This window comes from Erythrolamprus reginae, chromosome 5, assembly GCF_031021105.1.
Source record: "Erythrolamprus reginae isolate rEryReg1 chromosome 5, rEryReg1.hap1, whole genome shotgun sequence".
Classification (NCBI taxonomy): domain Eukaryota; kingdom Metazoa; phylum Chordata; class Lepidosauria; order Squamata; family Dipsadidae; genus Erythrolamprus; species Erythrolamprus reginae.
The window spans coordinates 85146918-85390737 of record NC_091954.1 but is presented as its reverse complement, the minus strand read 5'-3'; the positions used below and the strand labels follow the sequence as shown (position 1 = coordinate 85390737).

General features: G+C 38.1%; 4 protein-coding genes across 8 annotated transcripts; 2 read left to right on the top strand and 2 right to left on the bottom strand.

Annotated features, from left to right (window-relative positions):
• Nucleotides 1-5836: 5836 nt before the first annotated feature.
• Nucleotides 5837-23129, bottom strand: TRPC1 (transient receptor potential cation channel subfamily C member 1). The gene is made up of 13 exons (XM_070754094.1): nt 22764-23129; nt 21991-22145; nt 21748-21849; nt 19780-19982; nt 18237-18368; nt 17377-17572; nt 15256-15592; nt 12652-12791; nt 11842-11985; nt 11011-11186; nt 9954-10155; nt 9409-9603; nt 5837-7345 (listed from the first exon to the last, which is right to left on the bottom strand). Exons 1-13 carry the CDS (start codon nt 22897-22899, stop codon nt 7118-7120), a joined length of 2346 nt encoding a protein of 781 aa, XP_070610195.1. The 5' UTR covers nt 22900-23129; the 3' UTR covers nt 5837-7117.
• An 8307-nt stretch (nt 23130-31436) lies between these two features.
• Nucleotides 31437-89905, bottom strand: PLS1 (plastin 1). 2 transcript variants are annotated; one of them, XM_070753359.1, is made up of 18 exons: nt 89768-89896; nt 85054-85114; nt 84589-84929; nt 60965-61057; nt 56832-56995; nt 52959-53088; nt 52589-52721; nt 50886-50967; nt 50113-50278; nt 49858-50000; nt 48905-49000; nt 47469-47664; nt 42447-42525; nt 41036-41150; nt 39050-39183; nt 37590-37713; nt 33538-33662; nt 31437-31993 (listed from the first exon to the last, which is right to left on the bottom strand). In XM_070753359.1, the coding sequence occupies exons 4-18, from the start codon at nt 61032-61034 to the stop codon at nt 31858-31860; spliced, it is 1893 nt and encodes a 630-aa protein (XP_070609460.1). In that variant the 5' UTR covers nt 61035-61057; nt 84589-84929; nt 85054-85114; nt 89768-89896; the 3' UTR covers nt 31437-31857. The 2 variants fall into 2 exon arrangements, with proteins under 2 accessions (XP_070609460.1, XP_070609459.1); XM_070753358.1 differs by lacking the exons at nt 84589-84929; nt 85054-85114 and having other exon boundaries at nt 89768-89905.
• A 397-nt stretch (nt 89906-90302) lies between these two features.
• ATR (ATR serine/threonine kinase) lies at nt 90303-165541 on the top strand. Of its 2 annotated transcripts, none has more exons than XM_070753355.1 (47): nt 90303-90422; nt 92825-92916; nt 94430-94579; nt 95052-95926; nt 96738-96931; nt 99184-99372; nt 99804-100027; nt 100912-101064; nt 103574-103772; nt 105025-105281; nt 108676-108866; nt 108951-109051; nt 110072-110243; nt 114046-114216; nt 116747-116941; nt 117790-117975; nt 119199-119291; nt 120732-120862; nt 121021-121164; nt 122139-122232; nt 124003-124128; nt 126738-126944; nt 127433-127546; nt 128265-128380; nt 130950-131070; nt 131205-131342; nt 133141-133348; nt 134424-134602; nt 135072-135236; nt 137353-137444; nt 138939-139030; nt 139808-139985; nt 142683-142859; nt 145360-145519; nt 147012-147191; nt 148555-148697; nt 149281-149378; nt 149968-150200; nt 151529-151663; nt 153268-153468; nt 154374-154517; nt 156833-156983; nt 157546-157702; nt 159897-160050; nt 161273-161424; nt 162106-162211; nt 164287-165541. In XM_070753355.1, the coding sequence occupies exons 1-47, from the start codon at nt 90364-90366 to the stop codon at nt 164458-164460; spliced, it is 7971 nt and encodes a 2656-aa protein (XP_070609456.1). In that variant the 5' UTR covers nt 90303-90363; the 3' UTR covers nt 164461-165541. The 2 variants fall into 2 exon arrangements, with proteins under 2 accessions (XP_070609456.1, XP_070609457.1); XM_070753356.1 differs by having other exon boundaries at nt 90318-90422; nt 95517-95926.
• Nucleotides 165542-168633: 3092 nt separating this feature from the next.
• On the top strand, nt 168634-235415 carry XRN1 (5'-3' exoribonuclease 1). Of its 3 annotated transcripts, none has more exons than XM_070753353.1 (43): nt 168634-168918; nt 172391-172623; nt 174043-174140; nt 174796-174905; nt 174988-175098; nt 175389-175471; nt 175628-175715; nt 175803-175971; nt 177143-177210; nt 179320-179448; nt 180465-180534; nt 181479-181581; nt 181722-181811; nt 182071-182227; nt 183977-184096; nt 184575-184744; nt 185072-185192; nt 188150-188248; nt 189506-189609; nt 192553-192684; nt 195113-195275; nt 197309-197422; nt 198201-198299; nt 200675-200790; nt 204838-204984; nt 206607-206696; nt 207284-207419; nt 209674-209730; nt 210199-210331; nt 214874-214943; nt 215300-215525; nt 216921-217019; nt 218412-218510; nt 219292-219409; nt 219832-219893; nt 220747-220857; nt 224559-224678; nt 224854-224995; nt 225914-226092; nt 228876-228989; nt 229093-229228; nt 230725-230882; nt 230966-235415. In XM_070753353.1, exons 1-43 carry the CDS (start codon nt 168844-168846, stop codon nt 231266-231268), a joined length of 5322 nt encoding a protein of 1773 aa, XP_070609454.1. In that variant the 5' UTR covers nt 168634-168843; the 3' UTR covers nt 231269-235415. The 3 variants fall into 3 exon arrangements, with proteins under 3 accessions (XP_070609454.1, XP_070609455.1, XP_070609453.1); XM_070753354.1 differs by having other exon boundaries at nt 181476-181581; nt 224950-224995; XM_070753352.1 differs by having other exon boundaries at nt 181476-181581.
• The last annotated feature ends 8405 nt before the right edge of the window (nt 235416-243820 follow it).

Genomic DNA, 243820 nt, shown 5'->3' with positions numbered 1-243820 from the left:
TCTCCACCCCATGTCCAGTCAACGAAGCAGTGGAAGTGATGTGCCGGTGCCTGGAGGCTGTTGGGGCCTGGATGGGTGTCAACAAACTCAGACTCAACCCAGACAAGACGGAGTGGCTGTGGGTTTTGCCTCCCAAGGACAATTCTATCTGTCCGTCCATTACCCTGGGGGGGGAATTATTGACCCCCTCAGAGAGGGTCCGCAACTTGGGCGTCCTCCTCGATCCACAGCTCACATTAGAAAAATACCTTTCAGCTGTGGCGAGGGGGGCGTTTGCCCAGGTTCGCCTGGTGCGCCAGTTGCGGCCCTATTTGGACCGGGAGTCATTGCTCACAGTCACTCATGCCCTCATCACCTCGAGGCTCGACTACTGTAACGCTCTCTACATGGGGCTACCTTTGAAAAGTGTTCGGAAACTTCAGATCGTGCAGAATGCAGCTGCGAGAGCAATTATGGGCTTCTCCAAGTATGCCCATATCACTCCAACACTCCGCAGTCTGCATTGGCTGCCGATCAGTTTCCGGTCACAATTCAAAGTGTTGGTTATGACCTATAAAGCCCTTCATGGCACCGGACCAGAATATCTTCGGGACCGCCTCCTGCCGCACGAATCCCAGCGACCGGTTAGGTCCCACAGAGTTGGCCTTCTCCGGGTCCCGTCGACTAAACAATGTCGTCTGGCGGGACCCAGGGGAAGAGCCTTCTCTGTGGGGGGGCCGACCCTCTGGAACCAGCTCCCCCCTGAGATTAGGATTGCCCCCACCCTCCCTGCCTTTCGTAAACTCCTTAAGACCCACCTTTGCCGTCAGGCATGGGGGAACTAAAACACCTCCCCCTTGCCCATGTTGTTTTGTTGATTGATTGACTGTGTGCCTGTTTTTTATATACAGTATACTGTTTTTTATGAGATTATTAATTTAAATTGGAACTGGATGGGTGGGCATTGGATTTGGTATTGTGTACTGTACTGTTTTTTATTATTGTTGTGAGCCGCCCCGAGTTTGCGGAGAGGGGCGGCATATAAATCCAATAAACCTAAACCTAAACCTAAACCCATTTTTACTATACTGAAACTCTTAACTACACTAGATTATTGATGCTAAAAGTGCAAAATGTATAATTCATTTTAAATTTAGATTTTCAGTTTCATTATATTATTGATCATGAAAACATTTTTATTAATTGAAAAACGAACTCTGTGCTTTTCAAGCTTATTGCTAATGTTTCCTACAGTAGGATTTTTATTAAGAGCCTGCAATAAGGGAAGAAAATCATATTTGTATCCATTGCATTTACAATTGGGAAGAATGAAAGACTAAAAATCCTAAGACATTACCCAATTATGAGGCAGAAGAACTATATTGTTTTTTATGAATAGAAATGTTCCAAACAATGGAAAGGCTACTTTCATATTTATACACTGTATCCATATTTTGAACCTGATTTTTATCATGTTGTTTTAAATGTTAAATGTGCAGATTAAAAAAAATATAAGTCTACTCTGGCTTTCCATGGCTCTAAACTAATTGTAGAATTATCAGAAGATTCCGATTCAAATATACTTTGGACCCTAAACCTCAGTAAACTCTCTAGTAGGATCAGTACAATTCTGCAGGACACTATTTCTTACAGTTTCTAATCTCAGGTGGAGTTTTTGCTATTTAATATCTATATTCCTCCACTCAATAAGAATAATTTGATCAATAAAATTTGGGATGACATAGAAAATTTTATCCTTGGCTGCTTGGACAAATACATCACAGCAGCAATAATTATTGGGGGGGGGGGACTTAAACGCTAGTATGGGCCCAAACAACCAAGCCCTATTTAATTAATTTAAGATGCATTATGATGAGAATTTACCAGCAGAACCTCTTCATTCCAGACAATTTAAAGACTTTAAAGCAGAGTTTGTGTGTAAGCCAGATGACTATACATTTGGACCTTTGTATCCTTAATTGTTCCACATGGGGCAACTACTCATCAGAATATACGTATCAGAGAGCAGGAAGAAAATCTAAAGTTGATTACTGGATAATATATGACCTCCTGAAGTTCTTGCAGAAGATGGAGGTAGACTCACAACTGGAAAGTGATCGTGATTCAGTAATCTTTACTCTCACATTACACTAGAAATCTCTTAAGGGCTGGCTCAATCTATCTACCCAGGTTAGAGAGCCAAAATACCCAGGTCAAAATTAAATGGAACGAGAAAAATGCAAAGGAAGTTACTAAATGGATGTTAGTTCCAGAAACCATAGACTATGTGGTGTATAGAATTTAACCTCTGGTATGGCAAACTCTAATAGTGGCCTGACAAAAATGGCCACCCCAGTCTCATGGTCCTTGAAGCCTCTGTGATTGCCTCTATTCCCAAACAAGCAAGGGAACAATTACAAGCAGGGGGCTGCAGAAAGCACTGGGCCCACCTGAGCAAGTTTCTAGGGCATTGTAAGGGGTCCAGATGAGAACAGTGGTACCAAGCGGACCTGCGGTTGTGCGATGGGGCTAACAGAGCTAGCGCTGTAGAAAGGGAGCGTATAGGAATGAAACTAGTGCTGTGCTGCTGATAATAAGTAGCGTTGCAAGGGAAGAAGGTCAATTAGCTTCCTGGGATCTTTCTAGATAGAAACCTTGCCCCCAAAAGGAAATGTGGCCAGCAAGATTGCTCGGGCTGCAGGAAACGCAATTTGAGCTACCACCTTTTTATCTCTTCCCCCCCACCCATTTGCTGCCCACAGCAATGCCTTCGGAAAGAATGAAGGGTGGATGGGGGAGGGAGGATCGAAGGGTCAAAACTTACTGTTTGTTGCTGAGGCTGCAGAGACAAAGCTGTTCTTCCGAATTGGCAACAAAAGACTAACGGAACCACTTGGTGATGATTTTCTGATTTAATTTAGTGTTAAGCCAATTGAATAGAATTAAAACAGAAATATAGGCAGAAATTTAGTTCTAGTTATTGGCCTTCTAAGGGAGTCATTGCCAAAAACGTCCTTATAGTTGAAGGACTGAGTAAAATTTGGGTGGGGCAAGGCGGATCTGGCTTTCTGCAAAAAAAAAAAAAAACTGACTCAGTCCTTCTTCTGATTGGTCGAGGAACCCATGTGAATGCTAGCTCTGCTTCAGGATGGAGAACCCTGGTCTATATCCTCCTACTAGCACAGCATAAAATTCCAATTCTCCTATATGCTGACGATGCTGCTATTACATCACAAATTCCCAGAGGATTGAGGGGAGCAATTGGGACAACCCTTAGCTATTGTAGACAGAACAAGTTGGTCTTTAACTTTGATAAATCAATTTTTTTAGTTTTTGCTAAAAGACCTAGCCAATACTCTTGGAAAATAGAAGGTCAGGACATTTACATACCTTGGGGTGGTCTTCCACTCACAAGGGATATGGAAGGCACATCTCGAGCATACATTTCAAGCAGCCAATAGGTCCTCAAATGCAATTAAACATTTCTTTTATACAGGTGGAGGTCAATTAGTACCTGCTGCATTAAAACTTTTTGAGGCCAAAACTTTGGCACAAATTCTATATAGGGTACAAACAGGAATCTTGGCAAAGAAAAGACTCACTAGAAAACATACAAACCAAATTCCTGTAAATCATCTTAGCTGTACCAAAGGTACTTCAAATGGCCAGTTAAGAATTGAGACAGGCATGCCTCAAACTCAGATAAGAGTCTAGAAGATGATGATCATTCATTGGCTAAAAATGTATTTCCTTCCAGAGGGACTGTCCCCACTAATACTGACTAACAACTTCCCCTCCCCCTGGAAACAGGCGATAGACCACAAGCTGGGATCTTATGGGCTCTCTCTGATATTCTTAATGTACCTAGGCCTTGACCAAGCAAAGCAAGTAGTAATCAATAGAATGAAGGACAGTTCCAAGTAGAATTAAATAGGTTGCCTCTCCAAAGTAAAGGCAGAATCAAAAAGGTGTGTGAGAATCGACAATTTATCTAAATGATCTGATTTTCCCAAAACAAATAATACCTTTTTTTAGAGGCAGCACTCCTCCACGGCAGGTATAAGAGAACAGCAATAGCAGAATGGGTATTTATATATGGTAAAGAAGTCGAAGATATCTCACATGTTTTACTGTATTATGAGTTGTACAGAGTTCATAAGTCAGTATATATTCTCCCCTTACTAGAGAGATTGCCAGGGAAGGCAGAAAACCATTATGTAATTTTTTTCCCTCTAGGACTCAAACCCGACTACCACGCATGCGGTGGCAAAATTCTGTGTCGCTGCAATGTCCACAAGAACAAAATTGGTTACAGAATTATAGCTATCAACTTGGGCCAAATTTTGGAGGTATCTCTAACAATTTTTGGGAAAATGTATTTATTCACATACTTATTGGTTCTCCATTCACGTAAACTAGGGAGTGAACCTAATGGTCTGAGAATAGGTATTTTCTTAACAGTAATTATAGACAATGTCAGTACTATTTCTTAATATATTGTAAACAGTGGTGTCTATTGCTGGTCTATGACTGTAATAAAATTATATGCTATAAATAATAATAAACTTATATGCATGGCTCAAGCTTATAGAATGGTTCTAAACTATATGTAGAATTATCAGAAGATTCTGATTCAAATATACTTTGGACCTGAACTTCATTAAAATCTCTAATAGGATTAGTATGATATTGCAGGACACTTTTTCTTACAGTTTCTAATACATAAGACTAAAAAGAGCCAGCTTGATCAATGGTAATTTTACTGAGGTTTGGCAAGTGATTGACCTATTCATTTTGGATGCTAGTTTTATTGTGTTAAATTTATAGCTCAAAAAGATAACATTAAATGTTATCTTTACAAAAAGCTCATTACTTTTGGATCTTAATATTTCAAATTCCAGGATGCTTAAACATGAACCATATTATGTTGTACTAGGCAAGATCTTTCTTAGTGTATCATGTTTTTATATTTTGCTATTATTTTTAAATGCTATTCTTGAATATCTTCCTCACATAATACATTCAAATAAAATACGTCAATGCCAAAAGCTTTGTATTAAGGCAGATTACAATCAATCCCAATGACGTTGGCTCCATAATCCAAAATTATCAAATGAAGTTGTGCAATACTGTATTGTAAAGTATGATTGACTTCCTTTTATTTTGCTTTTTGAGTGATTTATTCCAGTATTGTACTTTTTAAGAAGAATTTTGATAAATAATTTTTATTTATCAGGTGTTGTTTTACTTTATTGTTACTTTACTTTCTGCGAGTAGAAAACAAAATATATTCAGATTATTAGGTCCTGAACAAATTGTTCGTAAATTCTCTTTTAAAAGTAATACCAAATAGGAAAAGAAAACTATGTACCAAGTTAAATTCATTTATGTGATGTTTAAATATATTTATTGCCATTATTTTTCTGCTAATTGATGAAATCTTATTATTTGTGGACTAAATGGAAGAAAATGAAAGAAAAAATAGGAAACAATATCAAAAAACAACTTTTGTTTTTCTATAATTACACTGTTTCTAAGATATATACCTTTTATGATATTCATAACAATAAAATGAATTATTTTTCTGAGAATAAAATTGGGTCAGACATTAAGAATACTATTACTTTTTAAATAAATTTTTAATGGCAATTTTTATAAATTTTTCATAAATTTATCACTCAACTGACAAGATAAATGATTCAGTACAAAATAATGTATATCTTAAGTAAAAATGTTCAAGTTCTAATCCAAAAATTCACCTCCTTTTGGAGGATAATAAGTTCAGGTTATTATTCAAATGGAACATAGATTCAAAAGAATAATCAACTTTATAATCATATCACTTTCAATAATTATGTGGTGCAAAAATAGATTTGTTTATTATGATATGGTTGGGGGTATATACTTAAAAAGCCTCAGGAGAAATATTTATTTAAATTTTGTTGTATTTATTTCCAATATTTTTAGCAATTATGTAGATGACCAGCACCTGTTATCCATAGTTTAGAGAATTTAATGGAAATAATCAATTTATATATTTACAAAATAAATAAACATAAACTGGGCATCCATATATACATTAAGACACTGCAACATAAAATGTATTTTAAAAATAAGTATGAGAGTTAAACAAATGATGACTTCAAAAAGTATTTTTGCAAAATGGAGAAAGTAATCTGGCTAAATGTGGCATGCATTCAATGAAAATACATTTGTTGCACTTTACTTGACCCACAATACTACTATAAATATTTTAAGAGAATAAAATATTTCAAACATTTCAATATTACTTTTATAATGAAGATTAATTTTTATAGTAACTAATACAGTCAACAGAAATACCATGCTTCCATCTAATTCTGCTGAATTATCTAAAGGAGTAAGAATGTTGGAATTATTTCAATCATTATTTCAAGACTCACATCTTGGAAAAAATGCGATATAAGTAGGTGCTAAAGATATAGATAAAAATGGCAGCTTCAAATTATCACTATGAAATTTTAGTCAGCCATCATCTTACAAAAAAATGAAACAATAAAATCAATTCCAAAGTATTAAATTCTTTGGTATCATTAATCAGTCTTTGAGGACCAAAATGTCATAGGGATGGCAATACTGTATGGCCTTTCAATATTATTCCTTCCAAAATAATTCTTTTAAAATGGTACTATATTAACCTAATTTGACAGTTTTCAGAAGTATAGTTTTTAAAACTATGTTCATAACTGGTTGATGCTTAATATTAATTTAGAAGGATACAGTTGTACCTTTTAATATGTCAAAAATAATTTGTGCCTTCATTTTATAGTTGAAAGAGGAAAAAATTAAACAAATTCTCAAAAGTGCAACATTGTAGACATGAATTAGTCAATGCCCATATGCTAATAGAATATCAAATCTGACATATAACAAAATATTTCCATTTAGCTGACTATACAGTTTAGAAATTATATACATCAAAAGCTTCATATTAATTCAGAATAATCAGTTATTGTTTCATCACAGAATCTGGCAACAGTTCTTCCATTGCATTTTAAAAATATATGAATAAAATTACTGCTTTTGAACCAGATTCTTTCCCCATCCAACACACTGCAAATGTAAATGCCTGAGTAGAATCATTAGAAAAGTTTGAAAATTAGTTTCTTTGATAAAATATGGCATATTTTGATGTCCGAAAACCAAGCAAGTCTCTCATTTCATTTCGGAATTTTGATAAATCTTGTCTGAGTTCATTCAGGTTTTCTATTGTTGCCTGATCAGTACTTTGCATTCTCTGTCTCATGGAAGTCAAGTAACGATGGACTAAACAACACATCACCTTTTGGTAATTTTCATCTCTCTTCTGCTTCAAATTTCTCCACTCCTTTAAAAAAATAATGACAAATTAGATAATTTGATTTAGCAAATCATTTTTGAACTGAATATTAATTCTTGAAATACTCAAAATATCACAAAGAAATCAAACTCCATAATTAAAGGTTTATCATCCAAATAACACTTCTCCAAAATGTCACAAATTCCATGAATAAACTGCAAGGCACAAATGATGCCCTGTAAGACTTATCAGCAGTTTCATCAAAAAAATAACTTGCAACTTTTGATTTATCATTTAACCATTTCCTCTGGATTAATGACAACGTTTTGACCAATTTGGCTGGTTTTTAATGCATATAGTAAACATACTATGAACTTTATGTCTCACAAATCATTTTATCCCTATTTATTTATATTTGCAATTAATGCCAGCTTACTGAACTTAGGCAATATACAGATAGAACATGCATATTGTACAATAATGACCAAAATTGTATAGAGCTACCAAACCTCTATTGGTCTGTCTATTTCACCTGCCTGCATAGCATTTGAACAAAGACCCTGCCCAAAATATGGATTTATATAATTTCTAAAAGTTTGCCCAGGAATATCTGCCACCAGCCATAACAATTCAGTGTTGAAGTCCCAATTTAAAACTGCCCTGATATGCGTGTGGCATGCACATTTTTATGCCACAACAACATATGGCCTTGAATTTGTAAGTTTGCTCTGTTTATAAGAAATCTGACTATTTTAGGATGTCAGTTGGATTGTGACCTGGGGAATCCTAGTCCAGAACAGTTTGCTTTATCATGGTTGTTCAACAAATGTTTTTGAATAAACCAAAATTGGTTTGGTTTTCATAACAAAACAAAAGCATACTGCCTTTATGACCACATCTGCATGGGTAAATACTTTTACAATATCCTTATAACTGAAACATAAGAATCAGACAATTATCTATGTGTCAATGTATGCATCTACTTACTTATACTAGTAAGTACATATACTAAAAACTAAGTACTGTATAAGGAAGTTACTTTACAATCTATGGTAATAACTGATTAGTAATCTGGCTAGAACTGATGTTTTCTAGTACTGTACTTGTTAAAAATATACTTGCCTTAAAAACAAAAATACAGTACCTCTCTTTTGAGATACAAAACAATGATTCTTCCTTGCCAAAAGTACTATAAACAATTACTGTAACTATCACAAATCATTCTGTCCCAAAGACAGAACAGCCAAATCTTAAATAAGTATTCAGTATCATAAGAATGAGAATCATATAAATCTCTGGGAAATATTCGCAGAGAAGACACAATTTGTCAGATGACATTCTTTAATTAACATTATCCAGAGCATGCCCACCCTGCTTAAATGTTGGACACAGGCAATCCCTCAGATTTTTATTTAATTATTTAGATACAGGCTAGTATGTTTTACAAACGGAACATAATTTGCTAGCAGAAAAAACAAATGCAGTTTAACATGAAATTCATTTATTTTGTTTGTTTTATTTAATTCGACTTCTATGCCATCCAATCCCTTGGGACTAGTGATGAGTGGTGATGGGTGAACCCAACAGTGTTCGGGTTCGGCAAGTTCAGACGAACTTTATGCAAAATTCGGCCGAACCCAAACCCGAACGGGGAATCCCACCAAGAGATTCCGGGGGCGGAGCTTTGATGTCATGTATACTGGCAGGTTGCTAAGGACGCCAAGGTGATCACTTCCTGGATTCCATGTAATCCAGGAAGTAATCACCTTGGCGTCCTTACCAACCTGCCAGTGATGTCAAGGCTCTGCCCCCGGAATCTCTTCGTGGGAGGGATTCCCCAGCTCCTTCAAAAGGAGGTCTTCACGTAATAATAAACATTGTTATTTTTACGAAAAAGGGCGGCACTGCAAGCAAAGGGTGGTCCTTTCACATAAAAATAAACATTGTTATTTTTACGAAAAAGGATGCTTTTTGTTCCGTGACCTTAAATGAAAGAGGTCATTTAATATAAATTGCACAGAACTATGATTGTTACAAGTTATATAAATCTTCCAAAGTAATGAAGGAACAATAAAAAAGAAATGTGCATGATTATATAAACCATTCTTTACCTTTAAACTGTTCTGCCGCTTAACTTTGCCCGATGATGTGAGAGAAGAAATCCATTTACTGAGACTGTTAAATATGTAGCAGATCGTTTTGGGAGAAGGAATAATATTCAAAGGTGGAGGTTGTGTGCATTTATCATCGAAATAGCTAAGCCACAGCTTCGCACGAGCAAACTTCCATTCCTTATCTTCATGATTCTAAATTATATAATGTATAAAGATGTCAGATATTTTACTAAACTATGATTAAACAGAGTTTTGTATCAAAATATTGTGTGCTACCTCTATGTTATGTGCTTTTAAATGTGGGTCACACAAAAATAAAAGGACTTCAATTACACAGTCATGACCTTGACTTTTTTTTCTCTCCCACCCAGGTAAGATTTAGCTTATTAATGAAGGCAGGTGAATCCCATTAGTGTTTTCTAGGCATTATAATGCATTCACCAAAAATAGAAAATTCCATATCCTAAGCCAGATGACACTATTATTCAGGCTTCAAATGATGTTATAAAGGCATTAAAACAATAAACACTAAAAGTACTTACTGCTATTAACTGAAAACTTTTATGAAGCATCGCCACTAAAAGTTTGGTAAGAACAATCACAACTACTACATTATATGTTCCAACAATAACAGCACCCACAAAAGACTGCAATTCTTCACCATAATTAAATCTGGTGACAAATATAGCTACATGTGCAAGGGAGAATATATACCAAAACAGAGCAAAGCAGGTGCCAATAAACCTAAGGACAGAAAAAAAAAGCTTTGATTAGATAACACTTAAAACTCATAAGAAAAGAATACATTTGTTGTATTGCCCATGATGTTTAAAATCCAGATTAAAATAAGAATGTTACTCTATTTGACTTGAATGTTTAGATCTAAAATAGTATAGGAGCCCAGTGTGAGAGAGGAAGCACATGATATGTACAGTATATATCAGGGTGAAACGTAGTGTGAAAATAGAATTAAATATTCTATTATACATTCTATATTATGTGTTTTGATTAATAATTCAGGATAAAAATGAACTTTATATATGTGGCTCTGAAATAACTTCATTGCAACTTCATGGTCTAATGTGAATTAGATTTTAATCTGCATTGGCTTACATATATCAAATTTTATCTCACAATATATGTATATACTGTATTTGTAAATATATAGTGAAAAACAAATGTTAAAAGGTAGAAATAAATACAAATACATTAATATAAATCCATGCAAAATTGTAAAGTTCTAAGATTAACACAAAAATAAGATGGAACAGATTTATGGCTAAATTATATATAAACTGGCATGGACACTCAGTATTTAAGAGACAGCTAATCATATTTGTTTCAAAAATGAATGACTAATCTTTAAATGTATTGCACAGTATAGGTACAACTGAAAGAGGAGGTTGTAGAGATTTAGTATTATTTTTCCAATTGTATTAGAAAAAAGACAATTTATATATACTGTGGAATCAACTAAAAATTTAAAGTAAGCGGATTAATAATTTTATTATCAAGACAGCTTCTAATAATTAGCATGTATCGCACAACGTTCAAGCAAAGTATCAGAATTATGCCGACTCAGAGTTCACTGAAACTTACGAGTGAAATGTGTCATTGCTTTGCTGCTCACAAAAAATTCCAGCACAGTCCTTCTCTTCATGGACAGTAAATCCTTTATCATAAAGTTGCGTCAACCCAATCGTGAATGAGAACAATACCAAAAGGAACATACCAAGAAATTTCCCAAAATCTTGCAACATCTGCCCCATTGAAATCTGTAAAATACATTTTATTTGAGATTACTTAAATTAATATAAAGTGATAGCAATTTTTTTTAAAAGACAAACAGAAAATTCCATGAAATTACAAAACAGCATGTTTCTTTAAGAGAGAATGAAATATTTAATTTCATTTTCTTTTGATGAAAAAGTAAAAAAGTATCCTAAGTAAATAATTAATTTAAAATAGCAAATATTTATAATGTAATATACTATTCTCTAAAATTGTTATTGAAAAAGTTTGAGACTAGATATGCGGAAGTTATTTTTTTTTAAAGTATACATTTATATTATTGTTTACTTAAAAGTTAATCTAGCTATTTATTGATCTTTCTTCTTGCTAAAAGGTATATACATCTTAATTTTAAGGTAATTTATCTAAAATAGAGATACAGTACAAGAACACTAGACCTATGAACTACAGTATATAACTTTAATTCTCAATCCTCCATCCTCTTCCCCTTGAAATCCTGGAAATAATAGGCATAAAACATTTATATTGTTTCACAAATAACTTAGTATCACATGTTTGATGGAGATCATAGCTTTAACAAACTGTTAATAGCAATTGCACTAGAGACCTACAATAAACATAACAATGGTGGTCATATGCTACTATTGCATCAATGTTGATAGCCATGCAACAAGATACCTGAAGTGGACCCAGGATAGAGCTTGTTGTATACATGAAGAACAGTCGGAGATAACTGAGAACATTAGCAAAAGCAAAGAGTCCTTCAGCAACAAGTGTCGGGTGGAAAGCATCCCAATCCTTCCTCTCAGCAAAATCATGGAACTGGAATTTTTAAACAAAACTTATCATTCCTTTAGATATAACTGATGAATAGTTCAACAGTATCTCTCATAAAACATTTCATTTTTAATAGGTTACTATACAACAAAGTGCTTGCTGAAGTACGTATACACGTATGTATACACATGCATAATGCATAAGGCATAATCCATCCTATTACTAGGAAATTTGGTGTGCTTTATATTTAAGTAACGAAAGCCAAACTATTGGCATGTAGTAAGTATTTGGAAGGTTATTTCTAATTAATTTTGATAATACAGTATATGCACAACACCCATGACTTACGAAAGCTAATATAATAATTCCACATATATCTTTGAACAATATTGTATTGTTCCTGTTATTTCAAAAATAATTTTAGCAAATAACAAAAACAAACAAGAAATACTGAAAGTTATTTACATTAATTTAACATGTTAATTGTTTTTATGTCTCTTTCAGTTTTGTGCTTTGCCCAGATTCAATAGAAATGAGCAGCCAATAAAATTAAATAATAAACACATAAATATATAAGTAAAATGTCCACTTTCTGTAGCAGCATTAACTATATACAGACAGAACTCACTCAAGAATGAATGTCCTTAAGACTTCAATTGTTGAAAAATACAACAACTTAATGCTCATGTTAACATAAGAATGACTATTTACCTTATTATGGGCAACTACTTTGAGAGCAAAAGTTGCCAAATACAAAGAATTCATGACAAAACTAAGTTGATTTCTTGATTCTTCTAAAAAGTCTTCCAAGCCATCATACCAAAGTCTTTTAACATCTGACCATACCATCCCTTAGAACAGAAAAAGAAAAAGGGTGTTCAATCTCAGTATTGTCTAGGTATACTTTTCAATAACTTAAAGGTCACTCTAATAAACAACTATTCATTCTAAGGAGTTTTTAGTGAAAAAACAGATTATAGCACTACAAAATATGATAAAGTATCAAACCTGAACTATTTAACATTCGGTATACAGTAATCCCTCGTTACTTCGTGGTTCATCTTTCGCGGATTCGCTACTTCGCGGGTTTTCAAAGGGGGCTTAAATCCATTAAATCCATTAAAAATTATAAATCCATTAAACATTCATAAAATTCTTCTACTGTACTCTATTAAACAAACTGGTAGGATATCACATGTAGTTCCAACTGAGAAATATTATAGAATGACTGTTTAATTCGAAGGGTGGGTTTTAAAAGTCCAAATACTCATTAAATACATACAAAAAATCTTTCCTCTACTTCATGGAAATTCATTTTTAATGGGTGGTCTTGGAACGCATCCCCCGAGAAAAACGAGGGATCACTATTACAAATAAAAGAATCAGTTACCTTATAAAAATTAGTTTTCCACTATAAATATATTATTATATTTAATAATAAATATTCTACAACATTGTTTTAGGAAAAAACAAAATTGTTGAGAATATGAGCGGTGTCTCCCCCTCTTGTTATTTTCCAACTTTTAAGGCAGTTAATTTTTTTTGCAATACTGTATATCTATATAGGAGGTAAAACTCAGAAGTTGAGAGCAATGTGTTTGTAAAACATGCTAACATAAATCTGGTACAAACAACTGACAACAAACTATTTAGCCACTGGCAAATAGTAGGTGGCACAACAACTTGACAAAAAATTCACACCAGCTTGTAATAAGCTTCATTAGCACAGCAGCATTTGTTCACTGGCCTGTTTTTAAAATGCATAATATTTCTACAGACCAGAATGTTAAATGTGACAATAAGCTGAACCATTATATGTGGCCCATTATAAAGAGCTCCATGGGTCATGCTGTAATGGGTCTAGGACAACTTGCTATGGGCAACTTGCTTTGATCAACTTAGTGCAGCCAACTCACCCCGGAACAACTCGTCACAGACAACTCACCATAGGACAATTCAATTTTATATTAATTGTCTCATTCAGATACTCTTATTATTGGTGATCAGGCTTTCATAACAAATATTAAAACTCTTGTATATCTGGATTGATTTTATTTTATTATTAATCACAGTTTCAAAGAAATTAATTTAACTTTTGTATTTGTTGAATTGTCCTACAGTGAGTTGTCTTGTAGTGAATCGGCCATGAGCTGGCTGCAGTAAGTTGTCCCATTCCATGCTGTAGTACTTTAGTTTTGTGGTTTTATTTATTTCTTGGTACATTTATATTTTTTTCAAAGTCATAGCATGATTAAAAAGAAGTAATGTTTAAGGATTACAGTTCTCTTCATATTTTACCATGAAAAATAGCATTTCTGTAATTGACATCACTTCCTAGTATTTCTCTTTCAATATTTCAATAGTAAATGTCTGAAGATATTTTTCATCTTAACAGATAACCACAAAACATTTTTTTACTTCTTTAAGTTTTTTTTTACTTCTTTAAGGTTACCAGGTTATAAGGTTGTAAAAACAGCAACACAGAGAAAATAAGTATACCAATGCATCAAGCAATTATTATTTCATAGAATTATATCAGTTTTAGGGGACTAAACTATGATTTGCAATTTTATTGATATAAAGAAAATGACACCAAAGGTTAGCACATTTATTTTAAAAAGCAATGAGTGGTGCAAAGTATTAGTAAAAAGCATTTTACAAAGCAGATTAATGCAAAGAAAATAATTTATCTTTTCATGTGACATATGAAACCATGCACATCCTTTGGAATATTTGCATGGCTATTTCAGACTGCACATACTATTTATGCATGTATAGCTACTTTGCTGGCAGTTTCAGCAGAAGCAGTCTCCAGGTATACAAAAGTACCCATTTAGAACATTGTTCCATAGCTGCTTTAATGCTTGGAGGAGAGTGTTAATATACTTTTCAAGTATATTAAATTGATAATATACTTTTCAAAATTCTGCATAATTTACACAGACGTAAAATGCAGTGATACTGAGAAATACAGTAGTTTCTGCTCCACTGCTGGTTCTATTATTTTATCAGATTGCTGGTTCTTGAAGGATTAATTAATGCATTTACAAACATAGATGAGATACAAGAATAAAGATACTCCATCTGCATCTATCTAGATTCTGCCTTCTTTCTATTTTAACTATGTGACTGAAAATACAGATTTTTCTAACTTTGCCATCATGCAAACAGAAAGTTCAATTCAGTTCACTGATCTTCAACCTAGAATTGTTCTTATAAAATTGTATATTATATTAAATTATATATCACATAGGGTGGCCATCCAAAATGTATTCATTGACAGAATTTTAACAGATTCATATTCTTTATACTTACCAATGAGCCACAGTATTAGAAGATAGTCTATTCTCTCTAATGCTGGTCCCATTGTGTTTTTCTTATCTTCATTGTAGACAAGTGAGTACAAATTAAGTAATAACAGAAATGTAAAATAAGACGCTCCATGAATGATAAATTTCATAAAAGGAGTATGAATTATTCTGCCTATTTGAGATCTCGGTGCCAATAAATAACAAAAAGATAGTAGAGGCCAAAGGATGCCAACTGTCAAGACTGTCAAAATCTTCTTAAATGTATGCTTACGGCGATAACCAGCCATTTGTCCAAACCAGACAGTATTGAGAAACTGCTGGCAATTAGATTGAGAAACAAACTGTAACAGAAAAGTATTTTACATTAATAAGCACTTTCTAAAGAAGCGAATGATTTACATTCTTGGCTTAAAATAACAAAAGTAGGCAGAAATAATTAGCTACATAAAGGCACGGGAGGGTAAATTCATTTTAAACATGTAAATTCTATATAATTAAATATAATCAGTTAATTAAACTTCATTGTATGTTTAAAGTAGATACTCAATCTTTCTCATTGTATGTTTTCTAATACTAGAACAACTAAAAAATATTTCTGTGGCATCCTCAGCCCCAACTGCTGAACTGATGATGAAGGCAAGTCCTGCAATGTAATAATACAATTATTATTATTATTATTATTATTATTATTATTATTATTATTATTATTATTATTTATTAGATTTGTATGCCAGCCCTTTCCGTAGACTCAGGGCGGCTCACAACAACAATAAAACAATATACAACAAATCTAATAATTTAAAAGTCACTAAAAAAAACCCTTATTAAAAGCAAAAACATACACACAAACATAACCATGCATAAACTGTATAGACCCAGGGGAGATGTCTCAATTCCCCCATGCCTGACGGCAGAGGTGGGTTTTAAGGAGTTTACAAAAGGCAAGGAGGGTGGGGGCAATTCTAATCTCCGGGGGGAGCTGATTCCAGCTGTTTGTTGTCTCACAAGACCGACACACACAAAAATCTTAATTATTATAACAATCATATCTCATAATATTCATTACTTTGGGCTGTGCTTTCTCAGAATCATATGTGTGAAACAGAATTCCCATTTTACAGAGCAATGCTCTTTAAAAACGCACACAAAGTGCTAGAACCTTGCCAAGTTTATAAACTGGCAACATATGGCTTTTAATCCAACAGAAGAAACAGCAGGATTGTAAAAATAGTTATTCACTTTCAGCAAGGAATAATAATAATAATAATAATAATAATAATAATAATAATAATAATAATAATATCTTCTTCATCATCATCAGATTGCTGAACAAGAAATTAACTTCAAAAATGATCACATGAGAAAGAACAATATGAAAGTGTTGCTTACGTTAGTGCCAGTCATCTCCAGCACAATACCTTACAGAGGCAATTAACTTCAGCAGCTGAAGTACCATTACATTATATAATGCCACCCAACAGAAATTGGATGGAGTAAAATTCAAAACTCTGTGCCATATCAGATATATGAGTAAGAACCATAGCAGTGAATCTATTGAGCTGTGAAAAGGAACTCGTACTAATATGGCACTAATTCTCTCTTGCCCTTCAGAATCCTGCTCCACAAATAAATTGACTATTCTCTTATAGAGAAAAAAAATGTGTTAGGCTGCTTATTCCTATCCGATATTTATATCATAATCATTGACTGCCAACCATAATTAAGACCAGAAATTACATTGCTAAGCAAGACAATTGTTGAGTGGTGCCCAATTTGAAGGGTTTTTGGCCATTGTTAAGTGAATCATGCAGTTATTAAGCGAATGTGGGTTCCGCCATTGATTTTGCTTGTTGGAAGCAGGTTGGGAATGTCACAAATGGTGAACACATAATCCACCATTACAAACACAGGCCGGTGTCAAGAGCCCATTTTGCTCATGAGAGCACAGGGATGTTGCAGTGGTCCTAAGTGCGAGGACTGTGATCCTACATTACTTTTTTCAGTACTTTTTCATAAGGTCACTAAACAAATTATTATTAAACGTTGGAAACTTACTAAGACACATCTATTTTATCCCATCTATTTGTAACAAGATTCAATATTTCATAAATCAAAACTGACATACTTCCTTTTGGTTATACTTAATGGCAAGCTTTAGGCGACTCAAATTCATTCTCTCTTCTAGTAATCCTCGTTTATCCACATGTTCATCACTTGCAGTATGATTCAATATAACTTCAAGTTCCCGGGAATTCCGTGCCTGAGCAAGCAAATCTTTAGCAAAGGTTTTGCACTGCTGAGCCAGTTCTTCATAATCATTTCTAAGAAATACCCAAAGTAACAAAACTTACTTCTAATGCTAATTTAATGTAATCCAATACTAATTAGATCTAATCAAATGCTAATACGAACAAAGAAGAAGAAAGGTCCTTCCTGAACAAAATTAGATACCAAATTGAAATCAGATAAAATCAAAATGGTTCAAATAAATTATTTTAGTCACTAAAAAAGGACAAACTTTTTTTAAAATAAAGATGGTACAGTAGTTAATTAGCTGGACTAGGACCAGGGGAGTCAGGTTCAAACGCCTCAGATATGGATGACTTGCACATATACGGTATTATTAGTCAAGTTCACTTATGATAGAACAGAACAGAATAGAATTCTTTATTGGCCAAGTGTGATTGGACATGCAAGGAATTTGTCTTGGTGCATATGCTCTCAGTGTACATAAAATAAAATATAGATTTGTCAAGAATCATTTGGTACATCACTTAATATTGTCATAGGGGTCAAAGAAGCAATGAAGAAAAGATCAATATTAATAAAAAATCTTAGGATACAAACCACAAGTTACAGTCATACAGTCCTAAGTGGGAGGAAAAGTGTGATAGGAATGATGAGGAAAAAAATAGGTGCAATGATATGCCTGCACCTAACAATGTCATGTTGCTGAAATTACAATAGTAATACATATTATCATACCTGAATTCAACTTCTACAAGGCTTAATTCTCTTAAGTCTGCACTAAGTTCAAAAGCTCTAAGAATTGGATCCTCTTCTGTCAACATTATTAAGGCAGGACTAGCCAAACATCGATAAATATCAAGACGAAATCTGTGGTGGCAATGTTAAAGAACACATCTTGAGACAGTTTTTATTTGATTAAACATAACAACTCATCATTTATATGAAACCTATTTTAGTAATCTGACATATATCATTATCAGTAAGCAAAAGAATATCCTCCAAAGCCCATGCTGTAAAGAATGTTTTTTGATTGTTTTAATTTAAATCCTGATAACAAATTTAATTAAAGACTTTATTATGATGTACTACTATCCATTATTGTTCAAAGGACAATTCCTTTAGATTAAGATTCTCCAAACATTCAAATCCATTAATCCTACTCAAAACAACTTTATCAAGTTGCGATATTATTATAATTTCATGACGATAACAAAAATGTTGTTGGTATCTACATTGGAGGTTCTGAGCAACTAGATGTGCCAAAATATTCCTTGCACAACAGAGATATTTTTCCTGTCTTGACAATCTGATTTAATTTCAGCTCATATTTGAATCTGGGTATAATGTCAGTCTCCCTGAAAAAGCAGGTCAATAAAATATGCTGAGGTTTTGGCCAAAGGGATTCCCAGCTTCTGTTTCTGTGCCAATTATTGCCTTTTGGGGAGAAAGAAGCTTTTGCAATAGTGACCTACTGTATGCTGTTTATCATTTATGAAGTAGAATACTGCAATGTTTTCCATTTTGGGCTGCCTTTTGAGACCACCCACAAGCTACAGTTGGTACAAAATGTAATACTGTACTCTGCTGCTTGGTGAAAACCACTATAGTTAAGAAACATTAATGCTGCACTAGTTGCCAATAAATTACCAAGCACAATTTAAAATGCTGGTTTTGACCTATACTGTAAAACCTTACATGGTTAAGCTTCCAATTATCTAGCTTCAGAATTGCCTCCTCCAAACAGAATCTCCTGCAATCTATTTGGGAATAGGATATGCACACATATGGTACAGTTTGCACCTAATATCATATTGATATCTGAGTTTTGTATTTTAGGAAGGCAGTGAAAGCAAGTATTGGTCTGATGTTTTAATCCACATTAATGAATTCTGTTTTATCTGTCTGTAAAACAGTTTGTTTTAAATTGCCTACACATTAGCAATTTATACTAACGTGAAAGAAAAAAAATAGTTCCTTGTTCACAAAAGTCTCTTTTCAGGATTAGTAGTGATATAGTAGGAAACTGATTTACCAGCAGTAAGATCGCTACACCATTATGTTCATTACATAAGCAATCATCCAAATATTTTCCCAATTCTACTCAGATGGTAGGGATTAAATTTAACATTTTTTCATGCAAAGGTGTATATACTCTATGAAATATATCCTTGTCATGATCATTCATTTTATTCTAAAAGATAAACTAAACTCCTTTATGATTAATATTTAAAAATGCTAGAAAAACTGCAGATACAAATGAAGATGTAATTATTGTAACCTGGAGTGACGTAAACTATCTTTTTTGTTCTTGGCTGTGCACAATGTACATTCACACCCCACAGCATGAGGTTTGGGTAATGACACATCCTGTTTTAAGAGCATTGTAAGAATTTCATAGTTGTTACGGTGAGCAGCTAAAATGACAGGTGCCACATCCATAGTTGTTGAATATTCTGGATTCTGAATACGTTCCATTAATTTCTGCAACAGATAGACAAAAGTCTGAGAAAATAAATTAAGCTTGATGAATTAGTAATGCAAAAATGAAATCTAAGAGACGTCTAATTTGAAACCAAAAACTTACATTTTAAGGACTTAAATATTTTTAATTTCAAAATTACTACACTGGATGAAATGACTAATAAACGTTAACTAAGTTCATTATTTTCTATGAAGAATTATTTCCTGAAATGAAAAATGCATACATGGTTCTAAAGTACATGTGCTATTTCTTTTATTTCTAGGAGTAGAATACTAAGTAATAGACTTAAGAAACTCAATTATGTTTCTTAGATACTGCTCAAAAAAATAATAAAGGGAACACTCAAATAACACAGCCTAGATCTGAATGAATGAAATATTCTCATTGAATGTTTTGTTCTGTACAAAGTTGAATGTGCACAACAGCATGTGAAATTGATTGTCAATCATTGTTGCTTCTTAAGAGGACAGTTTGATTTCACTAAAGTTTGATTTACTTGGAGTTATATAATAATAATAATAATAATAATAATAATAATAATAATTATTATTATTATTATTATTATTATTATTATTATTATTATTATTATTATTTAGATTTGTATGCCGCCCCTCTCCGAAGACTTGGGGCAGCTCATAACAATATATTGTGTTGTTTAAGTGTTCCTTTTATCTTTTTGAGCAATGTATGTTCCTTCTCCTTCTTAAGCAGCCAGTTATAGAAACACATTTGTACAATAGAACCTAAAATTAAAAAATATGTATGTGATAATTTCAACAGTAACATCTAGTGATTCTCCCAATTTAAAAAAAATTGTAATAGTAAAGGCCTTGTGGAATGTATTGAAGATTACAATTACATTATTAATGTAATACTGTAACAGTTCTTATCTTTTTGGTAATGTTTATAAAAACTAGAATTAGAAATATTCCCTTTTAGAGTGTATATGGGGTAGTCCTTAACTTACAACCACAACAATTGGGCTCCATATTTCTGTGACTGTGAGACATTTGTGAATATTGCCCCATTTTACAAACTTTCTCACCCCAGTTGTTGAATGAATCACTACAGTTGTTAAGTAAATTTGGTAACATGATTGTTAAGTAAATTTGATTTCCCCTTGTCTTTGCTTGTTGGAAGGTTACAAAACATGATCACGTGATTCCAGAAAACTACAACTGTCAAATAAATTTGATTCACTTGCCAAGTGTCTAAATTTTGATCACATGACCATGGGGATGCTGCAATGGTCGTGTGAAAAACGGTCATAAATCACTCTATTCAGTGCTTTTGTAACTTTGAACAGTTACTAAATATATTATTGTAAATCAAGGACTACCTGTATATACAAGTCAATGTTTATTTGAAAATTTAAGACAACCTTCAATTTTATTACTTATAATTCAAGCAGCAGAATGCACAATGGTTAAACTAATACTTTTTAAAAATGTTATGCTTTATAAATAATCAGTAAAATAGCTTCAAGTCCACCCTCAACAATGGAAGCTCATTGCCTAATACAACATATAAATAATATGTTGTTGTAGAGAGAAGTGTGTAGTAGAGTGCTATGTATGCCCATGAGTTCCTGTATATAAAGCTAATAAATGACCAGAAATTATGAACATATCTGCCCATTTTCAGATATATAATCGAAAACTTTTCAATTGCTCTCTAAAGTTTTCAAAATAAAACTTTTCCCATTATTGAAGATTTGACATTATGAGATGTGCTCTTAAACACAAAATTAAAAGCAATACTAACAACAATTGTTGGTCTACTGGATCTCTTTGGTCGGTGGTTAAGTAATATATCAACAGCTCCCACAACTTCTGAATCAATGGCCACCAATAAAGCATCTGTAGACTGAAGAAAATTAAAGCACAAATAATATCATGGCAGAAAATATACCATGCAGAAAATATACATTGGTAAATTACAAAATGACAGTGTTCTAAGGACAAACAAAAAGAAGAGAAATTTCAAATGTTTACTGATTAGTAGTACCTGACAGCCATAATCCAACAGAAGCTGTAGAATGTCAAGATTCTCATTTTCAATACTTATGGTAATAGCATTTCTCCCAAGTACATCCACACAATTTATGTTCATCTCACCAGAATTATTCTCTTCTAAAAGTTTCTTCACCATGTAATAATCACCTAAACCAATAACACACAAAATTCTATTTTAGCAACTTAGGTTTTAATTTGTAATGACTTTTAAAAAATATTTATTAATTTCTTCAGCAAGTCGGTCGTATGTAAATTTTTGATTTTTAAAAACAAGCATTCCCCCAAAACTACCTTCTACCCCCTTTTATATATAGGAATAGAGAAGAAGGAGCAAAAGCTGAAATTAAAGCCAATAAAATGGCACATTATACTTGTACTAGGGTTGCCTTGACAATCTAATTAACTTTGGGCTTTTTAGCCAAGCCCCCTTCATCACAAAGCTAGCAAACACACATTCCCATAAAAGGGAAGTGAAGAAAAGATGGGAACTTTTGATGCCTTTTGCTATTGGTCTTGCTCATTACACTGAATGTACGTTACTCAGTGGGCCAGAATCCAAGCGCTACCCCCTTTTTACTGGATCATATTCTGTTTATTCAGATTGGGTATCTCATCCTAGGTACTTTCAAGGACCAGATCTCCGGCCTTTTCAGGCGCTGCCCGTTTGGATGCTAGGCGGATTCACTGACGAAGGCCCGCTCCTGGTGGATTGTGCGGGTCGAAAGGAAACGGGAATGAAAGGAAAAGCGAGAAGCAGAGGTCCACCTTTGTCACAAGCCAGCAGGAACAGCTTCTCGTCAAGAGTGGTCTCCTCCTTCACCTGACGGACATCCTTCAACGCCAACAGCTTGTTCGGGGAAGCCGAGGCCGATGGGTCTGCACTCTGGTATAGAGCAGCCATAGCGCCGGGGACGCAGTAAACGGAGGGTCATCGGAGAGGCCGCTCTAGAAAGCCACCTTTTTCCTCCTCCTCCCCCACCTCTTCTTCCCTGCCCCCTCAGACCAGCAACCCAGCTGGGATACCCGTGAACGAAGCGGGCCTCACGCGCCACCCGAAAGGGAGAGCGAACGACGCGCAGCTGTCAAAACCGGAGCGCGAGCGGCCGAGAGCTCCGCGCGCGCACGCGCAAATGGCTCCCCCCCCCCTCTCTCGTTCTCTTCTGATGCCTTCCGCCGCCGAAGACCGTTAACGGTCACCCGTTCCGTTGGAGACGTAAGCGGGCGATATCTATTGCCGCTATTTGTCGGGGAGGCAAAGAGGGAGAGCAGCAAGGAAGCGCGTCAGTCGTTTGCGGTCCGTTTAATCAAATTGTGAGGGGAGGAAATATAACCTTGAACCTAAAAGCAGGTCATCCCCAAACCCCCAACACTTTACCCTTAGATTATCTACGGTTGACCTATCCAGATTCCTAAGAGGTCAGTAAGGGGCGAGTACAAGTGCACTAGAGTGCCTTCCTTCCCCTGTCCTATTGCTCTCCTATATCTCCTATACCTTTCTTCTATTCCTATATCTCTTCTTCTATTCTTTCATTGATATGTTCTATTACTATACCTTTTCTGTTATTTCTTAGATATATTTTACTACGAGTATCTCCTCTATAGCCTTCATCATGTATTTTACTATGTGTATATAGATATATACCCACTAAAACCCTCATTGTGTATTGGACTAAATAAATAAATAAATAAAATAAATAAATTTGCTTAGAATTTCCCCCTAAGAGGACCGGCGCCCATAACTCAAGTTGGTCATTAACCAGTTCTCTATTTCAATGTTTCCCAACCTTTTTTGAGCCGCGGCACATTATTCACATTTACAAAATCCTGGGGAATATTGAAGGGGGGGGGGGGGATTTGGACAAAAAAAATCTCTCTCTTCCTTTCGCTCTATTTCTCTCTCTCTCCCTCTTTCTCTCTCTCCCTTCCTTCCTCTTTCTTTCCCGCTCTCTCTCCATCTCTCTTTGTTTCTCCCTTCCTTCCTCTTTTTGCCCTCCTTCTCTCTCCCTCCTTCCCTCCATGTCTTTCCCTCACCCTCCTTCCCCCTCTTTCTCTCTCTCTTGCTTTCTCTCTCTCTCTTGCTGTCTTTCTTTCTCTCTCCCCCTCTCTCTCCCTCTCTTTCTTGCTATCTGTCTCTTTCTCTCTTTTGCTTTCTCTTTCTCTCTCCCCCTCTCTTGCTATCTCTTTCTCTCTCCCCCCTCTCTCCCTCTCTTGCTATCTCTTTCTCTCCCCCTCCCTCTCTTTCTCTCTCTCCCTCTCTCCCTCTCTTGCTATCTCTTTCTCTCCCCGTCTCTCTTTCTCTCCCTCTCTTGCTATCTCTTTCTCTCCCCCCTCTCTCCCTCCCTCTTTCTCTCTCTCCCTCTCTTGCTATCTCTTTCTCCCCCCCTCTTCCTCTCGCTTTCTCTCTCTCCCTCTCTCTCCCTCTCTTGCTATCTCTTTCCTCCCCTCTCCCTCTCTCTTTCTCTCTCCCTCTCTTGCTATCTCTTTCTCTCCCCCCTCTTCCTCTCGCTTTCTCTCTCTCCCTCTCTTGCTATCTTTCTCTCATCCCCTCTCTCCCTCCCTCCCTCTTTCTCTCCCCCTCTCTCCTCTCTCTCTCTCCCCCTCTCTTGCTGTTTCTCTCCCCCCCTCTCTTTGTCTCTCTCCCCCTCTTGCTGTTTCTCTCCCCCCTCTCTCTTTCTCTCTCTCCCTCTCTTGCTATCTCTTTCTCTCCCCCCTCTCTCCCTCTCGCTTTCTCTCCCTCCCTCTCTTGCTATCTTTCTCTCCCCTCTCTCTTTCTCTCTCTCCCTCTCTTGCTATCTCTTTCTCTCCCCCCTCTCTCCCTCTCGCTTTCTCTCCCTCTCTTGCTATCTCTTTCTCTCCCCTCTCTCCCTCTCTCTTTCTCTCTCCCTCTCTTGCTATCTCTTTCTCTCTTTCTCTCCCCCTCTCTCCCTCTCTTTTTCTCTCTCTCCCTCTCTTGCTATCTCTTTCTCTCTTTCTCTCCCCCTCTCTCCATCTTTTTCTCTCTCCCTCTTCCTATCTTTCTCTCTCTTTCTCTCCCCCTCTCTCCCTCTCTTGCTATCTCTTTCTCTTTCTCTCCCCCTCTCCCTCTCTCTTTCTCTCTCTCCCTCTCTTGCTATCTTTCTCTCTTTCTCTCCCCCCCTCCCTCTCTCTCCCTCTCTTGCTATCTGTTTCTCTCCCCCCTCTCTCCCTCTCTCTTTCTCTCGCTCTCTCTCTTGCTATCTCTTTCTCTCTCTTTTTCTCCCCCCTCTCTCTCCCTCTCTCTCTCTCAGCAGCGGCATTGGGCAGTAGCCATGAGGTGGCGGAATGGTGGTCAGCTGTGAGGCGGAGCGGAGCTCCAGAACGGAGGCACCGACGGCGGCGGCTAGATGTGCTGCTAGACGCCGTACATGCTGGCGTTGCGCTGGGCATGGATGTGGGGCTGGAGCCTCCGTCCCGGCCCAGCCAGCAGGCAAGTGCCAGCCACGCAATTCCAGCATGTCCAGCCGCCGCCGTCGGTGCCTCCGTTCCGGAGCTCCGCCTCACAGCTGACCACCCTGACGCCGCCCCACGGCTACTGCCCACTGCTGCTGCTGGCGCCATCACCCTCCTGCTGCACGCTGCACTCCCGCGGACGCCGCCCTCCCACCAGGCTCCAAAGCTTACCTGCTGCCGCCGCCAGGGAAGCTCCAGCTGGGCGGGGCGCTGCAGCTGCCGGAAAAACTTGGAAGGCGCAAAGAAGGAAGCTCAGCTTCCGGTCTCACAACTTTTTGCTCTTTGCAAAAAGTTGCGAGACCAGAAGCTGAGCTTCTTTCTTCGCGGCACACCTGACCATGACTCGCGGCACACCAGTGTGCCATGGCACACTGGTTGGGAAACACTGCTCTATTCGACCTTCAACCGTTTCTTAATTCCTACACCGTATATGATTTTCAGCAGAGCATTAATGCGAGATTGAATATAGTGGGATTTATTTTTTCCGTCTATCTGATGCACCACAAAAATATGTCAAAGAAAAATTATACATTTACTCATTTATTTATTTATTTTTATTGGATTTGTATGCCGTCCGAGGACATTAAAAAACAATCTTTAAAATTCTAATTAAAAAGAAGGAAAGCATTAATATCATTCATTCAACAATCAAACTAAAGCATTCATTGGTCAGGGGGGGAAGATCTAAGGAACCCCAGGCCTGGCGGCAAAGATGAGTTTTTTAAACTCTTCCAGAAGGCGAGGAGGGGCAGTGCGAATCTCCCGGGGAGTTGATTCCAGAGGGGCGGGGCCCCCCACAGAGAAGGCTCTTCTCCTGGATCCTGCCAGCCGACATTGTTTGATTGACGGGACTCTAAGGAGACCAGCTCTGTGGGACCTCACCGGTTGCTTGGATTTGTGCGGCAGAAGGCGGTCTCGGAGATAGTCTGGTCCTATGCCATGTAAGGCTTTATAGGTCATAACCAACACTTTACATATAAAAATCGGTAAAAAGTTCTAACCAAGCTGTGCTGAAAAATCTGGAAAAGGACACACATTTGGTAAACAGATCAGAAGAGGCCAATCTACATTCCCATGCCAAAGAAAAGGAGACTTAACAATATATAAACTCATTCAATATCTTTGATTTCTAATAAAGATCATCCAATGCTGATTAAAGTCTTGTATGATAAGAGATGCCAGATGCTCAAGCTGGCTTTAGAAAAGTATGAAGAATGTGAGACATTATTGCTGGTGCACACCAGATAATTGAGAAAACCAAGCCAAGCCAAACCCCAAAAATATGTGGTTAATTTATTGAAAGGCCTTCAACTGTAATCATGTAAAGTTTAAAAAATGAGTAATTCTATAACATTTTTCAGGGAAATCTATTCAGATCAGAAAACCACAATATGGACAGAATATGGCAAAACAGATTGCCTCCAGCTTGGCCAAGGCATGACTATATTCTCCCCTTATTTATTCAATTTATATGCTGAATAGACATTAAAAGAAAGTTGGATAGATAAGCATTGTTGTAAAACTGGAGGAAGAAACATTCCTGATCTGCACTATGGGGATGATAGATGACAATGAAAAGATCTGCAAGCTCTAATAATGAAATTCAAGGAGTGCAGGTGAGAGCTCTATTGCTTTCTTTTCTAAGCAAAGTGTGGCAAGAACAAGAGAGAATGGTTTGGGAAGAAACAAAAGCCAACCAGCATCTTGAGGGTAAGTGCTACACACCCTGTTAAAATGCCAGAGATGTAAAAAATCTTACATCTCAAAAAAAAATTGAGATGTAAAAAATCTAACCACTGGTAACACAGTAATTAGAATGCAGTATTGCAGGCAGGAGTTCAATCCTGACCAATTCAAGGTTTACTCATTCTGAGTACTATTCTGAGATCGGTAAAATGAAAAGCCAGATTGTTGGGGGAAATATGCTGACTCTAAACTGGCCAGAGAATGTTGTAAAGCACTATGGGGCTGTAGATAAGTCTAAGTGATATAGCTATTGATAAAAATCAGACCAAGATAAATCATTTCAGATTTCTCCCCCATCTTTAACATGTAAGCTGTAAATTGAAAAACAAACTGAAATCTTTTAAGGGGAAGAAATAACAATAAAATTGTACAATAACATGGATTCCTAAGTGTGCACACCTTGAACTAATGCTTTGTTGTTTTTTCCTTCTTTCTTTTTTCCTTCTCTCTCATTTCCATCACTCCCAAAAGACCAAGATAATTGGTCTTTTCCACAAAGTCATCCAGAATGCCAGTCTGGGCTTCAATTCCTTCACTAATTGGTTTGATGATTGGTTAGAATAAACAGAAAATTTCTGCCTAAAAACTCTTGCTTTTCAGTGGCATTTCCCTACCTTGCTGCTTGTTTCTTTACTTTATAACCACTGTTTCTGCTCCTTCTGCAACACGATTTTTATTTATTTATTTATTTATTTTGTCCAATACACAATGAGAGTTTTAGTGGGGGTATATGTATGTATGTATGTATGTATGTATGTATGTATGTATGTATGTATGTATCAAATGTTTTTAGCTGAAATTTTAAAATTAAGGGATGGTAGTCCCCCTTAATTTTAAAATTTCAGCTAAAAACATTTGATACATACAGAATATAGTTGTCGGCTATGAATAAATTAACTGCCTTGAAATGGTCCAGGGTTGGGCCTAGAGGCAAAAAGGAGCTGTGACGTTCCTTCAATATACCAGGGTGATCCGACATAAAAAACATATATATACACACATAGTAAAATACGTGATGAAGGTTATAGAGGAGATAGTAAAATATATCTATGAAAGAATAGAAAAGAAGATATAGTAATAGAACATATCAATGAAAGAATAGAATAAAAGATATAGGAATAGAAGAAAGGTATAGGAGATATAGGAGAGCAATAGGACAGGGGACGGAAGGCACGCTAGTGCACTTGTACTTGCCCCTTACTGACCTCTTAGGAATCTGGATAGGTCAACCATAGATAATCTAAGAGTAAAGTGTTGGGGATTTGAGGATGACACTATGGAGTCCGGTAATGAGTTCCACGCTTCGACAACTCAGTTACTGAAGTCATATTTTTTACAGTCAAGTTTGGAGCGGTTAATATTAAGTTTAAATCTGTTGTGTGCTCTTGTGTTGTTGTGGTTGAAGCTGAAGTAGTTGCCGACAGGCAGGACATTTCAGCATATGATCTTGTGGGCAATACTTAGATCTTGTTTAAGGCGTCTTAGTTGTGCAAGATTGGCCATTCACAAAGAAATAGTGGAAGAAATCAGGAAATGGGGCAATTGTATTAGAAAAAAATTAAATAATAGTTAAAAATCATCAAACTCTCAACCTTTTTCTTTGCACCCATTTCTATCCACCCCATCTCTCTGTTGCAAATTCTTTCCCCATTTCTCTCTCCTGTCATTGCCCCACCTCAATTTTATACATAAACCAGATCAGCCCAGTATCATACACAACTCAAAAATGGCTATCTTTCTGCTACCAATATAGCATTTTAATCATATCATCTAGGAAGCCACAGATACTCAATCTCAATCAAATGTGAAGCTTGTCTCAATATTCCATCATATTAACAATCATGCTTAGCAGCTTTGCTTTATAAGAGAAAAATACATTTTTATTTGTTTAAACATCTCATTTGCTCAAAATGACTCATCTCATTTATATTTTTGCTCTTCAATCCCCAAATGTATAAGCATCTGTCTTTCTAATGTCCAGGGTCTCCATTTCTTGCAAAGCAGACACCAGTGATCATTGAAAATTTTTTATCGATTTCTCTCCCACTCTGTGCTCCCTTTTTTGGTGAAAATTCCAAAACTACATTTAAGATGATTAAATTCTTTGGAAAAATATAATTCTGGGAGTTGAAGTCCACATATCTTCAAGTTCCCAAAGCTGAGAAATACAGGTGAATGGACCTAGAGAAGGGCCCCATTAGGAACATGTAGGAGAGGATGTTCTTCCTGATCACCAGGTCCTAGATGACTGAGAACTTTCTAAAACCAGAACTTTAAATTAGGTCCAGATATTTGTTTGTATTGGCCAGTGTGATGATAAGTGTATTCCTCTGAGTTTAAAACAGCGGTGAAATCTACTTACTTTCTATACCAATTCAGAAGTGTGCGCTTTTTAAACCCTCTGCACATGCGCAGAAGCCTTTGCGCATGCACAGAATGTTAAAAATAAAATGGCGACGTTCGGGCAGGTGGGCAGAACTTTGTGCTGCTGCCGCTACCAATTGTCTGAATCACCGGCTGCAGCAGCTATCAGTACACCTGGACCAGGTTGAACTGGTAGCATTTCACACTTGGTTTAGAACAACTTGCAGATGCTGATGATGGTTTTCCCTCTGTGAATTAGGCTGACAACTTTCGCGGCAATATATGTGAGCTTATATATCTTTAGATTTTATAATAGCTATTGGCCAATAATAGGCATATAAATCCTTCAAACATCTTCCTCTAGTATCAAAGATAACTACCCTTGAAGAATCCTAATAAAGAAAACTGATTGTAGGGGCCTCCTTCTGCTTAATACAGGTAGTCCTCAACTTATGACCAGATGATTAACGTTTGAAATTATAAGAGAACAATACTTTAGAGTTCATTAAACAGTTCTAGCCATTGTAAGATGTTTGGGCACCGTACCCATGGTCACACTGTATTTTGGGTTCTTGTCAATTGACTTGCATTTATAACTTGTTCAAAAATAGACTTATTTCTTTTATTGATTTTTAATTTAGTATTCTATTAAAAATGTGTGCTTGTATTCACTCAAACATACACACTGCAAGTGATACAATAGACATACCATTTATTTCTTGCTATCATTAACATGTATTTGCTATCATTAACATGTAACTTACTAACATGTTTTAATTATTTTGATTCTAAAAGTTTGATTTTTATAATATTTTTGTTTTTTTAATAAAATGTACATTGTAATACAGAAGAAGCACAAGTAATAAATTTTAGTTATCAGTATAATGAATTTTTTTAAAAAAATTCCCAATACTTAATTAGTTGATTAACAGTACAATCCTGCATCTAATGTATAATAGAGGCATATAAGCACAGCTATGAGAATGCACCAAAATTCTTTTGCTATATCAAAATATCTTCACTTTGTCACATCCCTGACTGCTTCATAAAGATAACTAACATACTGTCTGTCATACTCTCTATAGATTCTTTTTTTCTGAGAAATTGAAATATAAAACAGTGTATAATTTAATTAACAAAAGTTACTACACTGGACCCATTATAAATGTCTTCTTGCATGACCTTGTTAACGGAATTTGATCCACACCCAGGTGACCAGCGAATAACACCAAGATTAATGGTAGACCAACAATCAAGAAGTCAACTCAGACAGGTAAGGTAATAGTAAACAACAGCCCAATCAAGGAATCATTGATAATCTTCTCACCAACAAGGCAAGATGCTGGTGTATAAAATGAGAGCAATGCTACCTTTCTACCAGTGATTAATATTCTTTACTACTGATTCTGTGGGCATGGCTTGACGGGTGTGGTAGGGGAAAGATACTGCAAAATCCCCATTCCCTCCCCACTCTTGGGGGAAGACTATGCAAAATCTCCATTATCTCCCACTGCAGAAGAAGGATAGAAACATAGAAGACTGATGGCAGAAAAAGACCTCCTGGTCCATCTTGACTGCCCTTATACTATTTCCTGTATTTTATCTTAGTGTGGATATATATTTATCACAGGCATGTTTAAATTCAGTGACTGTTATTATTTCTCTGTTGATAAGGATATCCAGGAACTACTAAGGAGAAAACACACTTCCCCTGACATTGGCAGGATATATAAACGGTATATATAAACAGTGAATAAAGTCTATACTTAATAGTGCTAATGATGTTACCTAGTCAGGTAATGAAATGTCTACAAAGAACCAAAGAAAAGAGCACCAATGACTCTACAATTCAACCCTGAGTTTCATATATTCTCTTTTATTGAAAACATTGTCTTCTTATTTTATAACCATAGCAAGAGAAATTTGCTAGCAACAATTGAAATGTATCTCATCAATCAATTTTTTTTACTTCACAGTATTTCCTAAAATAGCACTTTATAATCTTGGTAATCTTTGTGCTGAGAAAAAAATCATATACAGCTTTAAAAAGATGTTGAACATAATAATGTTAATTACAATTATTGCATCATGGTAGCAGAGTTAGCTCGCATACTGATGTAATACACATTTCAAGTGATAACTAAAAAAGAAATCATTTTAAATAATCTATATTTACTTCCCACATTTATATATATATATAAACTATCTGCTTTATATTAGTCTGTAAACAATGAGGCATTCAATGCGTTTATCATGGCAGAAAAAGAAAAGAAACTGTTCTTTATTTTGTTTTGTTTAATCCTCTTGCCATTAAACATGCAAACACTGTCATGACCATTTTTGGCTTCACTTCTACCAAGTCATCTGGTAAGGCATATATACAAGCCCCAATTTTTCGAGCAATAGAAATAGCATACCTTGGAAAGAAAAAGGGGAAAAATATTCATTTAGCATTATTTGCATTGGAAGTATACCCAATGATGATTCCTTAGTAACTTTTGTCTTTGCTAATTGAACAATTATTCTTCACTCTTTTCTCCAGTCATAATCTCTTGCAATCTACAAACTATATCCCATTCCAGATGGTTCCCTGTCTCTCAGGACTAACTTTTCAAAAGAGCTACGAACAATATAGCTGTATTTTTAAAAAAGATGTATTTGTAACAAAATTTGACTGCAGTGCATTCTTTCCACCAAACTACAAATAATTTACAGTCATAAATATGCATTAATGTTTTAAACTATTTTTGTCTGTTTTCTTTTCAACAGTTATGCAATATCTAAAGCATAATGTAAAATATCAAATATAAATTTCCCAAAACATAGCACAGTTTAAAATGCAAAAGAGAAATAAAATGCTGTAAAAGTATGTATTCCTGTAGTTTACTAGAAAGTCAATACAGTATTTTGTATTGAATTCCACCTGGTCCTTTTTGTCTGTCTTGGATGTAACAGAGATTTTAACTGTTTTAATAAAATTTAATTAACATACTAACTATAAGTAATAAACCTAGGCCACCTCAATTTTTATATTTTAAATTTTGTGTTTATATTTTAATATCATATAGTATGCTTTAGTTTAATTGTGATGCTTCTAACACAAATAAACAAACTCAATTAGCATTGTATTGTAGATTATGGGTGTAGACATTTCAAAATGATTTTTAAAATGTGTTTCAGTCCTCTTGTGAAGACTCCTAAAGCATGCATATTTATTTTTTCAGGCTTCCACATAAATCTGCAAAAACATGTTATCGCTTTAGTGGACTGAGATCAGTGTAGAACATCTTCAGTGTAACTCATTGTAATTACATTCATACTAAAATGTGATTAATTCTAAATCTACCCATTAAATACTATTTGATTTATGGCAAAATCTAATGTCATGCTGCATGTAGTCCATTGATGGGGTTCTATTCTTTGCAGAAGTAAAGAATATTGCATCATTGTGTTTAATGCAAATCTTTTTCCAAAGAGGGTTATTCAGTGAAGAAGTAGGATGATATATGTTTCCCAGCTTTAATATACTTTGTTAGATGCATGAAATATCCCCAACCTTAGCTTTAATTTTTTTGCGGAGCCTCTCAACAAAACACCTGGCTGTTTTTTGACTGGGACATATTGTGTTGTTGTCATGTGTTTAATTATTTTATTATTAATATATTTTGTTAATATGTTTTAACATATATTAATATGTTGTAAACAGCCTAGATCCTTTTAGACTGGACAAGCATAATAAATTTAATTACTATCACTACTGTAACATCAATAATCATAACAGTTGAAAGATTTAGAATGATTTGTATATTTCTCCCATTTGAAACTTAACAAAGGCAGCTTTAGCCCAAACTAAAACACTATTCTTTAAAATGTCATACTTCTATAAACTATGGCACTTTAAAGGATTGTTTGTTGTTTTCATTCCACAGGATAGTCTTCTGAAATATGCGCAAGGACTTACTTAGCATTATTTAGCTTGTCTGCTGGTGTTAGATCTTCTCTCTTGACCATTTCTGAGCGGACTGCTTTTGGTGCAATAGCATCTATTAAATCTAATATTGGCAAACTAGTGCTTATAGATTGGTCCTGAAATAAAATACATTAAAGTATTATTAGTTATAAATAATCAATTATTTTCAGTCATCATAGCTTGTGATCTTTAATTTGGTTTGCCATATCCTTTTCCCTTTTATCAAGTTATTGTCCATGATACATCAAACAAAAGCTCCTGACATGTTTCATTGGACCTCAGAGATTTTGTTTCCTGAACAAAAGTGTACCTTATAGATTTTTGGCTCCTAATTAACTTACCATGTACCGTTTTATAGAAATCTTTTTTTTACACAATGAAAACGTACACCCTTCAGTTCCTGTTGGCTATGCTGCATACATGAAACCAGCGATGGGTTGTTCCCTGTTCAGACTGGCTCTGCCCACCCACCCAGGATGCTTTTGCACATACACAGAAGCATCGCACCAGCATACACGCAAACTGGTAGTAAAGGGTTTTAGAACCCCCTACTGCATGAAACATATAAAAATATGAAAGTGTTAAATCCAGTATTCCACAATATCTGTGCAGATCTAAAAGTAGTGGCTCTGATGCTCAGAATGCAATTTGGTTAAACCAAGAATATTCATGGTATAGGACCGTGATGGTGAACCCATAAATGGCACAAAGAGCAATGTCGCCTGACATGCGTGGCATTAGCCATTCCTGTTCCAGGTTTCCAGCACACACATGAGCATCGGCCAGCTAGACTTCTAGTTACTGGCATGCATGCGTGATGATCAGCTGGCCTTTGTGCATGTGACAGTGCCAGAAACTGGAAGATCAGCCAGCCAACTGATCTTCGTGCATGCACACGCGCCAGTAATCAGAAGACTGGCTGGCACACACATGTGCAATGGAAACCGGAAGTTCGTTCATTCATTCATTCATTCATTCATTTGATTTTTATGCCACCCTTCTCCTTAGACTCAGGGCGGCTTACAACATGTTAGCAATTGCACTTTTTAACAGAGCTAGGCTATTGCCCCCACAATCCGGGTCCTCATTTTACCCAGCTCGGAAGGATGGAAGGCTGAGTCAACCTTCAGCTGGTGATGAGATTTGAACCGCTGACCTTCAGATCTACAGTCAGCTTCAGTGGCCTGCAGTACAGCACTCTACCTGCTGCGCCATCCCGTTGTTGTTGTTATTGTTATTACTGTTGTTGTTTGTTGTTGTTGTTATTATTATTATTTAGATTTGTATGCTGCCGCTCTCCGAAGACCCGGAGTTCTCCGAAGACCCGAAGTTGCTCAGAGAAGGGCGGCATACAAATCAAATCAAATCAAATCAAACCAATGAATGAATGAATGAATAAATAAATAAATTTCCAAGCGTGCGTGCCAAATGGGCAGCTCCTCTTAGTGCGCATGCACACCAGCCATGCCATCGACACCCACATGCAGCCCCAGGATATCCATCCCCTTGCCAGCCAGGAGCACTGCTGTCAGTTGCTCCCCTGCACCTGCCTATCTGCCACATTGCCGTCAGGAAAGGCCCCGAAGCTGTGCTGCCCAGGATCCATATTGGAGGCCATTTGTGCTGGCAAAGCCTCCTACTCCTCCTGACAGCCTCGCTGTCAAACATTGGGGTTTACCTTACCAGGGCGGAGAAATGTCCTGGTGGTGGTGGGAATGTCCATGTCGCCAGCAACTGCAGCCACATTCCATAGAAGCTCCATTGGAATGCCAATCAATTGTGTGCATGATGGCAGCCAGCAGAAGAAAACGGGATGCCCGACACTCAATTGTGCACATGGGATGTTGTGCAGCCCCACAGAGCAGGTCGGACAATTTCCAGCATGGCCTGTGCCAGCGGGGCGCAGAGCTTGCCTACATAACCAGGCTGGGAGGCTTCTCCAGAGCATATCTGCAATTGTTGGCACCACAGACATTCCACCAGCAGGACCTTTCTCCCAGCCCTGATAAAGCAAACCCTGAGGTTTAACAGCGAGGCTGGCAGGAGGTGGTAGAGGTGCAAAAAGGCAGCGGCACCGGCAAAGAGGCAGTGCCACTTTGCCAGCACAAATGGCCTCCAACGTGTATCCTGGGAAGTGCAGCTTTAGGGTTTTTCCTGATGGTGGCGGCAAGGCAGGCAGAGGAGGAACTGGTTGGAAGTAGCCAGCTGCTGTGTTTTGGGTTCCAGGTTGCAGGCGGCTTTCCAGGTGAAAAACGGCATGGAGGGGCATGGTGCATGCACAGGAACCCGAGGCACATGTGGGTGTGTGTGGGGTCACGTGTGCATGCACAGGGACAGGAGCATTGCATTATGAGTGTCTGCATGCGTGCACATTTTTGGCACACAACAAAAGGGTTAGCCATCACTGGTATAGGATTTCATGTTAGAACAGGGGGTTGGATTAGAAGACCTCCAAGATCCCTTCCAACTTTAGAATAACATGTTCTATGCTCTAAGTACTGCTGTTACATATGCAAATAGGACAACCTTGCAAAATATTAGTATTAGTATTAGTATTAGTGTAGTACTCTTCTTCTTTCTCGAATCTCTTTATAATTTTGTCTGTTTTCTTTTCAACAGTTATGCAATATCTAAAGCAGTGTTTCCCAACCAGTGTACAAAGTTGAATGTGCTGACAACAAAATGAAATTGATTTTCAATCAGTGTTTACTTGGAGTTATATTTTGTTGTTTAAGTGTTCCCTTTATCTTTTTGACCAGTATATCTTGTTCCTGGGATTCTGAGATGTACTTCTTCTGTCTTAAAATAGCAGGTGGTACTGCTATACTCAGCATCCTTTTAACAGCTCAAGCGGATGAACATTCTTATCCATGACATCAAGTTATCAGCAGGAGGTGCCCTAGAATGATGTAATTAGCTTTAAGAGTTTCACCATGCTTTTCTTACCCAGGAGATTAAAGCTATGGTTTCAAGATTGGCTCATCTTTTTTAAGTTCCACCCTGAACACTGAATATTATCTGAAAGCAGTGTTTTATTATTCCCTTTGAGCTACTAAGTTGATGTTTCTTAATTCACTGATTGGATATATAATTTTAGTCCTAATTGTAGATCACGTTGGCCTGTTGTAACTCTTGCTATTCCTATTTTTCTTAAATGTATCTCTTATACATAAGAGCTGACAAAACAAAAGCATAAAACATAAAAGTGTACCATCACCAGACAAAAAAATAAAGATTCCCTTCACCAGGGAAGATTCAATTTTGTATCCTTCATTTGCTTCATCTCTGGGTTACATTGTTCATTCATTATAAAGTCATTGAATTTTATTTCTTACATTTGCATCGCTTGCTGATATTGTTAATATATAATTTTTAACCTTCTCCCACCGCCTCATTGTTCCCCCTTTCTGAAAAACATTTTGGCTAATTTGTCATAAAACTATTGTTACAGTATTTCTGGTGTTGCCATGAGTATATTCTTTAAAATACTGTGTGGATGGAAGTAAAAATTGAACTGAAGTAACAGACGTGAAAAGAATATTGTTGACAATATAGAAAATTCAAGGATCTGTAAAATATTTAGTTGGTAAACAAAGATTTGTGGATATTTTTACAAAGTTGTTGATATAGATTGGGTGTTCTCAAAAAATTATGATTAAAATGCTTTTCTCTGAAGAACACTTTTGTGTACTTTTAATACTTTTATGATGCATAAGCTGCCTTATACTGTATTTGAGTATTTGCAAATTGCAAACAACAAATGCAACCTAGGTACAAATTTTCACTCTTTGATAGAAGGTTCTTCCTGTTTTTAATCATCAAGTATAATCCTAATTCTTTCCACAAAGTATTTTTCATTCTAGTTCTACAGAAAAATAGAAATAATTATGTTCCGTGACAATTGTTATCCAAAATCTGTTTTTACATATTTAAAATCTAATATTTTAAGCATTTTTATAAAGTGTTGAATTTGATATAAATTCATTCCCACCGAAATGTCCTCTATTGTATAATATTCTTTTTATTTGATAGTCTTTTATTACCTTGAAGCTAGATATTGATGTTGTCTTCTTTGCATTTGCAAGAGTTTGATTCACCCATTTAATGATAGTTTCATCATTTATTTTCTCCCCTTCTCCAAGGTCTGATAGTACATTCAAAGTATATCTGCAACAGACAGTAACTGGTAAGAAACACTAAAGTTGTCCTGAATTTTCCAGTATTGTTTTACATGTTCAACAGTACAGGAATTTAGAATTTTTTTAACCAAGAGAGTGGGCCTATTTTGATAATTAAAATATTTTGTTGGGGAATTGAGTGGAAGGGTTACAGGATCCTTAGTAGCAGACAGGGAACAAAATTATGAGGAACCGTGGAGTGAGAAAATAGGGAAAACATCATTTAACTAGCGAGGTATTCCTTGATTTATGACCATTTATTTAATATTCATTCAAAGTTACAATCATGCTAAAAAGTGATTTACAACTGGTCCTTACACTTACAACTGTTGCAGCATCCCCTGGTCTTGTGGGAGATGCTAACGTGCAGAAGCAAACTCAAAATTGCGTGGAATGATGAAGGATTCCTGTTCTGATTGGCAGAAGGAAGTATAGAGAAAGATGGAAATCAAAGTCTTGTAGTGTAAGTGGGCCTGGAAGTTCACTGTTGCCCTATGATGTACCATTTTGCCCAATTGAAGGTTACAAAAAATGCAACCAATATGAGATTTTTTAGCAGTATATGTGTGATGTATGGTATTCTAGGTTGCAACAGTTTTTACAGACATATATGTCCTTTATAACAGGGCAGACATGCACAGCAATGAAACACAGAATTACTGTACATTTTGAAAAAGGCGTATTATAAAAGATAAAAAAATATAGAGTTGTTTTCTGGATTTTAAACTGCTGGTTGAATATGTTAAGAACTCTTACGGAAAAAGTTTGAACTATTTTTGTCTAATGGTTACTCTAAAAATCCCAATAATATTAAAACCAATCATTGCCATTCACAAAACAAATATACATTTCATTCGTCGGCCAGGGTGTTGGGGTCTAATTAGATGAGTCATAAGACTCTTGTGGAAGGCGAGAGGGTGCGGGCAGTGTGAATCTCTGAGGCGAGCTGATTCCAGAGGGCTGGAGCCCCTTCAGAGAAGGCTCTTCCCCTAGGCCTCGCCAAGCAACATAGTCTGGTTGACGGGACCTGAAGAAGGCCAACTTTGTGGGACCTGACCAGATAGTAACCAGGAAACTGCGAGTTCTAGTCCTGCTTTAGGCATGAAAGCCTTCTGAGGGAGTTTGGGCTAATCATGCTTTCTCAACCCAAACTACCTCATAAAAATGTTTTGTTATGTTTTTTGTGGGGAAAAATAAGCAGAGGAAGGAATATTAGGTATGTTCACTACTTTGAGTTACTTATAAATATAGTATAGGTCAGATACAAATATAACCTACTTAATTTTTAAAGCCATTGGATTTTGTGAGATGTAAGAAAGGCTCACCTTCTCATTAATTGCCAGACTAGTGCCAAGGTCAAAGTTGGGTTGCCTTCATTCAGATCTTTTCCACCAATTCCAACCAATGAAAATCTGGCATTTGTCTTTCCCAATTCTACTGCATAGTTACAATTTTCAATCTAAAATGATTTGATTATAGATATAAATCACAGTTATTATCAAAAAAATTAAAAAGCAGATATATAAGCGTATATAAAGACATTAGCATTTAGTTTGTAATTAATTCTTTAGATTAAGTTGTTATATTTTGTTTTGCAATTCTGCTTCACATTTGTTATGTCTCAAAAATCCAAATTAAAGTCAAGGCATGTTTCTTTTACGGAATGCATAAAAATTATTTCCTTCCCAAAGGTATTCTATTAAAAATAAATTTGGCATGTAATGTTATTAAGTAAGATGTTAAAAACTGGCGATGAATATGTATAATTGACAACTGCTCATTAACTTTCCTACAAAATTTTTATATGATTATGAAATAGTGGAAAAGTTGCCAGAGCTCTGGTTTGCATGTACCTATAAATAAATAAATAAATAAATAAATAAATAAATAAATAAATAAATAAATAAATAAATAAATAAATAAATAAATATATGATTCGACACAAAATGTAACCCTTCCCTGGTACAGAGCTGAAGGGATTGGATACTGTAGCCTAGAGGATAATTCTCTGCCTTACAAGGCAAAGGTTGCAGGTTCAAGTCCCAGTGGGTATGGCTAGCTGATGAGGCCAAAATAAGGCCGAAATAGATCTATCCTAGTCTCCCTTAATTTTCAAATTCAGCTTAAACATGTGACATATATATATATATATATATATATATGTAGATTGTTCTGAGTTCGGGTTTTGCCCTGTGTAATGTTTTGCATGTCTATGCGACGTTTCGGTAAAATCACATTTACCATCATCAGGCTGGAGTTCCAATCTCTGTGTTTTTGCAAAAACACAGAGATTGGAACTCCAGCCTGATGATGGTAAATGTGATTTTACCGAAACGTCGCATAGACATGCAAAACATTACACAGGGCAAAACCCGAACTCAGAACAATCTACATACATATACCCGTGAAAATTTACGAAAACAAATATATATATATATATATATATATATATATATATATATATATATATATATATATGTGTTTTCGTAGATTTTCACGGATACAGGTATGACGGTCTTGGTATATTCGGGTTTCTTCCTGTGTAGGATTTGGAAATTTCTGGCGATGTTTCCACGAGGTCTCACTCGTCATCTTCAGGCTGGTGTTTCTGTCCTGAGAACAAGGACAGAAACACCAGCCTGAAGATGACGAGTGAGACCTTGTCGAAATGTCACCAGAAATTTCCAAATCCTACACGGGAAGAAACCCGAATATATCAAGACCGTCATATATATATATATATATATACACACACACACATACACACACACACACGCATGCATGCATGCATGCATACATACATACATATATATTTGCACTGATATGCTACTACAGTAAAGAAAATTCTAGCACAGTATGTGGACAATATATAAAATACTTTGTTATTGATCAAAGAGTAACTTAAGTTTCTGCCCTTTTTAAATCTTATTTATGTCTATATATATTATATTCTGAGATCTCTTATCAGTCAGCCATCTGATGGTGTATCACTAAATATGTCTCTACTGTACACTGCTTTTGCTGATATCCATGTTATTAGTGGTGGTGATAGTCTATTGTTTGTATGTCAATGCTTCAACATTAGACAAATAGTACCATGGAAGTTACTTCAGTGTTTAGTTTCAAAATTCTGTTACAAATTTCTACTTGGCTTTGTTAATCACAAATAGAATCATAAAAAATTATCAGTGATATTAATTTACATATATACTACTATCTCTACCCTATTTGTTTGTAACTGACATAGATGAATAGAAATTAGTAGTGATTATGAAGGCAGCACAGTTCCTAACACAGAAATATTAACAAACCTTTTTCATATTACCCCCAAGTGCAGGATATGGTGGTTTGTTGACATGACTCCATTCTACAGCTACACGGATCATTTCATAGAGTTGAAAGATTACTAAACCATCACCAAGGTCACTGGCAAGATGAGGGGGGAAAAGGTTCTTCTAATTAACAGCAAAACAATTATTCTTTAAACATATTTTCACTGCTTCTACATTTTCTAAATTTCCCATTTAAATTCTTTATTAAAACCATTCACAACTCACAACAATTGTGTTAAAGTATTACTATGATTGGTTGAGATCAGCCGGATGGTTATACTAGATTTGGCATTTTTATCCACCTATCAAGTCCTTCCCAGGAACATGAGATAGGTAGATGCGGATGTTTGATGGTGTTAGCAGTATTATTGCATGATGTAAACTGTTCCAAGTATACCTATTACATTTAGGGGGAGGCCAATTGAATGCAATATAATCATAAACTGAAATTATTATTTCATTCAGAAAATTCTACTGTATTGAAACAATACTTATTCAAGAGGTGGATCAGAAAGAACATGCAATGTAAGCTCTCAAATTGCTCCAAGGATTGACAGCTGTCTATAAAAAAATCTACTTTGAACTGCAGGGGATGGGACTTTTTGCCTCCACCAATTGGATGAAGCTCTTTCTTCCGTAGCAGCTGATAGGCTGCTACATTATCTCCCTCGCCAAAAGGCCCCTAGCTATTCGCCCCAGCCCTTTCGTCACAAAAATCCACATTCAGCCATAGCCTTTTGGCCACATGGGACACTTCGCCACCATCCAATAAGAACGGTCCTAACAAAATGCTACTTTGGGAAGGAAAGAATGGGAGAGTTTGCTCTTTCATACACACACACACCAGTTCTAGTCTGACCCCCTTCTCATGCAGGAGACTGTTACAGAATCATACAGATGGAAGGGGTCTCAGAGATCATCTAGACTGACCCCCAGCTCAAGCAGGAGACTGATACAGAATGGTAGAGATGGAGGGGACCTCAGAGGCCTCAGCTGCTACGGAAGAAAGAGCTTCATCCAACTGGTGGAGGCAAAATGCTCCTAAACCCGAACTGCAGCCATCAGTTAAATTCTCCTTTTAGGGACATATTCAAATTATCATAAAATAACACTGCCCAAACTGGCAACAGTTTTGAGCCAGATAGAACAACCTTGCCCTTGGATGCAGGTAAAAAAGGAACATTAATTCAAATAAACTTAAATGATTCAGCAATAGGTATACTGGGGGGAAATGTGATTGAAGTTGGCACTATTGCATTACCACATATAATTTTATGTCAAACCTTGAAACAAAGGAACAATCTAAAACACTTAAGAGTATTAGTATACTTCAGCATATTTTAACTGAGCAAGGTTTGCTCGGTAAAAAGTACTTAAGTTTTTTTTTTACCTGTATAAGTGATTAATATAAGGAGCTACACCCAATGAATTCATCCAGTTTCTAAATGTTTTCTCTTCCTTACTTTCACCTACAATAGAAAGGTAATAATTTAATTATACTCTGATTTTTGGTCTGTTTTTAAATCTATTGAATCCCCAAAAGAATAATGGTATTACAAAGCAGGAAAGAGAGAATGTTATAATAAAGTGGAAATATATATAAATAGGTGAAAAATAAACAAATCCATTAAAAGGATATGCTAAATATTTAAAGCACAGCAATAACAAAAAATTTCAATCTGTAATTGAAATATGTTTTGAATACTTCAGAGTGGATTAACATGCTTCCAAGATATAGAAAGAAGGGGTGCTAAGGGGTATATTTGGCAAGTTCGCAGTAAAAATTAAAACCATGCAAAATAATGCAGAAAATAACATGCAAGATGAAAAAAATCAATTCTGACTGTAAGAGCTGTGAAAGTGAAAAATAGAGGTTATATTTAATATGCCACTCTAAAATCAATTTCTTAAATTTCTTTATTACTACCTACCATCATTATAATTCCTTTCATTTTTGTTCAGTGTTTAATAGGTACCTTCTTGAGAATAGTTATAAATAATAGATAATCAACACAAACTGGAACATGGTAATAATATGCCTTGTGGCATTTTTCTTCTTGAATTGCAATGCTGGGCAGCAGTAGCATACATAGAGATCAGAAACGGATATGATCAAACAATTATGCTGATTATTTTTCAGTTTCTCAAAATAGAAAAATGCTGAATGTTTAATTTTAGGAGTAACTTTTAACATTCATTTTGCAAGGAAAATAAACCCAGTGTTCCTTAAGCATGACTACTATTCAGGATACGATATATTTGTCCATTGGATTTTATATCCATGTAGCTCTCAGTATTGTTGATGAAAATACAATTCATTTTGTCTATCTTTTACTGTATTATTTCTAATCTAATTTGAATAGTTTCATAATAAAACTAAAATGGAATTACAGTCAGTCCTCAAACTATGACTTATATGGCCAGTCATGTTTCCAAGTTAAGACAGCACTGAACCAATGATCGTTCCAACCAGTCCTTGGAATTCCAACCATTCCACCAACCCCATTGTCACGTGATGTCAAGTTGGGTAATTGGCAACCAGTTCACATTTACAGCTGCTTGCCAAATATCCTACAATCATGTCATCACCATCTTTCCTGAAATATTTCCTGCTGGCTTCCCCATAAAGTCAAGTCACTGGGGCATATTGCCTACCTGTACCTCTCCCAGCCCACTGAGCTTGTACTGGGAGGCACCCTTGCAGATCTGAACAACACCTTTTTTGCACTCCCCTCTTATACCCTCCCAGGCTTCTTGCGCATGATGCCCTCACAATCTTGCTCCATCGGTCCTGGTAACCTGTGTTCTTCTCACCCTGCCACTCCCAGTTGATATTTGCTATTTGTTTCTTCCTAATGCTGAGAAGGTATGGCCATTCTTCTCAGCAGCAGCAGAAATAAGATGGTGAAGATCATCTGAGGATGGAAAGGTCAGTAGAATGCAGGGCAGCAGAGTTAGCAGAGTGCTGGTGGCCAAAAAGTATAGAGATGTGGGGAAAATAGGGAGCTGGGGGCAGTTCAAGTGGAAGCAGTCTTACCCATGCTTACTGATGCTCAGGGCTGGGAAGTATCACCCCAGCAATGGTTTGGATTGGGGTGGGTCCTTGCTTAAGGACTGGGTAGAATTTGTTTAATGATGGCAATGGTACTAAGAGGATTATTGCTAGACAATATAATCACGTGATATCACACTTCAAAATGTTGGTTATGACCTTTAAAGCCCTTCATGGCATCGGACCAGAATACATCCGGGTCCGCCTTCTGCCGCACGAATACCAGCGACCGGTTAGGTCCCACAGAGTCAGTCTTCTTCGGGTCTCGTCAACTAAACAATGCCATCTGGCTGGACCCAGGGGAAAAGCCTTCTCTGTGGCAGCCCCGACCCTCTGGAACCAGCTCCCCCCGGAGATCAGAATTGCCCCCACCCTCCTTGCCTTTCGTAAGCTCCTCAAAACCCACCTCTGTCGTCAGGCTTGGGAGAACTGAACTACCCTTTTCCCCCTAGGCCTATACAATTTATGCATGGTATGTTTGTGTGTATGTTTGGCTTTAATAAGGGATTTTTAATTATTTTAAACATTAGATTTTTTACATGCTGTTTATTATTGTTGTTAGCCGCCCCGAGTCTACGGATAGGGGTGGCATACAAATCTAAGAAATAAATAAAATAAATAAATAAATAAATTGCTTAGTGATAGAAATTATAATCCAAAATTCTGGTTTTTGAGAACTGCCTGTAAAACTAAGAACGGTACAAAGCGGGATTTATCCGATGGAATGGCACAAATTTCTTAATTTAAAAACTTAAATTTCTGCCAAGATAAGAACTGCAGATATGGGTATCAGCATAGCTGTGAGGGAAAGCCCTTGTGTTCTTCAAGAATTATCCAGCAACCATTTCAATAGGCTGTCCCAAGAGGAATACAGGGATCCCTCGTTTTTTGCGGGGGATGCGTTCCAAGACCACTCGTGAAAAATGAATTTTCATGAAGTAGAGGAAAGATTTTTTTAATGTATTTAAGGAGTATTTGGACCTTTAAAACCCACCCTTTGCATTAAACAGTCATTCTATAATGTTTCTCAGCTGGAACTACATGTGATATCCTACCAGTTTCTTTAAATTAATAGAGTGCAGTAGTACTGTAGAAGAATTTTATGAATTTTTAATGGATTTAAAAGTTTTAATGGATTTAATGGAGTTAGGCCCCCTTTGAAAACCCGTGAAGTGGAAAATCCGCAAAAGATGAGCCGTGAAGTAGCGAGGGATTACTGTATAGAATGCCATATTATTCTGTCCTATCTTTGAAATGTTTCCACTCCAGTTCATAATTATAACACTACTAGCAACTTATTATTTATTTATTTATTTTGTCCAATACACAATAAGGGTTTTAGTGGGTATACTGTATATCTATATACACATAGTAAAATACATGATGAAGGTTATAGAGGAGATATAGTAAAATATATCTAAGAAATAATAGAAAAGAAGATATAGTAATAGAACATATCAGTGAAAGAATAGAAGAAGAGATATAGGAATAGAAGAAAGGAATAGGAGATATAGGAGAGCAATAGGACAGGGAACGGAAGGCACTCTAGTGCACTTGTACTCGCCCCTTACTGACCTCTTACGGTAGGAATCTGGATAGGTCAACCGTAGATAAATTTTATTACTACTGCTTGTGATAATTACTACTGGTATATAACTTAAGAACTATGTTTACTTCTTTAATGTTTGTCTTGTTTTTTCTCCCTAATTTTCTTTTAAAAGCCTGAAGCAGGAAACTGTCTTGTTTTTATTCTATTGGAAGCTGTTGAAAGCCTTCTAGCTGATACATGCCTTGAACAAATAATTAAATTTAGGGAAGGGAAGTTTCACTTTTGACAACTGTATCTTTTCATTCACATTTATGAGGTTTCATATCATGACTCCCAAGAATTGAATTATGTATTCAAGTAAAGTTAATCTGGCATTTTATATCACTTTAAAATAAATGTCTATTACTAATATTTTTTCTCAGGTGTACAGTAATGGCATATTAAAAGAAACACACTAATATGTCACAAAAGCAGGACAGTAACAAAGAGGGCACTAATAACAGCAACAGAATGAAAGGGGAAACAGATTTCAAAATACAATTTTACAAGCCAAAAGTCTCCAACTATATACAGTACCTACAGTAGGAGAAGTCAAATCTGCATTTTACGAAGAAAGATTGGAAAGTTATTAAATGTAATATTATGAACACTAGCCTAATTTCAGTATTTGGGTATCCTTAATTCCTAAAAAACCCCAGTCTAAGATCCAACATCTTGATGTGATAGGAACTCCTCCCCATCGACTTTGGTTGTCAGAAAGTCACATGAGCCCCAAATACTGCAACTATCATAATAAATATGTCAATTGCCAAGTGTTCAAATATTTATCACATGATCATGGGGATGCTACAATTGTAAAAATAGTGATAAGTCACTTTTTAGTGCCATTGTAACTTCAAAGGTCATTAAAAGAATAGTTGTAAGTTGAGGTCTACCTGTATTGGAAAAATCTTTTCCATTCTTAATTGTCTTGTGCAATTATTTATTTATTTTATTTATTTATTAGATTTGTATGCCGTCCATCTCGGCAGACTCGGGGCGGTTTATAGATGTGTGTGTTTCAATTTTACCCCATAGTTTTGAATGGAAACCAGCATAGTTCCCCCCACCCCCCAAAAATTTATATAAAATTATACGACTTGAGCATAGTTGGAGAAAATACTGTGAACTAAACTTTCAATGAAACAATATAATTATTTAAATTAGAGAACAACCAGGGACCTGATGTTAGAGAAACTTCCCATAGACAAGATGAAGTTGCTACTGATTCAGAAGGTGGACTTCAGGATTTGGGGAAAATACCTGCTCTGAAAAGTATATATTTTCCAATAAGGATCAGATTTGCAATCTGGGAGACCCTTTTAAATTCAACATTAAATCCTGGACCATTAATAAAATCAATAAATGCTTTTATCAACTTTGGTTGACAAATCATGTTCATAAGTGAAGAAGAAAATCTTGTACACTAACAACCAAAGATTGCATTAGTCTGTATGGGATATTTTTGAAGACAGTCTAAAAACTCAGCTGGCTAGAATTTGGCAACACTTCCCTCTCTTTAGGATTTAGAAAGGAGCTCAAATAATAGTCAAATCTTTTAATCTGGTTTAGCATTTGTTTTAACTAAACTGTTGCTGTTTTAATTGTATTGCTCTAAGCTGCCCTAAGCCATTAAGGGAACGGCAACATGCAAGTACACTATTAAATAAACAAGCAAACAATACCCTCATTGGATTATTTAAATTAAGAAATAATAAAGAACCAAATATCTTTCTCTAATATCTCAATTAGTATGCATTAAAGTTACTTACCCTCTAATAAACTGAAATCATAAGAATTGTTTTTAGGCTTCTGAAGGGCAGGATATGTATTAAACAGGTTTGCAACAAAAGCTGTGTTAAGTTTAGGATTGCCTGCAACCACATCTGTAGGCGTCACAAACTGTTTGCAACCCAATTTATCTGCTTGTTGAAGCATATATTCAGCCCTTCTCACATCATTTGGTTCCTGGGGGGAAATAAATTGCAAACTTAAAATAAAATAATGGATCCATTTTTGCATTAGACATAAAATTCTAGATGCAGAAGCAAACCAGAAATTGTTTGGAAAGAAAATCCTGTTTTTGCAGGATTCCTGATTGCATTTACAATCTCTGCTTTGGACTACTTATAGCAATCTACCATACATTTCCTCCAGAAGATCTAAAGGAAACAATTGGTTTCATTAAACACAAAATAACATTCTCAGAGGGTTCTTAATCTAGTATGAAGATTAATGTAAACCGCCTTGAGTCCCAAGGGATTGAGTGGCATAGAAGTCAAACTAATAATAAATCTCTAAGATCAGACTCGGACTAGGCAAACACAATATAGTAGTTAAGAATATATTATGAAAAAAGAAAAGCAGCCTATATCATTGGGGAAAGGGTAACATACTTTGCTGTTATGTTTCAAGAAGAGTTTTACTGAGAATACTAACAAGTATCTAATTTATTTTCTCATTTTCTTCTTGTTAAGAGAACAACTAGGAATGTTAGAGAAACTTCCCATAGACAAGATGAAGTTGCTACTGATTCAGAAGGTGGACTTCAGGATTTGGGGAAAATGCCTGCTCTGAAAAATATACATTTTCCATTAAGGATCAGATTTGCAATCTGGGAGGCCCTTTTAAATCCAACATTAAATCCAGGACCATTAAGTAAGATTTTACAAATGTTTCAAAACAGGTGCCTCTAAACTTATGGAAGCATATTCAAAGCATAATGTTTGAATAATTTAAACCATGTTTTTCTCAGACTTAACTGACTTTTTTTGGATTTTTTTCCATCTCAGAGTTTGAAATCGGATTATATCAGATCTGAATAATCAGTATAATCTAAGACTACATAATGGTTTAAAAAAGTCATAACTGATTCTACCATATAAACTTGAGAAAAAATAAATTGAAATAAATTGTCAACTGTATATTTGAAACATATTAGTATCCCTCATTAAGACTCATTATTAAACTATCACATCAGATGGCTGGATTATCAATTTTTTTAACACAATTGGTTAGATTATACAAAGCAATCATATTTTTTTAAGGGATTGATTTAAAAATAACGTATTGTTAAATATCCATTCAAAATCATACTGTTTAATTATCTATTCAAGAAATCTGTTAGATATGTTTAGTAGAAATGCTATAATTTGGTTCTCCAACCTAGCCAGTGTTTATAATCTGAAAGGTTTAATGGAACACTTACATTAAAACCTGAAAGATCTATGACAATGGCTGTTCCTCCATTGTTGCCTCCTTTGGGTGCAATTTGATTCAAAAGATGATAATAAGCTTTTGAGTCCTGAAATGAACAATGCAAATTTTAAACAAAAATATTCATGTACACTTATCTATGCTGAAATGAGAATGACTGGAATTGTGATACTAATATGCCTGCTGTCATATTCTGTATAGATTCTACATAGAATAGGATTATACTCAGAATCTATCTACAGAATTATAGCAGTAAAAAGGTGCCTGGATAATAAACAGTGGTAAAAAAAAGAGCTGACCTTGATGGAGAGCAACATCCAGTGTTACTGACTCACAATATTTTGCAGAACCAGGAGTCCTCAGCTTAAAGGTCAATTTATAGATGAATCGAATCTCTAACTACAGATATCTAAGCTCAGTTGTTTTCCTCTGTTGTTTCCAAAGTTCTGTCCCACTTCTCTGGATACCAGAGCTTTTGGGAATTGTACTACATACAAGATTAATGATATAATGCAAAAAAATACAATCTATTTTTGTTATTTCTTTATTATATGTTTTAAATCTTAATTTGCTTCCATAGTTTTTATTCTAGAAATGATATTTTTCTTATTATTCTTCTATAAATGTTACAAATGGCTTTTTGAGACCATGGAATTTCTTATCTGTTAGTCAAGTGTTATACACTTTGTTCCAATAGCACTATACCTACCCTCCTGGTAAAGACTGAATGATTTCCTAAGCCATTTATTAGCATAGCATTATTTATTTAAGAAATTGTCTTTCATAAATTGGCAATGTATGGCAACAGTTCAAAAAGTATTTCAATAGTATACTTTTTCTAAAAATGCAAAAGCAGAATAATTTATGAAAACTTTGATTAGTTCTATTTTTAAAATTCAGATTGTAATAATTGCTTTGTTTACTACATGTTTAAGTGAAATATACCTTAATGTCTTGACCAAAGTTGCTTATTTTCTTCCATCCAGCATTATTCAAATGATAGTTAACCCAGCGTAGCAGAAGTTCTTCTGGAGACAATTTCATTAATTGCTCCAATTCTTCTTCATCACTTAGTAAACCAATGAGAGCTGTAAAATATTTTCAATAAATATTATTCTGGAACTTCAAAAGAAAAACAAATAAAATAATATGCTTAAGCTACAAAATTTATTATTCCTGATGAATGTTTAAAATTCTCACCTTCATTTCTGGAAATCTCTATGTCAGAAAAAAGCCCAACTTTAATAATTTGCCATAATAATCCTAACACCAAATGTGGCTTTCCATCTATTAGATCTTGTGATCCAATGTTAACTACTGTACAGCCAATAGCTGATGCAGAATTTAGTGCTAGATCTAGATTTTCCTAAAAGAAAAAAAGTCAGAGAGAAAGAAACAGATGTAGAATAAGAAAGTATTTCATAAATAAGATGACATTTGAACTGTTTTCAGCATATTTGAAACACTGAAAGTTAGCATTTAATAAATTATTCTATAATATTATTTTTCCTTTGAAAGAGCTGATAGAGCATAGACCCTTTTTAATACAGCTATTAATTTTTGTTTATTCTTTTAGTAACTTAGCAATATCAAAGTTACCATTTGTAGATTTAAATTAATTATATATTCAGAAACTTCCAAAACATTTTTCTAATAGTTTTAATAATTTAGGAATTTCAGATTTTGTTCACACATCATACCCAAACTGTAAAATTAAAATACATTTTAATTTGATATATTGCAAGTCAGAAGTTTTAAGCAAACCAAATTCTTTTAAATCTTTCAAAATATTAGTATCAATCTTCGGCTTGTGCAAGAAATTTTCAAGTTTGCATTATCTTGTAATATATTTTTATAATGAAAGCTACGATCAAATTTTAATCATCTTCCCAAACATCATCCAGTTTACAATTTGCCTTGTACATATTCTTAATTGCCATTCGACTATTAGATTTTGGCTATGGTTTACTTACTGATCTAGTGAATGCAGTAAGCTTCTTCTTATTAATTGCCCTTTCATCAATTGTATCTGGTTGAGATAAATTAATCATTTTGCTTGAAAATAAAGAAAAATAATAGTTAGCTTAATGTGAAAGAAATTCAGTGTAAAGTGATTTAAAAGATTGGCAGATTAAAGTTCTCCATAAATGTCAACATTAAATAGCAAAACATTCAGTAACCTTACAGAATATGGAAGCCAATGGAATGAGTATTTTGTTTCCAGAAATGGAATAACATCAGTACCATACATAGATGTAATTTATTTAGTTTTTTCATATACTAATATTCAACTGTTATTAACCAAGAATCTGCACTTAGTCATCACAGACAGAAGAAGAGACATAAGCATATTTACCGTATTTTTTTGGAGAATAAGACACACATATTTACTCCCTAAAGGAGTAACGAGGTGCTAACAGTCTTCCCAGCTTCCTGGCTCTTTCATTGTTACTCTCTCAATAAGGTTTTTTAAAGCCCTAACTAGGGGATAAAATAATGTGCTGAAGCTGACCAGACTAAGGATGCTGGCCAGATGAATGCCTGGTAGGCAGATTTTTCTCTCTATTTTCTTACCCCCAAACTAAGGTGTGTCTTATACTCCAGTGTGTCTTATCATGCTTCCAAAAAATATGGTATATGCATGCTCTTGTAACAGACATTTCCTCCCTGCCAGGATGAAAAATATCAAAATTTTTACTGACAGTTCCTTTGTAAAACTCCTCAATGAATAGCAATGCAGAAGCAACAATTGTGTAGCAAACCATGACTGGAGGATTAAACTATGATTGGAGAATAACAGCATTCATTCATTCATTCATTCATTTATTAGATTTGTATGCCGCCCCTCTCTGCAGACTCGGGGCGGCTCACAACAACAATAAAATAGTATATAATAAATAAATCTAATATTTAAAAAATATCTAAAATCCCATTATTTTAAAAACATACAACACAAGCATACCATACATAAAGCTATATAAACCTGGGGGAGATGTCTCAATTCCCCCATGCCTAACAGTAGAGGTGGGTTTTAAGAAATTTGCGAAAGGCAAGGGTGGGAGCAATCTTAATCTCTGGGGGGAGCTGGTTCCAGAGGGTCGGGGCTGCCACAGAGAAGGCTCTTCCCCTGGGTCCCACCAGACGACACTGTTTAGTTGACGGGACCCGGAGAAGGCCAACTCTGTGGGACCTAACCGGCTGCTGGGATTCGTGCGGCAGAAGGCGGTCTTGGAGATATTCTGTTCCAATGCCATGAAGGGCTTTATAGGTCATAACCAACACTTTGAATTGTGACTGGAACCTGATTGGCAACCAATGCAGACTGCGGAGTGTTGGTGTTACATGGGCATACCTGGGAAAGCCCATGATTCCTCTCGCAGCTGCATTTTGCACATGAAAGAACTGCCTTCATAAGTCAGGACAGTCACATGATATTGCACTTTATGATTGTGCTGTTTGGCAGCAGAGTTCCCAATGCCAATTAATATTCATAAATGAGGACTATCTGTATATGGTTAAATTTTTATGATTTCAATGAAAGAATTTAAAATTTGCTGAACTTTCCAACTAAAATAAATAGGGCTTATAGTATCAAAATTAAGCGACGGTAATGCCTTAAGAACTCACCAGCCTGTATTTTGGTAAACTTTTTTTTTTTTTTAAAAACTGAACATACCAAAGAAGGATACCATCAGCAAGTGAACGAAAAAGGCTATCATCTGATGGATCCATAGGGAGGCAATGTTTGCAGTCAGGGTCATCTTTAAGAGCTTTATTTATCCAGTTAACAAACGCAACCTTGTCTTCTTCTGAAGAATAAAAGAGGAAAATATATTTTAAGAGCAGAATAGCAATATATATGCCACAGAACCAACCTTTCTCTCTTAGCACATTGTGAAAGAAACTCTAATAGGGAATACTGCTATGTATCTTTTATTTTGAACAGGCCATCCTGTCATTATAAGAACCATATCCATATTCCTGCATAAATGTTAATCCTGGTATTACATTGACAAAAATATTCCCTTGAACATTACATTTTTTACCTGAGTAAGAATGCTGAGTTCCCTCGCTGGAAATCGACGATGTTCCTCCAATTGCAGTAATCCCCAGTTTTTTGTTTATGGATTTTCGAAATGATTTGCTAATCTCTTTACTTTTCAGTTCCTGAATCACCTGGAAAAAAACAACATGAATAAATGTAATTTAATGTGGAAAAAGACATGCGTATTGGCTAACTGCTTTAAAGACCAACTGGCTAGTGTGCATGTACATGACAGAACCCAGAAAACAGCAGCTGGCCAGAACTCATGCATGCTGAACTAGCTGTCTGACACACATGTACGCAACGGAACCTGAAATAGAACCTGAAAGTGTTTGGTTATGACCTATAAAGCCCTTCATGGCATCAGACCAGAATATCTCCAGGACCACCTTCTGCCGCACAAATCCCAGCGACCAGTTAGGTCCCACAGAGTTGGCCTTCTCCTTGTCCCGCCGACTAAACAATGTCATTTGGCGGGACCCAGGAGAAGAGCCTTCTCTATGATGGCCCCAATCCTCTGGAACCAGCTCCCCCCAGAGATCAGAATTGCCCCCACCCTCCTTGCCTTTCGTAAGCTCCTTAAAACCCACCTTGTCGTCAGGCATGGGGGAATTCAGATACTCCTTTCCCCCCAGGCTTATACAATTTATGCATGGTATGTTTGTGTGTGTGTTTGGTTTTAATAAGGGTTTTTAGTTATTTTAAATTAGATTTATCATACACTGTTTTATTATTGTTGTTAGCCGCCCTGAGTCTACGGAGAGGGGCGGCATACAAATCTAATAAATAAATAAATAGCAGCTGGTGATGGCATATACGCCCACATTGAGGACTCTGCATGCCACCTCTGGCACATATGCCGTGGGTTCGCGCCATCCCAGGTATAGCATCTCCTGCTTGAGCAGAGGGTTGGACTAGAACAGTGTTTTTCAACCAGTGTGCCATGGCACACTAGTGTGCCGCCAGACATGGTCAGGTGTGCCGCGAAGCTCAGAGAGAAAGAAAGCAAGAGAGAGAGAAAGCAAGAGAGAGAGAGAGAAAGGAAGCAAGAGAGAAAGAGCGAGAGAGAAAGAGAACAAGAGAGAAAGAAAGCAAGAGAGAGAACAAGAGAAAGAAAGCAAGAGAGAGAGAAAGAGAGAGAAAGAGAGAGAAAGAGGGAGGGAAGGAGAGAGAGAGAAAGACATAGAGGGACGTAGGGAGGGAGAGAAAGAGAGCAAAAAAGAGAGGAAAGAAGGAAGAGAAAGAAAGAGGGATGGAGAGAGAGAAAGAAAGAGAAAGGAAGGGAGAGAAAGAGGGAGGGAGAAAGAAATAGAGCGAAGGGGAGGAAGAGGGAGAGAGAATTTTTTTGTCCAAACTTTTTTCAGCCCCCCCCCCCCCCCCCGCTCCATGTGCCCCAGGGTTTCGTAAATGTAAAAAAGGTGCCGCGGCTCAAAAAAGGTTGAAAATCACTGGGCTAGAAGACCTGTAAGGTCCCTTTCAGCTATATTCTGATTAAGATGATTAACATGAAATAGAATAGAAAATAATCAAAGAGCAACCATGTCAAAATGTTACTCTAATTGCTGACTTTAATCTTCCTGTTTTTTTAGCACATCTTCATAATTGTTCCAACTACCTGAAGCATGAAATTTAAATAATAAAGTAAATCGATTATTTGTGGGAAGTGGGGGAGAGAAAAGAGACAAACCAAGATGATTTATAATTGCAAACCCATTTTTTGTTATTTAGTTCCTTCATATTTGATCTTTTTTGACTATAAAAAAATTAAAATACTTTAAATAATAATAATAATAATAATAATAATTTAAAATCTTGAATACAGCTATAGGGAAAATACTTTTTCATTTATACCAATTTTAAAAAATCAACAGGTTCTAATGCAGCCCTTAAACTAATTAAGGAGCCTAGAAATACAAAACAAGAAATCTACCTTTTAAGGTTCGTATCTCCTTCCAAAATCTTGAGACTAGGCATGTACATTATATATATTTTTTAAATTAAAGGGTTTTATTAAGGTTTTTTTGGTCATATCTATTTAATTTTTATTCAGACTTTTATTTTAGGATGCCAATGTATAATTGTAAGTGAAAATATCTTGCACATTTTTGTAACAGCTTTACTTGTTTCTAATATGTTTCTGGGCATAATTTGCAGTGCTGGTAGTTGTCTGCTGGACATCCTCCATACATAATTCAAGGTACAAGCTATGGTTATGTTGTTTATTTAAAACATTTCTGCAATAATTTCCAGACATATTTTGGAAATACTTTACAAACAAGCATTAAACAATACAGTATTTTTCATATAATAAAACGTACCACATCATAAGATGCACATTAGTTCTAGTTTAGAGGAAGAAAACAAGAAAAAAAAATCTGCCTTTGCCTCCTAGCATCCATCCGGTATTCATCTGGCTAGTATCCTTGCAGCAAACAGCCTGGTCAGCTTCAGCATGTTATCGTAGCCCCAGCATGTGATAATGCAGCGGCAGTGACACCCAACCCCCTTTGCCCACCACAATATTTTCTTTATAAGATGAACAGACATTTCCACTTTTTGGAGTGGGGAGTGTGTCTTACAGTGCAAAAAATATGGTAAATCCCAGCCTCTGATAAACAGTGAATATTCAAATTATTAAGGCACCACTTAATATTTATTACCAAAATAAATAACAATAACAACAATCTGTCTTTTCCCACTTATATATGCTTTCCATGTTGCTGTTAGTCAATCGGGTATTTGCATAGGTGTAATAAGTAGTGAATGCAAAAGTTGTTTCTTGCATTCTCAGAATTCACATCTGCTGCTACTTATCCCCTAGAACAGGTTCTTTAAAATTGTGACATTTTCTGATGTTATGCGGTGTGTATAATAATTAAGACATAATTCTCAAAAACCTAGACTATGCTAGCAAATCCAGGATGTTTAATAATCCAAGTATAAGTGGTAATAGGAAGAACAGCCTGAATGATCCAAGGTTCAGATAAAATATATTAACACCTTGGTCACGTGTTTTCAGAGCTTCAAAAGTCCGGGTCATTCTAAACATGGAGGGAGGGAAGGTGTATTTAATCCATTCTTGACAATTCATTTATTCATATGAAAGATAAATTTCATCAGTAATATGTAAAAAAGCTCAGCTATTTCAGCAAAATAGCCTCAGGTGCTTCCTTCATGTTTTAAATGCAATTAAAATAATAAATACAAATACATTAAAATACAATGATGCATTGCATGCATTGAGCTCCTTTCAAGAACAGTAGAACTAGAGCAACAAGGTGCAAAATTGTCTTGGGTAATTAAGATTTTTCCTTAGTTCTAAGTTACTTCTCTCCTTGTTTAGTTTCTACCCGTTGCTTCTTGTTCTACCCTCGGGTGCTTTGGATAATAGCTTGATTCCTTCTTTGTCGCAACCCCTGAGATATTAGAACAAAACAGGATATCATATTTTGAGCTGTGGTACTGCAATGGTTAGAACGCAGTATTACAGGTTAACTATGCCCATTGCCAGAACTGGCTCAGGGTTGATTCAGCCTTTCATCCTTCTGAAGTTAGTAAAATGAGGTCCCAGATTGTTGGAGACAATATTCTAACGTTGTAACGCACTCTGAAATGATATATAAGTTTACAAACTATTGCTGTATCATATAATCATTCCTCAACTAACATGACAGACCCATCAGTTCTTGACTACATAGAATACATTTTAGGAATATTGTACACTATTGAAGCAATGTGATGTGTAGAGCAAAACCATAGTTTGTAGCATGAATTCTAAAATATATTTTAATAATAACCTTTTGTTTCATATATAATTAATTCTAACCCAGTTATATTCAGATAAACATGTAGCCTAAGATATTAGTTTACTTACCGATACAAATTCTTCAAAATTGATTTTGCCATCCTTGTTACTATCTGTCACTGCTATAATTTTTTCCACAATTTCACGAACTTTATAGCCAGGTAATGGAAGACTTGCTTCTTTGAAAAGATCCTGAAGTTCATAATCACTGACATAGCCACTATTATCAATGTCTAAAATTGCAAAACAAAACTTGTTTGTTACTATTGGTATTTCAATTACTGTCTTAAAACAATACATTTTTATTTTTTTGTTATTACCTTCTTGAATTTAAGCTATCTTTAGTAACAGATAACATATGTTTGCGGAAGTTTTATTTCAAACAGATTAACTGAGAACATTACCGTATTTTTCGCTCCATAAGACGCAGTTTTTTCCCTCCCAAAGTAGGATGAAAAATCAGCCTCGTCTTATGGAGCGAAGATGCAGGCAGGGAGGGGGGGGAGGCTGCGAATTCGGAAGCGCCATCCCGCCGGCTGGCTGGCTAGCTGCTGCCTGGCCCACCGTTCCTCGTAAGCTGCGCCCGTGAGCAGGCGTGCACCCCCAAATACACCCGAGCGCCCTTTTCCACGGGCGCGCGCTCCCCATCCCCCTGCCAGCCCGCGGGGAGGTGGGCGGGGGCGGGGAGGTGTGGCAGTAGGAGTAAAGGGAGCCGCGGCCGCCCCTGCCTCCCCGCTGGCTTCTCCACGCTGCCCTATTGCCCGCCCGATCCGCCTCCTCTCCTCCTCTGCCACCTCCTGCGTTGGGGCGCGATCTGCCTCTCCTCCGCTGCCTCCTCCTGCCTTGGGGCGCAATCTGCCCCCTCTCCAACGTCGCTGCCTTCTGCCTTGGGGCGCGATCCGCCCCCTCTCCTCCTCTGCCACCTCCTGCGTTGGGGCGCGATCTGCCTCTCCTCCGCTGCCTCCTCCTGCCTTGGGGCGCGATCCGCCCCCTCTCCTCCTCCGCCGTCCCCTGCCTTGGGCGAGCAGTCCGGGACAGGGTGGCTTTACGCTATGAAGAGAAAACGGCCGACTTTTCCCTGCTGCCGGAGCCGTTTCCTCTTCATGGCGCAAAGCCACACAGTCCCGGACTCCGGGATTGCTCGCCCAAGGCAGGAAGCGGCGGAGGAGGAGAGGGGGCGGATCGCGCCCCAAGGCAGAAGGCGGCGGCGGAGGAGGAGAGGGGGCGAATCGCGCCCCAAGGCAGAAGGCAGCCATCTGCCCAGACAGAAAGGAAACAAGAGAGAGAAAGTGAGAAGAAGAGAGAGAAAGAGGGGGAGAGAGAGAGAAAGAGAGAGGGGGAGAGAGAGAAAGAGAGGGAGAGGGAGAAAGAGAGTGGGAGAGGGGGGAGAGATAGCAAGAGAGGGAGAGAGAGAAAGAGAGAGGGAGAGGGGGGAGAGAGAGGGAGAGGGGGGAGAGATAGCAAGAGAGGGAGAGAAAGAGAGAGGGAGAGGGGGGAGAGAGAGGGAGAGGGGGGAGAGATAGCAAGAGAGAGAGAAAGAGAGAGGGAAAGGGGGAGAGAGGGGGGGAGAAAGAGAGAGGGAGAGAGAGAGGGGAGATAAAGAAAGAGGAGAGAGAGAAAGGAAGAGAAAGAAAGAAAGAAAGAAAGAGGGATAGAAAGAGAGAGAGAGTGAGAGATGCTCAGTGAGCCTTTCTTTGAAGTTGCCTTTCTTTCTTTCTTTCTTTCCTTCTTTCTTTTTCTCTCTTGCTCTCTTGCTCTTTCATTCTTTTTTCTTTCTCTTGCTTTCTTTCTCTCCTTCCTTCCCTCATTCCATTTCTTTCATTCCCCCTCTCTATTTTTATTTCTCTTTCATTTTCTTTCTTTCTCTCTTTCTTGCTTTCTTTCTTGCTCTTTTTCTTTCTCTCTTTTACCTTCCCTTCCTCTATTTCTTCTTTTCTTTCTCCTTCCTACCTTCTTCCCTCCCTCCCTTCAGTCCTTCCTCTCTTACTCTCCCCTTTCATAAGTTTCCTTGCTTCCTTCCTCTGTTCCTGTCCCTTCCCCCTTTCTTTCTTTCTTTCTTTCCTTCCTTCCTTCCTTTCCTCCCTCCATTTCTTGCTTTCCTTTTCCTTCCTCCCTTCTTCCCTCCCTCACTCCCTTCTTTCACTCCTTCCTCTCTTCCTCTCCCCTTTTTGGCTCAAAATATTTTTTTTCTATTTTCCTCCTCTAAAATCTAGGTGCGTCTTATCAGCAGGTGCGTCTTATAGAGCGAAAAATACGGTAATATTTTTAGTGGTCTTCTGTGGGCTCTGTGTGTTTGTGTGTGTGTGTGCATTTCAGAGAATATGAATGATAACATGAGAACCTCTCTGTAACTCATTGTTAGTGTTTGGCTGAAGCCATCAATCAATTGTTTACTCTTTTGCAATCATAATGATAACAAAGTACCCAAATGGCCCTGATCAAAGGTTTACATATCCTGGTGCTTTCTGTTTGATAACATGGACACAGATTGACACAAAGTGGTGTGAATGGCTATTAAAGGTAACCATCCTCACCTGTGAATCTGTTTGCATGTAATCAGGGTGTGTGTATAAAAGGCAAATGAGTTCCTGGTCTCCTGACAGACCCTTGCATCCTTCATCCAGTGCTGTACTGATATGTCTGGATTCTGAGTCATGGGGAAAGCAAAAGAATTGTCAAAGGCTCTATGGGAAACAGTAGTTGAACTGTATAAAACAGGAAAGGGATATAAAAAGATATCCAAGGAATTGAAAATGTCAATCAGCAGTATTCAAACTCCCTTCAAGGCACCCAAAGCAGCTGGCGTTAACTCCTCACTACACCTGCAGGCTCAAGAACTGTCTTAATTTGGAAGGAGTGGCGGAAGGAGAAGTGGAAGTGAAGAGGGGAGACATACCCTTCTCCTCCTTCTCCTATTGATCCCACTCCCCACGGAACAAGCAAGAGGCCAAAAAAAGTGAAAAGGCTTCTTGATCGGCAGGAAGGGAGTGCAGCTGCCAGGGATGAGGGCACGCGTGAGCGGATGGGGAGAAAAAAAAGGAGGCAGAATGAATGCCGGCAACCGGAACCACTGCGCTGTGCCCCAGAACCAATTCTGCAGCACGACCTCCCCTTCCTAACTGCATCTCTTTCCCCCTCCTTCCTCGGCTTCAGAGGCACCCTCATCCTCCGCCGCCCGGCTCTCCCCATCCCGCCCCACAGGCATCCCAGTGCATCACGTGGGCCAGGAATGCTCCGACCTCTGGTCCCGCACCAAGCACAGCTGCCGGTGGGGTTTCCCATCAACCTGGCTTTTGCAGGTGAGTGGGTGGGTATCTCCCATCCGGTCTCCCGTGCAATCCCATGGTGGTCCTCGCCCCACTGTATAGCTCACATCATCCGGCGCCAAAAGTTTAAGTTTAAAAGAAAAGTTTTACAGACTTTTAGGAGCTGGCATGGATGGATACTGACACCCATCATTCCCAACTGGGAAGAGGAGGATCTGCCTTCTCGCTTAGCATCCCAAGCCCCCTCCTCAAATACCCCCCACCACTTTCCAGCCACTGTCAAAAAAACCAAGAGTGGCTGAAAGTTCTCCCAGGACAGGAGAAAGTCTTGGCGGGGAGGGATGGGACAGTCGGGCGAGGAGGACCAGGGGGTCGCGCATGGGAGACAGGATAGGAGACACCCACACCCACTCACCTGCAGGCGCAAGATCTCCAGTGTGCAACAAGCCTGCACTGTGTAAAGATACCGGCACGTTTTCACTGCACTTCGGGGAAGAGCAAAAAGCGGAAGTGCCTGCAGCTTACTTCAACTTGTATTCTAATTTTCAAGCATGTTTATTTGTGACCTGCCTGAATTTCAAACCCAAAATTTTCTTACAATACTCTCCTGACATGATAGTGAATATTGGGGATCAGCAGGTTTGGTTATAGCAAAATTATGGCAATGTAGCATTTCATGTGGCTGGGAAATTATGGGAGTTGGTCCACATATCTTAAAGTTGCCACAGTAAGAAACACTATGTTATGGGAACTCACATGTGAAATATTATTAATATCATTATACATATAATCTATTATTAAATTACCATGGCAGATATCTTGGTATTATCATTGAAAGGGATGGGGTTATGAAATAAGAAGTAGTAAATGTGATTAATTTTAAATCTTCTCATATCCTCAATAACGGTGAATCTTGGAAAACCTCAACAAACTTACCTATTTTACTGAATGCTTCTTTTAGTTCTTCCAGTTCTTCTCGAGAAATTGTTGTTATATTATTTTCCATCTTGATTGCCAGATTTTTTATGTCTGTAAATAATCAAAACACATTTACAAAGTACAATAAGGAAAGACATTATTCAATAAATTGAAATATTTTCAATATGCTTAAATATTAAATATTAACCATGTTTCTTTTTTCTAAGTTTCACATTATGTAAAAGAGTTTTTTGATTTTTTATTTCTTACCAGACAAATAGTTATATCAATAAAAACTGGGCTTATTAAATTATGCTGATAGAAGACAGAAGATGGTTCCACCTGTATCAAAAAGGAAATCTTCAGTGGTATCAATGCAGCTTCATAATGATTATGGGATTGCAGCCCAATATTTGTGGACCGGTACCCAATGCAGGAAGCTAAAGGGAGTAATATGATGTACTGTATTTTTTGCATCTCAACAATACTGAGTAACTGAGAATAATATTCAAAATTTTGGGGAGAAAAAATAAAAAAGAATAAAATAAAGTTGATCAACAATCCTAAGGAAAAATAGAAGACAAACAAATGTTTATGTTGTTTATGTTGCTGCTTGAATTTTTATCTGAGATTTTTAAAATTTGTATCGCTTGTCTCTTGTGTTATATGCTATGTATGTACCTGCATGTACTTTTAGTGAGAGTTTTTAAAGCTGTGTTTACATACAATCTGTTATTAGAATCATATGAATTACAAGTGGGGTATATATTTTTAAAATATATTACTTATGCTAATATTGTCTAAATAATATGAACAGCTACTCATATCTTGATCACTATGTAGTTGGATTCAGTAGTGGGATTCAAAGTTTTAAACAACCAGTTCTGTGTGCATGGCTTATTTGGGGGCATGGCTTTGGTAGTCATGTGACCGGGTGGGGGTGGTTACATGCATAGGGATTACTCAGAGGGCTGAAAAAAAGTGAATTATGACTGATACTTGCACTTATGACTGGTCTTCACACTTACGACCATTCTCACATTTATGCCTGTTGCAGCATTCTAAACATCATGTCACTCATTCAACAAATGTAGTGCCTCTCTTCATTCCGGTGACAAAATAGGGCACAAAACATAAAATGTGAGGACAGTCAAAAGTGCAAGGACCAGTCAAAAATCACTTTTTCAGCCTCTACATACACCTGGCATGGCCAGGTAGTCATGTGACTGGGTGGGCATGACTAATTTGATGTCACTAATGGGATTCAAATGTTTAAACAACCAGTTCTGTGTGCATGGCCTATTTGGGGGCATGGCTTTGGTGGTCATGTGAACAGGTGTGGGTGGTTACATGCATAGGGATTACTCAAGAGGGCTGGAAAAAAGTGAATTATGACTGATACTCGCACTTATGACTGGTCTTCACACTTACGACCCTTCTCACATTTATGCCTGTTGCAGCATAAATGTGAGAAATTTTCTTTCAATTATTATGAATGTTTAAGAATTACCTGTTTTCCCTAAAATGATTTTGATGAGAGATTTGATGGGGGGGGGGGGGGGGAAATGGACTATGAATTTTGTCCACTGTAAATTTAGAGAAAAAAATGGACAGAAGAATTGATGCATCCTTTTAGGAGTATGATTGTTTTATTGTTGATTTTTATTGTAAGCCATTTATGATTACTGCATGTAATCATTTATATACATTCTATAAATAAATTAACTAGTAGCAGCATGTATTTCCTTACTTGTGCCACATACTGTAAAAGGGGGCATACCTAACGATATGATATCAATACTTTTAGCTGGTAAATACTCAATGATCTTCTATTAGCAATATCTCTGACTTTGCAGTGAATTTTAAAAGTGTTCTATTTTTCCTTATAAGAGCAGAAGAATAATATATTGAATGTTAGAAATATATTTGAGTGGTTATAAATTCTTGAAGAAGTTTCTATAAAACGAGGGCAAACAATAGAAGGCAATTATTAAATTCCTTGGAGGTATCTCTAGCTACTAAAAAGGGATATCGCTTTTACCGGTAGAACTTCTGTGTTCGCTGGTAGAATAAGATTTAAATAAATTTCATAGGACAGATATTTTAGATTTTAAGTTTTATATATATAATGAGACTATAATGTGTTACGTTTATAAAGTATTATTTCTTACACCACTTACTAGTGGCGAGTAGTAACTGAGTTGATACAAAGTTGAAAAACACATGAAATAGGGTATCGTTGGGTGAAATCCAGCAGATTCTGGAGAAACAATAGCGGAAATTTTGAGTGGTTCAGAGAACTGATAGCGGAAATTTTGAGTAGTTCGGAGAACTGGCAAACACCATATCTGAGTGGAATGGGAATAGAAATTTTGTAGTATCCTTCCCCTGCCACGCCCACCAAGCCACACCATGCCCACAAAACCAGTAGAAAAAAATTGGATTTCACCACTGGCTATCATGTTATGTAATAAATGTAACTTGCCAGATGTATTGTCTGTAAGGAATGTCAATTGTTTCCACATTACATGTATAAATGTATATAAAAACAAGTTTTTTCTCACCTTGGTTTCAGAGCAAAACCATGAAATCTCACTTTTATATTTTGCTTCCGCAGAATATACTTTATAACACTTTATAATTTCTCATAAAAAAACATGTGATACATACAGAATATAGTTGTCGGCTATGAATAAATTAACTGCCTTGAAATGGCCCTGGGTTGGGCCTAGAGGCTCAACATACCAGGGTGATCCAACATAAAAAACACATAGCCCCTCCCTGGAACAGAGCTGAAGGGATCAGGTCTGGTGGCCTAGAAGTTAATTCTCTGCCTTACAAGGCAGAAGCTGCCAGATCAAATTCCAGTAAGGGTGTGGCTAGCTGATGAGGCCAGAACAAGGCTAAAATGGTGCCATCCTAGTCTCCCTTAATTTTAAAATTTCAGCAAAAAACATGTGATATATATGTGATATATATATAACACATATTTTTGCTGAATATTTAAAATTAAGGGAGACTAGAATAGCGCTATTTCAGCCTTATATATATATATATATGAATCAATGAAAGAATAGAAGACGAGATATAGGAATAGAAGAAAGGTATAGGAGATATAGGAGAACAATAGTACAGGGGACGGAAGGCACTCTAGTGCACTTGTACTCGCCCCTTACTGACCTCTTAGGAATCTGAATAGGTCAACCGTGGATAATCCAAGGGTAAAGTGTTGGGGGTTTGGGGATTGTCAATCAGTGTTGCTTCCTAAGTGGACAGTTTGATTTCACAGAAGTTTGATTTACTTCAAGTTATATTCTGTTGTTTAAGTGTTCCCATTTTTTTTTTAAGCAGTGTATATGTCTGTTCTTTGCTATTTCTAAATTCTTATGTTTTGAATACTAGTAACATGGTGGCGGATTCACAGATATTATCTAGTCATAGCTTAGTTGAATAATCCAACCTGGTATACAAACCATAAAATGTAATTTAAGATGGCACAATCTCTATAAGTTTTGCTATACCTGTTGGGAGGCATCTATTCTGAAATTGTATTATAAAAATCAGACAAAATTACTATTCCTTTGTTGCTTTGTCAGCATATATTACAATTTACAATATTTAATATAGTACAATTTTTATTTAAGATATTATATTTTAAGTTAACCATGTGGATTTTAAACTTTTTCTCCACACCCAAACCACTGTGTCAGAATTATCTTTTCTATAATATAGCTTGAAGGTTAAAAAAGCAGAGAAGATTAAAAAAGCAGAGCATGGCAATGCCTCCATGGCGCATTGGTTAGAGTGCAGTACTGCAAGCTACTTCTGCTAATCACCAGCAGCCAGCAGTTTGGCAGATCGAATCTCACTAGGCTCAAGGTTGACTCAGCCTTCCATCCTTCCAAGCTCGGTAAAATGAGGACCCAGATTGTTGGGGGCAATATGGTTACTTTCTGTAAACAGCTTAGAGAGAACTGTAAAGCACTGTGAAGCGGTATATAAATCTAAATTCCAATGCTAAATGCTAATGTTCTCTTCAGTTTGACTCTGGTCATTTCATTCTTAAAATCAGAAAACAGCTTATTTCTGTCATAAACAATCTTTATTCCAAAACTTTAAATGGTAGTGTAGCCTACGAAATATTAATTGCATTTATGTAGCTAGAAGGTCAGAGTACATTTTTCTTATCCCTCTTTTTCTGCTTACTCCTCTTAGCTATCCTCTTAAAAGTCAAATAGTTAATTAGTTAAAATCTTCTAGTGGACCTCCCAACAGACTTCAAGATGTTCTACTATAATGAGATCCACTTCCACAAAGAAAGTGAGGTAGATCCTTACAAGAGAGAAATATTTTTTTGTGCTGATTCCCATTTACAGATTTCCTTCCAAAAGAGGCTGAAATGGCATCCTATTAACATTTTGGTACCTGGTGAAAATCTTTTTATCTCCCAGGCTTTTTAGTTGGCTTTTGATTAACTTTTAATTTGTATTAACGCATTATTTTGCAATTTTTATTAATTAATGCAATAATTTGTATTGGTTTAGATTTTAAATAACTATTACTGCTATTTTTAATATATTATTTCTGTGTTAGCAAAAACTTCAGAAGAGAAGGATTTAGGGGTAGTGATTTCTGACAATCTCAAAGCAAGTAGAATGCTTGGCTGCATAGCTAGATGTATAACAAGGAGGAATGCTGGTGAGACCACATTTGGAATACTGTGTTCAGTTCTGGAGACCTCACCTACAAAAAGATATTGATAAAATTGAACAGGTCCAAAGACGGGCTACAAAAACGGTGGAAGGTCTTAAGCATAAAACTTATTAGGAAAGACTTAATGAACTCAATCTTTATGGTATGGAGGACAGAAGGGAAAGGGGGGACATGATCGAAACATTTAAATATGTTAAAGGGTTAAACAAGGTTCAAGATAGAAGTGTTTTTAATAAGAAAGTGAACACAAGAACAAGGGGGCACAATCTGAGGTTAGCTGGGGGAAAGATATGTGAGGGAGATATGTGGGGGAGAGATATGTGGGGGAAAGATATGCAACGTATGTGAGGAAATATTATTTCACTGAAAGAGTAGTAGATGCTTGGAACAAACTTCCAGCAGACGTGGTTGGTAAATCCATTGTAACTGAATTTAAAGATGCCTGGGATAAACATATATCCATCCTAAGATAAAATACAGGAAATAGTATAAGGGCAGACTAGATGGACCATGAGGTCTTTTTCTGCCATCAATCTGCTCTTTCTTTGTTTCTATTATGCTTTTATTTTGCATTTTGTTATACAGTATATTGCATATACAGTGGAACCCCGACATAAGAGCTGCTCTACTTAAGAGCAACTCGAGATAAGAGCTGGGAGGGGAGAGATATTTTTGTTCTACTTACAAGCCCAAATTCGAGATACAAGCGCCAAGGAGCTGTCTCCTGAAGCCAAACGCTAACTTCCGCGTTCAGCTTCAGGAGACAGCCGCGAAGCGGCGCGCGTGTTTTAAAAGGTTGCAGCCGGCCTGGGGGGCTCGGGGGGGTGCTTGCAGCTTTCTTTCTTGCTCTTTTTCTTTCTCTCTTTTACCTTCCCTTCCTCTATTTCTTCTTTTCTTTCTCCTTCCCACCTTCTTCCCTCCCTCCCTCCCTTCACTCATTCCTCTCTTACTCTCCCCTTTCATAAGTTTCCTTGCTTCCTTCCTCTGTTCCTGTCCCTTCCCCCTTTCTTTCTTTCTTTCTTTCTTTCTTGCTCTTTTTCTTTCTCTCTTTTACCTTCCCTTCCTCTATTTCTTCTTTTCTTTCTCCTTCCCACCTTCTTCCCTCCCTCCCTCCCTTCACTCATTCCTCTCTTACTCTCCCCTTTCATAAGTTTCCTTGCTTCCTTCCTCTGTTCCTGTCCCTTCCCTCTTTCCTTCCTTCCTTCCCACCCTCCATCCATTCATTCACCCATTCCTCTCTTGATCGCTTAAAGCCGGTCCCTGGTGCAAAAAGGGTTGGGGACCTCTGTCCTACAGGATTGGGTGGCAGAGAAGTTGAACATATGTAAATTTAAAAGTTTAAGAAAGTTTACAAGTTAAGTGAAAGAAACTTCATTATTCATTTATATGTACATGTACATTTCTTCATTAAAAACATGTCTTTCTGCATAATTTAGACTAACTTTGTGAGTTTTTTGAGGGCTGGAACCAATTAAAATTATTTACATTATTTCCTATGGGGAAAAGTCGTTCGAGATAAGAGCTGCTCGACTTAAGAGCCCAGGTCCGGAACGAATTAAACTCGTATCTCGAGGTACCACTGTATACAGTTTAGCAATCTGACAGCCCAAGACTCTTTCACTAGCTCATGGTATTCCAATGAGTTTCAGAGCATTGGGGATATCTACAGTAATGACCTATTATTATTATTATTATTATTATTATTATTATTATTATTATTATTATTATTATTATTATTATTTAGATTTGTATGCCACCCCTCTGTTATTATGACTAATGATATATGAGAGATTCCTGCCCATAGACCTATCTTATTTTTGTTGACACCTCTGATGAAATACCATCACATAAAAATGAAACCTCAAAATTTTATTTATTTTTATATGGATTTTTCCCGATATCTGTCTCAAAGTGCAACAGCAGCTATGGCACAGCACAATTTATTCAGACACTCTCCCAGAGTAAACACAGATCATCACGTCCTGGTCAAATACCTGCTAAAATTTTTATAGCATTCCAACTGTCACAAAAAGTTATTGGAGATTGCCACTTTTTATATTTATTTTTTTATGTTATCCTTCCCCCCAATTAAAAATCCACATATCCTGATCATGGTCAGTGCCACTGTGCCGGGGGAGATTCCATTATTTTCCTTCATTATTTGAGGAAGGATGAAAATATTTTTTTTAAATAAGACAAATTCCTAAATCAGTGCCATTTTGCAGGGTTGCCCTTATTGTAGATGATGATTTGTGGCGGTAGAAATAGAAGAATGATTTATCTATTTATTTATTTATTTACAGTATTTATTTATTTATTTATTTAGTTAGTTAGTTAGCTAGCTAGTTAGCTAGCTAGCTAGTTATTTAGTTAGTCCAAAATACAATGAAGGTTACAAAGGATATACTCATAGTAGAATATATCAATGAAAGAATAGAAGAGAAGATATAGGAATAAAATGTATTAATGAAATAATAGAAGAGATATAGGAATAGATGAAAAGATATAGGAGATATAGGAGAGACAATAGGATAGGGGACGGGAGGCACGCTAGTGCACTTATGCATACCTCTTACAGAGCTCTTAGGAATCTGGAGAGGTCAACCGTGGATAGTCTAAGGGTAAAACATTGGGGGGTTAGGGGATGACACTATGGAGTCCGGCAATGAGCTCCATGCTTCAAAAACACGATTGCTAAAGTCGTATTTTTTACAGTCAAGTTGACTTGATAGTGCAGCTGAGATATGTTAGGTCAGGGGTCGACAAAGTTGTTCAGAATCTAGGAGCCAGCCAAAAAATTTAGGAGCCAGAATTTTTTTTAAGCAAACTTGGTTTTTAATTTAACAAAAAAAACATTACAAACGTTATAAACAACATTTTACTTTTAAAGATAATAAATATTATATTTTGATATTTTAGATCAGAGGTCCCCAACCTTTTTTGCACCAGGGACCGGCTTTCAGCTAGACCAGTTTTCCATGGCCCGGTGGGGGGGGGGGAGCTAGCTGTCAGCGGCGCCGTAAAAGGGGCGATCAAGAGAGGAATGGGTGAATGAATGGACGGAGGGTGGGAAGGAAGGAAGGAAAGAGGGAAGGTACAGGAACAGAAGAAGGGTGCAAAGAAGCAAAGAAAGGTGTGAAAGGGGAGAGTAAGAGAGGAAGGAGTGAAAGAAGGGAATGAGGGAGGAAAGAAGGGAGGAAGGAAAAGGAAAGCAAGAAATGGAGGGAGGAAAGGAAGGGAGGAAAGGAAGGAAGGAAGGAAGAAAGAAGGAAAGAGGGAAGGGACAGGAACAGAGGAAGGAAGCAAGGAAACTTATGAAAGGGGAGAGTAAGAGAGGAAGGACTGGAGGGAGGGAGGGAAGAAGGTAGGAAGGAGAAAGAAAAGAAATAGAGGAAGGAAAGGTAAAAGAGAGAAAGAAAAAGAGCAAGAAAGAAAGAAAGAGAAAGAAAGAAAGAAAGAAAGGCAACTTCAAAGAAAGGCTCACTGAGCATCTCTCACTCTCTCTCTCTTTCTATCCCTCTTTCTTTCTTTCTTTCTCTTCCTTTCTCTCTCTCCTCTTCCTTTATCTCCTCTTTCTCTCCCCCCTCTCTCTTTCTCTCTCTCTCCCTCTCTTTCTCTCTCTTCTTCTCACTTTCTCTCTCTTGTTTTCTTTCTGTCTCTTTTGCTTTCTCTCTCTCTCACTCTTTCTCTCTTGTTTTGTTTCTCACGCTCTTTCTCTCTCTTGTTCTCTCTCTCTTGCTATCTCTTTCTCTCCCCCCCTTTCTCTCACTCTCTCTTTCTCACTTTCTCTCTATCTTGCTGTCTGTTGCTTTCACTCACTCTCGTTCTCTCTCCGTTCTTCTCAGCGGTGACGCGCGCACGCCCTGCCCGCCTCACATTTGCCGAGAGGACTTTCGCCCCGGGCTCTCAGCAAGGGGGTTTGCATGAGAGGCGGGGCCGGCGGAAGGTGATATTCAATGTCGGGGGCGCATGGGCGGTTTTGCGCGCGCTCCCTATCTCCCTGCTAGCCCACTCGGAATACGTATTCAAAATAAGAAAAGCCTTTGCCGGCGAAGGCTTTTCTTATTTTGAATACAGTATTCCGAGTGGGCTAGCAGGGAGATAGGGAGCGCGCGCAAAACCGCCCATGCGCCCCCGACATTGAATATCACCTTCCGCCGGCCCCGCCTCTCATGCAGCCCCCTTGCTGAGAGCCCGGGGCGAAAGTCCTCTCGGCAAATGTGAGGCGGGCAGGGCGTGCGTTCCGGGTGCGGGAGGAGCTGCGGTGAAAGGCAGGAGGTGGCAGAGGAGCAGAGGGGGCAAATCGGGCGGGCGGTGGGCAGCGCGGAAAGGCCGAGGGGGCCCTGGCGCCGCGGACCGGCTGAAAACCCCCAACGGCCCGGTCCCGGTCCGCGGACCGGCGGTTGGAGACCCCTGGTATACATACAGTACAGCAGGCAACATTTTCTAGGCGCCAGACAACATTTTCTAGGCGCCACTGGCGACCAGGCGCCTGGGTTTGTCGATCCCAGTGTTAGGTTAATTTCAAAAAATCCTGTGCTGTTTTGAACTAAAGCTAATCCCACCTAGAGTACAAGATGACTGAAATTTTCATCACACCCACTGTGTCATAGGCAAAATAGAATTTATCAATGGTCACAGACATGTATTGTAAGCATCACATTCTTTACTGGAAAAAAATGACATGACTTATAAATTGGAATTAATGGCCCTGTTTGCATTTTACAAATGGACGAGCAATCCCTTCCCCCAGTCAATTCATTACCTCGTTCCTTGTTACAGCAAATAATACGGATTATCGGGTGTGTTTGGGATTACGTATATCTAACTTCCTCTGGATTAATTGGCTAGGTTTTAGAGTCTATGTATCACACTTCCCTCCTCGTGACCTAGTTAAGTATGTCATACGAACAGAGGAAATACTGTACCATAAGTCAAATAAAACATAGGTAGAATATTTACTTATTTCTAAATATAAATACTGTACTACTAATTTTATCTTACTTAAATGCAAGATTAAAATACACACACTCCTTTTACCTATAGTTAATAAAACTCATTTGCTCCCATTTCATTTTAAAAATGCAAGATATTTTTCTGCACTCCTGGGTGACGGCTTCATGAAACTAAAATACAGATTAAAAAAAACACTCCATATAGATATAATGGCTACATTTGTTTTTACTTAAATCTTGTAAATCTGATTATCCAGTCACTTTCAAAATCCAACTTTTTAAATTTTATTGATCTTTAACCTAATTAATTAGAATTCCACATATAACCAAACTATCCAATTATCTGTGCTTCTAAGTCCACATAGCATGTATCGACATAGACTGCCCTATAAAATCATATGCCACAATCAAATTGTTAAGGCACCCTAAATTTCTTTATTGGTTTTAATGCAATAAACCAGTGATGGTGAACGTATGGTATACATGCCATGGGTGCCACGTGGAGCCATATTGCAGGGCACATGAGGCATTGCCCTATGTCAGCTCCAGCGCGCATGTGTGTGCTGGCCAGCTGATTTTTGGCCTTGCGTACAAAAAATGACCCAAGGGAAAAAACTGACCTTTGGTTTGATCATTGTGCTGTTGGTATGTAAGTACTATTGCTATTGCTAAAATGATAAAAGCAGTGTGTGCGTGCTTCCTTTATCTACACTTAATGACTTTGATTGATTTTGAAAAGTAGCATCAGATATGATTAAATCTTAGATAGGATCACTAGTTATGATAACTAATAAATTTTATTACTTGAAATACCCAGTCCTTATTTGGACTGATTGTTACTATCCAATTTTCTAGTGAGGATTTATGCAATATCAGATACACATAAAAATTTGGTGTGGCTTCCGATTCTGCTATGATTTACCAGTTACCTGCATTATTAATTTAGCTATTAAAGCAATAACATCCTAGAAGCAACATAATTGGCATTAAAAGTGAAATATATGAAAATAAAAATATTAATGAATAGTAATATTCTGGAGAAACTTTAAAAGAAAAACACTGTTTAAATTGAAAGTTGAATTATTTCAGCTACAGTATTAGTTGTCATGTCACCCAAATTGTAGTTTTATTATCTTATTCATTTTCACAACTGCTGAACAGTGTTTAATATTGGTTCATTTTTCAACCACAGGCAATTTCCTACTACCTTTTTATCCCTCTTTTGAATTAAGCCTAGGTCAAAACTAAACAGGTTATAATGTGCTTGCATGAAAGGAAAAGTGATCACATAACATAGTTATGATTATGAACATAGCATCAAACATTATCAGGATTTAATTTTTTAAATTTGTTTCATTGTGTATAGAAAAGCTCTTGATTCATAGATTTCAATAGCAAATGATTCCTTAATCAGTGTTGATTACAAAACTGCATAATATGCTTTTTTCACTTCTTTTGAAGAACAGTCAGTTTAAACTTCTATGATGTACACAGAAAAAAAATATTTACAATTTTTCCTTGATTTTAGTTGCTACGTTAGTTGTAGGCTGCCTTGAGTGCTGAAAAAAAAGTTGGAGTAAAAACTATTCATTCTATTTAATTTAATTCCCTGCCCATACAAAAATAATATACCAAGAATAATGTTTTTCTCCAACATATCGACAAAATTCAAATAATGATTCAACTTTGTCTATGATTTTTGCCAGATTTTACTCCATTAGTAAAAGTTAACATTTCATTTCATAGTGAGCTAGAAACTTTTAATCATCAACACCCTTTAGTCTTGCAATAAGTGAAGGCTAATTGGCTACTACAATGAATCTCCAGAAGCTAATAAAATTGTAATTAATACAAATGTGCAAATACTCTGTATTAGCAAGCAAATTTTGTACCCTCAAATGATGGAGATTAGTGATAATTTGAAGGCTTATTTATATTATAAATATAAACCAAAGAACGGGTTACTCCTGAAGTTAATTCAACATAACATTGTTCATGTCTGTCTGACAAGGGATTAATAAATTTCACAGTACAGTACCCTCGAGTTATGCATCTCCAAAGTAGCATTAAATCCATATGAAGCTCATTGTCAAAAGCCAAGAATAAATTAAAATGGAATTGAAACTTTTAAATACTAGCTTTCAAATAGTGATACTGACTTTTAACTTGGTTAGACAATTATAAATCAAACATGAACTTATAATTCTTACATACATAACAGAGTTCTGTTAAAAAGTATTGTACCCTTTTAGGCTTTTCTGAATTTTTGCATAATAAAGTTATATCATTTTGATATATAATATTAAATAGCAATAGCAACATTCATTGCTTTTTAAATTTATATCATATATAAAATAAACCAACATGCAATGTTCCCGTGTACAAAAGTAATTGCCTTTTTAAATGCAGTATTGAATTGTGCAACTCCTAGCTGCAACAACTACAACTATATCCATTCTAATTGATGACCAATCTTTCACACTGTTCTGTAAGAATTGTCACTAATTGCTCCATGAACAATTGTTTTAGACCAATAACATTTCAGATCCTGACACAGTGTTCCTATGGAATATATGCAATGAGGACTTAGTTACAATATCTTTCGGACTATAACACACACTGGTGTATAAGATGCATCAAGATTTCAAAAAGATAAGTAAGAAAAAAAATTGTTCTCCCCGTCCCAGGAGCTCCCTGTAAGACTTGCAAATCCTCTGGGCGCCCTGTTTTTTCTGCAAAAAAAGGGATAGTTTTTGCTTTCCCCCAACTACCAGGAGCACTTTGCAGGTCTCCCAAACCCTCTGTGCACTCCCCCCTTTTTTTTTTGCAAAAAACAACCAATTTTTCACCTGTTTTTTATAAAAATGGGGTGGGCAGAGGATTTGGGAGGCGGGCAGGTAGCTCCTGGACGCTGGGGGGAAGCAAAAAATGCCATTTTAAAAAAATGGCCCATTTTTTTTGCAAATGGGTGTTTTTGCCTACCCCCAGGAGCATGCTGCAGGCCTCCCAAACATCATGCACACCCCATTTTTGCAAAAAACAGGGCCATTTTTCACAAAAACAGCATTTTTGTCTTCACCCAGCCCTCAGGAGATGAAGGAAGGGGCAGGGCTATGGGAGGCCAAAAATGGCTATAGTCAGTGTATAAGACACACTGGCATTTCTACCCTCTTTTTGGGGGGAGGGAAGGTGCATCTTATACTCTAAAAAATACGGTATTTCAAAATACACTGAATATGTTACTATACTGCTACAATCTGGCAGGCACTTTTTAAAAAAAATTAAGGTTTTCTCTCTTTTTCTATTTTCTGTTTTTGAGTTCAGAATTCCTGTTTAAAGAATATCATTTTGGGTATTTCTTCAACCATTCCAAAAGATGAACAATAGGAGAGACTCAGAATTATTCATAAGAGTTCTAGACTGCTTTAATCTTAGAGGACTTTCCCATGCTCTAAGATTAGCAAACATAGTTGAATTGCAAAGCCAAGTAAGGCAATGAACAAATACACTTTAACCACACTTAATTTATGACAATACCTACAATGTTACAGAACAAACATGTTACTCATAGCAACGTCATGTCAGTCTCTTCTGGATGGATGACAAAAGCGCACACTACCTACTTTAATTCAGACATTCACTTTGATTCAAAGGTCAAAGATAATACTAAGGATGGGACTTGTAAATCATGGCCGAAAAAATGGCATTATATTATATTTGGGAATTCAGGAGTTTCTGTTATTATTTTTAAAGTCATTATACAGTGTTCCCTCGATTTTCGGGGGTTCGAACTTCGCGAAAAGTCTATACCACAGTTTTTCAAAAATATTAATTAAAAAATACTTTGTGGTTTTTCCCCCCTATACCACGGTTTTTTCCGCCCGATGACATCATATGTCATCGCCAAACTTTCATCCACCTTTAATAAATATTTTTTAAATAAACTTTAATAAATAAACATGGTGAGTAAATGGTTGCTAAGGGAATGGGAAATTGCAATTTAGGGGTTTAAAGTGTTAATGGAAGGCTTGTGATATTGTTCATAGCCAGAAATAGTGCATTTATTTCCGCATCTCTACTTTGCGGAAATTTAACTTTCGCGGGCAGTTTTGGAACGCATCCCCCACGGAAATTGAGGGAACACTGTAAATGGTTTTAAGAGAAAGACTCATTCTACATTTCCAAGGAAAACCTCTGCAGTTTCTAGCAATCAGGCACCCATTCCTAACCATTTACAGCTAAAACATTTTGAGGAATGCCACGTTCAACAGTTTTGCGATGACTAAATGTTACACATTTTGTTGTAAAGTGGGAGCTGCCCTCTTCCCAAAAGGATGTGCTATTCCCCTTGCTAGCTTAAAAGAGACAAAGAGAACAGCAGAAACTGTACACCCAGCACTCTTGGGAATGTGGGACCTCATGTTTCTTTTTCTCTCTTGACCTACTTTGGGAGAGAAAGACAGTAGACGCATTGAATGGCTGTGATCAAAATCTGCCACAGCAAATGCATAGAGAGATCATCGTGGGGAAGAAAAAGTAATAGATACACAGGGGGAGGAGAAAAGAACATCTGTGATTCTTAACAGAGCCTGAAGCTACCAGCATGCTTGTAAATGAAAGCTATTAGGAAAATTACAGGCTTACACTTCTAAACCACATGATTCTGATGAAGAATGCATTTGGCAGCAAAATGCTAGGAACTCTGGTAAAGTCACTTAGGATAAAGAGAAAGGATTACTAATGACAGAGAAGAGCGTGTAAAGGAAATCCAGAAATAGGTTGTCTTATGCATATAAATTACACACTGGGCCTAACTAAGAATATGAACTGAATGGCAGTGAGCCAGATTTTGGATTGAAACATTTAAAAGGATTTAATTAGTCAGCAAGTTCCTATAATTATACCAATGTTAGAGATCTAAAACCTTCCCAAATGTGCTGTCCCCATCTCTCACCAACCTTATAGTTTTTATTTGTGCTATATTATACACAAAGATGAACTCCAGTTCTCAAACTCTGTTCAGAACAAAAATTGCTGAAGCGTTCTGGCTAACTAAAAAACCCATCTTGTTATTCTAGCTATTTTAAAAAAAATACATTGTCATATCCAGAACTCAACTTAGACAAAACTTATACTAATTTACATGTAATAAGTAGATAAGTAGTCTGAGCCATAGTAGATTGAGGTATCATTCCAGTGGCATATGACTTTAAGAGTGATTTCTCTATTAGGAGCTGCAAGGTAGCTGTTGGGACACATGAGCAGATAGGTAAGAGATACAATAGCAACTCCTGAGCGAACCCTTCTCTACAGCTACTTCTTTCAGGGCATAAGGAAGCTCCTCATTGAATGACAGTATTAAATATGATTCAACTAGCAGACTGAAATACAGCGTTCCCTCGATTTTTGCGGGTTCGAACTTCGTGAAAAGTCTATACCACGGTTTTTCAAAAATATTAATTAAAAAATACTTCGAGGGTTTTTTCCCTATACCATGGTTTTTCCCACCTGATGATGTCATATGTCATCGCCAAACTTTCGTCTGCCTTTAATAAATATTTTTTTAAATAAACTTTAATAAATAAACATGGTGAGTAATAATCTGAATGGTTGCTAAGGGAATGGAAAATTGCAATTTAGGGGTTTAAAGTGTTAAGGGAAGGCTTGTGATACTGTTCATAGCCAAAAATAGTGTATTTACTTCCGCATCTCTACTTTGCGGAAATGCGACTTTCGCGGGCGGTCTCAGAACACATCCCCCGCGAAAAGCGAGGGAACACTGTACTTCTATAGATAAAATAGAGGTATCAAGAACTATCCTTTGCCTTAAGGATATCAGAACAATTTTATATCAGAACAACTTTGCTAACTAGAATACATAACCCTTTGCTTCCTGAAGGAAAGCAATTTATATCCCAAATTTCATGGTTTGGTCCTGAGCCTTTTTCCTTCATCCCTGTAGGAGAACCGTTTGTATTGACCTGGTTCATATCATACTAAATGGACTGGGATCACTTGCTATGCCATTACAAAATAGCATAAGATATGAGATCAGCAACAGAGCTTGTTCTCAAGAGACAGATGTTCTTATGCTATATTTCAATATATCTATACTGTACATGCCAAAAGTAACTTCCTTTGAATAATATAGCACTTACTTATGAATAAATATGTATGAAACCATGCTGATAGTTTTTTTAAAAAGAATCTGTAGTTCTTTTCTCTCAGATTTAGGATTTTCTGGGAAAAGAATAACTTTGGAATTATGTGATCTAAAACTAAACTTGAGAATAATAAAAATGGCCAAGATTAAAACTACACATAAACCACGACACTGAGTTGTATGTACCTGAATGCTCAATCTTTTTGAAAATTGAATCATCCAGATAAATCAGATTTATTTATTTATTTATTGCAGGACATTACAATTTTATTATTTTAAATACAGTTTATAATATAATACATACTTGGAAAACATTTTAGTATCTTTAGCTCCTAGGATAGCCTAAAGGAAACCATAAGTTTATATTCCAAATTATATTTAGATTATAATCAAATTGAATTCATATTAAATATTAAATGAAGTTGATTGTGTTTAAGAGTAATGACATAACAGCTATAAAATAAGCAAAGACCACAGAAAATAATTTTCATGGTGAATACTTTTTTTTGTTGTAAAAGACTTCCAATGAAGTCCTAGAGTAAAGGTTTTTATGGATCAAAACTATTCAGGTAAGTTAATTCTTGAACAAAGTAACAAATAATGTAATTCAGAAACTTTTAAAAATGAACTATTTTTATGATAAAAGAACTTGGAGGCAAAAGTAGGTGCCCAAAAATGTCTGAAACAAGTAAATATTCAGGGAGGGAATCATATATAGAAATGAAAAGAGAAGCCCATACAGGTAGCGTCAAATGATGATAGTGGCATTCACAAAAGGAAAGTTGAGTGTGAATTAAGGTTAAGGAAGAATGCTGATCATAATAGAAGGAACTGCTTTAAATATGTTCAAAACAAAAGGAAACGAATGTGTATACCAACTGCTCAATTAAGAGAACAAAATGCTGGTTCTGCTATAGCCGAACCACTAAGCATAATCTTCCAAAAATCCTTCAGGACCAGCATGCTTCCCAAGTTATGGTCAAAAGCATTGGTCATCCCTATCTTCAAAAAAGGAGACCCCTGTCTCGTTGATAACTACAGACCCTTATCACTATGCTGCGTCTCATGCAAAGTCATGGAATCAATTATAAATCAATCAATTACTCTCCATCTAGAAACTAATAACCTACTCTCTAACAAACAATTTGGATCCAGAAAATTATCCTGCAACCTGCAACTCCTTCATTGCAAAAACATATGGACTACCCATCTAGATCAAGGAAAGTCCACAGATGTAATTTATATCGACTTCTGCAAAGCCTTTGATTCAATGGTCCACAACGAACTACTCCTAAAACTCAAATCCTATGGTATCTCAGGATCCCTCCACAGCTGGATTACAGCATTCCTGTCAAACGGACAACAAGTGGTCAAAATAGGAAGCACCATATCCATCCTGCCCGTTAAAAGTGGCAGCCTACTGGGACCAACACTCTTCATTCTCTACATCAATGACCTTTGCAATCACATCACAAGCAACTGTGTTCTCTTTGCAGATGATGTAACACCACCGACAACACAGCTATTCTCCAAAAAGACCTAGATTCTGCTTCCGATTGGTCTAACACATGGCAACTCCAAATCTCAACCAGCAAATGCTACACATCAGCAACAAGAATCTAAACTACAAATACAAACTGAATAATCAAATAATCACAGATAACCCCCACTTGGTTAAAGACCTCAGAGTACTAATAACAAAAGACCTAAGTACCAAAGCCCACTGCAACAACATCGCCAAGAAGGCTTCAAGAGTTGTTAACCTGATCCTACGTAGCTTCTGCTCTGACAATCTCACACTACTTAGCAGAGCTTACAAAACCTTTGTCAGACCCATCCTCGAATACAGCTCATCTGTTTGTAACCCATACTGCATCTCGGACATTAACACCCTCAAAAATGTCCAAAGATACTTCACCAGAAGAGCCCTTCACTCCTCCACTCAAAACAGAATACCCTACGAAACTAGACTTACAATCCTGGATCTAGAAATCTTAGAACTACGTCGCTTTAAAAATGATCCAAGTATTGCCCACAAGATCATATGCTGCAATGTCCTGCCTGTCAATGAGTACTTCAACTTCAACAACAACAACACAAGAGCACACAACAGATTCAAGCTTAATATTAACTGCTCCAAACTTGACTGTAAAAAATATGACTTTAGTAATCGAGTTGTCGAAGCGTGGAACTCATTACTGGACTCCGTAGTGTCATCCCCTAACCCCCAACATTTTACCCTTAGACTATCCACGGTTGACCTCTCCAGATTCCTAAGAAGTCAGTAAGGGGCGTGCATAAGCCCAGTAGTGTGGCTCCCATTCCCTGTCCTATTGTCTCTCCTGTATCTCATATCTCCTCTCTTCTACCCCTATATCTTTTCTTCTATGCTCTCATTTATATATTTTATTCTTATATTTTTTCCTCTATTCTCTCCTTGATATATTTCACTTCGAGTATATCCACTACAACCTTCATTGTGTATTATTATGTATTGGACAAAATAAATAAATAAATAAATAAATAAGAGATATAGGAAGAGTGTTTATATTTAGCCTTACAAAAAGATGACTGGGCTGGAATATGATAGCATTCTTCAAATATCTTAAAGGGTGTCAAATAGAAGGTCAAAGCATTTTTCCCCCCTCATGTCAATTGATTTTTTTATAACTGTTGTAAAACTGTTATAATTACAATAGCAGTTTGACCTGGAGCCAATAATTTGACAGATGATGGGCTCTTCTTCACAGGCTGTGTCTAAACAGTCATTATTTGTGAATGCTTGAATTTCAATTTCTGTACTGAATTCTTTTATTCTTAGTAATTTATGTGAAAACATTCAAAGCTCATTTCAGAGAAGATTCCTTTACTAAATGTTAAAAGTCAAGATTTTATAATAATTTTGGGTTTTATAATAATCAATTAACTTACAAAATATTTCCTGACTACTTCACTCCTTTCAGCCCTTACAAAGTCTTTCCAGAAGGTTAATTGAACAAAGAGGTGAAAAAGGGACAGAGAGATATAATCCAAAAATCAGGCAAGCCTTTGCTCAGCTTTGTTTTTCTCTCCATCATTCTACACTCTTAATGAGAAAACTCCAAACAGAGTTTTTATGCAGAAGTAGATAGATACATCTTTACACTGGTTGTGTAAATTATTGCATATTATTTTTGGGGAACTTTATTAAATATATTTAGCATCTAAAAATTGCTGCTACAAAAATCAGTCCCAGTGTCAAAACAAAGAAATTGTCGGACGTTAAAGACAAGTAATTTTATTTCATTTTTGCAAGGTCCAAAGGAATCGGGATTAAAGTTTGTACTAAGCAGATAAGAAAAAGCAGTGTGTCCAAAGGTCAGTGGCCTAACTTATTATTTAGGAGGCCACTTACATTACCATGAATGGATTCTAATGCAAGTGATAACACTGATTATTTAGAATGTTACAGTACCCCCATGGCAGACATATCATCACAAAGACACATTTACTACACTTTCACTTTTTACGAGTTTTTTTCTGCTTGCTTCTGGCCCATATCACTGAATTAAATAATACTGCATTATTGAATTCAAGTTCAGAAGCCCTCTCGTGCTTTGGCCTTTGTTTTCCTAAGTTTATTGCCTGAAACATTTGACTGACAGGTAACATTATTAGAAAAAAAAGCTAAGACTTAAGATGTGCTTCTTATATGCTGGACCTCTACAATTTGGGAAGAGGGTACTGAATAGATTTCCTGTCCTTTTGCAGACCTGTATAATTACTAAAGCCAGGTGGGTTCTGATACATGGCCATCTAGCTTTGAAGCTATACTGCTCAAAAAACTAAAGGGAACACTTAAACAACAGAATATAACTCAAAGTAAATCAAACGTCTGTGAAATCAAACTGTCCACTTAGGAAGCAACACTGATTGACAATCAATTTCATTTTGTTGTCAGCACATTCAACTTTGTACAAAACAAAGTATTCAATGAGAATATTTCATTCATTCAGATCTAGGATGTGTTACTTGAGTGTTCCCTTTATTTTTTTGAGCAGTGTATAAAAATCTGAAGTTCCTATCATCACTTTAAAATACATATTTTACTTAAAGTTTTTCAAAAAGACAGACTAATAAAAAGCAAAAGAAACAAAAGAAAAAGTGCAAAAAGAAAAAATGAATATAAAAAAAAGCTTCTGGTTCCCTCTTCAGCAAAAATATAATTACATTTACACTTTATGATTAAAAATAAGTCATTAACCATTTTTTCCGAATCATACTCACAAATTATCAGTGTATTTTTTCCTATTTCATGGAAAAAAGTCTATTTCCAATCAAACTTGAACATAGCTTTTTCCCCCTCTAATCAAAGAGGTTATTTTAGCCATCTTTTCATTTTTCCATCTCTTTACCAGCTACTCTTCCATTATGGGTAGTGTTAAGCATTTCTGTTTTAGGCCATATAATTGTTTTGCTGTGATTATCATGTATAAAAACAAAGTTCTATGACTTCTTTCTAGTTTTCTCTAATTAATCTCAAAAGAAAGCTTTCTGATTCAAATTGTACATTAACCTTTCAAATCTTCTGGATTAATATAGGCATTTATATCTATTTTTAAAGTTTATTTAGATGCCCACTAAACTTGACAAACCATCCCTTCATATGATGCCTCACCCTTCATCTATTCCCTAGGACAGTGATGGGCAACCTTTTGAGCTTGGTGTGTCAAAATTCGCCAAAAAACCGAGCATAACTCGGGTGGTGTGTCACCTTGAGAAAAAAACATAATTTTGTGATATTTATAGTTTAAATAACAAATATGTATAATTATTTAACTTACCTGCTTAGTGACTTCTTTGTTAATCTGTCAGTTGGTTTCTTTTGTTGGTCTTGCTGTTATTTAACTTGTGTGGGGTGCCATGAACTAAGATAAGTGAGGGGGAGGGGGAATTCTTCCAGTGATGGCGAACCTGTGGCAGTCCAGCTGGACTGCCACAGGTTCACCATCACTGATTTAGTGACTTTTTTGTTGCTGAATTTCATTGGCTAAATCTTCAATTGAGGTTGAAGGCATCCACTCAAATTAAATGTGTAGAGGCCCAGCTTTTAACAGGAAAGAAAAGGAAATACAAGATTCCCTCTTATTTTTCTTTTTTCTTGTTAAAGAAAAAATATTTCTTTTATTTACAGGCTATATTTTATTCAGAAATCCCAAATGGCCTACAGGACAAACAGTAAGATTTAAAAAAATAAAATACTACAAGGAACAAGGGAGCATCCTAAAATGTTGATCACTCCTTTTTTTTCTTTTAGTTTTCTGAGATCCTTAGTACTTAATACTTAGTACTCAAAACCAAACACAGTGTTCAAGATAAAGCCTCATTGCACTTTCCTACAATATTACTTACACTGCTTTATTTTCCATTTTTTCCTAATATGTCCAAGCACAGAATTTGCTATTTAGCAACAAATACAGTAGTTGGCTGGTGTACTCACTATGGATTGTTGACTATATGAAGAACAGCAGAAATGCACGGAGGAGGAGGAGGAAGGAGCAGGATATGACAGCTATGAATAATGACAGGCGCTCGCTGAGAAAATGGAGACTACCGGGGGAGAAGGGAGGGGGGAGAGGAGGGGGTGCTACCCCCACGAGCGAGTCCACGCTGTACTTTCCTATTCTCGCTCTTCGCACGTCCGCGTCCTTTTTTTTTTGGTGCTCGGAAGTCAACAGCGCGGACCCTTTAAGAACCTGCGCTTGCGCCCTGCCGGCTTTTTTTTTTTCCTTCCCGGGCTGGGTGGGGGGGAGGCGAAGGAGGCGCGGGCTTCTCCAAGCGGCAACGAAGGTGAAACGGGAGGGGGTGGTGAGAGTGAGGCGGCTTTTTTTTGTTGTTGCTCGCGTTGCGTGCGTTCGGAGGGCGCGGACGGTGAAGATGGCTCACGCGTGTGCGCCGGTGCATTCTCTCTGAAAGTTTCTCCAGCGGCCGCGTGTCACTGAAAATGGCTACGCGTGTCAGTGCTGACACGCGTGTCATAGGTTCGCCATCACTGCCCTAGGATGTTCTCACTCTTGATATTGAATTTTCCTCCACTATCTTTTAAAATATCTGTTGAACTAATTCTTCATTCAAGAATTTCTGGGGTGAATATTATGCATGAAAGTTTTTATAGTCCAATTCTGTCCTCTTTTTTAATCAGTATGTTTTACATTGTTTTAGGTTATTCATTTTGCCATTTAATAGTATTTATTTTAATTTGTAAAGCTCACATTTCAACAAGTATTATTATATTTTGTAATTGATGCTTACTGAGATTCTGTCTGAAAGCTCACAGTGATGTCATCACATAATATAAAATTTTATAAAAACATGAAAAAGAAAGGTATAAAGATGGGTGGGAGATATCTTTTCCTTTCAAAATATAAATTAAAAGTTACAAACGTCTTTAAAGGAGGCACTTCTTATTGTCTTATTTTTCATATGTATATAAACACAACTATATAATATTGTGTTTATTTAAATTGTGTGTGTATGTGTGTGATATAAAAATTGCAGGACAATAGAATTAAAAGTAATTGATACTGAAAACCTCTGATCATAATGAAGAACAAATTTGCTCTTAAAGCAGTTTTGAATTCAAGAGTTCAGAGAGGAAGAAAATTATTAATTGTGTTGTTAATATAAAACAGGATTATTACATTCCCATGGAAAGGATGCATGTTCAAATTATAGCTTCAATATATAAACCAAATTCAATGCTATCCTAGAATATAGACCTCAAATTGTTTTGATATTCAACAGCATTTGGAGTCACTCACGTATCAAAAATATTTGCAACAATATCTTTGCAAATTCTAGAAACAGATACATATTTAATCTATTTAGAAAACAATAGGGGGATTTGGAGTTCCTAGGATGTATTAGGATTAAATTACTACATGAATTTTTTATTCTCCTCCATTGCTATCTATTGTAAGGAGCAAGAAAGATCCTAAAGTTATACATTAAAAAAAAATAAAATTAATGTGATGTTTCATAGCCTAAAGTTGTCCCAAATCTTTCATATACCACTGATACATCTGTGATCTTTAAAGTAAGGCAAGAAGAAATAAATTGGAATTTACTGATGTATGCATATTTTATAGTTCACTGGAAATAAAGACACGGTTGCCATTTTCAGCAGCAATTCTAAAGTCTTATTAAAAATAATTTCACAATTTACAGGAGTTATGTATTTCTGAGTTTTGCTTACTTAGAACTGATTGTTTATCCATCTTGTTTCAAGGGAAGTGCTAAAATATAGCCATTATTTCAATCCTGAACAGTTTCCTTCATAAGAAATACGTTTGCTATCAGAAATATAATTTGTTTTTATACTCAAAATTACATTCTATAATTTTACCTTTGAAAAGGAAAAAAAACCAAATTTAATGCTTTTCCTATTTAGCCTGTGTAAATCTTATACAATTGCACTTTGCACCCATATAAGATTTAAGACTAAGGACACTGTAAACTGTTGTTGTGAGGTTGAGATTCTTGAAAACACACCTTGTGGTGGAGGAAATAGTAATGAATGGCAGGCTTGCTTTGTATTCAATCAAAGGTTCACTTATCTTAAAGGGCCTATTTATACAGAAGCTGTGGGTGTGAGAGTTAAGAACTCTAAAGTAAAACTCACGCAAGGAGCATGGCGTAGCCTACAAAACGATTAAAGCTGTCTAAAAACAAGCCGTCCATTGGATGAACGGCCTTTCTTATAAGTAAAATGATTTTTTTAAAAAAATAAATAAATCGGTGCTACCTGTCGTACATCAAGGATCCGGACTCACCTGCCTGCCGCAGCCACTTCGCAGCTAGATTTCGTCGAAGATCCACTTTCTGAACTAAGCCTCGGAAAGTGCCACCGTCTACAGAACACCTGCAGGCAAGTCGCCGGTCCCTCCCTCGTATCGCTGTTGATTGACAGCTGTAGAAATCAGTCTCCTCGTCTTCCCGGCAGTGGGAGGCGGGTTTATAGCACAACCATCGCCGTTACAAAGGACGCTGGAGGAAAGCTGCTAGGGATCAAATTCCAGCCGCCAATTATCCCCATGAAAACGAAACTAATTAACTTGCCTGGGTGTTCTGAGCCGGCGACGAGTCTGACGAGTTTCTGACGGGTGGTTATTGCCTGATCCATTTATTGGGCAAAAAAGTAATGCGATTTTAAAAGTTTTACAGAGAGCGGGACTCCCTGATTACCATTGGTCTCCCCCCATTTATAAGAGGTCTGTAAGGGGCGTGCATAAACTCACCAGCGTGCCTACCGTCCCTGTCCTAAAATCCCCTTGTATTCGAAAAATAGCATGTACCCTGCTGAAAAAAATAATAATAATAAAGGGAACACTGAAACAACACAATATAACCCCAAGTAAATCAAACTTCTGTGAAATCAAACTGTCCACTTAGGAAGCAACACTGATTGACAGTCGATTTCACATATTTATTTATTTGTTTGTTTGTTTGTTTTGTCCAATACATAATAATACACAATGAGGGTTATAGAGGATATAATCAGGTAGAATGTATTAAAGGGGGAATAGAGGAGAAAATAAAGGAGTAAAATATAACTATGAGAGAATAGCAGAAAAAGTTATAGGTATAAAAATATAGGAGAGACAATAGGACAGGGGACAGTAGGCACTCGGGTGCACTTATGTACGCCCCTTACTGACCTCTTAGGAATTTGGTGAGGTCAACCGTGGATTGTGGTTGTGCACATTCAACTTTGTGCAGAACAAAGTATTCCATGAGAATATTTCGTTCATTCAGATCCAGGATGTGTTATTTGAGTGTTCCCTTTATTTTGTTTTGAGCAGTATATTTAAAACCATGTTTGCACTTATTATATATTCATATTAATGTTTATACTTTGCCTGTATTCATATACACGCTTGACAAAATTAAAGAATAAAATAAAAGACCTTTCCCCAGTTGGATAACCCCAAGATATTGGACCATCACAATTCCTACAATCTCCAACAGTTCTACAGAGTGGTGGTTGTGGCCGAGGATTTGGAAATTGCACTCCTGCAGCCCAATTGGGTAGACCCTAAGGGAATGTAGTTAGAATGAGAGCTGAGTTGACTACAATAATTCACTATGGTTTAGTTAAAAAAAAAAAAAGTTGCATTCACATTTCACTAAGCCTTATACAGTAGTTTGGTTTTGGTTTGATTACTGCATGAATCCAACCATTATGATTTGTACCACTTGGTATTGTAACTTTATGTGGAAAATTGTGATTCACTCATTTACACCATAAGTAAACAAATGACCATGGTGTGAATCAACCCCATAAAATGTACTGATATGTAGATAATTTTAATTGGAATGTGTTTAATCATTTTCTTAATCATATTAAGTTCTTGGATGGGAATTTCTGTAAGCTGATTTCAAATTCCAATTTGCAATAATTAGAAATGTAGTTCTCAAAGCTCAAATAGTGACAATGGTCAATAACACTCGGTGCTTGACTCATTACGTTGAACTAAGATAAAGTACCAGTACAAGCAATTTCATTAAAAATGCTGTATGGATTAAAATGTTGTGGCAACAGTAATTCAGATGGTTGGTTCCATCACATTTGACCATTAAAGGCTCTCAGATAACTTTGCAATCTCAGATTCTGATGAGTTCTGGAGATAATAATAATAATAATAATTGATTAAATTTATGTCACACCCAACTATAAATGACTGTTAGATGGAAATTCAGTCGTAGGGAACCCTAATAATGATGGTAAGTGCTTGCTCTTGGTCAGTGGTGAAAGCCATTTTTTTTACTACCAGTTCTGTGGGCGTGGCTTGGTGGGCATGGCAGGGGAAGGATACTGCAAAATCCCAATTCCCTCCCCACTGCAGGGGAAGGATACTGCAAAATTTCCATTCCCACCCCACTCTGGAGCCAGCCACAGGTGGTATTTGCCAGTTCTCCAAACTACTCAAAACTTCTGCTACAGTTCTCTGGACTACTCTGGATGCATGCACGTCCGTTCCTGTGCAGAAGCAAAATCTCGCATGGTCGTGTATGCATGCATACCGGTCACCAGAGCTGCACATGGAGCACACAAGTAGCAGCGGTAAGTAAGAACCCTGGCCTGCTTCTGACAAGCAAAGTCAACGGGGAAAACCAGATTCACTTAACAACCGTGTTACTAATTTAAGAACTGAAGCGATTCACTTAAAAAATGGGGTGAGAAAAGTTGTAAAATGGGGCAAACCTTATGTAACCATTTTTTCACTTAATTACATAAATTTTGGGCTCAATTGTGATCCTAAGTTGAGGATCCCCTGTATTCATCCCTCCTCTCAAAACATGCTTTGTGTGGGAACTGCAGACAAGAAGCATAACCCAGTAAACTGATAATAATCTTGAATCTCCAATGACCTACGCTAGGGTCCTCTTTGTAGATCAGCATTCAATACCATTGTACCAGACATTCTCTGAACCAAACTAAATCAACTAGCAACCAAGATGATTAAGGGATTGGAAACCAAGATTTACGAAGAGAGATTGAGGGAAGTGGGCATGGATAGCCTAGAGAAAAGGAGGGCCAGAGCGGGCATGATAGCAGTCTACAAGTATACGAGGGGATGTCACAGAGAGGAGGGGATCACTTTATTCTTCAGGGCACCAGAGGGCCGGACGAGGAGCAACGGCTGACCAAGGAGAGATTCAACATGGAGATAAGGAGGAACTTCCTGACTGTCAGAGTGATCAACCAATGGAACAACCTACCAGCGGACGTTGTGAACTCCAACACTCTGGACATTTTAAAAAGAAGATTGAACTGCCACTTGACTGGTGTACTATAGCAGTGTTTTTCAACCGGTGTGCCGCGGCACACTAGTGTGAAGTGAGACATGGTCAGGTGTGCCGTGGGGAAATTAAACATGTGTCCCCAAATTACAGCCTGCGTGCCAGCCGCCTCCATCCGAACATAAACATTCCCCTCACAATCCATCCAGCTATCAATGACAGGAAGAGTGGAGGCACAGGGAATGCTCACTGACCAATCACCTTCTAGGATTCATCCCGACTATTAGCAATGAACCAATAGCAAGCCGTCTCTCATCCACACCCAGGAAGGTCCCCGCTCAGGCTGCCGCGCACTTGTCATTGTGTGGCCACGGCAAGTAGTTGAAGCTGCTACTCCTCCCCATGGTCTCGATTTCTAATCGTGGTCAATACTGGAGGTAAATGTTTAACTATATGTATAATATGTACTGTGTTAGAGTGTCATTTTGTGTCATTTTGGTTGGTGGTGTGCCCCAGGATTTTGTAAATGTAAAAAATGTGCCATGGCTCAAAAAAGGTTGAAAATCACTGTACTATAGGGTTCCTGCTTGGGCAGGGGGTTGAACTCGATGGCCTTCATGGTCCCTTTCAACTCTAACAATCAATCAATCAATCAATCAATAAATAAATATACCTGAACACACTTGTAAGTGGATCACAAGCTTCCTAACAGACAGGAAGCAGCAGGTGAAGCTAGGAAAGATCACATCCGATACATGTACAATTAGCACAGGTGCCCCCCAAGGCTGTGTACTCTCACCACTTCTCTTCTCTATACACTAATGACTGCATCTCAAACAATCCATCTGTTAAACTACTGAAGTTTGCAGATGATACAATAGTGATCGGATTCATTTGAGACAATGATGAATCCGCATACAGATGGGAAGTTGAACAACTATCCTTGTGGTGTGACCAGAATAATCTAGAACTGAACACACTCAAAACCGTAGAAATGGTGATAGACCTTAGGAGAAACCCTTCCACCCTTCCACCTCTCACAATACTATACAACACAGTATCAACAGTAGAGGCCTTCAAATTCCTAGTTTCTATCATATCTCAAGACCTAAAATGGTCACCTAACATCAAAAACATCATAAAAAAAGCACAACAAAGAATGTTCTTTCTGCACCAGCTCAGGAAGCTCAAACTGCCGAAGGAACTGCTGATACAGTTCTACAGAGGAATCATTGAGTCTGTCATCTTCACCTCTATAACTGTCTGGTTTGGTGCTGCAACTCAACAGGACTGACACAGACTTCAGAGGATAATCAGAACTGCAGAAAAAGCAATTGCTGCCAACCTGCCTTCCATTGAGGACCTGTACACTGCACGAGTCTAAAAGAGGGCGGGGAAAATATTTACTGACCCCTCACACCCTGGACATAAACTGTTTCAACTCATACCCTCAAAATGTCGCTACAGAGCACTGCACACCAAGACAACTAGACACAATAACAGTTTTTCCCCCGAACGCCATCACTCTACTAAACAAATAATTCCCTCAACACTGTCAGACTTTTTACTAAATCTGCACTTCTACTAGTTTTTCTCATAATTCCTATCATCCTTTTCCTCCCACTTAGGACTGTATGACTGTAACTTGTTGCTTGTATCCTAAGATTTTTATTAATATTGTTTCTTCATTGTTTATTTGACTCCTATGACAATCATTAAGTGTTGTACCACATGATTCTTGACAAATGTATCTTTTTCTTTTATGTACGCTGAGAGCATCTGCACCAAGACAAATTCCTTGCGTGTCCAATCACACTTGGCCAATAAAATTCTATTCTATTCAATAATAATAATAATAATAATAATAATAATAATAATAATAATAACAACAACAACAACAACAACAAAACAGCAGCAGCAACAACAACAACAACAGAGTTGGAAGAGACCTTAGAGGTCTTCTAGTCCAACGCCCTGCTTAGGCAGGAAACCTTACAGATGGTTATCCAACATCTTAAAAACTTGCAGTGTTGGGCATTCACAACTTCTGGAGGCAAGCTGTTCCACTGATCAACCGTTCTGACTGTCAGGAAATTTCTCCTTAGTTCTAAGTTACTTCTCTCCTTGTTTAGTTTCCACCCATTGTTTCTTGTTCTACCCTCAGGTGCTTTGGAGAATAGGTTGACTAATCCAGTCATAGCTCCTTACCCGTATTCTCAGCACTTGAGCATACTTGGCTTTTCAGTTCTGATATTTTTTATCCCGTCTCTCCAAACGCTGTTTAGTGTGCATACTGATTTCCCCCCCTTAGAACTGCGTGCAACTCTTTTGTGTACTGATTAGCCTGCTAGGAAACAGCGCGGGTTTGAAGTATCGGAAGTGGTTTACAGTGACGTATTTCTGCATTGGACACCTATGACAACCGTATAGAAACAAAACTGGGAATAATTTGAAAAAAACCCCAACAACTACCGCATCACTCGTGCAAATTTACTAAACATACAACATATAACAATTAGGAAATAAACTCCGCCGAGTTCAGCGCAGGACGCAGATAGAATTGCAGTTTCAAAAGGCAGGCGCTGTGTATGACCGCGAGTTAATCATATGACATACGCCAATTATCTAATACGAAGCTCTCCCCGGAAAGCAATCAAGGGGTGTAAGCCAGAAAGACGAATCTCCTTTGTGGGAAATTTGGCTCAAACGAGCCGCCGTCCTTGAGTTTCCGGTCTGCTAGGAAAAGGGGTGGAGACAGCGAAGGGTCGAAACGGAGCTTGGCGGGAGACTCGGGAGAGTCGAGGATGGCTGACCAGGGGCTCGAAATGGCTTCCATGATTCCAGCCCTCCGGGAACTGGGCAGGTCTGTGAGGCCGAAAATCTTGCCTTCAGGCTCTTTCTGTAATCAGGGTTTCTTCCCAGGAGCTCGAGATGCTTCGTTGCATCATCGTTTGTCATTCCTGGGTCGTGTGGAAGTGCAATTCAGAGACTGGCAAAAGTGGGGAGGCGAACAATTTATGAATAGAATTGTAAATCCAAAGAACACCATTTGCTTTTGTTTTTTCCTATTTTTATCATGGGAATTTAATTTATTGATTACTTTTTTGCTGGCTTTTATTACACAATAGGTGTACTTTACTGTATATGTACACTTTTATGTATGTATATACTGTATACTGTATATGTAATTAATTTTGTCCAATACACAAAAATACACAATGAAGGTAGTAGAGGACACCTTCAAGAGAAAAAAATAAAATAAAATTAGAGAGGAATAGAAGAGAGTATAGGATAAGATAAATCAAAGAGAATAGAAGAAAGATAAAGGGATAGAAGAGAATATATATGGGATATAGGAGAAACAATAGGACAGGGGTCGGAAGGCACTCTAGTGCATTTATGCACACCCCTTACTGACCTCTTAGGAATCTGGAGAGGTCAATGGTGGACAGTCTAATGGTAAAATGTTGAGGGTTAGGGGATGATATTACGGAGTTCGGTAATGAGTTCCACACTTCAACAACTCTATTACTAAAGTCGTATTTTCTGTCACGTCCAAAAAACCCCTTGGCTTTTGTTTTTTCCTAGCCTAGAAAAACTTCAAAATTAGCACATTTCATTGTGCTAATATTTTAATTCGTGGGAATTGAATTTATTAATTACTATACTTCTTGCTTGCTTTTATTACACAATAGGTGTACTTTACAGCATGTGTACACTCTTCTCTCACATCCTTTTATTTCCTTTAATGAGCAATAAATGATTAATAATAATAATAATAATAATAATTATTATTATTATTATTATTAATTAGATTTGTATGCCGCCCCTCTCCGGAGACTCGGAGCGTGTGCCACTACCCAACTTTCTGAGAATTTAGTACATTGGAGGGCCTGGATGAGACTTTAGGAAGAGTACAGAGAAGAGCAACAAAGATTATTAGGGGACTGGAGGCAAAAACATAGGAAGAATATTTGTGGGAATTAGGTATACGTATCTAGTTTAATTAAAAGGCTTAGGGATGACAGTGTTCCAATATCGAAGTGGCTGCCACCAAAAAGAGATCTACATATTCTCCAAAGCATTAGAAGGCAAGACAAAAAGCAATGGATAGAAACTATACAAGAAGAGAAGTGACCTAGAATGAAGGATAAATTTTCTGAAAGTTAATCAGTGGAGCAACTTGCCTCCAGAAATTGTGTTCCTTCAACACCTGATGTTTTAAAGAAAAGATTGGACAACCATTTGTTTGAAATGATATAGGATTTCCTGCTCCAGTAAGGGGTTGGATTAGAAGACCTCCAAGGTCATTTCTAATAATAATAATAATAATAATAATAATAATAATAATAATAATAATAATTTATTAGATTTGTATGCCACCCCTCTCCAAATACTCGGGGTGGCTCACAACAATAATAATAACAATGCTATAATGGAACAAATCTAGTATTAGAACAAATCTAATATTAAAAACATCTAAAAACCCCATCATTTAAAAACCATGCAACACACGCATGCCATACATAAAACATAAAAGCCTGGGAGAGGTGTCTCAGTTCCCCCATGCCTGGCGATACAGATGGGTCTAATTTCTAATTCTGTTATTCAGTTTGGGATAGATTTTTGAGGGTCTTATGAGGGTCAATAGCCTATGAAAGTATGTTATATGATGGATAAATATATGGCTAGAGCATCCTGTATTTAAAACATTTTAGAATAACTTTATAGATTAGATGTCATTTAAACATGTGAATAGGGTGTTATTCTCAATTGAGGGGCGCATATGCACAGGGAGAGGCCAGGAAAAAGTGAAATGCACAATTTAATTGTAAGTACTGATTCACAAAATAATTGATAATAGAAGCATACTTCACATTGGTAGTTTGGTTCCATATGTTATTGAAGAATATGCTTTTGATATGTTTCACAAGCTATTTAAGATTTTGATACCGTGAACAAATTGCTGTTGACTCAGAATTCATTTTCTAAAACTAGAACTACTTTCTCTAAGAGACTTTGAGCAAAATTATATAGTGTTTTAAATTCAGCATTTTAATAATTGCACTGCTTTAAATAGTTAATATTATACCTTTTATTTGTTTACTACATGTTCAAGCAACTTGATAGTCTACAATTATATGTGTGTGTGTAAATTGTATACAGTATATCACTATTATTCTGATCTGGGACAATAATACTGGATTTCAGTATAAGAGATAGCTTTTTTTGATAACATAACTTTTAAATGCATCTTTATTTCAGTGCTACACTAGAAGAATATAATATTGTGGTACAGAAGCCAAGACAAATACTCTGTCAGTTCATTGATCGAATTCTTGTGGATGTAGATGTTGGTAAGTAAAGTTAGTAAATGGCCTAGATTTAAAAAACTCAAACTATATGTGATTTCTATTACATGTTATTCCAACCCTAAATCTTGGTCATGGACAAAAATCTCTAACATTAGACAGTCTTATTATTCACCCATACAACAGAGGAGAGAACTAGATAAAATATTCTGTGTTGCAAAATGAAATACAGTATTAACTTTCACCTTAATAAAAAAAATTCTTAGATAGGGATTGATTAAAATATAATTAAGTCATTTTTGGTCAGTCTATTTATGCTTTGTTGGGTCATTGTACTTTGAAAGAAGCACTTCCTACAGATTGTCCTCACTTGTTGACCATTCTTTCAGTGATAGTTTAAAATTAAAATGGTATTACACAAACAGATTTATGACATGCCTGGAGTCACATGATCCCACGATTGCGATCTAGGCACTTCATAACCTATTTGCACTTCCCATTGGTTATCAAGCACCCTGTGATCATGTGATCTCCTTTTGCAGTCTTCCTGGGCAGTTTTTCTAGAAAGTCATTGAGGAAGCTGGCAAGGAAGGCACAAGCCATTGCTGCCTGCCCCCAGGACTCAAAAAGGTCTGTCCCAAAATCCAGATTTTGGCTTGGAGTGTTTGCAGAGAAAAGAGCCCCCTTTAAAGCAAAAGGGCTGCCTGTCAGAGGGATTCAACTCCAGAGGGATTCAGCTCTCTGTGGGGCTGAGTCCTTCCAGCAGGCAGCTGTATCTACTTGGAGATTGCTTAACAACCACAACTCCAATGTTGGTTGTTGACCGAAACAGTTACATGATACCTTGCTTAATAACCACTTCATGAAGTGATCAAAATTTCTGGTCTCAGTTGTGATTGTAAGTCAAATACTACCTGTATTTTATTTTCCTGTATGACTTCTATGAGGAAGAAAGGAAAAGAAGCAGTATAGCTTATGTGAGAAACAAAACATTTATTTATTTAACTAATTAATTAATTAACTATTTAACTATTTAATTATTTAATTGATTTGCATGCCGCCCCTCTCTGTAGACTCGGGGCGGCTCACAGCAGTAATAGAAAAACAATATACAATACAAATCTAATAATTAAAACTAAAAACCCATAGTTTAAAAAACATGCACACAACATACCATACATAAACAATATAGGCCTGGGGAAGTTATCTCAGTTCCCCTATGCCTGATGACAGAGGTGGGTTTTAAGGAGCTTATGAAAGGCGAGGAGGGTGGGGGCAATTCTGATCTCTGGGGGGAGTTGGTTCCAGAGAGTCGGGGCCGCCACAGAGAAGGCTCTTCCCCTGGGTCCCGCCAAACGACACCCGGAGAAAGCCAACTCTGTGGGACCTAACTGGTCGCTGGGATTTGTGCGGCAGAAGGCGGTCCCGGAGATATTCTGGTTTAACTTCAATAAATCCCTTTGTACAGACTTGTTATAGAGATCCAAGAAATTCTACATTTTTCTTGAAATAGGAAATAGATTTTGAATTTCCTGTTTAGATTATGCTATCTTTTTAGTGGCTCTGGAACTTATGAAGAAGACTGAATCTCAACCAAGTTCTGTAATGTTGCTTGACTTTATTCTCCATATCATGAAATCATCTCCACTTGTGTTTGTAAATGCAACTGGACCTGATCAGCAAGATGAAACAGAATCCAGCTGTATTGGTGAGTTTATGGAAACATAGATTATTGGATCTATAATTCAATAAATTATAGCACATTGAAATGTGAATTATACATTTTATATCAGGCCATAAATAAACAAAAAAAGGAGCTGAAAAATGGTATTCTTTAATCTTATATATACTCTGAAATGATTAATATCCTTCTAGAATCTCAAGTGAAATACATTTTATAAATATTAACATCCAAGTTTGAACAAATGGATTTCCTTTGCTTACCACATATCACTTTCCAATTTCCCTTAGAAATTCCTTAATTTTTGAGAATGAATATGAATTACAAATTAATGGAAAGGGAAATAGCACAATTAATTGAGTTACCGGATATAATCTGCAAAAATCCCAAAAATCAGTAGGTGGCAGCAAGAAGATTTAAAAAGAAACTCTTATGCCCTGGATTTTTATAGTCCTAATTAATATTATGATCATAATGTTTTCTTTTTTCCTTTCTTTAGAATTCAGCAATTGGATAATAGCAAGACTTTTGAGAATTGCTGCAAGTCCAAACTGCCACATTTTACATGAGAACATTAGTAATGTCATTTGTTCTTTACTCTGCCTTTTCAGAGTCAAGAACTGTGTCTTGTTTAACTTGGCAACAAAAGAACTGCTGTATCTTCTTCAAGATCTGATTTTAATCCATGAAAAAAATATAGAAACGATTTTGACATGGCCTGCAATTGTCAGTAGATTTTCTTGCAATTCCACTGCAAATCTGGGCAATTTAAGTTCTGTTCAACTACAGTTAAATGGAATGAATAATGTGGAATGCTTGGAAACAACCTCAATAAGAATTCTTACTCATATAGTTTCTTACATGTTTTTCAAACCACAAGATATTATCCTTTTTGGAATAGGGTGCTCCCTTTTGGACTATGGTAGTCCTAAAGTTAAAATTTTGACTATGGCATTTTTAACAGAACTCCTAGAACTTGGAGGACTTCCAGAAGACCTAGCCAATAATTTCTTTTCATTTCTATTTGGAATTTTGCAATCCATCCCTGTACTGGATTCTACAAAGCTGGAATTATATGAAGAACCACTCTTAATATTAGTGAGAACTTTATTTCCTTTTCAAATTAATTCCCATGAGACTTTTGAACCTATTTATCTAAACATACTACTGGAAAAACTTAATGCATTGTTTGAAGCTGATGTACTCAGATTTCTCCAGTCTATGAAGATAAAAGAAGTATTATGTCACATACTACAGTATTTCTTGATGTATGTCCCAGCTGGATATGAATCTGCTGTTCCGGTTAGAAAGAACTATATTAACAACATTTGCAGATTTTTCATCTCATCAATTGGATGCCAGATAGAACAAGAGGTAAGTGTTATTAAAAGGCTGACAAAGGTTTTCCATAAAATTCTGACAAATTAAGAGAATTATTTTGAGGAAATCATTAGATTTAGTATTAAGAAGGAGCTCATTTTCTCCTATCTCTAATGCCATCAGTTTTTGTGGCTATAGCTTCTGTTGTCTGTACACACACAAGGAAGAATAACTGAAACATTTTAGTGGTCTAGATTCATGAGTTTAAGTGTAACCTCAGTACAGTGTTCCCTTGATTTTCGGGGGGGGATGCGTTCCGAGACCGCCCGCAAAAGTCGAATTTCCGTGAAGTAGAAATGCGGAAGTAAATATACTATTTTTGGCTATGAACAGTATCACAAGCCTTCCCTTAACACTTTAAACCCCTAAATTACAATTTCCCATTCCCTTAGTAACCATTTAGATTATTACTCACCATGTTTGTTTATTAAAGTTTATTAAAAAAATTATTAAAGGTGGACGAAAGTTTGGCGATGACATATGATGTCATCGGGTGGGAAAAAACGTGGTATAGGGAAAAACCGCAAAGTATTTTTTAATTAATATTTTTGAAAAACCGTGGTATAGACTTTCCGCGAAGTTTGAACCTGCGAAAATCTAGGGAACACTGTATAAGATACTTGATTTAGTAGAATTTATAATTGATTGGTAGGTATTTAGCTTAAAATTTTAAAATGAATAAACCTGTTTGCCTATATAATCAGTAATTACAAGGAAGTATATATCAGATTTTTATGTCTTTTTATCCTATTTAAATATCTATTAATTTTATAAAATGTTATATAATTTATTCTTTTTGATAAAGTATCTGCTGAGTCCACTCTATGTAGTGTTGAAGACTGTGGTAGCAGAAATCATTCAGGAGCTGCAGTGTAGCTGTTATCCAGAGACTTCTGATACTGATGGAGGAAGTAGTAGCAGTAGTGATGATGTCCCACAAAAAAGGCTTCGTTTATGTTTATCCTTAAAACATCCTAAAAAGTTGCCAGCGCCACCAAAGTAAGTAAATGGTAACTTTTAAGGACCAATCTTATTTTGGGATCTATTTTGAATATGCTTCTTATGTCCAGTTCCTTCTGAATCTTAATAGTGTTCTCTAAGATGTTTGTTATGCTCACTAGAGTATCTGTAGATTTGATTGACATAATTTTTAATCTCTCATCCAAGTTTTTTATAAATAGTTGTACAAAGTTCTGTTGCACACCTCTGGGTGTCTCCCAGTTTGGTGTACCCTTGTTACATACAATTTTTCAATCAATTGTATTTCCATCTAATAGTAACATAGTTAGCTTCACATTTTGCATCTTCTCTACTAGGACTTCAGGACACTGTCAAATGCTTGTTGAAGTTAAGATATAACTACTGTATTTCAATGGTCAAGTAAACTCATCACTCTACCGAAAGGAAGATAAAATTGCTTTGGCTTGAGCTGTTCTTCATAACTCCTGATAACATTTTTGTAAAATTTATTCTGTATTAACCTTAAAAGAAATACATTTCATACTTTTAAAGCACCTGTATTTCGATTTCTTATTCCAGAGTTCTTGAAAAAGAACTAATATTTTAAAGTTAATCTGGATCATCTAAATCATATTCTAATACTGATAATAATTCAGATTTCTGGACATTTCTAATGCATCTGGATAAAACTTCTTCATTAAGTAAGGTTTTATTTGTATATAAAATCCACATTCTGGCTGCAGGAACTCAGATGACTTGAGATTTTACTGGTAGTACTTTGATTTAAGGTATTAGCATCTATAATTGTTCTTGGAAATTCAGTTTGTTGTGCTGGTTAAGGCATCAGGCTACAAACCATGAAACATGAGTTCTAGTTCTACATGTGGCACCAAAACCATTGGTGGTCCGTAGAAAATTATTTGCATTTTTTATATTGCACTAAATCAGGTCCTCAAATTACGGCCCCTGGGCCAGGTATGTGCAATGAATACTTACGTTGCTGCATAGAGTCTCCCCGTTCGGGGCCTTTTTGTGTAGTTTAGAGGAGGGCAGAAATTCTGACTTGAGGGTTTGCTTCAGCGTCCTGGTGCGGGGTTTTGGGCAAAGACTAGAGGGAAGTGCCAGTGGTGGCGAAGAGCCGGAGTGCCTTATTCCAGTGGGACTGTATCAGGCCTGAAACAGGATGACTATCTCAGCCCACTGAGCCTCCAGGCATTGGTACCTGGCCTTGCATCCTTTGCTTCGAAAGCCTATGCTCATAGTCCTCAGGGAGGTGCTTCTGCTGGTGAGAGATTCAATTTGAACTGAGCCAGTTGTTTTGCCAACTCTTTCTCATGGGGGCTGCTTACGTGGACCAGGTAAGGAGGGCAAGGAGAGGCCAATGAGGTGCCCCTCACTGTGAGTGACATCAAGTTGGCCATGCCCACCCAGTCACGTGCCCACCTAGCCATGGCTAGCCACGCAGTCATTAGATCATATTAGTGGTCCACGGGATTTAAAATTATGAATTTAGTGATTCCTGAGATCCAAAAAGTTGGAGATCCCTGAGCTAGATCACATTGGGTCAATCACTCTCAGCCTTGGGAAGAATGCAATGGTAAATCCGGAGAGGGGCAGCATACAAATCCAATAAATAAATAAATAAATAACTTCTGAAAAATCTTGGCAAGAAAACTGCAGAGACTTATCTGGTTGCTGCCTGCCAGGAGTCAAAACTGACTCAAAGGAAGCAATAAAATAAAAATCCTTAACTGCCCCAACACATAAAAAAAGATTATCTGCTATTTTCAAATTTATTACCCCATAATATACATTTTTCATACAGGTAAATACAGGTCAAAATTTTATCTCTGTCCCAACCTTTTCTTAATGCATCCTGGAACTTTTACTCTAAGAAATACAATAGAACAATGGCCAAAAATGGAGCCAAACTCTTGTCATGATTTCTGAGAAGTCACACAATAATTTTCTAATTCTGCCCATAGTTTTTTTCATCATGTACTCCATAAAGAAACAAACATCTAAATATACTTAAAAGTAAACTTAAAAATCAGGACAATTAACACCATCATTCTTATATACAATATATAAGGTTGTCTGATATTAATATGTTTATTTTGTTTCCTTAAACATGTTTATTTTGAAATTATTATTTATTTATTTATTTATTTATGGTATTTATTTATGGTATTTATTTATTATTATTTATTCATCTAATTTCCAAATATTTAGTTTTATAGTAAACTTATCATAAAATGCTGTAAAATGGTATCTAAAATTTTGATTTATAGGCCCCATGTCATGAATATGAAAATGAAGAGCAAGTTGTGGAATTTGATATGCCAGAAGGCAGACTCTCTGTTGTCGCTTTTGGAACAAGACAACCTTCCAATGGAAGTTGTGCAAACTTTAGAAGGAATTGCTTTAATAGCTCAACTGGCTGCAATGTGTACAGTCCATTCTAGAGAAGATTTCAACAGGTAGAAGAATTCAAGTCCATTTCTCTTTATTTGAACTTTACAAAAACATCTGAAGATATTTCTGAAATTGTTTTTGTAAATACCCACATGCTATTGCTTCAGTTAAGCTTGGGGGTGGGGGGTTACAATACGGTATCAACTGTCTTACCAACTAGGGGTTCTCTAAAAACCTGCCCACTGCTTACTGGTAGGCCAGCATTTCATTTTGCAAACAAACATGATGTGGTAGTGGTCTTCCTTCTATGGTGTCAAGAAATGTATAACTTGGTAGAAATAGTTTTTAAAGATCTTGATCAACTGTAGTTTTGATCGGCTTGTTTGTGGACTCAAACATTTTTTGATCTCCATTTCTGAAAAATGAAAAATTTGAAATGTTATTCATTACACTCTTTCAGTGACCAGTTTTATTTGTGTTTTTTTTTTCTTAACAGAGTAGATCATCAAGTTGATCATGTGAGCAATTTATATAGTCAAGAAAATGGCAATGCTTTAGAATCAAGAGAACACATCCAGTTAATATGGACTTCTTCAGAATTTATCATGAGAGCAATTAGAGTTTGTTGGAAGCTTCTGGATCCTGCTTCACTGGTAACTGACCTGGAGCCAGTGATTCAAAAAGTGGTGAAAATAATTGATGCCTTCCTTTATATGCAAGGTGAGATATCTTTTTAAAATATCTTAAAAAGGGGAAATAGCCATTTTGATGATGGAAATAGGGCAGCTTACTGGAGCTGCTTTTGCAACATATTTGCATAGTATTGAATTTCCAAGACTATCATGCAGCAAATTTAAAAAGGAAAAGAGGAAAGTGTAACGAAGTATTCAAGCCATGTCTGTACCAAGTATTGGATGGAATGTTAGAAAGTACATATTAGGTTATACTAGAGGCATTGTGACACATTATAGTACCTGCCCATTAGGTCCCAGAAAACGGGAATGGCAAACCACTTCCATATTTTATTTATTCGATTTTTATGCTGCCCTTCTCCTTAGACTCAGAGCGGCTTACAACATGTTAGCAATAGCACTTTTTTAACAGAGCTAGGCTATTGCCCCCACAATCCGGGTCCTCATTTTACCCACCTTGGAAGGATGGAAGGTTGAGTCAACCTTGAGCCAGTGATGAGATTTGAACCGCTGACCTTCAGATCTACAAGTCAGCTTCAGTGGCCTGCAGTACAGCACTCTACCTGCTGCGCCACTCCAGCTCATATTGCCAAACTGATTACAGTACCCCTACATTCATGCATTCAACTAATTACCAAAAGTCAAACTTGACTTGGGAGGCTTTAACCTTAATTCTCCCAATAGCTTGACTTATTGGAGCCTAGTATTAATTCAGTACCTGATAATATCCAATTTACATATCCTCCGAATTTCAAATTTGACCATTATCTTTTAATGTCAATATAAATCTTGTCACAAAAATATAGTCTCCCTACAAAGTTAAAATGACCTGATGCTGTTCTCTTGTTAATGCCTTTACTTCTTGTAAGTCATCAGTAAAAGTGTGTGTACATTTCTTCTACCACTTAAAAGTTAAATTCCAGTTTAACGACGAAGTGTTTGACAACTTGTTTGGAATACTGTCTTTGCCATGGATTTCCAACCATTTAGATGACTTTCCATCCATGTGTCTTGGCCTTAATTTGGATCTTTTGGCCTTGAGTCAACATCTGACAAGACATTTTAGTAAGTAAATAATTCTTATCATGTTTGAAATTTAGTTTATTTTCTCACGTTTTTATTGTTCTGTCTGTTTCCTAAGAGGTGATTTTTACAAACTGCTTTTATTTAATCTAAATATTTCTAAATGTTTTGCTCTCAAGATCCTTCCCATTTTAAAAAATCATGGTGGATCCTAAAAAGAGCTTTTGGCTATATGAATTATATTAATACTTATTATATTAAATATTAAAATCAATGCATTCATTCAATTGTTATTTATTGACTCATGTAAAAAATAGTATCAAATCCATTGGCTATTAAGAAATACTTTACTTGAAAAAGGATGCCACAAATAAGATCTGATCTTGGATCAACATCAGCCATACTTGTGAGGAATGGAGATGTAATCTAAATAACCAAGAATTAATGGTATTTAATAAATTACATATTTAGAAAATATTTTTTCTACTATGAATGCAGAATTAAAAGACCAGATAATTGCAGAAAGTACACTAGTATAATATGTTTTATTTGTCTATCTGTGTAGTTTAAACCAGTGTTTTTCAAGTCTTCGGAGAAGGGCGGCATACAAATCTAATAAATAATAATAATAATAATAATTATTACAGTGATCCCCCGGTTATTGCGTCCCCGACCATTGCAAACAGGGTAATTTGCGATTTTTGAACCCGGAAGTCAAAACACCATCTGCGCATGCGTGCCCCTTTTTTCTATGGGCACGCATGCGTAGATGGCGCCCGGCAGATCAGCTGCTGGGCGGCTTCCCTGGGTCTTCCCCCTCTTGCTGGCGGGAGGGCGAGTGGCGGGCATCAGCAAGGAGTTTCCCCACCGCCCACGCAAACTCCTCGCTGCCGCCCGCCCTTCGCCCGCCCACGCTGTTCATTCTCGCCGCTTTCCACCTGAGTCCTGAAGCGAATTCGCTTCAGGATTCAGGTGGAAAGCGGCGAGAGCGAGCGCTAGCGAACGGCTTGTCCGCTGCTCGCTCGCGCGTCCCGCGCCCACGCCGTTCATTCTCGCTGCTTTCCACCTGAGCCCTGAAGCGAATTTGCTTCAGGATTCAGGTGGAAAGCGGCGAGAGCGAGCGCTAGCGAACGCTTCTCCGCTGCTCGCTCGCGCGTCCCGCGCCCACGCCGTTCATTCTCGCCGCTTTCCACCTGAGCCCTGAAGCGAATTCGCTTCAGGATTCAGGTGGAAAGCGGCGAGAGCGAGCGCTAGCAAACGGCTTGTCCGCTGCTCGCTCGCGCGTCCCGCGCCCACGCTGTTCATTCTCGCCGCTTTCCACCTGAGCCCTGAAGCGAATTCGCTTCAGGATTCAGGTGGAAAGCGGCGAGAGCGAGCGCTAGCGAACGGCTTGTCCGCTGCTCGCTCGCGCGTCCCACGCCCACGCCGTTCATTCTCGCCGCTTTCCACCTGAGTCCTGAAGCGAATTCGCTTCAGGACTCAGGTGGAAAGCGGCGAGAGCGAGCCGCCTGCCTGCCCGCTAGCGAGGAGCCGAAGATTGGGGGCGGCGCGGCTGTTTTAAAACGGCGCCGCCGGCATGGGGGGCTTCCTAGCAGCCCCCCAAACCCGGGTTGGGGGTCCGGGGGGTGCTGGCAAGCCCCCCATGCCGGCGGCGACATTTTAAAACAGCCGCGCCGCCCCCAATCTTCGGCTCCTCGCTAGCGCTGCGGAAGTAAAAACACCATCTGCACATGTGCAGATGGTGTTTTTACTTCCGCAGTGCTACTTCGCGAAAACCCGCTCGTTGCGGGGGGTCCTGGAACGGAACCCTCGCAACGAGCGGGGGATCACTGTATTATTATTATTTTCAGTTACGCCCTCCCCTAGGAAGAAGTAAACATTTTGCGCCCCACCAACTCTCCGCTGGGAGAATTGTTTGCAATATTCAGCACGTTTTCACTGAAAAAACTCAAGTGGCTTATCAGCACGATTGGGGTGTAATGTGTTTAAGTGACACCTTAATTCATTTCGCTTCATGCTGTCCGCTGCTAACATTTTTAGACACAGTAAACATGCCGGTCTTTCCTCGTCTCCCACTGTAGTCACAGTGAAGCTAAGCGCCACATACGCTTCATCATATTTCCTCATCTTAGCTTTTGGGAGACTTAGGCTTGATTCATTATCTCCATCTCTCTTCTCCTTTCTTTTCATCTCTTAAATATTTTTCCATGGTGTCTCTTAACGCTTGTTATATGCACTTCATATCTCCTGCTCTGTGCTGTGTGCTATTGGTCAGTGCAAAACCCCCCTACTCTCTGCAGCAAAAAAAGCATGTTCCCCTGGGTCACGTGCCCCCCCGGCATTGCTCCCCACCCCTCCAGGGGGGGCCCACCCCACTATTTGAGAAACACTGGTTTAAACTAATATCATATTCTTAAAAAAACTAACTGTAATGTTTATGAATCTCTAACAGTATTTTGTGATGGTATTTAATTTTCAGTGATTCACAGAACAGAGTATGTTTACAAGAACCAACATTAAATTAATTAGTTTTCTTTATCTTTTCCTTTAGCACCAGAAATTTGTTCCAACTGTGTGTTTCTTCTTTCTCTGCTTCCAAAGAGATTGCATCTGAATTGGAGGAATACTGTGTATGAGCACGCACTCCAGAGTCCCCATGAAGCTGTCAGAACTAGTTGTATTAAAGGGTTTCCTATTTTGCTTCACCAGTTAGGCATAGAAGTCTGCGCCACGTTGCCCACGTGTCTTTTGTATGTACTATTTGATAATTCCAAATACAGTTGTTGTGGTGAAGAAGAATGTCTTTTTAAATACAATAGGATGAAAGTAATAGCAGAAGAATGACCATATCACAGGTTCCTTTCGAAGAGGTGCAGTTTTAAACTACTATGAGAACTAGGGAGGAGAATTGGACTCTTCTCTATACTTCTTGTTCAGGGAAGATGATATTCTTATTTAGATTTACTATGGGATCTATATAACATTTTGGGAAAATAGTCTGAGAAGTCATGCTTTATTGAGATTTATATTGAGCTCTGATAGCATTGCTAATTTCTACTGTTTGACGCTAATTTGTTTTGAGTTATGGGTAAAAATACAAAGCCACTTTCTATTCTCCAATACTTTTGGTAGCTATGACAAACGAAGTTTTCTTTCATCTTTTCTCATAAAATCTAGATAAGCTACACTAGTTTTTTACTAAATTATTTGTTACCACATTTATCTATTATTTTGATTTTAAAAAGGAAATATAAAGACAGGATTTAAAAAAAATGAATTCGTTACCTCATTTATCTATTATTTTGATTTTAAAAAGGAAATATAAAGAAAGGATTTTTTAAAAAATGAATCTTCTAAGGGTAGGGTTCTGCAGGTTTAAGAAATTGAAGAGCAAGGATTTGTTAAAATTTAACATGCACATGTATGTGCAGCAGGCATGTTTAAGAGAATGATATAAGTTGCTACATATATGCATTTGTCTTGGCAGATAAACCTACCTGTATGCTGCAATTGCTGCCAGGAACTTTGTAATCTAACTAGGAAACTATAACTATTGCTTTCTAAATAACATTAGACTAAGTTATCATAAAGAATATACTGTGTTTTGAACCAGTGATTCTCAATCTTTTCTTTACTGCAGGCCCGCCTTTAAATACCTTTTGTGGTCACAGACCACCAAGACTTAACTAAAGGTTTAAATCATAACATAAATCATTTCTTCAAGCCTTCACGGACGGTCTGTGATACTGTGGGCCCCCAGGGATCCGAGGAGCACAAGTTGACAACCAATGTTCTAAATTAGTGCTTAATATATTTGAAGGCTGTTAGTTTTCTAGTTCAGATATTTCAGGAAACTATGATTGAGGAAAAAGGGAGCAGATGTACTGCATAAAATATTTCTACATATTCTGACTTGTAACTAGTTAGGTTTAACCATTTGAAAATTATGACATATAGTTGTACAGAAAATTACAATTGAAACTTGTTTTATTTTTATTCCAGAGATCATATACGGGATGAATCTTTACTAGTTCAGAAGACGTATGCTGGTATCATTGGAGATCTAGCTTGTTGCCTTTCTGGCAGCTTTAATTTAAGTCCACCCTCAGCTGAACTTGGTAACCAGTTAAAAATTATCAATAACCTCTGTAGCAGATTTATTGTTACTTCTCAAGGAGAAAAGCAGACAGTAAAAGCCGATGTGTTTCAACCTTTTTTATATCTTCTTGAAAACAATATACCCAGTCCAGTAAAGCTTGGTAAGTTACTTAAAACAAACTCTTATTGGTCTTTCTTTTCCTAACTTAATGTTATTTCATGCATACTTCCTTCTTTAATAAGCAAGAATTTATAGATTGGGAGAGGTCCTATTTAGTAATATAAAGTCACCCATGTTTGCTATACAGTATCTGACTTCATCACCACACCCAGTCTTTTGCATTCCTTACATAGTAATAATCATTCTGTGGGCATGGAACATTCCTTGATAGGCATATGGATGAGTTTAGACTTTCAGCTTTTTTTCTATGTTTACTTCTGGAAACCCTGGATTTTTCCCAGGCATCCTTGTTGTGGCTAAATCAGCACTTCAGTATATCTGAGATGTTGCTCAATGATAGAGCATATACTTTGCTTTCAAGACGCCCCAAATTCAATCTCTAGAGTCTCCAAACACAAAAAGTAAGACAGCCTGAAATTTGGGGGAGAGAGTGTAAGGGGTTCCCTTCGCCCTATTCCTTTTCCTGTAGGAGAGGATTTATTTTATAAAAAATAAAAATTATTTAAACAAAATTGGTAACTTAGATACCTTTGTGTCTATACTTGTTATGTATATCAAAGTTGTTATTATTATTATTATTATTATTATTATTATTATTATTATTATTATTATTTAGATTTGTATGCTGCCCCTCTCCGCAGACTCGGAGCGGCTTACAACAACAAACAACACAAATCCAATAGTTAAAAACAATTTAAAAACCCTTAATATAAAAACAATCATACATCTCATACAGACCATACATAAAGCAGAGAGGGCCCAGGGGAATCAATTTCCCCATGCCTGAGGACAGAGGTGGGTTTTAAGGAGTTCCCCAACTGTTTTAATTTTGTGGAGGGGTGTGTGTGATTCTGTGCACACACTCAGCTGCCACTGTTGCCGCTTGATTCTGAACAGTTCACAGCCCTGTCATGGGCTGTAGCTTGGGGCTTGGCGACCCTTTATGTTTATAGTGCTACCTCTACTTACAAACTTAATTCATTCCAGAAAAGTTTGTAAGAAAAAGCAATTTTTCCCATAGGAATCAATGTAAAAGCAAATAATGCGTGCTATTGGGGAAACCACAGGGAGGGTGGAGGCCTGTTTCCTCCCAAGAGATTCCTAGAGAGGCCCCACAGAGGCTTCTCCCCGCCTTTTCCGGTTACAGTTTCAGAGGCTCGGGTTCGTAACTGAAAAATGGTTCGTGAGAAGAGGCAAAAATATCTTGAACACCCGTTCATATCTAGAAAAGTTCATAAGTAGAGGCGTTTGTAGGTAGAGGTGCCACTATATAATTCTAAGGAGTTTTGTATATAGGTTCATTTTTCCTCCCTCCCCATCTATCTTTTTTTTAGCAGGGCTGAATTGCTTACATCAGTTTGATTTACAATGTTTAATTATCCCTGTTTTTCACTGCTTTCCAACATTTGGAGGACAATCTTCAGTCTGAGCTTTAGCCGAAATTGGACTCCCCAAGAATTTTGACTGATTTTGTGGCTGACTGGCTTGTCTGGATCTTTCAGCCAAGTACTTGTTCTCCCTTTTTTGGGGGGGGAGAGCCAGTGTGGTATAGCAATTAATGTATTAGAGCAGTGAGACCTTGGTTTTAGTCTTCCCTTAGGTACATAAGCCAAAGGAGTAATCTTCGGCCAGACACTCCCTCTCAGTTCTAATCAGTGCAGTTGGCTGATATACAAAACCCTTGTTACATCATACATTGATTACGGCACTGTAAGAACTAAGTGAGGGCAATGCAAAGCAAGTGAACCTGCAATCATGTGGGACAAATGCTGTGCAAATCAACTGTTTGCTACCTTCATATGCTTTTAAGTATTTCTAAGTTTCTTAATCTTTGTTACCAGCTGTCTGCTGGTTACAACTTAGCCTTTGACTGCCTGTATATCGGATTCAGTGCCCACTTTTTCTATATCACCAGTTGCACACCACACTAAGGCAAATTATCCTGCTCTTTTCCTCCTGTTTCACATGCAGCTTTCTCTCCAAACCACAAAAGCAAACTCCCCTTTCAACCCAGACTACTACACTCAGGTGCAAAAGAACTTTTTTTTATGGTTGGAATAGAGCTGTATTAATATCTTAGTGGGGGGGAAGGAAAGAAAACGGGAGGGCTTACACTGACTCCTAGGAGACTTACCTTTCCACAGTATGGCAAAAGTCTATCATGTTTGCTACCTGCAAGAACTTCCCATTTATTCTTCTGTACCAAAAGGTTGATAGAAATGGTTGTTTGCAAAATGTGATGCATGGCAGGTTTCTGATTTGAAAAATCAGCCTTTGCCAATTGAGACCAATAATTTCCACAGTAATACTGAGGTCCCCAAAATGAGTTTTTGTTTCCCCGAAAATAAGACACTGTCTTATATTAATTTTTGCTCCAAAAGTTGTGCTATGTCTTATTTTCGGGGGGTGCCTTATATTTCTCAAATAAGACAAATTCACAGGCAGAAAAGCTGACACCCCCAAAGAAAGTGTACCGTACGGTACAGTGATTACGGTACAGTACCTGTCAGTATGGCACACACACACACAAACGACGGCACTTATATGGTACAACAGTATACTCCCGCTATTGCAGCTTCCGGCCACCAGAGGAACTACAGTCTACGCACTGTAGTGGAGACTGTAATGGCGGTGAGACAGCAGCAGACTGTGTCTGCTGTACTGGACGGTACAAAGCGATGGAAGGGGCCAGCAGGGGACGCCACATTATTACGGTACCACTATGAACAGCTTTGAATGGTACCTTATGTTTTTCCACTGTACTGTATGTAAACTTGACTACGCCTTATTTTTGGGGGGTGCCTTATATTAGCAAATTCTGCAAAACCTCTGACATGCCTTACTTTCGGGGTACGTCTTATTTTCGGGGAAACAGGGTAGTACAGGAGATGTAGCTGCCTTTCCATTTAATCAATGCTGCTGTTGTAGGAAAAACAAAAGGTTGCCTCCCCTGATTCAATGATAAATTGCTGGAGTGAATCAAATTCCATTGCCATCTTCTTCCCCACCATCCGCTCTTCCATAAGAACGATCTGTGGTGCTGCTCTTGTAATGTAGTGTAAATGATTTAGTCATAGAAAGTGTAAAGGGAGCATGTCTTTGCCTCCAAATCTAACACAGGGAAAAGTAGCGGGATCTGATGTTGCATGTTGATTCAGGGAATTTTGGGGCAAAAATAAATGTGATGGTACAATATGGTCAATTTAACATTTAATGTTATGAATTTAATATCTGGGTTTGGAGACCTGAACCTCAAGAAATAAATTGTAGGCTAACCTAATAAACAGAAATGTATTTCATTGTAATCCTTTTATGAATAGTATTTTGTTTAAAAGTGGAATGTGCTTCTATTTCTCTTTTATATCCTATTTTAGATTTCATAAAGAACATTCCTCTATTGTGCAAACATTTGGACTTCAGAAATGACACATTGAATGTAAAAACTGTTGTTGAAGCTTTCTTAAAGCTGTTGGAAGATCCAGATAAAGATGTAAGAGTGGCCTTTAGTAATCACATCAAATATATATTAAATGCTTCAGACTGCGAGGAAGAATTCATCAAAGAGGTGAATATATTGTGTATTTTGAGACAGCAAAGCATTACGTTGTATTTGAAGCAATGACTATAATACTTTTATTTTTTCCTTCAGTTGTTTGTTTCCAGAATGAAAGAGGCTTACACAAATGCAAAAATGTCAAGAAATAATGAGCTGAAAGATACGCTGATTCTCACTACAGGAGATATTGGAAGGTGATGCTTCTTAATAGATTTTCTTTGGCTGCATTTATAAACATTTCACCCAAAGAAGACCTTACAAAAGCAATAAAAGCAATAAAAACAGCTCACATAAGAGAAACATCTTTCAGCTGTGGCGAGGGGGGCATTTGCCCAGGTTCACCTGGTGCACCAGTTGCGGCCCTATTTGGACCGGGAGTCACTGCTCACAGTTACTCATGCCCTCATCACCTCGAGGCTCGACTACTATGACGCTCTCTACATGGGGCTACCTTTGAAAAGTGTTCGGAAACTTCAGAACATGCAGAATGCAGCTGCGAGGGCTATCATGGGCTTTCCTAAATATGCCCATGTTACACCAACACTCCACAGTCTGCATTGGTTGCCGATCAGTTTCCGGTCACAATTCGAAGTGTTGGTTATGACCTACAAAGCCCTTCATGGCATCGGACCAGAATATCTCCCGGACCGCCTTCTGCCGCACGAATCCCAGCGACCAGTTAGGTCCCACAGAGTTGGCCTTCTCCGGGTCCCATCAACTAAACAATGTCGTTTGACGGGACCCAGGGGAAGAGCCTTCTCTGTGGCGGCCCCAACCCTTTGGAACCAACTCCCCCCAGATATCAGAGTTGCCCCCACCCTCCTTGCCTTTCGTAAGCTCCTTAAAACCCACCTCTGTCGTCAGGCATGGGGGAATTGAGACTTTCCCTTCCCCCTAGGCTTATAAAATTTATGCATGGTATGTCTGTAGGCATGATTGGTTTCTTAAATTGGGCTTTTTAAATTAACTTAAATATTAGATTTGTTTATATTGTATTATTGTTGTTGTTAGCCGCCCCGAGTCTACGGAGAGGGGCGGCATACAAATCTGATAAATAAATAAATAAAATAAATCTCATTTTAGTTGCCGGGGAAATGAAACGTTTAGCTGTTATATTTGTTTATGGGTAAGTTAGTATGTGTTGTTTTCCCATGCATTATCTTGTATGTTAATATTACATTTCCTTAATGTTGATTACCATTATCCTTTATTAGGTCAGCAACAGGAGATTTGGGACGCTTTGCACTCTTGCACCTACTGCATTGTTTATTATCCAAGTCAGCATCTGTGGCAGGATCAGCATATACAGAAATCAGATTGCTGGCTTCTGCCAAGTCTGTAAAACTGCAGGCTTTTTTCAGTCAGTATAAGAAACCCATCTGTCAGGTGAGAATTTCAAAAATGGGTCAAAACATGATAGGGCCAAGCATGGCTGCTGCTGTGGCGGGAAGTGGGGATGGTGTGAGTGGTTTGTAACTTTTCCTGGCAGCTTCTCCTTTAATTTTGTTGATGGAAAGTTGGCAGATAAGTTTGCAAATAGAGATCACTTGAACATGAGACACTACAATTGTTATAAGTGAACAGTATCCATTACTTATTTACTCTTAGATATAGGTAGACTTCAATTTACAATTGCAATTGGGGCTGGAATTTTCATTGCAAGTCATTGGGGTTGTTCATTAAGTCAGGTCCCATTTTGTGACACATTCATTAAGCAATTCATTGGGGGTTGTTAAGCAAATAATGTGATTAGGCAAATCTAGCTTTCCCATGGATCTTTTTTGTGTCAATGATAATAGGAAGCTGCAACTGCTTGTAAATGCGAGCTTGCTTCCAAGTGCCCAAATTGTGATCATGTGACTTGTGGGTGGTGCAACAGTTGCAAGTGCAAATGCAGATTATAATTCACTTTTTGCAAGACAATTGTAGCTTTGAACTGTATTTGAACAAATGCTCATAAGGCAAGCACTACCTCTATTAAACTTAATAGGTATGAGCATTAAAACAGCAAATGTTACACCAACAGTCCGCAGTCTGCATTGGTTGCCGATCAGTTTTCGGTCACAATTCAAAGTGTTGGTTATGACCTATAAAGCCCTTCATGGCACCGGACCAGATTACCTCAGGGACCGCCTTCTGCTGCACGAATCCCAGCGACCAGTTAGGTCCCACAGAGTGATCTTCTCCGGGTCCCGTCAACTAAGCAATGTCGCCTGGCGGGACCCAGGGGAAGAGCCTTCTCTGTGGCGGCCTCTGGAACCAACTCCCCCCAGAGATTAGAACTGCCCCCACCCTCCTTGCCTTTCGTAAACAACTTAAAACCCACCTCTGCCGCCAGGCATGGGGGAATTGAGATCCTCTTTCCCCCTAGGCCTTTACAATTCTATGCATGGTATGTATGTATGTATGTTTGGTTTTTATATTAATGGATTTTTAATCATTTCTAATACCAAATTACTATTGTACACTGTTTTATTGTCACTGTTAGCCGCCCCGAGTCTCCGGAGAGGGGCGGCATACAAATCCAATCAATCAATAAACAAACAAACAAACAAACAAATAAATAAATGTGGCTCTGTGTAAGCAAGTGTGGTGCATTGCAGTAAAAGCACCCTAACTTTCCCATTCATTTATGTCTTCTGAGCTAGTGATAACTGACTAAATATGTAAGGGATTTTCAGCTATGATAGATTGCCCAGTGATATTTGGGCCATTATATAGCTCTAAAAAGGAAGTTGACAGCAAATAAAAAGTGGATAGCATTGCCAAACTTGGAATATTAAATGTAATTTTCAGTTATGCTAGGATATTAAGAGCTCAGAAAGCTAGAGAAGGGGAATTAAAAATATGAAGTCACTGAAAACATGCGTCTCTTATAATTCAGAAGGCAAGCAAGTAGGATAACATGATCAAATGGACCACGTGGAATACTTTTATAACCTTCATAAAAGAATCTGGGATCATTCATTGAAGCTCAATTGTGGAAGTTTTAGAATGCAAGGCAATGCTGCCCTGGGATATGATGATAGCTACTATTTTAGATGGCTTAGACCAGTGTTTCCCAACCGGTGTGCCGCTAGATATGGTCAGGTGTGCCGCGAGGCGGCTCCTGCAAGTGGGAACTCCAGGGCTGAGGCTTCAGCCCTGGAGCTCCCACTTGCAGAAGCCGCCCCCCCGGCTGCCGGCGAAGGAGGCTCGCTCGAGCCTCAGAAAGGAGGCGGATTCAGGCAAAGAGCCCGGCGCAATGGGCGCAGCGTTGGAAAGCGAGCGGGCAGTGGGGGCGCTTCGCTTCTGCCTTCCTGAGGCGCTTCTGCCTTCCTGAGGCGCCGCGTCCGGCGAGTTTCTGCCTTGCTTTGCCTAAGTAACGCGGCGGGAGAGATGCTAATTCCCATCCCAATCGGTCCGTCTTTTCCCTCAGGAGTGGGTGGGCGTTTTGTCCCTGGCACCACGTCAGCAGCATCAGGAGGACAACAGATGACTAATCCCGCCACTTTGGACTGCCGCCAGAAAGGCAGCTCCCCCGTTTCCTCCTGGTGGCTGCAGCGACGCTGGCGATCCGTCCGCTAGCCGCTCCAAGCGCTGTGGGAACGCCCACCCCTCTCACAGTCCCGTTTCGGGCTGTCAGTAAAGGGGCTGCTTCCCATCCCCCTGCCAGCTTGCTCAGAACATTCAAACTAAGGAAAACCTTCGCCGGCCTCCACAGAGAAGAAAGGAAGAGAGAGAACGAGAGAGAGAGAGCAAGAGAGAGAGAGAGAACGAGAGAGAGAGAACAAGAGAGAGAAAGCATGAGAGAGAGAGAAAGAACAAGAGAGAGAAAGAAAATGAGAGAAAAAGAGAGAGAGAGAACAAGAGAGAGAGAGAAAAAATAAGAGAGAACGAGAGAGCAACAGAGAGAGAGAAAGAAAATAAGAGAGAGAACGAGAGAGAGAGCAACAGAGAAAGAGAGAGAGAGAGAAAGCATGAGAGAGAGAGAAAGAACAAGAGAGAAAGCATGAGAGAGAAAGAACAAGAGAGAGAGAGAGAAAGAAAATAAGAGAGAGAATGAGAGAGAGAGAAGGAAAGCAAGAGAGAAAAAGAGATAGCAAGAGAGAGAAAGCAAGAGAGACAGATAAGGAGAGGAAAGGAGAGAGAGAGAAATGAGAACAAAAAGGGGAGAAAAAAGGAGAAATGATAAAATGATTGAGGCAGAGAATGAGAGGAGAGAGAAACAAAAGAGAGAGAGGGAGGTGATTCTTGAAGCATATTGTAAAAAGCACCCAAATAATAAGAAAACGCCCCCAGCCCACACCTGTTTTTGAAAAGAATAAAAGAGAAAAAAAAACCAGCCCTCAATTGGTTTTGGAAATGGTTCAAGTGTGTATACACACACACGCATAAAGGGGGGAGAGAGACAGGGATGGAAAAAGAGGAGAAGTGAGAGGGAGAAGGAATGAGGGAAAAAGGGAGGAAGAGAGAGAAATGAGAAACATGAGAGAGAAAAGGGGGAAAGACAGGAGAAATACCCAGAAATGAGACAGTGGTATAAATTTGAGGAGGGATGATTGATGATTGACTGTATTTATAAGGGGATGTTACATAGGATTGTATATATGAGGGGGTTATGTATGTATGTATGTATGTATTTATTTATTTATTAGATTTGTGTCATTTTGGTTGGTGGTGTGCCCCAGGATTTTGTAAATGTAAAAAATGTGCCGCGGCTCAAAAAAGGTTGAAAATCACTGGCTTAGACAATAGTTAGAATTATGGGGAGATATACTGTACTTGCTTCAAGTATCTGATACAACTTCTATAGAGCAAGAATGGGTGGGTGCTCTTTTGTTCATAGTTACTTGTAAGCTTCTGATTTGAACACTGTGGACCTAGAATGTCTCGCTTGTTTCAGAAGAAACATGATTGATTGATTGATTGATTGATTGATTGATTGATTTGATAAAATTATTCTTACTCTCATCCAAAACAATAAACAGTATTAAATTTAGGTACGTTAAACACTTTGTGTGATGGTACCATCAGTGTAAGGCTTGGGGGGCAGGGCTGTTAAATGCACATTATTTTGGTTGGGAGAGAATTCATTGAAGTGGTTCTAAAATTGGTGGACTGATCCATTGATGTATTATTATTCCAAATTAACATTGCTTGTTTTGAACTGATTGAAACAAGAATAAATGCATTTCTCCTTGTTTAGTTTTTAGCAGAATCTCTGCATTCCACTCAGATGGCCCTGCTTGCAAACACTCCCCAGCAAAGCAGTGAAATGCAAAAGCAAGAGATTGTTCATCAAAGAGACATGGTTCTGGACATGTTATCTGAAATTGCTAATGTTTTTGATTTTCCAGACCTTAATCGTTTTCTTAGTGTAAGTAGCAAGTTAAGATTTATTAGATTTCTATATTGATTCATCTTGGGAGGTGGGATTAAGCAAAGTTAAATTCCTGAATTGTGTCTCTTGAATTGTTTTCCGTTAGCCTTTCTAATTCAGGTCGATTTTTCCTGTGACCTTCTCCTTTGGCCTTTTCCCAGATTATTGCAGTGAAGTTTTTGTTTTGAAAGTACATATGTTTTATGAAGGATTCTTTCAGTTATAGCTTATGCCAAGATGGAGGGTAAACTTTCACTTGCCGTAATTTCACTTTGCTTCATTACTTAAAGCCACCGAATTTAAGACAGGATGAAAACAGTTAAGGAAATAATAAGAACCAGGAAGTCAGGGACATACTTACTTCATCTCATTTATATTTAGCATTTTTATTTCATAAACATTTAGATATAAGCACGGTTTATTTTCTTCTGCAACAACAGTCCTCTGAGGTAGGTTGGCCTGAGGGAACAATTGGCCCAAAGTCATCTAGTGACCTTCCATGGCTCAGGATGGACTCAGTCTCCTTGCCCTTGTACACTGTATTAACTATTACACCACATCTGTTTCCTTTTTGGATGGGTTGGGATGGGAATGTATTAATCATTTGACTACCGTATTTTTTGGTGTATAAGACACGCCGGTGTATAAGACACACCTAGATTTTAGAGGAGGAAATCAAGGAAAAAAGTATCCTGAACCAATCCTTCGCCGACCACTGTACCCTCCCAAAGGCGCCCCCGAAGCTGCCTCAGCCGGGGAGAGGCGGCACCTGCCTGGCCTCTCCCACAGCTTGCTCGCCTAAGCCGCTATTCGGCCTGCCGGGAGGGCTCCTCGGCCAACGCCTGCCGGTCTGCCACGGGGAGGGAAGCTCGGGAATTCCACAGCTGGTGCCTTGCCCATCCCTGGGGCCGAGGCTCCAGCCTCCAGCTAAGGAAGGCTGCTGCCGCCCAACTCCCCCCCCATGCAACATTCACTGTATAAGACGCACCCAGTTTTTGACACTCTTTTTGCCATAAAATGGTGCGTCTTATGCACCGAAAAATACGGTATATCAAATATATAAAACTAATACAAATATTCAAATGGATACAAAGAAATCAATTGGACCTATTCATAGTAAGTTTCTTTTTATGCAAGTAATGAGCATCCACATGCTTTTAATATAGGCAAATATAGGGAAGCTGCTTCTTTCTCATTAAGGGAATCTTAACCAGCAACATCCCTTATCATAAGTATCTCAGTGGAGCATAGCAAATGAAAAATGTTGGGTTAGGGCAGAATCATGTATGGAATGATTATGCACATGGATTTTAAAATACTAAGTATTGAGAATTTTCTCTGCTGCTGTTAAATAGTTGTCTAAATTAGAGTGACCTTTTCACTCTAACTGGTGTTCTGCTGGGCTCTCTGATAGAAGCCTCCCGAAAATTCAAGGATACAAATTTCAGACACACACACGTTTGAAAATTCAAAACAATGTTCTTTATCACAAAAGTCAAAATAAACTAAGCACTCTTTTTGTATTGCAAAGAGCACTCTTCCCAAAACAACCAGATAGTCTGTACAATTTCCCTTAAGCAGTCATTAAGTACTTAGCCAGCAGCTGTGATTTCACACCCCTTCTTCCAACGAAGGGAAACACACACACACGCTGCTCTGCTTTGGTTTCAAAGGCGTGAAAAAGCAACAAAGTCCAGCACACAAGATTCCTGACGAAACTGCAACAGATATTCTTCCACAATGGTCAAACCCGGCTGCTGCTATTTATAGCAGCAGCCCTAATTACTGGAGCCCCACCCAAACACAGGTGGCCTCCCTTATTTCTTGTAATATGTTCTTACTTGGTCTCTTCTACGCATAACTCTGTGCTTGCGTGGGTCCAACATGTCATCATCTGAAGCTATAGAAGATAAGGAAGATTGACTGCCTTGGCTGTGTGCCAAGCCCTCTGCCGAGTCACTCCCACCTTCTTCTTCATCCAAGGAAACTAAACTCTGAACTGATTCTGTCCGCAATAACACAGGCCTGTGACATGTTGAGTTTTCCCCTGCATCCACTTCCCCATTCCCTGGGGCAGGAGCTGGGCCTGAGCCAATCACAACAACTGGAGAACCCATTTGATGTAGTGGTTAAGGGTCCAGAGTAGAAACTGAGAAGGTGTGAGTTCCAGGCCCACTTTAGGCATAAAACCCCTTTAGACCAGTGATACACTACCAGTTTTAGGAAGAAGGTAGTGACAAAGCACATCTGGAAATCTTGCCAATAAAACTTTGGGGACCTGTCATAATCAAGAATCAAGACAGACTTGAAGACATGCACACACAAAATTCAGTCCTCAATTTTGTGACCTTCATTGATCATGTTGGCTAGAAATGATGGGATTTGCACTATGCAACATGTGTAGAGTACTCTGGGTTAGAATGATTTAGCACTGTCATTTTGAATTATGAAGAGTGAAACCACGTGTGTACATTTACTGACATGAAGGCATAACATTCCCAAAACAGCCATCTTTTTATTTTTCCAGCGGATTCTCCAAGTGCTTTTGCCTGACCTTGCTGCCAAGGCTAGTCCTGCAGCCTCTGTACTTATCCGATTGATAGCAAAACAACTCAAAGTAAGCCGCAGGGAGATCCTCATTAACAATTTCAAGTACATCTTCTCCCATTTAGTTTGCTTCTGTAGTAAGGATGAGCTGGAGCGAGCACTTCATTATCTTAAGGTAAGGTTAAACTTTATAGAAGAAAGTTTAGAACAGTAAGAGTGGTTGGGTTTTGGAATGTATTGAAAATTGAATAAATGGCATGGAGCTTCACTGCAATCATAGTAAACCTCTTGGGTACTTCTAAGTTATTCTAGGAACCTCTTAATCTTCAAAGAGAAGAACCAAGCCTTAATCATATACAGTGTTCCCTCGATTTCCACGGGTAATGCGTTCCGAGACAGCCCGCGAAAGTCAAATTTCCGCGAAGTAGAGATGCGGAAGTAAATGCACCATTTTTTGCTATGGACAGTATCACAAGCCATCCCTTAACACTTTAAACCCCTAAATTACCATTTCCCATTTCCTTAACAACCATTTACTCACCATTATTACTGGTACTCACCATTGAATAAGACACTTAGTGATACTGATATTTATAAACATAATTATTTATTAACAATAATTATTTTTTTTGTTATTTATTTGCAAAAATTATTAGTTTGGCGATGACATATGACGTCATCAGGTGGGAAAAACCGTGGTATAGGGAAAAAACGCGAAGTATTTTTTAATTAATATTTTTTGAAAACCCGTGGTATAGGCTATTCGCGAAGTTCAAACCCGCGAAAATCGAGGGAACACTGTATCTCTGTTTCTTTTGATTGCAAAACAAAAACTAATTTACATATTTTCTTCCATTGAAGGATATTGTAAACATTTTTTCCCACCCTTGGTAAACTAATTGTATTTAGCAAATTAGTGGCCCACCTGTATTAACAGTAATGGGAATTGGTGTACTGTGATTTTTATGTTGTGCACATACTTGTATAATTTTCAAGGCAATACGTTTTTTTTTCCATGTATAGAATGAAACAGAGATAGAACTGGGAAGTTTGCTGAGACAGGATTTTCAGGGATTGCATAATGAGTTGTTGCTCCGATTAGGGGAGCACTATCAGCAGGTCTTCAATGGATTATCAATTCTAGCTTCATTTGCTTCAAATGATGACCCATATCAAGGTCCAAAGAATATCACATCTCCTGAGCAAATGGTAAGTAACAAGACCAATTTTTAGTTTCTTCTGCCCTCCTTAGAAAGGAATAGGTCTTGCAACCTTTGTTATAAACATTTGTAACCCTGTTAACTCTTTATATCTTATTACTATGATGCATTGCTTTTGTTTAATGTCTTAAGAGAGGTATCTTTCAAACCCCATGATCTTTTTTTGTGTAAAACAGGGGAAAAAATGAACATATGATCTGTGGTTCTTATGATTAGATCAGGTAGACTATAGAAAGAAAAGTCATAACTTTAGAGAAAAGAGGTAAATCTATACTATAACTGATTTGAAAAAAAGACCAGAAACCATTCTTTTTTAATATTTTTCTTATATCCTTTTTTTTGTCCTTTAGATTTTTCTTTTATTTCTTCCTTTCTGCCTTTCCCCCCCTTTAGTTTATATTGATTTGTACTCTCATTTTTAAAACTTTCAGTTATATTTTAAAAAAAGGAGAGATGGCTTTCATGAATTAAAGTTATGAGTGATGTGGTGGTCATGTATGTGGCAATGTGATGCACAACTATTCAGATAGGAGATAGAGGTTAATCACAGTTGGGAGCAACAGCTCAATTGTTAATTGAAGCAGTTACTACATGAAACCGTAATGGTGATTATCTTACTTCAGTTTTCCTTTCGTTTATAGACCTGTAATGGTTGTAAATGTGAGGATTTGTCACAAATTTACTTTTCATGACTGTTGTAATTATAAATGGACATTAAATGAGGCAGTTGCTAAACAAGGACGACCCACAATTTATTCTGAATGTGACTTGATTATGTTTTTGCAAGCATTATCTGTTTAATAAATCTAGACCAACACTTCTAGAATCTCTGTTGGAATTGTACATTCAGCTCACCTCCCTTTAAGCTCTTGGAGCAGAGAGATAAATTAGCTTAGTATTTTTACCTGACTTCCATGTTTCTTCTTGGAGGGAGAGGAGAAATTTCTCTATTTTTACACAGCATATATCCTATTTTTCAGTTAGATGGTGTTGTCAGTGTACACTATAAATCATGAGAATTGATTTTTTTTTACCATCAGTCAGGACAAGACTGAAAGGAAATGGGAATATTTTAACTCATGTTGTAGTTTAGACTAAATGTACTTATACATACCGGTACTTATACATAAGAGCTAAATATGTTGCCAGTTATTATTAGTACTATATCTTTAAATATTTTAATATATCAGAATATGTTTTATTACTATTTAGGCTGATTATTTACAACCAAAATTGCTGGGCATTTTGGCTTTTTTCAACATGCAATTGTTGAGCTCTAGTATTGGAATTGAAGATAAGAAAATGGTGAGTAAATCCTTTGTAGAAAACAAAATAGACATGATTTTTTTTCTTATCAGTAGTTAGCAATGAAATCCTTGTGAGGGAATACTTGAAAGATAGTATAATGAGGTTGGGACAAACCCTAAAGTTGTTTTTAATTTTTTTTTATTTTTGCAATTTTATTTGCTTTTAGTAATATAAAAAAATTATTATTTTTTACAAAAAATTTACTACCTATGAACCCAACCTCTAGTCTAGTGCATGCAAAAGATATATAATCTTGATTCAAATTAAACTGGTTAAAATAGTTAAAAAGCTTAACTGTGTGTAAAGGACCAACTTGAATTTATGGAGAGAAGCTGGAGAGGAAATTTTTTAATTCCCTTATGGATCATGGCATTGGTGCGGGTGGGGAAGCAATTCTATGTTTTCCATAGCTAGTCCTGATATCCCAATTCTGTTCTTCTGCTTAAAGGACTGTTAGCTTGTAATTTTTAAAATTTAATGGATTAATTCAGTTTCTGTAGCTATCCATCTCACCTTAATGACAAGGAGCAGCTCACAACAGTTAAAACAACGCCCAGATATGGGTTACAGTGTTCCCTCGATTTTCACAGCCCCGAACTTTGCGAAAAATCTATACCATGGTTTTTCAAAAAATATTATTAAAAAAATACTCCATGGTTTTTTTGCACACCAAGGGTTTTCTGGGGCTGCTTGATGTACAATACTGTGCGTTTTAACTCTCCCCCCCCCTCCACCTCAGCTGTCTTTAAATAAAAGCTCTGTTTCTGCCCCAGCATTCCAATCCCACCCCTTTAATTCTCGGAGCGTTGGTACGCTCCAATTGAAGCCGAGCCTTACTGCCACCCGCCACCGCCGCAGCTAGCGCAGCAAAGCCCCCTGCTTGCCGCCCCGTTGCACCTGTGGGTTCTGGGGATAAGCAAAACCAGGAATGGAGGAGGGAGGGGGAGGAAAGGAAGGAAAGAAAGGGAACATCTCTATTTCGCGGAAATATGACTTTTGCGGGCGGTCTTGGAACGTATCCCCCATGAAAGTCAAGGGAACACTGTATAACAAAATCTTCAATAAAACTGCTTTAAAACAAAATTATAAGTAGCTAAGTCAATCATTATTTCATATATAACATGGTCATTGAAGAAGCCCTCCATTACTACAGATGCCCAAGGGCGATGGCAAATCCATATCTTCAGGTCAGCAGGATCAGAGCCAAGCTATGATCTGGAGGAGTGATGTTTCAAAGGGCAGGCATTATGGCAGAATAGTTTCAGATATAGATGATGCTCTTTTGTAATTGTGCGCTATAGCATGCCTCTGGTGCTGGACTTGATGAAGCGGATAGATGTAACCAGGTAGTGATAATCCCTCAAATAATATAGTCCCTACCCCCATAGGACTTTATAGTCATTATTAGCACTGAACCCTGAATTTTCTCTACTGTAGGCTTTAAACAGTTTGATGGCTTTAATGAAGCTTATGGGCCCTAAACATATAACCGCAGTGAGAGTGAAGATGATGACAACACTAAGGATAGGGCTGAGATATAAAGAAGATTTCCCACAGCTGTGTTGCAAGTAAGAAAACAACTAAAATCCTGATTTATTAGTGTCTCATATATAAAACGAAAAAGAAATTATTGTGGTACAACTGAATTAATTGCTGATTTTGAAATGTCTAATTGCTGAAAAATATAGAACAATACTGTATATTCTATATTGCGTTTATGTTTTAGGGCTTGGAATTGCTTTGTACGATGCTTGGATCAAAGTCATCTTGGGTCTCTCTTGAGTCATGTGATCGTAGCTCTCTTGCCGCTGATACATATTCAACCAAAAGAAACAGCAGCAATCTTCCATTTTCTTATCGTTGAGAACAGGTGACAAAATATTTTTAAGTTTATAAATATCTACAAAAGCTTCTCAAGAATATAAATGTAATAACTAATATTACAAAATTATCCCTTCCTTAGTTTCAAATGCCATTAACAACATATCATAAATAGTGTTGGGCGAACCAAACTTGCATAGTTCGGAACTTTGCGGTGTTCAGCATGCTGAACCTGAACCCGAACTTTTAAAAAAGTCCGTGCTCAGGTTCGGCATTCGCTCAAACACTGGGGTTGGCGGGAGGGACAGGCGGGGAGGACAGCACAGACGGCCTTTGATCCGTCTATTTTGGCACTCCGCTCCCTTCCCTCCTTCCTCGTTCGGGCTTTAAGAAAGGAGGGAAAACGAGCTTTAAGCGGCGAAAGGCAGTCGAGGGTTTCTATCCAGTGGCGATTGACTTTGACCTTGCAGGCCAGAGCCAGGCTTCGGTTCTTTAAGCTGACGGCCCCGGGAGCCGAGGCTAGACAAATCACAGCTTATGCTTTAGTCTGTTGTAATTAGTAACAATCTATTGCTTAAGGAAAGCTTGTTTAACGGACCGTTTCCAAAGCGAGCGACCAGTTCTTCGGGAGTTGGGCGGCATAGAAATACAATCAATAAATCAATAAACTAAAATCAATAAAATCAATAAATAAAAATACCTGTTTCTTGAAGTAACAGTATCTTCCTTTCTCTTTTAATGTTTTGTTTTGTAAATCATATCTCACTCAGTTGAGAGAAGCAGAGAGAAGATTGTTGTTTTCTGAGAATGTGTGTACAGTATTATATAATAGTATTCCTTAATGAATGACACATTGCTATGGGATTGAATAAAGGAAGACTGTTTAAAAGCTCAAGCTGTAACTTCGACAAAAATTAAAAAATATTTTTGACCATTTCCAGTTTATGCATATTTAAATATATTGTGCATGTTTTAAAAATATGTTTTGTTTTATTTAACTGTTTGGGTTTTTTTATTGGTTAGGCATGCAGTCCAAGACTTCTTACATGAAATTTATTTTTTACCTGATCATCCAGAATTGAAAGAAATCCAAATAGTTCTTCAGGAATATAGAAAGGTACTACGTTTTCTATATTTTGAATATAAATCTTTGAAAATAACATGAATTACTGGGCCTTTGATGCTGACAGAACAAAAACTTTCCAGCATATCATTTAGTAACTTGAATATTTGCCCTACCTGCATTTAATTAATTATTTTCAATAAAAATTATTAAATGAGAAACTACCCTACAGTTATTGTTTTTATCCTGCATGCATTAAAGTCCATATCTTTTATTTAGTTTTGTTCCTCTGCCCAAGAAAAGGAAAAAGGTAAACTGCCTTATCTCTATGTGGTTGCTATAAACTGGCATTGATGGCATATTAAATATGCCATTACCCTGGGGGGAGAATCATTGACCCCCTCAGAGAGGGTTCGCAACTTGGGCGTCCTCCTCGATCCACAACTCACATTAGAGAAACATCTTTCAGCTGTGGTGAGGGGGGCATTCGCCCAGGTTCGCCTGGTGCACCAGTTGCGTCCCTATTTGGACCGGGAGTCACTGCTCACAGTCACTCATTCCTTCATCACCTCGAGGCTCGACTACTGTAACGCTCTCTACATGGGGCTACCTTTGAAAAGTGTTCGGAAACTTCAGATCATCCAGAATGCAGCTGCGAGAGCAGTCATGGGCTTTCCCAAATATGGCCATGTTACACCAACACTCCGCAGTCTGCATTGGTTGCCGATCAGTTTCCGGTCACAATTCAAAGTGTTGGTTATGACCTATAAAGCCCTTCATGGCACCGGACCAGATTATCTCAGGGACCGCCTTCTGCTGCACGAATCCCAGCGACCAGTTAGGTTTCACAGACTGGGTCTTCTCCGGGTCCCGTCAACTAAACAATGCTGCTTGGCGGGACCCAGGGGAAGAGCCTTCTCTGTGGCGGCCCTGGCCCTCTGGAACCAACTCCCCCCGAGATTAGAATTGCCCCCACCCTCCTTGCCTTTTGTAAGCTACTTAAAACCCACCTCTGCCGCCAGGCATGGGTGAACTGAGATGCTCCTTCCCCCTAGGCCTTTACAATTTTATGCATGGTATGTCTGTATGTATGTTTGGTTTTATAATAAGGGTTTTTAACTGTTTTAATATTGGATTGTTATATGCTGTTTTTATTACTGTTGTTAGCCGCCCCGAGTCTACGGAGAGGGGCGGCATACAAATCCAATAAATAAATAAAATAAAATAAATAAATTTCAAATGGGGGAATTGAGATACTCTTTCCCCCTAGGCCTTTACAATTTTATGCATGATATGTCTGTATGTAAGTTTGGTTTTTATATTAATGGGTTTTTAATCATTTTTAGTATTGGATTATTATTGTATGCTATCTTATTATTACTGTTAGCCGCCCTGAGTCTCCGGAGAGGGGCGGCATACAAATCCAATAAATAAAATAAATAAATAAAATAAAATAAACCTAAGAGATACAGTAACCTAAGAGACTCTGCACAGAAGCAAAAACTTACTGAAATCTCACATGCACGTGCTTCCCCTCGCAAGATTCTGCCTCCTCCGCAGGTGCAAGAAGCAAAAATGTCCACAAACACGAGCTTGCATTCCAGAGCCGCAGAGCTATGCACAATTATCCGTTTCGGCAGCAGCCCACCACTGCACTTCAGAGCAGTGGCAGCCAAATTAAGCACAGTACAACCTGCTCATTTTTAAAGCATCCTCTAATTTCAAGTTATGTGTTAGCATTTCTCTATAAATGCAAATATATATTGATATATGTACCTCGCAAAATAAAGTACTTAATGAAAGTTACATCGTCTTTCCATACAGGAAACTTCTAGGAGCACAGACTTGCAGACAGTGTTACAGCTTTCCATGAAAGCCATCCAACATGAAAATGTCGATGTTCGGATCCATGCTCTCACCAGTCTAAAGGAAACATTATATAAAAACCAAGTATGTAAAACTGTGGAACTCAAAATCAGGCTTATATTTACTTAACTCGTAGTAAGTCTTCTGAAGTTAGCTTTGCTTTTGACAAATATACTGTATTTTTTGCTGTATGAGATGCACCTTTTTCTTCACTAAAAGACGCTAATAATTAGGGTGCATCTTATACTCTGAATGTAGCTTCCCCCCCCCCCCCCCAGCCCTAACTAGCTGCTAATGATCTTCCCAGTTCTTACCTTGCAGGCTCTTTCATTGTTTCTCTTTGTGAAGAATGTTTTCCAAGCCCTAAGTCTTTGCAGGGTTTTTTTCATTGTTCTAACTTGCTCCAAGTAAGTTTCTTTCCAGCCTTAACCAGGTGCTAACGACGTTCCCAGCTCTTACCAGCATGCAAGCTCTTTCATTGTTACTCTCTGCCAAGAATGTTCTCCAAACCCTGTCTTTTTAGGGTTTTTATTACTTGCTCCAGATGTTTTTTTCCAGACCCAACCAGGTGCTAATGATGTTCACAGGTCTTACCCGCTTGCAAGATCTTTCATTGTTAACCCTCTGCAAAGAAGAATGTTTTCTAAGCCCTAAGTCTTTGCAGGATTTTTTCCACTGCTCTACTTGCTCAAACTATATTCCCAGCTCTTACTGGCGTGCAAGCTCTTTCATTGTTACTCTCCCAGAATAAAGGTTTTTTTAAAGTCCTAACCAGGGAATAAAATAATGTGCTGAAGGTGACCAGACTAGGGACGCTAGCCAGATGAATACCTGGTAAGCAGATTCTTTTCCCTATTTTCCTTCCCAAAAACTAAAGTGTGTCTTATACTCTGGTGCATCTTATACTCCAAAAAATACGTTATATAATTATTTATTTATTTATTTATTAGATTTATTTATTAGATTTGTAATCTAGTATACAGTAGTCTTATTGAGAGGCTATTCAAAATGCGTTGAAAAAGTAGGTTTACAACCGGTCCTCAAAAATATGGCTGTTGTAGCATCCCTGCAGTCATTTAAGCATCATTTGCCATCCTCACAGCCAGTTTCCATCAAGCAGTGTCAAATGAGAAAACCAGTAATGACAAAATCATAAGTCGTGGTCATAAAATGTTTCACTGCACAGTAGAGTTTGTTTTCACAATTGCACTTGTTGAGTGAGGACTGCCTGTATCCCAAAATAGTTTTATGAATATAAATACACTTAATAATTTATACATCTCATTAGTTCTTACTACCAAAAACAGGTACTGATAATGACTCATTTTTGGTCAACAACAAAGTCAAATAGATGGTTTTATTGTAGCAGTTCTAGCAGTTTAAAGTTTGATCTAAACATGAAAGAAGAAATCGCATGAGTTTTGCTGTGATCTTTTTTCTTATAATTAACAGCAAAATTAATGAGTTTATTACTGTTTGTATAAAGACAATTTTTAAAATAAAAATTAGGGTAAATAAAAATAATGTCAGCCCTTGATCTGAAACAGCTAAATTTTATTTCTTCCATTTTAATTCTTGATTTTTACTTAATTAAAATGGAGGTACTAAAAGTTTTAAAGCACTTGTCTCCATCTTCTTACAATTAATTTATTGTTACTCTTTTGCCTGAGGATCCTATCCTAATAATGTCCAAAGTACAACATCACTGATTCATATAGTTCATAAAATCATGTCCATATATTTTCCAAATTCTACCTAAAACTCTGTGTTCCATCGAGGCAGGGTTTAATTGTATAAAGCTCTTACATTCTTATTCTTCTCTTTTCCTTTTTCATTGTCTTAGAAAATGATTTGAGAATTTGCATTTGCTAATTGTCGGTTTCCAATGCTAACTTTCCATCACAGCAGTCAGTGATGAGGGATTTGAAATGGTCCGGATTATCAAGAGGCATTGATCTTGGAATAGTGACAATATATGATGTATTTCTTTGCATGATTAGTATTGTTTGCAAAAGGCAGGGGGGAAGTGTTATGGAAGGGAGAGGTGAACTTGGTGCACGATGCTGAAACTATAAGAGAGAGAGTATATTTCAGGAGCAGAGTTATGTATCACATGCAGAAGGATACTGGGCATTTTAAATTTAAAATATTTACAGAAACAATGAAAAAAGCCTCAATCCACCCGAAATCCTAGAGAGAATCACTGTCAGTCTAATTAAACAGTCTTTTGGTGATGGAAAGAGTTCCATGTTCATTTTTAAATAGCATCTTAGATTCAGCCAATTCAGCAGAATCAAAGCAAAGATGAAATAAATTCTATTATTCCAGGGTATAGGGAAAAGGAAGCATTCTGAAAAACTAAAACGGCCCTGAAATAAAATCTTGCCATTGAGTAGTGCATTCTGATAAAATCTTTTTCTTTAGTATGCTTGGATAAGAAAATAGCTTGCAAGAAAGAATGCAGGTTTCCCCCCCAGCAAAGCAACGTTTTACAAACAGGTCTCTCTTACTTCTTGCAAGGCTACTTTATAGTATGCCCATAAATAGGCTGTTCTATTTGATTCCTACATTTCATATTAATTTTTTTAATGCTGTCTCATTTGAAAGAACGACAAAAGAATTGTAATTCAATGAAAGCCAAAAGATGCTTGTGGACATAATTTATTAATTCTTTTTTACTTTGTATTTTCTAGGAAACTCTGATAAAATATTCAACTGATAGTGAAACTGTTGAGCCAGTTGTTTCTCGACTGGTGACAGTCCTCCTGATTGGCTGTCAGGATGTGAATTCTCATGTACGGTTACTCTCTGGGGAGTGTTTAGGAGAATTGGGAGCTATAGATCCAGGCAGATTGGATTTTTCAACAAGTGACAACCAAGGGAAAGGACTTCTGTTTGTGGTAATTAATCCTAACATTGACATTTTTAATCCTATAGGTCTGCTATTTTATATAAGAAAAAATAATAAAATCAATAGATGTATATAATTTACTTGTTTCAGTGCTCCCATACTGTTTAAGCATCCATTTCACACAAGAATGCTAGAAAGATTGTTCTGATTGTCATTGTTTCATTGTTCTGATCACTGAACAAATATACGTTTTTTTTGCTGAAAATCATTGTGTGTATTATTATTGGGAGTTCCAGCACATTTTATTTTAATTTCTGTTGTAAGCCGCCTAGAGTTCCTGTTGTAAGTCGTCCAGAGTTGTTAGCTGGCCCGAATCTGCAGAGAGGGGCGGCATACAAATCCAATAAATAATAATAATAATAAAAGGAATTGGGCGACATAGAAATACAATCAATCAATCAATAAACTAAAATCAATAAATAAATTTACAGTGGCATTTGGATAATGAGAATATTAACATAAGTCATTTGCTTTTAGGCGGGTGTAGAAGATTCAAATTTTGCATATGGATTACTCGTGGAATTGACAAGAGCATTCCTTGCTTATGCTGACAATGTCCGAGCTCAAGACTCTGCTTCATATGCTATTCAGGTGAGGATATTTCTTTTTCTAGTATTCTGTTAATTTATTACTTATTAAATAACATGTTAAAAAAACACTTTTCTTTTTAGTACCATGGTGTCAGAATATGGTCATAGTAAACCAGGATTCTAAAGAATGGTACTGCTGCTTCTTAATTACTCAATCAAAAACCAAAGAATTCCCAAGTCCGTTGCCTATTGTTCTTTCTTAAGGACAAACAAACCATTTTGAAGCACAATTTTCTTATCAAGATATAGCCATAGATTGTTGTTTGATCTTGGTAATTATACCATTAGCCGCCCCAAGTCCACAAGAAGGGTGGCCTATAAATCTTATTAATAAATGATAATAAATAAATAACTACTGTAATTTGTTTAGATTTGCTTTGCCAGTAGAGTCAGAATTTGGTTGGGATCTTTTCATTGGGCTAATAAGCTCAACAAAGAGCAGATCTAACAAGTTTTGGCTATTTAAACATAAGCAAGATTGGCTTGGATGAAAGATCAGCAGAGAATTCCAGGATTAGGGTGGATAGAGGAGTCAAGAATGTATCCTGGAAAAAAGAAACCATTTTCTTACCATTTCCTGGTAAGAAAACTGCATATGGGTTTATATAATAATTAGCATGTGTCAAGATTTTTCAGTCAGTTATTAACCAGCAATGGAATCTTTCATTTTTATGATACTTAAAATAATAAAATGTGAATTCTTAATTTTGTTTTTTAAGGAACTGCTATCTATATATAACGGTAGTGAGATGTCTACTGATAAAGCAGGTGCAGCACTTTGGAAAATGTTTCCAGAACATATTCAAGAAATATTGGAACCTCATTTAAAAACCCGGTATCAAAAATAAATTTAATTTTTTTACTTCAACTTTTAAGAAAATCAGGACAGTTTTAAATATAACCTTTTTCTACTTCCTACTTAAGCAAAATTGCACATCACATCTGAATTACACAGTTGAACAAGCTAGCAGACAATTCCCAATATAAGATTTTTCAAATTATATATTATCTAAATGTTAGATATGGATAATTTTTGTACTAATTTTAAGTAAAATTATTTAATTCTGTTTTATATCAATTGGATATACAGTGATCCCTCGAGTATCGCGAGGGTTACGTTCCAAGACCCCTCGCGATAATCGATTTTTCGCGATGTAGCGGCGCGGAAGTAAAAACACCATTTTTGGCTGCCCCCGCCCCCCCAGCGCCTCCGGCGCCCTCGCTGCTACCGCCCGCCCGATCCACCACGTTCCCCGTAGGCACCCGCCGTTCGCCCGGCCGCTTGCTCACTTTTATTTCAGAGGTGGGTAGCAAGAGGGACGCTCCCGGCTGTTGGATAACCCGAGCTTGCGCGCGGCGCTGTCGGGGGAGGAAGGCGAAGGCACTGATGCCGGGAAGACCGAAATGGGGGGGAGAGAGAGAGACAGCCTGGCTTAGCCGGAGTTCTCCTTCTCCTGCCGCCTCCCCGTGAGGCAACTTGAGGGGCTCCGCACCCGAAAAGGGAGGGAGACAGGCACCCGAAAAGGGAGACAGGCATCTGTCTGGTTGTCTGCTGCTCCTTGAATGAGGGGTGTGCGGTTCCCTAGAGCAGGGGAAGGAAGAATGGGAAGGGGGCAGCGAAGAACTGATCCGAAGTTGGGCTTTAATAATGTCTTCTGCTTTCTCTTTAAACTAGAAGAAGGGGGAGTCTCGGCCGTTCGGCTCGAAGGGGGTGGGAGAAAGAAGAGGGGAGCCGCCTCGGGGAAACGGGGGTGTCACTGGCAGGGAAAGAGTTGCGCCTCCTCCTGTCAGAGGAGGGTCGTTCCGTGCAGAAGAGATTTTAAGGGGGTGGCAGCTGAAAGCGCGCCCGCCTCTCTCTCTCTCTCTCTCTCCGCGCTTTCCTCAGGGAGCCCCCTCAGGCGTCCCCCGGCGAGTGCCAGAGGGACCGAGCCTGGGGAGCCGCATTGCTGCTTCGTGTTGCCTGGCTGGGAGGGGACGGCGGTGGGAGTAGTAGTAGTAGCGGAGGTGGAGGCGGCTCCCCGCAGCGCCTCGGCTGCGCTGGCCTCTCCGCTGAGCGGCCTAAGCGGGCCGGGTTTCTTGGGCCCTCTGGGTTGATGGGAGGCTTCCCGGGCGCCTCGGCTTCGGAGCCACGTGGGTGTTCCGGCGCCTCCGTGCGTGCGCGGTTTAGGAAACGGCGCGCCGGAGGCTTCCCTCTTTTGCAGCCTCGCGTTTAAAACTGAGGCAATTTCCCTCAACAAAACGCTTGTGCAATTCTGCCCCCGCTGATGAAGAATGTCAGCTCGCTCGCCGCTCGCCCGCCCTTCGCCCAGCCGCTCGAGAGCAAGAGGGGGAGAGATAGAGAAAGAGAGAGAAGGAAAGAAAGAGATGAGAGAGGGAGGAAGAGAGTGTGAGAGAAGAAGCAAGATAGAGAAAGAGAGAGAGAAAGAAAGATGAGAAAGGAAGGAAGAGAGTGACGTCATCGGGTGGGAAAAAATAGCAAAAAAACCGTGGAGTATTTTTTAATTAATATTTTCTGAAAAATCGCGATATAGCGTTTCGCGAAGATTGAGATCGCGAAAATCGAGGGATCACTGTAAACGGAGAGGGGTGGTATACAAATCTAATAAATAAATAAATAAATAAAATATTGTGCTCCATCATTTAAATAGCTTAATAGCACATCAGTGAGCCATACCAGCTGCTATAATTTTGAGAGTAATTCTAATAAACTAAAACAAGTTCAGGGAAACCAGCAAAGATGAGCAAAACTCAAAGCCGCTTTGCATATAGAAGTATGAGAAAAATCAGAACGGTTAACTTTCTTAAGAGGTAACTAAATTGATATTCAATATTACACAAAATATACTCCATGAGAGACCTCAAGACCTGTCTTGAATCATTTTCAAGTGCAAGTGGACTGGTTAGAGAAGGGGTCAGCAACCCTAAACACTCAAACAGCCGATTAGACCCATTTTCCACAGGGGGAAAAAAAACATTGGAAGCCACAAAATCGTCCCATGCCTGACTATTTTCTAAGTGGCCACAGAACTATCATATGTAGTTTAATTAATTTAATTAATTCTCTGATTTCTTTTGAAACTTTTCTTTTCTTGGATTTATCCATGGCTGGCCTACCAGGAGTCGAAAAGCTCAATAAAACGTGTGCTGCAGGTATCCCACATTGGTGGTTGTGACACATATTTTGAGTGATAGGGAGCTACAGCAGAGGGATGAAAGAGCTACATGAAACTCCAGAGCCACGAGTCGCTGACCCCTGGGTTGGAGGAATGCAGATTTCAGTGAAGTGTTAGAAAAGTTTTTTAACAAGATTAGTTTAAAGTCAAGTAGTAATACTAGAATGTTAATTGATTGTCGTTTGTCATAAAATAATGTGATTGAACGAATTTTGGAAATTCTATTTACAGATACAAGAGTTATCAAAAGGCTATAAATTGGTCTAAAATGAAGAAGCCAATTTACTTAAGTAAATTAGGCAAAAACTTTGCAGAATGGTCAGCAAGCTGGGCTGGCTATCTAATAACAAAGGTAGGAACAACAACCAATAATTAAATTAGATGCTCTATATAAAAAAAAATATTGTCTATCAACTTTCATCATCTACGCCAGTCTTAATATATTTTTCTCTCAAAATTTTCCATTCAAACTTACCTTTGTTCCAGGTGCGACATGAACTTGCCAGTAAGGTTTTTAATTGCTGCAATATTATTATGAAGAATGACTTTAAAGTGACCGTCTATCTCTTGCCTCACATTCTTGTGTATGTCCTTTTGGGGTGCAGTCAGGAAGATCAACAAGAGGTGAGAATCCTTTGACTTGCATCCCCTATTAAAAAAAAATTGCAATTTAGAGATATATTGGGTTGATGTAATAGCCTATGACTGTAATTGCAGTCATAGGCTATTACATCAACTCAATATATCTCTAAATTGTTTACCTTAATTCTATTTTCAGATAATATTTGAGCTATGATTGCAAAGAGAAAGTTAAAGAATATTACATGCAGCCCTTAACTTATAACCGCTCATTTAGTGGCCATCTGAAGATGCAATAGTAATGAAAAAATGACTTATGACCAACTATTTATACTTTAAGACTTGCAGCATCGTCATGATCACATAATTAAAATGTGGGCACTTAGCAACTGGCATGTATTTATGACAGTACCACTGTCATGTGATCACCATTTGTAACATTCCCAGACGTCTTCCAACAAGCAAAGTGAATGGGGGAAGCTATATTTGCTTAATGATTGAATGATTCATTTAATAACTACAGTGATTTGTTTAACAATAGCCTTTACTTAGCAATAGAAATTTTGGGATCAATTGTAGTCCTATGTTAAGGACTACCTGTACTTGACTACTAGACTGAAAGTAGGATAACTTAGCCCTGGTAACTATTGTCAGCATACCATTATACTTGAATTAGTATGAAGTACAGTAATACCTTGTCTTACGAACCTAATTGGTTCCGGAAGGAGGTTCGTAAGGCGAAAAGTTCGTAACACGAAACAATGTTTCCCATAGGAAACAATATAAAAGCAATTAATGCGTGCAAAGGGGGGGAAAACGCAAAATGGCGCTCCGCTGGGCGCCGCTGCCCGGATGTCACCTTTTAAAACAACCGGGGGGGGGCTTCTCGGCATTCTCCCGAACCCGAACTTTTGCCAAACTTTTCAGGTTCGGGTTCGAGAGGCTGCCGAGAAGTGCCGCCGCCCGCCTGTCACCTTCTGAAACAGCCGGGGTGTGTGTGTGCTTCTCGGCGTTCTCCCAAACGCCGAATCCAGAAGTTCAGCAAAAGTTTGGGTTCGGGTTCCGGAGGCTGCTGAGAGGCGCCCAGCTGTTTCAGAAGGTGACAGCAGGGCGGCAGCGCCCGGCGGAGTGCCGTTTTTGCGATCGGTGGCAGCGTTTTCGGCCGATCTGGAGGCTGAAATGGAGGTGGGGAATCCCAATAGGGAATTCCATGGGCAGAGCTTTGACATCACGAAGAAGTCGTTCCTGGTGGGCCTCCGGAACCCAAACCCGAACTTTTGCCAAACTTCTGTTTCAGAAGGTGACAGGCGGGCGGCGGCGCTTCTTGGCGGCCACCCGAACCCGAAAAGTTCGGCAAAAGTTCGGGTTCGGGAGAACGCTGAGAAGCCCCCCGGCTGTTTCAAAAGGTGACAGCCGGGCGGTGGTGCCCAGTGGAGCGCCATTTTGCGATCTGGAGTGGGTTCGTAAGTCGAAAAAAGTTCGTATGAAGAGGCAAAAAATTTCCGAACCCCAGGTTCATATCTCGAAATGTTCGTATCACGGGGGGTTCGTATCACAAGGTACCACTGTATTCTGAACAATACTTCAGAATCTCCTTTTTGTTTCTGAAGCAGACATATTTGCAAATTCATACACAACAATAATCCAAAAGAGTGTTATTTAATGTGATACTAATTGCATTAATAAAGTGTCTTGCAACAGCAGAAAGGTATTACAAACAAATTCTGTTTTGTTTGTTACTGGTTTTTTAAAGTATATACTTATTGATAGGATTATATCACAATTAGTGTGGACAGGACTGAAATATCTACTAAAAGAAATTTTAAAATATCATGCTGTCTAGGTTTATGCAGAAATCATGGCTGTTTTGAAAAATGATGACAACTGCACAAGACGATGTGAAGACATTGCATCTGATCTAAGCCATTTAAGCACCCAGACAGTGTTTTCTATGCTTGATCATCTAACACAGTGGGCTAGGTATAAATTTCAAAAATTGAGCATTGAAAAAGCTGCTGGCAAGTCAAATAAAGACCGTACAGAATTATCAGGTTGGTATTCTCCCTTTCTTCACTTTTAATTGCCTTTGAAAGAACTACATTATTTGGCCAGAAGCAAAAAAAAAGTACAGGATGTATTGAAGCTTTAATAAGGAAGAAAACTATTTGTAAAAACTAAATGTAAAAAATTCCCAACATTCTCAGTTATTCCAAACTCATGTAGCCATATCTTTGATAAAGAATTTTATCTCACCATCTGATGAAAGCAGAAGAAAAGATTTATTGTCTAACTGATTTAACAAAATGAGAAAATTTTCAATAAATATAAAAAATATTATAAACATCCACAAATCAACTTTGTACAGAACAAAGTATTCAATGAGAATATTTCATTCAACTGATAAAAATGAGTAGAATCTGTGGCCTAGTGATTAGAACCTTCAACCCAGGTTTGAATTCTGTGAGGGTATGGCTAGCTGACGAGAGCTAAAAAGCTCAAAATAGATATATCCTGGTCTCTATTTCTTTATCAGTTCTTTACGAATTTGAATATATACATACATACACACGTACGTACATACATATATTATACTGTCTTGGGTCGCATATAAAATATACAATATTGTGTGTGTGTGTGTGTGTGTGTAGTATTGTATATTTCATATGCAACCCAAGACAATTCCTTTTCTCTCAGTGTGGCCCAGGCAAGCCAAAAGGTTGGACACCCATGTGCTAGCCATATCTTTGAAACAACACATTAACTATAACATCTCAACATCTCAGTTTTGTAATGTCTTTATAAAGCACCTTTTAAACATTTGGTGCAATCCGCATATAGGGAGCCGAAAATTTAAGAATAGATTAGAAGATAAATTAAAATCCCAGCAAATTCCTTGAGAAAAAAAAAACATTTTTTGAGACTCATAAATACTGCGGTGGAGGGAAGATCCTAGTGGAGAGCTGTTCCAGTTGAAAAAGTCCTGTATTTTGTTTGTGATGCCAACGGTAACGGGGATCTATTTTATGTTTATCGGTGATGTTTTACATGCTTCATTCTTACAGCACTTACGATTGGCATTTTGAAAGATGAAGTTTGATGTGCCCTTTTAAAACTCTTTATTTATAGCATCAAATGAGGAATATGAAGAATATCAAAATGTAACTCGCTTTCTTGACCTCATACCCCAGGACACATTGGCGGTGGCTTCTTTTTACTCCAAAGCTTACACCAGAGCGGTTATGCACTTTGAATCTTTCATCATAGAAAAGAAACAAGACATTCAAAAGCATCTTGGATTTCTTCAGGTTTAAGATTTGTTTTAAAATAGAATAAAATTCAATTTCTGTGTTATATTGCAGCATTTCTCCCATTTTATTATACTAGGGCTTTAATTGGATACAAAAGTTGCTATTTATTCCCTTCCCCCATTAATAATGCCCTTATTTAATAAAATAAAAACTTAAAATTAGATGTCATGTATATATAATTTTATGTAAGGTGTTTTGAAATAAAAAAAAGGAGCTCAGATTTCTTAGGTCAGATATAATTGGAGAAAGGAAAGTTACATTTTCAGTACTGATAGGTAATTTATTCAGACCAAAAACAAAATAAATATGAACTGTCTCTTAAAGTGAGCAGTGCATTAAAATTGCAGAAGGAATCTTGAATATAATGATAGAACACAAAGATGTCCTTAAGATTAAGTAAGTCTCATATGTGACATTTTGGCAGAATGCTGTCTGATGGGAAATGTTTTTTCTCTTTTTATCAAAGAAACTCTATGCAGCAATGCATGAACCAGATGCCGTAGAAGGAGTGAGTGCGTTACGGAAGGCTGAGCCATCTCTCAAAGAACAAATTCTTGAACACGAAAGCATTGGATTGCTGAGAGATGCCACTGCTTGCTATGATAGAGCAATTCAGCTAGAACCAGAACAGGTAACCAGAAACCTATTTCTATTTGGGACTTACTTTAAAATAACTCACATAAATGTTTACCGCAAGAAAATCATAGTAACAAGGAATAGTTTCTGAACTAGAAAAATCAAGGTCTGGCTCTTCTGCAAAAGGTGTAGAACACAATCCAGTGAGCAGACACTTTTGCTTGACTAAAATTGAAGCAGATTATAAATGGATCGGCTGTGTTCTTAAATTGTAACGGGAAGTATTCAAGGACATAAAATGATTAAAAAAGATAGTTTATTGATTTTTTAAGAGAAGAAAATAAAAAAAGGAAAAGGAGGGGGAAATAGGGATACAAAAAGTAAGGGCGATACAGAACAATAAACATATTTCAGCATAAGATGTATAACTTTTTGTGTGTCAGTTTTAAACATTTAACTACATTTTCATGTTATATTTAATATTTAACGTTTTATAGTTTCGTATCTATAGATTTACTTAGCAATATGTTAGTATGGTTAGATAAGATAGGATTTCAGTGAGGAAAGGGAAAGGGATGATACCTGCGATATAGCAGGCGTATGCAGTTTAACGACATATTTTTAAATTATAGTAGTGTGGGTGTGTATATTGAGGATGGTTGCATATTACATTGTTAGTAGATTATAGATAGGTATCAGAGGGATTGAACTCACACAGAACATCTAGTTTGTATTTGGTCTAAGGAGTTTTCAGTTGGTTTCTGTTTTATTGTCATTAGTGTTGGATAGCCATCTGTACCACTTCTCCCAGGCCTTGTAGAACTCAGATTCATTCTTATTTTGTATTTCCATTGTCATTTTGGATAGTTCAGCACATTCCATGATTTTACTAATAATAGTTAAAATTGTTGGGATGTTGTTTTCTTTCCATTGTTGGGCATATTGTTAGTCTGGCGGCAGTCAATATTTGTATGATAAGGTATCTGTCTTCTTTGGTAGTTTTTTGTCAGAGGACACCTAGAAGAAACAGTTCGGGTTTGATTGTAATCTTTATCGATATGACTTGGTCTATTATTCTTTTAATTTCTGTCCAGAATTTTTTGGCATATGTAAAAGTCCACCACAAGTGATAATAGGTTCCTTGTTTCTTTTTGCACTTCCAACATAGGGGTGATATATTTGGGTACATTTTTGACAGTCTGGCTGGTGGAAGATGCCATCTGTAAATCATTTTGTAAAGGTTTTCTTTGTAGGATATTGCTGGTGTCAATTTATAATTAATTGTGAACATTTTTTCCCATTCTGTAAGGTTTATTTTACATCCGAAATAAAATGATTATGGGGGGAAATGATAAATCAGTGTCTGGAATCAAATGTTTCGTTCATATGAGCAGGAACAGACCAACTAGAAATGAATTTTCAAAGGTTTAATTCCCTTGTAAGATAGAATGAAATATGGACAGATATCACTAAGGTAATATTTGAAAATCAGACGTAGGAAGGAGCAGTCACTGGGGCAAAATTAGGCAGTTGCCTTAGGCTACAGGTGTTGGAAGCATAAAAAACAGAATAAAGTTTTGGAAGGAAAGAGATATATACCCAGAGTCAGAAAAATGACTGTGGACCTAGTTTGCCTTACGGTAAACAGTGAAAGCATGTTTGTATTTTTAAAGATTCTTATTCCTAAGTGTAATTGTTTTTCAATAATAAGTAGCTACATCTATCAGCTCATTTGTTGCTATCCTTGCTGCCCTTTCCTTTTCTTATTCTATGCTTTTGTGTGAATTTGGAAATACATAGTACATTGATGACACATGGGGAAAAAACCCTAAATACATATCATTAAAGATACGACATATTCTTTTTTCCTCCTTGTGTCATTTTCTTGCTTGTAAACCTATTTGATGTATGAGTCACCTTATTCTTTGTAAAACAGACCATACTAGGATGAGAATCAGAATGAGACATGATCAAATTTTCATTCAATAATAAAAGTCCCTGCAAGATCACAGCTGCTTTTTTTATTAACAAAAAGAAAAGTTACGTTTCAGGATTAACTTAATGTATAATGTGTGGTTGTAAGTAAGATGTGGTGAGTTGCTGAATTTGTATGCTTCCTTACAGAGCATAATGGACTGAAAAGTTACAACATTTATTCTGCTTCCTTCTAGATAATTCATTATCAGGGTGTGGTTAAATCCATGTTAGGTCTTGGCCAGTTCTCTACAGTAATCACTCAAGTGAATGGAGTACTTGCTAAAAGGTAAGGTGACTCACTTGTGCCTTATTGTACATAAGAAATATGTATAAATCTAGTGCAGATAGAATAAGCATTTTCAGGAATCCTGGATTAGGTGCCAGGTTTACCCAGAAACTGAAACTCTTGTCTCCAATTTCTTTCCATTACTTGCTTGGATTATTATTATTATTATTATTATTTATTGGATTTGTATGCCGCCCCTCTCCGCAGACTCGAAGCGGCTAACAACAGTGGTAAAACAACATGAACAATCCAATTAATAAAAACAACTAAAAAACCCTTATTATAAAAAACCAAACATACACACAAACATACCATGCATAACTTGTAATAGCCTAGGGGGAAAGAATAACTTAACTCCCCCATGCCTGGCAACAAAGGTGGGTCTTAAGTAGTTTGCGAAAGACAAGGAGGGTGGGGGCCATTCTAATATCTGGGGGGAGTTAGTTCCAGAGGGCCGGGGCCGCCACAGAGAAGGCTCTTCCCCTGGGGCCCGCCAAACGACATTGTTTGGTCGACGGGACCCGGAGAAGGCCAACTCTGTGGGACCTTATCGGCCGCTGGGATTCGTGCGGTAGAAGGCGGTTCCGGATGTATTCTGGCCCAATGCCATGTAGGATTAGTATTGTAAGTACAGTAAAACTAATAATTTATAATTAATTGAGTTAATTATTACTACAAATTCTGCTTGAAAAGAAACCTCATTAGCTGCCCCCTTATTTATGGCTTCAACTGTTCATGTAGGTAGAACTGGAGTAGAATCATAGAGGGCAGGAAACAGTGTGCAACACCTAGTTTTGCCGACAAGGAGAATTGATCAACCACATTATTTTTCTCACTATGATTTTCTGGGGAAATATGAGACTGGGCATGTATCTTGTCCATTAAGATATAAAGCTTTTGCATCTTAGTTAGGGGAAAAGAGAAGAACAGTACTTCTCCACATCAGGGATGTAAACTGTTTGGCTTCTTAGTTAACGCAACTTGCCAGCAGCCCTCCTACAATAGCAGTGGCCAACATCAGCCTTTTTTTTTTTAAAGGGATCAAATTACAAATAAAATGTATGCGCTAAACTTATAGAATGGTGAGTACTATTTCTGTGTTTGTGTGCATTCTCCTTTGAGTCAGTGCAGTTTTTGGCAAGGTATTTTGGAAATGGTTTGTGTCTTTGGAAAAGGCTGAGAGACAGTTACTAATCCAGGATCACTCAGCAGGCTTTTTGCCTAAGGTTCAACTAGAATTCATAATATCCAGTTTCTAGTCTGACCACTGTGTCAAATTGGCTCTCCAGTTTGAATATAGATGCACAGTTTTGAATGGCTATATAATAAGTATGATAAAGGCTAAATTACTGGCATAAGGTCACCAGACTAGTACTGTGCCTAAAGTAGGAGTAGAAATAACAATCTACAGATTTTTGGACTACTACATTAAGCTGGCTCTCATGCTATTTCTGTTATGTATCTTGATCTAACCGTCCTTTCTCATTTTACTAGACCTGAATGGACACCTGAATTAAACAGCTACAGAGTAGAAGCTGCCTGGAAATTGACACAGTGGGATTCCCTGGAAAATTATTTAGCTTCAGGTGGTATTTGTTAAATACAAATTTTATCTTAATTGCTCTGATTATTTTTTTTTGGGGGGGGGGGGGTTATAGAAGATACCAGCCATAAGCAGCATGAAGGCAACATTCAGTAATATTGTCTCTCGATTTAATTTATTTATAATATTTAAAGATCGCTCATTTCATTCATAGAGTGACTGTTTTCCCCAATTCCAAATCCACTTTTCCAAATTCATCAGATTCTTCAGATCAGATTCAGAGGGCATGATTTCCCCATGCCTGATGACATAGGTGGGTCTTCAATAGCTTACAAAAGGCAAGGAGGGTGGGGGCAGTTCTGATCTCCGGGGGGAGTTGATTCCGGAGGGTCAGGGCCGCCATAGAGAAGGCTCTTCCCCTGGGGCCTGCCAGACGACATTGTTTAGACGATGGGACCCGGGGAAGGCCAACTCTGTGGGACCTTATCGGTCGCTGGGATTCGTGCGGCAGAAGATGGTTCCGAAGGTATTCTGGTCCGATGCCATGTAGGGCTTTATAGGTTATTACCAACACTTTGAATTGTGACCGGAAACCGGAAACTAATTGGCAGCAATATGTTTTTATAGGAGGTCTCAAAAAGTGTTTTGGCATAGCTGTGGCTGCTAAAATACCAACATTAATATAATTTGTGACATTTTAGATAAGAACTGGAATGTTTAAAACTGATTCTGTTATAAAATTCTTGTAAAGTAAGTGTGTGTGTGTGTGTGTATCAGAAATGTTGGCTTATATTAACATGAAATTTTGGTTTTTAATTAGATGGGAAGTCGAATACATGGAGTATTAGGCTTGGACAGTTGCTACTGTCAGCCAAAAAAAAAGAAGCTGCCACTTTCTATGAAACTTTGAGAATTGTTCGAACAGAACAGATAGTTCCTCTTTCAGCAGCAAGTTTTGAAAGGGGCTCCTACCAGCGAGGATATGAATATATTATCAGGTATTTTTAGTACGTTTAATAACTATTTAGTAGTTAAACAGAATAACAGATTTTTTTTCCGCATATTTTCCCCAAAATTTAATAATATGTTTCTGTTTTAATATACTATTTATTTATTCATTCATTCATTCATTCAATTTTTTATGCTACCCTCCTCCTTAGACTCAGGGCGGCTTACAACATGTTAGCAAAAGCACTTTTTAACAGAGCCAGCATATTGCCCCCACAATCTGGGTCCTCATATTGCATTTTTTCTTAACCCATCTTGCTTTTGACATAGAAACATAGAAACATAGAAGTCTGACGGCAGAAAAAGACCTCATGGTCCATCTAGTCTGCCCTTATACTATTTTCTGTATTTTATCTTAGGATGGATATATGTTTATCCCTCCAAAGATAAAATACAGAAAATAGTATAAGGGCAGACTAGATGGACCATGAGGTCTTTTTCTGCCGTCAGACTTCTATGTTTCTATGTCAAAAGCAAGATGGGTTAAGAAAAAATGCAATATGAGGACCCAGATTGTGGGGGCAATATGCTGGCTCTGTTAAAAAGTGCTTTTGCTAACATGTTGTAAGCCGCCCTGAGTCTAAGGAGGAGGGTAGCATACCCTCCTTTTTGTTAAGTTTGCCAATGAGCTTTTTAAAATAGTTCTGGGACAGAGAAAAGCATCAGGTCATATTTACAGTAAAACAAATATAAAAATAGTGAATTTGAAATTTTGTGATTCTCTTGTCTTGGGCAAATCTGTATAAACGTATTAAGAGATTTAAATTGTGTTTTTTTTATACTTGATAGCACTAGATTCAGAAGGGAATTTCAGCCTCTCTAGACCAGTGTTGTTCATCCTTGGCAACTTTTAGGCATGTGGACTTCAACTCCCAGAATTTCCCCACCTAGCCAGCTAGAATGAGCTCTTTCTAATCAGAATTACTATATTTTTCAGACTATATGATGCACCGGAGTATAAGACACACATTCGTTTTTGGGAAGGAAAATAGGGGGGGTGGGGGTGTCTATCTGTCAGGTATTCATCTGGCTAGCGTCCTTAGTCTGTTCGGCTTTAGCACATTATTTTATCCTCTGGTTAGGGCTGGAAAAGCCTTTTTCAGAGGGAGTAGGAATGAAAGCAAGCCTGCAAATACTTAAGGCAGGAAAAACTGATTCTAAGGGAATAGGAATAAAAATAAATGCTGCAAGCCAGGGAGATCGTTAGTACAGCATTAGGCCTAAAAAAGTCTTTTTCAGAGGGCATAGGAATAAAAATAAGCCTGCAAAGACTTAGGACCGGAAAAACTGCTTCGGAGGGAGTAGGAATAAAAAAAAATACAGCAAGCCAGGAAGATCGTTAGCACCGTGTTAGGGCTGAAAAACACAATTTTTTCCGAGGCAGTAGGAATGAAAACAAGCCTGCAAAGATTAGGGCTGGAAAAAACCTTGAGAGGGAATAGGAAGCTGGAAGATTGTTAGCACCTAGTTAGGACTGGGGGAAAAGGCTTTGAAAAAGCTACATTCGAAGTATAAGTCACATCCAAATTTTTAGCCTCTTTTAGGGAGGAAAAAGTATGTCTTATTTTCTGAAAAATACAGTAAATCAGATTTTTAAAGTTGTGTTATTGTAATGTCATTTTTCCATTAAAATAATTTTTAAAAGATGAACTATCCTTGTATACAGTGATCTCTCGATTAGCGCGGGGGTTACGTTCCAAGACCTCCCGCGCTAATCGATTTCCGCGTTATAGTGGTGCGGAAGTAAAAAACACCATCTACGCATGCGCGCCATTTTTTTCATGGCCGCACATGCGCAGATGGTGGAGTTTGCGTGTGGGCGGCGGGGAAGACCAAGGGAAGGTTCCTTCAGCCGCCCAACAGCTGATCTGCTCCGCAGCGCGGAAGCAGCGAGGAGCCGAAGATGGGGTAAAGGCAAAGGGGAAACCCCATCTTCGGCTCCTCGCTGCTGCCGCGCTGCGGAGCGGATCAGGTGTTGGGCGGCTGAAGGAACCTTCCCTTGGTCTTCCCGCCACCCAGGCAAAGGGGAAACCCCAAGATCGCTTGCCGCTTGCCGTATTGCAGCTTGGAGCCTTGCTTCACCTCCTTCGCTGCAATACGGCAAGCGGCAAGCGATCTTGGGGTTTCCCCTTTGCCTGGGCGGCGCTGGGGCCATGCGGAGCCGCTCATCTAGGGGGGCGTGGACCGGCAAGGTGCCCTCTGCTCTCTCTCTTTCTCTCCCTGTTACCGGTGTGGTATAAGAGAGAGAAAGAAAGAGAAAGGAGGGCGACTTGCCAGTCCACGCCCCCCTGGATGAGCGGCCCCGCATGGCCCCAGCGCCGGACTCCGCCGTTGCCTCCGCCCTTGTTCGGCTCTGCAGCTGAGAGGCCACGTCCACCCCCTCCTCGGTGTCCCCGGCACCCAGCGTCCCCACGCCGCCTCCACCTCCCGGTAATGCGCCCGACCTCTGCCTCTCTCTTTCTCTCTCATATACCACGCCGGCAACAGGGAGAGAAAGAGAGAGAGAACTAGCGCGGACTTATTTTTTAATTAATATTTTTTGAAAAACCGCGTTGCAGCGTTTCGCGCTAATCGAGACCGTGCTAATCGAGGGATCACTGTATACTGAAATGGCAAAATTATCATGCAAACTCTCAAGTCTGTAGCTTTCCAAATATTCTTTTAATAGATTAATTGTTAAATCATAGGTTACATATGCTTTGTGAGCTGGAGCACATTGTTGGATCCCTGCTTCAAAAACCTGATGATTACTATGGCAAAGATTCTTTGAACTGGCATGCTCGTGTAGAAATGACACAAAATTCATACAGAACTAAAGAGCCAATCCTGGCGTTTAGACGGGCTCTGCTTTGCCTCGTGAAAAGGTGAATTCTGTCATGGAACCTTTTTTCTCTTATCCTGTCTTTCTATCTTTATTATGTGAATTACAAATCCGTTAATAAAAAGAAGCATCCGTTCCAATTACTTTCACAACATAAAGGCAAAATTGGACTTTCTAAAAGCTCAAAAGAGTTACATGATCCTGATTTTGCAACAGTTTTATGGAATGATAGTTCAGATAATAATAGCAAGCAACCTATAGCTGACTGGAGGTCTAGATAAATGAGCTATCAGATTGGCTTTCCAAGCTATGTTTAGGTCATAATTTTTAAGACATTAAATTTATAGGTGTATTTACATAATATTCAGTGGACAGATTTGTCCCTTTAGAAGTTAGTTTGATACTAAGTTGCTGAGCTATTTATTGTGAGCAAATAAGATATGTACATTGCTTTAAGTCAATAAACAAACAAACAAATAAATAATAAATAAATATGTGTGAGCCCTTGGCACTATCCAGTTTTTAAATATTGTTGAATTTGCCCAGTTTTTGTAATTTATGGATTTATTTAATTTTTATTTATTGATTTGATTTGATTTGATTTGATTTGATTTTTATGCTGCCCTTCTCCTTAGACTCAGGGCGGCTTACTACATGTTAGCAATAGTGCTTCTTAACAGAGCCAGCATATTGCCCCCACAATCCGGGTCCTCATTTTACCCACCTCGGAAGGATGGAAGGCTGAGTCAACCTTGAGCCGGTGATGAGATTTGAACCGCTGACCTACAGATCTACAGTCAGCTTCAGTGGCCTGGAGTACAGCATTCTACCTGCTGCGCCACCCCGGCTCATCATACTTTATTTTAACAACAACACCTTACTAGTGGGGAACAAGGGCCCTTGCCATTATTGCTAATCATACCTATTGAAACAAATGAACAGTTTACAGAAGACTATTTGTTGTTCCTTTCCAACAACTGGGAACTTTTTCTATTCCAATAGAATTCTATTCTATTAGAATTTCACTCATCTGATGGCAGTGAATGCAGCCATGCTGTTTTATAAATCATGAGAATTAAAGAGAAGAATATTCCTAGCCAGCTATTAATACACAACCCAGTCACTTACCAATGAAAGCTTGAAAGAAAGTCAAATTAAAATGATAAGAAAGAAAAATACCACATAAAGTGCAAAGCCATTTACACTTGCTTGGACTATGAAGCATAGTGAGTTCACCTTAATGCTTGTTGAAATAAAAAAATATATTTTTGCTGATAATTTAATTTATTACATTTATAAGCCGCCCAACTCCTGGACAGCAATCAAGCTATGTATAAAACAAGCAGTATAAATACATAAAACAGTATTAACAATATAAATTTTTTCAACATTCATTCAATAAACACATTCGCTCCTTCTGGCCTGAGCTGAATGGCATAGCTCAATGGCCCCAAGCCTGCCAGGAAAGCCAGGTTTTCAAGGCCTTTTGGAAGGCCAGGAGGTTGGGGGCAGTATGAGTTTCCAGGGGCAGCTGGTTGCAGAGAGCTGGAGTCACCACAGAGAGGACCCTCCACCGCAGTCCCGCCAGTTGGCATGTTTGGTCGGTGGGATCTGGAGAAGGCCAACCCTGTGGACCCTAATCGGTCACTGGGGGGTATGGGGCAGAAGACAGTTCCATAGATAGTCGGGCCCTAAACCATGTAGGGCTTTATAGGTGATAACCAATACCTTGAATTGTATCCGGAGACCAAATGGAAGCCAATGCAGCTCGCAAAGAATTGGTATGATGTGGGTATACCTAAGCACACCCACAACAGTTTGCATGGCTGCATTCTGGACTAATTGTAGTCTCCGAATGCTTTTCAAGAGTAGCCCCATGTAGAGTACAGTAGTCAAGCCAGAAGGTGATAAGGGCATGATTGACTGTGAGTAGAGACTTCTGATCCAAATAGGGCCACAATAGTACATTAGGCGAACCTGTGCAAAGTTCCCCCTAGCCACTGCTGAGACATGCTGTTCTAATCTCAGCTGAGGATCTAGGAGGACTCCCAGATTGCGGACCCATTCTGAGAGTGTCAATGTCTGGTCCCCCGTCCCCCCCGCCCAGAGCTAAGGATGGACGGATGGAACAGAATAGATCTATACTAGTCTCCCTTACTTTTCATTATCAACCAAAATATGTTACACATGTAGAATATGTGAAACATAAAATAAAAATATTATCCACATTCTAATTTAGTAGGTTGTGGGGGGGGGGGGTGTTTCATCGTGATGGTACTGTTATACAAAAAGTCATACTAACATAAATAATATTGCAAGCTAAGTAAAATTCTGTATAAATAGCTCAAATAGGAAACCTTTGTAGGTTCAACGGTTTGTAAGGTCAAATTTTTGTACTGTTGTTAATTTAAATCATTAGTTTCAAATAGTCCTTAAACTTAATAGATGCAAGAGATCTGAAGTCTGTATAGTTGTAACTATGTATAGTGGCACACATTGAATGTTGTAAGTGTCTCACTATATCTTTGACTATATTCCTATAGAGAGGATTCCAATGAACAAATGGGAGAATGTTGGCTCCAAAGTGCCAGAGTAGCACGTAAAGCTGGTCATCACCAAACAGCCTATAATGCTCTCCTCAATGCTGGGGAATCCAAGTTGTCTGAACTTTATGTGGAAAGAGCAAAGTGGCTCTGGTCTAAGGTAAATATGATATAATGTGACTCCCTCTATATTTTATTTTTTATCACATATTATTGGGCAATATTTAAGCTTATTCATACTGATCTAAGTGAAATGTGGTCAGAAAAATATTTTGTAGTGTTTAATATTACGGTTTAAAGTATTTAAAATAGTACTTAAATGGGATGTATTATAGACTTTTTACAAAGTGGTAATGGTCCTTTTACATATAAGAATGTTGATTGTAATAATAATAGCACTTAGACTTATACACTGCTTCACATCCCCCTCTAACCAGTCAGTTGCCCCAAACAATTTGGGATCTTACTTTAACAACTTTGGAAAGCTGGAAGGCTGAGTCAACCTTGAGACAGTCACAATTGAAATCCTACCTGTGGGCAGAATTAACCTGCAATACTGCAATTTAACCACTGTACCATCAGGGCAAAATAAACAATACAGTGATACCTCGTCTTACAAACGCCTCGTCATACAAACTTTTCAAGATACAAACCCGGGGTTTAAATTTTTTTTGCCTCTTCTTACAAACTATTTTCACCTTACAAACCCACCGCCGCCGCTGGGATGCCCCGCCTTCGGGTTTCTGTTGCCAGCGAAGCGCCTGTTTTTGCATTGCTGGGATTCCCCTGAGGCTCTCCTCCATGGGAAACCCCACCTCCGGACTTCCGTGTTTTTGTGATGCTGCAGAGGAATCCCAGTAGGGGAATCCCAGCATCGCAAAAACGAGTGTTTCGCTGGCAATAGAAGTCTGTAGGTGGGGTTTCCCAGTGAGAGGAACCTCAGTGAAATCGCAGCATCACAAAAACACAGAGGTCTGGAGGTGGGGTTTCGAGGACTTCGGTGTTTTTGTGATGCTGTGATTTCACGATGCTCCCTTCACTGGGAAACCCCACCTCCGGACTTCTGTTGCCAGCAAAGTGCTCGTTTTTGCGATGCTGGGATTCCCCTACTGGGATTCCCCTGCAGCATTGCAAAAACACAGAAGTCCGGAGGTGGGGTTTCCCATGGATGGGAGCCTCATGGGAATCCCAGCAGCGCAAAAACGGGTGCTTCAGCTGGCAAAAGGGGTGAATTTTGGGCTTGCACGCATTAATCACTTTTCCATTGATTCCTATGTGAAACATTGTTTCGTCTTACAAAATTTTCACTTTAAGAACCTCGTCCCGGAACCAATTAAGTTTGTAAGACAAGGTATCACTGTATAAAACAATGTAATCAAAAATAGAAAGAAAATGGCATAAAAGTGTAGGGAAAAAGAAAAAAGAGATGAAAGAAAAAATATATTTTTCTTGGTTAAAGGTAAAGAAATATATAAAGTAGTAACTTCCAACCCCCATTACAAGGATAAATTAATTTGACCTGCTTTTGGTTGCATGCGGAAAAGATTTATTTTATCTGTGATTAATATAAAAGCTATGTAATATATATATATATTAAAACCTCTGTGATAACATTAGTAATATGACTACTAACATTTTTGTTCTTTTTTCAGGGTGAGGCTCATCAAGGTCTTATCATTCTTCAAAAGGGAGTTGAGCTATGTTTTCCAGATAGTCAAGAATTATGTGATGCTAAAAGTAAGCGCATTCATGGGCAAGCCCTGTTATTGGTGGGAAGATTTATGGAAGAAACAGCCAACTTTGAGAGTAATGCAGTAATGAAAAAATATAAGGTAAATGGTAAAAGTGGAACATTTAAATAATGTAATTTTAAAACTTTAAGCTGGTTCACTTTTGTTCACATCATCTTTCTTTGGGTGCAATCTGTATCAATGTTTCCTCTAATTTTTTTTGGTGTGGGCGGAAAAGTATAGTGTCTGAGCGGCAGTCCCTTTCTATCCTCTCCTGCAGCCCCTTCGCTGACAGCCTGGGATGAAAGCGCTCCCAGCGAAAGGGCTGCGGGGGGCAGCACCGGCCCATCCGTGGCGGGCGGGGCTGGCCATCGCCGGCAGTAGATATAGGCGGTGGGAGAAGGAAAGGGAGCTGCGGCCGCCCCCGTCCCCCCAGGCGCCTCCAGCCCCCTCATGCCCCTGACCTTTTGCCGCTGCTGTCCCCGCCACCCCTGGCATCTCGCCGCTGCCCTCCGCCTGCCCGATCCACCCCTCTTTCCGGCTTCGCTAGTGGCTGTGGCTTCTCCTCCTCCTTATCCAGCCGCTAGCAAAAGGGCTGCGAGAGGGGCGGGGCAGGCGCTCGGCCACCGCCGCTGCAGCCACAGAGGAGAAAGACGGAAAGAGGGGTAAAAGGCGAAAGATTTATACGATCTGAAGAGAAACAAGTTGGAATCATTTTATAATATGTAAATAAATATTTTGCTCTTGGGTTAAAATAGTCTATACAAGAAACACCCCCGATTGGTGGTGGGGTACAAATGTTTGTCTGGTGGTGGGCACAATCACTGTGCACTTGTTATATGTTGTGTGTGGGTTTTTTTTAATATAAAATCAATAAAAATATTTTTTTTTAAAGACAGGGGCGGATCGGGCGGGCGAGGGACAACGGCGAGAGGCCAGGGGCGCGAGGGGCTGGAGGCGCCTGGGGGATTGGGAGCGGCCACAGCTCCCTTCTCCCACCGCCTATGTGTACTGCTGGCGACGGCCACCGGAGGTAGGAGAAGGAAAGGGAGCCGCCCCGCCCGCCGTGGATGGGCCGGTGCCGAGCCTCTCAGTTGTGGCCTCCCCACCACCCTGGTGGGCTGGCAGGGGGATGGGGAGCGCACGCTGCCCACACGCACCCGACATTCAAAATAAAAAGAAACCTTCGTCGGCCTCTGCACGCTCCCTGCCCCCAACTCCAACATTGCGCAGCCTTGGTAAAGGCTGTGGGGGGGTACTTTTTGGGTGCGCAGGCGCGTGCCTTAGAAACAACATTGATCTGTATATTGTGTTTTTAATTTTTCTATTTTTAGATTTATATTACTTTGGAGTGGCATAAACCTAGCGGGAGTTTTTAAATGTTTGAAGTAATGACTGACTCTGGAACTAAAATTTAATTACTACAATAAATAAACGTATTACCTATGTCCCCCCTCCCCCTCAGGATGTCACCACTTGCTTGCCAGAATGGGAGAATGGACATTTTTATCTTGCTAAATACTATGATAAAGTGATGCCTACAGTAACAGAGAACAAGATGGAAAAGCAAGGAGACCTAATCAAATACATTGTTATTCATTTTGGAAGGTTAGTTCAATAAATGCATACAATAATCTTTGTTTATTTATATTTGTTTTTCCCCTCTTTTCCCATTATTTCAGGTAATTTTATATACTGATGTTTATTAACGTTTTATGGATGACTAGATTAATGGCAGTTTAACAGTGTGGGAACTGGTGTTCATCTTAAATGCCAACATGGGTGGCCAAAACCAATACTAACAATAGGTATTCTCCTTTAACAAGCAATTTGGAAGTTTCAATATTTGTATTTAAAATAACGAGCGGGACAAAAAGCTAAAAAAAAGTATAATAAACTAGATATCCTTTCCAAAAAGAGTACATTGTAAATCATTTTCTACATAAAAATTTTATATAAATATATTTATAATCTTATAGGATTTTTAAAAATCAGATACAAAAGCTGCCAATTCTTACAAACTATACCAATAAAATAACAATTTTATATCTTTGCACTTTTTCCTGTTCTTGAAACATGTCAAATAAAATGTAATTTAAAGCCACTAATGTGAGTTAACATGAAAACAAACTGCAGAAGAAAAAAGACATAGATAAAATACATATTTTGCAAGGTGGTATTTTAATTTCAGATCTTTGTATTTTGGAAATCAATTCATATACCAGTCAATGCCAAGAATGTTGTCTTTGTGGCTAGACTTTGGAGCAAAAGCATATGAATATGAGAAAGGTAAGACAAAAAAATAATCTATTTTCATTGAGGTTTAGCTGATATAGATTTGAGCGAACTACAGATTGAGTTATATGAACTATATGTACAGTAGATAAGTGTGAATATGTAAGAATGAGTAAGATTATGAGATGCTTGTGTGTGAAAAAGAGAGAATAATATGTTAGTGAATAGACAGATATCTTGTATGCCTAATCTAATCTAATCCAAATAAAAAGGGAAAATATGTATTTTTTTCCATTTTTAATATGCATTGGTCTATATTTTAGATATCTTGATTTAAAATGCAGGGTTATGGTTATTGAAGAAGAATTGTGTTGCATAAGATGGCATTTTCAGGAACTTGGTGAAATAATTTACATTAAATTAAATTATTCCACACAGGGATATAATTAAAGAAAATCTGTTCTTCTGGGTGTTCAATAGATTTTCAACATGCAGCTGCAGAATAAAGGCTAAAGAAGGATGATTTTATATTTGTATATAGAGAGATATAAAAATTACATATTGGGAATATGTTTGGTTTGGAATTGTATACATATTTCTTTTTTCCATGAAATATGACACTGATTTACATTGCTTTGTCTAGCTGTTCGCCATGATCGTGCACAAATGAAAAATGACTTGGCTAAAATTAACAAAGTTATTACAGAACATACACAAGTCTTGGCTCCTTACCAGTTTTTGACAGCGTTTTCTCAGCTGATTTCCCGAATCTGTCATTCACACGATGAGGTCTTTCTTTGTCTTATGGCAATCATTGCTAAAGTATTTTTAGCTTATCCTCAACAAGCTATGTGGATGATGACTGCAGTATCTAAGGTACCTTCATTAATGTTGTTCCATTTTTCATTAAGCTAGAAGTTCCCCTTACAGGAAATATTAAAATGATTCAACTTTTGCACTTGTAAAGGTGCTTCCTTGAAATGTTTCTGGTAAGCAGCAGTTTTATGTGTATCCAAGGTAATCAAAGCTATTAACCAGAATTGGGGGTGGGGGGAATCATGTAATTAAGATATACATTTTATTTATTTTATTTATTTATTGGATTTGTATGCCGCCCCTCTCCGGAGACTCGGGGCGGCTAACAGCAATAATAAGACAGCGTACAATAATAATCCAATAATAAAAACGATTAAAAACCCATTAATATAAAAACCAAACATACATACAGACATACCATGCATAAAATTGTAAGGCCTAGGGGGAAAGAGTATCTCAATTCCCCCATGCCTGGTGGCAGAGGTGGGTTTTAAGTAGCTTATGAAAGGCAAGGAGGGTGGAGGCAATTCTAATTTCTGGGGGGAGTTTGTTCCAGAGGGCTGGGGCCGCCACAGCGAAGGCTCTTCCCCTGGGTCCCGCCAACCGGCATTGTTTAATTGACGGGACCCGGAGAAGACCCACTCTGTGGGACCTAACTGGCCGCTGGGATTCATGCAGCAGAAGGCAGTCCCTGAGATAATCTGGTCCGGTGCCATGAAGGGCTTTATAGGTCATAACCAACAGTTTGAATTGTGACCGGAAACTGATCGGCAACCAATGCAGACTGCGGAGTGTTGGTGTAACATGGGCATATTTGGGAAAGCCCATGATTGCTCTCACAGCTGCATTCTGCACAATCTGAAGTTTCCGAACACTTTTCAAAGGTAGCCCCATGTAGAGAGTGCTACAGTAGTCAAGCCTCGAGGTGATGAGGGCATGAGTGACTGTGAACAGTGACTCCCGGTCCAAATAGGGTCGCAACTGGTGCACCAGGCGAACTTGGGCGAACGCCCCCCTCGCCACAGCTGCAAGATGTTTCTCTAATGTGAGCCCTCTTTAGGTGTTGAACCTACTGATGTAAAAAGTGTGCTGGGAGTGAAGATGTGTATATACAGTCTACTTGTTTTCAAAATGCTCCCTTTAAGGGCTCCGGTCTAAACTGAGATAGCTAGCTATGAGGAAGAAGAATTGCTCAGTTCTTGTGTCTTTATTTTGTTTCTGTGGATCTGAGACTTAATATCTTTTACATGCAAAGATGTTTTATTTGTCAGACTTTAATTTATGAATTTATTTTGATGCAATTGTTTTGTTGTAATTTGTGTGTAATTGCTCTGGAAATTTTGATTCGAAGGATAAAATTAAAACTCAATAAATTGTATTTTCTGCAGTCATCCTATCCAATGCGGGCCACCAGGTGCAAAGAAATTTTAAACAAAGCTATTAATATGAAGGAATCTTTGGGGAAGTTTATTGTGGATGCAGCTCGCCTGACAGATAAACTCCTAGAACTTTGTAACAAATCGGTAATGCATATATGTACAAAACTATCTCATTTTCTATAGTTTAATATTCCTGATAGATTAAAAAATGTTTACTTTGTGAAAGCAATTCATTCATTTTCCAGTGTGTCCTTCGTTATAATCTATAAATAAATTACAATCTATTATAAAGGATTGGATTTAGACTTGTTCATACCATGGATTTTGGTGGATTTGAAAACATAACCAAACTAGGAATTGTTAACTGAAACCTAAATCTACACTAAGATCATCAACATAAGTGCTCTTAAATATGCTTTAGTTGATTAAAAGAAACAACAAGTATTAAAGGAGAATATTTGTAGCTCAAGTTTAAAATGAGGAGTCCTTGGTGTTCTCTGAGCTTGGCTGCTTTCTTGCAGGCATTTTGTTACCCAAACTAGGTAGCATCATCTGAGCTCTGATGATGTTATCTAGTTTGGTTAATGAAACATCTGCAAGAAAATAACCCTCAGAGAACACCAAGGGCCTCTCAGAAGCAACTATTTTGAAGGAAAGAGCAAAAGAACAGTGGGGAGAGATTTTTCAGTGCTAACTCCTCTCCTGTCCTCCTAAAAACTCCAAATTTTTAAAAGCAGATTTTGTGATTTTCTAAGCTTTTTTGAAGTATAATTAATACCTAAGAATACTTGTTAGCTATTACTTCCATCCCTATAACCAATGATATTTTTTCTTTTGTTTTAGAAGTCATAGGATTAAGGTGTCAAATGTCTAATTTTATTTAAATAAAACTTTAATTATAAAACTGTTATTGTATTTTTCTGAAGCATACCAAGAATTGAAATACAAAATTCTATTGAAAAATTAATTGCCTGCGTTGATGTGATTGCCTTTATTTCATTTTAAGATCCTGCTGTAACTCCAGGGCATCATTTATTTCCCCCCTCTTTTTTTGCAAATAATTGCCCCTTTTCCCCCGGCTATTTTCTTGGCAATCATCAGTGTCATGTTAAAATAATTGGCTAATAATCATATTTATGCACAAAAGTTTGTAAGTACTGAGGGACCTAGTAAAGGAACATTACCAGATGTTTTTATTCTTCGTCATTTGGCTTAATCATTTATTTATTTATTAGATTTGTATGCTGCCCCTCTCCGAAGACTCGGGGCGGCTAACAACAATAAAAAAGACAATGTAAACAAATCTAATATTAAAATAATCTTAAAAACCCCAATTTAAAGAACCAATCATACATACAAACATACCATGTATAAATTCTATAAGCCTAGGAGGAAGGGAAAATTTCAATTCCCCCATGCCTGACGACAGATGTGGGTTTTAAGGAGCTTGCGAAAGGCAAGGAGGGTGGGGACAACTCTGATATCTGGGGGGAACTGGTTCCAGAGGGTCGGGGCCGCCACAGAGAAGGCTCTTCTCCTGGGTCCCGCCAAATGACATTGTTTAGTCGATGGGACCCGGAGAAGGCCAACTCTGTGGGACCTAACCGGTCGCTGGGATTCGTGCGGCAGAAGGCGGTCCCAGAGATATTCTGCTCCGATGCCATGAAGGGCTTTATAGGTCATAACCAACACTTTGAATTGTGACCAGAAATTAATCATGTAAGATTACTTTAATTTTTTTTTTTTAGGTTGATGGAAACACCTCCACTTTAAGTATGGCCGTTCATTTCAAAAACCTCAAGAGGCTGGTAGAAGACCAAACATTCAGTCAGATTCTTATTCCTTTGCAATCTGTAATGATACCAACTCTTCCTTCAGTTCCTGGAACACATTCCAATCATGATCCATTTCCTGGATGTTGGGCTTACATTGAAAGTTTTGATGATACTGTTAGTATCTATTAATCCTCGTTTGTTTGTTCAACTTATATAATTGTTTCAGTAATAAGATGAGCATATAAATTTAATAAATATTTAGCCACCTATCTCATAAAGCCTGAAATTGTCATAAACATGAGCTTGCTTATTTATTTATTTATTTATTTATTTATTTATTTATTTATTTATTTATTTATTTATTTATTTATTTATTTATTTATTTATTTATTTATTAGATTTGTATGCCGCCCCTCTCCGCAGACTCGGGGCGGCTCACAGCAATAAATACAATGTAAACAAATCTAATATTTAAGTTAATTTAAAACCCCAATTTAGAAACCAATCATGCATACTAGCATACCATGCATAAATTTTATAAGCCTAGGGGGAGGGAAAGTGTGAATTCCCCCATGCCTGACGACAGAGGTGGGTTTTAAGGAGCTTACGAAAGGCTAGGAGGGTGGGGGCAACTCTGATATCAGGGGGGAGTTGGTTCCAAAGGGTCGGGGCTGCCACAGAGAAGGCTCTTCCCCTGGGTCCCGCCAAACGACATTGTTTACTTGACGGGACCCGGAGAAGGCCGACTCTGTGGGACCTAACTGGTCGCTGGGATTCGTGCGGCAGAAGGCGGTCCCGGAGATATTCTGGTCCGGTGCCATGAAGGGCTTTATGGGTCATAACCAACACTTCTTGCCAAATGCTTGAATTGTCATCATCACATGATCCCAGGGATGGTGTCATGATTGTAACCTCGAGAACAGGTCATTTGAATTTTTTAAACACCATTGTTTCTTGGAAGCATTGTTAAATGAATAGTTTTAAATCAAAGACTATATTTTTCTTACAATAGCAACGTATCTCTGAGGTATGTTGGCTGAGACTGTGTGAAAGGACTGTGCCTCTTTTTTAAATTGTAGGTTGAAATCCTTCCATCTCTTCAGAAGCCCAAGAAGATTACTTTAAAAGGTTCAGATGGGAAATCTTATATCATGATGTGTAAGCCAAAAGATGATCTGAGAAAAGACTGTCGACTCATGGAATTCAACTCCCTCATAAATAAGGTTAAATTCTAAACATTTTTCTGAATGTGTGGCAAACTTGCTGCTGACAATCCAGTTTTCTTAGTATCAGAGTTACCGGTGAACATGTTTGTGTATAATGATTAACCAGAACTGATTTACTCAAATATACTTCCTTACAGTTCCTCTTACTGACTGTTCCCATTCTAAACAATGTAGGCTTATAAATCAGTGATTTATTTGCTGTTAAATAAATGGCCTATAACCAGAGAAAGCTTTCTGGTTTTTATCAAGCCTGATTTAATACATTGAGTAATGGTCTACTTTCTAAAAATATAATATTATGAAAAGCTTTAAAAAAGATGTAATTTATGAAAAGCTGATTTTCAATATCAATCTTAGCAAAACTTTCTAATACTATAGTGGTATTGATGGAAATACAGTCATACCTCGTCTTACGAACCTAATTGGTTCCAGGGGGAGGTTCGTAAGATGAAAGGTTCGTAAGACGAAACATTGTTTCCCATAGGAAAGTCAATCCGTGCAACCGGAAAAAAAACCCGCAAAAAAAACGCTGCCGCCCGGCTGTCACCTTTTAAAACAGCCTGGGGGCTTCTCAGCGACCTCCCGAACGCCAAAGCCAAACCCGAACTTCCGGGTTCGGCGTTCGGGAGGCCGCCAAGAAGCCCCCAGGCTGTTTTAAAAGGTGACAGCCGGGCGGCAGGGCTTCCCAGCAGTCTCCGAACGCCGAACGCGGAAGTTCGGGTTTGGCGTTCGGCTTCGGGAAGCTGCTGGGAAGCCGCCCGGCTGTTTTAAAAGGTCACAGCCGGGCTGGGGGGCTTCCCAGCAACCTCCCGAACCCCGAACTTTTGCCAAACTTCCGGGTTCGGGGTTCGGGAGGTTGCTGGGAAGCCCCCCAGCCCGGCTGTGACCTTTTAAAACAGCCGCGATTTACGAGTTACGAGTTACGAACCGGCGTTCGGGAGGCTGCTGGGAAGCCCCGCCGCCCGGCTGTCACCTTTTAAAACAGCCGGGGGCTTCCCAGCAGCCTCCCGAACGCCGGTTCGTAACTCGAAAAAAGTTCGTAAGAAGAGGCAAAATTTTCCTGAACCCCGGGTTCGTATCACGAGTTGTTCGTAAGACGAGGGGTTCGTATCTTGAGGTACCATTGTATATATGTTTAAAATCTAGTCTGATATGCAAGGCTTTTTATATGCTTAAAAGGAAGCCAGATTAGTTGCCTTTCTATATAAAGTCATATTGGTTCTTGTTTGCCAAATTTTGAATGAATAGGAACAGTGTTTTTGTTTTAAAAGAGATTCAATACTTTTGTCAAAATTACTGTTTCTGTTAAAATTATTTTTTTAATTTTGATGGCAGACCTTTTCAGCTTCGAATGCCTTGGAAACCTGAAGACCATCACCTGCAGGCTGGCCATCTGGTCTTGTGGTTTCTGGCATATGCAACAACCAGCTGGTCTTTGCATGTGCTAGAGCGCCAGAAACCAGAAGACCACTTGGTGACTGTGTGCGTGCCCACAGAGAGGCTCTGCGTGCCACCTCTGGCACGTGTGCCATGGGTTCACCATCACAGGTGTAGGGGATATTGGTAGCAGAAATATTGTACAATATATAAACTTTTAGTAATACAGTGGTACCTCTACCCTTAAGGCCTGTGTTCAAGATTTTTTTGCCTCTTTTCAAGAACCATTTTCCACTTACAAAGTTTCAAGTTTAATTGGATTTGTATGCCACCGCTCTCCGAGGACTCGGGGCGGCTCACAACATATACAAAAAGACAATAGTAGGTCAATCCAATTAATATACACAAAAAACAGTCCTTAAAATTCTAATTTAAATCCAAAAAACCAAAAAACCAAGCCTCCGAAACGGTACCCAGAAAAGGCAGGGAGAAACCTCTGTGGGGCCTCTCTAGGAATCTCCTGGGAGAAAACAGGGCCTCTACCCTCGCTGTGGTTTCCCCAATCGCACACATTATTTGCTTTTACATTGATTCCTATGGGAAAAATTGCTTCTTCTTACAAACTTTTCTACTTAAGAACCTGGTCATGGAACGAATTAAGTTCGTAAGTAGAGGTACCACTGTATTGGATTGTGCACAACTTTAGCTCTCTGAATCTTCTGTAAGGGATCTTTTTGGGGAAAATAAAGCAATTGATATTTGTGTATGCCTACATAAGTGTGTGTGTGTGTGTGTGTGTGTGTGTGTGCATATGTACATATACACCCTTTCTAAAAATACAGACCTTTAATTTGGGATTACAAGTGGCAGAAAAATGAAAATTAAAGGCACTGTTTTACATTAGTCTTATGGAGCATATTATGTTTCTACCCTAGTGCTTAAGAAAAGATGCAGAGTCACGAAGACGAGAACTCCACATCCGAACCTATGCTGTTATTCCTCTGAATGAGGAATGTGGAATCATTGAATGGGTGAACAATACTGCTGGTTTGCGAAATATCCTAATCAAATTATACAAAGAAAAAGGTAAAGAGATGGTGTAATCTGTAAAAAGTGTGAGTGAAAAGATAAAATGGAGGATAGGGAAGGAGAAATAGCGAATACAGTGACTTTGCAATGCTTCACCAACAGTTACTGGTTATATTTGCTACAGAATATACAGTGCAATTACCATATTTTTCAGACTACAAGGCACATCCCCCCCCCCATCCCAAAAAAGTGAGTGGAAATGTCTGTGCATCTTATAGACAAATATAGGCCTTTTTTTGGCCTCCCAAACCCTCTGTGCATCACATTTTTGCTCTCCCTGCCCCCAGAAGCACTCTGCAGGCCAAAAACGGGCCCATTTTTAATCTGCAAAGTGCTTCTGGGGGCCAGAGAGGGCAAAAACAGGATGCACCAAGGGTTTGGAAGGACAAAAACAGGCTCTTTTTGGCCTGCAAAGTGCTTCTGGGGCCCAGGGAGGGCAAAAATGGGACACATGGAGGCCAAAAATTATTTTTTCCCCTTGATTTCCTTCTATAAATCTAGGTGTGTCTTATAATCCAACAAATGTGGTATACTTGTCTTTCTTGTTTTTCTTTTACAGGCATCTACATGACTGGTAAAGAGCTACGTCAGTGTATTATTCCAAAGACAGCACCTTTATCTGAAAAGCTGAAGGTTTTCAAAGAAACTCTACTTCCTCGGCATCCTCCAATTTTTCATGAATGGTTTCTGAGAAAATTCCCTGATCCTACTTCCTGGTCAGTCTTTTTTCTATAGTTATTGGGAGATAAGTGGTATTTGCAGTGGCATCCTTCAGTCTCAAAAGCCTATGGTATCATACTCTGGTATCATACCCACCCCGAGTCTGCGGAAGGGGGCGGCATACAAATCTAATAAATCAATAAAATCAATAAATAAATAAATTCCCCAGAGTATGAGGCCTGAGTAGATTAGTATGAGTGGTATATAAATGTAATAAATATATATTTAGATAGTTTGAATTACACTACTATATCATCTAGAATTTAAAAAGAAAATCTGATTGCCTACATACAGGTATTCCTCGGCTTCCAAATATTTGTTTAGCCACCATTAGAAGTTATGAGGGTGTTGAAAAACGTGACTTACCACTGGCCTTCACACTTATGGCCATTGTGGTTTCTTCACAGGCAAACAATCAAAATTCAGGACCTTAGCAGCTGGTATTTATTTGCATCAATTGTTGTGTCTTGCAATCACATGGTTTTGAAATGCGATTTTCCCAGCTGGCTTCCAGCAAGCAAAATCAATAGGGGAAGCTAGATTCATTTAACCTCATATTTCATTGATACACTTAATAACCACAACAAAAAAAGGTTGTAATATTGGTTATGTTGTGGTTGGCTCTGGGCCAGCTCTTGCAACAGGGAATTTGGACATTGGTTTAGGGGAATCCTCAGAGTCACAGAGACTTGTATTATTGCCATCAGCTTCTGATAGTGAAGATTCATTGCCAAGGTCAGATGGTGGGGAAGCAGAATCAGATGGAGTGATGGGTGCAGCCAGACCATTAGTTAATGACCCCATTACTAAGTCATCAGACTTGGAGAAGGATCGGTGGATAGATGCCCGTGTGTGCAGGCTCATGGCTAGAAGGGACCAACTGCACAGGTATCGTCGGAGATAAGGGAGAACACCTGTTGCTGAGGCAATTAGGTTAATGGGGTTGATGATAAATTACAGGCGTTAGGGAGTGCGCATGTGGGTGTTTATTTGTTTGGAGAAGGATTATTGCCAAGGTTTGCACTATTCCAGGATTTCTGTTGACTCTTTGGACAATTCAGAGTTAACTCTTGTGGATTCAAAGAAAGGGGAGTTGTGAGGAATCACAGCTGCCTTTTAAAAAAAAATATTTTTTTAAATTAAATTTTTATCACAACAAACAAAACAAAAAATCTTAAAGAAAAAGTGCCCAACACCAATAAACCCCTCCACCATTTAGGGGGTTAAATTATTTACAGTAAATTTCAATTTCTTCCTTGGCTCCGGTTTACATTTCTTTACATACAAAAGGTGATTGGAGTTTATTTTTCACATTGTCGTCATATATTCTACTTAAGATATAATCTTTCACCTTATTCCATCGTGCCATCAGCTTCTCCAATTTATTTTCATCAAAGTTATTTAATCTTATTTCCATAATTTCGAAGTGGATGTGGTCCACCATATACCAGTACCAATTATGGATTGTCCATTTATTGCTGTCCTTCCACCCTAATACTACTACTGCTTGAGCGCTTTCCAAAGCTGCTGTTTTGATTTCTTTAAATTCTCGTAATTCCCCATGTTTAACTAGTGTTGCTGATTCTTTCGTGATTATCCAATTAATGTTTAGCATATTGTTAATTTCATTCTGTACTTCCTTCCAAAATTTTTGAACTTCAACACATTCCCAGAGCATATGCATAAAAACTCCTTTTATTTGGCAACCATGCCAGCAGTTTCCATTTCCTTTCCTCTGGAAGTGTGCTAGTTTTACTGGCGTAAAGTACCATTTATGTAAATGCCTTAATTGTTCTCTTTTATTCCTGCTTTTGACCGCATTCCAGGATTGTTATCTGGATGAGAGAAATTTGACTCTGCTAAAACGTGTGTGCTTTTAACATTGTTTCAGATAAACTACTTTTATTTCTTCTGACCGGCGTGTGTGTGTTTGACTTTGCATTCCTCTCTCACTGGGGGCTATTAATGAGAAGCCCAGCATAACAGATTATAGCTTATTTAACAAACACCTTGCTTAGCAATGAAAGTTCCATTCCAAATCGTGGTCATAAGTTCAGGGTTGCCTGTAGTATCATAAGCTTTACATTTTTTTAATGTTGTTGCTATGTGCCCAAATTGTCATGCCACCACCAACTATTACAAAATGACCAAGCACCTATAATGTATCTTGATTTTTATTTTTTTCTGTAGGTACAGCAGCAGATCAGCCTATTGTCGTTCCACTGCTGTTATGTCAATGGTCGGGTACATGCTGGGTCTTGGGGACCGTCATGGAGAAAATATTCTGTTTGATTCTCTGACTGGCGAATGTGTGCATGTAGATTTCAACTGTCTGTTTAATAAGGTGAGCAGCTAAATATTGAATTCAAATCACAAATAAGGCTTTTGTTTTTACATTTATATTACACTTAATATTAGTTAACAGCAAAACATAATCAGCCAGTCTATACCCAAACATCAAAGTAACTTTGAATGGTATGAAATAAGCTCTACTAATGTTACAATAGTCTTTATTATTTAAATAAATACTATTATTTAAATTAAACTTGTATAATTGCATAATACAAGTGGTATAAGAATCTACTGCATTCCATTTTTTACCATTTATGGTGGACTTGCGCAAATGCAAACAATTATTGGCAAAAAAAATGTAAAAAATATTTAAAACAAATTATATCACAGACCATGCATTTAATTATTTCTTCTTGGAATTATTAGACAAAATTTTTAAAAAGAAGATAGGTACCTAATTCTCCATATCACAACATCCGCCAGAATATTTTATGCACAAAGTTGGAAAAAAGAGACAACTCCCACTACTCTAAGTTTTGTAATTAAGGTACTTGAATGTGCAAAAATGACAAGAATGACTTTTGAAGCTCCAAGATAGACATAAATCTGAATTTCACAAAACCTGGGAAAGCTGGTATAAATGTCTTAAGCAAAACAGACACTTTAAAAATGTAAAAGAAACTTAAAAACAAATCCTTTCTTCAACATGAAAAGAAACAAAATTGAAATCCAGCAACTAAAAAGAAAATATGATATTAACACTTAAATTATCGATATAATGGTGAAGATGAAAACTGCACTTTTATTTATAACCTGATGAAATGTTTTGTTTAATACACAAAAACAAATATGACAAAGAAACAAAAAAGAACAGGATATACTTGACATAGACACCATACTATTGGTCGCATAACAGAACAGTCAACAGAAAAGATGACATTTATATCTTCTATATAAAATACAAACATGTGTACATAGAGGGAGAAAGAGGCTTATGAATAATAACAGATTATTAATAGAAAAATAAACTATAAGCTGTAACTATGTACATATGTAAAATGTTATATATGCAATACTTTATCTCAGTCGTTTTTGAATGTATGTCTGCATGTCTTATATGTTTATATGTATGTTTGTTATTTTGTTTATTTTTGTTTGATTTTTTAAAATATATACTGTATACTTAATAAAGTTTTTAAAAAAAAGAATCTACTGCATTCCATTTTGAGAGAAGCATGTGTTACTGAACTAATTCCTCTTATATTCATTTAAAGGGAGAAACTTTTGATTTTCCGGAAATTGTTCCATTTCGCCTTACTCATAACATGGTTAATGCGATGGGTCCAATGGGCACAGAAGGGCTCTTCAGGAGAGCTTGTGAAGTTACCTTAAGACTTATGCGTAACCAGAGAGAACCACTCATGAGGTAAAGAAAGAGTGGTTTTCAAGCAGGATGGGGAATTGCACATCAAATCATTACACCTAATTATTTCAACTTCAAATTTTCATTATTGTCATGCTACATTGCATAAATGATGATACCCATTTAGTTGTGTCCGACTGTTGGAGATTTTATGGGTCAGGTCTCTCATCTTTTGATCTTGTACTTTTGAGTTTTTTCTATGCTCTGAGTCAGTTGCTAAATGTCTGGATTTTGATCACATGACCATAGGGATGCTGCAATGATTGTTATGAAAAACAGTCATAAGTCACTTTTTTCAATACTGTTGTAACTTCGGACGGTCACTAAATGAACAGTTGTAAATCAAGGACTACCAGTACTATTAATCTACACTTTTTTTTCCACAGTTGTTCTATTTGCAAGTTCTTATATTTTGTTATTTTCTCCAGTTCTTTCTCTTTTCTTTTGCTGTCTCCATCTCCTGCCATATCATTATCCAGATATTTTTGTCTTACTTATGAACAATTAATATCTGGGATGTTGCTATATGGAAGGCATTTGTTGTCTGAATTCTGTTGTTTTCCTGATTATGATGATGATTATATCTAATGTTCTAGTCCCAACAAATTTGAGTAGTGACTGAATCTAATGAGACTTATTACAACAAATGCAACTAAAAAAAACCTTTCTTCTCTCCCAATCTAGTGTTTTGAAGACTTTTCTGCATGATCCCCTTGTGGAATGGAGTAAACCTGTTAGAGGCAATACAAAAACCTTGGTAAATGAAACTGGGGAAATTGTCAATGAAAAGGTAAGCTCGTAAAACTCAAGGTTAAAAATTCAAACTTTGCACCAGGGCAGTAAACAAATAAAAATGGACACTATAATATTAAGCAACATAACCTTTGAATGATAACTGAATGTATTCAAGAAGAGTAAACACAATATAACCTACAAGAATTGGAATCTTTGATCTATTTGTTTTTCATCAGGTCACTCTCATATATTGATGAGTGCTAGTAGTTTATTTTTTATAATTATTTCATTCATTAATACCAAATATTATTCAGAACTACTTATTTTTGTGATGCAGATTAATTTATTTAAATTCACTTAAACTTTATAGATTGTGCTTTTAATGTTTTATTACCAAAATATACATTGTTACCTCTTTTTCCGTTGCCTTCAAGTCATTCTTTAAATTTCTGGTAAGATTTTGGAAATTTGCCATTTGCCTGCTTCCTAGGGCAGAGACACAGTTAGTGGCCCAGCTAGTTTTATGTCTAAGATGGGACTAGAACATATGGTCTCCAGGTTTCTAGCCCAATACCTTAGCCACTATCTCAAATTGTCCCTGATAAATGTATAATCTTCCAAAGCATATTTTATGCATATCAAATCCATTGATTCTTTTCTGTTTTAATGAAGAATTTTAAAAAATTGAAGAATTTTTTTTAAAAAAATATTACTTTCTTTAATGTGCATCAATGAAAACTAAACCAATAATATATGCAGTGGCTGGGATTGCATTACACACATATTGAGCATGCTATAGTGAATATTATTTTTCAGTTTACACTGAAAGTAGAAGAATTATTATACCTTGAAAACAACACTTGGATTCTTTACGGCTAAACTGATGTCTTCCAGACATCCTTATTTTCTGATATGAAAATGACTTACAGAAATTTAATCATCTCTTTTAACTGCTGGGATGGTAATAAAATCCTAGAGAATGTTGGCAAAAACTCTGTGCTCCAAGAGATCTCCTCTGCCCCCTGCCCCCTCATTTTTCATCTCTGCATAGGAAGATGCATGTAAGCCTCTTAGGTCCTGTCTGAAATGGTGTTGACCATAAGTAGTCTGCTGTTGATTTTAATTTTAAAAATATACATATAAATTAATGTAAATGTAAGATTAATATCAATTTTAAAAAATATATTTCAGGAAATGCCAGTCTCCCAGCAACATTTAAGAAGGTTGGGAATCAATAAATAGTATATGCTCCGAGTTCGACTGGGACATTGTAGATAGCTGTAGACAGTCACGGGCTGTGGCCCACATGGGGGGGGGGGGACACGCAATGAGGTAGCAAAAATAGAGCTTACATATAGTAGATAATGTATATTTTTGAGTGCCTATGTATAATTTGTATGTACACATATTGCATATATACATATAGGATTAAATATTATATTTTGGATGTTCAGTAACAGTAAATATCTTGTATCTCTTTGAGGCGAGGAGAGGCCAGGCACCCTAACCCAAACCCTTGACGTGAGTGATGTCAAGTTGGCCAACTTTAAGCCAGTCACATGACCTTTAAACCCCTCCAGTCACATTGTCAAGCCACTCCCACCTGGTCACATGGCCGCCGGCAAGCCACTCCTACTCAGTCGCATGGTTGACAAGCCACTCTCATCTGGTCACATGACAATCAAGCCACACCCACAAAATAAGCCACAGTTAGGTATTCAAAAAATGTGTGGCCCTTCACTGGCTCTAGAGTTTATTCACTATGCTAAATCATAATTGGATTGGTTTAATGCAATTATACATTATATAGTATGTACTGTTAATTGTAATTTATAACTTAGTATATAGGACACAGATGTCAAACTCGATTGTGTCACGTGACATATCGTGGCTTTTTTTGCCTTTGTGGAGCAGGGGTGGACATGATCTGTGTATGATGCATCCGGCCCGCAGGCTGCCAGTTTGACATTCCTGGTACAGTACATAGTACTCAGTTTTATATAATTAAATAAACTTTCAGTGGAAACCCAATCTGTTGGAGGGAGAAAGATAGAATACTTACCAGGAAAAAGCTTCTAGTGTGCTAATGACATTTTTTTCTTATCTAGATTTTTTTTTTTTGTTTTTCAGGCCAAGACTCATGTGCAAGATATAGAGCAGCGGCTCCAGGGTGTAATAAAAAATAGGAACAGGGTAAAGGGCCTACCATTGTCAATTGAAGGACATGTTCACCATCTTATTCAAGACTCAACTGATGAAAACTTGCTGTGTCAGATGTATCTTGGTTGGGCACCATATATGTGATATGCTGTCATTTGCAGACAACATTGTTAGTTTTTTTTAAAAAAAAACACTTTAGTAAATTCTGCTACTGTAATGCAGATCAGTGTTTAAGTGTTTATATTGTATATAATTACTGTTTCCACTGATATAGTGGAAATTCTATTTATAAAACTTGTTCCAGTAAGAAAAAATGATTACAAAATGCAAGTTATTCTATTTATCACAATGCTGTTTCTACAAGTTTAATAATAGAATGTTAAAGATACTGAATGTATAATAGAATAAGCCAGGTGAGAATAAATGCAGTTTAAAAATAGAACAGAATTACACAGTACATTCCCATTCCTTTTTGTCCTTGCAGAGCATCCTTGTTCTTACTGTGTCCATGTATAAAGTATTTTCTTCTTTAAACAATCTCACCTCTCTGAGGATTTCATTAACTCTACTCACATACATTTCATATTCTTCAAGTTCCTTTCATCTCCTTTACTCTTTCATCACAAAGCTCTTTTGGCTTCAATCCCTGTTTAATTTTGTTATTTAATCAAGCAATTTCAACATTATATTGCAAATCATATAGTAAAATAGGTTTTGAGCTGTGTTGCTCACAATCCTAATTCGTGTGCGTGTGTTTGTGTGTGTTAAGGAAAGTGAATGCATTTAGGATGATTTGAGTAGGAAATCAGGCTTTGAGTACTGATTTGAGTACGAAATCAGGCTTCAGATTCCTATTAAAGGAGAAAAGTTGTAGCTGGTCTACATACTTAAGAAAAAAGAAAGACTGGATTTCAGCAGATTCAAATATTAAATCTTTCAATGGTAATAATAATGAATGAGAAAGGGAATACTTCACTGAAAATTATTCTTATAATAATTTACACCTAAATAATATGTCCATTGTTGTTATTAAATACAGTTGTACTTTACCCAAAACATTGATCATACTTTAATCAAACATTGATTTTATGATTGTTATATGCAGATGAATCTCCAGTATTATTTTCAGTAATGATCCTTTAAGAATGTGTGCATTTGCTTACTTGCATCTATATTCTACGGGTAGGATTTTATTTTTGAGTATAATAAATTATTTGAATGAAAACATCACGTCTTTCGTTCCACTATCAAATAGTTGCTGTTAGCTAAGTTTTTTGCCATTTATTTGGAATCTGACTTCCAGAAATTAAATAAATATTCTGTGTCCTGTATTTCAGCACAATTGATAATAGCCCTCTGTGACATTTTCTCAGATAACAAAATTACTGTCAATCTCTACTAAAGCCTTGAGTTCTCAAGGCTAAACATACCTACTCCTTCAATCTGTTCATAAGATTTGTAGATTTTTGCATCTCTAATATTCCCACTGCCATGCCCCATATTCATTTGTTTGAATCCTTAAAAGTGGTAACTAAAGTTAAAAATAATGCTTTACATAAGATATGGTGATATCCATTCAACTTTTAATAATATCTTCATTAGGAAAAATTATAGTGTCAGGGTTAGAAAGGATAGAAAGAAATTGATAATAAACATCTTTTTCAGGTATAGTTTGTGTTCTCATATGCCTCAAAGCACTTTTGAGAGAGTAAGCCTGAAGCATTGCACAACTGCATTAAAATAATAATTGATTTCACTTCCAGTTAAACTAATTTCCTCCAGAATAATTTCATTTTTAATCATGTCACTGCACTTAAGGTACATTAAAATCCACAGCTGTGTTTCTAGCTGGTGTCTTTCCACTGAAATAAGACTCTATAATAGCCCAGCAGAATCGGTGAAAAAGAAAAGGAAGTAAATTCTCTCATGCCCCATAGCATTTCTAAAGGATTCATTTGTATTCATCGTATGCAAATGATCTCTGGAAATCTTTCTGATTCATCAGATACTCCAAGTGAGTTACTTTAATTGGGCAACTCTCTGCATAGTTGTAGCTTTGATTAACCTCATCATTATGGATGTTTTTCCCCAAATACCATCACTCTACTAAACAAATAATTCCCCCAACACTGTCAAACTTTTTACTAAGTCTGCACTTCTATTTCTACTAGTTTTTTCTCATGATTCCTATCACCCTTTTCCTACCACTTAGGACTGTATGACTGTAACTTATTGCTTGTATCCTAAGATTTTTATTAATATTGATTGTTTCTTCATTGCTTATTTGACCCCTATGACAATCATTAAGTGTTGTACCACATGATTCTTGACAAATCTATTTTTATGTACACTGAGAGCATATGCACCAAGACAAATTCCTTGGGTTTCCAATCACACTTGGCCAATAAAGAATTCTATTCTACTCTATTCTATTCTAGTCTACATGGTAGAGAAATTCTCCAGAACCCATTTCATATTTCCAAAGTTAAGACTAGGTCTAATATGTGGCAGCAATGTAAAGGTTGGGCAGCTGACATGTCTGTAGTGCCACTGCAGCAATAAACTCCCAAATTACCTCCAATCTCAGCTAGAAAAAGTTAAAATTAGCCAGTACTAACAGTGTGAGCAAATCCATATCCGTAAAATCAAACAGTTCAGGAAGGGATACTGCCATAACTCAGAGGACAGTACAAAAGCAGAAACTCCATTTCATTCTTTTAGCTTAACCTCACATGTCAAAAAGTATTCACAATAACCAGGACAAGAAACATTGATCTCCCAGCACACAGCTGCCACAATATGTTTCTTCTCCTGGGACAGAAGCAAAGGAAGACGTGAAACTCCTGGATCCATCTCAGTAAGGGACTCATTATCTAGCCAGCTCTTAGTAGCACATACAAGCAATGCCTTCTCTTCTACCGCGGGGTTATCAATAAAGGCTGGATTTTTTACCAACCTACCATTCAAAAAGCACCAATTTAAGTCTGGCATATCTAGCAATTTGGTTACCTAATTTGGGTTAAGATTGGCAAGGGGCTGGAACAAGAAACTGGAACCAAATTAACACATTTGCTTCCCCTAGAGTGGTCCAGGGCAGGCACTCTCCTACCATACTTCTCCAGGCCCTTTGAGCTACCTCATAACCCACTGTCCCAAGCACCCAATAACTGGTTATATGTGACACTCAACACTGAACTGGATGATTGTGACAAATACCCATTTTTCCACTGTTTCAATTGTACAGCAATCAGCCTCGCCTTTCCTGCTACACCTCTACCAAACCCCCGCCAGCTAGGGCCAGAAGAACCTTTCCATACCTATCTTCCTTGCATTCATTCATTCATTCATTCATCAAACATGTATAGTAGTTTCTATAAACATAAGTAAAAAGTAATGATAAAAAAGGATAATAGGACAGGGATGGTAGGCACAGTGGTGCACTTATGCAAACCCCTTACCGACCTCTTAGAAACGGAGAGAGGTCAACTGTAGATAGGCTTGCCAACTTCATTCTAAATATGTTGTATATTGATTGTTGCAAGCTAGGTGCCTATTTCCTAGCATATTAAGAGTACAGTAGTCCCTCGCTATACCGCGCTTCACCTACTGCGGCTTCACTTCATCGCGGGTTTCTGAGGAACTCGATTGGCAGGGTTTTTTTTTTAAAAAAATCTAAAATTGTAAATACTGTATTTAAATACTGTATCTAAAATAAATACTGTGTGGGAAGGATTTATAAACACTTAAAACAATGAAAACTTACCAAACAATTACAATATAAATACTTAAATGAGTACTATCAGTCGATAAATTCCCCATCGCGGATTTCACCTATCGCGGCCAGGTCTGGAACGTAACACCAGCGATAGGTGAGGGACTACTGTAGCTTAAATGTTTCATCATCCACAAATTCATTCCCTCAACATTGTCAGACTTTTTACTAAATCTGCACTTCTATTTCTACTAGTTTTTCTCATCATTCCTATCAACCTTTTCCTCCTACTTAGGACTGTATGACTGTAACTTGTTGCTTGTATCCTAAGATTTTTATTAATATTGTTTCTTCATTGCTTATTTGACCCCTATGACAATCCTTAAGTGTTGCACCACATGATTCTTGACAAATGTATCTTTTTCTTTTACGCACTGCACCAAGACAAATTCCTTGTGTGTCCAATCACACAGCCAATAAAAACATGTATTCTATTCTATTCTATATTTGGACTTCTCCCAGAATTTCCCAGCCAGCGAATTCTGGGTGTTGAAGTCCAGACACCTTCAAAGTTGCCAAGATTGGGAAACACTGGATCACAGGACGGTCTGCAAACCTGCAATTCTCACCGCGGCCGCCTTTAAATTTCCGACGCTGAGCCGTCCGCTCTAGTGAGAGGCCCGCTCTATGGTTTGGGGCCCTCGGCGGAAGGAAGCGCTTTCGCCTGAGAGGAAAGGTGGCAAAGGCGGTTGTTTGGGTGTCCGAGCGGACTTGCGAGAGGTAGCAGCTGAGGGGAAAGATAGAAGCCCGCCGCTATGGGGGTGCCGAAGTTTTACCGGTGGGTCTCGGAGCGGTACCCTTGCCTCAGCCAGGTGGTGAAGGAGCACCAGGTGAGCCAGCTGCGGTTTCGCGCTTCTCTGGAGAGGGAAGCTGAGAGGCTGCCTAGCCATCGCCGACGCGCCCGGGGGTGATTCTCTTCCCTCTGCGTGATGGACAGCTCTGGCAATAAAGCCGCGCCTGCCTCTGGAATTGTTGCGTGGATGTCCATCTGGAAAGCCCCGCGGCGGCGATAATAACCATGTTGGATCCCTGACTTGCTGGCAGTCCTTTCCTTTCCTTTTCATTTATCTCTTTATTTATTGGCCGGGCTAAGAATTTTAGGCCGCTTTCACTCTCTTTTTCAAGAGAGGGGAAATTGGTGATCAGCCCGAGAGAAAAGCTACAACTTAGCGAATATTCAAACACATTTTCAACGTGTCCTTTCCGTCCGGGAGTCTTTGACCCCCGCTAACCGCGAAGGGCAGCGAGGGTTTCTTACTCAAGAACAAACGCGGGTCTGGAAAGAGTTGTGTGAAACTCCCAGCCACTTCGTCGTTTCCATTCCGTGTGGGAAGCCGCGGCCGCGGAGCTTTTGTTTGAAAGCGTCCGGAGCCTCTCAAATTAATTTTCAGTTCTGCTTCATGATGTCCTAGGACATGGGTAGGCAAAGTTGGCTCTTCTCTGACTTGTGGACTTCAACTCCCTGAATTCCTGAACCAGTCACGCTAGCTCAGGAATTGTGGGAGTTGAAGTCCGCATGTCAAAGAAGAGCCAACTTTGCCTACCCCTGTCCTAGGACAGTGATGGCAAACTTTTTTTTTCCTCAGGTGCCAAAAAAACACAAATATGAGCGCTATTGAACGCACGCGTGTGCCCACACCCATAATCAGGGCATCTGACCAGATTACTTACGGGACCGCCTTCTGCCGCACAAATCCCAGCAGCCGATAAGGTCCCACATAGTTGGCCTTCTCCAGGTCCTGTTGACTTGACAATGTCGTCTGGCGGGGCCTAGGGGAAGAGCCTTCTCTGTGGCGGCCCCGGCCCTCTGGAATCAGATCTCTCTGGAGATTCGCACTGCCCCCACCCTCCTCATCTTTTGCAAGACCCTTAAGACCCATCTATGCTGCTAGGACCATGCTCACATACTAACATATATGGCTCCATGTGCCACCTGTGGCACACGTGCCATAAGTTCACCATAGGTTTCCTGGGAAACCCCCCTCCCCACGTCATTCACAATATTTTATTTTCCTTTTTAGCCCAACAGCATGTTTAGGGAGATTACATCTCCTCTTACTAGTATTGTTTACAATTTAAATCGGATTTATGAAGCACGTCACATCCTGTTGTACTTTAACTTTTTAACAGACTTGGGGAAGAAGAGTGGATTGTTGAAAATGTGCGACATGTTGGGAAAATCAAGCATGTCTGTTACAGGGGTGAAATGCTTGTGCCTGTCAGTCTCCAGAGAACCTGTCATGAAGGGAGCGCGAGGCTCTGCTCACCCGCTCAAATGCCACCATTTGGGTTCTTTTACCCTTTGCGCATGCACATAATGCTTTGCGCATTTACAGAGGGTAAAAGAACCCAAATGGCAAAGTCCAGGCATGTGGGTGGAGTCTCATGCTCCCTTTGCAATCAGTTACCTGACGACTGACAGGCACGAGCAAACCAGGAGCATTTCACCCCTGCTCTGTTACATTAAAAATTCAATACAGTTTCTTTTGAACTGGCAAACAATTGAAAGACATACAAAGAATTCAAAACAAACAACGAAGAACAATAACACAGGTGGTTATGCTGAGAAAGGGAAACAAATAATACTGTATTCTAACTAGCAGAATTAACACAAATGATCATATGAAATTTCTATTGAATAGTTTGCATAGTTTGCATAGGGTATAGTAGAAATAGAAATGCAGACTTAGTAAAAAGTTGACAGTGTTGGGGGAATTATTTCTTTAGTAGAGTGATGGCATTCGGGGAAAAACTGTTATTGTGTCTAGTTGTCTTGGTGTGTAGTGCTCTGTAGCGATGTTTTGAGGGTAGGAATCGAAACAATTTGTGTCCAGGATGTGATGGGTCAGTAAATATTTTCACTGCCCTCTTTTTGCCTTGTGCAGTATACAGGTCCTCAATGGAAGGCAGGTTGGCAACAATTGTTTTTTCTGCAGTTCCGATTATCTTCTGAAGTCTGTGTTGGTCTTGTTGAGTTGCAGAACTCAATGATTCCTCTGTAGAACTGTATCAGCAGTTCCTTCGGCATTTTGAGCTTCCTGAGTTGGCGCAGAAAGAACATTCTTTATTGTGCTTTTTTGATGATGTTTTTGATGTTTGGTGACCATTTTAGGTCTTGAGATATGATAGAACCTAGAAATTTGAAGGTCTCTACTGTTGATACTGTGTTGTCTAGTATTGTGAGAGGTGGAAGGATGGGAGGGTTTCTCCTAAAGTCTATCACCATTTCTACGGTTTTGAGTGTGTTCAATTCTAGATTGTTCCGGTCATACCACAAGGTCAGTTGTTCAACCGCCCATCTCTATGTGGATTCATCATTGTCTCGAATGAGTCCGATCACTTTTTTAACGTCTGCAAACTTCATTGTGAAACAATCATTGTGAAACTTCTTTTTGTCTCCCAGTGAAAGCTGACCAAATTAGGTGGGGAAAGAATTAACAAGAGTATGTCAAAAGCCTAGTGGGCACCTGTGTGTCTTGGGGCACAAGATTGGATTGAATGATAACTCAATCATTTTATAGCAGAGCATAGATTTCATCATGGGTTAGTGTTATTAAAATTTAGCCCTGCCCCTTAATATGTAATTGCGTATTACATATGCAAATACTTGGAACATAGTGTAAAGTTCAGTATCTCCAGTAAGTTTTGTAATGAGAAAATTAATAGGTGTAACTATCAATGGATTATGTTTCTTGCATCTTAAGGAGCAAATGTTCAGTCAAAACACAATTGAAACCTGTCTCAATACTTTTATAAAAATTGGCTATTCTGGTAAGAGATATGCTTCAGTCTTCGTGATGTCAAAGCTCCGCCCATGGAATTCCCTATTGGGATTCCCCACCTCCTTTCTAGCCTCCAGATCGGCCGAAAACGCCGCCGCCAATCACAAAAACGGCGCTCCGCCGAGCGCCGCCACCCAGCTGTAACCTTCTGAAACAGCCGGGCGCTTCTCGGCAGCCTCCGGAACCCAAACCTGAACTTCCGGGTTCGGGGTTCAGGAGAACGCCGAGAAGCCCCCCGGCTGTTTTAAAAGGTGACAGCCGGGCGGTGGCGCCCAGCGGAGCGCCATTTTGCAATCTGCGGTGGGTTCGTAAGCCAAAAAAAGTTCGTAAGAAGAGGCATAAATTTCTGAACCCCGGGTTCGTATCACGAGGGGTTCGTATCATGAGGTACCAGTGTATATTGAATATTAGCATATGTATTTTCCAAATAGAGATATAAAATGAAATTGGATAATTAAAAATTAACTTAATTAAAACTTGTCTTTATAGAACAACTTCTATATTTTAATGTGTTTTCTAGATTCCAGAATTTGACAACTTATATTTGGACATGAATGGCATTATTCATCTATGTTCACATCCTAATGATGATGATGTTCATTTCCGAATCTCTGAAGATAAGATCTTTGCGGATATATTTCACTATTTAGAAGTTTTATTTCGCATTATTAAACCGAGAAAAGTTTTTTTTATGGCAGTTGATGGAGTAGCTCCAAGAGCAAAAATGAACCAGCAACGTGGCAGACGTTTTAGGTATGTACATAAAATGGTTTTTTTCATTTATTGTTTTCACTGGTCTCTCTGTACTTTCTGCAGACTTTGATGTAATATGCTTGTTTCTTCATAGTCTTTTGATTATAGGAGTGAACGTAGGATTGCCTATTCAATGCTATCCTTCCCCCCCCTGGAAAAACTATAGAGCTCTAGAAATCTTTCCTGCTTTTGCTAACAAAGTGACTTCCCTGGCCATCGGTCCCAAAGGGGGAATATGTGGTGCTGGCTTCAATTCAATCATTCCTTTTTGAAGGGAGGCCATGTAGGAAGAGATAGTACAGGTGGTCCTTGCTTACTGATCATTGAACTCATTCAGGGATGTTCAGAGTTACAGTGGTGCTGAAAAGGTAGACTTACAAGGGGTCCTCGAAGTTGCTATCATTGCAATGCCTCATACACGTGATTATAATTCAGCTGCTTGGTATCTGGTGTGCATTTACAACAGTTCCACAGTCACATAATCCCCATTTGCAAACTTCACTATCAAATTTTGACAAGTGAACTCAGTGGAGAAGCAGGCAACGTTGCAAGTTGTGATCATATGACATATATAATGACCAGTGATTCACTTAATGACTATAGCCAGAACTGATGTCATACATCTGCATGGGCATGTGACATTTCACTTTACAACTACACTTGAATCATTAAGTACTTTCATCCAGTCATTTTTCATGTTTTATTGTGTTAGAGTATGCACCTTTTTAGCATTTCATGGCCTACTTTCCAAAATGCAGGTTAACAAAATGGAGACCTGATATAGTTTAATTTATTTTGATGACTGACTAAAACCAGTTTCATTTATTAAATACAGAGTGTATAATTATGCCTTAATTATATGTTAATGTTTCCTAGCTTTCATATTAGAATGATAGCTTAAGATTTCTGGTGCTGCATTCAGCCCCTCAAAATGGTGATGCCTTTGTAAGATATGATATGCCTTTAATAGTGTAATATAGGAAATAATATAGATTGTCTATTTGGTCTCTGTCAGTAAGATTTTTGAAGTGTTTTCATCACTGAACTGCCAAGCAATCCCCATGCTTACTCTCAATTCAGGGGGAAATGTTGGCTGTTGAACTTGTTTCACAACTCCTTGTATGATTTTATCTATAGAGATTCAATGTTAACAATGTTGCTAGCTATTCTATTCCATGCAACTTTATAGCAATACAGTAATGAAAGTTACTGTAAATAATATAAAACTTTTATTAAATGTATTTTGCTAAGAAAACTGTATATTATGTGTGAGCAAGCGCTGGCATGGGTATTCTCCTGCGAAGTCTATCTGTAATCTGAAGATATTTCTACCATAATCTCTACAGAAGTGTTGTGAGATTGTAATACATATGTAGCCATCAGATATTGCAACCAATTAACTACAAAGTGTTCTTACAGGTCAGCAAGGGAAGCAGAAGACAAAATTAAGAAGGCATTAGAAAAAGGAGAAACTCTTCCAACTGAATCCAGATTTGATTCTAATTGCATTACACCGGGTAGGGAATTCTGTTACTTTGCTACATTATTTCGAACTTCTTCATTTTCATGAGAATTTTATCATTCCCTTAAAATAAAAGAATGTGATTTTCAAATATACCAGAGGCCACAGATATCAAATATCAGATATCCTGTCTCCTACTCCTATTCCCTTGCTATGGCACTAACGACACAGCATGAATTGCAAACTACATTTTACTGTTATTCGTTGTTTACTGTTTTTTCATTTTCAATTAAGTACTGTACTTCCATCTTATATTAAAACCAATTAATAAGCAAATTCTCAATATATGGAGAATTCTATATATGGATTCTGTGTGTCTGAATAATCTTGCCCCATTACGTTTGTCAAACTGAACTATTTTTTCTGATTAAGAAGATTTCTAATGGAGGAGATGCAGTCCCAAGGAGACTGTATTTCCTGGAATCAGAAAATAGTTGAAGTGATGTAATAGAGATGTTTATGTTTAACTTTAACTATAATACAACATTTATATTTATATTATGTTTGTGTACATGTTTAACATAATTTCAAATATTAATACTGTTAAAATTGTGAAATCTTTTTAAAAGAAATATGTTTCCATGGTATTTGAAAAAATATTTTTTAGATTTTAGTGAATGAAAATGTAACTTTTAGATTTCTGTTATTAGGGACTGAATTCATGGCCAGGTTGCACGAACACCTGAAGTATTTTGTAAATATGAAGATTTCAACAGACAAATCTTGGCAAGGCATAACTGTCTACTTATCAGGCCATGAGGTTACTATTTACTTTTATAAGACTTCTTAAATTAATTGTTATTAATTCAACATTTATTAATTTGTTTTTTCTTTTCATTCAGACACCAGGAGAAGGAGAACATAAAATTATGGAATTTATTAGATCAGAAAAAACAAAGCCTGATCATGATCCAAACACAAGACACTGTCTCTATGGTTTAGATGCTGACTTGGTATGTTTACATGTAAACATGATTTATTTAGAAAAAAAATAAGATTCTTGATTATAAATGTCTCTAGGTTGCAATAATTTATTTTACATGCAGGATTCTTATTGGTTTGCCTGATATTTGGTAGGTTATATGCATTACTCAAACTGTTTTATAGTATGTTATCTGTTGTGTAAAGGGGCAATGTTATTCTCATGGATGTAAAAGAGATCTTTTGATATCAGGGTACTAGTATAACTCATTCATTATTAATTTTTAAATGATTGGTTCTATTACATTACTTTTTTTAATAGATAATGCTTGGGCTGACAACTCATGACCCACACTTCTCCCTTTTAAGAGAAGAGGTCCGGTTTGGTGGCAAAAAATCTCAAAGGTAATCTGCTGTAAAAATTGTTAAATGATGGCAAAGGAAGTTATGCAAAACTGCTAAATAACCAAGAATGCTATTTTTTCAATATTAAACGTTCACGTTTTAATCTATGAAATAAAACATTTTAATTAGTTTCTGAATTATGTTAATAATTTACAGAGCAAGTGCCCCGGAAGAAACCACTTTTCATCTTTTGCACTTATCATTAATGAGAGAATATATTGACTATGAATTTTCACCAGTTAAAGTAAGTATGAGTGGATTTTCTAAAAGTTGTTGAAAGTTGCTAAAGGTTTACATGGTTAATTAATTATTTGTATCATTTATTTATCAGGACAAGATCTCATTTCCATATGAAATTGAAAGAATAATAGATGACTGGATTTTAATGGGCTTTCTTGTTGGAAATGATTTTATTCCTCATCTACCTCATTTTCATATTAACCATGATGCATTGCCGTTGCTTTATAGAACATACATGACCACATTGCCTGAACTTGGAGGTAAGCTATCTCCCATAGTTACTGCAAGCTGATCTTATAGTAGGTCCTGCTACAGAATAAAACTTAGAATGGGAAAGAAAATAATTATTTTAATCTTGATATTATGGTCTCTATCGTGCTGGAAATTACATTTTTTCTTTCCATTTCATGGGTTGGGTTCTGTAGACAATACTGGTAGCCCTTGACTAACTACCACTAACTCTGACATTTTGGTTGTCAAGCAAAGGGGTCATCAATTGAGATGGCATTGTGACATCAACTATACTCAACAACTATAATCCCAGCACTTTGAGTTGTTGTTAAGCAAGTTAAAGGAGGCTTTGATAGATTTGGCACAGTCCATACATGAGCTAGGATGGTGGCTCAAAGCTGCGGTTTCTCCACCCTGGTTCTGCATTTATTTTTTTAATGTACAGCATAAATCACATGGATAATAGATTGTGGTCCTCCTGGCTTGGGCCTAAAATAAAAGCCAAAGTAATTTTGGCCAGCTTCCACTTCTCTGAAGAAAGCCACTTAATTCCCTAAACCCATTTTCCCTCAGATTTAGGTTCCCTGCATAGTGGCACATGACTTTAGTGCTGGCAATGGCACTAAAATAAAGAACTGGCTCTGCGGTGGCTTTGGTAAAGAAGATCTGGTGTGACCAAAACTGTTTTGGATAGGCCTGCAGGCCGTTCAACAAGAGTACTAGCCAAGGGTTATCTGTAAAGAAGATGACCTTAAGGAACATATGCCAGCACATAACCAAGGCAACAAGGAAAATAATAAAATATTGTCTGAGTTCAAATACTGGAAGCAGCTCAACTAGGCACTTCCCTAATTCACTTAACTAAAGAGGAAAAACAACACAAAATTGGATGATTCTCCTATTGTATGTGGGGCTGATGTTTTTGACCTGGTCTTGATTTACATGCACTTGTGTTCCACTGGCATTGGAGGAGAAAGTGATATTGTGCCCATGCTTTTCCAATCTGATCTAAATAACTGGAGAGCTGCAGGGGAAAAGGCATCTCTGTTTATTATTATTCTATCCCTATTCTTCAATGGGAAGCCCACACAATTCCTTTATTGAATAGAAAAAATAAGTATAGATCGTTTTTTTAAATAGTATCAGGAGCAGGCAGCACAGCTCATGATTATAAATATAAATTATGCTTCTGTTTCTTAGGTTATATAAATGAAAGTGGGCACCTCAACTTGCTTCGCTTTGAGAAATACCTTATAAAATTGTCCGAAGTAAGTATGTATTCTTTGTACTGCATAAAATTAAAGAAATAGCATTAGAATTCATTAAGAAAGGACCTTCTGAAAACTAGCTCTTGAAAATGATTTTGTTCAGTATCTTTGTAAATATCTGCCTAATTGCTGTCTATGGTGCTTTATACATTTCCGATGTACACTAGAATCTGGCTAAACTCATTCTGATATTTCACATCTAGAACCCTCTCACTTTTAGCTTGAGTGTAATCCAAATGATACCTTGTGTTAGGTGAGTGATTTGCAAGTATTCAGGATATTCAGGAGTCAGTCTTGATGGGTATTGAAGCCAGTATTTAAGCCAGAGGAGTAATTCAGTAGCCAGGCCTTCAGCTCGACTCTTTGTTACTCTGCTTCAGTTGGAGGAATGCATTAACTGTATCTCCGAGTGCCTGCAATAATATTTTCAAGAACTGTTTATTAAATCTCTAATAGTTTATAATGTGTAAATGGCACCACTTGGAACACCATAGAGAATGCCAAAATGGGAATGCGCGTGCGTGTGTTGAAGTCCCAAAACATGCAAATCAGTTCTTCTGGCTTTCATGCCCACCAGAAACTGGAAGAACAGCTGGCCGGTTTTCCAAAGAAAAACCTGAAGTCCAGTTGGCCGCATGTGCTTGCTGGAAACCAGAAGAGCAACTGGCAATGGCCTGCGTACCCACAGAGAGGGCTCTTGCCTGCCACCACTTGGCACACCTGCCATAGATTCGCCATCATGGCCGTAAAGTATTTGAACTGTGGTAACACAGTTTCAGAGCTGCTGGTGTGCAATCCCTATTTTTTGTCCAAGTAAATTTGTAACGGCTGCTGTACTTTTTGTGCTTTTGAAGTGACATAATCAATATGGGCCTTCCAGGCATAGTATTCTGGAACACTAACCCCAAATATGTAAAACCCTTTTTTTTTTTGTATGAACCATTAACACTTTTAGGTTTTTTAGCACACCCCACAACTTTTTTTTTTAATATGATAAGCAGAGGTTAGGATACCAATTATTATCTGTAAACCACCTAAAACCCGTAAAGATTGAGGTGATAGATACATTTCACAATAAATACACATTTGATCACAATTGCCCTTATAGAAACTAGTGAACTGAAATGTTAGCCTCTTGACAACAGTATTTAGGAAGTTTGAACTATCATCCTCACCTTGTATGAGACAGACTTGTTTGCAAGCTTTTTCTCCTTTGTTAATTATCGTATTTTTCAGAGTATAAGGTACACTTTTACCCTCCTAAAAGAGGCCCTACTCTTCAGCCTCCATGCATCCTCTTCCTGGCTGCAGTGATTGTCATCGACAATGGCTTGATTTTGGGGCTCCACATATTGCCTTTTCAGCCTCCAAGTGCTGATGTGGTGCCCAAAATGGCTACCGAAACAGCTGCTGCCTTCTCTTGCCCCTTCCCCGCTGTGCTTGATTTAATCACTGGAGCTTCCTTCGACAATCAGCTGCACTTTAGAAGCATAGCCCTGACCATCCCAAACCTCAAAATCAGCCAGTAAATGAATGTGCTGAAGCTGACCAGGCTAAGGACTAGCCAGATGAATACCTGACAGGCAGAATTCTCATCACCCCTTTTTTTCTTCCAAAAAACTAAGATGCATTTTATACTCCGAAAATACAATATTTACCCCCAAAAACTATGTTTAGATCAAAGGAGAACCCTTATATTTGCATGATTTAATATTTGTCGTGCACACTGCTGGAAGGAAGATTACATAATTCCCCAGTGGAACAGCAAATGATCATGATTCTGGATAAACAGAATATGCCTGCATTTCTACATGACTTGGTATGCTAATAATGCTTCTTTTAAGATATAGCCTTGTTAACTTAGAAGAAAATACTCTCTTTCCAGCAGACAGGTAATTTGGGATTTCTATAAAGGTTACCACAATTCTTTTGATTACTTTTCAATACTTAATAATATAACTATTTTGTTTGCTTCATCTATTGCCTTATGATTTTTTTTTTACTATTTTTTCAGTATTTAGTTAACTATATGTGGTACTTTCTGTTTTAAACTTTGTAAAACAGATTATGGGATGATTTATGGCTTTTTCCTTCCTCTTCTGTTAATAGTTTGATCGTGAACACTTCAATGAAATATTTGTAGATCTAAAATGGTTTGAAAGCAAAGTTGGTAATAAATATTTAAATGAAGCAGCTGGTATTGCAGCTGAAGAGTCAAAAAAACAAAAAAATCTCAAGGTTGGTATTTTGAGATAATAATAACAGATAAAACTCTGTTTTTTGAATTCTGAGATCACTTCCAACTCTTTGGTTCTGTAATTTATTTTCATTAAATAGAAAGTGGCATTTACTAAACTCTTTAAAGTTTATGTATCAGGTTTGTCAAGTTGTTTTCTGATGGGCTGTGCATTTAGATAACAATTTTGGCAAGATGACAGAGAGGTTTCTATCAATAGAGCAAGCAGTTTCCATTCTCACCTTTTCTTAAGCATTTGCTCCTGAGAAAGACATGAAAGTATATTTTTAGGGGACCTAGTAACTACTGTGTTTCCCTGAAAATAATACCCTGTCTTATATTTTTTTTGGAACCCTGAAATAAGCGCTTGGCTTTATTGCCATGCACTCAAAAGCCCAATTGGACTTATTATCAGGGAATGTCTTATTTTGGGGGAAACAGGATAATACGAGAAAATTATAAGATGACATTTACATATGTAATACTGGGTTTTGCTTTTTTTTCTTAAATATAATTAGAGAACAATTTCTTTGGTACATATTAGTGGGGTCTTTTGTTTCTGTATTGTTTATTTTAGTTTTCCCTGCCTGTTTATGTGAGTTTAAACTGTTTTAATAATATTTACTGAATTTTTGGAGGGTTTTTAATCAATTGCTCAGAGATTTATAAATCTAATAAATTTAATTGAATAATTAAATTATTCATTTCCAAGTTGGTATGTTTGGACCTTATTGAGCTTTATGATTTGGAGCTTTTATTTGTTTTTTCTCTCTTCATTATTGAAGTGTCATTCTTAATTTTGGGCTAAATCCAATATATAGGAGGAGATTTTTTTCTTCTTCTTCGGTTTTTCTTCAAGAACTCCAAATTGGCTCTGGAGGTAACCCCAACCATCAGAAGCAATTTGTGAGATGTCCAATGATGTAATGAAAGTGCCATTATCTAGACTTCCTTTCTATAGTATTGTGGTATTAATAATACTTGGTTCATTCAAAAGTATGTATTATAATATCTACAGGCTCAGGAAAATGTTATATGCTTGGATGCTTTAGAGAAAACTGACAATGGAAATGTAGAAGCTTCAAAAAGTAAGTTCAGAAATACTGTTCAGTTCTGTTCATATTTTGGCCTACAGTCTACCCAGGACAGAGCACAATTATTTTGAATGTATTGCTTAATACGAACTTTTATACTTTTGTTTCTCGTGCTTCTGCAAAACTTAATATAAAAGGTTATTTTCACATGGCAAACAGAGCTACATAGTTTATATTGCTATATTTGCCTACATTTTGCTACACTAGTTATTTTATTAAAGAAAATTATTCAGAATTAGAAAATTATATAAATGCTTCTGTGCTTTTTAAATCCATAATACCATATTAGACATTTTATTTTATTGATATCAAACCCCAATGAAATGTTGAGCTATTGGAAAACCTTTCAGATACTTTGCATAGTGAATGTGTTAAATTAAATTAAATGGGAGTGAGATTTACAACTCAGTTGATTGAAGAAAATTATTCAGAATTGCAAAATTATTTGGCACAATAGTAGTACTGCATTATGCATTGCTTATATCCTTTTCTGAGATAGCTGATTAATTATTGTGGTAAACAATACTTCTGAAGATAGATTTTATATAGCCTGAAATAACAGAGCTGTTTATGTTGGTTTGAGCTCCAAGCTTGGCAATTCGGTTGCAGACATTTCAACCCCAATGCGCTCCCCCCAGAGAAGCATAATCCAAAGCGCACTGAAGATGTCTCCTCAAATGGAGATGAAACATTTGCAACCAACTCGCCAAGCTCAGAGCTCAAGCCAACAGCATAACTACCAACATGAGCTGTTAATATTCAAAGACCTTTCAGAGCTGTTTATATCTTAACACATTTAATGTATAACATGTCAATTAAAAAAAAATAGTATTTTCTGCATATTTTTTATATGTATAACTTTCAATGTCTAACAATATGGATAGTGCTAAAAATAGTTAATTAACAAGTATTGTTGATTTTTGTGTCTCGTTTAGCAGCAATAGAAGATGACCTGGAAGATGAGGGTTTGTTTGAAGCAGAATTTAGACAATACAAACGAACATATTATATGACAAAGATGGGTGTAGAAGTTGTTTCAGAGTAAGTATTAGCATTAAAGTATTGTAAACTTGTGTGCCATAATATCCCAGCCGCTTGATCGACACAATTGCTTAGTTATTTTTAAATGCATAATTTCTTATTTCTGTTCATCATGTATGTGTTTGTGGCTTTTTTTAAAGTGAGTTTCTGGCTGACCAGGCAAAATGTTACGTCCAAGCAATACAATGGATATTGCATTATTACTACCACGGGGTTCAGTCATGGAGCTGGTAAGTTAATTTTCACAAAAATAAATTATATATCAAATACTTTAGGTTAATTTTTTACACGAAAAGACCCTAGAAAGCCAACCCCTTCTAGTTCTTTCTCACTCTCACTCTGTATCTTACTCTCAGAATTATGTTACTTGAATTATGTGATTTCATGTTTTTTTATACCTTCAGGTCTTTAATTTAATAAGCTCAAGATACTGATTTTCATATATCTATGCACCCTAAAGAACTGAAATAATACATTACTTCCTTCTAGGTACTACCCTTTCCATTACGCACCTTATCTCTCAGATATTTGCAATATCAATGAACTGAAGATTTATTTAGATTTAGGAAAACCATTTATGCCATTTGAACAACTTCTTGCAGTGCTTCCTGCAGCTAGCAAGGATTTATTACCAAAATGTTACCAGGTAGGTTGCAATATTTTGATAAAGCGTATATTTGTATTGGTATATATAAATAGAATTTTAATTCATTCACATTACACTCATATGAAAAGTAAATATTCTTTTGAAATGTTAGACTTTTTGGAATATTTCAACATGCAGTTATTTGATCTTTATTTTAACAATATTGATAGATTAAAAGTTATATAACAAATACCACGTAGCATTTATAATTTTCATTTCATTGTGTAATTTATATAAGCATAAGCATAAATGCAAATTATGCCTAAATGCAAATTTTGCATCTGGAATAAGCAAAACAAGCCTTTCTACCAAAGGGCTTGTTTTGCCCTTTTGTAGAAACAACATATTTATTATAGGGTTCTACCAATCTCTGACATTGACTAGGAGGAATGTTTCTCCACTTTTTCCTGCAGTGTGTATGATGTTTGAAGGATTTCTTGCATGTACAGCACATTTCAAATCATATCACAGCATCCTGATGGGATTTATAACCAAACATTGATTTGGCCTTCCCAACCTCTATTACTCCCCTCCCAAACCTATTTCTCTTTGTTTTCCAACCATTCCTTGGTGGGTTTACTGGAATGTTTAAGATCAATGTGCTTTTGCAAGGTTCCTTTTCAGTTGAGCCTTGGTCTTCTGATAGATGATTTCATATTTTCCTCAAGTATGCTCCAATGCAAGGTAGAATTCATAGTGGGTTTTATGATGGTAAACTCGTCTGATGTAAAGGTCAATTGAAAAGGAACCTTGCAAACTTTGTTTGTCCAGAGCACATTGATCCAAAAATCAAAATTTTTGCCTAAATGTTCATGAGCAGATTTTAGTCTTGCCCTGATTTTCTTTCAGGTCACCAAAGAGTTCCTTCTGGCACACCTTCCATACAGATCTAATTTATGTAGCTTCTTTCTATTGGTTCACTCATACCATTTGACATCAGTGGTGATGTGAGCTACCTCTAGATCATGAATCAATTTCTGGAGTTCTTAGCATCTTGTTTCAGCATCTTGCATTCTATTTTTTGTTTGAATTTCCTGGGACAGTCTTGTCTGGCCAAGTTGGCATATGTTTGAAATCTTTTCACTTGGAGTTGAAACAATTCTAGACAGTGGAATGGTTAATGTTAACTTGTTTGGCAATCTTTTAAAATGCTCTTCCAGATTTATAGGTATCTGTAACCTTTATAAAGATGTCAGAAAGCTCTTTCGATATAAGCATGGTGATACAGGTACTACACATTTCGAAAAAGAGCAAATCAAACTAAATGTCTGATGTTTAAATAAGACATGTTCTTCCGAGATCCTCTTTAATGAGATTCTATTTGTTTGCAACAGACCTAATTAATTTGCATTGTATTTAATATTGTGATAAATGTAGAGGTATTCTTTGTCTGCATGCAAAATTTGCATTTACCCTAAGTTTATTTAAATTACCTAGTGAAGTATAAAATATAAATGATGTGTGATATTTTTATATTATATTCCCTTTACTTATATTGATGAAATGAAGATCTAATATCTTCATATTGAAACATATTGAAAAAGTAAAAACTTTGAATGAGATATGCTTACTTTTTCTTATTATTGTATATAGATATATTAGTTTAGTACTAATATACTAATAATACTCATAATTGAGCCATACATAGATTTGTTTGGCATTTCTTCCATATTCATTTAATTTTTATAGTAGTCATCCTGTTCAATATAATGTTTAAATAATATGATTTTTTTCTTTCCTATCTTTCAGCATTTAATGACTAGTGAAGAGTCTCCCATTATTGAATATTATCCAACAGAATTTAAAACTGATTTAAATGGAAAACAACAAGAGTGGGAAGCTGTAGTTTTAATCCCATTTATTGATGAGGTGAGAGCATCATCATCATCATCATCATCATCATCATTATTATTATTATTACAACTACTACTTCAGTATTTATCACATATTGAACTAGTTTAATAGATAATAATATGTGTCTTCTTGTTCCTATATCTCTCCTGATTCTTATTTGGTATATTCCTGTTCAATATCAATTCAACTCAACAAATCTTAAAATTGAATAAGTTATTTTATACAGAAATAGGCAAAATGTACCAGAATGAATGTCATTAATATCAGAAGGGACAATGATTTTAATTTAATAGTCATATATTTCAGCAGGACAAATTAGCATAACTTTAAATTAACAGATTTAGAAGATACCTGGCATGTGATCTTGTAGTAACTTGTTCCATTGATGTATAAGAATACCTTACTCTGATGCAATCCAGTATTTTTAACATGTTTTCATATGATTCTAAAAGTATATGATTTCTACATGACTACAAAATTATGTTTTATTTAGAAACTATTATTAGAGGCCATGGCACCATGCAACAAATTACTGAATGCAGAAGAAAAGCAAAGAAATAGACACAGTGAATGCCTAATGTGCTTATATGATAGAGATAAAGAATTTCGGTATTTATCACCATGGCCAGAAAAGTTCCTTTCCATAGAAAAGTGCCATACGAGGTAAGTCTATAGAATTTTGTTATAAATAAAAATGATAAATTAAAAGTGGAGGGATACATGCACCAGCCTGAACTTCTGAAGGAAACACAGAATGTTAATGTAAAAATTATATAAATGAGTTATTGCTCTTTTTTCTAAATTGCTCCCGTTTTTTAACAACTGACATTTTGGGCTCAATTATGGTTATAAGTTGAGAATTACCCATAGCTGTATAGCAAAACTCTTGGCATTATTATTTTGTGTACTAATGTTCAAAGTTGTTACCCCCAAATATCAATGCTTTCATGATCTGCCTTAAATGCTGATTACTTTCTTTCTTTTATACAGATGTGAAGCTGTGTCTATGGATGCTTGGCATGTGGCTATTGCTGATAATAAAATAACTCAACTAGATACTGAGAAGCTATATTTTTGTGGCTTTCCTACTCTAAAACACATTAATCACAAGGTAAAATACATGTTTTCATTCAGTAGTTTGTTTTTTAATGTAAAAACCTAATGGCTGACATTAATTGTATGTGCAAGAATATTATTTTTGCTCTGTTTGACTATATTTGTGAATAGGAGGGAGGGTTATGAATAGCAAAAACTCTTTAGTGATCGATCATTATGAAGCACTAATAGTGTTTCCAAATGAGGTGCTGGTGTTGGTTTGCACAATATTCTAATTTTTCAAATTTCCCCTGACTGATGTCAAACATAGCAGTTCTCTTCTCTCTCTAGCCATGCCCATTTCTATTTCCTTTCATTTCCTCTCCATCCAATTTTTTTTCTTTTCCTTCCAGGGTAACTGTCTTTTCTCAAAGCCCATCTTCATTCTTCTTTTTTGCTATTTCTATTTTTTGCTATTGCTATTTTTTGAAAAGACAAAAGAGAATATATGTAGTTGTACTTCTGTGTTTCTTAGTGAGGATAGATTGAATGGATTTGAAATGGGTGCATGTATGTGGTTTACTTGGCCTGATTGCTTATTTGTGCCCTATGACAATCATTAAGTGTTGTACCTCATGATTCTTGACAAACGTATATTTTCTTTTATGTACACTAAGAATATATGCACCAAAGACAAATTCCCTGTGTGTCCAATCACATTTGGCTAATAAAGAATTATGTTCTGTTCTATTGTTTACTTACTGGCAGCTTGAATTAAATATACCGTATATACTCGAGTATAAGCCGACCCGAGTATAAGCCGAGGCACCAATTTTTGCCACAAAAACTGGGAAAACGTATTGACCCGAGTATAAGCCGAGGTTAGAAAATGCAGTGGCTACTGGTAACTTATAAAAATGGAAAACAATAAAATTACATTAATTGAGACATGTTTTAGAATATTTATTTTAAAGAAAACCAGTAAACTAGCTCTGTAAATTTAAAAGAGGGTAAACAAATTAACAATATTAACAATAAATTAAAAAGTAAAAAAAGTAGCTCGATCAGGAACAAAGCTAAAACCTAACAGTTAAAATCCTTCAAAACTGGATTCCTTCTCATCATTAATTGGATTTACATTATTGTTCTGTTTTTATATATGCTGTGAGCCACCCTGAGTCCTTGGAGAGGGATTGCATACAAATCCAATTAAATAAATAAACAAACAAACAAACAAATAAATAAGTGTATCCAAAGAAGAGCTTCAGCATTAGCTGCTGTGAGGTTATCAGCATAGAAAACCAGATAGATAGATAGATAGATAGATAGATAGATAGATAGATAGATAGATAGATAGATAGATAGATAGATAGACAGACAGACAGATAGATAGATAGATAGATAGAGATAGACAGACAGACAGACAGACAGACAGACAGACAGAAAAATAGATAGATAGATAGATAGATAGATAGAAATAGATACAGATAGATAGATAGATAGATATAGATAGAAAGATAGATAGACAGATAGACAGACACACAGACAGATAGAAAAATAGATAGATAGATAGATAGAAATAGATACAGATAGATAGATAGATAGATAGAAAGAAAAATAGATAGATAGAAAAATAGATAGATAGAAAGATAGAAAAATAGATAGATAGAAATAGATACAGATAGATAGATGATAGATAGATAGACAGATAGATATAGATAGAAAGATAGACAGACAGACAGACAGACAGATAGAAAAATAGATAGATAGATAGATAGATAGATAGATAGATAGATAGATAGATAGATAGATAGAAATAGATACAGATAGATAGATAGATAGATAGATAGAAAAATAGATAGATAGAAAAATAGATAGATAGAAAAATAGATAGATAGAAAAATAGATAGATAGAAAAATAGATAGATAGAAAAATAGACAGATAGAAAAAGAATTCCTGTCTAGCTCTGCCTCATAACACATTATTAGATCCTATCCAAGCAAGGACAGCAACTACCACAAAATACCATTTTTTAAACAGTTTAAATCCTTTCAAAGGAGGGGGAGGAGAATCTGACAGCAGGGGGCCTTTTTAATCCGACTAAGGGTAATGCAGATAGAGCAAAGAATAGTTACTCACCATTGCTTTTTCCCTCTCTCGGTTGGAGCAAATGGCTGCCTCATTTGCTTGAGGCAGGGAGAGGAACTACGGCGTGCCAGAGGGGACAAAAGCTGGTGCCTCCTCGCTCTGGCTCAAGCAATGGCGCCCTCGTGTGGTGACTTTGTCAATGACCCGAGTATAAGCCGAGGCTGTGTTTTTCAGCCCATTTTTTGGGCTAAAAAACTCGGCTTATACTCGAGTATATACGGTACCCTGTTTCCCCAAAAATAAGTCACCCCCGAAAGTAAGACATAGGAGAGGTTTCGTAGAATTGCCTAATATAAAGCATCCCCTGAAAGTAAGATGTAGGAGACGTTTCGTTTCGCAGCATTCCTGAACAGAACATATATAACACTGCTGTCCATAAATTGCATCCCAAAACGCTGCATCAATCACATTTAAAACACATCCAACACGCACCCATCATGCGGCTACATATTTGGATGCCTTTTTGCTGCAGCAGGATGCAGGATACAATTTATTGAAAAAAAATAAGACATCCCCTGAAAATAAGATGTAGCATATCATTGGGAGCAAAAATTAATATAAGACACTGTCTTATTTTTGGGGAAACACGTTAACTTCATTTTAATTATTTTAGTCATGGCCCTCAATATTTAGTGACTGATTAACTAGTGTAGTTTTGGTTCATATGAGTATATACATCAAAGCTATATGTGCTTTGTGTTTGTGAGTATAACCTATATTTTGTGTGTTTGTGCAGTATGTGTGTAGAATATATGAGAAGATTACATGCAGCAGGGGAATTTTCAGGTATTGGGATCCCTAGCATTATTATATTTCCCAGGATTTTGTTTTTGTCCCTGTCATCCTCTTGTGCGGTAAATATTATCTTTCTTCTCTTGTCCTAGTTTGGTCTGAAAAAAAGTGGAGTGCAAGTATTTCAGCAAAGCAGTCATGGAGAAAATATGTTGCTGGAAATTATACCTGCAGAAGACTCAGAGGAATTAGTAAGTATTTTGTTTTCTCAAACTTGTTTTGTAGAAATAATATTCTTTATAGTTTGAATTTCAGTGTGCAGCCTAAGAGGTTTATGTTACCAATATTACACCACATTAATAATAAATTAATTAAATTTAATAAACATTATTAATGCATCACTTAGACAACTGGTTTGAAAACATACTAATTAAAACCTGTCTGAGAGTCTGATATGATGATACTTCAATAGTACTTCAATTAAGGAACACAAATCATCATTACATGTCCATAGTAATATGCTATTTTAATGCTTGTTCTGAATGTTGAACAATGATTCCATTGTGCAGGAAATGCTAAGTTTTGGACATCACCTTATCACCAAAATAAAGTCTACATTTTTACTTGCAGCACTAGTTTGCTGGCTTAAATCTATATTTGATATGAAAAGAAGGCAGAGTCTATGTTCATCTAGGCAGATCTGGGAATAAAGAAAGTGGTCATAAAACTAGGCAACACATCTGTAGATCTGAGGTTGTTAATGCTCTCATTTCTACATCTAAAATCTGATGATGTTTGCCTGTTGAGCTGCATAATAGTTTCAAGGGCACCTAATGTTGTAACAATCTTCTTAAGAATGTTTACAGTAAGGCATATCATGAAAGTTTCAGACAAATCTAAATTATATAAAAATAGAATATGCATCAAGTATGTTTTAAAGTTATACATGTAATTATGAATTATTATTCATAAATAATTAAAAACAACCCAAACAGAACAAAATGTAGTTTTAATTATTAAATTTAATTACAGGTAGTCTTTATGTAACAACCATACTTGTGACTAGAAACACCATTGTTAAGCAAACGTGGTCATTAAGTGAGGTACCATATGACCGCAGCAGACTTATGACATCACTTCTTCTGCAGTTGTTAATATAATCACAACTTTCAACTTTATTGCTGGCTTCTCCTTTAAATCTGCTTGTTGGAAGCCACCTGTGAAGCATGAAAATGGCAATCACATTACTATGGGTTGCTGCCATGGTCATAAATTCCTGCCAGTTGAAAAACACATGAATTTTGATTGCATGACACTGTGATGTTCATAACAGTGAGGACTGATTATAACATTGCTTTTTCAGCATCATCATAATTTCTAAAAATGAAGTTATGTGAAGACTACTTATAGCCGTTTTATTCTTTTTTTAAAGGTTTATGTTGCCTGATATACAAATATAGGGATAGACTTTTTTGTTGTTGCATTAAACAATTATTTTTCTCCTGTAGGATATAGAAAAAGTAGCCAGTTTGATACTTGGAAAATCAATCTTTGTTAACTGGCCACATCTTGAAGAAGCCAGAGCTGTTGTTGTATCTGATGGTGATACTAAGTAAGAGACTAATTTGGAATAATTGTTATTTACTTCTATATATGCATATTTTAAGGATAAATTTCAGAAGATAAGTGTTGAAACAAGAGTGTAAGAATTTTTTAAAAAATCATGTTAAGACAAAATTGTAAGAAGCTCCGATTTTTTTTACTTTCAACTTGTGTTACTAGCAAATTAATTTCAGTTTCACCTAGTACCTTAAGGACATTGACAAATAATTATTTTGTTAAGGTACCGTCCTAGAAATTAGGAGACTGGGTTCTAATCCCATTTTATGCATGAAAGCTAACTGAGTGACTCCCTCTCAGTCCAAATCCTCTCACAGGGAAAAAGAGGGGAAGTAGTATTAGGAATGTTCCCGCTTTGAGTTATTGATTAAGATGGGATAAAAATGTACTTAATAAGCACACTAAGTGTCAACTTAAAATTGTCTTTGAATTTATCTAAGTGTTGAAATATTTAGAAGCTTTCACCATGTTTTCTAACTTTCAGGTGAAGTTAAGGGTGTATTCTGCCAGGCCTCTACCTGTTTGACTTATAATTATATAATTATAAGTCAGTTTCAGTCTTCACAACATGTGTTGTAGATGAGTTCTTTTTCTTATTTGGTTACTGGGACTTTATGGTTTATGCTTTGGACGAATAGCAATAATGTTTTACAGCCCTCTCTAAGTAATTTACAGAATCAGCATATTGCCCTCAACAATCTGGGTCCTCATTTTACTTACGTTTTACCCACGGAAGGATGGAAGGCTGAGTCAACCCTGAGCAGGTGGTGAAATTTGAACTGCTGAACTAAAGCTAGCAGTTAGCTGAAATAGCCTGCAGTGCTGAACTCTAACCACTGCGCCACCCCAGCTCTCAAAGATTTGTGGTGGTCTATAGAGTGTCTCAGAAATGTTTGATGTATGGTAATTATCTTTTTGATAGATTGTAATATGATACATTATTATCTAGGAACTTTTTAATGAAATGGTATGTGTACTTATTGAAAGATATTAGATGAGTAGCCTTTTTCCTCTTGCTGGAATTCTGGCTTACTGAATGTGTTTCTTGTAGTATGGAACTTTTTGTGCAACTCCTTTTGTGGACAGTTGTAACATCACAAAACAATCAGGATCAATCACACAAATCAGCTATCAACAGATGCATACATTCCATCTATATACAATTCAAAAGACAACCAAATGCCAATACAGTGGAACCTTGACATACGAGCAGCTCTACTTACGAGCTACTCGAGATAAGAGCTGGGAGGGGAGAGACATTTCTGTTCGTCTCCCGAGCTCAAATCCGGGATACGAGCTGAGAAGAGCCGGGCTGGTTTGCTTTCCTTCCTTCCGGCGCTGATGCAGAGCAAAGCGTCAGGCCCCCCTGGCGCTTTCGGCGGCTTCCGAAGCAACGCTGGGCTCTTTTGCCGCCAAAAGCATCAGGGGGGCGTGACACTTTGCTCTGCATCAGCGCGGGAAGGAAGGAAAGCAAACCAGCCCGGCTCTTCTCAGCTCGTATCCCGGCACTTGGTGAGTGGAGAGGCGGTCGCCTCCCCTGCCGCCCCACTCTGCGGGTCCTTGGCTTCTGCTGGGGGTGGGGGGATCTGAACGCTTTCCTGAAAGGGACGGAGAAAGCCCTCTCTCGCAGCGAAAGCGCTCCCAGCCAGGGGGCTGCGAGAGAGGGCTTTCTCCGTCCCTTTCGTGAAAGCGCGCCGCGCCCCTCTCACAGCTCGGAACTGACAGGGCGCTGCTCTCTCTCTCTCTCTCCCGTGAGGCGGGGAAAAAAAAAAGCAAAAAACCCCTTCTTGGGGGCTGCGAGAGGGGCGCGGCGCGCTTTCCTGAAAGGGACGGAGAAAGCCCTCTCTCGCAGCCCCCTGGCTGGGAGCGCTTTCACTGCGAGAGAGGGCTTTCTCCGTCCCTTTCAGGAACTTCCCCGCTTCAGGAGTCAGCGGAGAAGCGGCGCAGCTGTTTTAAAAGATCGGAGCCGGCCTGGGGGGGCTTTCCAGCAACCCCTGAGCCCGGGTTGGGGGCTCGGGGGTTGCTGGAAAGCCCCCCAGGCCGGCTCCGATCTTTTAAAACAGGCGCGCCGCTTCTCCGCTGACTCCTGGCGAACTTCCCCGCTTTAGGAGTCAGCGGAGAAGCGGCGCGCCTGTTTTAAAAGATCGGAGCCGGCCTGGGGGGGCTTTCCAGCAACCCCCGAGCCCGGGTTGGGGGCTCGGGGGTTGCTGGAAAGCACCCCCAGGCCGGCTCCGATCTTTTAAAACAGGCGCGCCGCTTCTCCGCTGACTCCTGGCGAACTTCCCCGCTTTAGGAGTCAGCGGAGAAGCGGCGCGCCTGTTTTAAAAGATCGGAGCCGGCCTGGGGGGGCTTTCCAGCAACCCCCGAGCCCGGGTTGGGGGCTCGGGGGTTGCTGGAAAGCCCCCCCAGGCCGGCTCCGATCTTTTAAAACAGGCGCGCCGCTTCTCCGCTGACTCCTGGCGAACTTCCCCGGGCTTGCACGCATTAATCGCTTTTCCATTGTTTTCTATGGGAAACAATGTTTCGACATACGAGCTTTTCGACGTACGAGCCTCCTTCCGGAACCAATTAATTTCGTAAGTCGGGGTTCTACTGTAATGGAAGGAAAAAGGCAGAACTTATCCTCCCTTGTAAATTTAAGAAGAAAACCATACCAGATAAACAATTAGGGAAGAAACAATACCCTAATTAAGCAATTATCAAGGGAAAAAATCACATCCCTGTGAGGACTGGAAAGGCAAGCTTCTGTATATAAATAACTCCCATGCATTGATGATATTACTAATGAAATCTATCCAGGAAAACAAATTCAAAGAATGCAAGAATTCCATCAATATTGACTGAATTCTAGATACTTAAACTTGTGTAATATGTTAAAACTGAGATGAAAATTTAAAATATATTATTTTAAACTAACTGCATGCTTTTATTTAAGGTTTTACTTGGAGGAGCGTCCTGGAACCCAAAAAGTTTATAGGGGGAATGATGTGCCACCAACTAAAGTAACATTTGTTGGAGAAAAGGAAAATAATTTATGGATTAAAGAAATCCAGGGAATTTCAGAACAGTAAGTTTGATTAGAGACTTTATAATAAAATTAAGAGTATGCAGATTGCTTTGTGGAAATGATTCATTTAGAAATGCATGGTCAGCTGTAGACCAGATCAGAACTTAAGAAGCTTGGATGAGAAGTGAAACATTTTCAAAGAAAAACTGTCCAGTTGCCTTTTAAAAGCACCTCATTGACTTTTAAAAGCACTTGGATGATTGAGAATCTCTCAGACACAGTCAGATATAAACTGCTCAAAAAATAAAGGGAATACTCAAACACATCCTAGATCTGAATGAATTAAATATTCTCATTGAGTACTTTGTTCTGTAGAAATTTGAATGTGTTGACAACTTGTGAAATTGATTGTCAATCAGTGTTGCTTCCTAAGTGGACAGTTTGATTTCACAGAAGTTTGATTTACTTGGAGTTATATTATGTTGTTTAGGTATTCCCTTTATTTTTTTTTTGAACAGTATATTTTTAGCATTTAGTAACTTTGGCAAATGTGTTATATAGTAAATGCCACTAAATGCAGTGATTACAGTAAACATTTTAGAGGTCATTTTCTGATACAGTATCCATTCAAATGAGCATAGAATATTTTTGGAATTCGTAAGTGATAAGTAGTAAATCCAAAGCTGACTTCTTTAAAATAGGTAATAGAATTTTAATTATGGTTTACTCAATTACAGTTTATTAAAAAATAAAAATACATATATAGGTAACATTTAAATAGGGCTATAGCTATTTAATTGTGTGGAATAATCTAAGGGTAGAGAAAATAATTATATGTTCTATATGAGTTTTTTAGCGAGGGGAAGGAAAAAAAGCTTGAAATAAAAGATCTCAGATTAGTATAACCCTACTGGCCATAGAGATCAGCGTGCCATGATTCTACTCCATTATTTAAATTAGGAGGATGACATATTATAAAGCAGAGAACCTTATCTCCAGCATCATCTTGTTTCCAAAAATTATTCAGAATTTTCACTGAAATATGGCAACAAAAGAATCACTCATATTTTCTAGCCAAGCTGGACTAGCAAATCTGGTGAACTATAAGGTGGCCAATAGATTGGAAGAGATCAATTTAGATTCCAGTACCAAAAGAGATACACTCAGAGAGAGGAGGATACTTAATAAAGTTTTCAGTTTAATTTTGCATGCTAGCAAAATAATGTTTAGAATCGTCCAGTGCAAATTAGAGCATAACATGGAAAAAGATGTCAGTGCAAGATGGCTTCATAAAAGGCCAAAAAGCATGAGACATTATTGGTGATTAGAGCTGGATAATTCAGAAACCAAAATAATACCAAATATAACTCAATACATGATTCATTGATTATAGAAAGGGCTTCAGTTATGTCAATTATATCAAGCAGTAGAAATGAAAATTCCAGAACATCTGGGTAGACTTTAGAAGAAACTCTCCCATTCTACCACCTCTTACAATACTAGACAACACAGTATCAACAGTAGATACCTTCAAATTTGTAGGCTTACCTATGGCACGCATGCCACAAGTGGCACTCAGAGCCCTCTCTACAGGCATGTGAGCTCTGCTGCGCATGTGCTTGTGCCTCCCACCAGCCAGCTGATTTCAGGCAGATGAGTTCATGCTTCCTCCTCACTTTCTGTGGTCATGCCTCCCCAGATCTCTGGAGATTCCACCCCAGCGCTGTTTGCACATGCAAGGCTTTTCCCCTTCCCAGCTCTGTTTGGAGATGGGAGGCTTTTCCCCTCTCCCACCACTGTTTTGAGATGTGAGGCCAAAACAGGGTGGGTCGCGCTTGCACTTTCAGGGAGCGGGGTGTGCGGGAGGGGCATTGCATTATGGGTGTGGGCACTTGCGTAAGTGTGACTGTGCAAATGCACACTTTTGGCACCCTAGAGAAAAAAAGTTCACCATCGCTCTTCTATCATATCTAAAGACCTAAAATGGACACCTAACATCAATATCCTCATGAAAAACATATTTACAGATCAGTATGCCACAGTTTGGGTGAATCAGACTGGCTTCAGATTGGCAAAAGACACAGCTATATACACTCCCCTTATTTAGTTAAACTATATGCTGGATATAAATTATGGGAAGTTGGATTGAAAGAAGATGAGTGAAGTTTCCTTAGGTCCCTGTCAGACCTTAATGCTTCATGGGTATTATCTCTACAGAATCTTTCTGCTAGTTTCCATAACGTGTACAACTTCTAATGTTATGTTTATTAGAAAATGGCTTCTAATGCTCATATTATCTTTTGTCTAATTTACAAATCCAGCATACCCTTGCAAACCTTTTGGAAAAAGTGATAGGTTTAAATTAATGAATTTTATTATTATTTGTTTGACTCCCCCATTTATTAATTTTTCTTTTTTTCTTATTAAAGTAACATTTCCAAAAAATGCAAATTTGAATTTACTGTATAATTTGTTCATTTTTTATCAGCTACCAAAGAAGAAAAGGAGTAATTATAAATGAAACATCTATAATTGTATATGCCCAATTACTAACTGGGAGTAGATATCAGTTAAATCAAAATGGTGAAGTATATTTTGAAAAGCAGTGGTCCAAACAAAATCTACCTTTTGCATACCAGACAATTGTCAAGGTAATCTTTTTTTTAAAAATTACTGTTATACTTATTTACATATCTATTAATTCATGGAGTTCATATTTATTAGCACAGTTCAAATTTAAAATATTTATGTTTAACTTCTTAATTTGTTAGAAATGTATGCATGTTTATATTTGCATGGACATATATCTAAACACATAAATCTAGATGCAGAGGCCTTAATTTATGCTTCCCTACAATCCTGTAAGAGTTCTGTATCCAGTGAGAAATGTGCTCTGATAATAACATCCTTCAGTATTGTAAGGAGAGAAAATACAGTGGTACCTCTACTTATGAACTTAATTTGTTCTGTGACCAGGTTCTTAAGTAGAAATGTTTGTAAGAAGAAGCAATTTTTCCCATAGGAATCAATGTAAAAGCAAATAATGTGTGCGATTGGGGAAACCACAGGGAAGGTGGAGGCCCTGTTTCCTCCCAGGAGATTCCTAGAGAGGCCCCACAGAGGCTTCTCCCTGCCTTTTCTGGCCCTGTTTCCTCCCAGGAGATTCCTAGAGAGGCCCCACGGAGGCTTCTCCCCCCCTTTTCCAGCCCTGTTTCCTCCCAGGAGATTCCTAAAGAGGCCCCACGGAGGCTTCTCTCTGCCTTTTCCGGTTACAGTTTCAAAGGCTCGGGTTTGTAAGTGGAAAATGGTTCTTGAGAAGAGGCAAAAAAATCTTGAACATACGGTTCTTATCTAGAAAAGTTCGTAAGCAGAAGCGTTCTTAGGTAGAGGTACCACTGTAGATGAATCCTGTTTAACACTTTGTAGTCCAACTGTAAATTACTTATGTGTTCAAAACCTCATCAATCCATTGTCAGAAAGATATACATTTTAGAAATAGAGAAATACAGCACCATTGTTACTATTCCCTAGAATAGCAATCTAATAAAAGAATATCTCAGGAAGACATACAATACTTTAGGTTATAAAGAACCCCAAGATGACAGTAAAGAATGTGCATGCCGCTCTGGAATATTCATATCCACAGAAAGAAAAAGTGAACAAAAAAAATAGTGGTGGGAAGATGCCACCTCTGGTTGAAAAGCACATTTGCCACCTGCTTTGAAATTTTTGGAACTATCATGGCATTAATGAGAACATTTTTAGAATATGAAGCACTTCATTCTGATAAAAAGAACCATATTACAGCCTTGAATCATGATGTATGGAATACAGTATATCATAATTTGGGGTTGCTTTGAAATCTCAGGAACAAACAATCCCCAATCTTTCAAGAAACCATTAATCACTATATTCTCCATGTCAAGATATCTATCCATGGCCTGAATAAATCCAAATGTTTATTATGTAACGCAACTAGATCTAAACCCACGTAGAAATCTTTGATGGAATGATTGAAGCAAAATAAATTCTGTGTTTTGGAATGGGCAATTCAGATTTTTTACCTGAGTCCAACTGAAATGTCATAAAATCTGAAGCTTGTAGTTTATGAAATTAAACCAAAAATGTCCGTAAGATAAAGCAGTGCTATAAATAGGAAAAGGTTGTGACATCTCTGAACCAATATTCAAGGCTGATCACTCTGTTAGGAAATGTTTGGTTGGAGACCTTGCTCCTACAGGATATGCCACTAGTTACTAAATCTGAAATGTCACATACTTTTTCAACAAAGACAATGAATATTGACTCAACGTATTCAATAAAACAAAGGCACAGTACTGCCTTGTTTGATTAGAATCTCTTTATATGTATGTAGTACTTTTAAAAAATCTCTGATCATACTATATATCATAAACAGTAGGTTTACAGATGGTAATTAAATATTACCAGACCTTCCCCACTCTTATCGCTATCATTTTCTTTTGTCACGAGTAACTGTATTGTACTTACGATGATATTGACGTGCTGAACAGCTGAAGGACATTATTTAACAGAAAGTCTGAAATTTATTCATCTTCATTGAAGAATAAAACTTACTGTTTTAAAATAGATCATTGGCAAGCATTATTACAGTGGTTAGTGTGGATTGTCTTAATGTGATGTATCTTTCTGTATTTTTTGACAGGATATAAAAACTTTTGATTGCCATTTCTCCAAACTAAAAACTTTGGATGACCTATTCCCTCTTGGATGCACAGTTTTTATGCTAGGAACACCTTATTATGGCTGCACAGGAGAAGTGAGTTTCAAAATAATCTTCCATTAAATTCATTTCATAAATTTAAACTATCAGAAATAGATCAAATGATTATCTAGGTTGTTTGGTGTTATCATTTGTCTGCTTGTTGAATATATGACTTTGTACTTATCTTCATCTCTTTTTAAAATGTATGTATTCATTGTATTTCTGCCCTGTCTTCATTTTGTAGAACTCCAAGCAATGTACATAATCTTCCCATCTTTTATTTTCTTCGCAGAAAGGGTGCTGAATAACCAGGATTAGGACTGGAATTTCAGATGCTGAGTGAAGCGGTTAAGTGAGACATCACATGATTGCTTCACTTAATGTCTATCATATTGACACTCCTGGTTGCACTTCTTAAGTGATCTTGTGGGTCATTAAGTAGACAGAATCTTAGGTAAAGTGCAAGGGTGGGGAAGGCCTGGTGCAGACTATGCATAAGTGTCTCTCTGTTCAGGAGCTGAAAATCCTCCCTTCTCAAATCCAAGCAGGATTTTCAGCTCCTGAGCAGCAAGAGACTGTAGCCTGCACTAGGCCTCCCCACCCTCACGAAACATCTACACTTCTTACCTTATTATGCTGCCTTTCCACTCGGGCAGAAAATCCTGCTTGGTATCTCCATAATGTTATTTTCTGGGTGAAAATGCTCTGTCCTGAAGGATTTCAGCTCCATGCAAGCAGGAACTAAGAATTTCAGCTCTACCTGTAATAACTATAAATATTTGGAAGACTTTTTTTCCATTATGAACCTGAATGTATCAATTATTTCTTTTAGGTTCAGGATTCCTCTGATGTAATCTCAGATGGCAGAATCCGTGTTGTTTTCAACATTCCAATTGAACCTCAGCTGGATATCTTAATACAGAATCAGCATGTAAGTGTTATTTCTCCAGCAGCAGAATACCGTTCCAGAGTTCATTAAGTTATATTAAGTATGAAACGTGGTTGTTAAATGAATCAGGCTTCCCCATTTTACTTTGCTTGTCAGAAGGTCACTCTTGGGGCATTGCAACTGTCATAAATATGGATCAGTTGCCAAGGCCCTGGGTTTTGATCACATGACCATGGGGATGTTGCAATGGTCATAAGTGTGAAAACAAATCATAAATCAGTCCTATTGTAACTTCAAATGGTCACTGTTGTTAGTCAAGGACTATGTGCATTTCTTTTTTCTTTGTAAATCTATCAAAAAGAAAGATTATTGTCCCTTTTCCTGTTTTTCTTTTGTTCCAATAGACAATTTTTCCTGACACGTTAATGCTGCCCCATCATTCTCATAGTACCTCTTTCTTTTCTTTATTCAGGAAATGCTGATTTCATTTCTTTTAATTCTTTTTGTTTTTCTATTAAAAATGGTATAACTGTGAACCTCAGTAGTTATCCTATTACATACCAGTTCAGAAAACAGCATATTGTTTGAAGTATAAGATGCACTTTCCTCCCTCTAAAAGTGGCTGAAAATTTGGGTGTGTCTTATACTCCAAATGTAGCCCTGCCTACCCTTTGGCCCCCATGCGCCCTTTTCATGGATGCAGTGATTGCCACAGCCAATGACTTACACTTTTGACTTGCGTGCCTCATGTTTTCAGCCTCCACACACCCTTTTTGAGAGGTGTTCAAGGCTGCGGGGATTGCCAAAGTACATCGCTGCTGATCGCCACCTCCACGCATTGCGTTTTTGCCTTCTGTACATTGCATTTTAGGCCTCCACGCACCTCAGCGGTGATGTGCTTTGCAATTCCTTGAACAGCCTTGAACAGTTCTCAAATAGATCATTTGGAGGCTGAAAACAGGAGGCGCAAAGCCCAAAATGGCAACCCAGAACAGCTGCTGCCATGTCTTACCGCTTCCACGCTTTGCTTGCTTTGCTCCCTTGAGTTCCCTCTGACAATCAACTGTGCTGTTCAAGATGCTTAGGAGCCCCAATGAGATGTGAGAATGAAGCAAGAGCTTTCTGATGATCAACTGTGCTGCTGAATAATAATAATAATAATAATAATAATAATAATAATAATAATAATAATAATAATTTATTAAATGTGTATGCTGCCCCTCTCCGAAGACTCGGAGCGGCTCACAACAATAGTGAACAATGTAAACAATGAAACTGTTTAGCAGCCCCAACAAGGCAAGTGTGAGCAAAGCTTACACATGCACTCATAACCAGCAAACTAATATGCTGAAGCTTATCAGGCTAAGAACGCTGGTAGGCAGAGGCAGAAGTTTTTTCCCCTTGTTTTCCTTCCCCCTAAACTAAGATGTGTCTTATACTCTGAAAAATACAATACATATCTGTTCTGCTGGGCTCTCTAGTATGAGCCTCCCGAAAATTCAAGGGTACAAATTTCAGACACACACGTTTGAAAATTCAAAACAATGTTCTTTATCACAAAATTCAAAATAAACTAAGCACTCTTTTTGTATTGCAAAGAGCACTCGTCCCAAAACAACCGGGTAGTCTGTACAATTAACCTTAAGCAGTCATTAAGTACTTAGCTAGAAGCTGTGAAGAAACTTCACACCCCTTCTTCTTCCAATGAAGTGAGACACACACACACACACACACGTTGCTCTGCTTTGTTTTCAAAGGCGTGAAAAATCAACAAAGTCCAGAAACCAGCAACACAGGATTCCTGACGAACTGCGATCAGATACTCTTCCACAATGGCCAAACCCACATGCTGCTATTTATAGCAGCAGCCCTAATTACTGGAGCCCCACCCAAACACAGGTGGCCGGTCTTATCTCCTGTAATATGTCCTTACTTGGTCTCTTCTACGCATAATTCTGTGCTTGCGTGGGTCCAAAACGTCTTCATCCAAATCAATGAAAGATAAGGGAGATTGACTGCCTGGGCTGTGTGCCAAATCCCCCTCTGCCGAGTCACTCCCACTTTCTTCTTCGTCCGAGGAAACTAAACTCTGAACTGACTCTGTCGGCAATAACACAGGCCTGCGACATGTTGAAGTTTCCCCTGCATCGACCTCCACATTCCCTGGGGCAGGAGCTAGGCCAGAGCCAACCACAACACATATCCTACTTACTTGAAGCCTAATGTATAGATATGCTATATGCCTGTGAATTGAAGAAGGATGATACAAATCCACTTCCTGAAATACCTTATGTAAAGATTTGTCCATAGAAATGTATTTTATAACAAATCTGTTGTCTTCCAAAGGCGCCATATTTTTGTTTCTATAAATGTTAATATAATTCTCAAATATTAAAAGTAAACGTTTAATATTTTAGAAATATTCTGTGAAATATAATCCTGCATATGTGTTGGCCAGTCGCCTGGGAGTGAGCAGCTATCTTGTGTCAAGATTTACAGGAAGCATTTTTATTGGAAGAGGAGCCAGGAGAAAGTAAGTTTGGAATATAATACCATTTTGCAGTGAAATATCTAATTACATTTGAATTAAACCCAAGTTAAAATTCTATTAATCTGATTCTTCCTATTAGCTTTGAAAATCGGTTTTAACAGAAAAATTAATGGAACAAGACCTTCTGACTTTATTTGTGCATTTAGTACAGAGAGAAGACTATGATTGCACAGTGTCAAGAAAGACAATTTTATGTTAGTTGTGTCCAGATTTTAGTTTAAGATTGGGAAAGAATACCTTTATGAAGTAGGATAAGGAAATACTGCAAGTGTGCAGATACTATTTTTCACAAACAGAACTAGCTGTACTTTAGCATCATTAATATATAGGCACATATTTCTTTGCCCCTTTTTGTCAGCCAGTGAACTCATTGGGAGTATTTTGGCTCTAAAGCTCATCAGATGGCCAATCGACCCACATGAGTTTGAAATACCATTATCTGTGAGGTTTTTTTTTTACTAAAAACAATGTTGTTGTTTTGTAAAATTCCTTGTAAAGCACTATAAAGCATTGTTAAAGTTATTTTTCCAATAGTACTTCTTTTATAAAACACTTTGTCCAATTTTCTGTTTTTATTTTCCCCATATGGAATTATTCTTGTATGTACATTTTTAAAACGTATTCCAAACCATGGGTAAGTTGAATTTGAGCATAATTTATCAGGAAAGAGAAATGAAAATAGGAAGAAGAAAAGCAGTTAGAGATATGAAGACAGAACATGCTTTACATGTTGAAACTGATCAGTGATACTAATCATATTGATGTATCCCTTGAAGCATTTAGGCAGCTATCACTTGTTGAAGGCTCAGCATAGCTTCTTCTAGGTTGTCTTCAAGTAAATATACAGACAGTGCTTTATTTGGAATTGTAAAGAATCAAAGTACTCACTTCCAGAGACAACCTATATTAGCAAGACCTCTAGAGCAGTATTTCCCAACCTTGGCAACTTGAGGATATTTGGACTTCAACTCCCAGAATTCCCCAGCCAGCATTCACTGGCTGGGGAATTCTGAGAGTTGAAGTCCAGATATCCTCAAATTGCCAAGGTTGGGAAACACTGCTCTAGAGCAGTGATTTTCAACCTTTTTTGAGCCGCGGCACATTTTTTACATTTACGAAACCCTGGGGCACATTGAGCGGGGCAGGGAGGGGGAGCTAAAAAAAGTTTGGAGAAAAAAATTCTCTCTCTCCCTTCCTTCCTTCCTCTTTCTTTCTCTCTCTCCATCCCTCTTTCTTTCTCTTCCTTCCTTCCTCTCTTTTTTGCTCTCTTTCTCTCCCTCCTTACCTCCCTCGATGTCTTTTTCTCTCTCTCCTTCCCTCTCTCTCTCTCTCTTGCTTTTTTCTCTCTCTTGCTCTCTCTCTTGCTTTCTTTCTCTCTCTTTCTTTCTCTTTTTTCTCTCTCTCTTGCTTTCTTTCTCTCTGAGCTTCGCGGCACACCTGACCATGTCTCGCGGCACACTAGTGTGCCACGGCACACTGGTTGAAAAACACTGCTCTAGAGGATACTGAATGCCTAGCATCAGTTTCTGATACCTTCAGTCCTCCATGGTAGGTACAACTTCACAGAAGGTGTGCCCCTAGTTTTGCCAAATTATAGGATTTAAGGAGGGGACCTAGAGCACACTCTCCTTATTTGACCTGTTAGAACTGATAGATACCTCAGTAGGAGAGGAGGCCCCACAAATAAACTGGCCTTGCACTTTAAATTATGCCAGGAAAGAAACTAGGAGTCATTGCACCACAGGCAGCAGCAATATGATAAGAGCAAACCACAGAATACCCAGAAATGTGCGTGCCATTACATTCTGGAGTAGTTGTAAATCCTGGTAATCTTCAAAGATAAACTCATGTTTAGGGTGACCCGCTCCCTTCTTAATCAGGGGGGAGTTGGGGAGCCCTTGCAGAGTAGTGCCGAGGATTTTAACACGTTTTTCGCTGATAAAGTCGCTCGGATTCGGGCCGACCTCAACTCCAATTGTAAAACAGAGTCGACTGACAACGAGTCAGTCGAGGTGACTGGGGCACATACTTGTCCACCTGTCTGGGAAGAGTTTGATCTGGTGACACCTGATGAAGTGGACAAGGCCATTGGAGCTGTGAGTTCCGCCACCTGCTTACTGGATCCGTGTCCCTCCTGGTTGGTTTCGGCCAGCAGGGAGGTGACACGGAGCTGGGCCCAGGAGATTACCAACGCTTCCTTGGGGAGGGGAGTTTTTCCATCACTCTATAAAGAAGCGCTTGTGCGCCCCCTCCTCAAGAAGCCCTCCCTGGACCCAGCTGTGCTTAATAACTATCGTCCAGTCTCCAACCTTCCCTTTATGGGGAAGGTTGTTGAGAAGGTGGTAGCACTCCAGCTCCAACGGTCCTTGGAAGAAGCCGATTATCTAGGTCCCCAGCAGTCGGGTTTCAGGCCCGGTTACAGCACGGAAACCGCTTTGGTCGCGTTGATGGATGATCTCTGGCGGGCCCGGGACAGGGGTTTATCCTCTGTCCTGGTGCTCCTTGACCTCTCAGCGGCTTTCGATACCATCGACCATGGTATCCTTCTGCACCGGCTGGAGGGGCTGGGGGTGGGAGGCACTGTTCTTCGGTGGTTCTCCTCCTACCTCTCTGGCCGGTCGCAGTCGGTGTTAGTGGGGGGACAGAGGTCGACTCCTAGGTCTCTCCCTTGTGGGGTGCCTCAGGGGTCGGTCCTCTCCCCCCTGCTATTTAACATCTACATGAAACCGCTGGGCGAGATCATCCAAGGACATGGGGTGAGGTATCATCAATATGCGGATGATACCCAGCTTTACATCTCCACCCCATGCCCAGTCAATAAAGCGGTGGAAGTGATGTGCCGGTGCCTGGAGGCTGTTGGGGCCTGGATGGGTGTCAACAGACTCAAGCTCAACCCGGATAAGACGGAGTGGCTGTGGGTTTTGCCTCCCAAGGACAATTCCATCTGTCCGTCCATTACCCTGGGGGGGGGGAATTATTGACCCCCTCAGAGAGGGTCCGCAACTTGGGCGTCCTCCTCGATCCACAGCTCACATTAGAACAACACCTTTCAGCTGTGGCGAGGGGGGCGTTTGCCCAGGTTCGCCTGGTGCACCAGTTGCGGCCCTATCTGGACCGGGACTCATTGCTCACAGTCACTCATGCCCTCATCACCTCGAGGTTCGACTACTGTAATGCTCTCTACATGGGGCTACCTTTGAAAAGTGTTCGGAAACTTCAGATCGTGCAAAATGCAGCTGCGAGAGCAGTCATGGGCCTACCTAGGTATGCCCATGTTTCACCATCACTCCGCAGTCTGCATTGGCTGCCGATCAATTTCCGGTCACAATTCAAAGTGTTGGTTATGACCTTTAAAGCCCTTCATGGCATCGGACCAGAATATCTCCGAGACCGCCTCCTGCCGCATGAATCCCAGCGACCGATTAGGTCCCACAGAGTGGGCCTTCTCCGGGTCCCGTCAACTAAACAATGTCGGTTGGCGGGCCCCAGGGGAAGAGCCTTCTCTGTGGCGGCACCGGCCCTCTGGAACCAACTCCCCCCGGAGATTAGAACTGCCCCTACTCTTCCTGCCTTCCGTAAACTCCTTAAAACCCACCTTTGCCGTCAGGCATGGGGGAACTGAACATCTCCCCCTGGGCACGTTTAATTTATGCATGGTATGTCTGTGTGTGTGTCTGCTAGCATATGGGGTTTTTAAATATTTAAATATTTTAAATTTGTCTGATTGCTTATGATTTGTTTTTACATGTTGTGAGCCGCCCCGAGTCTTCGGAGAGGGGCGGCATACAAATCTAAGTAATAAAAATAAAAAAATAAATGTTATAGCAGTCTAGCATGGAAATAACCAAGAGTGACTATGAGCATGTATTTTACTGAATAAATCATTCAAACATAGTTTAAATTTTATTAATCATTCTTTTTCAGCCAATAAATTTGAAGACTGAATATTAAATATTAACATATAGCTAATTAGTAGTAGAACTTTAGTAAGTTGCAATATATAGAGTTAACAGAACATCTGTTTTGCAGTCCACGTGGAGACCATAAAGCAAATGTAGGTTTAAATCTGAAATTCAATAAGAGGAATGAAGAAGTCCCTGGCTACACTAAAAAAGTTGGAAATGAATGGATGTACTCCTCTGCAGTGGAACAGCTTTTAGCTGAATATTTAGAAAGGTAAGCTTAAAATTATTGTGGATGTGTGTGTGTGTGTATGTATATGTTTTCGTAGATTTTCACGGGTACAGGTATGAAGGTCTTGGCATGTTCGGGTTTCTTCCTGTTTAAGTATCAGAGATTCCTGATACTTAAACAGGAATCGTTTGACGTTTCGACGAGGTCCCACTCGTCATCTTCAGGCTGCTGCTTTCAGCTTTCAGTGAACAAAGCATGATCTGAGCTGCATTCCCTCTAAATACTGGTGGGTGGGTGTGGAGTGCTGGCACAGCTGCTGCAAGCTGTGTTGTAACATTCTGGTTAGTTGGTGGGGTGACACCTTGAGTAATTGATGAAATTGATATATGCAAATTAGTTGATGTTTGTGGATTGGGGTGATATCCTGAGTAGTTGTGGCAGTTGGAACCTGCAGACTAGTCAGCTGTTTTATAATGTATGTCTGTGATGTAACATCCCAGGTTTTGGTTTGGCTGCGAGTTTGTGGTCTTTCCAGGAACACATGACCAGACCATGTACTACCATTATTTGCCCAGAGTCGCCTGGTTTACCAGTTGTGGCCCTATCTGGACCAGGAGGCTTTATGCACAGTCACTCAGGTCCTCATCACCTCCCGTTTTGATTATTGCAATGCACTCTACATGGGGCTACTCTTGAAGAGTGTTCGGAGACTGCAAATAGTCCAGAATGCAGCTGCGTGAGCTGTCATGGGTATACCTCGATACACCCATATAACACCTACACTCTGCAAACTGCACTGGCTTCCTATTAGTCTCTGGGCACAATTCAAGGTGTTGGTTATTACCTATAAAGCCCTACTTGGCTCAGGGCCAGACTACTTACGGGACCGCCTCTTGCCGCATACCTCCCAGAGACTAATAAGACCCCACAGAGTTGGCCTCCTCCATGGTGCATCAACTAAGCAATGCAGGTTGGTGGGACCGCAGGGAAGGGCCTTCTCTGTGCCGCCCCGGCTCTATGGAATCCACTCCCCCCCAATGTACGTACTGCTCCCACCCTACTGGCCTTCCATAAGGTCACGAAGACCTGGCTTTGCCAGCAGGCCATGAAATAAGAACCATCATGGCCAAATCATATGAATGGTATATATGCACATTGTCGTGACTGTTCTGTAATGGGTTTTTAATGAGGATTTTGTTGTTTTAGACTTATTTTTTTATTGTTTTTGTGTTTATATTGTTTATTGTAAGCTGTCCTAACTCCTTCGGGATTGGGCAGCATAGAAATGTATGTATGTATGTATGTATGTATGTATGTATGTATGTATGTATAAATAAATAAATAAATAAACAAACAAATAAATAAACAAATAAATAAACAAATCTCTATCCATATCTTTCATGCCATGAAAGTTACATGATTGTTTCTGCAGTATGCTGAAAAAACACCTCAGCTGTTTTTAAAAGTTACAGATCTGTGTTATATTAGTGTTTCAGTGCAAAGCATCTTTTTGGATGTAACTCTGGGGCTCTGCATAATATCTTTCACTGTTATATGCAACTTATTTTTCCTGCAAACAGGAGTCTAGTAAATGGTGGATGTTTTATGATATATATGCATGTAAATATGAAATATCTACTCAAATATATTTATATATTTCACAGGGTACCAGAATTTTTTACATACTTAGCCAAAAATAATCCAGAAGATATATTTTATGAAGATGACATTTGGCCTGGTGAAGAGGAGAATGGGTATGTAGTTCATATTTTTCGTATGTTAGTAAATAAGTAGATCATTTTTCTGCTCTTATAAATATAATCAGCATGAAGATTGCTAGTTCAAGTTTAATAGATGGGTCCTTGGATTGAAGGAAGATGATTGCAGCTATCTAATTACTATTAAGCAGTCAAAATACTTTTTGCCAGATATTGTCTCTTAAGAACACAATTCTTATTTTGAAAATATATAATCTTGATCCAAGGAACTATAGGGTTCGAGATATAAAAATAATCCTATTTCTTAATTACAGGGTTTTTTTTCTTGTTGCCCTGTTTATTTAGCATATGTCATTGAACACATGGATAACAGTAATAAAGTTATATACACCAAACTACTGTAATTGAATTATAATCTTCAAATTTGCTTTAACAGCTTTGATGTAATTGATGAGCTTTGGGGCAATGCTTATATGTTTTTTTCCTTACATTAGGACATTTAAAAAAAATTAAAAACAAATATTAATAATACATAGTAATTTGCCACTTGATAATATTTACATATTGACTATACTAGATTTTACATTTTGAAGATTATTGATATGGAATAATTTTTAACATAGTGCTGAGAAGGTTCAAGAAATCATGTCATGGCTAAAGGCTCATCCTGTCAGTGCACTTTCACGTTCATCTTGTGATTTGCAAATTCTGGATGCAGTTATCATTGAAAAAATTGAAGAAGAAGTAGACAAATGCAAGGTACATAAATATTGTCTGAATTATCTGATTCGTATCACAATATATTGCAGCTAGGTTCCAAATGTCATTTATATTGCTATTAGACTGTTGTATATTATGAGTACTTGAGTGTAATTTTGGGTTGTAAAGCGATAAAAAAGTCAATTTTAAAAATAAAACAAAACAGGCAGGAGACCTTACCAGCTTACTTGGTGACTTACTTGTTTATATATAATCTGTATCACCTACCTTAATTTAGATAAACTTTATTGAGTTTACAATTCATGAAGTCACATATATCTAGGGTTATACCGAAGGTTTTATTCACAAGGTTCCTCTCTATCCTGCTCTTGTTTGATTATGTTTCTTTATACTCAGATCAATATTTGGTGGTGGAGAACTATAAACGACAGACTAGTTTAGAATACCCATAACATTGGTTATACAGTGTGACTGTCTATCAGTACAATATTTATTTATTTATTTTTTTTATTTAATTGGATTTGTATGCTGCCCCTCTCCGAGGACTCGGGGCGGCTCACAGCATGTACAAAAAAACAAGAAACAATAATAGCAATCCAATTAATACATTAAAAAACAGTCTTTAAAATTCTAATTAAAAAAAGAAAAACCATCAATATCATTCATTCAACAATCAAACTAAAGCATTCATTGGTCGGGGGGAAGATCTAAGGAACCACAGGCCTGGCGGCAAAGATGAGTTTTTAAACTCTTCCGGAAGGCGAGGAGGGTAGGGGCAGTGCGAATCTCCAGAGGGAGCTGATTCCAGAAGGCCGGGGCCCCCACAGAGAAGACTCTTCCCCTAGGTCCCGCCAGCTGACATTGTTTGGTCGACAGGACCCTAAGGAGACCAACTCTGTGGGACCTCACCGTCGCTGGTATTCATGCGGCAGAAGGCGTTCTTGGTAATAGTCTGGTCCTTTGCCATGTAGGGCTTTATGGGTCATAACCAACAGTTTGAATTGTGTCCGGAAACAGATTGGTAGCCAGTGCAGTCCGCGGAGTGATGGTGAGATGTGGGCATTTCTTGGAAGGCCCAAGACTGCTCGCACGGCTGCATTTTGAGCGAGTTGAAGTCTCCGAACACTCTTCAAAGGTAGCCCCATGTAGAGAGCATTGCAGTAGTCAAATCTCAAGGTGATAATGGCACGAGTGACCGTGAGCAAAGACTCCCTGTCCAAGTAGGGCCGCAACTGGTGCACCGGGCAAACGCCAAAAGATGGTGTTCCAGAGTTAGCTGTGGATCGAGGAGGACGCCCAAGTTGCGAACCCTCTCTGAGGGGGTCAATAATGCCCCCCCCGGGTGATGGACAGACAAATGGACGTATCCTTGGTAGGCAGTACCCACAGCCACTCCATCTTGTCTGAATTGAGTCTGAGTCTGTTGGCACCACCCAGACCCTAACACCCTCCAGACACCGGCATATTACTTCCACTGCTTTGTTGAGTGGACATGGGGTGGAAATGTACAGCTGAGTGTCGTCAGCGTACTAGTGGTAACTCACCCTATGCCCTTGGATGATCTCACCCAGCGGTTTCATGTAGATATTAAACAGCAGAAAGGAGAGAACCGACCCCTGAGGAACCCCACAAGATAGGGACCTAGGAGTCGACCTCTGCCCCCCCCCCTGCTAACACCGACTGCGACCAACCAGAGAGGTAGGAGGAGAACCACCGTAAAACGGTGCCTCCCACTCCCAGCCCCTCCAGTTGATGCAGAAGGATACCATGATCAATGGTATCGAAAGCCGCTGACAGGTCAAGAAGCACCAGGACAGAGGATAAACCCCTGTCCCGGGCCCGCCAGAGATCATCCATCAGCGTGACCAAAACAGTTTCCGTGCTGTAGCCAGATCTGAATCCTGACTGCCCAGGGCCTAGATAATAATTTGGAGTAGGAATGAACAAACATTTTCCATCAAGGTCATGTTATTTTCATGGATTGTCCATTAAGATCTCTGTGATAAATCAGAAGCAAGCAGTGGATGCATCCAAAGTCTAAAGTTGTCTTTCTCAAACTACCCTCCAAGCAGCAGGCACCAATAAAGAGTTAGAGAGCTGTTACATAACTCTTGGACTTATCTTACAGAATGGTTTAAAATTAGATTGAGTGACATACATTAAGCTAAGGAACATAGATAGATTTACTATCAATGTTATAATTTATGCAGGTCATAATATGTGACTTTTTAACTTTGTACAGCAAATAGTAATCAATGAATGTTTTCATCCAATTATTTTTCCTTTTTTTTAGCAAAGAAAAAGTAATAAGAAAGTGCGTGTGACAGTGAAACCTCACTTATTATACAGAGTAAGTTTAATATTACTATAGTTGCATAAGAATTTTTGTTAAAGGCAGTAGCAAACCAATTCCATGCTGCCAAGAAAGAAACATGAATGTATCAAGTAGCTATCAAGAGTTAAGCTTGATTCAAGGAAGGCTTTATGTTTCATACCAGCTTCCTCTTTTTTCCTCCACATTACATATTATAAAACTGATGAACAAGGTATGTAAAAACTGGCAATGCTGGTTCGATTGTGTAGATGAAACTTACTATATTTTCTTTGAAATCTGATTGCTTTCTACTGAGAAAGCATCCTTGCATCATAAACTCAATATATTGAACAGGACATTATATGATTATTCAGTCTTTTCATTTTAATAAAATTGCACATAAAAATTACACCCCAAGAGGCATATAGAATTACAGTATCTTTATTCTATATTATATTCATAATTAGATATTTTTGCTATAATTTAAATATTTGGTTTTATTAGCCTTTAGAACAACAACATGGAATTTTACCAGATCAAGATGCAGAATATCGATTGTTTGACCGTATTGTAAATGTGAGAGAGAATTTTTCTGTTCCCCTTGGACTTCGAGGTACTATAATAGGAATTAAAGGAGGTATGACTGAATTTATTTTTAGCTTTTGATTTCTGAATAATTTGTATGTTGTTGTTGTTTTTTAAAAAGGCTGATTACTATCAACTGGATATTTATCAAAAATCTAGTTTAACTTAGGTTAAAAAGGTGCATCTTTTTGTTGGCTTTAATGAGCTGAATTCAAAATTCTATAAGTGGGTCTTCTCTATACTTTTCTTGATATTCTTGAAGATAGTCAAGGATTCACCTGAATCACACAGGCTACAGTTGAGCACAAGAATTTTGTCCATACCAAATGGCCTCTGCTCTTTTATTGCAGTACCCTTCCCATAGTTCAAGCTGTTTAAAAGGGCTTCTAGACTTTTTAAAGTACAGTAGTCCCTCACCTATCGCTGGTGTTACGTTCCAGACCTGGCCGCGATAGGTGAAATCCGCGATGGGGAATTTCTCCTCCTTCCCACCAGCTCCGGATACCTGGAGGCGAGCAACGGCCGGCTAACCTTCCCCCCCCACTACTACTTACTCTGCGCCTGAGGAAAAGAAGGGGAGGGGGGCAAAAGAATCGCCGCCCCTGAGCATTCCCGACCCACTGCTATTCTTTGCAGCAGTTCGGCCAAACGTTGCCTTTTTTGCCTGGCCCCGGCTGGAAAGTCCCTGGTGAGCTGCCCCGGCTGGTTCTTTCTCTCTCTCTCTCTCTTTTCTTTTCTTTTTTTCCCCCTCCACCCGCCCAGCACTTCCTCTCCTGCCCTTGAGCCCAGTCTGGAAATCCCCGCCACGTCGCATTCCTTTCTTTGCTCGCGCTCACTTGTTCGCGCGCTGCCGGGAGCTCTTTCTACAACCCCAAGCACACCGCCGCTGCCACCAACCACTAAGCGCACCTCCAAAGACTGCCTTCTCGGCACTGGCGAGGCGGGTTGAACGAGGGGACGGGCCTCCGCCGGAGCTCAGTCCCCGCCCCGCTCATCATTCGCCCAGCCGCGGGCTGGTTGGCTTGTCCTGCCCTTCCAAACTTCTAAGCGCCGTATCTGTGCCAACGCTGACTTCAAAACCCGCAATGAAGTGAAGCCGTGGTGGGTGAAGCGCGATATAGTGAGGGACTACTGTATACAATTTTGGAGACAGGAGAGAATTGGAAAGCTGTTTTACAAATGACATTTCATATATATATGAATATATATACTTTTGGATCCAAACAATTGACATAATAGTTTTGTTTTGATATTATGTGGCCACTGCTATTAATCTTTTTTTTTTTTAATGTCCACGCCATACTGCTATTAATCTTTTTTTAAAAAAATAATGTCCACGCCATACATTACCCTCTTGATTATTTTGAAATAATCAAGACTATGGTTGGATGAGTTGTTATTTTTAGTCTACAAGGTAACAGATCTATAGTACATTTGTAGCACTTGTAACTTAAAAACATTTGGACACATGTTTCTATACAGTATAATTCAATGTTGGAAAGCTCTAACTCATTAATTAATTATAAACTATAAGAAAAAAAACATGGCTACCAGATGCCTTCTTTGATCGTTTTTTTCTTGTTTTGGAAGGATGACAATATGTGTTAATTCATATAACATGTCTTTGTATATTTTCTTAGTTTAAAAACACCATGACTTTGTTGATGTTTTTTTAGATTGAAACTACAGTGATCCCCCGATCATTGCGAGGGTTCCGTTCCAGGACCCCCCGCAACGAGCGGGTTTTCACGAAGTAGCGCTGCGGAAGTAAAAACACCATCTGCGCATGTGCAGATGGTGTTTTTACTTCCGCAGCGCTAGCGAGGAGCCGAGGCGCGGCTGTTTTAAAACGTCGCCGCCGACATGGGGGGCTCGCTAGCACCCCCCCCTAACCCAGGTTGGGGGTTCGGGGGGGGGCTAGCGAGCCCCCCATGTCGGCGGCGACGTTTTAAAACACCCGCGCGGCTCTCCAATGAGTCCCAAAGACAAACGTCAAACTTCCGTATTTGTCTACGGGACTCATTGGAAAGCCGCGGGGGTGTTTTAAAACGTCGCCGCTGACATGGGGGGCTCGCTAGCACCCCCCCGAACCCCCAACCCGGGTTTGGGGGGGTGCTAGCGAGCCCCCCATGTCGGCGGCGACGTTTTAAAACACCCGCGCGGCTTTCCAATGAGTCCCGAAGACAAACGTCAAACTTCCGTGTTTGTCTTCGGGACTCATTGTAAAGCTGCGCGGGTGTTTTAAAACGTCGCCGCCGACATGGGGGGCTCGCTAGCACCCCCCCGAACCCCCAACCCGGGTTTGGGGGGGTGCTAGCGAGCCCCCCATGTCGGCGGCGACGTTTTAAAACACCCGCGCGCCTTCCCAACTGAGCCCTCAAGCCAAGTGCCAAAGGCAAACTTCTGCGCTTGGCTTGAGGGCTCAGTTGGGAAGGTGCGCGGGTGTTTTAAAACGTCGCCGCCGACATGGGGGGCTCGCTAGCACCCCCCCGAACCCCCAACCCGGGTTTGGGGGGGTGCTAGCAAGCCCCCCATGTCGGCGGCGACGTTTTAAAACACCTGCGCGCCTTCCCAACTGAGCCCTCAAGCCAAACGAACCGAGGCTAATGAACGGCGTGGGCGGGAGAAGGGCGCGCGAGCCACGGGCGCGCGGGCAGGCAGGCTGCGGACAAGCCGTTCGCTCGGGCCGCTTCCCAGCTGAGTACTCAGCTGGGAAGCGGCCCGAGCGAAGCGGCAGCAGCGAGGAGTTTGCGTGGGCGGTGGTGAAACTCCTCGCTGATGCCCGCCAAGAGGGGGAAGACCTAGGGAAGCCGCCCAGCAGCTGATCTGCCCGGCGCCATCTACGCATGCGTGCCCATAGAAAAAAAAGGGCACGCATGCGCAGATGGTGTTCTGACTTCCGGGTTCAAAAATCGCAAATTAGCCTGTTCGCAATGGTCGGGGACGCAATAACCGGGGGATCACTGTACTTTAAAGCTCATTGACACACATGAGTCAATATATAGAAATTATAAAAATGAATCACAGTTCTGCTTCTGGATGATAACATCTTGTTAGTCATAATAGTTGAGAATTCTGGAATTTATAATACACACCATTAGGAGGGAACCATGTGCAGGGTGGATTTGATTTATCTCAAGTCAATTTATAAGAGCCGAAGTGGCGCAGCAGGTAGAGTGCTATACTGCAGGCCACTGAAGCTGTAGATCTGTAGGTCAGTGGTTCAAATCTCATCACCGGCTCAAGGTTAACTCAGCCTTCCATCCTTTTGAAGTGGGTAAAATGAGGACCCAGATTGTGGGGGCAATATGCTGGCTCTGTTAAAAGGTGCTATTGCTAACATGTTGTAAGCTGCCCTGAGTCTAAGGAAAAGGGCGGCATAAAAAAATAATAAAGAAATAAAGAAATAAATTTAAATTATGATTTAAATCACTAGTAAAAAGATTTGATTTAAATCAACTTGATTTAAATTATAATTTTTAAAGAGCAACTATCATCTCCATCCCACAGCAGCTCCTCCTCTGACACACTGTTGACTTACCGACAATCCTAATACTGTATTGCAGAATATACAACCTCATGCTATATAACTAAGCTCCATTACATGCTGAATAAGCTGAATTATTCATGTATCTTAAATAAAAACTATCGTTAGATAGATTTTTACTCCAAAAGCTTTATTAAAATAAATTTGATAAAAATAAAAAAATCCAATTTAAATAAAAAATAGATTTAATTTAAAAAACCTGATTTTTTAATTTAATTTTTTTTAAAAAATCATTGATTTTTATCCACCCTGCATGTAGGTGAAGATAGTCTAAATAATCAGCTATATTGATGTATAAGCCAATATAGAGGAAAATATTGAAAACTCTTAATTGATAGTTCCGATCTTTGTAAATATGATATTTTTTGGAGTATAAGACGCACTTTTTTCCCTCTAGGCTGAAAATTTGGCTGCATCTTATACTCTACCCACCAGCTAGCCCATACCCTTCGGCCTCTGCGCATCCTTTTCCTGGCTTTAGAGATTACCACCGACAATGGCTTGTGTTTTGAGGCTCCGCATGTTACCTTTTCAGCCTCCAAACGCTTGACGTGCAGCACCCAAAATGTCTACCCGGAACAACTGCTTCCTTCTCTTACCCATTCTGTGCTTTGTCATGCTTTAGTCACTGGAGCTCCATATGGGGATCATCTGTGCTTTTGAAGCTGTTTTTCAGCCCCAAAATGAGCTAAGAGATCTTCTGTGCTTTGCCTGTTTTTCTAATTGCTGCTCCCTCTGATGATCAGCTGTGCTTGAGAAGCATAGCCCCAACCAGCCCCAACCTCAAAACAAGCAAGTGAACTAATTTGCAGAAACTGACCAGGCTAAGGACTAGCCAGATGAATACTTGGTAGGCAGAATTCCCCTCCACCCCCATTTTCCTCCCCAAAAACTAAGCTGCGTCTTATATTCTGAAAAATACGGTAGTTCTGGAGACAAATATGTTTCTTTTAAATAAAGAAATTGTTGTCATTGTAGTAATAAGCGATAATATTATGTTTCACATTTCACATTTGTTGCTATTGCTTACAATGTGTATTTTTTTAGCCAGCAGAGAATCTGATGTGCTGTATGAAGTACTGTTTGATGAAGAATTTCATGGAGGTTTAACAATAAGGTTTGTTGCAAACAATTCTTTGTTTTCCTTAAGAGTTTCAATAGAAACTCAGAAATATAAGATAATTGTGTAAGAAGGCGACACAATTTTTTTCTAATAATTGTGTTCTTTATTATCTACTTTTATTGTCATTCTAAATTTATAAACTTTCATTTTATTGATGAGAAATATAGATCAAAAACACCATCCAACCATTCACACAGCCTCATAAAACTGGATCTGAAGTACGTTAATCAAGTTCAGTTTATGCTTCATCCAAAGTATTACATTATATTCTATAAATGTTTTTAATATATAGTTTGAAATTATATGAATAATGACTGACAAAGTTCCTTTCATTGCCTTTCGTTCATTAGGAGTTCACCTTCCAGAGGATACCGAACGCCAGCTTGTGCCTTAATTAACATATCTCATGGCTATCGAACTGAAACAGGAAACCAGAAGTTAACAGCCATAGTTAAGCCACAGCCAGCTGTGAGTTCCTACAACTCATATTCATCTGATTCCTTTTCTGTATCTTCCCAAAAATCACATCTAGGAGGCCTCAATCATTCTCCTCGTTCCCTCTTTGTTCCAACGCAAGTAAGTATGAGTTCAGTTACTCAGTTCTGTCATAAAAATAAAGATATTGCTATTCCTTTTTCCTAGTAAACGCATAGCCAAATTTAAACAAAACTTAATAATTGTCATAATAATTAGCACAGCTGCTTTGGTGTAGTGGTTAAGGCAACAGACTAGTCATTGGTAGGTCATGAATTCTAGTCTTACCTTAGGCATGAATTCAGCTTGTGCCAGTCAGTCTTGTCTCTCAGACCCTGGAAGCAGGCAAGAGCAAAGTGCTTCTGAAATTTTGCCAAGAAAACTGCAGGGACTTTGCCAGGCGGTTTCCAGGAGTGAAGAACAAAACAAACAATCCTGACCCAAAAGAACACACACACACACAAACATACACAAGCACATGGAAAATGATCCAGAAGAGCTACAAAGACATAAGATCTGCACCAAGCAGAACAACCATTTGGCTTAAAAATAAATCTGAAAAAGAGCCAGGTGATGTTTAATAAACTCACCAAATAAAGAAAATGATCTGGAGAAGAACTAGATGTAGTAGACCACTACATATACCTTCACCAGCAGATCTCAGTGGAATGTGATACAATAAAGGAAATTGAATGTGTTAAATATGGTTGGCAGGCATTTAGCAAGCTAAGCATAATTTTCAAGAACAACTTCCCCCTGTGCCTGAAATGTTTTTGATTAGCTACCTGCTCTAACATACATCAGTGAAACACACTAATTTCACAATTGATACAAAAACTACGAGTGGCTCAAAGAACCATAGAAATATTCATGGTCAGCATTACATTGGACTGGTCACATAGGACAAACTGAAGCCAGGTGGCACTCATAGAATGGATTTCACTTGATAAAAAGCATCCATGAAACAGACCTAAAACAAGAAGGATCAACATGTTTTCCTGAAAATATGACCCTGTTTTATATTTTTTTGAATCCTAAACATGCACTGATTAGGCTTTTTATCAGGGGATGTTTTATTTTGGGGAAAACAGGATATTGCGGGGCCAATTGGGAAAAAAAGCTTGAGACCATATTGGTTGGAAACATGCACAAGAGGCCTTCATCCTGCAATACATAGACAATTGCTAAAATGATGATATGATAACTGCAGCAAGTCTAGTATGTGCACAAAGAAGAAAATGATAGGTCTCAAATATGCCTTGAGCACTTCAGTTATTGTGTAATTTCACAGAAATTGATTTTTATATTTGTTTGTGATTCTGTTCCATAATATCTAAAGAAATAAAGTAGATAATGTCTCATAAAAATTATTGTTAAAATTGTTGAGTATATATTGTGGGCTTGTTAATTTGCAATAGTGTGAGAAAAAATTGCTGAGTGTATAATATTTTAAATAAATAGAAAAATTAGTAAGTAATTTTTTTTATTATTATCCAGCAATTGAATGGAAGACAGAATAGTATCAAAGCAGAAAAGCAGGGCAATTCCAGTTCTCAGCAGAAAGTAATCTATACAAGTAGCCATCAGAAATGTAAAGTAAGTTGTTTTACCTGTTTTCTTAGGGTAAATGGTTTTGAGTTCTGTAGGAAGTTGGTTTAGGGTTTATATGTCAGTTGGCTTTTCTTAAAATAAGTAATAGAGTGAAAAAATAATATATATTATTTGGTACTTTTGTATTTTTCAATACTCTTAAGATGCATACTACAGTAAAAACCAGTTTCTAAATAATATAGCCATAAGCTAAAACAATGCAAATACAGCGATAAATAATACCAAGCAAAGGCAATAGATTCAACACATATTCCAAATTGTATCAAGTTGCAATAAATTCAATAAAAGCGTAAAATATTTTATATAAATACATTTCTTGACAACACATGTGAAGAAATGTGTTTATGTAAATATTTCTCCCCAAGGCACATTTTGTTTTATTTGTAAAATACATAATGCTGCCTCTCTCCCCAAGGCACATTTTATATTTATAAGTACTGAATTGGTCTCTACATCAAATATCTAAATTTTGATAATATTCCAAAATTAATGAAAACTTAATCCTATTTTATTTAATAATCAGTTGAATTAAACCCAATTTTTATGGTATCCCTATAAAATCAATTATACAATATAACTTGTTTCTTGTTCACACTGCACTCTGTAGTAAGTGCCATTTTGACAACCTAAAAGAAAAAAAATAATTTTTCTTCTATTTATTTCAGTGAGTCTGCTTTAAATATAGCTCAGTTGAGTTGCTATGTATTCTTAAAAATGGAGTAGGGTGGACTAAGAAATTTCCAATTTATCACCCATTGAGTAGTTGATAATGTCATGGCAGCTCAGAATCAGAACAGAGTTTTGATTTTTGATTTTTTTTAAAAAGATCCTTCTCATTCCCAAAAGTTTAGGATTAAATAGCAACAGTGGTAGTAATAACAACAACTGTGAACCAGTTTACTTTTAGAAATAATGAGAGATGGAAAATAATCAGGAGATTGTACTACAGTATATGGTACTGAACAGAGTTGAAAAGCACAAATGAGAAATTCATGAAAGTTTCTGAGAGTGTTCTGTACGAGAGGATTGATTTTGTGGTTTGACACTATGGGACATGACTATGTGTTGAAAATGGGGAAGGGGATGTAAAACAAATCTTTTGGTGTAGGATTTAGAAATACTGACTCTGCAATTCAATATAGTAATACTCCATTAGGGGACAACTGTTCATGAAAAGATGATAATATGTCTTCACTTTTACTTCCTTTTAAATTCACTTCACTTCCTTTTAAATTGCTACTTTGTTGAAACCTAAGACAAGGGTAGTTCTTGTGATAATGGAAACATTGGGAGAAAATAATAGACTCCAGATTTTTGTTCTGCAATGAGTTTTTATGGCAGAATTTCCATTTTATTTTATTTGTTTTTCATTCCTAGCAAGCTCACAATAAAAAAGATGATGAATTTTGCAACATTTGGCAATCATTGCAGAACCCTGGAAAGTCTCAGCCTTCCGTACTAAAAAAGGATGAAATGGTTAGTATATGTCAAAAAGGAGCAAGCGCATTTGTACCCATCTTTTATGGCAAGTTGATTATAAAACCGAGATCGTCAATATTTTGAGGGAAGATCATTAAGAAGTATGTCTTTTGTCTTAGGTAACGGTCTACCTGTACCTTTGTCTCATTCCTTTGCCAATTTGAAGCCAATCGGTTTCACCATATTCCATCTCGGTAGTGGTAGTCTGTGTATTGGTTTTACACTGAGGACTATGAGATGTTCTGGGATTTCCACTTTTATAAGCACAGTCTAAAAGCTTGATATGAACAGTAAAATCAAAGATCTTTCTATAATCAACAAAGCAAATAGTAAGGTTTTTTTGGGGTATTTTTGGCTGTCTCAGTTGTGCAGCAATAGAATCTCATGTTCTTCAGCCATTTCTATGGCCAGCTTGAATATTTCACTTGCCATGGAAACTATGTTGATAATCCTAAACAACTTGCTAGGATGTAAAATTAAATACATTGTGTGATAATTTGGACACATGTAAAAAAAATGCAGTTCGAAGACTGAATGTTTCTGAAAGTCTTGCCATGTACATCTAATACGTATTTCCTAAATATTTATTTTTCAACTTTTTTCTGATCTTTCTTTCAAAGAGCTAAAACTTGTCTCCAATTTGACAGTGCTTTGCACTGAATTGAGGAAATTGGTGGGTGGGTTCTTCTGCAGACCACAAATTACCCTTTCACATTTTATGTATTCTAAAATATGTGGCCTATGCAAAATGTTACTCTTGTAAAACTTGATTTTCTAGGTTGAAGATTTTTTGCCTCAATATGTAAAATTGGGTACCAGTAATAGGCCCTGCAAACCAGGTTTCAATGAGAATAGCTTTAAAAGCCAGCAAAAACCCCAGGACTCATTTAGGAAACGTAAGTACTGTAGAGTGTAAGTTCTTTAACTTACTTTAAATGTAACATTTAACTTTAAGAATCCTGTTTTGAAAACAGCTGACTTCAATGAGTATCATTGAATCCTGTGCTAAAGGAAGTTTAATGGCTGTGGATTTTAATTCTTCAAAATTCTCCCATAAAAAACAGCACTTTTGAAGTTTTCCACTGCAGTTTTGCAACCTGATTCTATCTATTTTATGATAGTACAATATCTGAATAGATAAATCAGGAAAGAAGCGAGGAAAAATATATTGAGTTATGTGAAGAAAGCTCACTTTTCGACTTATAAAATTCCTACTAAAATTAATGGATATATTTTTTTTAGTAGATACATACAGAAATTTTGTTTTTCATTGCATTTTACTCTTTAAACTGGTTATATGAATTTTTTTAAATTCCAGCCAAAGAAGATTCTAAAGAGCCAAGAAATGAAAGTCAAACACAAAAAATACCAAACAAACTGGTAATAGTTATCTTTCTGCTTGCATATGACTACTTATAATTGTACTTTTGTTTTTAATTTGTTTTACTTTTGTTCAGAGGTCTTTTATAGAAGTCAGTTCAGAATTTTATTAAGCAATTTGTGATGAGCAATATAATATTGCTTTTAAATGGCTTACAAAAATTATTCCAGTATTTTCCTTCATGCACACATAACATAATTTCTGCCCCCCAAAATCCTGATTTTTTTTTCATAAAATGATTTGAATATGAAAAGATTACAATTTCTCAGGATTTTAATATTCCACCCCCACCCCACGCTTTTGCAAGATAATGTCAACATCTTTTGAAATTATAGTTATTCCTAATAATTTATAAATTACTTTGTCATTTACTCCAAGACCAATAGTTACAAGTTAAGAACTTCTTCAGTTTGACTATTGGGCCTTATAGAAATATGAAGAGGGATCCCAATCACTGTATAATAAGCCTGCAAAATCAAGGGACCTATGAGAACAGGAAGCAAGTAAAATATCCCTCTAAACCTGCTGCTAAAGTTTTGAAGTGCTATGTCTTCTTGAAGGCTCATTGAGGCAACTCTGACACATTCCCATGCCATTTCAGTATGTTTGTGCATACTTAAAAGATACTTGTATGAAGATTTCAAGCAGTGAATTTGGAAAAATATTTTCTGAACCATTCACCCTTTGCGTATGTATAACTTGTAGATGAATCATTATAGAATTCTATAGCTTATCCTTGATTTTAAAATATTGGTAGTTTTTAGAAAATTTATTTTGTAATATTTTCACATTATTTTCATAATATTTTCATATAAGAACCAATTTAATGAAAAAACTTCTATTAAATTGCAGAATTTTGCAGGTGGAAGTAAGAGTAGTGTAAAGCTTCTGAAGAGAAATGAAGGCTCAAGTACACAAATAGAACAAAAATCTGCAATTCATGATCCCAGTAAAACTGCAAAGGTAGGAAATAGCTAACTAAATAAAAATATATATTTGATTGTACTCTGGAAAGAAACAGATTTATTAACCCATAACAGAAAACTTGGAAATTCTGTTACCTTCCATTTGTTATTGGACAACAGTTCTAATCTGCCTTCACAATTGGCCATGATTAACTGGGATTGATGGGAATGTAAGTGTATCAACATCTGGGAACTATAGATTTCTGCTCTTGCCAAAATAGTTAAATACAGTGGTACCTCGTGATACGAACCCCTCACCATACGAACAATTCGAGATACAAACCCGGGGTTCGAAAATTTTTTGCCTCTTCTTCCGAACTTTTTCCATCTTACGAACCCACCGCCCGAACGGCGAACCCGGAAGTTCGGCAAAAGTTCAGGTTCGGGTGGCCGCCGAGAAGCCCCGCCACCCGGCTGTCCAGGAAGGACGTCTTTGTGAGGTCAAAGCTCTGCCCATGGAATTCCCTATTGGGATTCCCCACCTCCTTTCCAGCCTCCCGACCGGCCTGACAGCTCTGCGGCTCTTTTAAAAAGCTAACAGCCGGGCGGCGGGGCTTTTCGGCGTCCTCCTGAACCCGAACGCCAACCCTGAACTTTTGCCGAACTTCCGGGTTCGCCATTCGTGAGAACGCCGAGAAACCCCCTGGCTGTTTCAAAAGGCGACAGCCGAGCGGCGGAGCTTCTCGGCGGCCTCTCGAACGCCGAACCCGGAAGTTCGGCAAAAGTTCGGGTTTGGCGTTTGGGTTCAGGAGGACGCCGAGAAGCCCCCCAGCTGTTTCAAAAGGTGACAGCCAGGCGGTGGGGCTTCTCGGCGGCCACCCGAACCCGAACATTTGCTGAACTTCTGGGTTCGGCATTGGGAGAACGCTGAGAAGTGCCCGGCTGTTTCAAAAGGTGACAGTCGGGCAGCGGTGGTTTTTTTCTTGCACGCATTAATTCGTTTTACATTGTTTCCTATGGGAAACAATGTTTCGTCTTACGAACTTTTCGCCTTACGAACCACCTTCCGGCACCAATTAAGTTCGTAAGACGAGGTATTACTGTACTGCATTTAATTTTGTTTGTGGCTTTTTCTCTATAGAATTACATTTATGCTGATAATGAAAAGTTCTGAACATGAAGTGATATTGGCCTTTATTTCCCTTTCTTAAATATAAATTGGAATATTATTTGGTTACCCATGAGATGGATGCCTTTCATCTAAGTGGCCTATTGGAATGTTAATTTGGCAAGATTATTGAGTTAATAAATAACACTAAATTTAGAAATTGCTTACATAAGCAATTATATACTTATTATGCTATATTGATTTATTTATATATTGTAACTGCCCACTTTGCACAAGACTCAGAATTGGATAGATAATTAATAGCTCAATAAAAACAACACAATTAAACAATCATTATAAAACAAATTCCAAAACAAAAACACATAAAAGTGCTAGGAAAATTTATTCAACGGGTCATACCGTAAACCAAGTGATACTGTCTTTTGAAAAGCAGACAGAGTTGAAGCCAGCCAAATCTCAGAGAGAATGCTATTTATTATACCAGTTCTCATACTGCTTTTCTTTTGTAAATTTCTTACCACTTTCTGATGATCTCATCAGCTCCATTCAAACTTGACTTTAATAACCTTCTACTTCCCTTCAACCCATTTACTGTTCATTTGCTTTCTTATTTGATTTTTATTCATTTTTTCCATATGATCAGACATCTGATGATTTATTGTAAACTTCACCAAATTGCTATTATTGTACCAACTGTATCATGAACTGATTCTAGAAGACTTTTTTAATCATCTGTTGGCCATAGGCAGATCAGTTTTTCCTAACAGTGAAATTAACAGGAACTGCCAACCTTTGAAAGAAAGAGGGACTTCTTGAGATGCCCCACATGTTTGATAGATTCAGCAAGCTTTCTGTCAACACTTGAGGAGTTTCCTAATGATCTGGAGAAGTCCCTGGAATATAAAAAAAATGGGTGCCAGTAGGCCATGTTCGCTGATCCGCTGGCATTTCTTCTTTCACTAAGGAACTCCAGGAAATGAAATGGGTGAAGAGCAGAGGTAGGTTCCTGCTGGTTTGGACTGGTTCTGTAGAACCAGTAGTGGGAATTTCCACTTGCTCACGGAACCGGCGGGGATGGCCAGTTGGGCATGCTCCTGAACTGGCTCTTTTGGACACAAATTAAAAGAATAATGGACCAAGTCATATTGACAAAGATCATAACTAAACCACAGCTATTTCTTCTGGGCATTTTTAGACAGAAACTAAGTAAAGAAGACAGATACCTCATTATCCAAATACTAACGGCCGCCAAACTAACATACGCACAACATTGGAAAAAAGAAGACATTCCGACAAATCTAACCATCATTAGCAAAATTATGGAATGTGCCGAACTAACAAAATTAATAATGGAAATTCAAAACAAAAATGATTCAGAGTTCTACAAGGCCTGGGAGAAATGGTTCAGATGGCTATCTAATTCTAAAGACGACAAAACGAAAAATAATTAAAATCGCTTAATATAAACCAAAATAAAGATATGTATAATAAAAAATCAGACCAAAATCAATACAATCCCTGTCTGAGTTCAATCCACTTGATAATTACTAGAAACCTACTAATATTACAACTTATGATTATGTTTCACTAACAAAAACAACAAACATAATCAAACTAAGCCGTCACAATCCAAACGCCTGCTTGCTTGCAGGTACTACTCCTCCTCTCTCTCTCTCTTCTCTTTTTCTTCTTCCTTTCTTTTTTCCTTCTTTCCCTTTCTATCCCTTTTCTTTTCACGTTATTGTTGGACTATCAAATATTACAGCTATAAGATTATCCAAATAAGAATACTGAATGCAAAATATTTACATATGGACAAATACTTGGAATGTGTATACAATAATATATATAAGCTGTGATATAACAATACTGTTTACCCCCTCCCCCTCCCCCTTCTCTTTTTTGTACTCCCATCCCCCTTTTCCCCTGTTTTATTTCCTTTTGTATAAACCAATAAAGTATATTTAAAAAATAATAATATGTGAACTCCATATAGGCATCAGGAAGGACATGAGGCCAATAAACCCTCAGTTCCACCCGATTGCCCCACTTCTAATGAAGGGGCTATACAGGTATAAAAAGGGAAAATTTTATAGTGTCTAAGGTAACTAAGTCACTTACATGTTTAAAGCAATGACTAAGTTCAGCATATTAGAAATTCTATAATGCGTTGTTGTTAAATTATCCCCAATATGGTGGACTAAAAATACTTCACCTTGTTGAGAATGCATGTTTGCTGTGCATCCTTTCAAGTACAGCCTATTTTTTCACTATTGTATTGAAGGAGATGACAACAATTGTAGTGAATAGTACAAACAACAGGGGTCTCAGAATCAGAATGTGTTTGGTTTTAAATTTGAAGAAAAATCCTGTTTCAAATTAGCGGAGATTTCTCAGAGTCCAGAATAAGTCATTTATTCTCTTCTTTTTCACTATAAATCTGTAATAGCATGGGTAGTATCTATGCTAAGTTGTATAAGTAGGTAACATGGCAGAAAAATGGGTAAAACATTATTTTTAAAACACACTCAAACTATTTTGAATATATTTAATAAGAACCTATGTAATGTTTAAATCTCATTATTTTTACACATTGTATGCTTTTAACTATATCTTTATCTACTTCTTAGAATGGGTCTGAACTTGAAGATATTTTGGCATCTTTAAAAATTTTCAAAGAAAAGGAGCAATCACCTGATTCCAAGGAGCCAACAAATGAAGATCATTTATCTCCCCAGTCTTTTGCCATGGTTTGTATATTGGATTGTGTTACTTGTAAAATTGGAATTTCCTTTGGAATTCTATTTTTTAAAGTAAGATGCAGAATGTATGCTAAAATTCCAAGTTATTCTGTATTTATATACATACACATATACACATATATATTCTTATAATATATTGCTATTTAACTTCATTTTTTTAAAGAAAGGAACACAGATGCTCAAAGAAATTTTGAAGATAGATGCTTCTGCCACTCCAGAAGAAAAGACTAATGAAATTTCACCTTCCACTTGTAAACAGGACTCATTTGAACCTGCATCACAATGTAGACATCCCCAAAAGATAGGTATGTCTGGTTTATTTTAGTAAATTGAATAGTTGTAGCGCATTATAAAATTAATAATAATAACTTATGGGCACTTCACATTAGAATTTTCTTCTTTACCTACAACAAACTTTAACATATTAAAATACTATTAAGAGTAGCAAGGATAGATAAATTTGTTTTTACTGTTTGTTTGTAAAGAAATACACCTTCAAAAGAACATGGAACCATTATTATGTACAGACTTTTTGATACTCTAGGACAGTGATGGCGAACCTATGGCATGGATGCCACAGGTGGCACACGGAGCCATAACTGCTGGCACATGAGCCGTTGCCTAGCTCACCTCCAATGTGCATGTATGTGCCAGTCGGCGAATTTTTGCCTTGCACAGAGGCTCTGGGAGGGCGTTTTTGGCTTCCAGAGAGCCTCCAGGGAAATGGGGGAGGGTGTTTTTACCCTCCCCTGGCTCCAGCAAAGCCTTTGGAGCCTGTGGAGGGCAAAACACAATTCTACTGGCCCCATCAGAAGTTGGGAAACAGGCTGTTTCTGGCTTCTGGAGGGCCTCTGGGGGGTGGGGGAAGCTGTTTTTGCCCTCCCCAGGCAGATCAGTTGTGAATACGTTACATTGAATAATTTAATAATTTAATAATAATTTATTAGATTTGTATGCCACCCCTCTCTGAAGACTCGGGGCGGCTCACAACAGTAATAAAAACAGTATAATAATGGAACAAATCTAATAATAAAAATTATATTAAAAACCCCAACTGTTAAAAACCATACAACACATACATACCAAACATAAAATATAAGAAAGCTGGGGGAGATGTCTTAGTTCCCCCTTGCTTCCCCCATGAAGCAAGTAAAGCTAAATATTTTGACTTATTCAAAACACTGGTATCATATATTCATTTTTATATTATGTTTCATTGATAGTGGACTATATGAATAAATCTAATATTGGCGGGTCACCGAACGTTCAAGCCATGGGAAAAGGAAGCCATCCTCCCCTTGGAACACCAAATACAGTAACTACTGCTGTGTCTGAACTTTCTCGTATCTGTTCCCTTGTTGGAATGTTGCAACCAGATTTCTCATTCTATAGAACACCACAGGTAACCTTGGAAATAAATAAATTGGCTGAATAAGTTCATTATTACTGTACTTATTTAAAATTATAGGAAATGCTGCCTTTTAACAATCTTTTTCTACTTGCATAAATCAAGGATTTGTCATTGCATTTGGATTGTGTGGGCATCCGGGAAACTTCATATCTACTAAACAAAAAGTTTCTTTTAATATCAAAATTGTTTTCAAAGTTGCTTAATCATAGATGGAGTGGATTGGTTTATCTTTCTATGTCTGTCTGTCTATCATCACACTTCTACATTCTTGGTTTATCTTTCTATATCTGTTGGTTTATCTTTCTATGTCTGTCTGTCTGTCTGTCATCACACTTCTACATTCTTTACAATTAAAAACATGGCATAGTATAAAAAACATAAATAAAAACATTCCTTCATTCACTGTCTTCCATCAGGGAAGATGAATGGTAAATATATGAATATAATGTTAAACAGTTCTGGAGGCACAAGCAGAAACCTAAATAATTTGCTAGAAATCTCTCCAAGGCACATTTAGATTTGATTTATTTTATTTATTTCAATTCAATTTAATTTATTAGATTTGTATGCCGCCCATCTTGCTTGCTTATTTATTTATTTACTTATTTACTTACGAATGAACAAATGAATGAAAACATATATGGTTGCCCAAATCATTCTCAGTGACTTCAGAACACTTACAATATAAAATTTAGATTATATAGTGTTCTGTCGGACTCCCAAAAATTCACAGGTACAAATTTCAGACACACACACGTTTGAAAATTCAAAACAATGTTCTTTATAATGAAAATTCCCTTAACCTAAGCCCTCTTTTGGTATAGCAAAGAGCACTCGTCTCCAAACAAACTGGTAATTTGTACAAGTCCCTTATCAGTTCTGTGATACTTAGCTTGCAGCTATGAGGCAATTCACAGTCCTTCTTCTTTCACAAAGTGAAACACACTTTGCTCTGGTTTAGTTTCAAAGCGGAGAAAAATCAGCACACAAAAGGTCAAAGTCAGTAAAGCAGTCACAAAACACAAGGATCAGATAATCCTCCACAATGGCCAAACCCACAGGCTGCTATTTATAGCAGCCTCACTAATCACCACAGCTCCACCCAACCACAGGTGGCCTCATTTTCTTTGACCATAATCTCTCAGTTGTTTTGCCTATGCATCGCTCTCCGCATACGTGGCTGTATCATTAACTCTTGTTCTGAATACAAGGAGGAGCTAGAGAATTTATCTCCTTCTGAGCTGTCTGCCACACTCTCCTCCTCCCTGTCACTCATGTCTTCTTGGTCAGAGGAGCCTTCATCATCAGATTCCACCGGGGGCAAAACAGGCCTGCAGCATGTGGATGTCTCCCCCACATCCACAGTCCTTGGGGCAGGAGCTGGGCCAGAGCTAACCACAACATATAGGAGGAAATGCAAATGAAGGGAGGCTTTGCTGAATTCTAATTTTATTTATTCTTTTATATATTACAGTGATCCCTCTATTATCGCGAGGGTTCCGTTCCAAGACCCCTCGCGATAATCGATTTTTCGGGATGTAGTGGTGCGGAAGTAAAAACACCATCTGCGCATGCGCGCCCCTTTTTCCATGGCCGCGCATGCGCAGATGGTGTTTTTACTTCCGCACCTGGGAAGACCCAGCAGCTGAGGAGCCGCCTGCCTGCCCGCTTGTCCGCCGCTTTTCCGCTTGTCCGCCCGCCGCTTGTCCGCCGCTTGTCCGCTTGTCCGGCCGCCGCTTTTCCGCCGCTTGTCCGCTTGTCCGGCCGCCGCTTTTCCGCCGCTTTTCGTCCGCTTGTCCGGCCGCCGCAGTTGATCTGCTCGGCAGCGCAGTAGCAGCGAGGAGCCGAAGATGGGGTTTCCCTGTTGCCCACGCAAAGGGGAAACCCCATCTTCGGCTCCTCGCTGCTACTGCGCTGCCGAGCAGATCAGCTGGTGGGCGGCCGAAGGAACCTTCCCTGGGTGCCGCCCGCCGCTCGAGAGCAAGAGGGGGAGAGATAGAGAAAGAGAGAGAAGTTAAGAAAGAGATGAGAGAGGGAGGAAGAGAGTGTGAGAGAGGAAGAAGCAAGATAGAGAAGAGAGAAAGAAAGATGAGAAAGGAAGGGAGTGACGTCATCGGGTGAAAAAATCGCGATATAGCGTTTCGCAAAGATCGAGATCGCGAAACTCGGGGGATCACTGTAAATGCATGTGGCTACCCATTTCACAGGAAATGACATTGAGGTCCCTTCCAACTCTGTTATTCTGTTATAAAGCAATAAATATATAAAAACAATAATTATAAAATATAAAAATGATCGTTAAAAATTAAAATATAATTAAAGTAAAACTATAGGAACCTTAAGGCATGGAGAGAATGACTATAATAACCACAATAGTGGAGCCATAGGAGCACATCTCATTTCTGGGACACCCCCTCCCTCCAAAAGGCCTGCTGACATAACCAGGTCTTAACATTAATAGGGATGGAGCTAACATGACTGGAGGATTGGGCGGGGGGTGGGGGGGTGGGGGTGGGGAGGAGACGACAACAAGGGAGAATGTTCCCTACGGCAGCACCACAGCAGCAAAGGCTTGCCTCCTGGGATCCATTAAAATGTAAGTCCCTAGCAGATGGTACATGCCTTCTTTGCTAGTTCTAATTGTATATTGCATCCTGCTTTTGTTTAGAAGAGCTTAGGAGCCTATCACAGGACTAAAATATAAGCTCTTTACTATTTTTGTTTGTGATATGAGGCAAAAGTATTTATTTACATTATATGCTTCTGTTCCATAGACAATGACAGTTTGTCAAGTGAAGTTATCCAATGGCTTATTAGTGCATGGACCTCAGTGCCATTCTCAAAATGAGGCCAAGGAGAAAGCAGCATTGTTTGCTTTACAACAGTTGGTGAGACCATGTTCTAAATGTTCTAAAACTGTTGCATTGCATTGCAGTTGTAACATAATGCTTCTATTTTCTAACTCTGAAAACATTATATTTTTTCATACAGAGCTCTATTGGGATGAATTTTCCCCTGCCACCGCAGCAACCATTGCCACCCCCACCAATATTTCCAAATTATCAGCCACTGGGAAATCTTATGGCACCTAGAGGTATCCCTCCAGTTTTCAGTCAACAACAGACTGGTAAATTTTCTAAATGGTAACTTTTATTTGTATAGAAATGTTAAGGATGGAAATTCATCTTTTCCATACAAAAAAGTTAAATATAGAATTTACCATAGAATTTCAGACTACAGGACGCACATTTCGAAGAAGAAAACAGGAAAAAAGTAGTTTTTTTGCCTCTGCACCTCTGTTTTTTGCCCGGGCCCCAGGAGCACTCTGCAGGACTCCCAAACCCTCTTTGCATCCCGCTTTTGCATAAAAAATGAGCCAGTTTTGGCTTCCCAACCCCCCACGCATTCTGTTTTTGTCCTCCCCAGACCCCAGGAACACTGCAAGCCTCCCAAACCCTCTATGTGTCCCATTTTTGCCAAAAATAGATCCGTTTTTAACAAAAAGAGAATGGGAGTTTTCAGGAGGCAAAAAAAAGGGCCGTATTCGATCTATAAGACATTTCCACTCATTTTGGGGGGGGGGGATGTCTTATAGTCTGAAAAATATGATATTTCCTTCTCTAGACACTTGCTATCCAAATGATTCAAGTATCAAATAGTCCTAGTCCTTTGCAAATGCTCTGGCAAGAATTTATTTATACTTTTTATTTAAGACGGGCATGAGAAAAAGAGAAAAGCAGTAGTAGCTTTCCTCATGCCCTTAATTGATTATACTTATTATTATTATTATTTATTAGATTTGTATTTATTAGATATGTATACTTAATTGAATGTAATCCTTGATAGAAAAACAGTTACTTTGTACTCTTTCTAATATGAACAAGTGAAAATATTGATGAAATACAGTAGATGTATTGCTTGAAAAAAGTTAATTGTAGGGAGACAAGTTGTATAATAAAAAGTAACCAATTGATTAATATATGAAAAACTTCATTATATTCCTTGAATTGTGTCCAATTTTATAGAGTAAAATAAGAGACTAGGGCAGTGATGGCTAACATGCTGAAAGCGCATGCACACATGCACACCTATAATGCAATGTGCACATGATGCCTTTGCTCACTCTGTCCCTGCGCATGCATGTATGGGCACCCGTTTGTACCCCACCCCTGCACATGCCCACGAGATCCCTCCCACAGGTGCCCCATCCCCGCACATAAACACACAACCCCCACTTCTGCAATGCCCCCCCACATGCATGCGTGCCCATGCATGCGCAATCCCATGCATGTGCACATGCCCCACACGCCTGCATATCTCCAACATGTGCGACAGACACCTGAAAACCAGCTTGCTGGCAGGAGACACATCTCATGTGCAGTGGAGCTGAGCTGGGCCAACGGCTCACACGCCCACAGAGAGGGCCCTATGTGCCACCTGTGGTATGTGTGTATAGGTTTGCCATCCTGGCTATAGGGGCTCTGCTGTAGTAACATCCATTTAGACTTTGCAATTACCAGATTTATTGAGTATTTATTGGTATTGTTGAAGACTGACCCATTAAAAACAGTTTAAATAAAAATAGTTTTTATTTAACATATCTATATTCAATTCTATTCACAGCTAATATATTTCCTTCAGCGTTTCCTGCCTTTGGTTCAGTGCAGTGGGGAGCACCAATGCCAGTTCACAACAAATCTTATTACACAGGTGCATATCCTGGAAATGCATATCCTGCAACTATACCAGCTGGTACCCATAACCAATTTATACCTTTGCAGGTAAGTTTGACAGAAGATAGAATGTATATATAAGTACATTCTATGATTTTAGAAAAGTAATTCAGGTTATTGTTTCATTTCAGGTCACTAAAAAAACAGCTGCAAACAAAACAAATTTTGAGTGTAAGGAGTTCCAAGCTTCTCTTCAGGATGCACAGTTACAGAACGATCAGTCAATATCTGACATCACAAAACTGAATTCACCAGAAACTTCCTCAGATCCTTTAAGATCCTCTCAAACTGTTCGATCTGCAGCATCTTTTCAAGAAAAAATGACACCTTCAAATTCAAGGGTACCTCACAAAAAATCAACACCAAATGCTTCTACCAAACGAAAATCCAGAAAATTGGCTGTCAATTTTGGTGCATCGAAATCTTCAGAATAAGTATAGTACACAGAATAATTATCTTTCTACTGTATAATACAAATAAATACAATTTAAAATTTTAATTCTAATCCAAATTAGGCTTTTAATTAATATTTTCTGCTAGTCACATTATTTTAATACTAATTATGCTAATTAAAGAATGTTATTTAGTTGATAAAATCCAGAAAGATGGTAGTTACATTAGCCATCTTGCCTAAAAAAATTTAAATGGCTTTTAAACATTAACACAAGAGAGCAGCAATAATATTGGAAATGAATCTGAAAGAATTATTCTTGATGATTTGTCTCCTTTTTAAAGATTACATAATTTCTACACACTATTTATACGTAAACATTATTTTATTTCTACATTTCAGATTCTTTTAATCTGATACAGCGTGAATAGTTTTACTATTGTGGCACTGCCAACTTTACATAAAATTATATCTTGGAATTATACCAAAGCAATTTAAGAGTCTACGGAGAGCGGTGGCATACAAATTTAATAAATAAATAAATAAATAAATAAACTTAAAACATGTCCTAAAATTATTATATAGATAGTCCTAAACTTATGACAATTAGGGCCAGAATTTCTAACGCTAAGTGATGTGGTCATAAAGTAAGATGTCATTGATTACATTTTTTTAATGACTGCAATCCCAGCAGTCCTTGTCCTGTCATTAACCAAGAATTATAAATCGTTAAGCTAATACCCACTCTAGTCCAAACCATCCCAAGTTTGTCCCTCCCAAGCAGAGTCTCAATAAGGTCAAGGGCTGCTTCCAGTTTCCCCCACCCATCTATCTCACACCCAATTCTCTGCCCTTTGACTACCCTGCATTCTGCCTTGTGGAGCAGCAAGCAACCCCCAAAACAGCATGACTGTGAGGCTGTATGGCACACTATGGGAGGCTCAGCCCAGTATTAGTTAATCTTACCACCCTGCACTAGATCCCGGCCCTGGGCTCTGCAAACCACCGCCGCCGCCCTGACTGTCACCATTTCCTTGTTACCACTGCCAGCGAGGTATGTCTAATCTGGCTGCTGGGCTGGGCAGCATTTCAGCTGGCGGGAGGAGGGAGAGTTCAAGGCAGTCCCTTTCCAAAAAGCTTTTCAGCAAAGCTGAGCTTTATGTTCACAATTTAAAACGAAAAACAAAAAAAAACTAAAAGCAGTCCCAAGGAGAAGAGGGTTGGTTCATCCCTTCCAGAAGCTCTTTACAAGGGGTTGCTTTGAGGGTCCTCCCCCCCCCCCCTTTTAGGAGCGGGAAGCTCACCCTACCCAGAAGCTGGTTACAAAAGCTCGACTTTGGGTTTTATTTGGCCAGGGTACCTGATCAGCACTGGGAGGAGGAAGACAGCGAAAGTTAGCTCAGGCAGTGGAGCCCAGGATGTCAGGGTTCCAAAAAGGCACAGATGGGGACATAGGTGAGGAGGAATTGAAGTGCCCCTGGGGTCATAAATGTAATCAGGCTGCCAAGCACTCAAAATTTGATCAGGCAACCATAGGAGGGCTGCAACAGGCATGGGTTGTTAAGTCTCTTTATTCAGTGCCATCATATCTTTGAAGAGTTCACTAATGAATGGTGGTCAAGGACTACCTCTAAATGTCTTTAAATTGCACCATGTTCTAGCAAATAAAGTACAGAATTGATTGATCTGGTTTTATTCTGAACAAAACAATTATCTCTGCATAATTGCTCAGTAATCCTATACACTTGGATGTGGCATATAACACGAGCTCTGAGCCTATCCTTGTTTATGAAAATGAACTCTTTAGAATTTGGAACAGTTGTTTTTTTATAGGATAAATTATATGATTTCCTAAAAAAAGAAATTGACAGTCATAACCCATACTTGGACCCATCACAAGTCTTTTTATTTTTGTTTCATTGTTCACCTTCAGTGTCTGGGGAGAAATAAAACATGAATCAGCAGGATACTGGTTTATTACTAACTTTTGAAACAATCAGAATGGATTTTGGTTTTTTTACTGGAAGCAGCAGTAACATTATATGAATGAGTAGGAGCACTTTCAAGTAATACATTTCTCGTGCTAGAGTAATTTCACTATAGGATAATACCCAAATAATGCTTTCAATATACACCTGCATCCAAGCTGAGTCCATGTTGATCCAAGAAAAAAACCCCTCCTTTTTAATGTGCAATTTAACAATTTCATGCAAAATTAGTACATTGTTACATCACAGCATAGGAAGTGGCCGTACTCGCCACTTTCAATTTTAACAAACAGTACAGTGATACCTCTATTTAAGAACTTAATTTATTCCGTGATCAGGTTCTTAGGTAGAAAAGTTTGTAAGTAGAAGCAATTTTTCCCATAGGAATCAATGTAAAAGCAAATAATGCGTGCAAACCCATTAGGAAAGAAATAAAAGCTCGGAATTTGGGTGGGAGGAGGAGGAAAAAGAGGAGGTGAGGGGAATAAAAAAAACCCAAAACTTTAAGGCTTTAAAAAAAAGGGGGGGGACTCTGAGGCAGTGAGGAGGAGCACGTGCCTCCCATACACCCGGCGTGAGGCTGCCTTCCATACACTGCACCAGAGAGAGAAACTCAGGCGGGCGAGAGGGGAAGCGCCACTTAAAGGCTCCTTTGGTAGCCCAGAAAAGCCTGAGATGGCCGGGATTAAAGTGGGAATGGTAGGAAACTGGCCGGGCCTTCATGCCGCTCTCAAATTTCTTGGGGAATTTTTCCAGGCTCGGGTTCTTAAGAAGAGGCAAAAAAATCTTGAATACCTGGTTCTTATCTAGAAAAGTTCTTAAGTAGAGGCATTCTTAAGTAGAGGTACCACTGTACTTTATTTATACTTTGCCTTGAATTATGTTTAAAAGAGAATACTTACTTAATGCTGGCATTTGGTTTTAAATCCACAGTAGTTTAAGAATCAGCCTATTATTTTTCTCAGTTTAAGTAAATTAGGCTATCTCTTAATTTGGGTTTTCGTAATAGGTATGGTCTGGTTACAGATTTTCACGGATGACAACCACTTCTATTTCTTAGTGTGACTGAAGGCTGAATTGCTTTTTGTTTACATGTTTAGGAATACTATATAAACATCTATAGTCTAGGCCCTGGGATTTTTTTTTCTGTGTCAAAATCTCTAAACTGTATGTTAGCAGCTAAAGAAAAAATTGACTTAGAAGAGCAGAAATATGATTGTTTTTCTATTAGATTTATATTTGCTTTTTAATTCAAATTGCCACTTACTTTCAATGATTTCATTCATATCTGTACATTACATCTGTTCCATTTTTATTTTTCTTATCAATCAGCCAGATCAGTATTAGTTTCCATATAAGGTACCCTGGTTTTTTTTTAAAATAATAATTGGCTTAAGGCCTCTCAGAGTGTATTTTATAAATGCTGGATTTTTTCACAAATCTTGTACAAAGCAGTATTTTATTAAAATCTCAAGTGGAAAATGTGCAGATTTTATAATTTCTTTTCTAGAAAATGCTTTGTCTACTTAACAAGTGAGATATGATGAATCGGCATGAATATAAGTGTATTTTTGTGTATAGTACGTGTATGTCAGAATTCTATCATATCATATATAAAATATTGTGCAAGGGTATTTTAAAATGCAAATTTACAATGTACAATGAAGGATTAACATGTATGGTTGAAATATCATGGAGAAATTTAATACAATAATTTTATATAAGACTTGGCTTTGTCTACTTGTATTAAAATGTAATAATGTAATGATTTGGCTAGAGGTTTTGGTAGCCAAATGATAACATGTATTAATTCAAGAGGTTTTTTTACATATGTTGACATTAGGATCATCAAAATTGAACTATAAAAATTAATATAGGCAGTTACAATCCAGTTCTGAATTAAGGGTAAATATGGAATAAAGAAGAATAAAAGTATAATTTAAATGACATTCTTAGTCAAAATACAATTAATATGATATTCTAATTTCAAATAAATTAATTTTGAATTCGTCCCCAAAGGATAAAATCTGATGAGCTGTATTCATATTTATCTATAAATAATTTGCTATCCAAATATAGATATACCAGTTGATTCAAATTTGTATTGCAATTGCATTTCTAGTTGTTGAGTGCATCACCTTGCTTTTGATGGTACAAAGAAGATATAAAAGATTCTTAGCATTAAATTATTTTGCATAGAAACAATTCTTTATTCATTTGACTAATTTGCAAAACGCTTTAAATCTGTTTTTTGATGTTCAATCACTAACTCTTGGCTGACTCTTCATGACCTCACGGACCACAGCTCACTAGGCTCTCCTACACAGCCTCCTGGAATTTCCCCAAATTCATGTTCACAATGTCATGTTAGTAAACTATCTAATTAACCATCTCATTTTCTGCCGCCCCCTTCTTTGTTTTCAAACTTTCCCAACATTTACTATTACAGCGATCCCTCGATTATCGCGAGGGTTCCGTTCCAAGACCTCTCGCGATAATCGATTTTTCGCAATGTAGGGTTGCGGAAGTAAAAACACCATCTGCGCATGCGCACCCTTTTTTTTCATGGCCGCGCATGCGCAGATGGTGGAGGTGGGGAGCGACGAAAGTGCAGAAGCCGACAGATTGCTTTGAATGTCGGCTGCCCCCGCCCCCCCAGCACCCGCTCGCCCGCCGCTCGCCCGCCCTTCGCCCGGCCACCCGCCCTTCGCTCGCTGCTCGCCCGGCAAACCATAGCTTTGACTGTACAGATCTCTGTTGGTAGGTTAATATCTCTGCTTTTTAATATGATGCCTAGGTTTGCCATAGGTTTCCTCCCAAGGAGCAACTATGTTTTGGTTTCATGGCTGTGCAGTGATCTTGGAACCTAATAAAATAAAATCTGTCACTGCTTCCATTTCTTCCCCTATTTGCCAGCAAGGTGGGACCGGATGCAATGATCTTAGTTTTTTAATATTGAGTTTCAAGCCACCTTTTGCACTCTCTCCTCTTTCACCACATCAAAAAGTTATTTAGTTCTACTTCACTTTCTGACATTCGCATATTTGCGAATCTTAATTCTACTTTGTGATTCATCCAGCCCAGCATTTCACATGATGTACTCTGCATATAAATTAAATAAGCAAGGTTATAATATACACCTTAGTCGTATTCCCTAACCTATTTGGAACCAATAGTTTGTTCCATACCTGCTTCTAACTATTGCTATTGACCTGTATACAGATTACTCAGGAGTCAGGTAAGTTGTCTGATACTTCCGTATTCTCTTTAGTCTATGGCTATATAAAACCAAACTATGAAAACCTAAACGCTGCTTTTTTGTTTAAACTAGTTGTGCCATAAAACATTAAAATATTTTTCCAGTTAGATACTATTGATTTACAAATTGTAGGTATCTGTAGGTACTCATCTACTAACAATTTTATGAGTCATCTACAAATAATGCATACATTTAAAATTAGCATTAAAAAGCAATTAAGTGCTTGCTTCTTCCTGCTAAGTGTGAATTTGAGAACATTTATCATTTAGTTTGGCTAGAAAAATCAAGCTTTCAGCCAACTAATTAGCCTTTAACAAATAGCTCAAAGCTCTAGCTCAGGGCTCCCCAAACTTGGCAATTTTAAGACTTATGGACTTCAACTCCCAGAATTCTCGAGCCAGTTATGCTATGCTGGCTGGAGAATTCTGGGAGTTGAAGTCCACAAGTCTTAAAGTTGCCAAGTTTGAAGACCTCTGCTCTAGCTCCTACAGCAACTGTTTAAAATATGGGGAATAATTCATGTCTGTTTTAAGTCCAAATATTAACCTATTCAAATTTTCCTGCTGATTTGCATAGCACAATCATACCTAAAAAGTTGTGATGGCAAGCCTATGGCACGTGCGTTGCCAGTCTAAGGGAGAGGGGGGGAAATGCCACTAATCTGTAACCCCTTTGTCAACTCTAAAATTAAGAAATAGGTAGCATTAGAAGTAGATTAAACACAAGTTAAATATGTATGGCCTGCAAATGTGCGTCCTTAAAATTATTTTCACCTTCATGTTTTGCGTTTTAAATCACATCAACTAAAGCTTGGGTGGAGGGAGTAATTTGCAACATAATGCAATTAGTTGGTCAAGTATGGCCAAAACCAGATATTCTACCTGCTTCTTTAATGTTTCTTAATAAAGAGATTGATGCAGCTGACTTCATAGTCATTCATCAAACCCATGAACATGTTGGAACATTCATGTTGCCTCTCATTACCTTGTTTGTCACAGCAGTCTCATGCAATCAGACCAATTATAAAAAGCTATTGTAATATTATGAGAAAAAATATCATGAGAAAAAAATCATTTCCTTACTGCTTAAAAGGAAAACATTTTGAAGGAAAAATTAGAAAGGGTGTTAGAATCCTTGTTGCTCTTTGAGTTTGGTCATTTGTTTGCAGATATCTCATTACCCAACTAGTTAATATCATCACTACTACTGAATGTTTGTTTATGTTTATTTAGATTTGTATGCCGCCCCTCTCCGCAGACTCGGGGCGGCTCACAACAAAGTGAAAAAACAGTTTACAACAAATCTAAATTTCTACTAAAAACATTTAAAAGACCCCATTTTCTAAACACACATACATACACACATACCATTCATAAATTGTATATGCCCGGGGGAGATGTCTCAGTTCCCCCATGCCTGACGACACAGGTGGGTCTTAAGGAGCTTATGAAAGGCAAGGAGAGTAGGGGCAGTTCTAATCTCCGGGGGGGAGTTGGTTCCAGAGGGCTGGGGCCGCCACAGAGAAGGCTCTTCCCCTGGGCCCTGCCAACCGACATTGTTTAGTTGACGGGACCCGGAGAAGGCCCATTCTGTGGGACCTAATCGGTCGCTGGGATTCGTGCGGCAGCAGGCGGTCTCAGAGATATTCTGGTCCAGTGCCATGAAGGGCTTTAAAGGTCATAACCAACACTTTGAATTGTGACCGGAAATTGATCGGCAACCAATGCAGACTGTGGAGTGTTGGTGAAACATGGGCCTATCTAGGTAGGCCCATGACTGCTCTCGCAGCTGCATTCTGCACAATCTGAAGTTTCCGAACACTTTTCAAATGTAGCCCCATGTAGAGAGCATTACAGTAGTCGAACCTCGAGGTGATGAGGGCATGAGTGACTGTGAGTAGTGAGTCCCGGTCCAGATAGGGCCGCAACTGGTGCACCAGGCGAACCTGGGCAAACGCCCCCCTTGCCACAGCTGAAAGATGGTTCTCTAATGTGGGCTGTGGATCGAGGAGGATGCCCAAGTTGCGGACCCTCTCCGAGGGGGTCAATAGTTCCCCCCCCCAGGGCAATAGAAGGACAGATGGGATTGTCCTTGGGAGGCAAAACCCACAGCCACTCCGTCTTATCCGGGTTGAGTTTGAGTCTGTTGACACCCATCCAGGCCCCAACAGCCTCCAGACACCGGCACATCACTTCCACTCCTTCGTTGACTGGACATGGGGTGGAGATGTAAAGCTGGGTATCATCAGCATACTGATGATACCTCACCCCATGCCCTTGGATGATCTCACCCAGCGGTTTCATGTAGATATTAAATAGCAGGGGGGAGAGGACCGACCCCTGAGGCACCCCACAAGGGAGAAACCTCGGAGTCGACCTCTGACCCCTCACTAACACCGACTGCGACCGACCGGAGAGGTAGGAGGAGAACCACTGAAGAACAGTGCCTCCCATCCCCAACCCCTCCAGCCGGTGCAGAAGGATACCATGGTCGATGGTATCGAAAGCCGCTGAGAGGTCAAGAAGCACCAGGACAGAGGATAAACCCCTGTCCCGGGCCCGCCAGAGATCATCCATCAACGCGACCAAAGCAGTTTCCGTGCTGTAACCGGGCCTGAAACCCGACTGCTGGGGACCTAGATAATCGGCTTCTTCCAAGGATCGCTGGAACTGGAGTGCCACCACCTTCTCGACAACCTTCCCCATAAAGGGAAGGTTGGAGACTGGTCGGTAGTTATTAAGTATGGCTGGGTCCAGGGAACCCTTCTTGAGGAGGGGGCGCACGAGCGCCTTTTTCTAGGATGATGGAAAGGATCCCCTCCCCAAGGAAGCGTTGACAATCTCCTGGACCCAGCTCCGTGTCACCTCCCTGCTGGCCGAAACCAGCCAGGAGGGACACGGGTCCAGTAAACAGGTGGCGGAACTCACAGCTCCAATGGCCTTGTGCACTTCATCAGGTGTCACCAGATCAAACTCTTCCCAGACAGGTGGACAAGTACGGGCCCCAGTCACCTCGACTGACTCGTTGTCAGCCGACTGTTTTCCAATTGGAGTCGAGTTGGATTTTATCAGCGAAAAACGTGTTAAAGTCCTCGGCACTACTCTGTAAGGGCTCCCCAACTCCCCTCCGATTAAGAAGGGAGCGGGTCACCCTAAACAGAGCGGCCGGGCGGGATTCCGCTGATGCAATCAGGGCGGCATGATACGTGCATCTTGCCGCCTTGAGCGCCACTTTGTAAGTCTTAATAAAAGCTCTTACAAGTGTTCGATCAGATTCAGACTTACTCTTCCTCCATCACTTCTCTAGACGTCTCTTCTGGCGTTTCAACTCCCGGAGCTTCTCGTTGAACCATGGAGCTCCACGGGGTCTAGCGCCGCGGAGAGGTCGCAAAGGCGCAATCCGGTCAAGAGCCTCCGCTGCAGCCTTGTTCCAGGCCACCGCAAGAGACTCTGCCGAACTGTGGACGAGTGCATCTGGAATAACCCCAAGCGCCGTCTGAAAGCCCTCTGGGTCCATCAGGCATCTGGGGCGGAACATCTTAATTGGTTCCACCTCCCTGCGGGGGAGGATTGGAGCCAGGAAGTCAAGCCAAGTAGAAAATGGTCTGACCATGACAAAGGCAATGCTTCTAAGCCCCTTAGTCTCAGACCATTACTCAGTTGCTCGGAGAGAATGTAGGGTTTGTTCCCTCAATAAAGTATAGATTGCCCTGCTCTATGGGGTATGGTTTTCTCCTTAGTTGATTAGGATATTACTTTTTGCTTTTTTTTTTTTTTTTTGCTTATCTGGGTCTTAGTTGCTGGATAAGATGTATTCTGGTCTTTTTGTTTCCTTCTTAGCTTTTTGGTTATCTCTTTTTTGAATGGTCTGGAAATATGGTTTATTATGGATTCTCAGAAATACCATACAACAGAACTTATGATTTCACCGTTTACTAATAGTGATAAACGTTATTTCCAGGCATGTAAAGCAATTTATGCAGTATTTCATTAAAACATTTAACAAAGAATAATTTCTCTCCCCACACCATCTCTACCTCAATCATAAAAAATCAGCAGTGATTTATTTCTAAGCCTTTTCTTATCTTCCTCACCCAATTTAGAGATGACTGAACAATTACACTGGCTGGAATTGTTTCTTAGGCTTGCAAAACTAGGTTATTTCTCCCCAAGTCCATCAGTAACAAAGACAAATCCCTTGCCATAAACAGAACTGGTCTGATCATAACCCCATCTGGGATGAAATACATCAACAATCTTATTCCAGTTGCTCTTCAGGAAAGTCTTCAGGAAACCAACACTGCCTAGAACTCATTTGGCTCAACGACACACCTACCACCCTCTTCCATAATCTTCAGCTTAACCAATGCACTTTTCCCTTTCAGTCCATCGCTGTCTATTTTTAAATTTCTCCAGATAAATTTTCTGAAAGAAGTTTGCTGTTCATTCCTTTCTCCATTTCTGGCATTTGAAAAGAACGACCCTATTTGCCTGAGAGTTGATGCGAAGATGCATACAACCTGCCTACCAGCGGTGGGCTACGAGCTGGAATGCTAAATTGTGCTCGCCGCCATGGCTCGTAAGTTCTTATGGGACCAGCGCAATTTTGCTGCTGCGCCTGTGGAGGTAGCAAAATTGCACACAGAGCCGCAGGTAAAACCTCGCTGAAACATTGGTGCAATTTTGCTACCTCCACAGATGCAGCAGCAAAATTGCGCTGGTCCCGCAAGAACTTAAGAGCCACGGCAGTGAGTGCAATTTAGCGTTCCGGCTCGTAGCCCATCGCTGCTGCCTACCACCGATGCACAAACTAGTAAAACCAAACCCTTTTCAGTGACTTTGTGCAAACTCAACTTCTTCCTTGGGGTAGAATATTGGTTATTTTAGAGCTGCTGTGAGGAACCACCCTTAGCCTTCAAGTCTTGTCTCTAAGGTTAGAAAAGTCTGCCACTTTAAGGAAATGCTGAGGGAACACGCTAGAAAATGTCCAGAGATACTTTACTAGAAGAGCCCTCCACTCCTACTCCCGAAAGAATACCCTATGCAACTAGACTTACAATCCTAGGTTTAGAAAGCTTAGAACTACTGTATGTTGCCTTAAACACGACCTAAGCATAGCCCATAAAATCATTTGCTATAATGTCCTTCCCGTCAATGACTACTTCAGCTTCAACTACAACAACACTCGAGCACACAACAGATACAAACTTAAAGTAAACTGCTCTAAACTCGACTGCAGGAAATACAACTTTAGTAACCAAATAGTTGATGCATGGAACTCACTACCAGACTCTGTAGTATCATCACCTAACCCCCCCCCCCCCAAAACTTTAGACTATCCATTGTTGATCTCTCCCGATTCCTAAGAGATCTATAATGGGCGTGCATAAGTGCACCAGAGTGCCTTCCGTCCACTGTCCTAGTGTTTCTTTTACTAGTATCATGTATATAAATATTATTATACCTTTGTATACTACCAATACGTACTTGAGAAAACAAATAAACAAACAAATAAACTTCCCACCCCTGTTCATTCTCACTTGAAGCAAGTGGAAAAGGGGAGGGCAAGAAATTAGAATGGAGGTATTTCTCCATTCTCACTATGAGATTGGAGAACCGTATTCAAAGTAGCTATGCACCATCTCCCCATCCATCCACCCACCCCTTTTCCTGACCACCTAAAGAAAAAGAGACTACTCTCTCTCTCCTTCCCGTCCTACTCCCAGAATCAACTCCAGTGAGAAAAGTGGATACAATCTTTTCTCCTTTCATTTCTGGCAGCCTCTCTCCCCAATAGTGCCAACAATGCCCAAGGAAAGAAAGGAATCCTAAGAAGTGGTTTGTTAACAACAACAACAACAGGGTTGGAAGGGACCTTGGAGGTCTTCTAATCCAATCCCCTGCTTAGACAGGAAACCCTGCACTACACTACATAAGACAGAAGAGAAGAGAATTTTATTGGCCAAGTGTGATTGGACACAAGGAATTTGTCTTGGTGCATATGCTCTCAGCGTACATAAAAGAAAAAGATACATTTGTCAAGAATCATGTAGTACAACACTTGTCATAGGGGTCAAATAAGCAAGTTATTTCGTTTCCCCCCCCTCCAACTCCTGGGTCCCCTCACGCTGATCTGCAGTGTTGTTTTTAATGACTCTTCAATAACTCTTAAGAGGGTGGGAAAACCGACCAAAACTAAAATCTCAGCAGTTATCTTTTAATTACAATCACTTATTCGTGCGGTTGCATCCTCCTGGAAACAAAAAGAAACCACCTCATTTTGGGCTTCAGTTCCTAGAACGCAGTTATACTAGAAAACCAAAACAAGTTTTTGCATTTTTAAACTCGCAGGCGGCCTCTGGAAAACCTAGTGTTTCCCAATCTTGGCAAAGAATCCGAACCTCCTATACAAACTAAATCAACAAAATCTGACAAACAACCCCCACGCAGTAAAAGACCTTGGAATACTAATATCAAATAACCTAAGTGCCAAAGCCCACTGCAACAATATCGCCAAAAAGGCTTCTAAAATTGTCAACCTGATCCTACTTAGCTTCTGCTCCGGCAATCTTACACTACTCACCAGAGCTTATAAAAATTTCACCAGACCTATCCTCGAATACAGCTCACCTGTCTGGAACCAACACCAAATTTTGGACATGAACACCCTAGAAAAGGTCCAATGATACTTCACCAGAAGATCCCTTCACTCCAACACTCGAAACAGAATACCCTACGAAACGAGACTTACAATCCTGGGTCTAGAAAGCTTAGAACTACGCCTTAAACATGATCTAAGTATTTCCTACAAGATCATATGCTGCAACATCCTGCCTGTCAATAACTACTTCAGCTTCAACTGCAATAACACAAGAGCACGCAACAGGTTCAAACTTAATATCAACCGCTCCAAACTTGACTGTAAAAAATATGACTTTAGCAATCGAGTTGTTGAAGCGTGGAACTCATTACCAGACTCCGTGGTGTCAACCCCCAACCCCCAACATTTTTCCCTTAGACTTTCCACGGTTGACTTCTCCAGATTCCTTAGAGGTCAGTAAGGGGCGAGCATAAGTGCACTAGTGTGCCTTCCGTCCCGTGTCCAATTGTCTCTCCTATATTTTATATATCTTTTCTCCCATCCATATATCCTTCCTCTACTCTTCATTGATGTATTCTATTCTCATATCTATTCTTCTATCTCTTCCCTGATATTTACTACTAACACGTTTTATTCTCTTTAACTTTCAATTTGTATTGGACAAAATAAATAAATAAATAAACTTGAAGAGATCTGGACTTCAACTCCCAGAATTCGCCAGCCAGCATTCGCTGGCTGGGGAATTCTG

Bases quoted from the DNA above. Each gene is read 5' to 3' on its own strand.
- ATR (XM_070753355.1), top strand. From the start codon at position 90,364: ATGGCTGACCAGGGGCTCGAAATGGCTTCCATGATTCCAGCCCTCCGG. The intron at 105,282-108,675 runs GTAAGTTACTTA...ATCCTATTTTAG, and splicing joins ACCCAGTCCAGTAAAGCTTG to ATTTCATAAAGAACATTCCT. The intron at 122,233-124,002 runs GTACTACGTTTT...CTTTCCATACAG, and splicing joins TTCTTCAGGAATATAGAAAG to GAAACTTCTAGGAGCACAGA.
- TRPC1 (XM_070754094.1), bottom strand. From the start codon at position 22,899: ATGGCTGCTCTATACCAGAGTGCAGACCCATCGGCCTCGGCTTCCCCG. The intron at 21,850-21,990 runs GTACTACTAATC...AATTTTCTTCAG, and splicing joins TGTTGGATTATGGCTGTCAG to TCTACAGATGCTTTATTGGT. The intron at 12,792-15,255 runs GTAAGTATAAAG...TTCTGTTCTAAG, and splicing joins TCTAATACTGTGGCTCATTG to GGATGGTATGGTCAGATGTT.
- XRN1 (XM_070753352.1), top strand. From the start codon at position 168,844: ATGGGGGTGCCGAAGTTTTACCGGTGGGTCTCGGAGCGGTACCCTTGC. The intron at 175,099-175,388 runs GTATGTTTACAT...TTTTTTTAATAG, and splicing joins ATGGTTTAGATGCTGACTTG to ATAATGCTTGGGCTGACAAC. The intron at 228,990-229,092 runs GTGAGACCATGT...TTTTTCATACAG, and splicing joins TGTTTGCTTTACAACAGTTG to AGCTCTATTGGGATGAATTT.
- PLS1 (XM_070753358.1), bottom strand. From the start codon at position 61,034: ATGGAAAATAATATAACAACAATTTCTCGAGAAGAACTGGAAGAACTA. The intron at 56,996-60,964 runs GTAAGTTTGTTG...TTGCAATTTTAG, and splicing joins AGAAGCATTCAGTAAAATAG to ACATTGATAATAGTGGCTAT. The intron at 37,714-39,049 runs GTGAGCCTTTCT...TGTCTGTTGCAG, and splicing joins GTCTGGCAATTAATGAGAAG to ATATACTTTGAATGTACTAT.